The 257,620-nt window shown below is 40.1% G+C and overlaps 8 protein-coding genes and 2 long non-coding RNA genes across 26 annotated transcripts in view; 3 read left to right on the top strand and 7 right to left on the bottom strand.

The window, feature by feature from the left end:
• Nucleotides 1–712: 712 nt before the first annotated feature.
• On the top strand, nucleotides 713–4,354 carry LOC308470786 (uncharacterized protein). Its single transcript, XM_080994249.1, has 2 exons — nucleotides 713–2,267; nucleotides 2,314–4,354. The coding sequence occupies exon 1, from the start codon at nucleotides 1,242–1,244 to the stop codon at nucleotides 1,995–1,997; it is 756 nt and encodes a 251-aa protein (XP_080850375.1). The 5' UTR covers nucleotides 713–1,241; the 3' UTR covers nucleotides 1,998–2,267; nucleotides 2,314–4,354.
• Nucleotides 4,355–32,986: 28,632 nt separating this feature from the next.
• On the bottom strand, nucleotides 32,987–52,052 carry NOL8 (nucleolar protein 8). Its single transcript, XM_080994178.1, has 17 exons — nucleotides 51,939–52,052; nucleotides 50,628–50,823; nucleotides 50,455–50,517; nucleotides 49,333–49,411; nucleotides 48,836–48,983; nucleotides 48,563–48,631; nucleotides 46,175–47,935; nucleotides 43,859–43,978; nucleotides 43,064–43,186; nucleotides 41,848–41,932; nucleotides 41,121–41,262; nucleotides 39,295–39,378; nucleotides 38,381–38,667; nucleotides 37,377–37,497; nucleotides 36,989–37,056; nucleotides 35,086–35,168; nucleotides 32,987–34,175 (listed from the first exon to the last, which is right to left on the bottom strand). Exons 2-17 carry the CDS (start codon nucleotides 50,764–50,766, stop codon nucleotides 34,122–34,124), a joined length of 3,426 nt encoding a protein of 1,141 aa, XP_080850304.1. The 5' UTR covers nucleotides 50,767–50,823; nucleotides 51,939–52,052; the 3' UTR covers nucleotides 32,987–34,121.
• Nucleotides 52,053–53,045: 993 nt separating this feature from the next.
• On the top strand, nucleotides 53,046–211,407 carry CENPP (centromere protein P). 2 transcript variants are annotated; one of them, XM_080994247.1, is made up of 9 exons: nucleotides 53,046–53,283; nucleotides 54,506–54,661; nucleotides 55,611–55,768; nucleotides 56,979–57,100; nucleotides 62,006–62,094; nucleotides 67,327–67,423; nucleotides 207,525–207,604; nucleotides 208,593–208,684; nucleotides 211,244–211,407. In XM_080994247.1, the coding sequence occupies exons 2-9, from the start codon at nucleotides 54,525–54,527 to the stop codon at nucleotides 211,360–211,362; spliced, it is 894 nt and encodes a 297-aa protein (XP_080850373.1). In that variant the 5' UTR covers nucleotides 53,046–53,283; nucleotides 54,506–54,524; the 3' UTR covers nucleotides 211,363–211,407. The 2 variants fall into 2 exon arrangements, with proteins under 2 accessions (XP_080850373.1, XP_080850374.1); XM_080994248.1 differs by lacking the exon at nucleotides 53,046–53,283 and adding an exon at nucleotides 53,313–53,754.
• On the bottom strand, nucleotides 66,930–87,423 carry OGN (osteoglycin). Of its 2 annotated transcripts, none has more exons than XM_080994233.1 (7): nucleotides 87,104–87,423; nucleotides 86,322–86,557; nucleotides 82,032–82,122; nucleotides 80,550–80,708; nucleotides 71,627–71,829; nucleotides 70,736–70,831; nucleotides 66,930–70,133 (listed from the first exon to the last, which is right to left on the bottom strand). In XM_080994233.1, exons 2-7 carry the CDS (start codon nucleotides 86,520–86,522, stop codon nucleotides 69,960–69,962), a joined length of 924 nt encoding a protein of 307 aa, XP_080850359.1. In that variant the 5' UTR covers nucleotides 86,523–86,557; nucleotides 87,104–87,423; the 3' UTR covers nucleotides 66,930–69,959. The 2 variants fall into 2 exon arrangements, with proteins under 2 accessions (XP_080850359.1, XP_080850358.1); XM_080994232.1 differs by having other exon boundaries at nucleotides 86,322–86,581; nucleotides 87,104–87,422.
• OMD (osteomodulin) lies at nucleotides 93,030–106,074 on the bottom strand. 9 transcript variants are annotated; one of them, XM_080994217.1, is made up of 4 exons: nucleotides 102,654–102,818; nucleotides 97,152–98,104; nucleotides 94,173–94,497; nucleotides 93,030–93,799 (listed from the first exon to the last, which is right to left on the bottom strand). In XM_080994217.1, exons 1-3 carry the CDS (start codon nucleotides 102,761–102,763, stop codon nucleotides 94,184–94,186), a joined length of 1,377 nt encoding a protein of 458 aa, XP_080850343.1. In that variant the 5' UTR covers nucleotides 102,764–102,818; the 3' UTR covers nucleotides 93,030–93,799; nucleotides 94,173–94,183. The 9 variants fall into 9 exon arrangements, with proteins under 9 accessions (XP_080850343.1, XP_080850345.1, XP_080850344.1 ...); XM_080994219.1 differs by lacking the exon at nucleotides 102,654–102,818 and adding an exon at nucleotides 105,748–106,074 and having other exon boundaries at nucleotides 93,030–94,497; XM_080994218.1 differs by lacking the exon at nucleotides 102,654–102,818 and adding an exon at nucleotides 105,633–105,770 and having other exon boundaries at nucleotides 93,030–94,497.
• On the bottom strand, nucleotides 123,924–143,306 carry ASPN (asporin). The gene is made up of 8 exons (XM_080994225.1): nucleotides 142,938–143,306; nucleotides 138,773–139,059; nucleotides 137,889–138,001; nucleotides 135,247–135,460; nucleotides 133,145–133,255; nucleotides 128,081–128,174; nucleotides 126,301–126,439; nucleotides 123,924–125,331 (listed from the first exon to the last, which is right to left on the bottom strand). Exons 2-8 carry the CDS (start codon nucleotides 139,038–139,040, stop codon nucleotides 125,134–125,136), a joined length of 1,137 nt encoding a protein of 378 aa, XP_080850351.1. The 5' UTR covers nucleotides 139,041–139,059; nucleotides 142,938–143,306; the 3' UTR covers nucleotides 123,924–125,133.
• Nucleotides 152,061–173,519, bottom strand: ECM2 (extracellular matrix protein 2). Of its 5 annotated transcripts, XM_080994186.1 has the most exons (11): nucleotides 173,294–173,518; nucleotides 171,461–171,498; nucleotides 170,382–170,698; nucleotides 165,647–165,835; nucleotides 163,958–164,530; nucleotides 163,492–163,607; nucleotides 162,953–163,088; nucleotides 160,792–160,949; nucleotides 159,906–160,045; nucleotides 157,010–157,336; nucleotides 152,061–155,612 (listed from the first exon to the last, which is right to left on the bottom strand). In XM_080994186.1, exons 3-11 carry the CDS (start codon nucleotides 170,674–170,676, stop codon nucleotides 155,390–155,392), a joined length of 2,157 nt encoding a protein of 718 aa, XP_080850312.1. In that variant the 5' UTR covers nucleotides 170,677–170,698; nucleotides 171,461–171,498; nucleotides 173,294–173,518; the 3' UTR covers nucleotides 152,061–155,389. The 5 variants fall into 5 exon arrangements, with proteins under 5 accessions (XP_080850312.1, XP_080850314.1, XP_080850311.1 ...); XM_080994188.1 differs by lacking the exon at nucleotides 171,461–171,498 and having other exon boundaries at nucleotides 163,958–164,509; nucleotides 173,294–173,519; XM_080994185.1 differs by lacking the exon at nucleotides 171,461–171,498.
• IPPK (inositol-pentakisphosphate 2-kinase) lies at nucleotides 211,380–241,969 on the bottom strand. Of its 3 annotated transcripts, none has more exons than XM_080994206.1 (13): nucleotides 241,630–241,969; nucleotides 233,531–233,578; nucleotides 232,080–232,175; nucleotides 230,616–230,682; nucleotides 227,056–227,168; nucleotides 226,004–226,093; nucleotides 225,122–225,180; nucleotides 224,567–224,639; nucleotides 221,828–222,107; nucleotides 220,202–220,352; nucleotides 218,390–218,492; nucleotides 215,773–215,852; nucleotides 211,380–214,450 (listed from the first exon to the last, which is right to left on the bottom strand). In XM_080994206.1, exons 1-13 carry the CDS (start codon nucleotides 241,708–241,710, stop codon nucleotides 214,225–214,227), a joined length of 1,467 nt encoding a protein of 488 aa, XP_080850332.1. In that variant the 5' UTR covers nucleotides 241,711–241,969; the 3' UTR covers nucleotides 211,380–214,224. The 3 variants fall into 3 exon arrangements, with proteins under 3 accessions (XP_080850332.1, XP_080850333.1, XP_080850334.1); XM_080994207.1 differs by lacking the exon at nucleotides 241,630–241,969 and adding an exon at nucleotides 241,187–241,462; XM_080994208.1 differs by lacking the exons at nucleotides 232,080–232,175; nucleotides 233,531–233,578; nucleotides 241,630–241,969 and adding an exon at nucleotides 229,231–229,336 and having other exon boundaries at nucleotides 230,616–230,666.
• LOC308470796 lies at nucleotides 241,964–245,995 on the top strand. Its single transcript, XR_013982655.1, has 2 exons — nucleotides 241,964–242,036; nucleotides 242,122–245,995. It is a non-coding gene; the product is annotated as an uncharacterized lncRNA (long non-coding RNA).
• Nucleotides 245,996–256,001: 10,006 nt separating this feature from the next.
• The window catches only part of LOC308471387, a 4,414-nt gene continuing 2,795 nt past the window's right edge, over nucleotides 256,002–257,620 (bottom strand). Inside the window, exon 2 of the long non-coding RNA XR_013982939.1 lies at nucleotides 256,002–256,210. This is a non-coding gene — a long non-coding RNA (uncharacterized lncRNA). The remainder of the gene's footprint in view (nucleotides 256,211–257,620) is intronic.

Raw genomic sequence — 257,620 nt, 5'->3', positions numbered from 1 at the left:
GGGGTTGGGTGGGTGGTGGAGAGGTCCACTGATATGAGGCTAAAAGGCAGGAAGGAATTAAACTGAGCAAGGAAATAGAGTTAAGAAGCAACTGAGTACTGTAGATATATATATATATATATATATATATTATGCGAGCCTTGAATGTCACTGAAAATGCGCTTTGCAGCCTTCCGTCCTAGGAGTGGAACCGCAGACTGTGCATTCTGACGGCTCTATATCTCCGCTACCGAGATGCGGACGTGAACTTTCTCGGGCCGCCACACTCCTTTCGCGTCCGCCGGGTTCAGCGACCCACTTTGAGCCATTTTACGCGCCTACCCCACTCGCTCGCGCTTCTACGGACAGCTAAGCACTTTACGGAAGAGACCTCGAAGACGCGACTCTAGGAAGAAAACGCAAGCGTAAGTACGGTTTCTGCATAGGAGCTCAGGAGAAAAAGACTTGCCTTGCGATTTGGACCAAACCAACATAGATATAGATATACACCCTCACACAAACACAAAATAAAAATAAAAATGGGGAAATGAACCTCACAGCAGCATCTTCCCTCCTCCCCTCAGATTGTCTAATTTTTGCGTTTTATTTGTGTCCCTCCAGTTAAGGCTCTGGAAATATTTGTGGGAATATTTGTGTAGATAATGTGGGAAACGGCTCATCCCCCCTCCAGTGGCCGCCATTGGATCGTTCCAAACTATATATATAAGTGGGCGAGGCGAAGCGTTCAAACACACAGACCCTGAAACGAGTAGGGAGAGATCGGTATGTGCTTTATTTTTTGAGCGCTTTGAGCTGAGCGGAACTTGTAGGTACAGCCCAGTGGCGCTTCACTCCTCCTCACCCCCCTCTCCTTTCCCCACCGTCCCAGGCACCAAAATCCAGTTCCTGTAGAGAAAGGGGGTCTTGGACTTGAGCAAAACACCCCCAGACCCACCTAGCAGCTCTGAGCAGCAGCAGCTAGCCTTCGAGGTGGTCAAGCTGCCCCTCAGCCTGCAGCCTCCCGGCCGGGCTATGCGCTGCAAAAAGGCTCTGGTCAAGAAAAAAACGGAGCGGATTGTGAAAAGGTAGAAGCTAGGCGAGGAGAGCCCAGTGCGGGGGGATCTGGAGGTTTGAAGGGCGCCCGGAGAAACCGACCCGAGAAGCAGCGAGAGAGGGGAAAGGAGGAGGCGAGGAGGGCTGCTGCTTTTGGGGGGGTTGCTTGGCAGCTGCCCCGGGAGTATGCGAGAGGAGTGTCCTTTGCTATGCTGAGAAGGCAAGAGCTGCTGATGTGCGGCAAGGGGGTCCGCTGCTGGGATCCCCCCCAGGCCGGGAGAGGCGAAGAGGTGCCGGAAGGGGCGTTCTTCCGCTTGCAGCCGCTGAAGGAGAGGGGGCAGCCGCGGAGGGTCTTCGGCCGCGGCAGGCCCAGCTGGCACCACCGGAGGCGGGGCAGGAACCCCAGTTCCTCGAGGGCGCACGGACGCCAGCACTATTACCAGCAGCAGCAGCAGCAAGCCAAGGTTTGGCCCCGCTGCTACCGGCCCACGCGGCCGCGGGTGCTGCTGTCTCTGCGCCCGGTCAACATGATGGGCAAGCGGGCGCCGGGCATGCGGGCGCCGCGCAACACCAACCAGTTCCTGATGCGCGAGAAGTACCAGCTCATGCACCTCCGCTCGGACTCGGTGGGCACCGAGAGCGGCGGCTCGGACTGCGAGATGGACCCGCTCGACATGGACTCGTACCTGGGCGTGCTGGAGAACGCGCGCGGGGCGCTCATGGACTGCGCGAGCGCCGACGGGTCGCCCTCCCCCGCCCGGGCCCCGACGACAGCGGCGCTGCTGCCGCCCCCCGACGAAGGCAGCCTCCCGCCGCAGGCGCCCGGGCTGCGCTTCTCCGGAGGATCCCTGGAGGGCGCGCTGCAAGAGGAGAGCTTGCAGTACTTCCCCTCCGAGGACGATGTCATCGAAAGCGAGATCTTCATGGAAAGAGACTTTCACGAGTTTTGTAGCAGCATCGCCTGACTTGCCTGGGCTTTTCTTTTCTTTCTGTGGCTGGGCTGAATGTCATCTCGTTACGTTCTCTTTTTCACCGCCGTTTGTCCGAGTGGATCTCGGGAGCCACACCGCCTGGGTAGCTGGGGTGGGTTGTGGTGGTATGAATGTATGCTTCAGTGTATTGAAAACTCCCCAATCTCTTGACTGTCTCCCCCAAATGGACCAATGGTCAAGTCACAACTTACCACAAAGGTGTGTGGATAAACTTGCTAAGGTGGCAACCTGTGAAGATAGTAGGTGTTATGTACTGAAGTTCTCACCCTGGGCCACAAATTAACAGTAGGATTTGTTGAATTTGTGTCTCACACTTGCCTCTGATGTATGTGGGCAAATAGCCATCTCTGTCCCCTGCATGGTGATACTCCGGTCTGTCATAGATCCTATGGGATCCTTTTTATTTCCTGCCCAAGGAAACTGCAGCAACTCTGGTCAATGGTTTTAACCAGACCCTTTGGACACACCATTATTATTAAAGATTATCACTGGGAGAGGCAGGGTTAGCCCCCCCAGGAGGCAAGGTGAGGCAATTCCCCCAAGCAGCAGCACCCACAGGGGCAGCAGATCCTGATGTAGATCTTTATTCCCCTACTGTTCCCTCACTTTTTCCCTGGAAGTGGGGGGCACCATTTTGTGGTTCACCTCAGGTGCCAAAATATGTCTGTCTGACCCTGAGGAGGGAAAATTTAGATTTTGACTGGGGGTGGGGAGGGGAAAGGAAGTGCTCTGGCTGAATTTGTCATTTTTATGGAATATGCTCAGAGAAGCTGCTCAGATGCAAAGAACAAAATTTATGCGGTCAAAAGAGATTACAGCGTTTATGTAAGACTCATTGTGTATTTTTTTATGATGGCATAATCAGGAAGAATGCAGCTACATCCCACATGCCTTCAACTCCCAGTTAATTTGGGGGATGGATGGAGAGGGAGTTAAAAGAGAAAGACGCTCTGTATTGGGGCATTTAAAAAACCAAAACAAAACACTTCCCTGCTACCCCTTTGCGTTTTTGTCAAATGGGGCCAGGCCAATTGATATGCAAAATTCTATGATTATGACTGTAAATAAAGTACACTTTTTATAATAAAGGAAATGAGATGTGACTTCTTGTGGGTCTTTTCCACCTCTTTCTCTGTGGGAGGTGGGAAGATGCAATAGGAGAGGGGAAGACCAAGCCAGTGTTGTGGAAGGAGGGAAGGGGATCTGCAAGCCTGACAGTGCTCATTCTGTGAAACAGGCAGTTCCAAAATTAGGTAAACTCATTTTTCTGCTGTTCTGTGCTGAATACTGAGCAGATCTTTAACTAAGAGACACCATTAAATCACTGGGCTGTCATAGTAGGAGGGAAGTAGCACAAGTGCCCACTCCACCATTAAAAATAAAAAAGTGGCAAAGAGGTACATAGACCAGCTTGACTGCCTGCCTCTTAGAAGCTAAACATTACAACAGGAGACACCCAAAGTGTGGTTTGCATGTTGGTGGCACAGTGTGAGGAAAGGAATACAAGTAAGCCAGCATTACGTCTGACTCAACAAGGCAGTAGGCAAGAGTGAGGAACAAAGGTGGTGGGAGGGATTTGAGAGCCTGCAGATAATAAAGGAACAGCCACGTTTACGAAAGTGCACACCATATCCCACAGTGAATATCCTCTACTGGAGAAGAAGCAATACAATTCAAAATTGTATTTCAAAATTGAAATACAGTGGTACCTCGGGTTACATATGCTTCAGGTTACAGACGCTTCAGGTTACAGACTCCGCTAACCCAGAAATAGTACCTCGGGTTAAGAACTTTGCTTCAGGATGAGAACAGAAATCGTGCTCCGGCGGCGCAGCAGCAGCGGGAGGCCCCATTAGCTAAAGTGGTGCTTCAGGTTAAGAACAGTTTCAGGTTGAGAACGAACCTACAGAACGAATTAAGTTCTTAACCCAAGGTACCACTGTATTCTCATTCAGCCATTTTTCCCCACCATGAACACTGTTGATAAAATGGAGGGACGAAAATTACCTGGCACTCCAAGATCCAGCTTTGAACACTAGAGGGAGAAACAAGATCTCTCAGCTCAACTTCTGTAGCAGTTTGCTCATATGATCAGCAAGGAAGCATGTACTAGGGAACACTTGGACGTGCTGCAGAGAGGAATAAATAGATCACAGACATCCAGTTCCTACAAGCCAGTTCCCACCCTTCCAAGTTGTAGCAGCTTGCTTGCACAGAGAAGAGGTGTCAGATTTTGAGAAACCTCTTGTTGTTTTTTTAGTGTGCTTTCAAATACTACTTGTTTGTTGCAGGAAAAAAATAATTTTCCAATAAAATGTATGGTTACTTGATTTTTTTTCAGTCTCTTGATGGGAAACATTTTGGTCACCAGGGCAACTATAGTTGGTAAACTGGAGTTGGAAGTGGAAAAAAAAAAGAGCAATAGCGGTCATTGCCTGCCAAAATGTGCAAGAGGAGGTGTTTGCTAGTTCTGGGAGCTTGGAGTTAGGACAGGAAGGTGGAAACTTAAAATGTCCTAAGTGTTGCTAAAGATTAGCACACTTCTCTCTCCTGCGCACAACCGTCTCAGCATTCCCTGAGCTCTCCTGGCATTGGTGTGGTTTCCTGCATGGCAAGCAAGAATGTTTGACAAGCAGCAGGGAACGTAACAGTGGAGCCATTGATTCTGAAACTTTAGTTTACATGACCTATTCCACGTAGGATAACCTGAGCACAATAGCACGGGAGAGATTGTCACGTATCAGTGTAACTTGAGCCTTTTTATACATACCTTGCAGTGTGGGCAGCATATATCTAATTCTGATTGGCAGGCTGCCACTTTCCCAACATTAAGAAGTGTGCGCCTAAGAGATATGCAAAGTACTTTGCCTTATGTATGTGGGTGATGGCCAGAGTTTCCCCTGCTTTTCCAGAACTCCCTTTTGCAATGTGCATGGTTTGATTCAGGCAAATTCCATGCAGTTCCACACAAGTTCCATGCAATGGAGGAAGGGGAGAGCACAAAATAAACTGAGCAAACTTGGTAGTTGTGTCCCATATTTATAAAAGAAGTAGTCATATAGTACACAGCTGAGCATTAGCAACTTAGTCGTGAAATTCCTGTTTTTGCTGTCTCAGGCAGCCACCAAGGATTACCTAGTGAAGAGTTCAATCCATTGGGACACCAGCTGCTGCTTGTTCCTCTCCTGGAACTGCAGGAGTTAAACATCCACCCACATCCCTTTACTATCATAATAGGTTGCAGCATTGTGAGGTAGCAGTTTTCTAATAAAACACACTCAAATGTAGACCATAAATGGCAGCAAGATGCAAGAGCGCTACAGTGCTTGAAATGGTACATAAGGAATTTCACTGGAGTAGACAGCTATCAGTGAAAGTCTACTTTTGTTTTTGTTTTTTAAAATATAAATGTAACAAGATCCCTGTGCCCCCTTTTTGTAGTTTTTTTATGAACTGTGAAGTAGTTGTTTGGACACCCACTAGATTGCAAACTGGATGATTAAATAAATCTCAAAGTGCCACTGACTTACCCGTTCCCTCCTAAACAGAAGTGGCCTTACATTTCTGCTGCAAGCCCTGTACACTATCGTGACTGCCTGAGTACTCACTTAGAAAAAGAAAAGTATGCTATATGCTGCAACACTTCGGATTTCAGATATGTGGTCAGGAAGCAGGGCCAGCCCACCCATGAGGCAAGGTGAAGCAGTTGCCTCAGTGTGGCAGGCATAGGACCATTGGGAGAAGCAGCAGATCTAGGCCCACAAGTGGTGTGCTGCTTGCCGCCCCCACCCCTGACACAAATGCCACCAATGCATTCTCCATGCTGCTGCTGACTCCCCCCTCCTCACCGCCTGCCTCCTCCTCTTCTTTCTCCATGCCACTGATTCCCCACCCCTAGCCAGCCTCCTTCCCCCCCCTTTTTCTTGGGGGCAGTGGCAGAGGTGGCAAGGAAGGTGGTGGCACCTTCCATTTTCTCTCAGCAGCAAAACGTGCTGGGCCGGCCCTGTGGGAAGCCTTGTGTGGGCAGGAGCTTCACCTATGCCTGTTCATGCCTGTCACTCTCCCTACTGTTTCTTAAAAGCTAAGAACAGCAGTTGTTGGGATCTGGGAAATAGCTAAATCAATAATTTAAATGACTAAAGATTAGGAAATTAGGTTTTGCAACTTTTGAGGCATGTGTGTTTAGGTATCTTTAAATTTTTAAAATACAGTGGTACCTCAGGTTACATACGCTTCAGGTTACATACGCTTCAGGTTACAGACTCTGCTAACCCAGAAATATTACCTCGGGTTAAGAACTTTGCTTCAGGATGAGAACAGAAATCATGCTCCGGCAGCGCAGCGGCAGCAGGAGGCCCCATTAGCTAAAGTGGTGCTTCAGGTTAAGAACAGTTTCAGGTTAAGTACGGACCTCCGGAACGAATTAAGTACTTAACCTGAGATACCACTGTATACTTTTGTTTCATTTGATTTTTAATTGTATTGTGTTGTCAGATCACTTTCGTGTTTGCTGTCCTAGGCTCCTTTGGGAGGAAGGACAGAATATGAATTTCATAAACAATGTGTGGCATTTTCAGCACAGTTATCTAAATCCAATGATCCTAAGCATACCCCTTCCCTGTTGCACAAACTACATTGGGTTAACATATAAATAGGGACTTTTGTTTTGGTTCCCCTTTGGTTTGTTTTTATTTAATGTTTCCTGCCTCCTTTACCATGATTGCATGGTGACATGATGAATTCCTGTTGAGAGTGGTCCCGGGGTGACCATTAGGATAGGCCAGGGGTGGGCAACCTAAGGCCCGCGGGCTGGATGTGGCCCAATCGCCTTCTCAATCCGGCCTGTGGATGATCCAGGAATCAGCGTGTCTTTACATGAGTAGAATGTGTCCTTTTATTTAATCTCTGGGTTATTTGTGGGGCAATTTTTTCAAAATATAGTCTAGCCTACCACATGGTCTGAGGGACAGTGGACCAGTGCACGGCTGAAAAAGGTTGCTGACCCCTGGGATAGGCATTGCTGAGCAGCTGCCCACACACACACCCCTGTACAGAGGCCAGAGGCAGAGCTAGTTGCTCTGGCACCCGGAGTGGCGGGCATGCTGTGCTCCCGGGGGCAGGGCCATGGGGCAGAGTGAGCTGCCCATGGCAGGCTGCTTCCTGTGGGGGGGGGGAGCCATGCTGCTTTGCCAGCAGCCTTCCTCCCTTCCCTCTTCCTTTTGACAGCTCGCGGGAGGCTCCCCCCCCCCCCGGAAGCAGCCCGGGAGTGGGGGACAACAGCCTGCTGCATGCCTGTGACTCGCAAGCCTCTCCTGAGCTGTCAAAACAAAGGGGGAAAGGTTGCTGGCAAGGCAGTGCAGCTCCGCCCCTTCCCCCAACAGCTCAGCATAGGCCTGGGAGTCATGGGGGGGCACACCGAATGTCGCCCCTCAGTGAAGACACCTGGTGCGAACCGCCCCCACTGCCCCATTCTTCCGCCCCTGACAGAGCCCCCTCCCCCATCATTATCTGGAGCCTCCTGGGTCCTTGCTATCACTGCCTGCTATCCTCTGCTCTCCAAGTATTATTATTATTATTATTAAATTATAGTATAATAATATTATTAATAATAATAAATTAAATTTCTATACCACTCTTCATCCGAAGATTACAGGATGGTTTACGATAGGAAAACACAATATGCAATATAAAAGCACAAAAATATATGACCGGAATCTCTTGACACAAATTGACAGGATTTTACCCCCGCTTTCCCGCCCCACAACAGTAGCAGGAGTTAAAATGTAGCTACTCAACACATTGCTTAGCCAGATGCAATTTTTGTTCACACTTGCCCTGGGTGGGGTGGGGGGAACAGTCATTGTTACTGTCCGTTATCAGGATCACAGTCTTGTGCAACAGGATAATCCACAGCAGCAAATGTACCACCTATTGCAAAGATTACCACAAACTGCTCCTAAAATTTGCCTCACGGTAAGGCTGGCCTTGGCAAGTGTCGGAAATGCAGCTGTCTATGGTTTTAATCTGTAGCACGATCTGCTATCAGCTCAGCAAGGCTGCTGCCTCTTACACATCACCTTAATATTTCCCAGGCTTGCTGCAAAAGTTTTTTAAAAACTCAAAAAACAATCAGATGTCAATCTGCTGGTATTCATCTAATGAGATTATGACTGTTGTTGTTATTCTTTTAGCTAATTGTGTAAACTCTTGCTTGGAACAATGTTTTATTTTTGATCCTGTCGTTTTTGCATAATATTGTGGTCTACCAAAATCCTCACACAAAGTCTAAAAGCTGTATATTCCTTAGTAACAGTTTACCTCCAAAAGTTACACATTTTAACCTACCTATGCTACAGTTCATTGTTTCCTTTTTATTTTATGGGTTGGGTTTACTCAACTGATCTAGGTAGAGGAAGATTACTCAAAATATGAGAAAAATAAAGATGAATTATGCAGAAAGCTGCTTTCTCAGAAAGGAGCTGCAGTTGATAAAATCATTCTGATTTCCTTGTCCCTTCAGAAAAAGGAAACACAACAACAACAACAACAACAACAACAACAACAACAACAACAACAACATTTTAAATATTTATAGCCCGCCCATCTGGCTAGTAGATATATTGCATTAAGTCAGCAACATGTGTAGTAGGGCAGGGGTGACTACCCTGGATGTTGTTGAGCTACAGTTTCCATCATACCTGACCATTGGTAGCTGGGCTGATGGGAGTTGAAGTCCAACAATATTTGGAGAGCCACAGATTCTCCATCCTTCCTCAGCCTCTCCAGGTAGGGCTGGGAAAGACTCCCGCCTACAACCCTGGTCAGCTATTGCTGATCAGTGTTGATTGGACAATATTGAGCTGAATAGGCCAATGATCTAACTCAGTAGAAGGTACAAGGTAGGTTCCCAGGGTGAATATGCAGCCCCATCACTGTTTTCCTCTCTTAGACATGCTGGACCACATTACACTGATCCACACCTCTGTAAATTCCAGGACTGATTAATGCAACCTGACTTGTAAAATTAAGGGGGCTGCCCTTGACATTCATTCAGAAGCTTCAGATGGTGCAGAAGGTTGCTGCAGATTCCCTAGCTGGTGTGTGGGGATGTGGGCATCCTGTACTCTACCAGGCACAAGCTTTAGTCAGACATTTGCCTGAATGCCTAAGGGCTAAAAGCAGAGCTAGACATGCCAGCCCCACTTTTCCATGTTCCCATAGATGCTGGCTCCCGACAATAAAACCCAAATGGCAATAAAATGGAAAGTATGAAATAAAAGAAGCAATAAAATAGAATTAAAAATCAAAATGACTATTCAGCACGTTGGATGTGCCGTCTTCCATTTTCAGCCACAAATCCACAGATACACAGTGGAACACCATCTTCAAAAGCCCTGCCTTGGGTTCCTGACCTCCCAAGGCTAGGTACACAGAGACAAGGCCTGCTCTGTAGGGTCATCCCAGTTCTGGATTATTCTCCCAAGGGTTACTTGCATAAAACAGTAGGATTTCAGCACAAAACTAGATGATGTGCTATGTGCTTGGCCATGTTTTTGTTTTGTTTTGTTGATTACAGCAGCAACAGGACCTCCAGTCTAAAGCAGGATTGCAGCCTGGGGAGTGTGATTTAACTCTTCCACCCTTTGTTGTTTTCTAAACTAGAACTCCCCCCCCCCCCAGCTGCTATCTGCCCCAGAAGGGAAAATACTTGTTTCCTTTTCAAGGCAAACAGAAGCTTTGAGGGTACTCCGCATTATTCACAGTGCAGTCTTAGTACAGATGGGGTGGGCATGTTTAATGAAGTATATAGTACTTCTTCATTTGCCTGGGCCTTTTTATGCACAGTTTTTGCTGTAGATTTAAGCACTTTTATCAAATTGTGTTATATTGGTACATATGTTATGACGTTGGTTGTGACCTACCATCATTTGTAGAAGACATTCCTAGTATACATAATTGAGTAAAGCCTTTTGTCCTGTAGCATGTGTTGAAAAATGATTAAAATCAACCTTTAATCAACTAATTCTGCTCTGACATAACTGTAGCTTTGAAGCCAAGAAGCCTCCATCTTCAGCAGTATCACTCAAGCCTTATATCTGTCTTTTGCTTTGAAATGGCAAAGGTGAAGTAGATAGACCTCAGCTGGTATGTCCAAATGTAGCAGCTTGCATTGGTCACAGCTTGAAACAGAGTATTACACTTTCATCATCTAGGGCAGTCTGGTAGCTTTACACAGACCCCCCGGAACAGTTTAACTCATCATCTATTTTTAGAGATCCATGACTTTGCAGGACTTACTGCAGTATGCAGAACTCAGTGAACCAAGCTATTTTTGATTTTTACACCTGATGTAAAACCATGTTCAAGAATTATCCGCAAAATCTTTCCAGCTTTTAAAAGCCCTTTTAAATTTAAATGCCTTGGGAAAATAAACCTTCTCCCCACACAAAATTAAATGACGTTCAAAACAATGTAATGTCCAAATTCATGGCCCACTGAGTCCAACATCAGAGCATATTAAAAATTTCAAAGTAATATAGGAACACAAGCGTCTGCCATTGGCCCATCTAATACTTGCAACGAATAATAATTCCTTATTACATGTAAGTACAGTGGACCCTCGAGTTGCGAACGTGATCTGTGTGGGATGCACGTTCGCAACCTGCAGTGTTTGCAACCCGCGTCTGCGCACCCGCGGGTTGTGATTCAGCACTTTTGCACATGCGCAGAGCACGATTTAGTGCTTCTGCGCATGCGTGACTGCTGAAACCCAGAAGTAACCCATTCCGGTACTTCCGGGTTTCGGCGGTCCACAACCTGAAAAAACGCAACCTGAAGCGACTGTAACCCGAGGTATGACTGTACTGTTACTTCACAGACATAAAATGTTTTATTGAAAATAAGCAACAAAATAATCCTTATTGCACTTATTTGAATTCAACTATCTGTTTTTGTTTTTAAAGGTGCATTGTATTCAGTGAAATCCAAGGCGGCAGACCAAAAATACAACGTTCCGCTTCCGTGGGACCAATTTTAATAGCGACTGTGTTAGGGTTACATTCTCCCTCACAAACCCCCATAGTCCCAGTGTTGAAGGTCATCTGAAAAAGAAGAGGAATAAAGAGAATGCAAGGACATGTATTGGTCCTAAATGTAGAAGGATGTGAGCATAATTGTGATGTTATATTTCCATGAGTACTCTCTACATTTTCACAATTTGGCACATATCTCTCCCTGCATGGTGTGCTTTAGAAATGAGTCTGAAATTTCAGGACAATAAATAGAGATGACTGTAAAAGAAGTGTAACAACTACCATTAAAATTTAGTGTCTCTGTAAACAGACTGACAAATTGCCTCCCTGAGAAATACATGTTAACTTCTGTTGATGTCTACTGAGGCATAGAGGAGTTCACCATATTTTATAAAATGATTCTCTTGAGGTTTTTAAGATTTCAAAATGGATTGATAGGAGCTCAAGAGTACATTAGGAGAGATTTCCCTCATTCGCCAGGAGTTGTATGTATCTCAGGCTCGCCAAAATCCGAGTCTATATACACCCTCTCGGTGCATATAGAACTTTATGACAGCAGGAAATTACTCAGCCTAGCAAATTCTCATTGGTCATGGAAAGTGCTCCTCATTCAAATAATCATGCAGGCATTAAGAAAAATCTTTTTACCAGGCAAGCTGTGCTCACATAACCTAGCAACCTGCGACATGCCAACTATAATGAATGTATAGGTTAAAGGGGAGAAAGAAGGGGTGGGGGAGGGAGAGAAATGGAACTCATGCAATATTCCCAGCAGAATTTTTTATCATTTAATTGTTCTTCTATTTAATCCATTATGGCTTTTGCCACAGAAGCAACAAACTAATGTCGATGTAACGCTTTAGTATTTGCCATAAAGGTAAGGGGTATTTTGCACTTGTCTAATTGTCTCATCTTCATTAAGTGTTGCTGTTAAGTTTAATAGTTTCTCATTACCGTAGCAGATGTGTTTAAGTGGCAATTAGGCACCCCCACCCCACAAAATGCAGTGAACTTGATTCTTCTTTTACTCTTGCTTTATTCCATAACACTCATTACACTCCTTTTCAGCCTCCAGCCCTGGCTATACTCCATTTCCTTCCATTATTATGATTCAGATATAGGTTGGTGTTACTTCTGGTTTCTGATGCTGTCTGTGAGTTAAGCATTTTAGGACGTGCAGCATAAAATGGAAAATTGCTATGCTTAGGTTGCTATTTCAGTTACAAGATCAGGATATCTCTTCCACTGTTGCTCTTCAGAAGCTGGTATACAGAGTCACACAGTTGTCATGGCTAGTAGCCATTGATAGACTTATTCTCCAAGAATTTGTCTAAGCTGCATCTTGTGAGAGTGAATTGCATAGTTTAACTATGGGCTGCTGCATGCAGAAGTCTTTTCTGCTGCCTATCCTGATTCTTCAAACATTCATATTCCTTGGTTGTCCCTGACTTCTAGGATTATGAGAGAAAGAGAAAACCTCTCCCTATTCACATAACCAAGGGAGTAGCCGGGATATTTTGGGGGGGGGGCAGGACTTTTGTTAAGGGAGCTAGGACCAACATGAATGGTCAGTTAGTTAATTATTTCTACGGCTTCAGTTGATGGGGGGGGAGAGCTGTCCCCCTGCCCCCCCTGGCTACGCCCATGCACATAACCGTGCTCTGCCTCTGTTCCAGGAAAGCACCCTCAGATCTGCTGCAGGCAGTATGCTGAAGAGTCTAGTATAGGGCAACTGTTCGGCTGCTGCAAGAAGCAGCCTGTTTTCCACCTGGCTGGCATCCATATATTAATGATGCCAGCACTTGCTCGGGGGGGGGGGCAGGTAGCCATAAGTGGCAAAGGTGAATGAACAGCCTCAGCTCAGTGTTAGCATGCCACAGGTTCAATCCCTCACATTTTTTTTTAGGTAGGGCTGGCAAAGATGTTTTAAACCCTAGAGATCTAACAGCAGTCAGTGTAGGCGATACCCTGAGTGAGACGTTTCGACTCGAAGAAGTAGAAGGCAGATTCCCGTGTTCCTGTGTACAGACAGGCACCAGCTGGCGAAATTTCCTGGGTTTCTCAGTGCCAGAACTGGCAGCTGCCCTGAACTTTTGCAACAGTGATAAGGCAATTAGTGAATCTGCCAGGTGGCAACCCATCTCCCAGGCTGAGCTTTCTCAGCTGCCAACATTCATACTGAAAAGCTGGCACAGGCATATGTGCCTTTATACCTACCACCTCCTTAGATTTGCCTGCCCCACCCTGCTGTCTGCTGCTACCATCTTTTTTTTTAAAATGATATTTATTAAAAGTTTAAAAATTACAGAAGAAAAAAAGAAATAACAATAAAGTAAAAAAAACACAATAACAAAACACATAAAACATATGAAAACCATACAATAATACAGCAAAAAAAAAAAACAGACAAAAAAGAAACTAAAAAACACATCCAATATTCCATGTCTTTACCTTTCCTTAACTTATTTCATCGACCTCCTCACACCTCCCTTTTTTTGTATTCTAGTTCAATTCACTATTTCAGCAAGTTCTTCCCATCTTTCTCAGTTTTGATTCTATAGTTTTAACGATCTAACCTTAAATTTTTTCAATTTAACCCAATATCAATCAACTTTTACTTAATTCTTTGTTACATTTCTACTAAAACCATGTTAATTCATTCCCGCATCCTTCTAACACTCATTAATTTTACAATGTTTCTGTAAGTATACTTTAAATTTTTTCCAAACTTCTTCCACCGACTCTTCTCCCTGGTCTTGATTCTGCCAGTCATTTCCGCCAGTTCCATATAGTCCATCAACTTCATCTGCCATTCTTCCCTGGTAGGTAGATCTTGTGTCTTCCAGTATTTCGCAATGAGTATTCTTGCTGCTGTTGTAGCGTACATAAAGAAAGTTCTATCTTTCTTTGGCACCAATTGGCCGACCATGCCCAGGAGAAAGGCCTCTGGTTTCTTCAGGAAAGTATATTTATATACCTTTTTCATTTCGTTATAGATCATCTCCCAGAATGCCTTAATCTTTGGGCATGTCCACCAAAGGTGAAAGAATGTACCTTCAGTTTCATTACATTTCCAACATTTATTATCGGGCCTGCTGCTACCATCTTCCGTAGGAGTGAAAATATTATTTTAAACGCGATAGAGAGATAGATAGATAGATAGATAGATGATAGATAGATAGATAGATAGATAGATAGATGATAGATAGATAGATAGATAGATGATAGATAGATAGATGATAGACTGGGTGAGCTGCCATTAGAATCCTTAAACCAATAAAAATTAATGGTACATCTGTTTTGTGATGACTGAAATTACACAATGGCCAAAACTGCAGGGAATTTGGGAGAGTAAGGGAGTAAGATGGGCAATCTGTAGAATAGACACACAGGAAAGCCCCAAAGTTGGCTGGGCTACCGTGTTTACAAACCCTATTGACCGATTAAACGAGGCTTGCTGCTTCCATGCCTGGCTCCCCGTTGAGAGGCACCTGGGCAGGCTGCTTTGGATAGCATCCCTGTAGCCTTCCTTTCCTCCATGGATCCTAAGGCTGCATTTCTCATCACAGTTTCATTGCCCATGGTCAGTGCCAGAAACATGAAAATAATGTCTGTGCCATGGCTTGCCCAGAATGCCTGGGGGAATTTTCTACCTACCACAACATGCAATAAATAAATCTTATGTATTTATTACGTTTATATCCTGTCCTTCCTCCCAGGGTTGCAAACAAGAGACAAAACAGTAAAGACTTGTTTTAAACAATTCCAATATGGATGATGATTGGGAAAGATCTTGACTTAAAAGGTTTTTTGAATTGCCACCCTCCAGACCTCCCAAGGAGGGTGCGCATTATTATGGACTCAGCTATACAGCTGCAAATAAAACCTTTAAAGTGTGTTGCAAAGTGCATTATGCAAATGTGACGATCGATAACAATGGTGAGCTATGGCAAATTCAATATATTTTTCAAAACATTTTAGAAAAAGGATTTTCACAATGTTTTTTATATGGAAAGTTGGATAAATGGTACAAAGGCTTTTTCAGGGCTATTCCTGCTCTCAGGAACTCCACAGTTTTGTAAAATATAGTAACAAAGCTATTGATTCAACATAAGTTTACAGGATAATTTTCAAGAAAGGAAGCCGAACTACAAATGGAGGATATCTATAGCAGAACAAGGTTATCTATACAGTATCTACTCTCCTAGACAGCAGGGGTGCAGTCAGGCAATGTAAAACTCTGAACTTACTGTTTTTGAGCTGGGAAGGTATTCTGAAAAAAGTAATGTACATTACTTCGTTTACTTTAAAATGTGGCAAACCAACCCTGCTGCATTTGGAGGGGGGGCTCCTCCTGCTCCTCCTGGACTTCTGCCCTAATGTCCTGCCCTGACAACACCATTTCCAGACAGTCTGGGTCAAATTTGTTCCAACACAAGTGCCCCAGTCCAAATTTTCAAAGTGCACACAGGATCCAGCTATTTCTATGAGCTGGAAGGACAAAGGCCTTGTGCTTTTAGTGACCTGATGCATTAAAGACTTTAAAGGTAAATGCACTTGAGTTAACACAGATTAAATTTTACAAAATGTTAAACCACTATATGAGCTAACTCCAGCTTCTGGTACCAACATAATCCTAACGTATCATTCTGCCCGGACCCTGAGGTCCAGCGCCAAGGGCCTTCTGGCGGTTCCCTCATTGCGAGAAGCAAAGCTACAGGGAACCAGGCAGAGGGCCTTCTCAGTAGTGGTGCCCGCCCTGTGGAACGCCCTCCCATCAGATGTAAAAGAGATAAGCAACTACCTGACATTCAGAAGACATCTTAAGGCAGCCCTGTTCAGGGAAGTTTTTAATGTATGACATATTAGTGTATTTTTGGTCTTTGTGGAAGCCGCCCAGAGTGGCTGGGGAAACCCAGCCTGATGGGCGGGGTACAAATAATAAATAATTGTTGTTGTTGTTGTTGTTGTTGTTGTTGTTGTTGTTGTTGTTGTTGTTGTTGTTGTTGTTGTAAATATAATCTGTTTATGAACTAGGTGTTGCCACAAGGCATGCAAGACGAGCCCTGTTGCATCAGACCAGACAACCATCTATTCCAGCATCCTGTTCTCACAGTGGCTCATGGGATGCCATTGTGGAGCTATACATTGTTCTCTCCCCTCACTTTTTAAGAAACAAAAACTCAAAACTTTCCATAGCTGTCAACGTTTTCCTTTTTTAAGGGAAATTCCCTTATTCCGGATAGGATTCCTCGCAAGAAAAGGGAAAAGTTGACAGCTATGAAACTCCCCTCCCCTGTGGTGGTGAATTTATTGATTTTAGGTAATGTTTTTATGCCCAGAACTGGTAGAAAGCTGTATCAATTGATACCAGAAAAAGGAAATGAGCACAGGGACTATGAATGAAGAATCCCAAAAATAATACAAAGTGTGTGTAGTTTTTCTCTGGGATAATTCTTGAGAGATTTTTAATTGTGCAATTCTACACTGAGGTAATGATTTTGCTTTTTAAAAATTAAGTTGGTATGTTTGGAAATTCATCTCTGCTTCAAGCTCTACACACTTAGATTTTCATTAAGACTGATCAGCTCCCCAAAGAGGTACTGGTTTGGTTTGAGTCTGCCTCATGAAATCCCTGTACACATTGGAAGACACAGCCTTTGACTTTGGGCAAAGGCTACAATGCCATTTATTTAGTTAACAGTCTACCCCTTAGCATGATCCTGAACATATTTATTGGAAGTAAAATTTGCCTACATAAAAAAAATCAAAAAGCTTGCTTTTCATATACAGTGGAACCTCGTCTTACGTACCGCCCTCCTTACGAATGCTTCGGGTTACAAGCTCCACTAACCCAGAAGTAGATGCCCCTTGTTGCAAACTTTGCCCCAGGATGTGAGTGGGAGTTGCACACCGGTGGCGCAGCAGCAGCGGGAGGTGCCATTAGCGAAAGTGCACCTCATGTTAAGAACAGTTTCGGGTTACAAACGGACCTCTGGAACGAATTAAGTTCGTAACCAGAGGTACCGCTGTATGCAGATACTGAGAATTATGGTTGTACTTTTCTCTGCTGGTTTAGCAACAGAACACTTGATGAAGAACTAAATATTTTTAGCTATTTTATGACTTTAGGAACTATTTTTTTAAAAAATAATATTTATTAAGATTTAAAAGGTTACAAAAAGAGAAAACAGAAAACAGCATATTAAGCAAAAACAAAACATCACATCACAATAAGGGGGGGGGGGGAATACAATGAACCTTCCCATAACTTATCTTTCATTTGCTTGTTTCCTTGACCTCCTCACACCTCCCTTTTTTGTATTCTAGTTCGGTTAGCTATTTCAGCAAGTCCTTTCCATCTTTTCCAGTTTTTGTCCTATATTTTATCTTAATATAATGTAACTTTACTTTCCCTCCTTTCACCATTTAACAATCTGTTTTTTCTTAATCCTTTATAGCATTTCTGCTAAAACCACATTACTTCATTCCAACATCCTTCTAACATTCCTTAATTTTACAATGTTTCTGTAAATAAACTTCAAATTTCTTCCAATCTTCTTCCACCGACTCTTCTCCCTGGTCTCAGATTCTGCCAGTCATTTCCTCCAGTTCCATGTAGTCCATCACCTTCATCTGCCATTCTTCCCGGGTGGGTAGATCTTGTGTCTTCCAGTACTTTGCAATAAGTATTCTTGCTGCTGTTATGGCATACATAAAGAAAGTTCTATCCTTCTTTGGCACCAATTGGCCGACCATGCCCAGGAGAAAGGCCTCTGGTTTCTTCAGGAAAGTATATTTAAATACCTTTTTCATTTCATTATAAATCATCTCCCAGAATGTCTTAATCCTTGGGCACGTCCACCAAAGGTGAAAAAATGTACCTTCAGTCTCTTTACATTTTCAACATTTATTATCGGGCAAGTGATATATTTTTGCAAGCTTGACTGGTGTCATGTACCACCTGTAAATCATTTTCATTATATTCTCTCTTAAGGCGTTACATGCCGTAAACTTCATACCTGTGGTCCATAACTGTTCCCAGTCAGCCATCATAATATTATGTCCTACATCTTGTGCCCATTTAATCATAGTTGATTTCACCGTTTCATCCTGAGTATTCCATTTCAACAGCATGTTATACATTCTGGACAAGTTCTTAGTTTTGGGATCTAACAGTTCTGTTTCCAATTTTGATTTTTCCACCTGGAAGCCAATTTTTTTATCCAAATTATACGCCTCCATTATTTGGTAATAATGGAGCCAGTCTCGCACTCTATTTTTTAGTTTTTCAAAACTCTGCAGTTTTAATCTGTCTCCCTCTTGTTCCAAAATTTCCCAATATTTCGGCCAATTGGCCTCCATATTGAGCTTATCAATTAGGAACTAATCTCATTATGTTGAGAGGACCAACTCAGCATCTGAATATTTGGGTGCCCCAACTGCGCAACTATGCCGGTCTTGCTTTATTCCCATACAATATGCAAGAGAATGGATACCTAAAAGGGATAGGATAAAACAGTGTATTGCTGTTATACTGAAACACCAGAGCAGGTTCAAGCTATACTCATAAGCTCCTTACTGTGTGATAGCAACTGAAAACATAAAACATGAACTTTCAAATAATTTAACAATGTAAGAAACAACCCTCAAGTGTCTGTGACCAGTGAACAGAATCGTGGAGGCCTGACACAAGCAGTGGTGTTCAGGAAATGGCTGGGTGGGTTTATTTAAAGGCTTTGAGTAATGCAAAGAAACAGCCCAGCATTTTGCTTCTTAAACGTTTTATTCTCAAGCAGCATGCTGTCACTTTAAACCCCTTGGCCAGGTGACTTTCCTTAAACAAATGCAAACAGACCTGTGAAGCAGGAGGTCTTTTAACCTTGAAATGCAAAGCCTCTGCAAAAACAACAGGCTCTGCTGTTTTGTTTAGCAGCCAGTCTGTTACAAGGGATAATTAGGTGAAAAAGGCACGTTCTTAGAGAGCATTCTTCTACTGAAGATGAGCATGTCTAAAAGAAGGACATTAGATGAGCCTGGCTGGGTTGCTGGCCCAAAGGTCCCTCTAGGGCAGCACTCTATAGCCAGTAGAGAACATTCCCTTATGTGGGAAATGTTTTTGTAGCCTGAAGGCCGCATTCTCTAATGAGCAAACTTATGGGGGGGCACATGCCAGTACTGGGTAGAATCAGAGGCAAAAGTGGGCGGGGCAAAAGTTCAAACCCCTCAACTGTCCCGATTTGAGCGGGACACCCCAGAATTACAGAAGCCATCCCAGCTTCTGACTGGATCCCAGAGTGTCTCATCTTTTGGTCCGGTATTCTGGGGCAAATCAGATGGATCCCATGAGAGCTCGGGACCCAAAAACTAGCGGGATGTTGATCAGTGGGATATTGGAGGGTATGAAGTAGGAGAGCGACAATGTATGACAATGCTAACTAAGGGCAGATCCACACCACACATTTAAAGTACAGTGGTACCTCAGGTTACATACGCTTCAGGTTACATACACTTCAGGTTATAGGCTCCGCTAACCCAGAAATATTACCTCGGGTTAAGAACTTTGCTTCAGGATGAGAACAGAAATCGTGCTCCGGTGGCACGGCGGCAGTGGGAGGCCCCATTAGCTAAAGCGGTGCTTCAGGTTAAGAACAGTTTCAGGTTAAGAATGGACCTCCAAAATGAATTAAGTACTTAACCAGAGGTACCACTGTACAGCCAATGCCCATTTAAAGCATACAACCTCCCCCAAAGAATCCTGGGAACTGTAGTTTGTTAAGGATGCAGAGAATTGTAACTCTGTGAGGGGGAAACTGTGAGGATCCGTTGGGAGAAGTTATATGCTTTAAATGGGCATCTGATGTGCATTAAAGGTATGGTGTGTATCCATTCAACCCTTAACTTTGTACAGTAGCTTTCTACACACACGGCCCTCCAGGTTCCATCCAGGCAAACAAGATAGGTGGTCAAAGTTCAAAGTCACATTCCAGTCCAGCAAAAGCATTTGTAGGGGGCACAAAGTGGGGGCAGTGAGGTAGCATGTCTTGGGAAGAGTCCAGTGGGCTGGAGGTTCCCCAAACCCTTGTCATAAATACTGATATGCAACAGACTTTTTTTAGTGATAATATTCACCTTCCCCCATAGATTTATAAAGGCAGCAAGTAGGTGGATAGCTTGCATCATCACCAGTTTCCCTAAGTATGTTAGCCCCAATACATCTGAGCCATTGATAAACCCACAAATAAGAGTGCATTGCTGCATCAGCTCTTTCAAGATGTGCCCTGGAGAAGGAAGCTTCCTTGACTGCCGCTTTCTACAAACAAGGCCACAGGGAACAACTCCACTCCACAGAGACTTTATTATTGCAAGGGGAAGCCTTCAAAGTTTGACAGAAGAAAAACCAGCAACAGGCTGTGGTGGACCTTCCAGGACACAGCATCGCAACTGGCATTTTTCCAAAGTGCCTCCTGGTGTTACAATGCCAAGCATGAAAGCCCTACCAATTTAACTGGAAATGTCTTCCTCAGGCCTAACCCACACCCTGTTTGTTTTTCAGATATACAGTGGTACTTCGGGTTACGAACTTAATTCATTCCGGAGGTCCGTTCTTAATATGAGGAGCGCTTTCGCTAATGGGGCCTCCCGCTGCTGCTGTGCTGCCGGCGCGTGATCTCCGTTCTCATCCTGGGGCAAAGTTCTTAACCTGAGGTACTACTTCCGGGTTAGCAAAGTTTGTAACCCGAAGCGTTTGTAACCCGAGGTACCACTGTAATGGTAATCTACACGCCCTCTCTCTCAGCTGTAGCCTAGATACAGGCATGTAGGTTTTTCCAGATTTTTATCAAGCTGGAAATTGTACCTGGAAAATTAGGCAGAACCACTGGATAATATTTGGATTCTTTGTTGGATGACTCATCCATGTTCTTCTCTTTTCCGCCCATGGGTGAACCTTTCTCTGCTTATTTAGAATTCTGAGGAACAGCCACCTAGGAGAGATGCCAGCCTCCCAGAACAACAACAAGAAAATGGATTGGTTGTTTGGTTGCTTTTGGAACAGTTGCCAGAAGAGCAATGGGCAAGGCCAATCTTCCCCACTTAGTTTTGTCTAGGACAAGGACGTCTTAGGTGAATAGGCAGAAGAATACAGCTTTTGCATGGAATTTTGTCCTTGGATCCCCCAAAATCACCAAAGGTAGGGTAAAAAGTGTTCGTTTCTAATTATAAGATCAGCAACACTACCCAGATAAATCTCCCAAGCTTCACAACCCAGGCTGCTAAAATGGCACTGACTGGAAAGGCAGTATATATATACATAAAGGTAAAGGTACCCCTGCCCATACGGGCCAGTCTTGTCAGACTCTAGGGTTGTGTGCTCATCTCACTCTAGAGGCCGGGAGCCGGCGCCGTCCGCAGACACTTCCGGGTCACGTGGCCAGTGTGACATCGCTGCTCTGGCGAGCCTGCACCAGCGCAGCACACGGAATGCCGTTTACCTTCCCGCTATAAAGCGGTACCTATTTATCTACTTGCACTTTAAGGGTGCTTTCGAACTGCTAGGTGGGCAGGAGCTGGGACCGTAAGACAGGAGCTCACCCTGCCGCGGGGATTCGAACTGCCAACCATGCGATCGGCAAGTCCTAGGCACTGAGGTTTTACCCACAGCGCCACCCGCGCCCCTATATATATACATATACATACATACATACACACACACACACACACACACACACACACACACATGCATGTTGAAATTTGTGATTTTAAATGCAATTGTGTGAATATTTCAATTATATGTTTTGAAAATATAGAAGGAAAAGTGTTTCAGCACAAATGAAATATCAATTTAAAAAAATAAACACACCGATAAAATGCTACCGACAGGAGAGTTAACAGCCAAGGAGTGCTGAAGTAGATGTATGATGAGAGGTTCATTTACCCATTATGTCGCTGCTTTGATCAAAACTACACCTCTTAAAAAAGATGGTGGAGTAGTTCTAAAGCAGTCTAAGTCTATGGAGGCTGTTCTGTTCTCTTGGTCTGAACGAAACAGAAGAACAAAAGGGTAAACATTTGCCGCCTTGCACTGAGCCCCCTAATCCCCCATCCTTTCACCAGGAAGCTAGCTTGGCTGTTTCCCGAAATTAGAAAGCTTGATTGGCTTTCAACAGTTGCTGGATCCAGAAATTAGCGGGATCTGGTACCCACCTCCAATCACCTCATAACACCATATATACACACAGACACACAACCTTATTCTCTTGACTATATTTTGTTTTAACAGATTTTAATACTGTACAGTGGTACCTCGGGTTAAGTACTTAATTCGTTCCGGAGGTCCGTTCTTAACCTGAAACTGTTCTTAACCTGAGGTACCACTTTAGCTAGTGGGGCCTCCCGCTGTTGCCGTGCCGCCAGGGCACAATTTCTGTTCTCATCCTGAAGCAAAGTTCTCAACCCGATGTACTATTTCTGGGTTAGAGGAGTCTGTAACCTGAAACGTATGTAACCTGAAGCATATGTAACCCAAGGTACCACTGTATTGTTGTCACCTGCCCTAATGGTCACAATTTCCAGCTGCTTTGTGCCCATGGAATCAAGGCATGCATTGGCTTGAAGGGAGTCCCTTTTTTCCTAGCTTATTCGTGGGTTTGTGGCCCAGATTGCATGTCTTTTTGTTGAATGGGTGTGTGTGCTGATGACTAAGAATAAAGAGGGGAAATTAGTGCCTCAGAGATTTCCAGTTGCCTTTTCTTTTTTAATCAGTTGAGAGGGCTGTTGCAGCATAGGACAAGTTTAGACTCTTGACTACAGGATGTAATTGCAACAAAACTACCAGTAGGCTAATGTGTGTGCTTCCTTTCTCCAGCAGTGTGGCACTGCACTGCTTTCAACATGACTTGGAACCAGTTGTAATTTGCTCTATCCTCAAGGGTTTCTTCTTTTTTATAAAAAGAATATTTGCTTTAAGCTTTTGCCAGGCAAAGCCTTGAAGCTGCAAATCTTTTCTGTTAAAGTTGTATAATGTTCTCCTGCCTTGCTTTGTTTCTAAATCAACCAACAAGTGTGGCTCATGTATTTATCAGATCAAAACTCCACTTAAAATAATAGAGAGGGGAATTGTCTGATCATTATTTTAGTTTAGTTTTAAGCCGGAAAAAAGAGATCGAGGGAAGGCTGCTCCAGTCAAAGAGTGTCGTCAGATGAAATCAGCAAGTAGCCATAGCACAAGCTGTGTGCAGCTCAGCAGCACTCTTGAAAGTAGGAGTTTGTTTTGTTTTTAAAAATCTGACCTGCTTTTTCTGAATGACACATATGTGGGAGAAGTGCTATTGAATCCCAGGGGCTTGAACACATTCCTGCTGCTTCCTTCGTACTGGTTAGTTTTAAGAAGACAAGTGTTTTTATAAGAAGCAGAGAGGCAGAATACAAATGTTCAGCAAATATTTCACTGCCTTGTCCAGCCAGTCCTGAGATCTAACAGCCACAGGACTAGAATGCTGCAATCTGGAAAAGGCAAGAATTGCTCTGCCTGTTCTTCAGTAGGATGCTTTAACCCTGCAAAAAAGTTACCTGCCTGTTTTCTTTTGAACTTCAGACACCAGTTTCCAGAATGTGTGTCAAATTCAGACATTTGACATGGCTACTGGATTATTATTAGTTTAATCGAGCTTTGTATCTGTGATTTTTTAAAAAAAGGAAAGTAAAAGCCAGAACCAGCATTTTCATTCACATCTGCATGGCATGCAATGTATCCATGATCTAACAAAGACCCCTCTCTTTAAATACAGTGGTACCTCGGGTTACAGACGCTTCAGGTTACAGACTCCGCTAACCCAGAAATAGTACCTTGCGTTAAGAACTTTGCTTCAGGATGAGAACAGAAATCGCGCGGTGGCAGCAGGAGGCCCCATTAGCTAAAGTGGTGCTTCAGGTTAAGAACAGTTTCAGGTTAAGAACGGACCTCCAGAACGAATTAAATTCTTAACCCGAGGTACCACTGCAGTAATGTGCATTAATAAACAATAGCGCAAATTCTTAATTTTTGCTTCCTCTTAGTTTAGGGTTTTGTTGTTTTGTTTTGTTTTGTTTCAAGAAGGCTTCAGATGTTACTCTATGAATACAAGCATTCTTATTGTGCAACTACAACCTAGAGCTTATGCTGGTGGTTTAATTTTTAACTGAACTTCCTGCATTCCTTTCATACAAAATTGTTTGTAGAAGACAGGACTAGATGAACAGGAATTGCTACAGGGACTGACTGGGGGTGGGGAATGGGAAGGGCAAGAGAAATTTAGATTTACTCAGCTCCTGTACTGAACACAGTGCAAGGATCTTCTAGTGGCCCGACAATATTTATACATTCTATTCTACCTCTCTTCGTATATTGTTTTAACTGGACTGTTCCTCTTATGTTGTCCCAAATTGACATAACCGTGCATTTTAAGGCCATGTTATCCTTGCCTCTCTCTCACTAATTTTGCTGTTTCTCTCCACTCTCAACATTCAGAGTGCAAGCTTCACAAGGAAGGAACCTGTGCTCTTTTTCTTTCTTATGCAATGCTGTCATGTGCAATGCACACTGATGAGGTAATATTAATAGTTGTGTAATTAATAGTTGCATTCTTCCTACCCCAAGGAGACTGCACTTAATCTATGGGTGAGACCTTGACAGTCTGATCACTCTTAAAGCTGGTGAATGATGACCTACATTTCTTATATAGCTATGAAACTTACTGTAAACGATACAAGCCATGTTTGGGTGCTCACTCTCACATGATGTACGATGGTGTGAGGGGCAAAGTGGGGCTTCCCCACTGGTCCTGCCCCTACTGTCACGTTCCCACTACTTCTGTGTGAAGGGCACTGGAAGCCTGTGGCTGCTGCTCCTCCTCCTCTGCTCCAGTCCCAGCAAGTCAAGTTGTGGCTGCACTGACAAGAGCATCAAGTTTCCACCCTGTAGGCCAGAGCTGGCTCGTGGGTCTGTGTATGTGTGAAAAAGAAGGTGTGTTCCAGCTGGCCCAGATCCAGGCAGCGAGTTGCGAGCACAGATCACACTGGGCGAGGAAAGAGGGGAGTGTAGCATATTCAGACCAATAACAAGCAAGGAGCTGAAGAATACTATGTACATACACTGGATTGTTTGATCTCTCTCTCTCTCTCCCTCCTCTCCCTTCCAACCATTGGAGACCGTGAAGCCTGTTGCTATGAGCCTGCTGCATGTGAAAATTAGCTCTTAGGGCAGGGCGGTGGCTTTATGGGAATTGGGAGTGGGAAAATAACCTAAGAGGTGGAAGCTTGGCTCTTTGCTAGGACTTTGGCTGGTAAATTCTAACTGAACATTGCAAGAGTAATCACTTCGCAGGTTTGTTTTAACAGGAAAAGAAGGCCTTCCCTGTTCCTCACACTCTGGTCAAATTCTTTCTTTTTTTATGCTCTCTAGCTGTACACCATTAACATTTAGAGAGTGGGTCTTAAGTGTACTCCATCCACTCAGTCCTGGCAATTAAAAGCAAGCTGAAAGTGCAGAATGCTTGAGAACAGGAGACCTGCTGAAATAGGCCCATCGAGTCCAGCATCCTGCCCTCACACACACGACAAGAGCATAATGGCACTCTCGCCATTTGTGGTTCCTAGCAACTGGTGTTCAGGGACATACTGCCTCTCATGCCTGAGCTGCGTGACTAGTAGCCATTGATAGCTTTATCCTTCATGAATCTGTCCTGTTCCTTTCTAAAGCGAATTCTGCCACTAAATCTAATACTAAATACAGGGTAGTGGATTTCATAGTTTACCTATGTGCTGCATGAAGCAGGACTTCCAACATGCAGCTTTATTGAATGGCCTCGTCTTCTAGTATTATATGAGCAGAGGAGGTGAAAAAAAAATCTCTCTATCCACTTTCTCTACTTTTATACACTTTACTTGCATGAAAAATTACAAGGGGTTGTGTCTCTGTTGCTTCACTTGCCAACCCCCGCTGCCATGCCACTGAGCTTTCCCTTCCCACCCTGCACAACTACAGAGCTCACTTCTCATCTTCCCAGTACCATTTCTAAAGCCTCTTCTATTATGCAGCTCCACTTTGCATCCATTTTCACCTTCGTCCCGTGCCCATGCCATCCCCCTCATTTTGTGCAACCCCGCCTAGCACACAAACTGCCTCCATGATAACCTCCTGCATCTCCCTTCTCTCATGCATTGCAACTACTAAGCACCCTATTCTTGACACTTTCATGCCGCTGCTTTCATCTTCAACCCCATTCCAATGTTTCCAAATCCCTCCTTCTTGGCAACCTCCTTTGCACCCCAGTTTTCCCCTTTACTCCCCCCCCCCCGTGCTCCTCCTAGCTTTTCTCAATTCTCCCTTGCACATAGTAAAGGTAAAGGGACCCCTGACCATTAGGTCCAGTCATGAGTTGCGGCACTCATCTCGCTTTATTGGCCGAGAGAGCTGGTGTTTGTCTGCAGACAGCTTCCGGGTCATGTGGCCAGCATGACTAAGCTGCTTCTGGCGAACCAGAGCAGCGCACAGAAACGCTGTTTACCTTCCCGCTGGAGTGATACCTATTTATCTACTTGCACTTTGACGTGCTTTCGAACTGCTAGGTTGGCAGGAGCAGGGACCGAGCAACGGGAGCTCACCCCGTCACGGGGATTCGAACCGCCGACCTTCTGATCGGCAAGTCCTAGGCTCTGTGGTTTAACCCACAGAGCCACCCACGTCCCCCCTTGCACATAGGTCAACCCTATTTCCATGCCTTATCACCTCTCCTATTGTGCAGTCTCTTTTGCATACACACGGACACCTTTATCACCTTTGCCCCCCTTTTCCTACCTTCTCCTTCATCCTTTTTGCAATTTTTCCTTGCACACAGGCCATCACCCATTTCCATGTCCCCCTCCTATTCTACAGAGCCCATGCTGATACATACTAATTTTTCTTTAAGATGAATAGAACATTATGAGCAAGTAAGAGAAGGCTAAGTTCGGCTGATGGTGAATGTTGTACATATATTGGTGTTTGCTTGTTTGCTTCTAAATTACTATATTGAAACTGGAACATCATGCTGAAGAGAACAAATAGTTTCAGGAGTGAAATATATTATGGAAATGTAGTACTCTGGACTGTTTGAGGGCTTTGCATCCTTTATCTCTTTCATATGAAGCAGCTAAGGAATAGAAGAAGGAGAAGTTCCAAACAGGCAATTTATTCCCTTTTAGTCCACCTCCCTTCTCACTGTTTTCAAATGATGGCAGAAGTTTAAAAAAGAATTAAGCTATTTAATCACCCCCCTCTTTTAGGTTGCTTGAGCTCAAACCTGCTCAGATATTAGAGATGACAGCAGCCTTGTTTGTTTAGACTGGCTTTTAGTGCCCAGTGATAAGGATAGAGTCCATCTTCTGCATATGTGGAAAATCCAGGTAGTTGTCTCAGCTTCAGCCCCCTCCTTTTATTAAAGGGGTGGTGGTGGCCTACTTTACAGAGTTATGGGAAGGATAACTTCAATATAGCTCTTCGTAAGCATCGTGCATTTAATCCTGCTTACATCTTGCAGAGTCCATGTAAAAATTGGCATTAGTTTTGAGGAATTCACAGCCAAAACAAGAACTGTTCAGTAGGAAGGCTTATTTAGGAAATCAGAACCAAAATAGGGATATAAAAAGAAACAGGAAATAGAATTCTAACCCACACTTAAAACCTAACCCATTGACTTCAATAGCAGAAGTCACAAACCAGAGCATACTACTTGTTCATACAATAAAAGACCATCCAGCCTTGCAACTCAGAGTAGAAGAGCTTCTGTTCAGAGAAGAAACTGGGATCCAGCGGAGGCTTCCCGCTGGAGGAAGGAGATGGGGTGGTAATTTTTGCTGATTCTCCCTTCAGTTCCAGCATTGCCTCCCAGACTGTTCCACTGAGTTTTATTCTAGAGGAACAAGGAGCTGTAAAGGAAAGGAGGGATTGATGAAAATTGCTGCCCATCCCTTTACCAATGCCAATGGAACTAAGTCATGCTCTAATCTATCATCATCATCATCAGGAGGAGGAGGAAATCAAAGAGAATAGATAACAAGAAACAATGGTTTGTTTTAACCCTGGTTTGTGCAACAAATCATGAGTTGTTTTACAGACTAGCAAACAAGCCAAGGCTTATTTCACAAAAGCTTGGTTTATTTCCCAGCTTCTCTAGCCTTATGTCTTTGTAGCTTAGCAAGCATATGTGGCAAACAAATCATGGTTAAGCAAAGCTATTATCAACTTGGTGAGTATCCAGTCAACTTGGATAATACATGTGTTAGTCTTAAAAGATTAGAAGGGTCAAGATGGCACACCTTTTAAATAACTTTGCTCTTCAAGAGAGCTGCATTTTAGAGTCATTGCGACTACAAAATCATCATCATCATCATCATCATCATCATCATCATCATCATCATCTGCCCATTTGACTGGGTTGCCCCAGCCACTCTGGGCAGCTCCCAACAAATATTAAAAACACAATTGAACAGCAAAAAAAATTCCCTATACATGGCTGCCGTCAGATGTCTTCTAAAAGTCAGATAGTTGTTTATTTCCTTGACATCTGATGGGAGGGCGTTCCACAGGATGGGTGCCACTACAGAGAAGGCCCTCTACTTGGTTCCCTATAACCTCACTTCTCGCAGTGAGGGAACTCCAAGAAGGCCCTTGGAGCTGGACCTCAGTGTCCGGGCTGAACTATGTGGGTAGAGACACTCCTTCAAGTATACAGGGCTGAGGCTGTTTAGGGCTTTAAAGGTCAGTGCCAACACTATGAATTTTAGGAATTCATAAGAATTTATTTGTTTTAGAAGCAAACCATCTAAAATGAGGTGCAGACGAACCATTTTTTGGAACATTTTACGCTTTTGGTAGACTGCTGACTGTGTGTTGGGGGCTTTTGCAACAACTGTATAATTACACAAGAGAGAGCAAAGACCTCTGTATAGTGAAACAAGGAAGTCAGACTTCTGCCTTTCTTCACCACCTCAAAATTTTAAAAGAGCAGATAGAAAGTGTTTTGATTATTCTGCAACTGTAACATGATTTTCCAGTGGACCAAATGTGGCTTTAGGCAGAATTTTCTTTGATCATATAGCTCGCTTTGAATTCAATGCATGGATAATTGAAAACTGAGAGTTATAAATTCTGCAACATCGTGCTCCAATGAGGAACTGACTTAAATCTACCAGAGGGTTTAATGCTTGAGCCATCTCTGCAGGGGCTGGCAACATCTAAAAGTAAATTAAAAAAAAAAAGACTGCCCGAAGAGTATTAGGTTTATGGCTGTAAAAATACGCCTATGGTGTGCTGTAGGACACTGAGATCATTGCTGTTCTTTAGCACAACAACAACAACATTTCAGTTTGGCTTCTAAAACCTGCTCTATGACACCATCTGGAGGGGAAAAATAAGCATAGCTCACACAACCCTATGTACAATAGGCCAACCTTCTGCATCACTAGAAAAATATCATATATCATCCTTCTCTAACTTGGCATCCTCCCAGCTGTTTTGGACTACAGTCTTCATCTGTGCTGGCTGGGGTTGATGGGAGTTGCAGTCTAAGAGATCTGGAAGATACCAGATTGGGGAAGTCTGCCATATATGAACACCCACAGTTGTATCTAAACAGGTGTATTTACATCCTGTACTATGCCCATAAATAAAAGTAGCTTATTTATATAGTGTGCACGTGTGGTTGGGGGGGGGGGAGTAAATTGGGTGCTAGATAAATGCTATTAAAAAGCAGGTGGGGGAAGAGCAGATCCTCTTAATTCCTCCCTTTATCTTCTTCTTTCTGCACCATGGAGATTGAAGAGTAGGAAAACAAAGCTAGAACAGAAAACACAGTAAAATCAGATAGCAAGGATCTGAATATATCAGGCACTTCTTCTTATGAGGCCTTGCACAAATTACTGTCTTGTAGCCTAGTTTTATAGCACTTATGCAAGAATGACGATATACCGTAGCCTTGAGTGCTTGGAACAGGGTGAGAAATACCTAAATACAATTCTTTACCTGCTTTGACAGTGCCAAATGCCAGTAAATATAACAGTGATTTCTCAGGCAGTGTGGAATCCTCCTGGTGTATATACCAGTCAGCCACGACCCAGGATTCTTTGCATGATGCAGCTCCTGGGGAGATGGGAGCTTGTAAGAGAAGTCAATGAATTCATACACTTCCACTGTCACTTTGGAGGGAACTAAAAATAAGTCTTTTATCAATCTGTTAGAAAGCAACAGATGATGGCTTGGCAATTGTGAGGCATATGCCTCTCCGAGCCTTCCATTCCATGTTGGAAGTGAATTGGCAATACAGTATAGCACCCTCTAAAGAATAAACTGGTGTAGGCTACTTTTCCTTACTTAATGACCATTAAAAAAAAGAAAAGAAAATTAATATGGCTGAGGTAAAATAAGCTTTTTAGATACAGTCGTACTTTGTTTTGCCAAAAAGGACGCAGGGCAAAGCGCCGCTCTGCACATGCGGACGGAGCAGTTTGCTCTTCTGCGCATGCGTCATTTAGCACTTCTGCGCATGTGGGAGCAGCAAACCCGGAAGTAACCCGTTCCGGTACTTCCAGGTTTGCTGCGAATGTTCACTGGAATAGATGCTAGACAAGGCAGATGTTCATGGAGGTATTACTGTACTAGGCTGCTTCAGACATAGTTATATTGGCTTACTAAACTGTGCTTTACTAACCCAGGGACAGGAAGGGTGTCCATATGTTGCCACATCCTGTTCCCCTCACATATGGGCTTTGGCACTGAACATTGTTTGCATATAAACCATAATTTACCACCGTACTCAGACCTGAAAACTTTGGTTTAAATGATCCACAATCTCAAACCAAAGCTGGCACACAAAGGAAGAGATAAAACAGTGTGCCAGCATGGCAGATTACCTTGGTTTCACAAACTGGAGTTTATCAAGTGGCAATCGTTACTTCTTAGCTGGCCCACTTTGTATTATCTATTAAAATTGCCATTGGTTCTTTTTTCAGGGAACCATACTGTGCTTTATACATCTGTAAGGGATATTTAAGAGTTTTCACATATGTAGTTAATAAGAATAGCTTCAGGCACAACTTCCCCCCAAGCCAAGTGCTTAGAAAGGCATCTGGAATACAACTTATTATTCACGATGATTTTTGTCCAAGATAGCCATCATTATCTGCTTTGAAACTGTTGTTTTGTTAGAATTAATGAAGTGTTCTTTTTCTATAGCAAGACTCAAACACTGAAAATTAGGAAAGACAAAACGTAATTTCTTTCTTTATTGGTGCAATTGTATCTTTACCTACCCTACTGGCTGCATTTAGAAGCAACTAGATTTGTCATTTCATCCGAATGTAGGATTTACTAACGATGGTCAGTTTTTTTAATCCAATTTCAACCGTGTGTTAAAACTGACATTAGTGAAAAACCATAATCCCAAGTCTGGATGAAAAGACAAGCTGAGTTTAAAGGAAACAGACTAAACACTGCTAAAAGTCTTCCTTCTTGGCTTGGGGAGAACAGCAATTCACAGCTTCCTTCTGCTTGTTTGTGTAGAACTGTATTTTACGCATTAGCATTTTTTAAAAATGCCCATGGAGAACTTGATGCAAGAAAGAGTACCATGCTGGAAATTGCTCTCCAGCCATTTAACTACATGTAAGTTGCAAGACATGATAAGCACCATATGCCTACAAAATTTCTAGGTAATAGTTCTGAACAGGAAGTGAAAAAACGTGTGTCTGGAAATATGTGTTTTTAATAATGTCATTGATGGTTTGTGTTTCTTAAATCACTATGTTTTTGACAAGATATGTTGTTTAACGTTCCTTCTATTCTTTTTTCCTTTTTCTTCTTTTTTTGGTGTAGACCTTTTTTCTTTTCCCCCTTTATAATAGAATATTGTGTCTCATTATATGTAACTTTTAATGTGCAAATAAAAATTAAATTTAAAAAATGTAAAAAAAATGTGTGTCAGCTTCTTAATGATCATCCAGTGAGCTTTGCTTTCTGAGGAGTCAGGACATGCTGCCACTGGGTTTTCAAGCTTATTTTTGACTGGATTTCTCTCGTCTTAGCCTTCAGCCACCCCCCCCCCTTCTCCATTGTTCACACTTAAGCAGTTTGAGAACTTTGACCTTTCTGTCTTCCATGTCTGGCCCAAGGCATTTTGGCACCCGAAGCAAATCACAAAATGGTGCCCCTCTCCCTGCCAGAAAAGAAGAGATGAGTGAAGTTCTACATCAGAAACAAGGGGCGGGGGGAGAATAAAGATCTACATTTGGCTCTTCTGCCCCTATAGATTCTGCTGCATAAGGCGGCCTCCACACCTTGCCTCATGGGTGGGCCAGTCCTGTCATCTTCAAATGTTTAGCTCCGATGCCGTCTCCTTGATGACTGAGCAGCTACCCTTTCTTAACACTGAAAGCATTCAACCACATGAAAAATCACACCTAGTTTAAATGCAAACAGCATTTGCTATCTTCCATACTGCTATCTTCCATTCCTTCTGCCATAGCATTTTATTATTTGTTTAATATGTGTATTTTAAATTGCTTTTATTTTTTATCTATTGTCATTTTAAACTGATTGATATTAATGCTGTATTCTTCGTTTTAGATTTTATGATTTATGTGGAAATTGTTTTCCATTTGGTTGTGTACTTTTGGATGTGTTTTATTTATTGCTTATGACTTTTGTTATGTTGGTAATTATGTAAATCTTGTCATGTTGTAAGCCGTCTTGAGCACTGTTTTAACTATGGAAAGGCGAAATACAAATAAAATGATGATGATGATGATAATTTTGCCAGGGATGAATGTTCGGGGGAAAGAAAACTCCTGTGCAGGGTGGTTCATTACTCAAAACAGCACATCCACACAAATCCAATGGGATGACTAGTTATAGGCACATGCTTTAAATTATCAATTTGTATTATTTAGAAATACAATTATTTACATATTTGATGTTACTGATACAATTTTTACTTTGGAAAAAATACAATTTACAGTTTTATTTTACAGCAGAAACTAAAAGTTTGGTTATGTAAAAACGGCCAATGTGGCAAGACAGCAAAGAATTTAGCATTATTTTCAGTTGGGAGCTGCTTATCCAACACAATGAAACTGATTTCAGCCTAAAAATGTGATCAACCCCCCACTACCATCAATGACAATGCTCACATTTAAATAGTTTTGGACTGCAATATAGTAGGCCAATCCTAAATATGTTTAACTTTATCCCAAGGAAGTCACACCAAGTTTTTTTTTGGGGGGGGGGGCTCACTCCCTGTAAAGTAATGGAATTGCAGTTTGTTTTTTGTCACTTGTCCCGCTCTGATGCATGTTGAACAAATCGGAAAACAGCACTTGCTCAAGTACAATTTGAATTGAATACCTTTGCCCTCTTCTTCTCCACCACTTTAATTGCACTTGCACTTTAAATGTAGTATCTAACATTGCAGGTTTAAGACCTTTGTGCATTTGCTCCTTAGTCAGTTTCTTACACTTACATGTTTTAGGAAGGTGTATCAATTTACACTGACATCTATCTGCTCTATGAACTGCTCCCAAATGTTACTTTCTGGTGTACATAGAATTGTAGAGTTGGAAGGGACCCCGAGGGTCATCTAGTCCAACCCTCTGCTATGCATGATATAATAAAAACTTCCGCTTCCAAATATTTGTGGCATAGAGTCTTACATCCAAAAGAATGGTGGTAGGCATAGTAGATCTGGATGGACTCCACCCTTATAGTCCAGTTGACATTTTATTCTGGATTACTTTAATTTATTATTGCAACCAGGTAAAGTAAATGAATGCAGGCAAATCAAAGGAGATCTGCCTACAGCTCATGGCTCTTCTCAAACCAGAAACCTACTTTTCATAAAGATGCCCAACCTGTGCAAGGCCCAGATTTCACGGCACTTTGTGTTCAGCACCAATTTTCAAATAACTCGCAGAAGCATTTCTTGAGATGTCTTCCATTATCCGAGTTTTGAATGCCCAGTGTTTTCTGTATCACTGTTGTTTCACAGGGCCGCTGTATTCAGTGTTTTGCTTTAACTTTTCTTCTTGCATCTTTATGTTTCTTCCGACAATCCTGAAAATATTTTGAGTTCGTTATTCTAAGTTAACATTTTAAATATTGTCAGTTTCACCAACTAGCCTGCTCCATAACAGACAGGGAGAGACAACTGTTGGTAAAGTATTAGTAGGAATTATGCAAGTTTATTCTGTCCCTGATTAAATTAGGATAGGCATCCACTACAGCTATTCAGCATGTCTGTTTAAACTGCACTAAGATAGCTTTCTGGATCCATTGTAATGAGGGGTTCTAGAAGGGTTTTGTGACCATGATTATTCTGACAGATGTATATTGGTCCAGCAGTGGCCAAGGACCTGGCAAGCTGGATCTGGAGCCTAGGGGCCCTAGTTTGCCCCTGAAACCCTTTCCACTAGCCCTCGAGCTTTGTCTGAAGCCCTGCCCTTCTTGTGCAATTGGACTTTCCCTCCCTTTCTTCCCCTTGCTTGCCCCTGTACTGCCACCCTCTCAAATCTACTCCATGGGTTCCCCCAAATATCTGTAGCACATTTTTGGGAGGGGGGGAGGAGAGGGAGAGGAACTTCCCTCTCTGCTTGCACAAATCATTAGATTCAACCCGCCGTCCCTTTTAATTATAATAACCATGAATATAGTACAGATATACAATGAACCAGGGCATGGCTGGGAAACCTACAGCCTTCCAAGTATTAGCACACTACAACTCCCATAATCCATGCCCATTAGTTCTGTTGTTTGGGACTGATAGGTGTTTGCCACCAGCAACAGGGACAGGTTTCTTGCCCCTGAATGAATTGGTCATAGTTCAACTGCATATTTTAGTTGAGTACAGTTAACGTGAACTGCAAGACTAAGCTTGTGAAAATAACTTAACAAAAATGGGTGCAAGAGTCTTGTTATTTCCACAAGTATCTCTAAATCAGACCAATAATCTCTTCAGTCAACATACCTCAAGTAATGTCTGGCGCCGACTTTCCCAATCATCTCTGTCTTCATCAAGGTTAGAAGATTTACAGAACAGCTTTGGACCCTCTACAAAAGGCACAAAGAAGAACTCCAGTATTTTCTTTTAAATTATCTTGCATTCAGCAGGCGTATGAAGGGAGGAAGTTATCACTGTGAGACAGTGATCCCAACTCCTGAGATGAAATGCTTGATGACTTTGATAGCTGAAGCCATGATAGTGTTTACTACCTCACATGCTGCTGTGGCCTATTTTCCCCCTCCCACTCCACTGCCTGCTACGTTAAGCATGAATTACATACTTGTAAAGGACAAAAGGTTATCTGTGCTGTCCACAGCCTGAGAAAATCACATGCTGTTCTCAGCCATATGGCGTTCCCAAAACTGAGCTTGTTCTTTAAAAACCATGTTGTCAGCAACAAAACATACTAAAAACACCAGGGAGGAGAGATCGCAATCTAACACCATCCTGTTTGGGGAGGGGGGAATGGCAACTCCTGCCCAAGCTAAAGCATATTGTTTTAAAATTACATCTTATGAGTTCAGTGCTAATCAAGCTAACTTTCACTGCCAACTAACATACATTTTAATGTTCTTTGCCAGGCATGTGAAAAGCAGCTTTAAAAAAATCGGAAGTTTAGAAGAGCATAAACAAGGAAAAACCATGTGCATGGAAAGCATGACAGAACAATCTATGTTTTTAGAGGTCTATAATTTTACAGTAGTTTTGCTGGTTACTGAACTATCCAGCTGCCCTAAACGCTCTTCACCACCCCAGCCTCCAATAACTCCTCCTTTTCTTCCAGGCCTTCTCTGAGCACCTTCCCACAGTAGCATCTAAGGCAAGCCTTTTCCAAGGGAATGACTGGTGGGAGCAAGGTGTGTTGGGAGCAGCTGTTTGAGGGGGCCATGCATGAGTTCAGACAGTGCTCGCTACACTCTCTTGCTGGCTGTTCCTGAGGGAAAGGCACTGGCTCCCTTCCATCAATGGTGTCAAACCCACCCTCAGCCTTTCCCAGGGGAAAGACTGGCACAGATGGGAGTGTACTAGCTTGGCTACTACTGGGCCCAGTGCTATCTAAGCCTGCCCCACCTGCCAGCCTTTCTTGTTCCATTGTAGGAAAGGCTGCCTTTGGCAAGGGGTGCTGGTTTGGCCTGGTGTGTCTATGATGCTCCTGCAGGTTCTACCAAATCACTTCCGGCCTCCCTCCCAATTCTTCAAATATGGGAGGAGGCCTGGTCCCTCCTCCCACTTGCCATTGTGAGCACAATGAGTCTAATTCTCAAAGCCTGACCATTCACAGTGTAAGGTAAAGGCTCACAGGCTGCTCCACTGAAATAAATTAAAAAGATATATTAAAAACTTGAGTTGCATCTCCTCCTCAGTTGACTGTATTAAGGGTGCACCTGCTGCTGAACCCCCAATTCTGCCCCCCTGCCCTTTTTCCTGTTCATACCCAATAACATGACACTTTATCTTGAAATAAAGTTTAAAATAGGGGCAGCAGAAAGGAAGATGACATCATAATAAATATGAGCCTTAATGAACAGAAAACGGGGAAAGAGAAACTCTTTGGGTATGCAAGTGACAACCCAAAGGAGGATCTCAGACAGTATTAGCAAAGACCATCTTGAGATTTATGGCCTAACACTTTAACATCTACCCTGACACAATGGGCACCAATTCCAAGTTAAAGACAAAATATGAGTCCTTGGGAACTTCAGATTGTTAAATAGACTCAAGGCTGTGGAAAATAGGCCTGCATGCCAACCATGAAGTTTCTCATTTTCAATTCTTTATTTGGTTCAGTAAAGGGTCTAAGGGGGAAAAACCTGACAGCTAAGCATGTATTTGTTACCAGTCTGTTTTCCTTTTCCTTTGTACCTACCTTTTAATCTATCATCGTCTCGGGAGAAGAAAAAAAATCTAATATTAGACTGTGGTAGAGCTGGAGACCTAAAAAATGAACAAGAACATTATTAGTTCCCCAAAGGAACACATGAATAGTACATTCAACTTGAGGAACAAGTACACATTCTTAAAAGCAACATGCAACATTTTTAAACCTTGCCCTGCCCTCCTTTCCTGAACATTGAGATGTTTCAAGAAGGGTCTGCATATGGCACAAAGGGATGTGATGGAAGGGGCAAACCACCACAGTTTAGACAGGGGTTGAGAAGCTTGACTGTTAGTGGTCTAGGGAATGTCTGATATTTGGGGCCTATATAGCCAACTATATGGATTCTCAATAAATATCATTTGTAAGGACCACCTACATTTCTTCGACATCTTCTTTTTCAACTTCTGTCTCATCATCTTCTGAACTACTGTCCTGAAAACGTGGATCCTCTTGCCATGCAACCCTGGAAGCCTTTATTGTTTCAATTACATAGGGTTCTGCAAAACAGACAGACACAAGAAAAAATAGAGGGTGGCAGCTTAGGAAGAAAGCAGTCCAACACAGAAACTTCCACCTGAAAGAAATCATTCCCAAGCTATCCCACCCGTTCCCTGCAATATGCAGAGGAGTCATGCTCAGAACGCTGACCAACACGAGAGTTGCAAATACACATATGGGATTGTGGGCAGCAGAAGCTATCTTACTCTCTACGGATGTATTTTAGTGGACTTACAGTGTATCACCCCACAGGTTAAGGGTACCCAACAATCCAATTTTGGACCAAAAAAATCTTTAAAAATTAATTTGAGGTTATCTCATAGGTATCTACACATAATTTATTTTTTTCTGAAGAAAATCTGAGTTGTGAGAGCACATGGCACCAAGCAATTTGATGTGGAATGACCCACAATGGAACACAGGGATGGGTACGGTTTCTTGGCTATGCTATGCTCAGACAGCTAAGGGCTCTAGAGGTAATCACTAGCTCCTTGCATTATGCCTAGAAAGAAACAGGTAGCTCAAGCAGATGCTGCAATACTGGTGTAATAAGCTCCTAATGATTCATCCCCATCAAAAAGATGAGTCACAGCTCAAATCCCTAAGCCGCCATAAACGGAAGCCTTGGATCAGGCATCCCCAAACACGGCCCTGCAGCTGTTTTGGGACTCCAACTCCCAACATCCCTAGCTAACAGGAACAGTGGTCAAGGATGATGGGAATTGTAGTCCCAAAACAGCTGGAGGGCTGAGTTTGGGGATGCCTGCCTTGGATGAAGTGCTCCATTGTTGTCAGCTCTCAAAAGTTATGAGGCCATGAAAGTGAGCTAAGTAACACTCTGCTTGCATGCTGAAGTTGCAGCCTTAGAACAGGCATTGGTACCTTCTTTCATTGGCGGCCTCTCCTCTTCAGCACCAAAAAAGGAAAATTTGAAACCACTGGTTTCCTCTTCTCTGTCGGTTCCAGTGCCGAATCCTAATGTCTCTGCCTCAGCTGGAGTTGCTTCTCCCACATCCTCATGTTTATCCCAAGGTATTTGTTCTGTTTTCTCATCACACTTTGTAGATCCAAGTATCTCTTTCAAATCCACAGTGACATCATAAAATATTTCTTTAGACACCTCAGGCAGTTTCTGAGCTTCCTCCTTCTGCTTCTTCCTTTTAGCTTTACTATAGGAATTAAGTGTGAGTGCATTTTAGTGTCTCATATTTTACAGATTAATAATACACAGGTGATTTATATATTGCCAAGAGCCTACGGCGGGGTAAATAGGAATGTAGCATTTTTCTCAACCCATTTACTTTGGAACGTGCAGTGTGCAAAATCCCTCAGTCTGGTACTCTTGCTTCACTAACTTTGGCTGTGTTTTCATATAGCAAGGGACTTGACATAAGTCATGCCCCATCTTTAGAAGCAGCACATTGCTCCATTTCAGCATTTGATGACTGGCCAGTCTTGGTTTATTTATATATATATATATATATATATATATATATATATATATATATATATATCACTGTCACTCTCAAAGATCTAAAACAGGAGTCTGATGTTTCTGTAAGGCCTAGTTCACTAGCAAGCAACAGCTCTGAAATCACAGCTAGTCTATCCTGCGCCTTCTGTAAAGTTAGGCGAGTCCATTTCTCCTGTTCCAATTACTCATATAATAAAGCAAAGAGAACAAAGCTCATGAGGTTCCTATAGCATAGGATTTAAAGTGTTGAGAAGGAAAGCCTTAGGTACTAAGTGAAAGACAAACAGATTCCTAGCAATGAGCAGTTGGTGGAATAAATTACCTTTCTTTCTCAGTGTTTTCTGGCTTCCTTTCAAATACAGCATGGTCTTCCCTTGTAGGGTCATAGCGTAGGGTGTTCATATCTCTATAAAAGAAAACGACTAAGTAAATCAAGATGTCATGAGCAAAGTTTAAAATTCCTCCAATGGCGCCAAGATTCCATTCTATGAAAATATTTATTTATAAACATTTTTGTTGCTAAAACTAGATCTTGCTTGTTTTACTGTACAACGCTCTATGGCAGTTCTAGCAGAGATGAATTGGATATATGCCAAAATATGCTCTTACATGCACTGCTTGAGAGTTCTGCATAGTATACTTGGGGCATTCACTTAGGACTAAAGTATGTCTCCTCTCTTTTCTAAAAGTACATGTGCATAAATCTATGATCCTATATGAAGGGGGGGGGAGAGGAATCCTTCAGACCATCATTTAGCTGTTTTTCTAAGACCAGCCGAAGGCTAAACACAAGGCTGTAATGGTTTGATGCTGACTTGCTTATCTTCCCCATAATGTCACCTCAGGAGATTTTTCATGCTATGATTTATGATGTAATTTTGCTGAAGATGCCAAAATGGACTTTGACTATATGAAGAATTCCAAGGCCTCAGTCTGGTGTATCAAAGGCCTGTCTATCTGCAGGTTCTCTCTCTCCTAGAGCAAGTGCCCACAAAGCTGTGGAGACTGACCTGAATTCTCCAAAAATATCTAGTGACTCTTTGGAAAATGTGTGAGAGGAAAAGGTACAGATGTGCTTGTGTGAGTTCCACCTTTATGTATATTCTCTTCCCCTTCTTTTGCAGACTTCTTTGTACACTTGGGGTTGTTTTCACTTTTCATTGTTTCCTTGTTATTTGTTCCTGTATTTCTGACCTCCTTCATTTTCTTATTCTTTTGACTCCCAACATTCCTTCTTCATGCCCCCTTCCTAACTTGCTTCTGATCACTCTCCTTCTTTCTAGTTCCCTTCAACCCCAATTCTTGATTTGATTGCTCCAATCCAAAGGGATTTGGCACCAGTTTGCAACCAAGTGGAATACAAGCAGACTTTTAGCCTATATTCCTGAAACAAACATGATATGAACTTTTAACCTTCATAAAAGTAGTATTCTTAGATACAGCTATTTAGAAGCTCTGTTACAATGACTGTGAACTCCTGCTATTCTACTATTTCTGTAATGCATAATGGTACACAGAAAATTGTATCACTTAAAAAGGCATGAGATTGTCGGCCTTTAGATGCCAGGAGAAGACATACTCAGGCCTTGAGTTAATTGCCTTCTATGATCATCCTTTAGGGAGGTGGGTAAGACTTGTTAATTTGTTGCTGGATGAGCATTTTATACATTTTGCATTCATTGTTTCAATTTTTTGTTTTAAATTGCTTTTATGTGTAGCATTTTATCTTGCTTAGTCACTTCAAGACTTTTTATTTTATATAACAAATGATAAAATTAATAATAATAACCAACCTCAAAGATGGCTACAAAACATTAACAAATAGGAGAAATTTGTGTTATTTTAGTGAGTTAATGTTAAAATCACATTCCATAGGAAGAAAAAAGCCACTCTTTAGCAGCAGAAAGCAGTAGTTCTATTCTAAGCTGGGAAAACGGGTGTTTTCACTTCGCTTCCTTATACAGAAAGCTTCCTACAAACAGAAAACCATCTCAGGCCTCGGTCTGCTGTGATAGCCCTCTGCATTCAGGGAGTTATTAATGTGGGAGAACCATCAGCAATGTGAAAAGGTGTAGTACATCCCAACACTTCATTCTCCTGTATGTGTAGAACAAGCCTTAGTTCATCTGATAAAAGAAATACCCATACTTGAATTTCTTGGCATTTGCTGTCTGCTTGCGAGGTTTCGAAAGTTCTCCACCAATATTCAGAAGATTTTTCAAGATGTCAAGATTTCTCTTTTTTTCTAAAGTGAGCTCCTCCTCTTCATCTATTTCCACTTTTGATTCATCTAAGTGGAGAAAAAGTAACAACAATTAAAGGAGCCTTAATTACCAGCACCACTAAATGATATTGGTTGAATTGAAACATCACACCAAACCATGGTTTGTTTGTTTTCAACATCCGAACCTATGCAGTGGGCTGTCAAATAGTGTGATATTAAATGGTGTGAAACTGCCATGCAATCCAGTTTAACCTAGCTGTCTGAATTAACAAATCACTGACAAACCAATGTTATTGCCCAGCCTCAAGAGACTGTTATTACATCATGGCAATCCATGATCTTATGCTAGCCTTAAAAAATTGCCTTGCCTCTTCCAAATGTGTAGATGTAGATCTATTGATATTCTGTCACACATGGCAAGTTTCCAAAGGATTGCAGGTGGCAGTGAAGACTATTCCTATACAATTGTAGTATATTCCTTTTCCCTTTTTCCATATCACTATGACCACAGACACAGTATTTGTTAATTGCCTTTTAAAGCATTTAAGGTGAGCAGTAGTAAAAAAGGAACAATAAATATAACAAGGTTACAGCATATAAAATTGTTTTAATGAAGTTTTCTCTAGAGCAATCAATAGGAAAGCACCTAACCTTCTTGTTCACTGTCACTTTCAAGGAAGCGAGCATCCATACGAAATCTTTCATCTGTTCCAAATCGTGACTGTAAATGCATAAGCTGAAACAACAGCAAACAGAAAGTTGGTATTCCTTCTTCCTGGTTTACAGCAGATGTTCATTCTACCTTCAATAATTGCTATGTGGTTATAATGACGACTGTTATTCTGTGTGTACACACACACACACACACACACACACACACACACACGACTGGCTTGTATTAACACTAAGCCATATTATGACTTAGCATGAATAAGCAAGTACTCTGGTGCACGTTTTTTAAAACTGTGGTTTCTTTACTTCTCCCTCTTACCTACTACTGCTGCGCTATGGGGAACTAAGCTGCCATTTGGCTTAGTGTTATAACCAAAACAGGGCTTGTGGTTTGTCTCCCCCCCAAAAAAACCACCAGTGGTAAAGCAAGAACAAATCAGCTTAAGATTTGAAGCAAGCCTGAGTTTGCATGCAACACTAAACCAAACCATAGCTTATCTCTCAGCAGCAGAACCAGAAGAAGAACGAAGTGGAATGATTTTCTAAAAATGCACCGCACTGTTTGCTTGCCTGTGCTAAGCCAAAAGTTTGGGCTTAGTGTTATGTGCAAGCTAAATGAAGCATTTATAAACATCCTGTTACAGCAGAGATGAGGCAGATTAGCAGACATGAAGCGGCAGAAATACCATTTATTGTCAGAGACATACAGTGGTACCTCGCAAGACGAATGCCTCGCAAGACGAAAAACGCGCAAGACGAAAGAGTTTTCCGTTTTTTGAGTCGTTCCGCAAGACGAATTTCCCTATGGGCTTGCTTCGCAAGACAAAACGTCTTGCGAGTTCTTGCGAGTTTGTTTCCTTTTTCTTAAAGCCGCTAAGCCGTTAATAGCCACTAAGCCGCTAATAGCCGTGCTTCGCAAGACGAAAAAAACCGCAAGACGAAGAGACTCGCGGAACGGATTAATTTCGTCTTGTGAGGCACCACTGTATTAGAATGTCAGGAAAATATTGCTATTTCTTAGGATAAAAAGTCATGAAAAGAACAATATTTATACCTATAAAGGGCTGATTGGAAGCCCTCTGTAAACATTTGCGTTTTGGAACTGTTTCAGAAAATGCTTAGGATAAAGTTCAGTTATAGGAATCTATGAGGAAGCTGAAAGAAAAATGTATTACCGGTAAGTAGATTTACTAACCTTCTCTCCAGCTTTACCCTCAAACTGAGGTTTGATTTTGAATCTGTCATCTTCTTCATCTGTTGTTTCTGATTCATCATCACTGCTCTCAAACAACTTTCCAGAGGTTTTAGTAGCAAATTCCTTGGGCAGAGTAACAAATACAGGATCTTAATCAGTTACAGTAATTCTAAAAACAATTCCTAAAGCTTTAGCAAGTGTTCCACTAGTTTATCCAGGGGTGAGTGGGAAGAAACTACAATGGCAAATAAGCCATTGTGTGCCCTCCCCAACTCACATTTTGCCCCTTACCACTCTTTACCCATTCCAATTCAAATGAATGGAGGAAGCCACTCTATTACATTAAAAGAGTCAGGTAGAAAGCCTCTGCTTCCAAGCCCTTGGATTGATTCAGAAAACTTACTGATGTTCTTCTGATTTCCCCCCTGAAAAACTCCTGTAATTTGAGTTATTCCAAGGCAAGCTGTAGAAAGTTTGCCTATTCCTACTCAGGATAGTGGAAAGTATCAGACATTTTACCATGTCTGTTTATTTGGGTCCAGTATCTAGGTTACCTGTACTCATTAATCATCCTTAAGAATTTATTGTTGCTCTAGATGTGTATCTCAGAAAAATTCAATAAATTTTGTCTGGGACGGGGGTGAAAGTAGTGGAAGCATTCATTTTTCTAAAACAAAAACAAAACCCCAGACATGTGTATGCTTATTTTTCTCTCCATAGTCGGCCATGCAAAATGCATGTTTAGAATTTTATAGCTATCGCTATGAATACAGCTGAATTTTATAGTCCTCTCACTTTTCCCAGCAGCTGTCCTGAAGACCCTCCTGGCGTGCTCTCTTGTACTTCATCTTTATTTTCAGCTTCATCCTCTGAATCAAATACTATGTGCTTCTGTTTATTTGCTGACTGAGTTTCCTACAAAATCAGAGAGTGAATAATTATGAAGATGAAACATTAGCAGTACACAAAATATTCAACAGGGGAACAAAACAAAAACTTGCACATATCTAGAGCAGTTGGACATGGAGCCAACCAGAGTAGTGGTAATAATAATAATAATAATAATAATAATAATTTTTTATTTATACCCCACCCTTCCTGGTTCAGAAAACCGGGCTCAGGGCAGCTAGCAACAAATTCAAAACACTTAATTGTAATACAACATAGAAGCAGCATAAAATACAGTATAAAAACATGAATAACAATAAAATTCAAAGTTCAAAAATCAATTTGGGGGAAATCCATCCAGTAAGCATTAGACAGTCACCAGGGCTAGTGGGCTGAATTAGTCCTACTTGGGCCAGCGAGGAGGCCAGGGGAGAATTAGCTGTGGGGTCTCAGAGCGGGTAATCTTCATAAAAGGGGAGGGGGAGGAAAGAGAAGGGAAATAAAAGATCAGGCGGAATTCAAATTAAAGGCCAGGCAGAATAGCTCTGTCTTACAGGCCTGACGGAAGAAGGTTAAATCCTGCAGGGCGCTAGTCTCATGGGACAGAGCATTCCACTAGGTCGGAGTCATCACTGAAAAGGCCCTGGCTCTGGTGGAGGATAGTCTGACTTCCTTAGGGCCCGGGACCTCTAAACTATGGTTATTCATGGACCTTAAGGTCCTCTGCGGGGCCTGGTGACTCTGGACTTAATGTGAAGTGGTGCTGAGGTGCAAAATGTGAGCACTGTTGAACCAACTGGGAACAGGGACAGTTGAGCTATCAGATTAGATGTCCACCTAGACCTCCAAGAGAATCTAACACAGTGACATTTAATAGAGGAATAAATATATTAAAGTTTTCTAAAGATAAAAATTAAAAATAAAAGAAACAAAACAGATGCAATGTGTAAGTTAACAAGCTTAAAACAGCTAAACAACTATACATACTGATACTCTGAATACCGTATTGGCCCAAATATAAGCAGCACCCACAAATAAGCCCCACATTTAAAATTCAAGGAGGGGGAAGAGACAGTACCCGAATATAAGTCGCTCCCTTAAAATTGGGTAACAGGCTGAAAATCGCTGCGGCTGGTAGAATTAGAACTCTGAGCCAATTTAAGCCTTTGATCTTGCAAGCCCGCAAAAGTTACCATACAATTGCTAAAATCGCAAATTGCTATTCAATCGCTACAATTCCGCAGGCACTCATACCCGTAAATGGCAAATGAACAGTCTCAAGCTTGCAAATTGGCAATAAAACTTTTTTTGTTCCGTTTTACCATATTTCTGTTTCAGCAGTGATATTGTAAAAGCCTAATTTGTAAGGTTGCGAATTTAAGTCGCACTTTAACTTTTCATGGTTGGAATTTGGAAAAAAGGTGAGGCTTATATTCAGGCCAATATGGTACTTCCTTTCTCATTTATATTTTTCTTTACAGGGTTTTCTCTGCAGGGTTTTTCTTTACTGGGTTTCAAAATGAAGAAATAATACAAAAGGTCCACAATTGAGAGTGTGTGTACAGTATTTTCGGGGGGGGGATTATCCTTTACACCTGGATAGTAAACACTTTCTGTCTGTACTTTCTCAAATGGCTCCTTTATTTTCTGTCCGCTGATTGCCCTTCATTTTTGCGTTAATTTCTCTGAAAGAGCACACTACCAAATCTTTTGATACCATTCTGCAGTGTCTTCCAGTTTCGAGCTACCACTGCTCACACAGATGAGTAAATGACTTAACAGCTCTATATGAATATGATCTAAATTTCAATCCAAAATCATTAACAAGTCAGAGAGGGCTGTATCCACTGATCAGTGATCTCACTGACCTCCTGGCATATCAGTTTCCAAAACACTTATACCTACTGACCATGCCACAGCTTCTCCAACATATAGGGGAAATATTATGGTTTATCATGGATAACTTTCTTGGTGTCAAATACCATTGATGTAATTTTTTCAATGACAGCTCCCTAGTAGTGGCAGATGTTGTTTCATATTATTATTTACTAATATGATTATTTCTTTATGTTTTTCTAAGGCATAATTATTAAATTGTGAAATTCAAGGTTTTATGACCACTTACTGGAATCATTTTTTCAACCACTACCCCCCTTCCCAAGTTCCACCCCAATAAGATCATAATCTCTCCCATCATAATCAAAATATAAACATAAAAACTACCAGACTGGTTAAAGCTCCCTGAATAAGTTTCTTCTGTAGCTCTCGTTCCTTTTGCCTCTCCTGTAGAGCAGTCAACCTTTTTTCATTATCCTGCAGCTGTTTTTCCTTTTTATCAGACGTGCTTGTAGCTTTGGCAGAATCCAGGATGGGCTCTTCACCTCTCATGTTCTTACAGTGTGCAAAACTGGAACCTTTAATGCTTGTCTCTATCTTTGTTTCCTTGCAAAGAGATTTCAGATTTTTTGAGTTCTTTCTTTCAGACAGAACACTCACACCACTGCTTTCCACCTCACTACTTTTTGCACTGAGTTTACTGTAGTCAAAATCTTCCCCTGATTTTAGAATACAAGCTCCCCTGAGAGAGTCCGTGCTATTTTCTTTTAACGGTTTGCAGTTAAGTTTTTTGCTTGCAGAGCCGCAGCACTGAGAAACACTTTTGGGAGCTTCCAGATCAACAAGGCCGGAGGAAGTCTGGTTTTCTTGACTGTCCTGTGTGCCCAACTCACCCTTAGTCAGCTCTTGACTTAATGACCCTATTCCTCTGAAAGGTGGAACTTTCAAATTCAACTTCTTTCTCTTCGGATTCTCTTCATCAGAACTTCCTCCTTCTAAAATGGCAGAAATGATCTCTTCAGGAGAAATGCCTTTTTTCCGGGTAGTGATCTCTTTGGATTTCTTTGCAATATTGCCGGTACTGTTAACTGGAAATTTAGTACTTTTACACGGAGTGTTATTTTGGTTAATTGCAGTATCTTTATCTATAGTTTGGGTATTTTCACTGGCTAATCTTTCTAATTCTTCTAATGTAAGATCTAGCCGGTAACAACCCTGCATCATGGTTTCGTAATCTTCATCCCCTTCAGACTCACTTGTGTCAAGATATGAATCGGAACTTACACTGTCCCCAGCCTTGCACTTCTTACTGATGCTGTTCTGTTGAGCAGCAGCCTTTGAATCTGATGCTTTCTTAGGCTTTACTCTCCCCATGCTTTTCGGTTTATCCAATATTAAACCACTTGAGACAGAAGATCCGGAATTTGTAGCATGCATCTTAGGCTTGTCATCCTTTCCCTGTGTGACTGCAGATTCCTTTGGAGCTTCCTTCATCTCATTATTTGGTGTTCTAGTCACAGCTATAATTTCATCAGTGTCAGCCGAATCATAACCTGACTGATTGTCAGTGGTCCTCAGCACTCCATTACACCCAGTGGGCGCTTGCTTGGCATCTTGGGCTTCCTGTAAGGACCAATGAGTGCGATATTTCAGCTCAAAATCCTCTCTGACAACTTCCATATTCTCTTCCTGTTCAGTATCAGGATTATCTTGACGCACTTCTCTCTCCCTTTCTATTATGGCTCGAATTTCTTCTTCAGAATCAATATCACTTTCAGACAGACGGTTTCTATTCCTGCAAGGTGTTGAAGCAGTTCCAAGCTTCTGATGCGCTGAGTGCTCTTTACTTTGCTTTTTGGTCTTGGGTGTGCAGCTTTGAACTAGTTTGCCTGCGGCCATGCTTGTTGTTTTTGATGAAAACCGACTATATGAATGCAATTCTGTCCGGCTCACACTGTCCCCATCCTGCCCTCTCATTTTCTTTTTAGGTGGCTCATATGCAGGAAAGTGCCCTTGCCGTTTCTTGCTCATGCTGTCATCGCCTTCCTCCAAATGCCACGTGAGCTTGGAAATAGGAACCATCTCAGTAAGGTCTTGATCCAGTTTTTTAAGATTGTGACAATATTTGGAGGGGTCATATTTTATGGTGTAATTGCCTGAATTAAGGAAAAACAAATCGCTCTCTTGCACCAATTATAGATAGGTTTGCAACACTATCTCGAAGGAAAGAAAATGCTTATTAATGTGCCACTATGATTTAAGAATGCCTGGGAACAAACATATTAGAAAGTGTGTACATATGCTACATGTTGTCCAACTTAGTTCGGAAAATGTTTATAAAAACTGTTTGTCACATTCTTAAAACTATTCATTACCGTTGCTATGGATTAAATATTTCAATGGATTGTTCTTGTTTGGCTTCTTTTATTATAGGCAAGAAGATATATGGCACAATTGAATTATCACATTGTAGACAGTGTTAATAACCGGGTAATGATAACCTGCTTCCATTTATAATTATTATATTAATTTATTATTCATACCCCACCCATCTGGGTGAGTTTCCCCAGCCAGTCTGGGCAGCTCCCAATCGAGTGTTAAAAACATTACAGAATTAAATATTGAAAACTTCCCTAAACAGGGCTGTCTTCAGATGTCTTTTAAAAATAGGATAGCTGTTTATTTCCTTGACATCTGATCGGAGGGCGTTCCACAGGGTGGGCGCCACTACCGAGAAGGCCCTTTAAGATCTACCCAGCCTTTAGGAAAGGATATCTTGCTTCTGTGTTGACCTTTAAGATGGAGGATTGGTAAAACTCTGCCAAATTTGCCAACAACCCAGTCCTATTAAAGAAAAAGAAAATACACCATTATTTTTTGGGGGAAATAAATACAATTACAAAGCAGCATTTAAATAAAATGGTAAACAGCTGTCTAGGCTTGGGGAAGCCCTCCAGATGTTGCAGTCCATGAACGTCTGGAGGGCACCATGTTGGTTATCCCTAGCTAGGCATTCAAATTTTATGTCTGCCATTGAATTCACCATACCTTGTGATTTGGTACTTCTGTTCCTGGTACTGCTTTCATGTGAAAATCTGTAAATCCAGATTTCTTCATAGATTCGAAGACATCTGTCATGCCATTTTTGCCTGGCTTTTCCTTCTTTATACTTGCCTCTTGACGCTCTCGTGCCAGTCTACATGGTAGCATGCAATTACAGTTTTCCAGATTAAAAGAAAAGAGAACACAGATCTTGTAAACTTTCAAGATGGTTGCTTCTACTTACAGACACTGTAAACGTCCTAATAGTTTCAGTTCATTGCAAATTCCTCCCTCCACACAAATGAAATATGACATTGTACATTACAGTGCATCCCCAATACCAATCAATCAGCATCCACTAGGAAAAACAATATATATTCAATGCATTGTTCATTTCTGTTGTGAGAGTAAGGTTCACTTATATAATGAAGGATTACTGAAAATCATTTGATGCCTCATCCAACATTTTCAGTGAAAGCTGTTTGTAAAATACGAAATATTACCTGTGCAAAAAGCTCTCTTTGGCCAATTCTATTTGTAGCGTCCCACCTTTCCATTTTGTCTTATTTAAAGCAGATACACCTTTATGAAAAGAAATAGAAACAGAATTATTAACTCATCCAATATGCTAAGCAATTCTCCTCAACAAACTTCTAAAGCAGGGGTGGGGAACCAGGCATTGTTGGACTACAACTCACATCAGCTCCACCCACCCTGAACAATAGGGATGATAGCAATTGTGTGGTCCATCAATATCTAGAGGGCCAAAGCACCACTACCCTCGTTTTAAAGTATTTGTTTCATTATTTCATTTCTGTCCCACCCTTCCTCCCAAAGGAGCCCAGGGCAGAACTTATCTCAAGTACCACTGATCAAGGAAACATGCAAGAGCCAATGTGCTCTAGTGCAGCCTCCCCCAGCCTGGAGCCCTCCAAATGTGTTGGACCACAACTCCCATCAACCCTGACCACTGCCTGTACTGGCTAGCGCTGGTAGACGTTGGAGTCCAACAACATCAGGAGGGATCCAGGCTGGTCTAGTAGAGTCAAGGTGAATATGGGAAATGAGGAACATAGGTTGAAGCACTATCCAGCCACTTTGGCAAGATTCTTGCGCCTGAATGATGGGAAATAATGGAAGGATAGCTTGATAGCCAAGGTTGGAGAAGTCCTAGAGGAGTCAGGTGACAGAGGAAAAACTTGAACGCTTGGCGACTGGTACTGATAGAAAGAGAACAAATCAGTAAGGAATTCAGTGCAACTATGATCATAAGGATAGACAAATGCCACAAAGGATAGGTGTCTATGAATAAGATGTGTAATTGTTTTTATTCGAAGGTTTGTTTCAAAGCACTCCAATAGTAGCTACCTGCGGGACGATAGTAGAGTTTACCAGTATTACAAGGATACAACAAGTACTTACATTTTTACAAGTGGTTTGCCAAAAAATTAAGCAAAACACATTGATTATAGGTGAGTTAAGAGTTAAAATAGTTGTGAATTTCAACACTTCTGCTAGCCACAGATTTCAGTGTCATAAGCTGGTTTGGCTTCTGGCATCTGGCAGACACTTAAAACACAGAACATTGCACTGCCAAAAAATACACCTATAGGTGATGTACTTACATTTTTTAAGTTCTTTTTCTGAAAGGGTGATGTTGATATAGGCAAATGTCTTTGTAGGGTTCCCTGTTGAAGAATGAAACTATGTTTACCCCAAAAAGGCACAATTAAAAAACTGCAGCATAAGGGCTGTTATTGCAGATCAGTTGTGACTTTACAGAGTTTAAACATATTACCTTTTTCATCTTTCCGGGTCACAATTTCTGTCTCTGTCACATTTCCAAACTTGCCAAATCTTTCCTGCAGTTCAGTTTCAGAAATTGTATGGCCAAGTCCACCAACATATAGTCTCTTTATAACTGGTGCTTCCTCCATATTCAGAAATTCAGCAAACGTCCTTGTCTACCATGGGTCTTTTCCGTTTTAACTTTTCTGTAAAATAGCAGGTGTTTAACAATAGGAAAGTATATTTTATCATCAAAAGGGTTTTTAAGATGAAATTAATTAAGGAGAGAACAGCCAGACCAAGGATAGGAAATAAACCACCTTCAGTGCTGTTTTGTTCAGTTTGTGGACTCTATTTTCATTGGTGTTGTTGTTTCAGCCCACGGCTGAAAAAGGTTGCTGACCCCTGGCGTAGAAATTTAAAATCCCGACTGGAAGCCACTGAGTCTGCTTTGAAGTGGCTTCCCCTCAAAGGGATACACTTCTGATTTTATAAGGGTAACACACAACTCATTCTAATGTTTTGATCTATTTAGCACTGGCTGAAGGAAAAGAGAAGCACAACACAGCATGTTGAACCCTACTACAACTGAAACCCTACTTCTCCTGCAATCCTTTGCATACGTGCTTATCAGAATCAAACTGCCGTACTGTACATACTTTTGAACATACTTTCAAGTAAACCTCGCTAAAACCAACAGGGCTAAAAAGTTCAGGGCTAGTCTGCAGGTGACCCCATCACCTCCGCCTGAGGAGACTGAGAGGAGATATGATAGCCACCTTCAAATAGTTAAAGGCATAGCTGTCAACGTTTTCCCCTTTTTAAGGGAAATTCCCTTACTCCGAATAGGATTCCTCACAAGAAAAGGGAAAAGTTGACAGCTATGGTTAAAGGGCTGTCACATGGAGACAGCGTGTTTTCTCTTGCACCGGACGAGTGGATCGAAGAAAGGATGTTCCAACTAAACATCAGGAAGAACTTTCTGACAGTAAGAGCTGTTCGGCAGTGGAACAGACTCCCACATAAAGTGGTGGGCTCTCCTTCCTTGGGGATTTTCAAGCAGAGTTTGGATGACCACCTGTCATGGATACTTTAGCTGAGATTCCTCCATTGCAGGGGGTTGGAAGAGATGACCCTCGGGGTCCCTACCAACCCCACAATTCTAGGATTCTCCCTGCGCTACTTTTCCTCCCCTACAGCCACCAGGCTCTGAGTGGGAATCAAGACCAGTGAAAAAAGGGGATCTAAAGAGATCCGCTGCCTTTCCCCCACGCCCAGGACGAACAATTCCGACTGAGAAGGAAGAGGCTTCAGGGCTCACCCGCGGAGGACCTGCAACTTCGGGGTCCGCACTGGGACGTCACAGTCCCTCTCCCCCCGCCGCCGCCCAGCGCTACTCACAGCGTGGTCTCCACAGGGTGCTCCTCGCTCACCTTTCCGCCTCGATCCACTTCCGCCGCGCGCTCCATAGCGTCACGTTCCGCGCCGCTACTAAAACACATTGCGTCCACTCTCCCCGACAGAAGTAGTAGAAAAACAAATTCCTGGGAAGCTGGGTTGCGGCAAACGACTCCCGCGTAGCTGTGATAAAAGGGAACCGTGACTGTCTGCCTGCCTCCTCTCTCCCCGGCCAGATAGAGAGGCTTACATGGCCACCCTCTAGCAGCCCTCTCAACCTGTTGGTCCCCAGATGTTATTGAACTACAACTCCCATCACTCCTAGCTAGCAAGGCCAGAGCTCAGGGATGATGGGAGTTGTAGTCCAACAACATCTGGGGACCCACAGGTTGAGAACCGCTGCCTGAGCTCTTCGTGACGACCCTGCAGTCGGTGTTGTTTTTCCCGGGGTGGCAGAGGGGAGTAAGCATGAAAATACGCTTGCCACGGCTCTGAAATGTATAGCCCGGGGTTATTAAGTGCAGTTGTGACCATGTCTTCTCAGAGGTAGGCGCCCAATGTATTCAATAGGGCTTAATCGGCTCAGGTCCGCGGAGTTAGGAACGTTCGAATACGCTGCAGTCATCATTACTTCGGTAAGTAGCTCTTGATTTAGAAAAGGGGGGGGGGAGGTTGGTAATGGAAGGGCGATGAAAGCTACCCGTTTTGTCCTTTTGTAGCTGTGGACGTTTTCCCACCTGAATCAATGAAAAATCTATACAAAACACAGCTTGGGTACCAGCCATAGAAAACGGCCACCTGAACCGCTCCCTCCAATGCTCTCCCAACAACCCAAAGCAGATGCTGCGCGCGTGTTCCCGTTTTAGAGCTCTGCACCGCTCTAACCTTTTCCTATCTCTACGTGCCATCCAAGCTCATTGTTTCCTAGCCGGACAAGTATACTCGGCAGACTTCTGGACTGAACTATCTGATCTTTCTGAAGAGGAAGAAACGGAAGGTAGTGGGGTGTGTGAAAAAGTGGGCTATGGGCTGTTCCGCGGAATCTTTTTCTGTTCGCGGCAAGGCTCTTCGAAAGAATCGTGGCGTGCTGTGGGGAGACCTAACCCAACCCCAGGGTTATGACGAAGCTTACTAGACACTTTATCTCCCCCCACCGCTTATTCTAAGCGATGGTAGCGTCTGAGACGCGCTTCGTTTGGCGGTTAATTCAGATCTAACGCCTGGTCGGAGGAGCTCGAGCTAGGGCGGTTTTTGCTGCGGCGCGAGGGGTACGTTGCTGTCCTTACGTCAGCCTCGGGGCGGTGGGGCCAGGGGAGAGTTGCGAGGAGTCGCTGCTGAAGCTGCTTTCGACGACGGGGACCCCTGTTGCCTTTGGCGAGAGTGCCTCTGAGCATGTGCCGTTCCCTGCCTCCTGGCCCTCCCCACCCTTCGTAGTCGCGGCGGGTCTCCATGCCAAATGGCCTCACAGTTGAGGCGCATGCTTCGGCCGGGGTCGGCCTGTGTGAGGCGTTTTTGCCCCTGAGGGAAATTTTTGCCCCTGCCTGGGTGGGAGCTTCCGTGCTGGCCTCCCCAGCGGCAAAGCGGAGCTTCTCCAGGGTCGGGGGGCGGGGCCGCCTCTTGCATTTCTGCCGCCTGAGAGGACCGCTTCATCCCGCCTCATCTGGCGTCCAAGCCCTCCGTCAGCAACTGTTTCTCGCCCCCGCCTCGACTCCCTCAAAGTTGATGGCAGGGACGGTGAGGTTAGTGTAATGCCTTGATGGCAAAACACCGGATAAGAAAAACCCTTCGGGGTGAAAACACTGGTGAAGCCTGGTACTCTTAATAGGGCTTGCATTTGGTGGCCATAAAGGAAGCCCACCTCTGTCCCCATTAGACGTATATGTGTGCATACGTTGAAAAGCACATTTTGCTGTCTCCTCTGCCCTGTGTTTCTACCTTCATGACACAAAAAAACTTCATGAGCAAAAAAAGAAAGAAAGAAAAAATGACAAGTTTGCTGACAATAAAGAAATGCACTTGGCCTGTGTGGTTTGGTATTTTAGACTCTCAGATCACAGCACTTGTATCTATTTAATGTCACCACCCCACAGAATATATCCAATGATCTTGAGGGGATTCAGGACATCTTCCATTTTGTTCAGGCAATCTAACTGGATATTATAAACTTCTGGAATAGTTAAGCTGAATCCCCTTCTTGCTTCTGACAACTAAGATGAGCTAGCTACATGGATTGTACCCCAAAATTCAAATTCACTTACTTCAAATTAATTTATTCATTAAGATATTAAGAGATAAACAATTAAAATTATGCCAACCTTAGAAAGCTTTTAGGTGTGATTACCAGAATGTCTGGTAAGAAAGCCAATGAATAAATATTAATTTTTCCACTTAAGTTTGAAAATTTAACCTTAATTTCAATGACATTAATTTTGGGGAGGGATGGGGAACCCATTACTTACCAAACTGCTGTTTTCATTCTCTTTTCTGTAGGAAGCCTGGGGTGTGAAAAATGAATAATAATGATATTAAGATTTATGAAAATGAAATCCAGTCTTTGGAAGAAGAAATTAAGATGTTAACAGAAGAATATGAATGTAGTCTACATGGATATTTTGCTTATTCTGATGGGGAGATAATGAAAGCTATGTATGCAAATCTATCTATCTATCTATCTATCTGTCTCTCTAATTAGCCCAATCCATGTTTATTCATATGTAAAGCCAACTGACTAATGTACAGTTTGGGACTGATCCTTGAAGGGTCCTGAGTTTGGTTTGAACAGTAATGTAGAAAATTGTCTTTATCTTGTATGCAGGCAATGTAAAACTGAACTTTTTTCTGTTACTCAAATGTAAAAGGGCATCTGTTACAGATATCTTAGTGGCAGCCAGTACATGCAGTGATTAGGAAGCTGGTACTTTAAAATTGGAAATGATCTTTTGTTTCAACAATAGATGTGCTTTCACGTTGTATCAGTTAGAAAAGGAAAATAAATATTAACACCAGTGTAAAGAACAGGTGGGCTTGAGTACTGTTGTGTACAACCTGCCTAATTATCATATTTGTTAGATTTAAAACTAAAATGATCAGTTTGCTCATTTCTAACATAATGATCTTGGTTCGTGGCTTATTGCAACAAGAACAACTTGTGTTCCTGGAGGCTTCCTCTTCCCCTCATGCATTTAGCTTTGGCACTGATAGTTTCTTAAGCCACTGTTTCTTGCAACTTCCCAAATGAGGTTTAAGGATTCACAAAAAAATAAACAGAATATGAAACCAGGATATTCTGATTTGTTGGAAGTCCTAGATTTAATCTAGGATACTGGTGCCAAAGCCAAACTTGCAAGGAAAGGAAGAGAGAAGGGAATGTCTGGGTACACAGTTCATTATTAATTGAATAAAATATGGCTTATTGGACCAAGTTCATTAAGTTTGAGCCAGTCAAGTGCAATGTAAGTCTAGTGCTATGTAAAACAATCCTAGGGAGATGTGTATTGAAATACTTTACACAAAAAACTAGGCTATTTGCCAATATGTCAGTGCTGGAAGTAGGCTTCTCATTTTTTTGCTGACAGCTGAAGTTTTTTTCTATCAGGAAATCATTTAAAGGAAAATCTCAAGAAGACTTAAGGCACTATGAATTTTCTCCAGACTTGAAAACTCAGCTTGACTTCTTAGAGTCTGATCTCTTCTTCATGATGAAATTTACAGGCATTTGCTTCACACATTGTTCTAGAAAACCTGTGGAGAAAAGTAAGTATTTTGACTCTTTATGCCTCACCCATTCTTAATTTCTATAAGCTTCTGTCATATGTCATACCTTATCATATTTGAAAAGATCCTACAGCTGGGGTAGGATAACCTGTTGTCCAAATCCTCAAGTTGTAGTTTCCGTTTTCTGTATAGTCTTTAATTCTACATAAGATGTATGATGGAGGTATGGAGATGAGTGAAGGTTTACGGAGGAGAGGAAGAGGCCTAGTTAAATGAAAGCCCCCCCCCCCTTCTGTTTTTCCTTAGGTATTTTAGAATCTGGGGATACTGGTCAGCCAACACTGGTTATACTGGTGGTGCTGACTAATGCCAGATCTGCCCAGAATAAAACATCTATCACCAAGCTGACTTGGTGTGTATAACAGACTTGGACTGATGAGCTTGGTGGCCATTTGCTAACCCAGGTGTGTTCACCTGTGTATTTGGTGCAACATCATTCCATGTCAGAGAGATTAATGGTGGGGAGGGGTTCACCATAGTCCATAAAAAATTCATCCCCTTTTCTAGGAGGAGACTGATGTGCATTGTCTGGGTTCAAGGGATTGTATGTGTTGTTTGGCCAGAGAGACAGATCAGAGATGTTGTTAATGTACTGTTCATCCCAGTGTACTACAATCTCCCTGACCAAGCAGGTGTGAGTAGTCTCGAAAATTATGTTGAATAGCTTTTTCAGAGTGGTCATGGGGGACTTCAGTATTCATACTAAGGCTGCCCAAGCAGGTGGGCTCTGGACATCATAGCCTCCATGACAATGACAGGACTGTCTCAGTACATTGTTGGCCCAGCACATGTGGCTGGACATAACCTTGACTTGATCTTAGACATTTCATTGATTGGGGAACTCACTGTGAGTCCGTTGTCAGTACAGATTGTTCCTTGGTGTGGTTTGGAATGAATGTGGCTACTTCACTCTATAGGGGTCCTCTAAATATTTTCTGGACTCCCATCTCCCATCATCCCCAGCCAGCATAGTCAGGGAAGATGGCAGTTCAAAACAAGCAACACCTGGAGGGTCCACAAGTTCCTCCAGCCCAGCTTCAGACAATTGTAATCATGAACTGGTTGGTAGAATAAATATTTTATGTTAAATATGGCTAATTTTAATGTTATTACTTACTTACTTTTTAAAATGAATTAAGCAGATATCAGTACCTTAATAAAGGTCTCTTTTTGTTTACTTTTGTGGTAGGTGGAACTAGAACTACACACAAATACAGGCTATCAGGAAATTGCCATTCAGTGTCCTTTCAGTTGGAATTTCAACTCATGGAAGAAAATCAGGCAAATGAAGAAGACGTTCATATCAAACAGGTATATATTAGGAAGTCTGATTTTTCTTTGGCAACCATTTATATTTGGTCACAGCGTCACTTTGATTCTTTTGGTAACTACTTTTCTAGAAAGCCTAGTAGCATTTTCCTTCAGCATGAAAGATATAACATCACTTTTCCTTGCTAATGATTAGTGTTTGGTGTGCGCACGTGTGTTTCTAAAAAGAAAGCTCATTGCAGTATTTAATTTAAAGCATTTATGTCACACTCTTCAGCTGAAACGGCATCCAGAGTGGCTTATATAAGGTCATTAACAGATATGGCAGCGCTGACTCTCAGGCCAACTATGTAAAGTGATGCAAAATGAAAAAGGGCTGAAGAGGAAAGAAGTAAATGAGAGAAACCTCTAGCACCAGTTCTTACAGTTAAACTTGCATGGAAGTACTGTAGTTGAAGAAGAGCCAAATTTAACTAGTCTCTGAGTAGAGTTGCTTGAGTCACCTTGTCATCCCAACTCTCCTTCTGATAGAATGCAATGAATAGTACTGAGGGTTGTATTCAACTAACTTTTAGTATTGAAATTAATGAACCTATGCTAGTCATGATCATTAATTTCAATGGGTCTTCTCTGAGTAAAAGACTACACCCCTGAGTGTTTTATGTGTATTTAATCTAGAAACACATGAAAGATTAGTTCTTCTGATGACTTGTTCCATTTAAGAGCACAATCCTGTGTTTGCCTATTTAGAAGTAGGCTCCATTGAGTCCAGCTGCTTATTTCAGTGTGTACAGCAGAGGTTTTCAACCTTTTTGAGTCCACGGCTCCCTTAACCAACTACATTCTTTCTGCAGCACCCCTGGGGCTCAGGAGCCCAATTAGGTCACCCCTTGCCTGAAGAGCTGGCAGCCTCTCACCCTTTTTTGAACACCCTCCCTTGTGAAGTATTCCCTCAGCCTCCTCTCCTCTCCCTTCTCATTGGAAGTCCTCCCGGGAGAAGTTGCTGCTGCTGTCCCTGGTGTCTGAGCTGACCATCCCCCTAAGAGAGGTGCCTCCGAGAGGCAACATTCGCCTGAGGAGCTTATAGCCAGGGCTGCTGTGATAAACAGCTGTGCAAACCTTTGGGAGGCAGAGACAGGATAGGGCATCAGAGGAGGGAGGGAAGAAAAGAGGGACAGAGGCCAGTGTTGCCCACGGCATTCCTGACCATCATTCAAGGCACCCAGTGTGCCACAGCACACTGGTTGAAAACCACTGGTGTATAGGATTGTAATCTAAATGGGGTGTGATGGGAGGGTTGAGTTAGAACAAGTTAGAGGTAAAGGGAACTGCCAACCTTCTTATTGGCAAGCCCTAGGCTCTGTGGTTTAGACCACCACGTCCTGTTAGAACAAGGTATAAATCTAAATTGCCAGTAGATGGCAGCATTTTCCATCTCATAATGACATAGTATCAACATATAAATTACTATAGATTTGTCATTTGTATCTTTATTGAAAAATTGTTTCCCCTTTAGAAAAATATACGTACACCAGTGTTACATAAACTAGCACTGAAATCCAGACTTTTATTTTATATTTTATAATGTAGGTCTAAAGTCCGTCATACTCACCTTGCTCACATATCCCAGTAGGATAGACAATGTCTCATTGTGAGCATGCAAGTGGCTTCTGCTTCAACTCCCCACCCACTGCATGAGTGGGAATTGCAAACCATGATTTATGGCTGATTTTGGGATGGTTTTGGATATAACACTAAACCAAGGATTGCTGTTTGCTGTTTCTGCTCCTGCTAGGGGAGCTGAATTGGAAGCCATCTGTTCATTCATGGTAAACTATTAACTGGTTGATTGTGATGCATGAACAAGGTGAATATTGCGGATTATGTATTCTTCTGCTCTGAAATATACTATAAAGCTATATAGTATAAGAAATTGTCATTAAAACAGGAGCCTCTGTTTATGTGACATCCTAGGTTTCTGACAGAAACACCAAATTGTAATACACCTAGCAACCTTAGTTATTTTTTTACACTTATAATTTAAATACAGCACAAAATAGCACTTTCCTGTAATTTACCTCTGCAACTGTAGCTGTGATAATCCTGCTTGGAATTGGTTAGTAGTCTGTCATGTGCAGCATTTGCCTTACAACAAACATCTGCCCTCAGTGGGGCAGTTCAGTTGTAATGCTGGTGCTTTTTAAACTGTGGTTAGGTAATCAGTGCTAGGCTGTGGGGTAACATGCTTCCTCTAGAGTGAAATTATCTCCCACATTTAATTGTACATTAATGCTTATTATTAAGATTAGATAGTGTCCCCACTTAACCTAGCTTTGTTAATCGATTCCAGACTCTAATCTCAAATCCTGATTAAAGAAGGAAACTGGCTAGTCTTACATTGGCATGAAGGTAAAATTTATTCCAGGGTGACCAAGATGATCAAGGGTCTGTAAACCAAGCCTTATGAGGAATGGTTGAAGGAACTGGGTATGTTTAGCCTGGGAAAGAGAAGATATGATAGCCAAATATCTAAAGGGTTGTCACACGGAGGATGGAGTGAGCTTGTTTTCTCCTGCTGTAGAGGGTTGAATCCAAACCAGTGGATTCAAATTACAGGAAAGGAGATTTCAACTAAATATCAGGAAGAACTTTCTGATGGCATAGCTGTTCAATAGTGGAACGAACCGCCCCCCCCCCCCCCCGAAGGTGGTGGACTCTCCTTCCTTGAAGATTTTAAAGCAGAGATTGGATGGCTATCTGTCATGGATGCTTTAACTGAGATTCCTGCATTGCAAGAGGTTGAACTAGATGTCCCTCATGGTCCCTTCTAACTCTACAATTCTAAAAATTAAAAAGACTTGGAAAATAAAAAAATATTCACTTTGTGCTAAAAAGATCACAATGTAAGCAGAAGATGTGCCTTCTGGGAGGGCATTCAGCTATCCCTAAATATTCACTTGTAGATCTTTCATACAGTGGAATTGTATGATAATACTGTCTGTAGCTTTAGGTTGTCTGCTGAAATGAAGTAATTTTTCTGTGAAAATTAAAAGACCAGAAATTGTTCACATGATGTCCATTATAAGTGGCAAACTGCCATTTGCAGCATGGTTGAGTTGATGTAATCTGTTGGTCTTTCCCTAAGACTTTTCCATTTACATGATAATTCCATGAATTACTATTTGTGTCTTGCCAGGATCAGAGAACGAAAGAAAGTAAAAACAAGTAATAGGTTTTCCTTAAGTAAAATGAAAGCTGGTAGGAGTGCAGCAAAGTGAAGGGAGTGAAAATGGTTGACTGTTTGCATGTTGCTGTTATACGTGTATTTGACATCCCTGGAAACCAGCTGTATGGGTGTTTTAGTGTGTTCTCCACATGTTGTGGAAACAATAGCATGAAACAAGAGGTCAAATAAAAAACCCCAAACCTTTAGTTTTTAAAGTATGTGAGATAACTAAGCTTATCTAAAGAATCTTGCTGAAGTGTTTTAGGATAATCAGTTCTAGAACATTGTAATATCTCATGACCATCATGGCTAGCAGCTCTTGATAGCCTTATCCATGGGTAGGCAAACTAAGGCCCGTGGGCTGGATCAGGCCCAATTGCCTTCTGGATCCGTCCCGTGGACGGTCTGGGAATCGCTGCGTGGATCGCCAGCGTACGCATTCTTTCCCTCCCTCACACGGCGGCGGCACCTCCCTCCCTCCTCCTGGCTTCTGCCTGCCCTGCTTGGAGGAGGAAGGGGGCTGGGCTTTGTTGGTGCCAGCAGCAGTAGCGCTCGAGCGGCCGCCATTTTAAGCAGCCCCTCTCTGGAGCCCTTTCGCCAGTAAATTTTTTAACTTGTTCACTTATCTCCTAAAATGTCCATTTCTTTGTATGGTTTCAGTTATTCTATATTTTTAAGAATGGACTTGTGGTAGCTCATGAATGCTTTGCGCTGCTTTGGGGATATAAATCTAAAATAAAATCTCTTTTCCTCAAGAACTAGGACGTTGCATTTGTCATTTTCTCTTTTAACCACAAGATGGCACTTGGATATAAATATGTAACTTCAGCTTCTGAAGATTTTAGTTTGCCTAAAATATTTCACCCTTGCTAAGTTTTGCTCTTCAGAGTGCACATGGAAGCTTTTCAGACAGCAGTTGTTTACTTCTGTGGTAATGTTAACTTGGGTACTAGTTTTGTATTACTGCTTTGGTAGGTAGCAAGCTACTACTGTTCCTTTGTCTCAGAGCATCCACTTTGCATTCAGAAGGCCCCAGATTCAACTCCTGACAGGAATGGAAAGGCCCCCCATCTGAAACCCTGAAGAGTTGCTGCCAGTCAGGGTAGAGTATACTGAACCAGTGGAGCAGTAGTCTGACTCAGTAAAGGGCTGCTTCCTATGTTTCTAAAAGCAGTGGCTGTTCCATAGTTCTTCACAAAATAAAGTCACAGTAGATCAAAAATTCTTCCCAACTATTATTTCTACTTGGAAGGATACATTCTAGCCCTAAGCCAAAAATGCCATCTCTTAAAAGCATCCCAGAGGAAACAGCAGTAATCATTGCCAGATCTTCCAAGAGTAGTTTAACACTTGTCAAATGCACACTTTACAGTGGTAGAAGGGTAAGCCAGCAGTATAGTGCAAGTTTGACACCTTCTGTATTACTACAGAAGTAGAGAACCCTATTCTTGGCCTCTTTGGCATCAGCAGCATGACTGACTCATGTGCCTTCAGATCTTAGTTTTCCCTAATGTTGAAGAGAATTTGGAGTAGCCTTAACTCATGCAGAGATCAACATAGGACATCCAAATTTAAGTTTCTCTTAATGGTCACCTTTCATTGATTTATTATGTACCATATATAGAAAAAACCATTGTAATTTGATCATATTTTAGTCCTATATTTGAGTATTTTCTACTTATTTTATCTATTAATAAAACATTTTCTTTTTTCTGAACCAGTGTAACAAAAATGTTTCAGCTATTGTTACGGACCTTAGCATTGTGATAGAATCTGACGAATATTTGGATTTAAGCAAGCTTGTATCAAGGTAAGACTTCTACTAATATATAGAGGAATATCTTTCTTTGCTTTGGACAATGTCAGTTACACACAACATATAGTATGTTCCAAGTCCCACTGAGTTCAGTGAGACATTCAGCCACGTGGTAAAGTAAGGCAATGAATCCCTTTTAGCCCAAGGGGTAACTTTTATTCCCTTGAGGGTAATTTTCCAGGGGCCATATGTCAGTGGTTGGTGGGGCCAGCATCAACAGATGTGGCTCATAGTTTAGCAGACTACATTCCAGTGGTGCATCTATACACTTATCCATTCAGGTAACAAAAAGGCACTATCCCAGTCAAAGACACATTCCACCAAGGGAAAAGCATTTCACACTGGGCAGGTGACTGACGTGGCCTGGGGAGAGGATGTATGGCCTAGGGAGAGTCCTGAGGGTGGGATAGGGAGGGCTACATTCAGCCCCTGGGCTTGATGTCCCTCACGCACATGTGGTATAAAGTTGCTATCTTAATTAAATTGCTGGCATATATGGTTATACAAGATAATACAGCTTTTATGTTTGAGAATGAACTACCTTATTCTAAAGGTGCACCAATCTGCGATTTGGGAATCACTCACCTGCAGTGTCTCTGCCTTAGGTTCAGCTTCAGTCTATCAGCCCTTGTCCAGCCCACCACTGCTGCCAGGCACGGGTTCAGCTTGTGCCTACCTGCTCCTGACTCAGTTTTAATGGAGAAACAGTCTTGGTGGCATCAGCACAGTGATGACATTGTACCCCAGACTTCCCAGTGATTGCTCCCAGTGGCTTCATACTGATGCTAAACAACCCTGGAAATTTTTTTAAGAGTGCTTTGTGGTACCCTGCAACTATGTTGCCAGATTGTAGGCACATAGTTTCCCAATGCCATTTTCTGAGACATGCCATGCAAGTATTTATTTGCCATATGCTGAAGGGGCACCTTTTTATCTTGGCTTTTGACAGCTGATACACATATTTTCAGTATCCACCCTATTTGTTGACTGTAATTTGTTTTAAACTGATGTTTAAGGGGGGGAGAGAAGTCAAACTGAGTATGTATTGATTTACATGTGATTATTGGAAAACTGAAAACTAAAAACTTAATAATAATGATGATGATGTATTTTAAAATTGCTGAAATGCACCCTGGAAAATTATAGGTGAAGGGCACATAAGAAATTAGAGAAAAAATAATATGTAAGAACAAAACCGCCATAAAACAGTGCCTCCAATTCCCAACTCATAGAGATGGTCCAGGAGGATACCATGGTCAGTGGTATGAAAGGCTGCTGAGACTTATAACAGGAGCAGCAGGATTTCAGTTCCCCATCGCTACTTGAGAAAAGGTCATTTGTCAGGGCAACCAAGGCCAAGTCTGGAACAAAACCATGCCTGAACCCAGACTGGAATGTGTCCAGATAGTTTCCTCTAAAAGTACCTGAAGAGGAATTGCTGCCACACTCACAAATACTTTATATGTAAGATGTTCATAGGTTAGAGAACTTATCATGTGAGTTTTTTTAACTCTTCTTTCCTTCCCCTTTAAAATAACCGCAGAAATGGGGGTAGTGACAGTCAAATAGGAGGTTTGTGTAGGGAAATCAAGTGTTAGAAATATGATTTAGTCCTGGGCCAGTGAATTGTGGGGAATCACTATGGGCATGTTTCTAGAAGCAATTCTTAAAGTCAAGGGAGTCACTACAGCATCCCTTGCCTTTGAGAATTGCTACTCAAAATGCACCTGAGGAAGGCTTTCTCTCCCCCTCCCCCAGTAACAACAGCAGGCTTGGAATAAATAATATTTACAAGCACATAGTTCCCCCCTCCTTTCCCTTTCAAATCAAACCAAATGGAAGTCAAAAGCAAACACAAAACCCTCAATATGGCTATTTTTATTTTTTAACTATTTAGATCCTTTAGAAACATGCTTGGCCGCAAAATTAAGGTAAAGATAAATGAAAAAAATAAGCTCAGCATCTTTGCAGTACATAAATGTAGGTTTTCTTGTCAGGATTTCTATTTCAGCATGTGGTATTTCCCTGAGCCTAACTGATCTTGAATTTCTCTGCTGGTTGCAGTACATTTGACTCTTTCTCTTCATCTGTGGAAATAGGCAGTGGCATCTCAGAAGTTCTGCCCATTTCTGAGAGCAACATAAAAAGTGGCAGCCAATGTTTAGTATAATCTGTTGTATGGGTCACACAAAGTGATTTACTGTGTTGATTTCATGCAGTAACAGTTTTCATATGTATATAGTGCCCATTGATATTTAGCAAACCAGACTGGGTTTACTTTGGCATACCAGCTCTTGCCTAACATAATTGATGTGGCACATTCACCAAAATAATGATGGGAAAGAGTTTCCCCAAAAAATCTTATAAACGAGTGTTTGGCTTTCATGCTAGATTTGATTGTTAAATCATCATCACACAACTAACTATTATTTCAAAAGCTGCTTACTTGATGCAGTATGAAGCATTTAAACTTGACTTTTGCCTACCAGCCAACTGAAATTTGAGTCCATCAGTAGTGTGCCAGAAGTGAGTATTAAATCACATCTGGATCCAATTAAGCACTGAAAGACTCTTACATTTGTAGGTAGTGGAGGAGGGTAAAACATGAAGCATTTTTTGCCATAACTGGAAGGGTCACTGCTTTTGACCCCCCCACCCCAGTATGGGTGCAAAAACGTAATCATGCTTTGGTACTCAAACCCCCCCCCCTTTTTTTGTAAGACTTAATGTAGAATCCAACAATTCTGAAACATTTCCTTGTTCAACATCATTAAAAGTTATCACACGTAGATCTCAAAATTCGTCTGGCAGGGCAAGAAACCAAGAATAAAATTTAAACTGTTGACAGATGTGAAGGAAAGGGGGGGCTTTGCCCTGCCAGATTTGAAATTGTACTATGAGGCGTCATGCCTATGCTGGGTCAAAACATGGATAAAACTGGAAGATAAGGAAGTGCTAGACCTAGAGGGATTTAACAACAGATTTGGGTGGCACGCCTATCTATGGCATGGGAGGAGAAAAGTACACAGGGGCTTCGAAAATCATATTTTCAGAGGTCCACTGATTGAGGTATGGGAGAGGAACAGAGATATGTTAGAACCTAAAACACCCCATTGGCTATCGCCACTAGAAGTCATGAGCGTTAAAAAGATTAACATGAGGGACAATTGGGCTACCTATGAACAACTGTTAATGAAAGAAGAAGGAAAGTGGAAAATGAAGCCGTACGAACAGGTCAAAGAGAAAGTCTATGATTGGCTGCACTATTTCCAGATAAACGGAATGTTCAGGAAAGATATTAAAGACAAAGGATATGCTGATAAAGATTCTAGATTCCAGATTGAGATATTGAATAACAACTATAAAATTTTGTCTAAAATGTATAATCAGTTATTGGAATGGAATTTAATAGACGAGGAAGTAAAGTCGGTAATGATATATTGGGCTAGAGATATCGGTCATAATATATATTTTGAAGAATGGGAGAAACTTTGGAAAAAACATCTCAAGTTTACAGCTTGCGTGACACTAAAGGAGAATTTAATGAAAATGTTTTACCGATGGTATATGACTCCTGCAAAATTAGCCAAAATGTATGGAACTTGTAATAAATGCTGGAAGTGCAAGGAAAGGGAGGGGACCTTCTACCATATGTGGTGGGAATGCCAAAAGGTTAAAGGGTTCTGGGAGAGTGTATATAACGAAATGAAGAAAATTCTAAGATATACTTTTGTTAAAAAACCCGAGGCTTTTCTGTTGGGATTGGTAGGAAGGGAGATAAAAAAGAAAGATCATAAGCTGTTCCAGTATGCAACAACGGCAGCAAGAGTCTTATTAGCTCAAAATTGGAAATCAGAGGGCCTACCGACAATTGAGGAATGGAGAGCAAAACTATTAGATTATGCGGAAATGGATAAGATGACAGGGAAAATTAGATATTCAAAAGACCAGAGGTTCATTAAGGATTGGGAAAGTTTTACGAAATATCTGGAAAATTTAAGTGATGGACAGATAACACTAGTGGGCTTTAAAGGAGCTCTGTAAAAAGAAAAGAGTATTGTCTAAAGAGAAATGGAAGAACTAGAATGATTAATGGCATTACAAATTAAGAAATGCGAACTTTTATAAAAGATTATTACGGATGATTTGTGGAAAGGTTGAAGGAAGTCATACTTAAAAACCTGTGAAAATGAGAATCGAACTTTTATATTTTGTTTTTGTATTTTGCATTATGCAAATTAATAAAAATTATGCATGAAAAAAAAAAAAGTTATCACACGTAGCTTGTGGTTCATAAGTTGTTGTTTTTTGCATGTGTTACAATTTTCTTTTAACAACTTCATTTTCATGTGACTGTAAACAGTGGTTTAGTGTGATTTGCACAATTTGCAGTGATCCTTGGGTTTATATGTTCCCACCTCTCAAATGGCTGGAGAACTTCAGAAGCATTTTATTTTTTGTTCACCTTAATCAATTTCAGGAGTTCCTGATGGGACTTGTTAGATTAATCCTGCCCAGAGTTTGTTGGTGATGGTAGGGCTTGCAAATGTGTGCTTTTAACATGTATTCTTTGTTAGATATGAGTAAAAGTGCCTGTGGTCTCTTCCCTGCCTTCCCACTCCATCATTGCTGCTGGAAGCTTGACAATCATGAGATGGTAGGGAATGGAGCTGCCAGGCAGAGTGAGTAGGGTGTGTGAGGTCTGTGAAAGTGTCAGTGACAGTTTCTTAACCAAGCAAGCAGATAAATTTTCAGCAACCCTTCACTTGTATCTGTGTAGGTGAGTGTGCAGCATTCGTGGAGCAATGCAATTAAGAATTAAACCAGGATATGGAACACAGCTGTAATTACAAATCACAGTTAATGCAAACTGAGTTTTACAAAGCAACTGCAAACTGTAATCTACAGTACTGGTTTGTTGGCCCCAAACTATGGTTTCAGATGTACAAACAAATTATAGTTAAGCTAAACAAACTATGGATTAACATTGCATCCAAATCAGGACTAAGCCTCTCAAGATCTGTTTAAAACAGTACAACAAATCACACCCTAAACAGAAGATACACAAAATGATGTGGTATTTGGTTTGAACAGCTTTAGCAAGTTCTTTCCAACAGAGGGCCTAAAGATAATCTAATGATGATCTAAAGATTAAAAAAAAAGTTATAAATGTATTTTTGTAAGGGGGACGGAAATATTTTTTTATGGCATAATGTTGTTTTCTAGAGTTGAAGAGAGTGGGAATCTCTTGCTGTTCTTCAAATGTCTCTCCTATTTCACTGAGTGGTGTGATCATCGGAAACGCACTTTGACCCATTTCAAGGTAGTGTTTTGAAAAGTTATGCTTTCTTTTAAACCTTCCTTTTTCTCTGTTAACCAGCTTCATTATGGAACAAGAGGAAACTGAATGACATTGGTTTTTGAAATATGGGTTAATTTAATGCTACTGCAAGTTTTGGGGAAAATATAAATTCATGGTTGTTTGGTTCTGTGCTATTTTAAAAATCTCAGTCCCTCAAAAATAATGTTTTATGTTTGTGTGGACTGCCGAGCTTGAAACTTTTCACTGTCTTGTCTGTTGAGGTTCTGGGAGAGTCAGGATCATTGTGTGGTTGGTAGGCTGACAAGACTCCTCATCTGTAAGTCTGAACTGTTAGTCACAAATTCAGAGTCTGGTAACTCTGGAATTGTCATAGAAGAGGACTGGGGACTGGGTCACAACAATTTGAGAATTCCCCCAATATGCCTATTGAGGGAAGGGGAGAAGGGTTTAGTGGAGAGCAAATAAAGGGTTCAATTTGTTTGTCATAGGATGTAGTAGGAGGAATGACAAATCATGGAACGCAAGACTGAGGAAGATGCTGTGATCAAATAAACTTTCAATCTACCTGGCTGTAGGTGGAGATTGAAAGTGCTCAAATAAGGAAAGGATTGAGGTAATAAAATGGAAGTGAGATTTGGTGCCATTGCCCAACCACATCTTTTGCCAAAGACAAACTATGTATTACCATCTTTGCCCAGTCATAGAAGACCATTTACTTACAAAGGAGTAGTGAAGTATGTCCTCTTTCTTACTTTTTCTTTCTGATGGTTTGTATTATTAGACATGTTAGAGTTTTAGTCAATAGGTAACACACACAAACTAAAAACAAACAGTAATCTCTAAAGATTTTGCCATGTAAATGAGATTGGATACATAGTACAATTAAAGCAGCATAGTTAGAGCAGAGCTTAATAGCTGTAAAAATCTTCAATACTAGTAAATAATTAAATCAGAAAAGAACATATCTGGTATGAAAAAAGAGAACACAGAATTTACTGATAAAAAGGTACTTCTGAAGAAGTCTTCAGCTGACATACACAAAGTTGGACAATTATATTCTAACCAGCCCAAATGACTTCTGTTTTGAGATAAGGGTTTAAACTCTGGCTGATCACAGCACAGATATCACAATCTAAAAATAGTCATGTGGTGGCTTGAGGAGAGTGATATATTAAATACAATAAAAATTCACAGTTATTGCTTATTCTTACTGCAGAGTACTATGCATGATTGGGTAGAATCAAGTTCCACAGAGCTCAATAGGAATAACTTAGAATTGTGCATAAGATTGTGGTTGTCTGTAAATACCTATTTGAATTGTATAGGACTGTACTTAATATTACCAAAATGGATGCATTTCTCTTCTAAGTACATTGACAGCTTAAAGAGTGTCAATAAGGTACATTATGAATTGTTCAGTTATTAATATTCTTCAGGGTTTTTCAGATAATGAGTAATTGTTTTTTGGTAACAGTGTTCAATGCAGAGACTATGTTGCATGGTATCTTTTAAGCAATATTAATATTGCCAAGCATGAGTTTCAGGTGCTGACTATTTCTGATTCAGAAATCTAAACAACTCAATCTGACTGGTCTCATTCACATGATGAAATCCTGGCTTAATAACCTAGGATTTGTATGAGGTTCATGCACCTTTACACAGACCCTTTGCTTTCTCTTCACACTTCCGTTTCTGTAAGTGGAAAAGCAAACTAAGAAGTTGCCAACTTTAAACAATGGGAAACTTCCTCAGATCTATTTGTAGGTCTGTTACTGATTAAAGATGAAAAGCTGTTTGTTGCCTCCATTTTATCCCCAATATATTGTGTCCTGCTTTGCCATTAGACAAAAAACTGGTGTCTTAAATCCAGCTACTTTATGTTTGCTAGAAAATAACAAAAGTTTATTCTGCTTCAGCAAAGTCTGTCTCATTTCTCCCATGTTGTGCATTATGTGTTTCCTATATAAAACACATTAGACTGGTCACATGAGAATGCTACCCATTCTCTCTACATCAGCTGATTATTCTCCACACAGCGTTAAAGCATTTATTCTTTTGAAATACAGGCAACCCCCCATTTATGTGGGGGTTACGTTCCGAGGTACTGCACGTGTCAGTGAAATAGTGCATACTTGAAACACAGTTGAAAACAAAAGCCTGCAAACACCCTGTTCCCCACCGTCGCCCCATTCTGCCTCTTTTTGTGATTTTTTGGGCCACTTTCGGGTTCAGCGTGATGCGCATTTACATGGTCATGCACATATTGAATGCACATAGATGGGGCATTGCCTGTAGATTGGTTCCCTTGAAAAAAGAATACGTTACTGGTTTTATATTTGAGTCTAAGTTCTAGAAATAAAAAAGGCTCAGGCTTATTAAATCAGAAGGTGCAATTTCACCAAGTTAAGGTAGAAGTTATAACGGCTAAAAGTGTTGAATATACATATGTGAAGATATTAACATGGAAAGACAAATTGAAACCGTGAGAAAATGGTAATCTTTACCTACTTTTTACCATTTTCAGTTTTGTTAATAATTAAAAGTATGTGCCTATAGGCAAGGTTCTCAGGCACATAAAAGCATTGGGGTACTTTCCCAAGATGACTGGGTTGCCATCCATTCTTATGATATCCATGCGTTGCCGAACGTAACGGGTCTGATTGTTCCCTTTGCAGAATGTTTCATCTGTGATGCTGGTTATGTTGTTGAACTGCAAATCAAAACAGTGAACTTGAAAAATCTGAAGTTCCAATGCTAGTTAAAAGATATACTAGTTTGATGTTTTCTTTCATTGAAATCCTATTCAATACTTCTCTCTACAGCACTATAATGATTTCTGTTATAAATATGTACTTTGTATATAGGACATGGTTTTTCCAAACTCCTTACACTAATGTTTGGTTCCTTCATGGCTCTTCCTATACAACATTGTTTGTCTATTGCATGGTATTCTGCCCTGAAAATTTCTTCTTTACATGAAGAAAAATAAAACTTGCAGATTCCTATAGATTACAAATGGGAGTCCCTACGCTACAGTAACATATCCCTTCAGAAGAATCTGTAAGTTACCAGAGAACAGTATTCTTTATTGGCCAGGTTGCTGTTTCCCTTGCTTAGGCTTTCAGTGCACAACTTCTATTTTATTTTATTTATTAACTTAATTTATAAACCACCTTTCTGATGAAGTATTTTAAAATACAAAAATGAAACAAAAAATTGTAAAGCTGAGTTCTCTTGGGCCATTGGTAGTGTGTGTGTACACACACACACACAAATATTTCTTTGTGCAACAGCAACAAAATGTTTTCAGACCTGAAGATTCAGAGTACGCAGGCTCTCTGGCAAGTTAAGTGGGACAGACTCGAGTAAATTGTGTCCTAGGTCGAGAAATGACAAGTTGGTCAGCTTCTGTAAAAGAGAAACAGAAAAGGAGGGGAAAAGAAACTGTTTTACAAGCAGTTTAAACAAGATAATTGGTTACTAATTGGATCTATTGATAGGGATTGGGCTATTCAGTTGTGTTGAAAGATGTTTGAAGCCTGTAGTATAAATAAATATATTACTTAATCTAAAAAGAATAACACATTTTTAAAAAAGTGATCTCCTTCAGTTCTTTTGGACCAACACCAATATGATAGATGCTGTAGATGCGGAGAGAGGAGCATGAAGAGAATCAAAGATTTCACTGGGCATATATAAGCCATTCAGCATGCCAAAATTAATGAATTAAATCCCAGTTTATTTATGCTACTTTACCTCTTCTTTTCATAACATTAATTCTGAACAACTTGTTTTTGGATATTTTGAGCAAAAAATGGTGAAATGCTATGTAGCATGGTGGGCTGCTATGTTAAGAAACAAGATGACAGCCCTCTTGGGGATGCAAAACTAGTTGTATGGTCCTTTGGATTGGGATCCCATGCAATATTGTATTGAAGAAGTAGAAAAGCTTCCCAAAGCATAAACTATAAACTACAGGACAAATCTTGGGTATAGTTCTTAGATAGTCTGAAGAGCTAAACCACAAGATTGGGTTTGGACGACGTGCACACACCAGGCCATGGCTCACTGTAGCACAACAGCAAAACAACTGAGGAGGAACCAAGTGGCCAGGATGTTCTCTCATGGAGCGTACATGTTGCACTAAGCCATGGTTTGGCTTAGCATGACATAGGAATCAATTGTAATAATAAATTTTATTACCTTGAAAGCGTTTGCTTTAATTCCTCTGCTTTTAATAAAGTTATTGTTTGCTTTCAGTGAAGTTAGCTTTGGAGGCAAAGCTGGAAGCTTGGCAAGTCTATTATCAGCAAGTGAAAGTTCTTCTAATAATACTAGTTTTGCAAAGGTCCCATCTTCAATATCTTGTATCATATTTCCAGTCAAATCTATTCTTTTCAGTGTGGCTAAAAAAGAAGAAAGAAAGAAAAGATAGGCTCTGATGCGTTTTGTAAGCAATCACCTGCTAAGCCCCTAGTAAAGTGTTGCTGCATAGTAGGCTGTGCTGTGCAACCTAGTTATGGAGTCCTGGGTATTGCGCTGATAATTTTTCTCCTCGGGAGAGCTTCAAATAAACTAAGCTTGCCTTCAATGTCCTCCAATGTTCTTCCTTTACAGTGGCAGCACCAATTGTAAATGTCTAATTCATTCTTTAAGCACTAGCCTGGTAACCACAGATAACCAGGAATTTCATGCAACTGAGTGAGCAGACTAGTGCAAGGGAGTGCTCATTCCTCTTCTGTGCATATGGGCTGTCAGGGAAGAGAAGCCCCCCCCCCCCCACTACGCTCAGTAATAAAAGTGCACAAACAGGCTCACCTCCTCAGCTGTTATCTCTCTTTTACCACTTAATCAAATGATTGCTCTGCAGCCCTCTGAGGAGCTGGGTCGTTGGCTCAGTAGGAAGGTTTAAACCACAGCACTAAAGCTACTTTATTTTTTTATCCCTTTTTGCTGAGATTTTGGCATTTGATCAGGCTTCTCAAGGGTACCCAGTGTCTGCTTCCTGCCAGCTTACACAATGTTGTCCTGCTAATCTATGAGCATGTATTCTTTTTTTTGGTCTTCCTCCTAGAGTAGCACTGTGTTCAATTTACAGAAAGGAGTTCTAGGATTAATCCTTTCTCATTCAGTGGGCATTGTTCAAGGAAAGTACTATGCTGTTTTATCTTATTTCTAGGGTTGTCATTGATGAAGAAATATTAATTTCTTGTGTGTGTGTGTTTCCTTGTGGCTGATTAGCTGCTCTCCCTGTGCAAAGGTTTGATCCATCTTTTAGATTTAGGGGAGCTAGTCTCAAACGTTTGTTGGGGGAGACCTGACAAGATGTCTCGGGAAGTGAGCTGTCTCCCCAGGGCTAAGATCCAAGATGTAACTGAACGACTGCAAGGAATCATAAAACCCACTGACAAATACCCCTTCCTCTTGGTTCATGTGGGAACCAATGACACTGCAAGCAATAGCCTCCAGAAGATCAAAAGAGACTACGAGGCTCTGGGCAGGAAATTGAAGCAATTAAATGCACAAATTGTCATCTCATCTGTCCTCCCAGTTGAACGACGTGGCCCAGGGAGAGAGGGAAAAATAGTGGAAGTGAACAGCTGGCTTCGCAAATGGTGTAAAGAGGAACGGTTTGGATTCTTAGATCACGGACTGCAGTTTCTTGAAGATGGACTTCTGGCAAGCGATGGGCTGCACCTCACAACGGTTGGGAGAAATGTTTTTGCCAAAAATCTCAGAAACCTCATCAGGAGGGCTTTAAACTGACTAATGTGGGGGAGGGAGACAGACAGTGCTCCTGAAGGTAGGAGTCTATCAATTGATGAAGATGATCATCCAAATGTCATAGACCAAATGGAGCAAACAGCACGCAGACCTAGTGGTGGGAGGAAAAAATCCTGAAATAAGAGACATGGGGGAATGATTAATGGACTTCAGTGTCTGTACAGTGTCTGTACTGTGCGCAAAGCATGGGAAATAAACAAGATGAGCTTGAGCTCTTGGTACAGCAAACTAAATATGACATAATAGGCATCACTGAAACCTGGTGGGATAAGTCCCACGATTGGAATGTAATAATGGGGGGATACAATCTATTTCAGAGAAACAGACCAGACAAGAAAGGAGGAGGAGTGGCGTTATATGTCAGGGATGTGTATACCTGTGAAGAGATCCAAGATTTAGAACCTCAAAGCCAAAGTGAGAGCATTTGGGTCAAAATTAAGGGAGAGAAGAATAACAGTGACCTCACTGTGGGAGTTTACTATAGATCCCCAAGCCAAACGGAGGACATAGATGATGCCTTCCTGGAACAGATGGCCAAGCATGCAAAAGGAAGGGAGATAGTAGTAATGGGGGACTTCAATTACCCAGATATTTGTTGGATGTCAAACTCAGCCAAGAGCATAAGGTCAAACAGATTCCTCACTGGCCTTGCAGACAACTTCATTGTCCAGAAAGTGGGAGAAGCAACAAGAGGAACAGCCATTTTAGATCTGGTCCTAACCAATGTTGATGACCTGGTTAGTGGGGTAGAAGTGGAAGGATCATTAGGCGCGAGTGATCATGCTCTTCTGAAGTTTACTATACAGCGGAAAGGAGCAGCCAAGCATACTAGGACTCAATTTCTGACTTTAAGAAAGCCGACTTCATAAAACTTAGGGAAGTGCTGGGTGAGATCCCATGGACAGTAATACTAAAAGGAAAGGGAGTTCATGATGGCTGGGAGTTTGTTAAGAGGGAGATAGTAAAAGCACAACTTCAGGCAATACCAATGAGACGGAAACATGGAAGGTGCCTAAAGAAGTCAGTTTGGCTATCTAAAGAACTTTTGACTGAGTTAAGATTAAAAAAGGATGTGTACAAAAAATGGAAAAGGGGGGAACCACCAAAGAGGAATTCAAACAAATAGCCAGCACGTGTAGACACAAAGTCAGAAAAGCTAAAGCACAGAATGAACTCAGGCTTGCTAGAGAGGTTAAAAGCAACAAAAAAGGCTTTTATGGGTATGTTCGTAGCAAAAGGAAGAACAAAGAAACAGTGGGGTCACTCAGAGGAGAAGATGGTGAAATGCAAACAGGGGACACAGAAAGGGCTGAACTCCTCAATGCCTTCTTTGCCTCAGTCTTCTCCGATAAAGAAAACAATGCCCGACCTGAAGAATTTGGAGCAAATGATTCAGCAGAGGAAACACAGCCCAGAATAACTAAGGAGATAGTACAAGAATACTTGGCTAGTCTAGATGTATTCAAGTCTCCAGGGCCAGATGAACTGCATCCAAGAGTATTAAAAGAACTGGCAGATGTGATCTCAGAACCACTGGCAGTCATCTTTGAGAATTCCTGGAGAACAGGCGAAGTCCCGACAGACTGGAGGAGGGCAAATGTTGTCCCTATTTTCAAAAAGGGGAAAAGAGAGGACCCAAATAATTACCGCCCAGTCAGTCTGACATCAATACCAGGGAAGATTCTGGAGCAGATCATTAAGCAAACAGTCTGTGAGCACCTAGAAAGGAATGCTGTGATCACCAATAGTCAGCATGGATTTCTGAAAAATAAGTCATGTCAGACTAACCTGATCTCGTTTTTTGACAGAATTACAAGCCTGGTAGATGAAGGGAACGCAGTGGATGTAGCCTACCTTGATTTCAGCAAGACATTTGACAAGGTGCCCCATGATATTCTTGTAAAGAAGCTGGTAAAATGCGGTCTTGACTATGCTACCACTCAGTGGATTTGTAACTGGCTGACTGACCGAACCCAAAGGGTGCTCATCAATGGTTCCTCTTCATCCTGGAGAAGAGTGACTAGTGGGGTGCCACAGGGTTCTGTCTTGGGCCCGGTCTTATTCAACATCTTTATCAACGACTTGGATGATGGACTCAAGGGCATCCTGATCAAATTTGCAGATGACACCAAACTGGGAGGGGTGGCTAACACCCCAGAGGACAGGATCACACTTCAAAACGACCTTGACAGATTAGAGAACTGGGCCAAAACAAACAAGATGAATTTTAACGGGGAGAAATGTAAAGTATTGCACTTGGGCAAAAAAAATGAGAGGCACAAATACAAGATGGGGGACACCTGGCTTGAGAGCAGTACATGTGAAAAGGATCTAGGAGTCTTGGTTGACCACAAACTTGACATGAGCCAACAGTGTGACGCGGCAGCTAAAAAAGCCAATGCAATTCTGGGCTGCATCAATAGGAGTATAGCATCTAGATCAAGGGAAGTAATAGTGCCACTCTATTCTGCTCTGGTCAGACCTCACCTGGAGTACTGTGTCCAGTTCTGGGCACCACAGTTCAAGAAGGACACTGACAAACTGGAACGTGTCCAGAGGAGGGCAACCAAAATGGTCAAAGGCCTGGAAACGATGCCTTATGAGGAACGGCTAAGGGAGCTGGGCATGTTTAGCCTGGAGAAGAGGAGGTTAAGGGGTGATATGATAGCCATGTTCAAATATATAAAAGGATGTCACATAGAGGAGGGAGAAAGGTTGTTTTCTGCTGCTCTAGAGAAGCGGACACAGAGCAATGGATCCAAACTACAAGAAAGAAGATTCCACCTAAACATTAGGAAGAACTTCCTGACAGTAAGAGCTGTTTGACAGTGGAATTTGCTGCCAAGGAGTGTGGTGGAGTCTCCTTCTTTGGAGGTCTTTAAGCAGAAGCTTGACAACCATATGTCAGGAGTGCTCTGATGGTGTTTCCTGCTTGGCAGGGGGTTGGACTCGATGCCCCTTGTGGTCTCTTCCAACTCTATGATTCTATGATTCTATAATTAATTAATCAATTAAATACTTAATTAACCATACATGTATATGCATATGAAGAAAATGGTACTGCTGAAGATTAAAATGTTCTTTCTTAGTTGTTATCTAGGTCTGACTTTGTGGCCACAGGAATCATGTAAAGAGATAGTCCCTTGTGTGGGAAAGGATTGCTTCTTCCAGGATGGTGATTCATACAATACCTGTGGTTATTTATCTGAAAAAATAAGTTTTAAAAATAAGAATAATAAATGAATTGAACTTAAAAAGAATAGAGTGATCTGTGGGAGTCATAAAGCCACGGCAAAGGCTTGTAATATTGCAGGGTGCCCCCTGACCTCGGCTGACCAGCACACTGAGCTTTACAATGTATTGGAATGTATTGACCTTAAATGGAGTTGTGTTTCCTCTGGGCAGTGATGACCCTATATGGTGATGGGTGTAATAAAAGCCTTGACCGGATGAGGTAACGTGAGACATTGGCAAACGGCCATGTGGCTGGAGAGGGACAAAGGATAATAAAAAAGCTACGGGAGGAGAGAGAAGTTCGAAAGGAGCTGCTCATACCATCCTGAAAATATTGCTGGCTCTCTGTGTCTTTATTTTATGCTAAACTGCGCCATTTGTAACGGCTGGCTCCGACAAGTGGTGCCCCGTGTGAGGCTGAATAAAAGAAAACGTCTGAGGCTTTTAAAAGAAAACCGTGTGAGGTTTTTCGATCCAAGCAAAGGATATCATCGGCTCACCACGCCCGGCAAGGGTTTCAAGCGCAAATCATCTTAAAAAGATCCCGGTGAGTTCGATCTCTTTTTTTAATCTCGATTTTAGAAAAATGGCCAGCTCTTTGTCTACTCCCCAACAGAAATTTTTAAAAGACTTAAAATTTCTCCTCTCCTCCAACAAATTGGAAGTTCCGGAGGGTGATTTGATACAGCTCATTCTGGCCATCGAAGAGCATTCCCCCTGGTTTCCTGCAGATGGGACTTGGGAATTGAAACATTGGGACAAGATCGGGGCACATTTTCATGGGCACCCCAGCATTGGTCTTCGGATTCTAAATGCATGGTGCAAGGTTCGTTACGCCATGGGCTCTTTATCACCAAAAAATATCTCCATGGCTGTATTGCCAACACAACCTTCAGCTTCTTTAATTCAGCCTGCTGTGCTGCTATCTGTTCCAGCACTCGCCTTGCCAGCAGCCCCAGACCCCAAACCTCCGGACTACAGTTCCTCACCAGAGGACCCAATCCTGCAAAAATACCGTGGTCTGGCTGGCAATGATCCTGCTCTTTCAGCGGCAGAACCAGCTACCCCTTTTCAACGTGCAGTCCTTGCCTGTTCCTTAATTCAGGATACAATGGCATTCCCTGTTATTGTGCCCCCTGCTGGTGTCCCAGCAGGCACCCAAGCCCAACACCAACCTTTTGACTTTAAGATTTTGAAAGAGCTGCAACAGTCAGTAAAGGCCAATGGACTCAAAGCCCCATATACACAGGCGCTTTTAGAAGCCACATTAGCCCAGCTCTTGGTTCCAGAGGACATCAAGCTTTTGGCCCATACAGTGTTACCCCCATCAGCTGGTGTTTTGTTTGCCCACGAATGGGAAACTGCCTGCCGTGCTTATGCTCCAGCCTTGTTACAACAAGTCAGAGGAAATAATCCAAATGTTACCCTCGCAGACGTCATAGATGCCATGATGGGGTGTGGTCCCTTCGCTCAAGCTTCAGTGCAAGCCACACTGCTGCAAATCTTATTGAGGGACACTGCTCTTGCTGCTAAACAAGCAATGAGAAAAATCCCAGAACCCAGTATTCAATCAAGGTGGGGTTCAATCAGGCAAGAGGCAAGAGAATCATATTCTTCCTTTATGGACAGGCTGCTTACAGCAGTGAGTCGCCAAATTGAAAATCCTGAAGCCAAACAAATAATTATCAAACAATTGGCCTTTGAAAATGCCAATGAGGATTGTAAGGTTGCATTACGACCGATAATACACAATCCTGACACAGACACAGCAGCCATGCTTTGCATTTGTCAATCTGTAGGTACAGCCACCCACAAGGCTCATCTGCTGGCAGCAGCGCTAAATGAAAACCAGCCTGTAGCCACCGATACAACTTGTTTCCAGTGTGGCAAACCAGGATCACCGATACCCCAGTGGGGGTAGAACAGTGGCCTCTATCAAAAGAAAAATCCGCAGCAGCGGCACCAGCTATCTCTGACCAGCTTATTTCTGAACAATTGACTTTCGGCCACATTGAACCATCTTCATCCCACTGGCTCCAGCAGACAGGGAACGGTTTGCTTTTACATTGCCAGCATATAACAATTTGCAGCCCACCCAGCGATATCAGTGGGTTGTCCTGCCTCAAGGCATGCGGAACTCCCCTACACTTTGTCAACATTTTGTGGGTGAAGCTTTGAAACCTTTCCGCATGCGCCACCTAGAGGTGCTGCACACGAGCTGCACCTGGCAGTGTGCGCCTTCCTAACCATTTGCCTTGCCATCCTTTGCTGCACCGTTATACAAGGAAGAGAAGCAGACGACCCAGTCCAGTTGAAACCACCATATTTCACCTTATCGGCTGGCAAGCAGCTGTCGCCTGAATCCTACTCTGGCTGGCAGTATCCACGGCTCAGCCACTTTCGAACTAGAAGAACAGCGTTGTTGAATAAGACTTTTAGGGGAGAAAATTATCATAAGATATGGAGGGATAATATTTTTGTACAAGATATGATTATGTTTACCGGTTTATTGCATGCTTCTAAATGTTGGCTGTGTATGCACATGCCGCCCTTTGCCAGTCATTCCGGCATAATGCTTCATGGTGTGCCTATCAATGGATCTTTTCAATTTACTAATATTATATCCCCTAAGCAAACTTTTTGGCCTCCAGTACAATTGACCCTCCATGAGCCTGCCCCCATTTGTTTTCAAATTAAAGAGGGGAAAGAATCATGGGGCATATATCCAAACTGTCAATATACATTGAATTTCACTTTTAATAGCTCTTGTTCTCTTACAGGAACATACAGTGACCAATCTCAGTGCTATAGGAGTGACACCAGTGCATGGCTAATAAACTAGAAAGGAAGCCTACCATGCAGCTTGGAATCAGAATTCTTATATTCTTGGCTTCCAGATGGAAGTTGGCTTCGACATTTATTGATTTTAGTGATCATTATAGTAGTTATTTGCATTATTTTGTGTTGCTGTATCCAATGTACAGTGGTGCCTCGCAAGACGAAAAGAATCCGTTCCGCGAGTCTCTTCGTCTTGCGGGTTTTTTCGTCTTGCGAAGCAAGCCCATTAGTGGTTTAGCGGATTAGTGCTACAGTATTAGCGGCTTAGCAGGCTTAGTGGATCAGCTGATAAGCGGCTTAACGATAAGCTGATAAGTGGCTTAACATCAGCTGATAAGCGGCTTAACGATAAGCTGATAAGCGGCTTAGCATCAGCTGTTAAGCGGCTTAGCCATCAGCTGATAAGCGGTTTAGCGGCTTGGGAAAAAGGGGGGGGAGGAAAAAACCCCTGCAGGAACTCGCAAGACATTTTCGTCTTGCGAAGCAAGCACATAGGAAATTCGTTTTGCGAAGCACCTCCAAAACGGAAAACCCTTTCGTCTAGCGGGTTTTCCGTCTTGCGAGGCATTCGTCTTGCGGGGCACCACTGTATTCCTTCCTTAATCTCTATATGTACTGCATGGTTCTCACAAGAGTCGCCTATTGCGCTCGATATAACCGTATTGGTACTGACATATATGACTCTGATTAATAAAATAAAGAGGGCATGTGAGAGTCATAAAGCCACGGCAAAGGCTTGTAATATTGCAGGGTGCCCCCTGACCTCGGCTGACCAGCACTCTGAGCTTTACAATGTATTGGAATGTATTGACCTTAAATGGAGTTGTGTTTCCTCTGGGCAGTGATGACCCTATATGGTGATGGGTGTAATAAAAGCCTTGACCGGATGAGGTAACGTGAGACATTGGCAAACGGCCATGTGGCTGGAGAGGGACAAAGGATAATAAAAAAGCTACGGGAGGAGAGAGAAGTTCGAAAGGAGCTGCTCATACCATCCTGAAAATATTGCTGGCTCTCTGTGTCTTTATTTTATGCTAAACTGCGCCATTTGTAACGGCTGGCTCTGACAGTGATCTTGGTCAGTGTTTATTTGTTTACTAATATAGATGGTTGCAGTTAAAATTTTATGAATGAGATGTAATTCACCTTCAGTAGTAGTAGTATATGGACATGAATTTAAAGGTAATGAAATGTATTTTTAATGTTTTACCCAAACCTTTAGTATAGTCAAGAAGTATGGTATGTAGTTTTAAATCAAGTATATACTTACGAATTTCAGCAAAATCAGATACTTTCAGCTTCTTGATTTTGTTGAAACGTGCATAAAGATAGCCAGTTTCTTTTGGCAGAGCTGGAACACTTTCCATATCTGTTTCTTCACAGTAAACTGAACCACTTAAACAAACACACAGCAGACAAGTAGCCAAATCTGAAATAAGATAATTTTGTTTCTATGTAAGTGGAATGTTGGATGGTTGATTGTCTGTCAGTCCTAGTGGCACACTTTATGGGGCATAAATGCTATATTCAAATTGTCTTACATGCATTTTGCAGACATTAGGATATGGAAACATTTTTTTACTCATATCACATGAGGCCTTCAGACAGTTTTGAATTTAGTGTCAGTCAACAGAATTTTTTACATAGCACTTTATTCAAACAGACTTGACCTAGTAAATTTTAGAATTTAGATTTCTAAAGCATAGAAACTTACCATATCTTGTAAATTTGAGATAGTGTACGTATTCTTTCTAAAATGTTTTCAACTCCATTTCTTATTGTTGTATGGGTTGAAAAATACAGATAGATGAAAGGATAACAAATGTAGGTTAACTAGAATTCCAGGTTTAATAGTCAGATCATGAGAAATAGTCTCTATTTTCTTTTTATTTGCTTTAATTGTAATATTTCTCAAACCTTAGGATATTGGAATGAAATTTGATATGACAAATGGGTTCAATCCTCATTTGTTTTCAAGGAGAGGAATTTACTCACTTCACTATTGCCTACAGAGGTACTTCTAGTTATGAACTTCATTCATTCCGGAGGTCCGTTCTTAACTTGAAACTGTTCTTAACTAGAGGCGTGCTTTCGCTAATGGGGCCTCTTGCTGCCACTGTGCCGCTGGCACATGATTTCCATTCTCATCCTGGCGCAAAGTTCTCAACTTGAGGTAACTCTTCCAGGTTAGTGGAGTTTGTAACCTGACGCGTTTGTAACCTGAGGCCTTTTTAACTCGAGGTACCACTGTATTTTTGTTCTCCATCCCCTGTTCTTCTGACACTGAGAAACCTTAGTCATGATTCTGAAGCAGCTAGACCCAACACTGATTGATCACGTATTGTCAGCACTAACACTGTAGTTGAGAAGTGAGATCTGTTGCTGAGCTTTCTGCTTTCTCTGGCATCATTTTTGTCTGGGAAAATGCAACTCTGTGATATCTGTGAGCATGTGCTTGCTGTCTAGGCTTATAAAAAAAGTACAATTTTTAAAGCCTGGAGTATGTGAGTGTGTATGCACACAGCTGCCAAAACATGCTTCTCTGACTAGAAGCATTAGAAATAGGGGAGAAGGGGAGACCAGTGCATCTTGCACTTTGTGGTTCATTCAGGGCAATCATTACTTGCTCCAAGCAAGTGGCAAGTTGAATTCTGATGCTTATGTCAGTGTGCATACTTTCTCACATTTTTGGTAACTATTTTGTTTGTTTGTTTTAAGCTTGATATTATACTGTAATGTGGTAAAATCTTACCTGTTAAATTTGTTGATCCCTCACTAAGTATCTCTTCATCTCTCTGCATTTGCAGTTCATTTTCGTGGAAAAGGAGCATATCATTGCTTTCCTTATATGTAGGAAGTTATAAAAACACATGCAGGGATTAATATATTATTTTTCAATAGTGGTGGTAAAACCTTTAAAAGTTAATAAACCACATTGTCTGGAACATTTCCTGGAGCACTGGAAACAATCTAGTTTAAAACACACACACCAAAATCTAACATTCAGCAGTACTTCTGGGATAGGGTAACTTCATGTGACACCTCATGTTGAATACAGACAGTTAAATTAAGCAATACTTTGTTATTTCCATTTGCTAGTGGGCAGATCAGATGTCATGTTCCTGGCCCAACAACCATGATTTATTGGATCAGGCATGCACCGCGTGTGAGCTTCTTTCCTTGGCACACCCAGCTTAATACAATATAACCTGGCTGGTAGTTTGCTGTGATGACTGAACTGGGAGGTTGTGGGTTTAATGCTCCCTGTAAAGGTAAAGGGACCCCTGACCATTAGGTCCAGTCATGGCTGACTCTGGGGTTGCGGCGCTCATCTTGCTTTATTGGCCGAGGGAACCGGCGTACAGCTTCCGGGTCATGTGGCCAGCATGACTAAGCCGCTTCTGGCGAACCAGAGCAGCGCACGGAAACGCCGTTTACCTTCCCACCGGAGCAGTACCTATTTATCTACTTGCACTTTGACGTGCTTTCAAACTGCTAGGTTGGCAGGAGCAGGGACCGAGCAATGGGAGCTCACCCCGTCGTGGGGATTCGAACCGCTGACCTACTGATCAGTAAGTCCTAGGCTCTGTGGTTTAACCCACAGCGCCACCCGTGTCCCAGTGCTCCCTGTAACTGGGATCAAACCATGGTTACCAATTCTGAATTGCAATGAACACTCAGACTAATAAGAAGTGGGATGATGTGTGGAGGCAGTGGCAGGCTGGATGTGGACCAGCAAAGGTGTTGTATGTTCCAATTTCTTGAGTCCAAGAGGTAAACACAGCTTGTTCTGGACAGGATTGCACTCCACTGGAAGGAGCAGGTTGATAGCTTGGGGATACTCCTGGCTCCAGCACTGTTACTTGAGGTCTAAGTGGCCTCCGTGGCTAGGAATGCCTATTTCCAGCTATGGCTTGTTTGCCAGCTATGGCCCCGTTTGGACAGAGATGACTTGGCCACAGTACTCAGTGCTCTGATAACTTCCAGGTTGGATTATTACAGTGCACTCTGGAGCTGCCCTTTAAGATGACTTAGAAACTTGTACTGGTTCAAAATGCAACAGCCAGATTACTGGCTGGGGCTGCCTTTACTATTCATATATAACCCCTGTTCTAAAACAGCTGCATTGGCTGCTAATTCTTTTCTGGGCCCAATTTAAGGTGCTTACGCTAGTATTTAAAGCCCCAAACAATTTAGACCTCAAATATCTGAAAGGCCCCTTGATTCCCTACAGACCCTCCCCAGTGTTAATATTAGCAGAGGGGGCCCTCTTGGTAGTTCCATCAGAATTTTGGAAGTTCAGAATCCTGCCCTGGGATCTGCTGGGAAAATGAAATGAGGGAATAAAAGCCTCTCAGATACCACAACAACACTTTGAAGCTGGACAAACAACTGATTGTGTTTTGCTCCATATCATCAGCATTATAGTTGAGACAACTACTGGGACTGAGCTGACCATCCTTTTTGCAACTCCATATTGCTCAGCCATCAAGCAGGATCACCCCTCATCACATCAACTGGGTCCTCTGACCTTTCATTTATTGTTTAAGTATATGAAACATTTATAAACTGCTTAATACAGGCAGTGGCCATTTTAGGTGTTACTGATATGTGTGTGACTGTGTACATGTGCATCACACTGAACCTGGAAGCCACCCAAAAACATCACAAAAAGGAACGGGGGCAGAACAGGGTGTTTGCCGGCTTTTTCAGTGGTGTTTCTAATACATGTGATTTGACTTACACACGCAGTGTCTTGGAACGTAACTTGGGAGTTGCCTTGTTTAAAAATCTCAGAGCAGCATGACTATGGATAGTTACAGCTATTTCTGTACAACAGTGATGTTTCTGGGATTTTCTTGTGCCTTCAGTTGCATAGGAGGAAATCCCGGTATGCATTTCCTCAGGAGGATGTCACTGCCCATAGATTGGCAATGGGGCTGCAGCGGAACAATTGCCATATGGGGGGCTTCCTGGCTCCAAGGGGTACTAGTTATATGGCTATGTTACCCCAGCATTGAGAGCAGCATGCCTCTGAAAACCAGTTGCTTGTAAGCTTCCCATAGGCATCTTGTTGGCCCTTGGAGAATAGAATGTTGGACAAGCTAGATCTTTGGCAGGGTTTTCCTTATGTAGTCATGTTTTGAAGAGACATGGAATGGTGGAGGGATCCAACAAGGTGACTTAATTTAATTTACTGTAAACTTGTGAGCAGGGTTTTGTTCTACTGGGTCTTTTTTCCTTCAGGCTGTTTTATAAATAATTATAAATCATACCCCAGTCCCCCTCAAGGTATGCAAATGTGCCACTGAGTTTGGGTATTGCTGCTTTGATGTTGTTCTTGTTCATGAATTAAAATACAGGGAAATCATAAATGGTATTAAAATATGAGGTGACAAACTATTGTGCTACTTGCAAAAATTCAGGTAAATGTATGGAATACATGAGAAGAGCTTAAGTCTTTGATGCACTTAAATGTTCATTGAGTTAATTTTGTTGTCCATATCCTGTTTGAGTATTATGAATAGAAAAGCAATTTGTCTTTGTTTTAATACCCTTCAGTTGTAACCCCTGTATTTGGTTCTCTTTTAAGTGAAACATTAGCTTCTCCCCATTTAGTACTCTAATCGCTTTGGCTGCCCTTCTTTAACCCCTTTCTCACTTCTTCTTTTCACTATTAAATGTATTACTCATCCTTCACTGAAGGACCCAGGGTGGATTATAGCAATCTCAAACATCATTAAACGTATCTTACATTACATGGGCTAGTTTTGCATAAAACAAATTCGCAAGATATGTACTATAAACTGAAGTTCATCTTACTGAAGCGCCATCTACTGGTGCAAAGCACAGTTTACTCTATTTAAAATGTTACACTTTCTCCTTTTCAGGTAAACAATTTTAAAAATAGTAAATAGACATCTTTAAGGAATAAACAGTTAAGAACTTAATACATGTGCAGATAATGTAATAATTAAATTGTCACCAACTGTGACAGTTGGTTAGAGCATGGTGCTAATAACGCCAAGGTTTCAGGTTTGATTCACGTATGGGACAGCTGCATATTCCTGCATTGCAGGGGGTTGGGCTAGATGATCATCAGGGTCCCTTCCAACTTTATGATTCTATGAATACTGCTGCCCTGGATGAGTTGCACTTCCCTTGAAAGAGCAAGTAGGCAGTATGGGAGTGTTTTTTGGCTCCAGCTTTGTCACATGCGCAACCACAACAACAACATAAATGCTAAAACCTTAAATTTCTTTTTGGCATTGGCTCTGAACATCATGTTATGAGGCTTTGATCCACCATAGGTTTTCTGCATATGTGTACTACATTCTAGACGATATAATTTTAAATACTGATTTATTTATTATTTGTACTTGTAGCCCGCCCATCACTGAATGGTCACAAGGCAGGTATTTAATACTATTGAATAGGGCAGCACATTGTAAATTCATTAAATGTAGTGGCAGTTTATAAGGCTTGTTAAGGTACAATGCTCTGTTTTGGTTTGAATAATTGAGGGTTGTACTGTATAGCTGTTTATCATTTATATAATGCACAAAATTCCTTATAATATATGTTAATGTTTCCCTCATAAAATAGGCCACTGTTAAACCTATTTTACACAAAAGGGATTGGGGGGTTGGGATAAGCCTAAGACTTGTCTAGACCAGAAAATGAGTTCATGATAGATCAATGGACCACACTTGATTTTTTGTATATCAGTGCAGAATGGTCACTCTTTATGATAATGTAACAGATAATTGGTAAAATGTACTTTTGAAATAAAAGTCATGCATTAAGGCAAACGTGGGCTCACACCCATTGTTTGTGGCCCACATAGGTATGTCACATTGCCCATTCCTATGTGCCCAAACAGTTCCACTATGATAAAGGAACAAAATAAAACAATTGTGTGTAACTATATTATGATTTTATTTTGGCTAACTTTACATTATCCTTATTTTTTCCACTTGTTTTCATAATTACCCATGGAACATGCTTGCATGCATAGATGAACACAGAACTTGTCAAATACCTGATTTTTTACTGCATCCTGTGGCTTGTCTTCATAATCCTCCTTAAATATTATGTCTTCATAACTTTGCTTAAATATTGTCTCTTCAAGAGTGGCCAAACCAGGGTCATAAAATGTGGCTGAGTGTTGTTTAGGTGGTGCCAACTTCACCAAGGGCAACAAAAAATAAAAGAAGAGACCAAATTTCTGCAAAGTCTTCATTTTGAGAGGCTGAGGCTTGTATTGAGCTGGAAGGACTAAGCAGAATGATTTCTTTGTGACTGGAAATAAAAAAAGCAATCTCTCAAAACAATATTTAAAGCGTAGAGGTCTAGTTGGCAGTGATTTCTAATGCTTAAGGAACGTGGAAAAATTATTAACTCTTAGCATTCTTTCTATAAATATTTCCAATGTTAAAAAGTTGACAATGTACAGTGTAGAAAAATAGAAGTACAAATTGATACATTGCAGATTTGTTTTGTGAGTTAAGTGCTGATAGAAATACATACAAAACATTGTTTTAGATTTTGTATGTATGGTGATGAAATAGTTAAAAGGAACAGGGCTGAGCCCAGCCTGGGACTGAAAAGTATTTTTTTCATTGTCTTAAGGACTATTTTGTAGAGCAAACTAAATTTTGAAATATGCAACAACGTAATAACAATGTATTTAAATATAAAAAATAGCATGCATACAATAGGAAAAAATACTGTAACTTTTAACATATGTAATCTAGTATATAATAAACTTTTACAATAACTTGTTAAAACTGATAAGATAACTTCTTGGAAGATAACACCTACCGTTTTCGCTGATTGAGATCTCTTGTGTGACTGTTTCAATATGGTTTTCTCTTCATTAATTCCAAATGGCTAGACAAGAGTGAGATTATTTTCAGCAGTCTGAAATGATACTACTACAAAAACTGTCAAACTTTAAAAGCTCCTTCTGTGGGGTAAATAAGGCTGGGTCAGCATGCAGTCTTGAATGCAAAATGATAAATCAGTCCTGCTCGACTAATATATTGGAAAATATTCAACTTAATATGTTAATATAGTTGCTCTTATCGTTCAAAGCTTTAACTGGACCAACTGCAGTTTCATGCAATAAAGACAAGCAAAGTCATATGCTTCTCATTTAGTTTAGCATTTAATGGAAGACAAAGGAGCTGACTTCCGTTTCAGTTTAGGCATACGCATTCCACTTTTTTTGTGCAGTTAAAACTTGCAACTCAAGATACACACAGAGGAAATTCAAGCTTTTAGTTTGCAGTTTAGTTGGTTGTAGGTTTTGAAAATCTTGAGAGCATTCCAACCTTAACAGCTCATTACAGAAAACAGTGTGATGTATATTCACTGAGAATACAGTTTGTAATAGAAGCAGATTTGCATATGAAAATGACATATGACAGAAAGTGCATATGGCAGAAAAATTACATTTCATTGAAAAATAATTCAGATTCATGTCTTGATATGAAAAGTGCTTCCTATGTTTTATACCTCTTAAAAGAGGGGAAATCTTTCAGTTTTATACACAGCCAGCGAAGATAAACAGAACCTAAATGTACAAACAGCATTTATTGTTGAAAGACATCACTGCTGAAACTGTCTGTGCTTTGGTATGTTACTTTTAGCTGGGACTCCAAATAGAAGATGCATCAGCTGAGAATGTTTTCATTTGGATTAGTTTTGTAAGCCCAAAGCTATGTTGTTGTAGAATGTTTATTGCTCCAAGAAAAGCCAAAGTTCAGACACCAGCTGTTTGCTGTGGAACGCCATCTCAGTTGGAGTTGGATGCTTTGCTTTAAGTACATCTGCTGGTTTACAGTCTTCATTTGAAACTTGATCCATTCTGAACATAAATGTTTCCCCTGAATTCACTGTGCAGATGGAAAATAATGGTAGCAAAACTGAAAATCAGTGCATGTTATATTAAAATACTATGTGTCCTGTTAATATTAATACTGAGGCACCAGAAGAATTTTAAAGTTTTTTAGCCCAACTGTTCCTATCATTGGTTTCATTTTCTCTTAAATTCAGTGACTGATGACAATTTCTCTCACTTTTATGCCACTTTTACAACTCAAGCTATTATATGGACAGTCCCGGTTTGGACTGCATCCGGAGCAGTGTTCACTCAAGCGTTATCCTCCTCCAAAAGCCACTCCCGGGGAAAGGCCTGACAGTGGGGTGGGAAAAGAGAGTTGTCAGGAGTGGGTGTAAGGAATCACTGGAGAAAGCTCTTGCACAATTCACTCACCCAACATTCCAGGCCATTCCTGAAACTTTTTGACCCTTGGGATATGCTTTTGGATGGGCAGACAACTGTGCAGGGGAGGAGAGGGTAGAGCATTCACTTTGCAGGAGCACTGCTTTGATTGCAACCTGTGGTGTTTAAGAAGAAAAGTAAAATTGAGCCTGTTGTTGTTGAGATAACTGTTGTTGCTCTTTTGACTCTTTTTATAATACGATCCTCTGAGATTTTATTTCTTTGTATGTTGGCAGGTAGACTGTAAATTGAACTGGAAAGCTCATCCCCTCAAATTTGGATGCAAATTGTGATTTTAATAAGGCTCTGCCTATAAGGCAAAGAACTCCCCAGTCATTTTTCTCAGTTTGTTTAACTGTATAGGGAAGGGGCCAAGGCCTCCCTTCATCTCTATTACTCCTGCAGACATGCATTTACTAGCTCAGTAATTTCCAAAGTGTATGCCAGGACAAATGAGTGTACTGTAACAGAACTGCTAATATAGAGCTTTCCAAACTTTTCATGTTGGTGACACACTTTTTAGACATGCATCATTTCACGACACAGTTTTACTAGCAACCCAGGGGTTAAACTAACCCTTTTCCAGCCTTGGGAGGAGCATGAGGAGCATTTGCATGACACACTTACAGGATGCAGCCGACATACTAATGTGTCATGACACACAGTTTGGAAAGCTCTGTGCTAGTATGCTGTAGTCATAATGAGGGTGTCTGCCACATCTCTGAACTGTATGTGATTGGTATAATTCAGTCATTGCTGTAATAGAGAAACACTATGATTTTTAGCCACTGGAAGGAAGTTCTCAGTTGTGTGTCTGCTTAAGTCAGTGCTCTCTGGGTTTGCCTCCTTCAAATTGCATGCAGCTCAGTGATGCTTAAAATACACAGGGGCTGGGCTTCTCTGGGGCTGGAACAGATTTCTGACAAAAGAATTCTCCTGTTTTTGAAATAAGTTCTTTTTATTTGTATGGCGCAGTAAAATCTAGTTGCTGCTGTGCTGTGGCTGGAGCAGGCCAAAAGCCCACTCAGATCCAGCATCCCACACTAGCCAGCTAGATGCTTATGTGAAGCTCGCAAGCAGGATCTGAATGCAATAGTCCTCATTTGCCATTCCCAGCTACTAGTGTACAGAGAATTCATCTGACAGTAGATACCACCTCTGTGTGCCGCAGTATGTTGTAGCTGCTCATGAGCAATACTGTGAACCTAAGTACCTCCTTGTATCATTCTTACACACTTTAAAAATAAGTGTATAATGTGTCTCTAATTTTATTGAAAATTTGGGAAACGCTATTAATCTGCAGAGTAACCACTGTGGTGTTCTTCATATGTTGTGGGACTACAACTTCCGCCTTTATTTCTTACTGTTGGAAATGCTGACTGGGGCTAATGGGAGTTGGAGTTCAAAAGTATCTGGAGCACCACATGTTGTCTACTTGTAGATCAGTCTTCTTGGCCTGTAGCTTTTGTATCCTCTTAGCATCTTGCTTCTAGTTTCATAGTTGAGACATGGAAAGATGCAGCTGTTGCTTGGCTGAAAGACCAGGTGCCATTTGGCTCCTTCCTTCCCTGAACTGTTTGCATTTATACTGGTCGTCAAAACAACAGCTATGTGACTAAGAATTTGAGTCCTCAGTTTGCTTGTCTGAGACTTCATTCCCCATCCTTTTTGTGTCATGTCTTTTAATTTGCATACCTGCAGGCAGGGACAGACTCCCCCCACCTTTTAGATGTTAAAATGTAGGTGCTTCATAACTGATGATTAATAATATTTCACCCTTACTTCAGGTTAAAATAGTGATGATTACAAAATGCTAGCAGCAAGGGAGAGCTGCTACTTTGTGAGCTTCCCTTGTGAGCTTCCCAGAGGCATCTCATCGGTAGTCGCTAGAGATGGAATGCTGTACTAGATTGACCTGTGCTCTGATCCAGATTGGCTTCCCAGTGGTACCTCGCAAGACAAATGCCTCGCAAGACGAAAAACTCGCAAGACGAAAGAGTTTTTCGTTTTCTGAGTTGCTTCGCAAGACGAATTTCCCTATGGGCTTGCTTCGCAAGACGAAAATATCTTGCGAGTTTCTTTCCTTTTTCTTAAAACCGTTAATACCGTTAAAACCGTGCTTCGCAAGACGAAAAAATTCGCAAGACGAAAAAACTCGCAGAACGAATTAATTTCGTCCTGCGAGGCACCACTGTAAATCACAAGGAAATATAATAATAAGAATAATAATAATAATTATACCCCGCCCATCTGGCTGGGTTTCCTCAGCCACTCTGGGTGGCTCCCAATCGAATATTACAAACACAATACAGCATTAAACATTAAAAACTTCCCTAAACAGGGCTGCCTTCAGATGTCTTTTAAAAGTAGGATAGTTGCTTATTTCCTTGACTTCTGATGGGAGGGCAATCCATAGGGCAGGCGCCACTACTGAGAAGGCCCTCTGCCTGGTTGCCTGTAAGTGAGACACAGCAGCAGGCCACTGTCTCCTAAAAGGAAGAAAAGGAAGCATTTTTTCTGCTTATCCCCCTAAAAAATACACTAAATATGGGACACTAAATACTCTGAATTATGGGAACTAATTGTAGTGGTCTGTATAATGAGAAGGGAACCACTTTGGTGTTCTTCCTACATTGCTGGACTACTATTCCCTCCCCTGCCACCTTAAATACTGAATCCACTCCATGGGAATAGTGTATCCACTCAACATTTGCTGATATTGCAGTGTTCAGCACAGTGTGCCCTAGAGTATATACCGGTAAGTCAAACACTTTGTAGTCTCTTAAGAATGTACTTAAAGTTACGAGGTAATAGTTGTGAACCCTATATTTTGTACTTTTCTTTTTCTCTTTTTAAAATTCATTCTATTTCATATGTCTTACTGGATTGTTATTTTTTCATAAAGGCATGACATTTTTTCAAAAAATACTGTTGCCATGTGCAGTGTGAATTGGTCAATACCAAGTGATGCAGCACTACAAAAGATGGGTTATGGGCACAGGCAAAGGAGCTGGTCAAAGGTAGAGGAAAGGACTTCAGTTCACTCCACACTTTGTAGCAAACTTCCTGTGACCACATCTGACAAAACATGCTTTGACTGTAATGTATATATGCAACATAGATTAGAAGCCTGTGGACCTTTCTGAGCATGATCTGTTCCTACTTGGTTTTTTAAAAATAAGGTGGCCTGAAGGCTTCCTGTCACTTTTTTCCTTAATAAAAGCCAACTTTAGCTGTTTGGAGCAGCTAGAAGGTGTGGTGCTTGCCACTGAAAAACAGCCCTGGAAGAAGAAGAAGAAGAGTTTGGATTTGATATCCCGCCTTTCACTCCCTTTAAGGAGTCTCAAAGCGGCTAACATTCTCCTTTCCCTTCCTCCCCCACAACAAACACTCTGTGAGGTGAGTGGGGCTGCGAGACTTCAGAGAAGTGAGACTAGCCCAAGGTCACCCAGCAGCTGCATGTGGAGGAGCGGAGACGCGAACCCGGTTCCCCAGATTACGAGACTACCACTCTTAACCACTACACCACACTGGCTCACACTGGAAGTGGCAGCACATTATAATATGCCACCACTTCCCGAGTAACTGTACTAAGAAAAATACGGCTGTTCCAATGCATCTATGACCTTTTCTCTGGAATGGAAGAGATTTAGGTAGGTAGGTCACTATTTCTATAATATCTCAATGTAAATGTATAGTCTGGTATAGCTAAAATGACCTTTGATATTAACTCTGAAGTACATCTATTGAAGTTTCCCCTATCGGATATCTTTTTGTTTTTGCAATTCAGAGCTTTAGAAAGCAATAAAAGAAAAGAAACTGAATATGTATTACATTGGAATGTTAATATATTATAAGTAATCTCTAAGAATACAAAACATCTGTTAAATGCTGAGCAACCTCTTGTTCAGAAATGGTATTGCTTCTCAAGTACTTCAGTGCAGTGTCAGAAACAGAATTTATTTAGAAAAACATAATAAAGCTTTTTCCCCCATGGGGGAGGGGCAAAATGAATAATAAATGTCACATTTTCAGTGCATGTTTTTACTGATAACTTTATTTAGATAATCTGCTAGAAGAAATCTGTTACATTTTAAAGTATATTGTACATTTATTTGTAAATGCTTAGATATATAGCTAACTAAACATTACATAGTTACAATCTAGCTGCTTATATAATTCAATCTATGTGTGTTGCTGACAAGCATCAGGTTTGCATAATTACTTGTCTGTTACAAAGTTATGTACAAAGAGGAAATGCTGGGTTGGTTCACATGTATAGCGGATGCTCAGGTTGCGAACGTGATCCATGCGGGAGACACGTTTCAACCCGCAGCGCCGTGTCTGTGCACACGCAAAGCGTGATTTTGTGTTTCTGCGCATGCACGAGAGCCGAAACCCAGAAGTAACCTGTTCTGGTACTTTCAGGTTCGGCGTGGTGCGCAACCCAAAAACTTTGCAACAGATCCTGGTTCAAAACAAAAAAAAATGTTAATTGCTAAACAAGAAAATGTGAAACCATGGGTTATAAAGCTGCCTTGCTTAACTGCTGTTTGTTTTTTAACCAGGATTCCTGGTTTGCACATTAAACTAAATTGAGATTATTGAAACTGAAAGGAAATTGACAGAACTCCTTCCTCTTGGCTGTGCAAGAGGAGGAGATGGGAGCAAGGGTAGCTTGCAAGCCCAAGGGCCCTCTGAGACTTGGTTACATAGTGTTAAACCATGGGAACCAGCCAGCAGAGTAAAAGAATTACCAGATGCTTCATAAAAAGACAACTCTGCTCTCATAATTGATCTGTATTGTCACTGAATTGAATGTAAACTAGTTCTGGTTTTGTATTTGTATGTTCACATTAAACATTTGAATGTTGGTGAACACTGGGGCAGATTACATCCTAGATCCAGTTTAAATGCACTAAGCACCCTATAGAAAACTTACACTAGAAGCACATTTCTAATAGCCTTCTTTTTTAACTGACTATTGTTGCAGTATGTTTTTCTGAGCATATATTTGAATAATAAAGTATTTATAAAGCAGCAAAATTTGAATTATGGCCAAACCTGTTGTAATTGTGGACTTTTAATTATTTGATTGTAGCTGGTTCTCATAATGGAATCCTAACATTTTCTTAAAGTCCCGTCCAGGTCCTTTTACATCAGTGATGACTTTTACACTGGCCTCCCTAGGATTGTGACCATGCTTTTAACTTGTACTATATATGGCGTACCTAGGAAAAATAATATTCTCATTTGAGAATGTCATTATTCCATAATGCAGACAGTAAGTTCAATGATATCTGTAGCTAGAAATATATCACACAAGCAAAGTTGATACTGTGTGTTTGTATATATAGTTGAAAGTTTCTAATTGGGTAGGTAAGATATTTAGAATCGTTTTCTGTTCCAACATTGTCTGTTTTGAAAATATGGGAAGTACTTTTTCATTGTAGGTTGAAATTTGATAAATAAATGCCGAAAAATATGCAGACCTGCTTCACAAATCCCACAAATATTTTGCATTTTCAAAATGATTTTGTTTGCTTTTTTAAATGGGTATTTTCTCTATTTATAAGAAAATAAATTGTCATAATACTACTATACCTTATAACCTCTTAATATACATAAGGGTCAAAGTAATCATCATCCCTTTCCCTTTGATTATGATCATGATCTTGTTCTTCGTGATCTTCTGCTTCTTCATACTCTTCTGGTGTTAAATATCTTTGGAACACTGGCGTTCTCAGCTGTGTTTGCTGGTTGGCATCAATTTTTTGTTCACCATAATAAATACTGCGTATATGTGGAAAGCAGAAGAAGGCATATGTACTTATTGGAGTGGTGAGCTTGTTGTGTTCCACTCGTAAGTAGGTTAAGTGATTGAGGTTCAGTGGATCAATAGTAGGACACATTAAGGTAACATTGATTACTGTAAAAAGATAAAGCATTGTGTTAAAAAGGTGGAACTATTAATTCTGAAATGCTGATTTGCTATCATAGAAGCAAAAAATGGTGCTCAGTATAATCCAACCAAGGAATGCTTTAAAAGGAGCTGATTTTTTCGTTCTGTAGTCATTTACTGCTAAGAGTGGATTCTGATACATTGATACATTATACAAGTCTCATTGATGTCAGTGATGTTTACCTCTGAGTAGAAATGTATAGAACTGTATGATTAGTTATGTCAGACTACCTGTAGTTAAGAGGAAACCACTTCTTCACTTTAACAATATAAAGCTACAATTACATATCCACTTTCCTGGGAGTAAGCCCCGTTGAACTTGGTGGAACTTAATTTCTCAGTAGATATGTACAGAATCACACTGTAACTTCTTTGTTTGTTTTTTAAGAACTATAACATGATTCTGTGAGGCTTTTAATCTTATATATTGTAGGAATCTTTGCTTTCAAGCTTTTGTGACTCCCCGCCCCCACCTGTGATTTAACTAAGAACTAACATTGTATAACTTGAGCTTGTAGTAATGAAAGATATTGCACCATGGATATAAGAGTGCTATTATGAGACAGAATGCTAAGATGTTAAATGAAAGCAATTCATTTAACAGTGCTAGACCATGGTTGGTTGGTTGTAAGTTAGAGGTCAAAATGTACTTTAGATTTTCAACTATGACTGGTGCAAACTATGGTTTTGCATGGAGTCTGAGTTGAATCAATTTGGGAATATGAGAATCTTGGGAATAATGGGTATCTGTGCTAAGCAGGTGATGAAGCTTGTAGAATAATAAGGTATATGGACTGCTGCTCCCCCCTCCCTTTCATTTTTCACACAATAGCATTTACTACCAGGGTTGGCTGAGTGGAGTCTTACCTTGCAATCATGACAACACACATGACATGTTGCTTTCTTCATTACAACCCATGCAGAATAACTTTGAACAGATGCCATAAAGGATGTGAGGTTTGCAACTTGCTACGTGAGTGATGATAAAGTAATAATTTTGTTTTTCCCCCTGTGTCTTTGCTGCAGTACAGTATTGTCTCAAATGCATATTCAAACTTTCACATAAAATAAGATAAAATCAAATCTTTCTCACATATGCTGACAATAAGGTGCTATATTTCACTCTAGTTGCTTGACAATATTAGAACATTCATAAGACAATCCAATAATAATTAAAATTCTCAATGAATACTAAAAAAGCAGCTTTAAAAATAGCTTAGACAGCTGCTGGATACAGTCTGATCACAGATGTAGTATCCACAACTGGTGGATCCCTGCAGATACCAATAGAGTCATTACCCCTGTCAATGTTGCAGAATGACATGGAAACATTGCAAGAAATGTTAAGTCTGTGCAATCCTCCTATGTCCTCACCTGATCCTTCATCTATATGCCATTTAAGTTATTTCTACTTGAAACTGAACAAATACATTCTTTTAAAACAACAGAAGGAACATTGGTGAAATTCTTCTGGGGGAGCCTCAGCAATACCAGCAAAAAATACCTTTTTCTTACTACTAATCTTTTTTACCTCGATGCAAGGCAACTCATACATGAAAAAATGTCCTATTTGGTACATACAGACGTCAACCTCAACACGTGCACCTTTAACAACTCTATAATCCATTGCAATGGCTGCAATTCTGGCTGAATATCTTAGGCCCATCAGAAGATGAGCTGCAGCTAGTGTATTGGATGAAGTATTTTATTAAAGACCCCTGCTTATATAGGACTAAAACTAGGTTCAGGAGAACTAAGCTATATGCTTGGTCTGATAGGGTTAGATAACCCAGTGATTACTAGCAAGCCTATCTCTTGCAAAGAATCAGATTTCTTTACTAATATTACTTCTGTCTTGTCATGATTTTTATTTACTTTTGTAAAGAAGAAGCAACTAGTAAGAGCAAATATTAATAAGAATTTGACTTCAACTTTACCCACTCAAACTTTAGCTTTAATCAACTCAACCACAACTCAACCAAAGACAGAAACCAGGGCTGCTGGAAAGGCTGTGGTTTTCAGTTCATATTTTATTTTTTAAACCATTAAGTTTTCCAGTTTCTCATTTGTTTCCTTCTACGCATCTACCTTGGTCTTACACAACAGTCTGAGAGATCATGAGAAACTTGTATTGGTCTACATATATCCATTTATTTATTTTGTTTACTTCAAACAGGAAATTTCTTCTTCTTCTTTGGCAATAACTCGTAGCTGAGTAAGATTGTTTTCCATGAACATGGTCTTAACTGTGAGTCCGTAAGTGACTGTGGAGGCCAATTGTGGACCACACGTTCTTCCACAGTGGGGACATAGGTTTCTGGGCAGGAGTTGATCATAGTGAGAGTTTGCCAAACATGCCTTCCTTTTAGCACTTAAAAAAAAAATTTACATTTTTTAATATTACGTTGCCTTGCTCTAACTTCTTTGCCTTGCTCTTCTAAAAATATTTTAGAAGAATAGGGTAGATATTCCACCATTTATGCTCTAACTTCTCTGTCACCATGCATAGCTAACAGTATGAAGAATGGTTAAAAACTAATATTAACTTTACAGAGACTAGATCATTGAAAACAAAGGATTACATTACAGAAATAACTCTTTAAAATAGTAATTCAACCAACCTTCCATGTCATTGTCTTCTATGTACAAATGCTGCAGGGTTCTTGGAATGTAGAATACTTGCTTCAGTTTATTGTGCCCAAGATTGAGTTCCACAAGATTAGAAAGGTTAAAAGCATTATAAGGAACTTCATGCAGATTGTTGTGTGTCATTCTTATAGCAGTAAGCTTTGGAAGTTTCTGGAAATAATTATCTGGAATGAGAGAAATTGAGTTATTTTCAAGGGAAAGATGCATAAGTGAAAATGGTAGATCTGGAGGCATTGATTGAAGTCTGTTGCTGCAGAGGTTGATCTGCATTAGGTTTTTCATCTTTGAAAAATGTGTTTGTTTCAGTTGAGAATCTTCAAGGTGGTTATTGCAGAGGTCAAGCATAGTCATGTTTATTAAACCTTCTAGGTCTTTGCTGGGCAACCTGGAAATCTGATTGAAACCCAGGAGCAATCGTTCTAAGCTTCTAGGTAGAGGGGATGGAATTTCTTCCAGCAGATTGTGTTCTAAATGGAGTTGTACTAGATTTGAAAGTTTGCCAAAGACACCTATGTCAATCATGTGAGACTTAATTTTGTTGTGGCTGAGGTTAATTTCTTTCAGGGCAGTAGCATTAACAAAGGATTCCACAGGCACAGCTTCAATGTCGTTATTCTGGAGATAGAGTTGCTGGACGTGACTGGGAATTCTCGGTATAGTCTGAAGTTTACGATTATCACAGTACATTGTTAGTGGGAAAGTTGGTGGGCAAAAGCATTCTTTGGCACACTGAGCAGGTGTGCTGGGATAAGGAATGGCGTATTCTATGCTAGGAATATGATGAAAAATGGATGGATATTCATTATCCATTTCATTATCATAGTCATCCTCATAGTCATATTGGCAGAACACTGGGACTCCAAAGAGGAGAGTGATAGTTAACAGTTGACTCAGGATTCCCATATTCATGTTCTGATCTGATATCCTGTGGAAACAAAACAAAACAAAACAAACTGTATTAATAAGACTGTTGTGTAATTGGCAAAATTATGTTGTCATTTTTTAATATTGTTTTGTCTGAGAATTAACCATTGTACGGTTTTGAGACTAAAACATACTTTAGGCTTGGGGCTAAAATACTGTGTATGGTTTGAATCAGAACATTTCTTGGTAAATTATTATATAATAGTTGAAATGTTTTTCAACTACTTTTAGCTAAATATGAAAGAGATCTGCTACCTCTTAACTAGCAACTATTTTCAAGTCTTCCAGATAATTCAGAGCTCAACTGCAAACCTAAGAACTGTTGATGATAATACATGAACTCTTCACAGCAAAAATAAATGAATCAAAATGTCCTCAAAAGTGTATTAATTTGACATTTTAATTGCCTGTTCTTGCGGATCACCCCATTGCTTGTGTTGGCCACTTTCTTTCAGGTACCTTGCCACTGCAGTATGAGGAGAAGATTTGTTGACATAAAATGTTTGTTATTTCCCTTCCTAAACATTTTTGTTGGCACAATAAGTATTTGGTTGTTGGTATCCTGACATATACATTAAATACATTACTTTAGTATGTAAGTGTATGAGACTAGAGGTTTGTAAGTCATGTTTTGTGTTGAGGAAGTTCATAGATAAGGATATATTCTGAAACTTTTTTCTTTTGCCACCCAGTTTTTAAATATTTTTTTTTGTTTCTAACCTTTCAAAATTCAATAGCATACTGCACATCTATTTAAACTGTAAAACATATACTGTACAACTACTGAGCAGATGAAAGAGTAAGCTAAATAATAGGGGAGAAATACATTACTACAAGCTATATTTTGTGGTGTCCAGTGGAAAGGAAAGGAAGTTGCGGCAAAAGATCCTTTAAGGAAACTTTGTGACTTGCTGGCACAAAGTTGATGTAACCCAGCTATATGACAGGTCTTCTGAAAAGATGCCATATAAAAATTATTTACTGCCTCAGAAATTTAATGTAGTTTGGTTCTAAGAGAAATATACAGGCATAACTGTCAAATGGCATTTATTTCCACGTGTTTCTCAACAGCTCAAGCACTAAAGTGATGGCAAGGAAAGGAATATTCATAGTTTAGCTTCTGTGGTGGAAGGGAAAGTTGTGGGTTTGGATTAAAATTTCACTCCAGCTATAGAGACAGAAGTAATAGGTTGAGGATTAGAAGACGATTTGGAAGAGATCCCGGGAACTAGGGAAGCTTAGGTCAGAGAGTTCAGAGGCAGTGCTGGGAAGCAGGGGATCAGAATATATACTAAAGTTTCTTGCTGCTCACCCACTGCTTGATCTGAGAGAGGCATCTGTGGAAAGAGTGGATAAAGGAAACAGAGGTCCAGGGAAATATTTACACGACTAAACGACTAAACAACAACAACAGGTCAAAACCAGCACTTTGAATTGGGCATGGAAACTAATTAGTAGCCAGTGCAGTTAGGTCAGGATTGGTGTAATATGCTCAAACTATCTTGCCCCAGTGAGAAACCTGACTGCCAAATTCTGCACCAGTTTCTGAACTGTCTTCAGAGGCAACCCTATGTATAATGCATTTCTATAATCTAACCTGAAAGTTACTTTAACTAGAGCATAGACAACATGAGTTAGGATATCCCTATCCAGATAGCAATGTATCTGGGCCACCAGCCAAAGCTAATGGAAAGCACCTCTGTGTCCTCTATAAGAGGTCCAGAAGGTGGCAACATGAGAACAGTTTTTTTCTGCAGTGGAATTCCCATATGTGGAATGTTCTCCCCAGGGTGGCTTGCTTGGCCCCTTCATTAAAATCTTTAGGTGCCAAGTGAAAGTGTTTCTCTTTAACCAGTTGTTCAGCTGATCAATATTGTATGGCTTTATAAAACTGTTGGGGGGGGCGGTTATTGGTTTGTTTTTGTTTTATTGTGTACTTTGTTTTCTCATTTTGTATTTGTATGAGCCACCCTGGGATCTTCGGATGAAGGGTGGTTTACAAATAATATCAGTAATATCAAAACCTGCCAGGAAATCAACGATAAGCGATAGGCCATAGTCCTCCTGTTTCTCTGCTGATAAAGATGATTACTCGTGTAACAAAGGCTGCCTTAGTGCCATACTCAGGCCTGAAGCTAGAATGAAATAATAGAATCATAGAACCATAGTTGTAAGGGACCCAAGGGTCATCTAGTCCAGCCCCCTTCCATGCAGGAATCTCAGCTAAAGAATTCATGACTGATGGCTTAAAAACCTCCAAGGAAGGAGATTCTACCACATCTCATGGGAGTCTGTTCCACTGCCAAACAGCTCTTACTGTCAAAAAGTTTTTCCAAATGTTTAGTCAGAATCTCCTTTTATGTAACTTGAAGCCGTTGCCTCGAGTCCTACCCAGAGCAGGAAAAAACAAGCATGCTCCATCTTCCATGTGACAGCCCTTAAGATATTTGAAGATGGCTATCATATCTCCTCTCAGTTTTCTCTTTTCCAGACTAAACATGCCCAGTTCCTTCAAGTGTTCCTCATAAGGCTTAGTTTCCAGACCCCTGATCATCTTGGTTGCCCTCCTCTGCACACGTTTCATCTTGACAACATCCTTATTAAACTGTGGTGCCCAGAACTGGACACAGTAGTCTAGGCGTGGTCTGACCAAGGCAGAATAGAATGGTGCTATTACTTCCCTTGATCTGGACCCTATACTTCTGTTGATGCATCCTAGAATAGCATTAGCTTTTTTTGCTGCTGCATCACACTGTTGACTCATGTTAAGGTTGTGGTCCACCAAGACCCCTAGATCGTTTTCACATGTACTGCTAGTAAGACAGGTGTCCCCCGTCCTATATTTGTGCGTCTGGTTCTTCCTGCCTAAGTTCCGTAATCTGTTAAGGTCATTTGGAATTCTGATTCTGTCTTCTGTGGCATTAGCTACCCTTCCCAGTTTGGTGCCACTGGCAAATTTGATGAGCATCCCATCATTTCCTTCTTCCAAGTCATTTATAAAGACATTGAACAACAATGGGCCCGGGACAGAACCCTGCGGCACCCCACTTGTCTCTTTTTTCCAGGATGGTGAGGAATCATTAATGAGTACTCTTTGGGTTCGGTCAGTCAAGGAGCTACAAATCCTCCTGACAGTTACCTTGTTTAACCCACGTTTCACCAAAATCCTCCTGATAGTTACCTTGTTTAACCCACTGCTTCCTCCAAGCACGTCTGAAGCTGACTGTACATGACCATCTCAGTCATCTTGCCCATGAACAGGACATTTACATGAGATGCAGAGAAGTGTTTGGATCCTAACCAAGGGAAATCTTACCCTATCAATAATATTACCTGACGCTTTAACATTTAGTATATGATTCATGTTTTTAGTTTGCATCAGTTGATGTACCAGTAACCTGCTCTTTTTATCGCTGACTTCCCACAATGTTGGTCAGCAACATTCTTAAGAGAAATCATTTCTTCAAGATGTGGAAAGAGTTAAATGTGGTTTTTAGTTTTCTTAAGTTTCTCCAGAGATCAAGAGTAGGTCTCGCACAGGACATTAGGGCAGCAGTCCTAAACCCACTTAGCTGGGTGTAAATCCATTTGATTCAACTTTCGAGTAATCACGTATAGGATTATGTTGTAAATCTATTCTCTTACGGTTTTCTTCTTTCTATAGCTGGGCCTGTCCCATAAAGTCTGATGTACAGCCATTGCTGAATTGATGTCCCTGACACTAGAAATTTCATGTCTTGCTACTAATACTAAAAGTATCTAATACTCAGTTTCCAGTTAATTCAAAAGGAGACATTACACAAAAATAAAATGGACCAAGAAACAGGAATATGATCTGATATTGCAATAGGACCAGAATTAGGAAATATGTTTAGCTATTCTAATTCAGAATATATTTAAAGTCAAGCTGAGAAGTGTTTATGAGTTAAAAATATAAAACTATAAAACTACAATACTGTGCAGTTAGTTGTTTTCACTGGCAAATACCACAAAGCATGCTTTTTGTCTAAATATCAATAATGCATGCAAAACTACTAGTAGTTCCCTCTCAACATTAAAAGATAAGATATTAAATCAATTTAAAGACAATATTGGGACCATAGCTATATTTATTTTACTGTATTCTATCTTCAAAGTAAATGTCTACTGTACAAGCTCAAATGCTAAAAATGAAAAAAATATTTCCTAATTCAGCTGTTGAGGTGACTTGAGAAAATTGATATCCTAATCTAAATAATCCGTATTATTATTTCTTTATAAAGAAGCTCTCTAGACTTCTATAGCATTTACTAGGGCTCTGATCTTACAACTTTCTGTGATACCATTATTAGTGAAATCCTTCCAAGCATATTAAACAACATTTTCGTAATATAGTCACACAACACTCTGCCTTCCGTTCTTCATACAAATCCAATATACCACAGCTCCCGAGGGACACTTCTTTAAGGCTGTATTCTCTTTTCTCCTTAGCAACTTTCCCCTTTGCCTTTTCCACTTCACTTTAAACACCTTCCCTTCCAAAAATGAAGATAATGAGGTCAAAAGCTTACTTTTTGTGTGCAAAAAGAAGACGATACTTCTTTCTTCTCAAGCTTTGGTACTGTAGTGGCTGTTCACCTACACTCTCCTTTGTTACAAGTCCAGCTTCCTCATATCTCATCTTTTTCTTATCTAGATTTGGCCGTACAATATTAGCTTTTAAATGTTGACATATATTTCCCAGTTCTCATGCTTCCTAATTTGCTATTCAATTCTTCTGATGTTGAATTCATTTTTGTTAATGAACTGATTCTATTAGCATGTGAAAAACAACTGAAAGTTGTGTCACGTTGATTGAATAGGTCAAAAGTATTATTTACTTCAATCAACTTACTCTTACTCCTAAATAAAAGACTAATAACTTGATCCTCACATAAGTGGCAGTAATGAAGACAAGGGCATGCAACATTGCAACTAAAACAGCGTCTGGGGTGCTAGTCTAGTAAAACATAGCCAGTGTGGTGTATTGGTTAAGAGTGTTGGACTATGACCTGGGAGACCAATCCTAAATCCCCATTCAGCCATGAAGCTCACTGGGTCACCTTGGGTCGGTCATTATCTCTCAGCCTAACTTATCTCACAGGGTTGTTATGAGGATAAAATGGGGAGCGGAAAAACATGTACACCACCTTGACTTCCTTGGAGGAAAAGGTTTTATATAACTGTAAAAAAGAAATAATTAAAACAGCTCCACTCAGCATGCCTTTCCAACCCACCAAGATGAAATAAAATGCTGGCACACCATTTTGCCAGCACTGATAGAATGGAGTTGCTTTGATAGTTATAAGAGGCATCAACCTCACCACTACCTGAACTACCTTCTTGTTTTCCAAAAGCATTGATCCTCCCCCACAGCAAAACTGACATCACCATTTCTCCAGAGCAGGGGAAATATTTCAGCAAAGTAGACTGGCAAAAGATGGAATGTAGGGTGTGGTTTTTTGGGGGGGGGGGCGGGGGTAGTGAAATAAAATCAGACTATTAACTGTTTATTGGGGATTATGCAATATTACATAATTTTCCAGTTGCCAGAGTTCTGTTTTCTGTTATATCTATGCAACATGGTCAAGAACATTTTAAGAGATCACCAAATGTTAATTCCTGAATTTAGTGACTAATCAGAGTAATTTATTTATATTTATACATAAATATGTCTAACCGTATACATTTGAGCAAAAGGTTTTATGTATCACTGAGTATCACTGGATGCTTCCAATGATAAAACTACATGACAAATATAATTAGATGAAATGACACTGGATATACGCCAAATGTATATAATCAATGAGCATGATAATTGGTTAATAAGGTTGTATAATAATCTGAAGCACGTTACCAGTAAGAAGATAGAAGTATTTAAAACAAATAATTTCCTACCTCTAAATTATTGTGTAGTTTTCAGCCAATGAATATGCAGCAAGCTTTAGAAAGTGTCAGATGGTGCTTCCCTTAAAATCCATAGTCACCATATAAGAAGTATCTAGTTCAGAATATGAGTACTTGATGAAATGTAATTTACTGCAAAAATCCTCCGGAGACGCTTAAAATGCTGCTTGTTGCACAAAACAGTTTATTCAAATAAGAGTATACTTTTACCCTAGTGAAATTATGTGGCTTTAGCCTGCTTTCTCTAATGTTTGGTTTGAGGTGTGGCAGGAATTTCCTTCACTTGAAGGGATGGCTCAAGATTATTTTTAGCATGATCCATCCAACTCTGTTTGTTTTATTGTCAGTGCCAATTTTTGTGTCCATTCAGTTTGTTTACTGCCTGAAAGTCCGGTTAAGTATATTACCATTCTCTCCTTTTAAGGACGCTTACTGTTAAATTATATCAACATATTTACATTGCTAACTATTTGACATTCTTGTTATAAGCTAAATCTTACAGCTAGTGCAAGCATGATCATCACTTGATTCCTTCTGATTTGTGATTCCTGAATAGTCTGTGACTCACATCTGGATTTATTGATTGCTCCATTGTAACACACTGTCATAATCTACCACCACATCAAGCTAAATGCATTTCAGCAATTCATTTCATTGGATTATAATCCTTGTTGAAATAAATTAGTCACAACTCACTTTTTATATTGATTTCAGTGGGACCTAAATGTAGCTAACATCTTCTGGATATACAAATGGTTCAAAGCATGTTTAACACTGTGATCCTATACATGTCATTACTGTGGTACCTCGGGTTACATACGCTTCAGGTTACATATACTTCAGGTTACAGACTCCGCTAACCCAGAAATATTACCTCGGGTTAAGAACTTTGCTTCAGGATGAGAACAGAAATTGTGCAGTGGTGGCAGCAGGAGGCCCCATTAGCTAAAGTGGTTCTTCAGGTTAAGAGCAGTTTCAGGTTAAGAACAGACCTCCAGAACGAATTAAGTTCTTAACCCGAGGTACCACTGTACTACCCACCTTATAAAGTCTGTTTGAGTGCTGGTGACATTTTCTGCTTTTAACTGTCCCTCTTCTCTTTTATTGAAGAAGGTGGTTAACATCTGTTTGCAATTTAATTCTAAAGCACTCTTCCCCAATGATTACAACCCCCTATCATCTTGGTATGGCAGTGGCCAGGAATGATGGAACTTAGTCAAACATTTGGGGACCCAAGTTTGAGAAATGATGCTCGAGAGTTTCCCAGATAATGTAGACTTCTCTATTTCTTACCACTTGTTAATCTTTCGGATTGGTCAGAGATTCTTTTGTTAGCTTGAGTGGACCTTCTTTACTTGAAGGCAAAACACAAAAATACAACCCTATTGTTAAACATCTCAGCAGAATTCAGTACAATTGACATGGGGTTAATGGCACAACTCTTTATTGGAACCACCCTGTTAGGTAGAAATGGAACTACAGAGTACCGGTAAATGCTGCATACTCACAAGATTTCCAGAAATCTTCATGTGCTCTTCTAATCTTCCTAGTCTTCCTAGTCTATTTATGTCACAAATTAAAGCTGCAGTCATAGGCCCACTTACTTGGGAGTAAGATCCATTGCACTCATTGGGACTTTACTTCTAAGTAGACATGTATAGGATCACTCTGTTAAACATGCTTTGAACAATAACAGTGCATCCAGAAGATGTTACTCACATTTAGGTCCCACTCCCTGCTGTCGCCTCCTCTGACAACAAACTTTTGTCTATCTAGCTGCTTATGTTTGCTCATACTAAGCAACCTGCCAGCACTGGAGAGAAAAAGACTGAAACTGATCCAGACAAACACAACAAGAGGCAGCTAATGATCTTTCTGGCATAGACTGTATTAATTACTGTTCAAGCTGGAAAGGATGTAACTTATCACAGCAGGCTCTTGGCAGTTTTAACTCTGGGTGGACAGTCCAACATGACCAAGACTGAATAGCCTGCTAGTCACCTGAAAGAGCTCCTCTGGATGACACTGAGCAGATGGAACAACTTCTTACAGTGGAAGAAAAACATGGTATACAAATGTAATAAATAAATAACATTACGACAAACTAGATCAAAATATAATAAAAACCAGTAAAAGTAACAACACCAAATAAAGTTTTATTTTGAAAAAGGTCGTTTGAAACTCTATGTTTGGGCTATTTTTGAAAGCTCACTAAAAAGTAGACAGATGGTCCTTTCTGGGAAGCATATTCCAAATTGGAACTTGCCTGGAAAAGTTGACCAGAAGAAATAAGTGAAATATTATTATTAACACTATTATAATTTATTACTGACCCTTCACCCTAACATTAAATTACCATTCATCACTCCATTTGTCATTACCCTGTGAATACCTGGATTCTTGCCTCTCAAACCCTCCCTATGACACAATCAATTAGGCTGGTTCATACCTGGAGCCTAATGGATCCAACTGGCTTGCACAATTCTACAGGGGAAATTCTATTATGAAAATGTTTTCACAGCAACCCCTAAATTCCATACCCTCCTGTACAAAAGTATGTATAACTGAAATAGTTTCATATTCTTGGTGTCTCTATTCTTGCATCCATTTCCCTCCCCTTTCTATGTAATCTCTGTTTTATGTATGGATTGCAAATCTCTTGAGACAGGAACACAGCCATACATTTTAAAAAGTTGTGCATATAGTTTGAGCTATATAAAATAAGGATTATTCATGTTAATGGTTATCCTGTGGATAGTATAAATAAATTATGAAATACAAGGCTAACCTCAGGAATAGACATGGTAGTTCCTAGACATCCATATCTACTTTGCCATCAGGACATCACTAAAGAGTGCAGATGGTGAAAACCCCATGTTCTATATGGCCAAACAAAACACAGAGCCTATTTGAAGACCTAAAACACTCTTTTTCTTCTAATGAGCTCAAGGTGGTATACATGGTTCTTCTCATTTCCCCCTCACAGCAACCTTGTGAGGTAGGTTAGGCTAAGAGATGGTGACTAGCTCAAGGTCACTTAGCGAGTAATGTGTGGTTTAAGTTGGTTTGATAACCTACTTGAATTATAAAACAGCAATTTTTAAAATGCATCAATAAAACAATTGAATTGTCTGCTGGGATTGCCCCGTGACTGATATTTGCCACTCAAGCCTAATGCTGTACTGAATATTCAGTGACACTGTCTGGGGCTGGACCAACTCTGCTCTCCTAGCTTCATATAGCCAGCAAATACCAGGTCAGCCATTTCATTCACAATCAAATAATGTAAGATGGTTCCTGGCTTGCATTTATGTGCCACAGATATTCAACAGTAGATTAAGATATGCAGTAGTTGAATTTTTGAATTTTAAGACAGAAGTATTAAAATGTGTTGGAGCGACATATTTCCTGCCTGGCAGATGGGTGGGATGATGCACTCATAACATTTCATTTTAAAAATCACTTTCACAATTTCCATATCTTGTGCTGTACTAGGTAGACCTGTGCCCTGTTCCAGCAGGGTTCTCCTTACATTTTTATCAATACAAGTTTTACTATATTGCCTGAATTATTTTTCGAAATTCAATAGTATGCTTTAAGACAGAAATATAGGATTGGATCCTAACACTCTGTGAGCAGATTTCCACTAACAGGGTGTTCCTATTGGTGGAAAGGCAGTATGTGACCCTCCCCTACCCCAGCAGCCATGTGTGTCCTAAAAAAGAATTGCTTCATACGGCTGGAGCACTCCCTGAAGCATCCATCATAAGAGATGGCTCTGGGGGCTGCCAATGAAAACTGCTTCTCCTCTTCTGGCAGCAGGCACCTCCATTGTATCAAGAGTCTCTTCTGTCAACAGAAGGAAGACTTCCATTAATGGAAAGGCAATTCACATAGTAAACAAAACACTTGTAGTTAACATAAGAACATCATGTTTCAGATATATCTATCTGATCTTATTAGTTCAAATGCTGAAATAAAAAAGTAAGAGCAAAAGTTTGAAATTAGCAAATCTGTGATATGCCATTTTAGTAGGAGTTGGGGAAAGTCTTCAAAGCAACAAATGACAAGCTAGTGATATCAATTTGTCACAAAGTAGCCATTATTTATTTATTCATTCATTCATTCAGTCATTTATAAACTACATCAAAACAATAAATATATCAATATTTTGTAATAGTAAACCTCTTCTTGTGATCAAACAGTGCATGCCCTACATAAATATCTCTCTGTGGGAAATGTTGGTGTCATCAATCATGTTTATATTTAAAAGAATTATTTGTTTATTTAACATTTCTATCCTGCCCATCATTACAAAATGGGTCATAACTATAAAATTCATCAAATATAAGATTATGAAGCAAATAATTCATTACAATTTATTAGGTGGCAAGGTCCTAAGCTGCTTAGGGCTTTTCACATCAAAGGCAGCACCTTCAATTGAGCTCTGTGATGAAAAGGCAGCCAGTGCAAATATTTCAGGACCTGTGTTGTCCAAGATGGCTGTATGAGTTCATATAACACCTTTGCAGCTACATTTTGTACTTGTTCCACTCTATGAACCATCTTCAAGGACAACCCTCATAAAATTCATTACAATAGTCTAGCTGGGAAATTACAAGGATATGGATTTCTGTGGCCAGGCTATACCTGTCCAGGAGTGACTGCCTTTGATCTGCAGCTGAAATAGGCATTCCATGCCACTGTAGCCACCTGGGCATTCACTGACAAGTTAGAATGAAGAAATACCCTCAGTCTACACATCTACTCCTTTGTGTGGAATGCATCCAGAATAGCCTGCTCCCAATAACTGCAAATCTACAACACTTTTTTGTGTTGGAATTCAGTGTCAGTTTATTGGCTCTCATTCAGTCCACTGCTTCTAGGTATCAATTAAGTACCTGTACAGCTGCACCTGATTTCAATAGAAAAGGAAGAGAGCGCTGGGGGTGACCAACATACTGGGGAAGCCTCACTCCAAAACTCCCTGAAAGGTTTCATATAGAGGTTAAATACCATAGGGAACAAAATGGATCCCTGCAGGGCCCCATGGCACAACTTCCAAGGAACTGAGGAGAGGTCCTCCACTGTTATTTTCTGGAACTAGTCCAATGGGTAGGAACTGTAGGGTGCTGCAAGAACTCTGTAGTGTCATGCCTTTAACTCCCAATCCATAAAGTCATTCTAGAAAGATACTATAGATTATGTTATCTAAAGCTGCTGAGAGAGCAAGAAAAATTAGCATATAGAAGTCATCAATCAGGGTGACAAAAGCTATTTCAGAATCTGAATCAGGAAGCTGGGTAGAAATGATTCAAGATATAATCTTCCAAGGCTATGCATTCTTAGTGGATGCATGATGGTAACATCTGCCTTCATGCTGATCAGTACGTGGAGATTGACCTTTTTATGAAACACATACATGGCTCCTGAATGGGATCAGTGGCTGTCATCTTGACTGTACTTTTCAGAGACACAGATAGCATGTTACTTGGACAATGATGTTATAAAAGGAATTTGATGAAAGCATGTATGAACCAGACTGCTATATGTCTTATTGTATATATAAAAAATATTTTTAAAAAGATTTTAAGGGTACTCTGTTGGAGTGTGATGGTTATTGAACACAATTAGCAGCAAGAGTAAACAGTTGTGAACAAGACCTATGTTTTGCTGGTATGCACACATTTACCGTATTTTTTGCTCTATAAGACGCACTTTTTCCCCTCCAAAAATTATGGGGAAATGTGTGTGCGTCTTATGGAGCGAATGCAGGCTCCATGGCTTCAGCGAAAGCAACGCGAAGCCTCCGAAGCGCAGTGGGAACACTCCTGCCGTGCTCCGGAGGCTTTGCGTTGCTTTCGCTGAAGCCAGGAGAGCAAGAGGGATCGGTGCGCACCGATCCCTCTTGCTCTCCTGGCTTCCCTGGAGAGGTGCTGCGCAGCTCTCCCTCTCTGCGCAGCGTCCCTTCAGCAAAGCGGGAGGAGAAATGGAAGGGGCTTTGTTTCTCCTGCTGCTTCGCTGAAGGGGCCCTGCTCAGAGAGGGAGAGATTTTTTGTTGTTGTTCTCCCCCTCTAAAACTAGGTGCGTCCTATGGTCGGGTGCGTCCTATGGAGTGAAAAATACGGTGAGAAAAAAATAAATTATTAATCCTTCTCGTTAACAAGGATTTAGTGGGCGGGGATATAATTGCTTGAAATAGATATTACTATTGGAAATGTGTGTCCATCACACTAAATGTTTAAAAACTAGAAATAATGCAGTTCAGCAGAATTAAACTGAGAAGCTATGCTTTATGAGTGTATACACTTCCCTTAGTTAGCTTGAGTTTTGAAAGAGACATTTCCCACACTCACTTGATGTGCTCAGTTTCAGAAACTACAAAGAAGGTATTACCATGTTTCATTGGAGCCTGATTGTGGAATAAAATAAGAACATTTCGCCTAGAATGCTTCCTAAGAATATTCTGTATTAACTTGGTGTCAAGTAAAAAGCAGGGAATGATAGCCTATCCTTATTTCCCAGAAATTATATAGTTAAAAACTCTTAAGTCACATTTGTACTGATACATTCATATTTTGTAAACAAACTGCAGCAAGTCTGGCTCCTGGCAGCACATGTAGCTCAGCTAATTTTTATTGAATATTTTTCCAGATTTATGCTGGCCAACTACTTACTTCAAACTGAATATCTGAGTAGTGTTTCCAGCTTTGTCAGTTTAGAAGTTTGTTGATTTTTTAGTGGTTCTACATAATAATCTTTTAAAATTGACATTTTATGTGCACTGTTGTGTGATTGAACAAGTAAGGTAACTGTTACAAGCTTCTTCCCAGATTGTCTGAGACACTGGAATGTGATACGTGGCATTTGGAGCTGAAGCCAGTTGTTCACTTACTGCAAAACTTTCCCATATGTTTCTTGTTAGCAGCTTTGTTCTGAAACCTCGAGTCTTCCCAGAAACAAATAGAAAGCAGATTCTTAAGTTTTACTGAACACAAAAAGTATTCTCAGTCTCTTTCCACTGAGTAACCATATTTCTTAAGAGTGTATACAATAATAGTTTTAAAAGAGAAGAGATTAAAAACTCTTATTGAATTATATGCTTCTTTTGCACTTGCATTTTTCTGGTGACTTTTATTAGCTAGGAAAATAATACTCAACAAATTGTTTAAAAACAGCAGCTATCAATGTTTGCATTAATTAGAAAAGCAGGAGGAAATCAAAGAACAATTTCTCATATTTTTTACATTTCTTACAGATTTACCATGCAATCTTATAAATTTCTACTCAAAAGTAAATCCCATTGTGTTCAATACGACACTGCATGGTATTGTATTCTTTATTGCTTTTATCTACTGTCCAATTGAGGGATGTGGGTGGTGTTGTGGGTTAAACCACAGAGCCTAGGACTTGCTGATCAGAAGGTTGGTGGTTCGAATCTCCATGACGGGGTGAGCTCCCGTTGTTCAGCCCCTGCTCCTGCCAACCACAGAGCCTAGGACTTGCTGATCAGAAGGTTGGCGGTTCGAATCTCCATGACGGGGTGAGCTCCCGTTGTTCAGTCCCTGCTCCTGCCAACTTAGCAGTTCAAAAGCTCCGGCGGGAAGGTAAACGGCGTTTCCGTGTGCTGCTCTGGTTCGCCAAAAGCAGCTTAGTCATGCTGGCCACATGACCCGGAAGCTGTACGCCAGCTCCCTCGGCCATAAAGTGAGGTGAGTGCTGCAACCCCAGAGTTGGCCACGACTGGACCTAATGGTCAGGGGTCCCTTTACCCTTTACCTTTACTTCCCAATTAAACATGTTCTCTGGACAATTCACAAATTTAAAATGATACTGATACAATCACAACTAAAAACAATACAGAAAAACTATAGAAGCACAAAAGTCAGTAAGAGCAATAAAACAATGAAAACAATGAAAACCAGCAGTAAAATTAACATTTGATATGAGAGCAACTACTGAAAATGTTCTTTCCTAACTGCCTCAACTCATTAGGAAGAGGAACTATGAGAATGGCCTGTAGTGAAGATTTTTAAGGTCCGGGGAGGTATATATGAAAGGAGCCAATTCTTCTGGTATTCTGTCTCCAAGCCATTTAGGGTTTTAATGGTTAACAACAGCATTTGAATTGGGCCTAGAAATAGATTGGAAACCAGTGCAGATGCCCTTGAGTCTATCATCCAAGTCGTTGATAAAGATGTTGAATAAGACCGGGCCCAAGACAGAACCCTGTGGCACCCCACTAGTCACTCTTCTCCAGGATGAAGTAATATGAACGTAATATGGCATTTCACTCTAAAATTATTTTACATTAGGAATAGGTAGATTTATCACTAAACCAAGAGAAGATAGCCAAAAAGAAAAATATAAGTCCTTGATGATGCTGGAAATAACTGCAGCAGACTAGTGGAGATATTCCCTGGCCTTCTCTACATTGAAGAAATAATGTTGGCATTTTTTTCTTTCATCTTACAACAAATGCGTTATTATTCAGAGAAGGACAGCTTCTCTTTCTGTATCTTCATTTGGGTTTTATTTTGTGGGGAAGAGCACAAACCCTAATCATTGTCTTTCCTAATCATCTAATCTGCGTGTGGCTAAACAAGAAGCCAGGACAGCCAGTGGGATCTCAGCGCCACGATCCCACTGGCTGTCCTGGCCTATGGGATAGCCGCGGCAGCCTCTCCCGGGCAAGGGGAGCCTTCATCCCCTGCCCGGGAGAGGCTGTGGGCGGCTAAGGCTCCCCCAAGAGGCAGCCCTTCTCCCTCCTTGGGGAAAAGCCCCGAAGAGCTGCGCACACGCTCTGCGCGGCTCTTTAAAGGGAGCGCTGAGCAGAGCTTCCCGCCTGCATTTGCTCCATAAGATGCACACACATTTCCCCTTACTTTTTAGGAGGGGAAAAGTGCATCTTATAGAGCGAAAAAGACGGTATGTGTCAGATGTTGAGATAATGTCTTAGCTTGTGCCTATCTATGTTTCTTAGAGCTCTGCTTTGAACTCCTGAACTGTGTAATGTGTAACCTGATGTACATTTAAGCCATTTAGTGATTTTTGGAATAAAGTTGTCAGGAATAATTAAGCCAGGGTCTTCACACTGTGCCCATGTGTGGGAGCCAGGTCAGTTGGTTCAGGATGAGCTTGCTTGTTTATTGGCAGGTATGAACTGATGGGAGTGTGTTGCATGAGTCCTTCTAGAAATGCACTGTCTTCCGGTTATTTCTGAGGCTCATTCGAAGCAAATCCCTCTGTCTCCAGTGGGATTTACTCCCTAGTAAATGTGTTTAGGTACTGGATTAACTATGGATAAAGCACATTTCTGTAGAAATTACTTAATCATTAATCTTTAGCTAATGCTATATAGAATAATATAATGTATTATTCATTTAAAATGAAGCTGTAGGATACACAGAAGGAGAGCTACTTCATGTGGACCAGGATCCTCTCTATAGTGTGAAAGTTTATTCTAATACAGTGGTACCTCTAGTTATGTACTTAATTCGTTCCGGAGGTCCATTCTTAACCTGAAACTGTTCTTAACCTGAAGCACCACTTTAGCTAATGGGGCCTTCCGCTGCTGCCGCGCCGGCGGAGCACGATTTCTGTTCTCATCCTGAAGCAAAGTTCTTAACCCGAGGTACTATTTCTGGGTTAGTGGAGTCTGTAAATTGAAGCATATGTAACCTGAAGCGTATGTAACCCGAGGTACCACTGTATATCAAACTGCTTTGTAAAAGTATCCTTCATTTTTCAGAAACTTGTTTATTTGCATTCCATTCCCCCCCCCCTTTTTTATAAGTCCTTGATATAGTGGGATTAGACTGCCATCCTATGGTCTGACTGAGTTTTCTATTTTTGCAGTAAGCAGAAGAGCAAAAGAAGATAAAAATCCATCATACTTCATACCTGAGGGACTAGTTAAATTGTATTTTAACTTACGTTTATTAAATGTGAAAAAGTAATAAAAGACATTAAATACATTAAAATAATTCAGAGATAAAAGCATATTAATTAAACATTTATACTGATTAATGCATAAATATTAAGGATCAGTTTTTGACTTAAACAAATTCTGAATGCATTTTATATGACAATACAAACATCTTACAGTAATATATTTCATGGCTCTTGGGAGCAAAAGTATAGATTGTCAGGAATGATACCAATAAAAGTTGAGTAGCCATATGTACTTTACCATTGTTATATTCCTGAAAGATTAATTGCTACATGTTTTTCATTACTCTTTAGACATACGTTTGAGCATCTCTGGATTTCAGAATGGACCTGATAAACTATGTTGACATAGCACCTCCATAGTGCTATAGGGATAGGGCCAAACTCAATGATAGAACCCATGCTTTGTATGGAGAACTGCCCAAATTTAATCGCTGGGCTTGAAAAAATTTGTATGAAACACCGGAGAGTTGCCGTTGCTCAATGTAGACTTGGATTGTAAAGCTTTGTGGCTCAGCAGGCCAGATCTTTATCCCTTTGCTCGCCCCCCCCCTTTGTGGGCCAACTTTGATGGGTGGGCAGCACCTGTCAATCATCAATGATACCAGGTAATTGACACCAGTCAGAGTTGACCTGTGAAGTTGGAAGAGATAATTTAAAGGGCTTGCTCAACCCTGTGTGCAGTGCTTCACAAACACCCAACAGTCAGTTGGTTGTTGAGGTTTTGGAAAGTAGTGTGCAAAGTACTTTGCAAGTTCTGTGTTCAACACTTCTAAGCACCTGACAATCAGCTGGTTGTTGGTGCTTGGAAAGTGTTGCACAAGGGGCTTTGTAGGCACTGCTAATTGGCAGTGCTTGCAAAGCCTCTTTCTGCCAAACCCAACCTGACATGTATAGCATAGGTGTAGGAGAGGTGGGCATGGATTGCCTGAAACAGCCTTATGGGCTCCCCTCCTGGATTCCAGTGGGATTGGACTGACTTTTTGCCACAGTTTTGGGGGGAAAGGTTGAAGAGGATACAAGGGAAGGTCCTAGTTGGGGGGATTCCTCTCCATCCTATCTCCTTGCCTGTTTCCCTGCCCATTACTCAGACGTGTGGGCTCTATTCTGTCTCTGGAGTCAACAGGGTCTGACTTGGACACTCTGCTTATGAGATCAACTTGTCTCCAGAGCTACCCGAGTCCACCTCTGGTTCAGTCCCTAAAGAGGAATCACCCATCTGATCTGATCTGGAGAAATTGCTGATGCCTCCTCCATCACCTAGGTCACGGAGACGCCAGCTCAGACATAAGTAGATAGGTCAGGCCCAACCTTCCTGAAGCAGTGTCCATTTGCTTGCCTAGTCTAAGAAACAGGCCCACTTGCTCCCTAAGTTGTACCACCCCATTTCCATATAATGGGATATCAGGGGGCATGTCGCTTGCTGGATCTGCATCTTAGCTTGCCTAGCCCATAGCTGTCAACTTTTCCCTTTTCTTGCAAGGAATCCTATTAGGAATAAGGGAATTTCCCTTTAAAAAAGGGAAACGTTGACAGCTGTGGCCTAGCCATGTGTTGTACATATGAACTTTACTTTGCTTATGTACTGTACCAATTTAAGTATTAAAGGTTCTGGTAGAAATCATAATCTTGGTTCATGTTCTTCATCCAGGGCAAGTTTCCCACAGTATCAGAAGTTATTGCTAAGCCAATGAGATATTATATATGAACCACAGGTATATCTGAGGTTTGTTTGAGCTGGAGTTGTCAGGAGGACACCAGTCTTTTGCAGGTGCAAGAGGCTTGTGGACAAGGGACAAAAGTACCAGGTTCTCTCCAGGGAAGGATGGGAAAGAATCTGAAACCTTGGATAACTGCTGCAAGTCAGCGTAGACAATGATGAGGTAGATGGAGCATTTCCATGCACTCTGGCTTCCAGCATGGTGTTCTGTTGCACCAGAAGCAGTTTTGTCATGCTGGCCACATGACCCAGAAAGCTGTCTGTGGACAAATGCCGGCTCCCTCAGCCTGAATGTGAGATGAGCGCCGCTTTTACCTTTTTTACCTAGGTGGAACAATGATCTGATTTGATATAAGACAGCTTGCTGTGCCTCTGTAGGTTACATCTGTAGTTGTCAGATTCATATGGTGAACATTTTTCTCATGTTCAGAATGTTGTGAATGTAATTAAAGAAGCAAATGATTCTATGAAATATTTGCATAGTTCTTTAAAATAAGAGATACAGAGCCACTGTTTGATTAGATGCATTACTACATTTGTGAAGAAAAGCCTTGTACCCACTGTCAGACCCCACTCCCTGTGTTCTACTATACTAAAGGAGGAACCTTGTAGAAACTAATGGTGTACAGAAAAACCAATCACCTTCACCATTTGCTTTTTGGAATTGAGAAATAGCTCTGTTAAGGTTGCACACCAAAAAAAGGTTGCCTACTGTTTTGTATTTCTGCCTCTGCCAATCTGAGGCACCAGGGTACAAAGTACTATTTGTGCAAATGGATGTGCCAGTAACTAGGTGAATAGCAGACTGAAAGGCTGCTTTGAGGCAGTACATGGCACTGCTTCTAATTTTTTAGTGCATTACAGTTATTTACTTAACAGGAACAATCAGTTCTCCATTATTCTGAAAACTGACAGCAGGAATAGATTCAGAAAAATGAACCAAACAGTCTGTTGACATTCTGTTAACTGAGTCACAGCAATGTTAGGAAGTTGCCATTAAGATCAATACATATAGATGTTTGGTTTATTTCTGGTTTTCTTTACTGTAAGTCCATAATTAGGTCTAAAAGTGTAGGAATTGTGCCTTTGCTTATTATTCTACAGTTAGGTGGTGCTGTTACACTAAAGAACTAAACTAGAAAAGAGTAGCCTTTATTTTTGTGATGGTTTTTTACAACATTTGTGGATCAAATAAGTGCACCTCACATCTCTGAAGGATGTCTTCCTATCCTGTGTTCATGCGAGCACCCCTAGTCAACTCATCTCCAAGTACACATGCGCCTAGACTAGCGGATTACCGCTGTCCACTCCTTTTATATGCGGACGACGCGGTAATTCTATCTTATACACGTGTTGGACTAACCAGAGCTCTGAAGATCTTTGCCACGTATTGTCAACTCAACCAATTAACCATCAATCATGCTAAATCTAAGATTCTGATTTTCGCCAGAAGTCGGAGATTATACGAATGGAAGCTTGGTGGAGCAAAAATAGAGCAAGTCCTAAAATTTCAATACCTAGGAGTTATTTTTCAATACAATTTGGGGTGGAAAGCACATATTCAACACCTACTTAATAAGGCCAAAACTCTGTCATATGCGCTCCTCCGATTTTTCTTTTCGGATGGAGCTTTGCATGTTCCCTCGGCCCTAAAGGTGTTCAAGGCAAAAGTGGTTCCCGTGCTTGCTTATGCTGCCCCGCTCTGGGCCGTGATGACAGACCTTGCTCCTCTTGAGACTCTGCAAAACCAATTCCTACGTCGGCTCCTAATGCTCCCCCTGTGCGTAAGCAACGCAGCCATGCGACTAGAATTGAAGATCGCATCCTTAGAAACTTGCCTGTGGAAGCAAGTCTTCAATTATTGGTTATCATTGTGGCATAGATTACCAGACCATTACCTTGCCCAATGCTTATGGCGAGATGAATTCTCCAGCCTTTGGACCAGTAGAATTCATGCCAAACTCCTGAGCTATGGAATCTCTCCCTTAGATTCCCTAAAACTAGATCAAATCACTGCTCAAAGACTGATCCGCCAAAGACTGGATGACATCGATTTACAGCGAAATTATATGCTGGGGGGAGGTGTTTGTTCGCCCCAGAACATTGGTATCACTTTAACTTACTGCGTTCCATCATACCTCTCCTCCCTTTCGACTGTTGCCCATAGGCTGGCCTTCACCAAAGCGAGGTTTAATGTTTTTCCCTCCAATGTCCTGAGACATAGATTCTCAAAGGGCCAAACCTCCGCCATGTGCGAATGTGATAAGGAGACGCCGGAGTCGCTTCAGCACATTATGTTCACTTGCCCCTTATTCAAGGTGCCACGGGCAAATTTGTTGGGATCAATCATACAGAAACTAGAGGGTACTCCACCAAAATTCCACCTTGCCCAAATCTTGCAGGATAAGGATACCCATACGACCCTGAAAGTGGCTAGGTTCCTGGTCGCTGTCCTTACCCAAAAGCGTTGCCAAGGAGCACCACAAGCTAATTAAGGCGTAGTATGCCATTCCATCTTATAGTATTTTATTGTTATAGTAGTGTTTTAGCGGCTGTTTTTTCCCACGTGCACAGGCTGTTATTTATGTCTTGTTTTTATCTGTATGGGCCTACGGCCGTAATAAATTATTATTATTATTATTATTATTATTATTATCCTGTGTTCACCAAAAATAGAAACAAACAACAACAAAAATTGAACATAAAAGCCTTCATCTTGAATATATTACTAGATTATGGAAAAAAATAACATATATGATGTGATGTGTAAGTGGTTGTCCCACATGCAGACATTCTGGGACATCAAAACAGAGAAAAAGGTTGGGGATTCCACAGTAAAGGTACACTCTGGCTATTAGGTTGACAGAATAGAGAAGCAGGCAAGTGTAAGCCTGCACTTGCTGCATCAAGGCAGGAGAGCAATAGCACTTGGTTACTGGTTTCTTTTGATTCAGTGGTCCTTAGGTGCATATTCTCCAAACTCAATTTCTTCACATCAAAGGATCCCTTAAATTAGGGATGGAGAACATTTTTCAATTTGAGAACTGCACATCCTCATGGACAACCTTCCTGCATGCTATAAAGGCATCCTCATGGGCAGGGTCAGAGACAAAAAGCGGGTAGGGCCAGAGCAAGAAGTGAACAGAGCAATGAATGTGGACTCTTACCTTTGTGCAGCAGGCTACATTGCAGCCATGCAAAAACTAGAGTCTTCCACCCACCCACCTACACCTCTATCCATCTACGAAAGAAACAGGCATTATCACAGTTCAAGGACACATTCTAGCCAGCCAAAAGCACTTGAGTAGGACTCAGAGCAGGGCCTTGAAGGGAGAGTCCTGAGAGGTTACTTTTAAGCCCCAGGCCTAAGGTTTCCCATCCTTGAAGTGGGTGATCCTGCAGTTCAAACAGTTGTGGAGGTGACTAGCCTTGGAGGAAGCCCCCCTGACATGCCTCTTCTGAGCCTAGTTCCCCACCCCACACTAAAATATCCTTACAAACTGTAAGGAGGAAAACTGCCCCATTCCAGTTTAAGGGATTGTGGGTGTGGGACATGGAGTTATTGGCCTTGGAAAACCTGTACCCTAGGGTATTATCTGAGCACAATTCTTCTCCCCCCCCCCCCCCGTTCTTTTAAAGTATATTGGAAAATGTGTTTCCATGTGTATATTTCCTTAGTTGGACCAGATGACAGAGTACAAGTGGAAGTGAAGAGGGAGGGGCAAAAATCATTGTCCCTCTTTGGTGATGAGATACCACAAAAATTAGTTTTGTTTTCTGGGTCCACATTGTATATAATGACATTGATATATTCCTCTTATACCTTTTATGCTGATGTGTAATTGTTTTGTCTAGAATAACTAGCAGAGTCATTAATGATACAAAATTCTGTCCTGAATTGTTTAGAATAAGTATGGGTGATATTAAGTAGAAGTCATAGTTTCCCAAGTTTAGTGCAGACATACTACTTACCAATATGACCACAGCTAGGAGATGGGTGCCCCACCCATGCGCACATGGCTATTCTTGTGCAGGCACTCTCCCTCCATTACAGTTTTGGAGATAAGTATGGTTGTCATTAATTTTGCACAAGCAATTTCAGTAACAGTAGTTACTGAACACAATGTTCAAACCTACTTGTAGTCATAGTTGCAAACTGTGGTTTTATGCTATTGTAAAAAATAAACAAACACCAAACCCTGAGCATTCTTTGTTCCTTCTGCATTCCAATAACATTCAGCATGTGCCAACTTAGACCCAGTTGTAATTTTTTGTCTCATTCTGGTGTACCTGAAAAATCCATTTTAAATTCCCTTCTCTTGCACTCCTGCCTAGAGTTGCCTGTATGGCTTGCCTTCTCTGTCATGGAGCACAATATAGCTTCTTCTTGCCTTTACATCCACCACTCTATTCTCATGTGCAAGTTATCTCTTGGTGGTTTAGTGGTAAGCCTATATGGCAATCCTGGAAGTACTATGATAACATTTTGTTTTCATATATAAATCAGAAGCAGGAAACTAGTCACAAAGCAGTGTGATCATGGCATTAAGGGTAGGCTGAGGGAATTATTTTAGAAGCTGGATTTATTCTTATCATTTACTTCATAATATATTGGCATGCTGCAACTACTCTAACTCACTGGTAAGGACACTAGTTCAGCAAAGGACAAGAGCACAGCAACTGAAGAAAGTGTTTGCTGTAACATTACTCAGATGCTTGGTATCAGAACAAATTTATGTACATTGTAATTGTTTGATTAAATTCTTACAACATTCCTGAGTTTCCTGCAAAATAAAGATCTGTAGGAATTCTGTGCACACAGGAATTCAGCTAACTGTAAAACATCTTAAAAGTTACCATATAAAAATAAGCGCAGAGAGATATCCGTATCAGCTACTGTTTCATGGAAATTTTTGGTTCTCCAGGCTATGTTGGGGTAATTAGAATCCTGCAGTATGTTGTACATAATCATTGAAATTTGGCTTAATCTGTAATCAAACAACAGATGTCTTCAAGACCAACCAGCTATAGTGCAAGCTTTTGTGGACTATAATCCAAATCTTCAGATGCATCAACTGTAGTCTTCAGTTGGCATGCACATAGGGTCCACACAGGAGTAGCAGAGTTGGAAGGGACCCCAAGGGTCATCTTGTCCTATCCCCTCAATGCAGGCATCTCAGCTAAAGCATCCATGACTCAGATAGCCATCCAACCTCTGCTTAAAAGCCACAAAGGAAGTAGAGTCCACCACCTCTCATGGGAGTCTGTTCCACTGCTAAACAGCTCTTACTGTCAGAAAGTTTTTCCTGATGTTTCATCAGAATCTCCTTTCTTGTAACTTGAAGCCATTGGTTTGAATCCTACTCTCCAGAACAGGAGAAAACAAGCTTGTTCTCTCTTCCATGTAACAGCCCTTGAGACATTTGAAAATGGCTATCATATCTCCTCTCAGTCTCCCCTTTTCTAAACTAAACATACCCAGCTTCTTCAACCATTCCTCATAAGGCTTGATTTTTCAGACCCTTGATCATCTTGGTTGCAGCTGTTTGATATCTCTTTTAAGTTGCATGGTCCATCCAAATGGAGCCCACAGTTTTTGAACAGTAAATACAAAATGCAAAAAGTGGAAGTAAATCCAGATAAACTTTCATGTATTCGATTGTGTTGCTGCCATTATTTTATGTTGTAAACCTCCCTGTGATCTTTGGATGAAGGATGGTATATAAATTTAATAATAATTAGTACCAATCACAGAAAAATTTGTAGTATTTTGAAATACTTTTAGTGAATTGCTAGGACACATTTGGAAATCTAAGAAACTGTCACAGGCACGACTCTATACCTATTTCAAAGAGGGAAAACTCATGATGCTGAAACTAGCAAAACACATAGCAAAAACAAAGAAAATACAGGCAACACAAACAGACTCACACCTCAAAACAGGCAAAGAATGACTCCTGAAAACAAAGCAGTCAACATGCACACATACAAACCAACTAAGCAAAACAAAAGCAGCCAACACTGGCCAAAGAATAGCCAACACACACACAACCTCCAAAAAGCAGGTAAAACAGTTCACTCCCAAACAACCAAACAAAAATGTGGGCAAAACAATAAATCCAAAACAAGTGAGAAGAACATACATTTATGGCAGATTCCCTTTTCATTTTTGTTTCTGAAGAGCTTTGGAGACAGGCTATTCCACCCTCTTTCTTTCCCTTCTTCATTCCCTATGAAGAATTTCCCTGAGCCTTGTGGGGCTCAGAGGCATTCTGGGGAATGGAAAGCAAGATGATGGGACAGGTAGCAGCCTATACTACTTCTAGGCTACCCAGCTATTGTTCAAGGTAAAAAGGAAATAAAACAAAAACAAGGAAAACACACATGAAATCAGGAGTGACAAAAGGTATGGCAGTTGGCAAATCTCCTTTCTTGTAACTCGAAGCCATTGCCTTGATTCCTACCCTCCAGAGCAGGAGAAAGCAAGCATGCTCCCTCTTCCATGTGACAGCCCTTAAAATATTTGAAGACGGCTGTCATATCTCCTCTCAGTTTCCTCTTTTCCAGACCAAACATGCCCAGTTGCTTCAAGTGTTTCTTATAAGGCTTAGTTTCCAGACCAGGCATAGGCAAACTCAGCCCTCCAGATGTTTTGGGACTACAACTCCCATCATCCCTGACCACTGGTCCTGTTAGCTAGGGATGATGGGAGTTGTAGTCCCGAAACGTCAGCAGGGCCGAGTTTGCCTATGCCTGTTCTAGACCCTTGATCATCTTGGTTGCCCTCCTCTGCACACGTTTCATCTTGTCAACATCCTTATTAAATTGTGGTGCCCAGAATTGGACACAGTATTCCAAGTGTGGTCTGATCAAGGCAGAATAGAGTGGTACTATTACTTCCCTTGATCTGGACCCTATACTTCTGTTGATGCATCCTAGAATAGCATTAGCTTTTTTCGCTGCTGCATCACACTGTTGACTCATGTTAAGGTTGTGGTCCACTAAGACCCCTAGATCGTCTTCACATGTACTGCTAGTAAGCCAGGTGTCCCCCATCCTATATTTGTGCATCTTATTCTTCCTGCCTAAGTGCAGAACCGTACATTTGTCCCTATTGAAATTCTGTTTTTTTAGCTTGCGCCCAGTTCTCCAATCTGTTAAGATCATTTTGAATTCTGGTTCTGTCTTCTGTGGCATTAGCTACCCTTCCCAGTTTGGTGTCATTGGCAGATTTGATGAGCATCCCCTCAATTCCTTCATCCAAGTCATTTATAAAGACACTGACCAACAATGGGCCCAGGACAGAATCCTGCGGCACCCCACTTGTCTCTTTTTTCCAGGATGGTGAGGAATCATTAATGAGTACTCTTGGGTTCAGTCAGTCAAGCTACAAATCCACCTAACAGTTACCTCGTTCAACCCACATTTTGCCACTTTCCTCACAAGGATATCATGGGGGACTTACTGAAATCAAGATACACTTTGTCCACAGCATTTCTGTGATCCACCAAGTTTGTAATTCCATCAAAAAAAGAAATCAGATTTGTTTGGCATGACTTATTTTTGAGAAACCCATGCTGGGTCTTAGTAATCACAGCATCATTTTCTAGATGCTCACAGATCAACTGTTGAATTTTCTGTTCAAGGACCTTCTCTGGTATCCATGTCAAGCTCACTGGTCAGTAGTTACCTGGGTCTTCTCCCCCCCCCCCTTTGAAGATGAGGACAACATTTGCCCACCTCCAGTCTGTAGGGACCTCACCTGTTCTCCTTGTCAATGAGACTGATAGGAAGGGCCATATATTTAAATTATTGTAAAGGGAGTAACAACACCATGAGTGCAAGGAGGCAAACCACACACAGGATTTGCTACATAAAGTGAAGGAGGTACACAGAAAGGAAAGTTTTTCCCCAGCTGTCCCACAGCAGCATATCATAAAAATTGCTCTTGGAAGAAATATTGGTAATAGGCCAAAAGCCTAGATATAAGTATTAATATGAATGAATTGTACAATAGATTTAAGTTAATCAAGGCTATTGATTTCAGTGGCTTTATTCTAACTTAGTTGGATACAGTCTACAGTAAATAAATAAGATTATGAGAAATCAGTAAAATTTCAAAATCTAATATAGGAATCTTAGACATTCATACTAGAAATTAACTCGTACTGAAATCTGTTGGACAGGCTTTTGGATAAAACATGCCAAGAATCAGGCTGCAAAGTTTACAATAAGTAGTATATTTTTAATATTACTATTTTACTTAAACTGAATAGGAAACAGCATGACAACATTAAAGGTTTCAATCTAGCATTTTAATGGACACCATTTAGAATTTTTAAATTCTCAACTTCCTGTTTATATGAACAGCACATTAAATCTATAGTCAAGATAGCCACTTTTATACAGTCCCATCATTAGTTATTCAATCATGATCAAACACATTTTGCATTATATGGATTCAGCAAAGTTACAGTACTCAAGATGTAATATGGAATACAAGGTCAGCATACAATGACAGTGATCCAGTGGCTGTGGTGTACACACACAGCTCTGTGCACACAGGGGCTACTCCTTTTTCCTCTGTAAACTAAGTTTGGTATGCTACACATGTTTGGAATTCCTGTCCATTCATTTAAAAAAATCCCTTTGCAACAGTGTACTAGGCCCCTATGACTGCAGGTCTTTTCACTGTGTCCCAAACTGCCAGCTTGAGTAATTATTTTTACAGTATATAACAATGGTGTATTTGTACTGGCCTGCAGAGAATTTTATCATTCCTTTAAAAAGAAAAAAAGTTATAGGATTTCTACATTGTTAATATTTAGCATACATACACCTTTGTTACCAACAGAATATATAGTTTTCAGGAGAAACTACATGAATAAATACTAAAGGCTTTGAGGCTTGTAAGTGTATGGTATCAATCTTGCCTTTCAGCTTACTACAAAGATATACATATTATCTAACCTGACCTGATGTATTTTACCAACAAATTAATACTACAGTACCTTTTAAAATTTCTTCTTAGCCAGTTTAGTTTACTTTTGTTAACTTAAAAGTTCACAATTCCCCCTTGAAATCTGATAAATACCTTTACAGGATACGTTTGCAATACAGAAAAAAATATAGGTTAATCAAAAAAATGTTTCAAAATTTTGCATTATTTTCTGCTAAGAAAAACATAGTTTATAAACATAGCTTAGACAACAATGATAGGAAACACCTAATGATAAGTTTCCAGTTTAGGGTTCAGGAGGCCTTTTATTCTGGAAGATATGTAAATTTAACATAAGATTAGAATTTTATGGGATATTACATTAGTATTTTATAAAGCAATTGGACAGTATAAAGTTGTCCATCTTCAACAGATTTCAAGTATTATATTGCTAGTTTTAACATTGCAATTTGAATGACGTTTTGGATATACACCTTTATTTTCCATAATTTCCAATCTGCACACTGTTTCTATTTAATATGCAGCGAAATGTTCCAGGCTGGATATCCCAGTATTTAACAGGATTGTTGAATAAACTTATGCCACTATATAACGTCTTCTTCAGCCTTCCTCCTGTTGGGCAAAAATCATTCACTCCCACTTTTGAAATACTGTTAGAATGAAGAAAGACAACCTGTAAGAGGACAGAAAGAAAAAATAAATATTTGACATATCCCATGACTACATTAAATTGCATGTGAAGATTTGAAATATATGCTAATCCTAGGTAAAAGTGTATAGATTGCAGCCTTAGATATTTGCATCTAAAATTCAAAGGGGAAAGTGAGGTTTATATTGATTTATAGAAAAATATTCAATATACTTTTAATGTTTAATTTTTGATACTTCTTAGATATGCTTTTTGAGGACAAAAGGTAAAAATTGGGGGAAATTGGGTTGCCAGAGTCACTATGATAATGAAAACACAAGTCCAGATGTATCAGTGGTGATAGTTTTGGAATTAAAAGGGGGCGGATATGCCAGTTTGAGATGGGGAAAATGGAAGAGTTTGTAAACTTCTGTTCCTGATCATGTATCCATGTCAGGCAGTCAGGTAGTATTGCATTTACACTGGGACTTAACTCTTAGCTTTTGGTAATTGCTGCACATGAGTGCATACTTACATTAAACCCATGTCTTGACCGGTTTTTTAAATAAAAAACCATAAAATATATTTGGCTGGATCCAGATACCTGTACACAGCTGGGGATAGGTGGAAAGTGAAGTTCTCATCCTTCTCCCTGCCAGCCCCTAGAGCCCACTGAAAATGACATCCCCCCCGAGAGTCAGAACACCCTGCTAAGTGGGGGGTGAAGGGAGAGTGAAATTTGGGCATAGTCTCCTTTTTTGTGCAGAGCAGAAAGTTCTGCACTCTAGTCCACTCCTCTAAAGGTCCCATGCCACATGGAAAGTATTTTCTGGGAACTCGGAACACTGGTGGTAGCAAGGAAGTTAGGTTTTCCTGCCCCCATCTGTGGGCTAAAAACTGAATCCAACACATTTTTTAAAAAACGTTTATTGTATAGATTGACAATACACTGAATAAGTAGGACAAAAATGTCAAGAGGATAAGATTTTAAAAGTCTGCTGCATTGTGTATTACCTGCAGATACTTCAGATCTGGAAAACCAGAAGGCACTTTTTTTAGTTTATTCTTCTCTAGATGGATTTCTCGTATATTTGGCATATTAGCAAAACTGCCATTTTCCACATCTTTGATTCTGTTGTTTCCTAGCCCCAACCTAAAGATAAATGTTAAAAAAGAGTACCTGAGACAATATGGTTTAAGATAACACTAAGAAACCATTTAACATACTGTATAGAGAAGTGAACATTTAGAAACAGTGGTTAAGAAGTCTTGGCTTACTAGCCAAACCCATAATTTGGTTGCCAGTGACCTACCCTTCCCACGATCCTGTGCAGTGTACAGAGAATTTAGAGAAAAGTGGGGCACTTGCTATTGTACTCAAGTCTTCCAGAAAGAATAAGTGGTACCTTGATGCTGATACCTCCGGCAAACAGAAACCCAATGAGAAAGTATACAAAAGTATGTTTCAGAACATTGTAGTGGACACTGACCATTCTCAGCTTTCATCATTAGTCTTTATTCTGTTAAGAGTCTATACTTAGCATCTGATTCAAATCTCATATTCAGTTGAAGCAAGAGCTAATTACAGAGGTAGAATTATATATAGGCTGTCTAATCTGATGCCTATAACAGAAGGAGTTCTAATAATTAATCATTCTGATAAATCAAGACATCCAGTTTTTTGAAAGGTCAGTGGGTTTTTCTAAGGCTTCTTCCATCCCCTCCCTCTCTATAGCAACTCTGCCTTCCTTATGCTGCTCCCTGGACAAACAAACAATGTCTTATTTTCAGCCAGCTGCTCTCTCTTTTGCAACAATGCTCATATGGAAGTAATCCAAATCTCCAGCTGACCTCATGTGCAGCCTAAACTGGCAATTCTGTTTGAGATCGAAAGGCTTGGTTATGTACACAGGTTTCTTGACGTCTTTCTTTCAAACAACAGTCTCTGTACTCTGTAAACGTACTGTATAGCCCTCTGAACTGTAGCCATTGTCCTGAGTTTTCCTCACACACCCTCCCCGTTATTTTATTATTTTCTCAAGATAGGTAAACCTGTCTTCCTAAAATCAGTTGCACTGGGCACTGTCTTCTGAAATTACTTGGTGAAACAAATAATGAGAACTACTATTCACCAGGTCTTTAATCTTACTTTTTTCTCTCAGTTGTGCTGAAGCTGTCTTTTACTCACCATACTTTGGCTCAAGTTCCCATTTGCTCTTCATATTTTTCAATTTAATTAAATTAAACAGCAAAACAAGTTCATGGTAAGTGCTGTTTTTTCCCCTTAGCAATAGCTCTTAAGGACTTTATGTGTGGTGAGTCTTACAAGATAAAGGCACTTTAGTTCAGAGACTGTAATATAATCACAATACTGTCCACATCTTAGTGAAGTAAAAAAAGCAAGGTTTAAATTAATTTGAGTGAAACAAATGGATTACACAGCCACGCTTCCTTAAGCAATGCCCATATAGAAGCTGAAATGGCTAAAGTGTTGCATGGAAATTTAACAGCTTGCTGTGACCTGTTGCTTGGACCATGACACCAGCTTTTTGACTATGTTAAATGCCACATGAATGAACAAAAGGACTGGCCCAGTTCCTACATAACTGATCAGATGCCAGGTACACTGAATCACTTGAGAAATGTTCCACCTTGAAGTGCCCTTATTTTTTTTTTAGGAAATATTGGTTGTTTCAATCACTGCACCATTCCTCATAGTTTTAAAAATGAGAAAATCCTAAAATGTTTACATAATATCAAATGTTTGGAAAGAATTTTCCATATTAAGTGTTACCTTTGAAGGTTTTTATAACGAATAAAATCCTCGAGTTCTATTGCAGAAATTTTGTTGCCATCTACATGAAGTTCCAATAGACTGGAAGGCAATCCTATTAGGGAGAGACACACATTAAGTGTTTAAGCTGGACACAAAGAGTTTCAAGAGGCAATGTATTAATTGTGTTGAGGAAAATAGTTTGTTCTATTTCATTTGCAGGACTTCTGCCTTTAGCATTAAGATGTTATTTTTAATGCAACTGATAGAAAAAGTCTCACTATTGTAAATAATATTGTGCAGAAATTTCTGCGATAAGTTTCTGGAATTTTTCTATGCTGTCATTCCCTTTCCTACTATTAGATAAAAGACCTAGGGCAAATTATTATTAGGGTGGTTTTTTAAAAAAATCTTGTTCAATTTATTGCTTAAGTTTTAGACTGCAAAACTATAATCCGGGAGTAAACGTGATTGAACTGCATGGGACTTGCTTTTGAATAGGCATATATAGGCTTGTAGTGTTGAACAGCAATCCTGTGTACATTTTCCATGGACTGTTTTGGACACAGTGGGATTTACTTCTAAGTAGAAATGCATACTGTCAATTAATTAAAATAAGTGACTTAGAGAGCAATCCTAACCCCTAGATCTGCTGGCTAGAAGGGGCAAAATGGGGCAATCATACTTCTCCACATGGCTGGTGTGTGTGTGTGTTTGTGTTTGTGTGTATGTGTAATATGCTCTGGAGGTCACATATACATCAGCAGAAAGATTTGATGGGGTAGACTCTGAAACAGAGGGTCAGAGGCAGTCTTGGAACTGCTGGGAGACGAAAATAAAAATAGGCACTCTTTCACCTCCTGACCTAACCACCATAAGCCAGCAGGGCTTTGCAAGTGTCCATCACTTCACCCAGTTAGGATTGCTGTATTTCCATTCACTAAAATAATAGTTTTGGAAGAAAAACACTCCTTTAGAAAAAGATGATTCCTGCATGTGTAGCAGTGGGCATGCATCTTAGAAGAGACACTTCGTCCTGTGTGAGTCCTCTAAAACACTCGTGGTTATGTGTTAAAAATCATACATGATTTGTTTAAAATAGCTACCAAATTAATTGGCAACAATTTTTTGTCAAATAGTTTTGATTTAACATTAACAAATAAATGAGTAATATTGCATCCATAGTTCTAATTTACAGTGGTGCCTCGCAAGACGAAATTAATTCGTTCCGCAAGTTTTTTCTTCTTGCGAGTTTTTCGTCTTGCGATGCACGGTTTCCCATAGGAATGCATTGAAAATCAATTAATGCGTTCCTAGGGAAACCGCCTTCAGACCAGGTCCGGGGACAGTCTGTCCCCCGACCTCTTCTGAAGGCTGGGGGGGGGGAACAAGGGCTTTTCTTCCCACCCCCAGCATTTTAAAAAACCCCGGGACAGCGGAGGACTTCTCCGCTGTCCGGGGCGATCTTAAAATGCTGGCGGGCGGCATTTTAAAATCGCCCGGGACAGCGGAGGACTTCTCCGCTGTCCGGGGCGATGTAAAAGCCCCTGGGAAGGCAGGCAGGGGGGACAAAGACTTTTGCCCCCCGCCCGCCTTCAGAAGAGGTCCTGGACCTCTTCTGAAGGCGGGCGGGGGGCGAAAGTCTTTGCCCCCCCCCCCGCCTGCCTTCAAAAGCCGTCCGGAACAGCGGAGAAAGGCGCTGCCTTTCTCCGCTCTCCCGGGAAGGCAGGCAGCGGGGAGCAAAGACTTTCGCCCCCCGCCCGCCTTCAGAAGAGGTCCTGGACCTCTTCTGAAGGCGGGCGGGGGGCGAAAGTCTTTGCCCCCCCCGCCTGCCTTCAAAAGCCGTCCACGATAGCAGGAAGCTCTTCCCTCCTATCCCGGACTGCTTTTAAAATGCTGGCGGTGGGGAGCAAAGCCTTTCGGCCCCCGCCGGCCTTCCTGGACCTCTTCTGAAGGCCGGAGGGGGGGAAAGGCTTTGCTCCCCACCGCCAGCATTTAAAAGAGGTCCCCGGAGATTTCCCTATGGGCTTTCGTCTTGCGAAGCAAGCCCATAGGGAAATTCGTCTTGCGAAGCGCCTCCAAAACAGAAAACCCTTTCGTCTTGCGGGTTTTCCGTCTTGCGAGGCATTCGTCTTGCGGGGTACCACTGTATCTTACTTTATCACAACAGCAATCTGAAGGTACGTTAGGGTGAGAGTGACAAGCCTAAGGTTACCCAGCATGGTAAATGGAAAATATATCTCCCTATATGTTGATTCTTGCCTGTTGAGATCTGTTCAAACCATATCATATTTTGAAGAATCTGGGATGCAGGAATAGGGTTTCCTTAGTCCTAGGGTTATAAAGTATGTCTATGAGTGGCTTTACATGCATACAGGCATGACACTGCAGACAGCATTGTGCACCGTGGTGCCTTATAACCACATAACCCACTTTATTCATAAGTGGCAAGGACACAACATCTAGTGTTATAGTGGACCTGCATATATTTGTGATATTTCAAATGTTATAATTTCACTATGTATCTTTTGCTAGACTTTTGAGTTTGCCCTAGTACTTCCTAAAATGGACAAAACCAGATACAGACATTGTGTGCAATTTCTCAGCAGCTGATGAGCAAGTTCATTTTTTTTCCTAATAAAAATATGTGATAATCATCACCGCATGTAGGATTTTTTCCAAAGGATGTAGGAGCTGCAATTTTATATTTGTCAAGGATATTATGATAGCATAGGCTATGGAAATTGTAAGCATAATAGTATCCTTGTTGTGTTCTTTTCATGCTGATCTGCAGAATAGCTTTCCAAGTTAAATCTAAGCAGCCACCCATACTTCAGAACTGTTGGCCTCTGTATTCAGGGAATAGCCAAAAGTTGTTTCTGTGGTGTGCTTTAAAATTAGAGATGGAAGGCATTTAGTACTTCTAGATTCCAAGAGCTTTCTGTTTATTATATTTAGTTATCATTTTTTGTGCAGTACCATGACCTCAAGCATGCTTCTAATTTCCATAGTGGCTTAGGAAAATATTAAATCTCCAGTGCTATTACTTCTGGCAACACTAGTATGAAAATACCAACTAATAGTTTTCTTTCCCTACTTTTTTTAGCATGCTAATATTTTTCTAGTGTATGTATTCATGTTTTTTCTGGTCATTTGTTGGTAAATTAAACAAAAATGTTTGTTCACACTTGTTTGCCTGCCAATGTTAATTTTTACTCAGAAGGGAGAATTAATGTTTTCTCATTAACATTTTCTTGCATTGTGACCCTGAGTTTAGTCAACAAAAAGTCAGGTGGGTTTATAATCACCTAAGGCTGCAAGCCTACAGTTAGTAACTGGGAGTAAACATTGCTAAACTCAATGGGACTTACTTTGGGGTAAACATGCATAAGTTGTGCGGTTACTTGTGTTCATTCAGGAACTGGGAAGCAAAGAGGATTTCAATTCAGGCTGATTTCCTGTGTTTTATGGCATGTCATGAAAGGATGTCTTGCTTTCCCCATGAGTTTTTATTTAGAAGGCAAATATTTCCCGAAAATGGTACAAGGAGCTAGTAGTTCTCTACCCTCACTAAGTTGTTATAACTAGTTTAGGAAATTATTTTCTGTAGAGGTCTATGAATTCCTTCAAGTTGTCATAATAATGCCAGAGAAGTTTGCCTCTTTAGTGACTACATAGTGAGTATGTATCCCTGGCTCATTACTAGATATCTCAACAGCAAAAGAGAACTCCTGGGACATCAGGACCCTGGGAAAGGTGGGAGGTTTTCTCCCTAGACCATCTCAAGAAGCGGTTGCTGAGGTTTCTTCCTTGCTTAAAGAGGAAGAATAACATAAACAGACCATACTTCCTCATTGACTTCTCCTGAGAATATTGATTACTTCTTCCTGGAAGGTGGCCCAGCTCTGGGCATCATGCCTTCACCACTGTGCTAATCCTAGAGTCAGTGTACACTTCAAAAGGAGAATTCTGGCTCTTTAATAAGACTGACTGCCAGGATGGCCTTCAACAACATGTACCATTCTAAAAGAGTATTTCAGTTGTCAGCTGGCTTCAAACAAGCACTGGAGCAATGTTTCAGATTGCCTGCCGGTTAGCCTTAGTTTTGCTTTAGTCTTGCCCCCAGTTCCCATAATACATTGCCCCAGGTTTTTATCCCAAGATAACAGCTATTTGCTGTTGCTTGTCCAACAAGACAGACAAGTCCTCTGTCTAGGACTTGGATACTCTACAGCTTTACCCTCTGCCACTGTGCAGTGACACCTCTATGAACCTGAGTCATGAAAGGAGATAATGTATTATCAGTTCATCTGTATTTCCAAATGATCAGGTTTCCTAGGTAGATAGTCATTAGAGTAGCTACAGTAGTGACCCTCAGGAAACACCTACTTCTGGGATTTCTCAGAATTTTAAGGCACTTAAGAAAAAAATGTTCCGTAGATTCCGGTGTATTAGGTGACTGGGCGTATTAGGCGACCTCCCAAATTGGCAGCTGCAATTTGAGGGTTCGTCTTATAAGCCCATTGCCCAATACACTGGGCAGCAACAGGGGGCGGGCTCAGCTCCGTGCCAGGAGAAAGCCACCCGGCATGGAGCTCAGCCTCCTGCTTGCTGCTGCTGCTTCAGAAGCAGCAACAGGGGCGCACTCAGGGAGAAAGCTGCCCGGCACGGAGCTGAGTCTGCCGTCCGCTGCTGCTGCTTCGGAGCCGCCGCCACAGCAGCAGCGGGGGGCGGGCTCAGCTCCGTGCCACCCATACCTGGCGTATAAGACGACCACCGACTTTGGAGAAGATTTTCTGGGGTTCAAAAGTCGCCTTATACACCGGAATCTACGGTATATCCTTTAAATATGTGCTTCCAAGTTTTTTGCTATCTGCCCAGGTATCTGCATATTTTGGCCGTTCTATGGGTGATCCTTGGTGTGTCCATAGGCTTCTGATGTTTATTATGCATTGTAATTAAAAAGTATATCACCACCATTATTTTTAATTCAATCAGCATAATACCAAACTCAAAATTAGAAAGCAATGTACATGAGAAAATGTAAGATAAAAAACCTGATTTATATAATAAAAAAGATCATACCTTTAGGAACAGAGTTTAATTTAGCTTCTGCAATTCTTATATGATAGACTGTCACACCTTCAAAGGCCCCAGGTTCTATTCCTTCATTATCAATAGGATTTGCGCTCATCTCTGCCAAAAGAATAACAGTTGTGGCTTGTGAGGCTGTAGTTTTTAAGACACCTTTCCTTGGTTGAGGCTTTTACAGCATTAAGAAATGAAAGAATGTCTTTAAACATGTGTAGCACGATTTCCTCCATTCAGAAATATAAATGTTCTCTTCATACTCATAGGTATGGGTAGTGGCTTCCATGTGAAGGCATGACTCCCAGACAAAGTTGAGCTCCAATGTTTCTTGCTTAGAAATTAAGCCATGTCACATGGCAGAAATTCTTGAAGTCGTGCATTGTTTTTAAGGAGAATACAACCAAAAACCAAAGCAATGCACATCAAAGCTTCTAAAATGTCAGGGAACACTTGCTCCTAGTTGCATACAATTCTTTCAAAAACTTCAGTCAACCTTTCATAAAGCAAACATTTATCAAAGATGGAAATAATTAATTTCCACAAGATGTGATACCGACCAACTTACATGGCTTTAAAGGATTGGCCAAATTCAAGGAGAATAAGGTTGTCATTGGCTGCTAGGCTTGATGACTATATGCTATCTTACTCCTTGGAACTTGGAATAGACATGTAAGTCTGTTCACTAATTCTGTTGTTGGTGAAGTTCATTACGGTATGATGAGTTATGCAGCGCAACCTAGTGTTGGAGCAGAAAAGTGTCCAATAGAAATGTACCTCACTCTCAGGATTCAGTTTACTTTTCTTCCTAATTTGAGTAGTCAATGTCCTTTATACTATACTCCCTGCTGTCTCTCCTCAAGATCATGACATATGCTATCTTACTCTTTGAAACTTCTGCATAGGCATGTAAATTTGCACCTTCAGTCTGCTTTTGTAGCCTTAAGCTGCAATCCCCTTAGGCAGTAGCATGCATCTGAATACCAGTTGTTTGCCCTTACGCATGCTTGTGGAGATCCTTGGAAGATAAAAGTGGTATATAAATGTAATAAATAAAATAATGTTTGATTATGTACAGTGTGCCTCCCATCATGGAGTAAACAGAACCTATCTCCATATGACTGTGATAAGGAAGGGCACTTTCCTGGATTTAATTTTTTTTAAGGGATGGAGGAGATAGGGTGCCAGGGTGAAATCCACACTTTTTATTTTACCTGACAAACCTTTCCTCAAACATTCTTACAAGAAAACAATGCAATATATCAGTTCCTTTGTTTGTTCTATTGGGAAATGGCAGAATCTTCCACAGTGAGGGTGGAATGCAGTTGTACTATCCCCTTACATTCAGTTTGTTGTATTTCTAAAATGTTTAAGTAACCTGGCAAGACACTTTTCTTGACCTTACTTGCCCAAAGTGAATCACCCCTCTAAAACATCTTATTTAAAGAATAAAAACAAACTAGTCATCTGAAACTTAGGAGCACCCACACTTAGGAATATGATCTCAGTATTTGTCATCCTGGTGCAGATGAGAGTTTGACCACTTAGGCATGTAACACAGAGCAGGAGAGCGTAGTTGGAAAAACTCAACCAGCTGGGACAAAGTCTAATACACACAAATGCACACAGTTTGCTCAGATGGGGTAGGGATGTATGAGAGAACCATGCAGTAACTTGGGCTGCCTGCCTTGTTTCTGTGTGAACTGTAGCCAGACAAGAAATCATTCCCACACAATTCACTCCCATGTGCAGGTGATGGTTTGTTTTTTTCTCTGCCCTATAAAGCAACCATTCTGTTTGCATTTGCTGGGTAGAGTAGAAAATAACAGGCAGCCAAAAAGGAATCTGAATTCTACCTACAAAGCTTGGGCTAAGAAAAAATAATCTACTATTGGGAACCATTTGCTCAGCAGAAACCCCATGGCTGCATTTGGATGCAGACAGCTCTGTCTCAGCTCTGTTTCTGAGCCTTCCTTTCATCTAGGGTTCATTTAATCCCTGATTTCTATCACACTGCTGATGAATGAAATAATACTGTACTGTAGTTTGCTTCCCCCCTGGTGTTATGCAACAGCTTGATTTATAAAAAACACACTTACCTAACACATGTAAAGCCTTCATTCCTTTAAATGCTTCTTTGTGTATCTTTTTCACTTTATTATCATGAATTCTTATCTCAGCTAAACTCTTTGGCAGATTTGCTGGAATCTCAGTTAAGTGATTATGGGACAAGTAGAGGCGCCGCAACTTTTTTGTTGATTGAAAGGCTTTGGGGTGGATCTTGGTTATTTTGTTGTTGTTCAGTGCAAGTGCCTAGGCAAAATGTGAAAAGGTGAAGTTAAAATATTTATTTTATTTTACGTCTCACATTCAGAAGATGTCATATTTTTTAAAACTGCATATATGTATTTTGCACATTTGAATTCAAAAACACCATCTAAGCATCAGAAAGCTACAAAATGAAACGTGTGTGTCTGTGTGTGTGTGTGTGTGTGTTTAGATTTGAAGAAGTAACAAGTAACAAGAGGGAGTGAAATCAGTCAGGTCTTAAGAATGGGAAGTAAGAATTAACATTTAGTTTCACTTAGATGTACTGTCAAAACGTAAGCTGTATCCCAACTGTGTGTGTGATTGTGACAGAAGTCTTATGCCATGGATAGCTTTAGAGCTGAATTTTGCAAGATATTTTGGAACGGTCCCACAACTGCTGATGCTGCTTAGTGAAATTATGCAGGGCAGTGCTTTCCCAGAATCCTGGTTATGGTCCATATTGATTGTGGTACTTAAAATGGGAAAGGATCCAGTGTCTCTGGATCTGTACCACCCAACAGCCCTCCTGAACTATGACACCACAGTGTCTATCTCACTGTGCAGCTCTTACCAATTAGCTGGCAGATCCTGTAATTAGAACACTGAATGCTATACACCACAGTGGTAGCATTAAATGCCATATAGCTCTGTTGTCACTTGGTGTTTATAAAATTTTTGACAGGGTGGAATGGCAATTCATTTGCCACCAAAGCAAATTGTATATCAAACTTCATGCACATCATGTCCTTGCTCTACTCCCAGTGTTACTCTCCCTCTCAAACGCAAGTTTGCGTGAATGGCTTAGTCTCATTCAAAGCAGGGGGACCAAAGATGGTGTCTACTGTCCCCCTTCCTTTTTTCCAGTGGTGATAGAAAAATCACAACTTCTAAGTAAATTCCAGCAGAACTGGACATTAACTAACCTGAATCAGAACTTTGTGTATGCTCTCCCCCTTGAGCATCAGGTAAGAATTTAGAACATCACGTGGCTGAAACTTCAGTCAGGTGACCTAAGGTACTTTGGCATGCCTATTCCCAAGAACTTGAGGCAGCTGAGGAAGAGGAACTTTGACCCTTTTCCTAGAGAATTGAATGCTGAAATCTGTGCTTAGGGACAGACCTCTCTTGGTCTGGCAGAATTGCCACCCTAAAAATGTGTTTTTCCCCCATTTAGTTTCCTGATTCCAGTACCAATCTTAGACATTTGAAACAATAATCACAATTGCAAGAGGGCTTTGTAAAACATGTCCATCGCTGACATGTGTCTAGCATTTGCTCAATAAGGAATATAGCCCTTAGGCTGGAAAAAGTTTCCCAGTCCTGTTCAGTGAGATTTCAAAAAACATGTGTGCTAGTTTGATTTAAACAGAAGGCTGTATGTTGGCTAGGCACAATATTTTGCTACTGGTTGTCAGTAAACAACAGGATTTTGCATTAAGCTATGAAATGTTTATTTGTCTTAAAAGACTGTAGTCAATTTATTTATAATTCAAGTGCTAGGCTAAACAAAATGTATTTCTTATATGGCCAAGAACTTTCTGTTAGTTAGGCGTTCAACTGGCCATTCAGCTGGAATCTAAGACGCGGGAAAGTTTATACAAAAAATGTATGAGATTTTCCTTACTTCGGCATATGAAGACATCTGCACTCTGACATAAGGGGAGGAATTCAACATGAGCTACAGCAGTCTTTCCATCAGTGCAACAATTTCAGCTTGCCAGGCAGAACGATCCCCTCTCTCCTTCCCCTTTGTTCTGGGAGTTCTCCTGACACACACACACACATACCCTGAGCCAATTTAAGGGGCACATAGTGGGAGAAGAGAGCATAAGCCCCATTGCACTAGTGAAAGTCCTTGCACAGGCTTCTACGGCAGGACTCATTAGGGGTGAATTCAGCCCAAGATCTGTCAGTTAATGGTGAACTGAAGGTTGTCTGTAGTTTAGGTAAACAATAAACCAGGAATATTGATCAACTTTGTGTATGGAAAGTGTTTTTTTCTGTGCTTTAGATAACAAATACAGTGGTACCTCAGGTTACAGACGCTTCAGGTTACATACGCTTCAGGTTACAGACTCTGCTAACCCAGAAATAGCACCTACTAACCCAGAAATAGCACTTTGCTTCAGGATGAGAACAGAAATTGCGTGGCGGCGGCGCAGCAGCAGCAGGAGGCCCCATTAGCTAAAGTGGTGCTTCAGGTTAAGAACAGTTTCAGGTTAAGAATGGACCTCCAGAACGAATTAAGTTCTTAGCCAGAGGTACCACTGTAACTGACTTTTCCCATAAGTGTTATTGATCTTTTCTCACATTGCTTTCCATACATTTTATGTTGATGGCTGTCAGGGTAGAAAACATCAACTTGACATAAGATAGATTGCCATAGTCCTTGATAGAGACAAATACTAGGAATGCTAGAAAGCAGACTTACATGTAGCGATGTGAGTCCTTTAAGATCATTCTCCTTGACCTCTTTTATTTTGTTATTTTGAAGGTCTATCATGCGAGTATCAAAGGGAATATTCTTTGGTATTGAGGTCAAACCTATTAATTAGAAATAAAAAATAAATATTCATCTACAAACAAAATACCCTTTAATCTCCATTTGTTTGTATTATGCTGAAATGTTTGTTTCAGTTTTGCAATAATTTAAAATGTTTTGTAACCATTAATTCCAACTTTTGGGTATAGCCAATGTTACTCATAGTAGACCCATTGATATTGCTGGGTCTACTCTAAATATGAATTGGTTGGCTATCACCCCTTCCAACTATCAGTAAAATCTAATGCTGATTGTGCCCCCTTCTCCTATAACAGATGAAGCTATATTTAGAAACCTGGAATCAGGTTTCAGTTTATCAGAGAGTTCAACATGGGCAAGGTAGCATCCGATAAATTGAACAGATGAGATTCTACTGAACTCTTACAAAAAGACTGCTCTGGTGGCATGGTTATGCTTTTTTAAAATGACTTTATATCTAATTAGGCATAAGATTAATCTAAAGCTATGCTAGAGATACACAAGAAAGTAACAGATAGCAAAGCAGTTCTTTCCCTAGGCTTGTGTTTATTTTTGAGGTGTCCAAATAACCCTAATACCTTGGTGATGGCAGCTGTTGAAATAATTCTGGTTAACATATTAATTTACTGAATAGACTTTTATTGAACTCTATTTCTGGGAAATACTCTTAGAGTTCATAGGCTCTAGAGAAAAAACTATTATCACCTCCAGATTGTGCCATTTCAAAAAAGTGTGTGAGTATTACAAATAAACAACATAGATCCAATGAAAATAAAGTACAGATTTATTCTTACCCAAATCTGAACAGTGTACAACTCTCAAGTAGCATTGACATCCAAAGGGACATACAGGAAATAAATCAAAGGGTATTATGGGTGCCCTAGTTGGAAAAAGAGAATTGTCATCATCTCTGTCATCGTCATCTTTGTCGTCATCATCGTCATCGTCATCAAGGTCTTCCATATCCATGAGCATCATGTTCTTGAAGGTGAAGTATGAAGGGCTTATAAAAGGCTTAGCAGAGCACAAAGCCAAGAGGAGGAGAAGCACATATTCTCTCATATCTTCAGAGAACACACTCCTAGTAAAAAATACAAGCTAGTTTGTAATTTGTTTATGCATTTCCTTTCTTTGTATGCTGTTGTCTGGAACTTCTTCTTAGAAGTTTGTACTTCCAATATGAAGTGTTTCCCTCTTGCAGCCCATAAAAATGAATTTCCCCAGGATGTAAGTTTTCTTTAATGGGGCCCATTTAGATGCTTTGATGAACTCATGGCCTCATAGCCTGGGTTTGAAAAGAAATACTACAAAGACTTTGCGTTTGCCCTAATGGCTTTAGAGAGTTTCAGCCAATGTGCACATAAAGTGGCTCAGATTTCATTCCTAGTTCTCAGGAACAACTCCTTGGACAGGGGGTATTGACTGTATTGTGTTGCATTATTTGCACCTTAATATCCAATGTACCAACTTGCCAAACTTTGGTTTAGCAAGAACAAACAAGTGTTCAGTTATCCAGAACAAAAACTGAAGCCACTTTGCTCCTCCCTGGTCCTGCAGCTATCATTCTATCTAGGGCTATACATTACAGACAAACCCAGGTTTGTGGCTTGTCTTGCTACAACCAGTGTTTGTTCTTATTTATTGCTTATGGCTTGTTTGTGGTAGGCAAATTGTGAGCTGCGTTATGGCTTACCTCAGGGTAGCCATGACTTAGCTCCAGATAGCACAGCACCAGCATGACTGTGGCAGGAGCAACACAGCTGCATTTTTAACCCTGGGTTGCTCATACTTGTGTGCCATAGTTTGTCTTAATATTACATGAGAACAAGGCCAATATGACACTGTGAGGTGTAGAATTATTTGAGATTTGCAGCCGTTATATAGTGCATGAAGATTAAAACTAGTGTATTGTTACTTGGCAGTATTGTATTAAATTGTCTTAAGAAGTCCAGGGTTCTTGCTGAATCAGTGAAGTGAAATCAACAAGGGAAGGGAACTTTATGAACTACCGAAACTCTCATACTTCTCCATGAACTGCTTCCACTTGCCCCTCTGAGGGTGTGTACACAATTACACTCTCATTCTTTGGAATTTTGGAATTAACTCATTCAAGGAAATGACACTCTTATTATTCCATATGCCTAGCATAGCAACAAAGAATATTGTGGCTTTTTAAAGGCTGGCACATTAATTGCAACCTAGCCTTCATTCCCAAAGTTTATTTAGTTGGATACAACTTTATTAAGTGATTTTTATAATGAATCCGTGGATACATTTCTCATCCCTCCCTCTCTGAAGGAACTATTCTGTTCCATTCTATATACTTAGGCACCCTCACAGCAAAACAGAGCAGCTTTCAATAATGTTTAAAACAAATCTGTTGGCCTGTATGACTTTCTTCTTACTGTTTCGTTCATAGTTGCACAGATAAGAAGCGCAAGCAATTAAATAAACAGACTATGTGCTTTCATTGCTGTGGCCAGATTGTCTGAAAAGGTCCCCATACCTGAGGATACACAAAGTTTTAACCAGAAAACATTCAGCACCTGATGCTGGGGGCAGGGACAGCAGCACTGCTACTTTATTATTATATGGAGTTCCCTCCATATGTATGCTGTGTGAAGGAAACTTCTGTCCATACATGAAATTAAGGAAATCTCTCCTTCCTTGCTAATAAAACTCTGTGGCCTCTGTTACTATTGTTCAGTTTTCTCCTCAAGGCAATAATTTCTTCCCATTTCACTTAGAGTAATTTCACATATAATGAAGATGCAAACTCAGCTCTGCCACTGAGTGCACACTCAACAAGAAACTACAGCCAGACACAATTCCCAATGAGTAAATCAGCATTTACCTTTTTAGGTATATACTTAAAATATATAAAAATGTATTATGGTCTAAAAGCTAAATGTGAATTATAATATGTATTCTGACCCTAACAGTATGACAAACTCCAAACACAAATCCTGAATGGCTGGTGGAAATGCAAAAAAAATGGCATTCCTTTGAACCAAGTGATTGGTAAATGAAATAACACTGAAACCTAACTACTTTCTCAACATCTGTAATAGGAAAAAATACACTGATCTCAGAGCTTTTGCATGCTGTTAAACTGTGCTGTTGACATACTGTCTTAACAGTAGGAAAAGTCCTAACTAAGCCCCTGGTCTTATGGGAAAAACTTCCTAAGTATTTTATTTTGGCACAGGAAATCATTATTTTAGAGAAGGTAGGGAAACATTGTTTCATGCTGCCAATTTGGCCAGAAGTATGTTGTAACTTCAATAATTAACTTTACATCAGAAAGTTGAGTTAGATTGATTTGAGACATTGGGGATATGTACTTCAAGTATATATGGAACATAAAAAGTAGTCGGAATATGTTTTCTGTCTGACTTTTGCCAAATAATACTCTTGATTTGCTCTTGCTTTAACAATGTATGTATACAGTTAAAAACTAAAGCTACAGGTTTACATGTACAAAGAAAAACCACAATGGCCCCTTTATCAAGACAAATTAACTTTTATATGTGGAAAATCTGAGAAACTGAGAGCACGATTCTATGCTAAGAAGTAGATGTGGAACTTGCTTGTAGGCAAGTACTGATAGGATTGCAGCCTAAGTGACTTTCACAAGATAGCAGCCTTACTATCAAGTCAATACCCTAAACTTTCTGATATATTTCTTTCTGCATAAATGGTAGGGTGCCACACCAAGTATTAATATTTATAAATAAAATTACTCAATAGATTAGGATTAGAACACAGGTGCTTTTTCCACATTAATACTTGGTGCAGCAGTCAGTGCTCTTCCTTATATAGTATTTTTTAAATGCTGTCTGTCAGGATATTAGTAGGTAACTCATGTGCAATTATGCAAAATTTAAGGTACAGTCAAAATAATAAAAAGTACTAGGATGGAAAGCATCTCAATTATATTAAAATAACCAATTATAGAACAGAGTGTAAAAACAATTATTGGGTTGTATGCAAACCTACAGTGAACACCATTTAGTTGTCTAGTGGCAAAATGCCAGTTGCATAATATTATAATATTTGGTACTTGTTTTCATGACAGAGCTGACACTGGAGTGTATTCTAAATGGTTAAAAGGCAGATTTTAAAAGTGCTAAAAATTTCCATTGTCTAGAGCAGGGTGCTCACACAACCTTGTCTCTAAATAATGTAAATCAGTAGCAAGAAAATGTTGTTGTTTTTTTGTGAAGAGCCATGGGAAATTCTTGTGTTTGCTAGTAACCCCCAGTCATTGCTCTGCACAAAAACAGAAACCATGGAAGGAAAAGAGGAATCCTGAGCAGTGAGTTAGTTATAAACTTAGCATCTACTAACCTTTCATACATTCTCCCAGATAAATTGATTCATTTAAAGCTCTTTTGTGTTTATAATATCTACAGCATAAAGGTGAAACATTGCAGAAATGTTTACTGTATAATATTGGAAGTCAAACATTTTTTAAATGCAGAGACTTGCTATGTCTTGGAGGGGAATTAACTATGTTCATCTGTTCAAAACATCAAAGAAGAGGCACTTTATACTGCTTCCATGTTTTTGTAAACAATTATTTGGCAGTGAGTTTCTTCCAGTTTGTTTTGCTTTTTTGGTAAATATCAGATTCTGAATGCCTGGAAACATTGCTAAATTTAAAAAATATCATTAAATGTCTATAAAACTATATAGGATGCTATTTTTTCTCTCCTAGATAAATATAACTGTGCTATGGTAGACCAGTTCAAAAGGTACAGGTTTCCTGTTTTCCTTTCTTCATACAGTTCACAATATAAAAGCATTTCTACTACAGTGTACAATCATCTAATATATCCTTTAAAATACTGAACAGTAGTCAATTAGCTTACATTAGTAATGATAAAAGCACATTGTTAAGTTACAATGAGAAAAGTTTTTTTTAAAAAACAACAACAACCCAAAACTAAAACATACCTTTCTGGTTTGTCAAATTCTTCTAAAGATAAAAATCCACCTGAGAAGTTTATATCAAGTTCCTTACTATATAGAACTCAGATTCAAGCCTGTAAAATGAACAATAAATAATAAAAGGGTAAAAAAAAATCGCTTTAAAGTTCCCGTTCCTTCTGGCACTCTGGGTGATACTTGAATAAACTGCTTCTGTAGATTAGTCTATCTGAGCACTGAAGAATGATGTTAAGAAAACTTGTTACTACTCATGTGTTTTTCATCACTGCTTGTATCACAGCCAAAACTTCTAGCTTAATTCTAGACGTCTAAGCAGAAGATGTGGTTAAATTTGAAGCTTAATAATGCATGGCACAAAGCCAGTGCAAGCCCCATATGGTTCATTCAAGTCCATTTCTGATGTGCAAGTACACACCTCATAAAATTTCTGCAGTGTGCCATTTCTTACATGAATGAAGACGTCTCCATCTTTCTACCTAGGGCAACCTAACAGTAAATGAATTATTCTATCTTGGTTATATTTAAGGGGATATCATTAGAGCTGAAGGCAGAGGTATTTAAATAAACAGCTATGTATTGGGTTACAGGATGATCATATAGAGAGAGAGCTATGGCAGTGGCTCTCAAGCAAGGTGCCCACTGGGGTGCATAGTGAGTTTGCTGACACACCCTTCTCCCAAAATGCATCTAGTTAAAGTTTTGCACCAAATACAGCCACTTACCTCACTTAATGATTACTGGGCAGAGAGAGGAAAAGACCACCACTCCATTTACACACACATTCTTAGTCAGCATAAAAGAAGTAGGACATCCAACTGAACTGGATTCTTTGAAGAGACCAGCATACTATGATTTTTCAGTATGCTCCAGCAGATTGGTTGGAAACACGCTGCTCAAGATCCTACAAACTGGTCAACAAAGTCCAAACACTCAAAGGAACTTCAGCTTATGTTTCTAAAATAGTAATTTCCCATGCCACATAACAAATATCTTTTATAACTTGAACTTCAAAAAGCACATTATGAAACAGCAGGGAGAGGTCTTTTCCCTCTCTCATAACTCATAAGCAGGGAATGGATACAACAACCCTCTCCCATACATGATCCCTATTCTCCAAGTTGAAAAGAATGGAGATTCGTTATGTGCTTCCCAATGGCATCTGATTAGCCATAGGATTAAAAGGACCTTGAACTGATACAACAGGGCTCATGTTATGTTATGTTATGTTATGTTATGTTATGTTATGTTATGTTATGTTATGTTATGTTCCGAGAAATAGTCAAGAATCCATTCAAGATGCTCAGGGGAACACCAAGCACACCAAGCAAGAGTAGAATGCATGCTGAGCCTTTCAAGGAAGATAATTCCATGTGGCTGTCCCAATGAGTTTACTGGGAAAGTTCCTTTTATGGGGACAATCTACTCACTAGAAAATTTAACAGCAGGGTAATTTGTACAGGTGTGTCTTAAAGTAAGACTTCTCTGCACTTTAATAGCATCTTAGAATGACATAGCATTATCCATAGTTAGATAACATAAACGGTAACATAACAGAGCATTGATACTAAAAAAAAGAGAGACACTGATGCTCCATGCTCCATGATGGACTGAGGTAGTCCATCATGACAGCTAGCCATTGATAGCCATAATCTCCATGAATTTATGTACCGTATTTTTTGCTCTATAAGACTTACTTTTTCCCTCCTAAAAAGTAAGGGGAAATGTGTGTGCGTCTTATGGAGTGAATGCAGGCTGCGCAGCTATCCCAGAAGCCAGAACAGCAAGAGGGATTGCTGATTTCACTGCGCAGCGATCCCTCTTGCTGTTCTGGCTTCTGAGATTCAGAATATTTTTTTTCTTGTTCTCCTCCAAAAACTAGGTGCGTCTTGTGGCCTGGTGCGTCTTATAGAGCGAAAAATACGGTAATTTTCCCATCCCAGGATGCAGAAAAGTAGGTGAATCTGAACCTGCACCTTTCTTCCTGCTTGAGGCAGATTTTTACCACCAATGCTGGGGAACCAGAAAGCCTGAAGCAATTGAGCTACCCTTGTGGTAGTGTGTGTAGTTCTTCGGCTTAGTTCAATATATTGTCCTACCTCAGAAATGTTGTCTCTTGGGTATATGACTCAGACCCAGAATAGATGCAGAGTGCGCCTTTATTTAAAAAACAAACAAAAACAAAAGCGCAACTATGCAAAATCTAAGCCTGGCCCTTAGTTTTGCTAAGATGTACCATCTCAATAAGGAATACTCTCTCATATAAAAAGCCTTCTGCATATAGAACACTTACAAGTTAGGGACACAATTGCTTTTTTAATTCAGTTGTAGTGGAGCAATGGAGACAAGTTTTTACTACTGTCTGGGGATAGGCAATTTGTGGTAATATCACAACTTTTATGGTCTGTTTTTTAGTATATCTAAAATCCTTTGCTTATTAGGGGCTACCACACATTTTTTTCAAAAAATTGCTTTGCACAGGTAACTACCATAGAGTGATCAAAATTTTCAAAAGTATGGGGTCTGTGGCTTGGCTTTTGAAAAATAGGGGGTCCTCAGTAATTAGCTAGTTGGGAACCACTGACATAGAGTATTCCCTCACAACTCCACTTCTCTGCTCCCAAAATTGAGCTTCCCAGTTCTCACGTGTCTGTATACCCTTGAAAGATAATAAACACTATCTTTCAAGCTAACTCTCTGCTCAGAGTCTGACTTCTCTGGCTGCAAATATTCCCTCAGGGAGGATTTTATACAGCTCAGAGATTATGCTGTTATGAAGTCCAATGCCAGGAACCAAACCTCTCTTTCCCTTTCCCTCTCAAAGTGTTGTCTCTACCCCTTTCTGGCTAGCCGTACCCACAGCCAATCAGAGTGAAGCTCTAGCTCAGCATACTGAGAGCTATATCACTCTGGTAGAGTTTTGCCCATATTGTACCATCAAACTTCACTTTACCTGGGCCATCTGTCATAGTAAGTGACAAGGTTTAGCTGCACTTGTGATCCTCATCCTCCTTCCTAAGGCAAGCCCTGCTTTGGGAGCTGCATAGTGAGTCCTTTACTTTTCAGTCTTTCTTTATTTCCACTCAAATACAGCATAAGATTCTGAGATCTCATGAGTTTTCTTGTCTGTTCCCAGTTGCCACAGTTAATTCTTCCAGCCATGGCCAATTCACCTCCATCAGGTCACAACAACACACTGGTATTATTGGCAGATCCTGCAACAATTGGCCCAGTGGGTAATCATCTCAGCAGACATTACTATAGTAGAGTAACAGAGGTCACATTTGGGGAAAATAATCAGATAACAAGTGTCTCTTCCATAATTTGAATGATTTTTAGGGCTTAGCAGAGAAGTTACATAACTTGAGTAAAGCAATAATCAGACTAATAATAGTGAGCAAACCTTGTGTATATTAAGCCTATTTTTTTGTATTAAAAAAACTTATTACAACAACAGCTGATTCTAGTTAAATCAACATAAACTAATCAAAATGCAGTTTCCTAGCAAATCAATTCAGAATAATAGCCCTGCTTTAAAATAGTTGACATTATGGCAGAGTATGCTCCAAATGGACTTTTGTGTAATATAAAAATGCCATTAGATTATGCAATAGTAATATGTCAGTTAGTGTCTATAAATAGCAGCCATATTTGGGGTTCCTGTCCTATTGCAATATGATTAGCACTAGTACACACATTTTAAAATCTCAAGTATCTTTTCATCCATTTTCTTTAAATACTCATATAACATTTGCATTACATTTTTAAAATGATATTTCCATATGAACATCCTGCAATACATTTTTCGCTGATTTCCCCCCATTGTTTTTTGATGATACTAGCTCCTGAAAATACAAATTCTCATTTTTGAATTGGGCCAAGATGATTTAATATGACATAATTTTCTAGTGATATGTTTTGACTTTAGTTCAGTCTGGCTTATTTTAAAAAGCTGTACATTGTTTATGTTGCTTGACTATGGAAAATCCATTATTTCAGAACTGTAGTTATTTTTTGATCTTTTACCAGATGTCAAAAGGAAAAAAAAATAACATAAACATTTACATAAACACAAATACTGCACAGAAGCTTTTTTACTCTTTTATTTATTAATGCATACTTAAACCTTGTTCAGAAGTTTTGGCTCATTCTCTGTAACTTTTTTTTCTGTTTGCACTGTAAATTCAATGCTTTTTTTAAAGTGTTGGACGGATGACTATTGTATTGAAATATGCTGGTATGTTGGGTTAGAGAACCAGAATAAACGCTGTACACTCAACCGCACAATACATTTTTCTAAAGTTTTGCACCGAGATGATAAATATAGCTACTTGAAATTTGAAAATGTTCCTGAAAGCAAGCTATGCTTGCTCTTGATTGTCTTGTGTACTGGTCATGATTCAGTGCTCTCTGGGATCAGTCAAGCATTTTGATTTGGTGCTTCATTCATTAGTTGTCAGTCCTTTCTCACAGCTTAAGCTGTTCTGGTGATTTTTAAACAATAAGAAACATAGAAGTCATGAAGTTAACTGCATGCAGTTCCAGCAAGAAGGCCAGGCATGATTTGTGAGGTACAGTGAGGTTTAGAAAGAATCATGAACGGACAAAAGGAGAAAATGTAGTAATGAACTCTCATGTAGGAACTTGTAAGATTGATATATTGAGGGCTACATTCCAGTATGAGAAAAATGGTGAACAAGAAAGATAGAGGCTGTAGTATATAATCTTTAGTAATCCATGGAAAGATATTGAGAGGTAGTTTGTGCAACACAACATATTTGTGCAAGAGTTTTTGCAAACAGAAAAAAATGGAGAAACCACTTGAAGCATCCACTGTGTCGAGCTATTTCAATTGCTTTTGTTTGATTTTGATAATAAACCTGATTTGCAATGGGGGTTGAATAATTTTGATTGCAACTGTATATTAAGTGTACTAAGGTAAGGTAAGGTAAGTGTTGATAATAGTTAGGACAAACTGAAATATCAGTAAACAGAAAACAAGATATCAAATGCCTGTGTTCCCTATTTTCTGTCATACAATGAATGCAAGAAGAACGGACTGGAGAAGTAAACCATATATCTACAAGTGTGAGAAGTGTAATGCCATCATGGAATTACTGAAACAGTAGTAAGAGTACAGGTGTATGACTGGTAGAGCACCATTGTGATGAAATGAATACAATCTTGAATTTGGGCCATAGAAAATTGCGTTCTGCTATGAGGATTACAGAGTAGCCTTGGGAAGAGTAAAGTTTTTAGATAAGCTTGCATTTTTAAAAATAAAAAGAAAGCTTATTGAAGATTGAAGCCCCATTGGCCAAATATCAAAGGAGGAAAGGCTAACTCGCTCAATAAATGTAAAATTTTATTGTAAGTCGGAGGAAAAATGAAAACCAAAGAGTTGCAACATGTCTTTTTTTGGCAGAATTTCATAATTTAACAACCAGATTTATAGAGGATGTTCCAGATAGGTAGGTTCTGGCTTGTCCTACCATCACAATTAGTATCAAGAAGTTTGATTAGTGTCTCTGTCATCTATTTTCTTTTTAAATTTTATATCCCACTTCTCACCATCTAGGTCTCAAAGCAGTAGTACACGTGGCGACCATTTTAGACATGTCCAATTGATATGCGACCGCCAACATGTGGGTCCTTTTCTGGACCCAAAAGAGGGAAGAATGGGGATGGAGCAGGCTTATGTGTGTTTGACCAATGTGAGTGTTGACCCAGAATGCAACCCCCATGGCAGTGCTTTGTCTCTAGAATAAAAGGTGCCGGTACTCACCATGAAGTTGTACAGTAAGTGTCACACTTTTTAACAACAACAAAAAGAGGTGCTGGTACTGCGTACCCTTGAGTACCGTCTGGGGGCACTGCCCCACGGAAACATTCAGTTGCCTTTACTTAGAACCACTGTTCTTTTGATTAACAAGTAAATGGGGTGAATCTTATCTGAGCAGGTCATCAAAAGTTTCCAGTATATAGGCTTGGTTTATGTCATTCATTGGTTGCAGGAAATGTTCACTTGGTGTACTGTAACTGTATTTGTCATGTCCTCTTCCACTCCCTTCCCAGAAGTATCAAATAATGTTGGTATTTGGACAACATTTTTGGGTAGCATTATTGTAATTTAATGGAGTGCTTGTTCGTATTTTATGCTTGCGTGGCCTGGAAAAAAATACCCATTGCTTTATAAAAGATGTCTAAAAAGCAAAAGCTAACAATTATATGATTCTTGAAAGCCAAGAGTTTATGTTACTTCTATTTTCGTTTCCTTTTTGTTTACCAGCATGAAGACTAAGCCATTGGGGTATTGGTCTCTGAGCATGCATACATACATGAGCTAAATAATACTCTTCTTAAAACTTGGCTCCTCCTTGAAACCATGCAGTTGATTATATCTGACTTTTATCTAAGATATAAAACAATAATGCTTAACTTATAAACCAGATACTTACCTCCTCTAAAACAAAAATCTAAAATATCATTTGATTAGGAGGTATGTGGACTATAGAATAAACTAGTAATTTACTGAAAATACAGTGTTCTGCATTTGTTCTTTCACCAGAATTGTAAATATTTATATTTCTGTGGGAGAATTACCAAACATAATTGTAGGGAGCAATTCAAAATCACATGCATAAAGTAGTACGAAAAAATGAAGTAAGCAGAATCATTGGCTGCAGCTTCTGGGCCTTATTTTATCATCCGTTTTTTTTATTTGGTTTCTCAGTTCTGAGATTAAACTGGGATACAATCTTTCTTTATAAGGCGTTAAGAATTTGGTATTCATGAGCACTCAGGTTTCTGATTTTCATCAGTGGAAGAACTCAGCCCCATGTACACGGTGGAATCTGTTTGTTTGTTTATCTATTTAGGGTTTGGTATCCCACTTTTCAGCTCAAACATGGAGATGCCCCAAAACAACTAGCAAAATATATAAACAATTTTAAAATGCAATAAAAATGCAATAAACTCTACAGAACTAATAAATAGCAAGGAAGCCAAAACTGGAAAAATGTTTAAGCAGAAAAATAATTAAAAGCACACTGGACAATAAAAGTATTTAAATGACAATAGAACACTGGCAAAGTAGAAGATAACCTAACCTTCTCATGCAGTGAGGTCCACAGCCCCATTCACCCATCATGGTAAAACATAGTCTGAAACAAACCATGGCTTACTGTGAATAAGCAGCATGTTAGTACACACTGCTAAGATTGTACATGCCCCACTTCTCCCTTGCTTCTAGGTAACTTGGTCCTAATTCATTACGGCATTTAAATCTCATTGAGGCGAACTGACAACAAATGCAACCAGTATAACAAAGGAGCGAGAAGCTCCTGAAATGTACCACCAGTCAAAAGTTTAGCAACAGCATTTGTCACTAGTGGAACTTTTTGAACAATTTTCAGTGACAGTTCTACATAAGGCATAGTTACAGTAAAGGTAAAGGTAAAGGGACCCCTGATCATTAGGTCCAGTCGTGATCGACTCTGGGGTTGTGGCGCTCATCTCGCTTTATTGGCCAAGGGAGCCGGCGTACAGCTTCCGGGTCATGTGGCCAGCATGACTAAGTCACTTCTGGCGAGCCAGAGCAGCACACGGAAACGCCGTTTACCTTCCCGCCAGAGCGGTACCTATTTATCTACTTGCCCTTTGACGTGCTTTCGAACTGCTAGGTTGGCAGGAGCAGGGACACAGCAATGAGAGCTCACCCCATCACGGGGATTCGAACTGCCGACTTTCTGATCAGCAAGTCCTAGGCTCTGGTTTAACCCACAGCGCCACCCGCGTCCCTCATAATTACAGTAGTCCAGTCTAAATGTAACTAGTGATAACTAATGTAACTAAATGTAACTGACTGTCGGCCAGGATTGACTGCTCCCGGACTTAGCGCATTTGATGCACCAGCAAAAGCTGAAAAATATGTGCTAGTGGACAGCTGCCTCTTGAGCATCAGAAACCACCCCAAAGTTGTGAAGCTGTTTTTTTAAGGGAAATGCAACCATATAAAGTCACAGTACCACCCAGTCATTAGGTCAGTGGCCTTACTACAAAGAACACTTCTGTATTGTTCTAATTATCTATCACTAGCCTAAGGCAATGGCTCAGACCTATTACAACCATCCTAGACTGGGACAGAAAGACTAAAGTATTATAGATCATGTAATGGTGAGTGAAGCAAAACCAGTAATATTGAAAATAAAGGTCTCCTAACCTGTCATATAATTTCAGTATTTTCTTCAAGTTACGAAATAAAAATTGCTAAGGATGACTGCTGTATTAATCACAAGCCACTTACCGGTAACTGTCTTGCGGAATTTGACATGGGATTTGAAGGAATAAACACTGAGATCATACATCCTTCACTTTTTTAAACAACCTCTGTTCCAGAAAGAACAGGCTTTATTTTCCATTACTGTCTACTGTACCCAGCACTGGAATGTTGTACAATGATATTTACATAGTTTCATGAGATATAGTAGCTCGGGGTAGCCAACCTGATCCCCTCTATATGTTGTTGGACTACAGTTCCTATTAGCCTCCACCAGCATGGCCAGTAGGGATGAGGAGAGTTTAAATCTGGGAACATCTGACGGCACCACTTTGGCTACCACTGCAATAGCCAATCCATATAATACCATACCAATACAGTTCACCAGATATGAGAGAAATGTCTGGCAAATGGTAAGGTAAATAAAAATGATGGAAGAATTACAAAGGAGACCATGGAAATTTTTTCTGAGCTTATACTTTCATCAGAATGGAGTGTTCTGTTTGCTTATGTTGAAAAGACAATATCTGTAAAAGATGTGCAGTTGACATCTTCCCGATAATTGATTTGTTCTATTACAGTTACATTTCCATGCTGCCAAATTCCTTTTCCAGTCCCGTAATCTGGTTGCAAATATCTCCAATCATTACTAATACCCTAACTTTCCCTCAGTACTCGAGATTTTAGCATTATACACTCTAGTAACCCTCATCACCAGTTCCCTTTTAGTCCCCATTCATCCCAATTATTCAAGTTACTCCAGCTAGGCTGTGGTTCCAAATCTTCCCATTATCCAGCTGCTATTAGTACTGTACAGTGCTCAAGTAATTGTACTAACCAATATGAAGACAGTATGTATTTTGAAAATACTTTATTATAGAATTGAAAACAGTTATAATTACTAATACTATAATTATTATAGTATTGAAGACAGTTATAATTACTAATATTCCTTATATAGCATGAAAATGGCTATCAAACAATAGTACTTTCAAAGCTAAAAATATACATTATCATTTGATTAGATTTTTTATGTTATTTATCTTACCAAAGATACATCTGTGTATATATGTGTGTGTATATGTGTGTGTCTGTGTGCATATATATATGCACATAATTGCAAGCACATGTATTATGCATGTTATTGGCCCATGAATATGCTACCTGCTCCATGTATGTTTCCTGGAAAACACATATGTTATATGTAATATTTGAGCAATCTTATACCATACTGTAAAAGTGCATAACATGTAAGAGAACATGTAATAAAATCTTGATAGAATAACTTGAAAACGTTATAAGAATTACAAAAAGACCAAAAATATATCACTTACCAAGGCACCTTTCCTTTTACTTTAGATCTGGGGTGAGGAGCCTGTTGTTTTCCAAATGTTGTTGAACTCCCATCAGCCCCAACTAGCATGGCGAATGGTCAGGAATGATGGGAGTTGCAGTCTAGCAACAACTGGAGAGCCACAGTTGTGATCTAATAATTCAGATTAGGGGTAAAAAATATTTCTCAAGAGGATTACATATTAACAGATATTGAGTCATATTTTTTACCACAAAGATGCTTAAAGGCACAAATAAGAGAGAGAAAAGGTCACAAATCTTATTGTATCTTAAGCAAGTATACAAAACATTTTATTTCCCACCTTTTACTTATCCTATTGTCAGATTCCTGGGTTCCTGACCATTAGCTTACTTTTGGACTGGTGTGTTTTGCTAGTGTATTTTGTAGTAAAATATCATGTGTCATGAAGTCTGGCAAAGTATCCATGTTGCATAATGGAGCAAGCAGGTAATGCAAAATGCTAGCTGGCAGGGGGTAGTGTAAAATCAGAGTTCCTGCTCCTACACCTTGTTTTAATTTCCCTCATCTCTTAGTGGCTCTTTGAATAATGAGAGCATGTTATTGAAACAAAGGGATAGTGGCATGATATACATTTTGTGACCAGACTCTAGAGTCACCTCTTCTTTTCAGGGACAACAGCCATTCAGTTCATGATTGTGGAAGAAGCCTCCAAATTTAGAAAAAGCTGTTGTCTGTCAAAATCTTTTTAGAACATGTACACATGATGATTTCAGCAGCGGCTTCCGCAGCTGGAACTAAGAATGTTTACAGTGGAACAACTGTATCATCCTATGTCTGCTTTCCATGGTTTCAAGTTTTTATCTGGAATGTGAATTATTGGGGAAAGCCATTCAGCCGCTACATCTCAGGCATGTAATTCATTCTTGTCACCACCTCAATTAACACAGATTTGTTAGGAGGTGGATTTTCCAATTTATCTTGTTTTCATTGAACATACTTTGGATTGCCTCAGGCAACTATGAGTGCAGTCAAATTTTTTTTTTTTTTGTAGTACTTGTTCTATTTCTTTGAAATATTTGTTAGTGTTCACAGTTCCATGAAAGCTTTAATACTGTGATGTGAACTAGCATGGAATTACTTTCTGTGGGGAATTTTGCCTTTTAATTTGCTAATGATGCAAGCAAAAACTGCATATCATTAGTGGATGACAAAGACGTCAGCTTGCATTGACCTTTGATGATAAATGCAAGTTGCATAGCTTTTGATTATGCCTCAAATAGCACACATCTATATGAAGAAAGCTTCTCTATCCTCTGCTTCTTTATCACACCACATAATGGTCAGGATGCATCAAACAGTGAAGAGGGTGTAGCTCAGAGGTGTAGCTTAGCATACGCCATCTTCAGTTAAAAGTATCTCAGGTTGGAGAGCCTTTGCTAGTCTAAACAAGCAACACTAGGCTACACAGCGCAGTATAAGGCAGATTCATATGTTCATAAGCTAGAGTCACTTGTCAATTCTGTCCTTTTTAAGATCCTATCCATAAGCAACATGCCATTTCCTCATGGTATTTGATACCATTTTAAATCTGCAAAGTGTTGTACGGTTTCTAAGTTTGCTCTGAGCGTAATCTACATTGTCTGCAAGTGGAGGTAATAGATGACAGTTGTACTTTGAGAAGTGTGAATGGTAAGCAACTGTGATAGAGGCAACTCTGCCTATTATTTTGAAACCATTTTTATCCTGCTCCCAAGCAATCTGGTCTCAAGAGGAACTAGCGCAGACTGTGCCATTCCTTTGCTACAGATTTTCTATGCTTGTATATTATGGAGCCACTGCTTTCCCTGCTTTGGAGCTTAGTGTACTTCTGCTTTGGAACATGTGCCTGTTTTCAAGCAGGTATTATTTTTGCATGAACTAAATGCCATCACATATTCTGCTAGAACAGAGGAAGCTGCCTTGTGCTGAATAAGTCCATGTAACTCAGTACTGTCTACATGGACTAGCAGCAGCTCTTCAGACATGGGACATGTCCAGCTCTACCAAAAGATGCCAGTGATTGAAACTGGGACCTTCTGCATCTGCAAAGCAGAAGTTCTCCCTTATTGTGGTATTATAGTAGACTATTGCTACGTTCTCAGGCACAGCTGTCACTGTATTAATGAAAGTCCCTCTCCCAGCTCTGGTTCATGCCTCCTTCACTCCTTAAAGGAATAGTCAGACTATGCTTGCAACTACTCCCACCAAGACTTCCTTGCTCCTTGAGCTTTTCAGTAACGCGGCTTAGTGAGATGTGTTACTCAAATAATGTTGTGTGATGTATTGATTTGTATTACATTGTTTGTTTTTTTAAATTGCGGTTCCCATGAGTAACCTACAGCACAGGTTAGCATTAATGCCATGTATGAAGAGGCCCCAAATGTTCTACATTTGGTACTGTCTTAATTTATATGTGCATTTTACAGTATTTTCTTAATTTGAAATGCAATTCCAAACACACACACACACAGCCCTCCCCTCTCTGTAGGGTTATAATTCATTGTATTGAAAATATTTATCAAGTCAACTTTTTGAGGAAAATCAGAAGGTCAATGAAGTTCAAGAATCTTTCTTGTACTCACTTATCACATTGGTATGCAATATTTATCTTACTAGAAGTGAAAAATAGGCTGCAAGTATAATATTTCTAGGCATGTACACGGCCAGCTTCCTGGAGATATTCCTACAATTATACCTTACCCTTCATTAATAATAAATAATACTGTTAAGTAATAGTGCTGAGGCACCTTTCATAATTTGTGCTTTGGTTTTCTTGCTTGTGGAGAACAAATATTCTAATTATAGTATTTACATGCAAAAACAGTTCTTTTATTTGCTCTTCTGAGGTTTCAGAATCACACTAGAATATGATCTGACACATGAAAAAGCATATGGTGAAAGTTCCCTTGTATTGATGTAATTATATTCAAGATGAAGGTGTTCTAATTGTGAATCTTCATAATCATGATTCTCTTCTCTGTCATCATCTTCCTCCTCCTCCTCCTCTTCATTATCCGACCTACTCCTACAGATGCGCTCAGTAGGGACTGTTCTGTAAAACCATATATGAAATAGTTAAAGGAGATTAACTATTATATTTTGCTAGCAAATTTCCTTTTTCTTTGCAGCTCATTTTCAAGATGGAAACTATTGTAAAAAGTGTGAAAAAAACACAGAGCTGTATCCAGAATTTTTCATTTTATGGGTCCCCAGATATTCTGGTTAGGCATATTATAAGCCACTATCAAGCATTTTGTCATTTGCACACATAGCACACACTACTAAAAACATGAACACAGTATGTACCTCTACAACATACATGTGTGTTTTCTGTTTGTGTACACATGTTTTGATGTCTAGTCACATTTAGAAACCTATGCAGCATTGCAGAAAATTCTCAGAACAGGAAATTTGGTTCACTCATTTAGAAAACTTGGTCAACCTTCACATTTGTTATTTCTTAATACTGGCCTAAAATTTAGACACTATTTTTATTCATGACAGTACCACGTACTTCCTATCCTGCTTTTGAGGGTTAGACAGCCTCTTACTTTCTCGATACCAAATGTTGCTGATAAATGGGAATGCTGCTATCCTCATACCATGTTGCTTTTACATGCTCAGGCCATGTAAACCTGTTTGGAAATAAGGTGATATAAATCTAATATATGCAGTTATTTATTCAATGATTTTCTATATTGTGGGCTTTGTGAAGAATGTATCTGAGCATTTCCTACTGCTGTTTGCCATCTTCATATGGAAAAGAAAATGAAAAAAGACTTAGTGGGAGCATACTATTTTCTTTCTGCTGTAGTCTGATGTTCAACCATTATCATTTTAAATGTCCTAAGTGTATGTCAGGCACCATCCTTGGATTGTTAAGGAAAGTTTGGTCTGAAGAATGTGGTATGCTTATTTACACTTCACTGTGGAATTTTCGGGTGACTACTGCTCAACAATAACTAGTTAGAACAAAAGAAGAGCCTTGCCATATTTGATCAAAGGCCCATCTAGTTCAGCATTTGTTTCCCTCAGTGCCCATCCAGGGTAAACAGAGTAGGAAGGCAACATCCCTCCTCATGGCTTTTCCCCCAGCATCTGCAATTCAGAGCTATGCTGCATCTGAATGTGGATATTCAGTCTTGCCATCGGGGTTAATTGAGGTTCATAAAATCAGTCTTCCACAAAGTCATCTAGTAGGGGGCTTCAGAGTTTGAGGGACCATTGGTCTGGAAGTGAAACAGGACCACCTAAAATATGGCATCCCAATTATTGGGATCAGTATGACCTATTGAATCAACAATGTCTTGCACTAGTGGCCTCAAAGATTCAGTTAAAGAAGTAAGCAAGAATTCCATAAACCATGATTTGCTGTGTTTGAACATTTATAATAGAAAGCCAGTATAACATTATTGTGTTTACAATTAAGATGTGTATTTATTTATTTACCTTATTTTGTTATTGTTGAGCCTCAGAAAATTTAAGGATCTCATTTCTGCAATTCCAAGTGGTACAGACTTCAGTTGGTTGTGATCTAAGAAGACTTCTCTTAGAGAGTGATATGCCCCATAGAATGACACAGGATCAATTCCCTCATCATCAAGTTTGTTAAATGAAAGGTACAGATATTCCAGCCCTGGCCTCATGTGTCCAAATACAAATCCTGGGATTCTGTCAATTTGGTTGCCTATAAGCACAAGGTGCACCAATGACTTTGGCAGATAGGAGGGAACATGATATATATTATTGTAAGAAAGATCAATAGATTCCAGGTTCCTAAAATAAAGTGAAAAGATATTAAAAAGTAAGAGCATAAAGTAAATAATTTTGTCTTCATACATAACATGCATTTTAAGAGTTCAGGAAGATTGGAAGCGTACAGTCTTATCTATTTTTCTGGAAACCATTTGGGGAATATTTGTACCATATGTTGTTCGGCTCTAAAACTCCAACTCCCGTCATTTCTAGTTTGCAGGATGAGTGGTCAGGGATGCTTGGAGTTGTCGTCTAACCACATCTGGGGACCCAAGGTTAAGAAAGGCTGCTTTAACCACTTACACCACACTGGCAGTACTTCTTTCTATCTTCCTAACCATCCATGGGCATTTTTACATGTACAAGGCAGGGATGGGCTGCCATCCTGCTTTCTAGCCATAAAGAGTTAGCAGGCTATAAGGAGAAATGGTGAATTATTTGGGTTGCCTGAGAGCAGCTCTTCTTTGTCATAGCAACTGGTAGTTTTCAGCCTGCAGTACATTCTACTCTGCACTAATTAATAAAAGGGCAGGACTGTAAAAAGTCAAAGGGCATATCTCAGCTCTCCAAAACAAATTCACACTAAAGAGAACTTTTTCCCTACCACCTACTCTTTTCCCATAGCTATTGTCCAAACATGTTTACATAACTGTCACTGTCCAGGATCTGACAGATTGCTCAAGTCTGTATAAGAAAAAGAATAATAACTATAGTCACATTCATAGGCCAAACCGTCTATTTAATTTTCCTCTCTTCCATTAGTTCAGGACATCTGTGCTAAAGTACTCTTTTGGAGTTAAAACCACTCTCCCCACTCTCAGTTATCTCATTAGTCAAGTTTTTTTAAATACAATTTGTAATACTTGACACATCAGAAATCTCAAGTGTTCAAATGCATTTCCCTTTGAAGGAAGAAACAATATATATTATTGCCAGGATGATAGCATTATCTATCTCCATCCAGAGTCCTGGTTTGTGTACTTTGGATTGAAATGTTTTAATTGGTCAGTAGTTTTATTGTTGGATTGTATGAATCTATGTTATAAATGATCAGAGGCATTTTTGCACAAAAAGCAGTAAAAAGTAATAATAATAATAATAATAATAATTTATTTATACCCTGCCCATCTGGCTGGGTTTCTCCAGCCACTCTGGGCGGCTTCCAACAAAATATTAAAATACAATAGTCTATTAAACTTTAAAAGCTTCCCTAAACAGGGCTGCCCTTCAGATGTCTTTCAAAAGTCTGGTAGTTGTTTTTCTCTTTGACATCTGGTGGGAGGGCGTTCCACAGGGTAGGTGCCGCTACCAAGAAGGCCCTCTGTCTGGTTCCCAGTAACTTGGCTTCTCGCAGCAAGGGAACCGCCAGAAGGCCCTCAGCACAGGACCTCGGTGTCCAGGCAGAACGATGGGTGTGGAGACGCTCCTTCAGGTATACTGGACCGAGATCGCTTATTTATTTATTTATTAATAAATAAATAAATGCTACCTGTATGCTCTCTTCCTGCCCATCTTAACTGTACCCATAGTTCCTTATTTTTCTATTTTAAAAGGTAACGCATTAGCATAATGTTTACTTAATAGCCACGTCCTTTAATTGGACATTTTCCTCCAGACATCGGGATTCTACTATCTACTGAGATAGATTGGTAGAATGTAACCTGCTTACAGTGAATAACTATCTCATTAACACCAAGAATAAAAAAACACAAGAGTTCCTTTCTTCAGAGGAAGATGCTTCCGGTGTTTATAATTTTGCTTTAAGTAAACTAGACACCTGTGTGGTATATGTTGTCAAAATCCAAAAATAAGCTCGCCTGGGGAGTATGGAATAGTTTGATATTTTTTTAAGGTGACAGTTTTCTGGGTCAGAGGTCTACAAATTCATTTGCCATGTTGCTATCATGATGGCCCTCTCCACTCCTCAGTAGTTCACTAAGAGCAGAGCAATCTGGAGAGAAAGGGTCTGGAAATAAAATTGTCCTGAAGATAGAACAGTGTAAGGGACTTGTTCTGTTCTCCAGAAATTCTGTGCAAAATCAAGCAAGAGCCAACACAGCCCCCAAATCCATTGGCATGCACAGAAGACTCACTGGGACAGGAGAAAGGATTTTCTCTCACTTTGGATGTTTAGAAGGAAATACACAAAGTCCTTCCATCATGTTAGAAAGAGTCGTTTGTGAAGTTACTTATATCCCACATCACATCAAGTAATTGAGAAATGTATTTTCACTGAAGCCATCTTCCTACAAAGCCCTGTGCAAAGTGATGAAAAATACCCTAGTACCCTGTACTGTGCTAGTAGACTGGGGGTGGGACATTGGAGTTAGTTTCAAATTGCCCTGAGCTTTCTACAGGAAGGAGAAGCAGCATGTGTGTCTCTCACTGCTCTGTCTTCTCCAAAAGGAAGCACGGTAAGAAGACCACACACTTCTCTCCCAAGTTCTCTTTGTATACCAGCAAATAGTTGGTTAATATGCCAAGAAAAACATTTGTGGAACCTCCATCTTCTATGTAGTACAACTTCTTTATTCTATACTTTAATTAATTAAATGTTGTGATTGGAAAATAACACAAAGTTTACACTTACTCATGATTGATCCATGCCAAAGGAGCTATTCTGCTTTCTTCTAATTTGTTGTGCCTCAGAACAATTGTGTTTATATTTCTGGTATGATTAAAGCAAACTTCTGTAATTTCTTCAATTTGGTTATTATCGAGATATAATTCCTATTTAGAATGCATGGTAAAAGAAGGAAATATGTGAAAAGTGTATTGTATAATACATTAAAGTGGTTATTTTAAAATGTAGAATATGTGGCGTAAAGCTGCTTTACTTATTTTCCAAAAGTGGCAACAAAGTTGTTCCTTGTTTCCAGACAAAGTTAGTTAAGAGGCATTAGTTCCAAATGAAAGGGGGAGAAGCCCAAGTTCCCCCTTCATATGTTGCACGGGTTGTGTGATTGAGTATTGCATCTATTTTCCCCATGTCCCTAAACCTGCCCTTGGACTTCAATCCTGACTCAATGCTTTTGAAATTATTGGCAATTACTAATGAATAAGCATGCCCAGGATCAAAGCATAAGGTTGTCTCCAATCTCACAGTATTTTGTGCCATGGGGGGATGTGAGATATGAGATTCTTGCACATGCCACGAAATTTAAAGTTCTCTGTTGCTCTGGTGCAACAAATTCACTTTTAAAAAATGAGGTTTTGCTATTAGGAAAGTGATGGAAAATGCATTTAAAAGTATGGAACAAACAAGTGATTAGCAGGACAACATATTAATGCCCCACAAGCATATCAGGATGAATGTTGATTGTCATATACCTGCCTCACAAACAAATCAGAAGGAATGCTAAACCTAACCTCTACAGTAAGCCTTGTGCAAGCAAATCAGGATAGGTCACCTAGAGGAGCCCTGACTATTATGGAAAAGGAAACAGATCATCTTTTTTATTTTTAAAAAACCTTACCTCAATAGAATTGGGAAGGCGCTGCGGAATGGTCCTAAATTTATTCCGTCCAAGGCGCAAATAAGACAGGCTCTTCAAAGGTTGAAAGGCTAATGGACTAACATTAGCTTCGTTGAGTTTATTGCCTTCTAATTCCAGTGTCACCAACTTTTCTAAACCTTTAGAAAATAAAGCAAACATGGTGAAATGTTTGTGCTCATCCAGTAAGATTCAGGGCAAAAAAAGAATCTGAATATTGGTATTTCATATTCTAACCAATTTCTCTTCTCATTGACCTATGCCTCCAGAATATCAGAGAGAAATTTTAATCCTAATGTAATTTAATAATAGCAGGAGAACTTCATGTTTATTTGAATACAATTTATAATTCTCCACACTTGTTTGTTATTGGTTCACTAAGTCACAACTATGATTATAGTAAATTTAAATAAATTAGGAATAAATATAATACACGAGAATTATGGAATACACTAATTTTTTTATTCTAGTTTTCAAGTAGAAACCACATGCATTGAAAATATAACTGTGCCTTGTTCTGAGTCTGATAAGCAAACTTATTTTTTTACCCTTTGTGCTATGATTCAAATAAAAGTTCCTGTCCTTCATAAGAAGGATCTCTCATCCCCTTCTCCCATTTCTATCTCCTGTTGTGAGAAACAGGGGAGCCTCAGGTCTTCTTGGATCTTCTGCAGTCCTTCTTGGGCCAGGAAAGGTTCACTTTAGGGTGCCCCCAAGAAGGTACTTAATTTCACAAAGGTGGCATCTGGATACTGCAAATGAGTCATTGGCAACAGACTTTTAAAACTAACCAGATTCTCTGTTATCAGCAACTAATGCCTTAGAAGATATTTGGTCTTAAAAAAGAAGAGATGTATTTTGAACAATTTTTAAGTAGCAAAATGAACATAATGTTTATTATTTTGCATCCCAAGCTATAAACAAATTTTGAGTGAAATAATGTTCTGTTCATACTGCTTTTCAGCATTAAGAGCTAGATCAATTCACATTCTGAACCGGGTAATTTACATGTTTTAGCCACACCAGTACACAATTTCTTTTTGTAAACTTTGTTTTGAGGTTTTTCTTACAATCAGCAGTATATATTTTATGAAATAAATAAATAAATAATCTATTGACTTCCAGTATTTTTAGACTGACTTTCAGGAAAAGCCATCCTAAGGCAGCTTACATACATTTCTATAAAGGTAAAGGTAAAGGGACCCCTGACTGTTAGGTCCAGTTGCGAACGACTGGAGCCAGCGAACAGCTTCCGGGTCACGTGGCCAGCATGACTAAGCCGCTTCTGGCAAACCAGAGCAGCACACAGAAACGCCATTTACCTTCTCGTCAGAGCGGCACCTATTTATCAACTTGCACTTTGACGTGCTTTCAAACTGCTAGGTTGGCAGGAGCAGGGACCCAGCAATGGGAGCTCACCCTGTCGTGGGGATTCGAACCGCTGACCTTCCTGATCGGCAAGCAATAGGCTCTGTGGTTTAGACCACAGCGCCACCTGCGTTCTATAGAGTAGGTGGAATTAAAAAGAGTATGTTACCTAGAATCTCTCCTCTAGGCAGATTACTGGGTAAAAATCAAGGCTACAGCTACATTCTTATGCATCTGAGTAGAGGGCGGTTGTCCCTCTTGTAAAGTGTGTAGCTACCGTAAGTACTGGAAAAACAACTTTGTGCACAATCAGATCTGTCAGTGTGATATAACAAAGAGTGCAGTTCCTGTGTTTAAAAATATATGTACATGATCCACTCCAAGTGTCTCTGGGAATTGTTGTTATATATTTTATTTCTATACCGCTTTATATTTTAAAGAAAAATATGCATTCTTCGAGACATAAAACTTGCTGACAGGAGTTCTAATGATGGCTGTTTCTGTAGAAGATTTGGCAAATGCACAACCATTATCAATTTGCATGACACATATAATTTGTCACTTAGGAGCTGTCGCCAAGTACAAGAATGTCTATGCAACTATAGTGTTAAAATGTATTCTTATTCATAGTTACTAAACGAAAAAATTGTAGGATGCATTTTTAAATAATATGGAAGTTGTTGTTCCACCTACTTTTGTTCTACCTACATTTTTCTTGTCATGAATTTGTAAGCTTTTATTACCTTAGTCATCTGCATTCATAGTTACAATATACCTTCAAAGCTGTATTCATCAATTGCATGTAGTTGGTTTTCGTTTATTTTAAGTTCTTCTAAAGTTGATGGCAAACCAATCGGAATATGTACTAGTGCATTTCCATCCAAATATAAACGTTGCAAATTCTTCAATATCTGTGTTGGGGAAGATACAAATTGAGAAATTGAATTAACTTTTATTTTTAAGTTTTAAAATATTTTTTCTAGCGCTGTTTGCTTTAGTTTCATGTGTGCTTTATGAATATTACTGTATGTGGCCTGCGTTGGCTTACACTAGCACATGGGGAATTTAAAATTAAATTGAAGCCACTAATTTTCACCTCCCTAACCTGTAAAAGTAGTAATTCTCACAAAATATCCCCAGATCTCACTTTGTTCTGTCAATGATTTCATTATTGATTGCAATTGTGAAGAGTTACAGAGTATTCATTAATGTACTCTCATGGATTCTTTGACAAACAATTTCAGCAAAACAGCCATTGCTATACATTGACACACACACACACCCAAAGAATTAAAAAACCCTAGATTTACTTACTTTAAATGCCCGTGGACCTATGCCAGATGATGTGATATTATTTCTACGAAGATCAATCCTTTCCAAATTGGGAATCCCATTAAAAGCTTCATCTGGGATGGAAGTTATCGTATTACCTAGGAAAAGGAAAGGTGTGTAATAGCAATAGGAATTTTAAGACTCACTTCCATTTTCATTTTCCATTTCCCTTATGGTTTTATCACACAGATGCTTAGTACCATATTTAGTGTCAAGTAAACATTACGATGTCTCCATATTGCTTCTTCATAAACCAACAAAGCAAGGATTTTGATATAGCCAAGCAATGAATATCAAAACTTACATCACATTGTCCCTTCCCTCCTCCAATTTTTACAATGAGAACATTGGACATTAGTTGTCCAGTGCAAATAGAAATAGTAGAGCTAACATTAATGTGGGATGCATTTGAAAATTATTATAATAAACAGGTCAGTTTTTTCCTTACCTACAAGCTCTATGCTTGTAAGCTCTGCATCCATGATTGGTGGTATTTGTTTGAGTTTGGCATTAACACAGCTGATTGTGTTGTCCAGGATGGAGCATCCGGTTGGCAAAGTAGGCACTTCAGTAGAAGGCTCAGGAATTGGGAAACGAGGTGGCATTCTGAATACATCACCACGCAAAACATCTTCCTCCTCTTTTTCTTCTTCCTCACTTCCTTCAGGTTGTTCACTTTCTTCTTCATTTTCTTCTTCCTCTTTCTTGAGTCCTTTTTCTATTCTTAACTCTTCTTCTTCATATGCTCTTCTCCTTTCTTCTGCTGCTCTCATCTTCTCATCTTCCCTTTGATCCTTTGTGTGTACATGTTTTTCCTTCTGCTCATGGCTTTTTCTTCTTTGCTGGTTCTCTTTATCTTTATTTTTTATAGTAATTTCTTTCTTTTCAAGCTGTTTCCCCTTCTTTTCAGCATTTTGATCTTGTGTTTGTCGGTTGTACAAGACTGGATCAGTATGGTCATTGGGCTCTAGATTATCACCAGAAAATTCAGATGTGTCACCTAGTGAAATAGTACTTAGCTCTGAAAGCAAGGAGGTCATGGTGTTGAAAGTGGACAGTCGATATCAATATAAAGAAAAATGATAACACAGTTTTTAGTAGCAGGCATTAATATATATGTGCTTGAAGAGAATAATTATTCTATTATAGTGATGAATATTAATAAAATACAGTATTGTGCATAAAATCCCTAAGATAAGAAAATTACAGTGGTTTTGCTGGTGCGTTTTTTGTATGTTTATGCACATACATATATACAGACTGAGTTAAGGTGTCTGGTAATTTTGCCCTTTTCAACAGTAGTGCCAATAGCTACTGTATATAATTTTCCAGTTATTAACTCAAAATTATGAAGGAAAATTTCAAATGCAAAATGTATATTATCCTGCTTTGTTTCCCACCTTTGATTTAATGGCAGCATGTGCTTACACATTGGCAATGTTTGGACACATCACTAAACCATAAACTATTAGGAAATTAGTTTATGCATGAGCTATGTGCTACTACATGCAGCTTGAGCTTTCCTGCTTTGCTTCTCCCTTCCTCCAGTAGGAAAACGCAAGCACAGTGGGTGATGTAGTATTACATCAGAACCAGTGTCCATGGTTTATTTCCCTCAAAGCAAACCAAGATAAACCAAACCAAGGTTTATTCTAGGCATCCTGATCAATGTTTGCTTGAGAGAAACAAACCACAAATCCTGATTCAGATATAACGTTAAGTCAGCTGCTTTGTGGTTTGTTTCCTCACTGGAGGGAGGGAGGAGGAAAGCAGGCAGATCTGTTCATGGGCTTGTGGCTCAGTTAAGTTTATGCAGATATGCTGTTCATGTCTGCTGACATTTCCATATGGGTAAGAGTGTCTGTGTTGGCCTAGTTGCTGCGCTGACAGGGGCAAAAAAAGATGCCACCATCATCATGGACAATCAGGACAGCAATAGATATCCCCAGTGGAAATGCCTGTGTACATATACAGCCTACCATAATCTATGCAAATAATAAAAGGTCAAAGAATAATTCCTAATTTCATTGCCTTTTAGCAGCTGCACATATTCAAAGGATTACATTACTTACACTAAATTGTATCCTGTATATATACTGTGTGTCTGAAGTATGCAAAAAAAATCAATATACTGTACCAATATCCATACACACTGGGCAACACTCTCCTTCAGGTATCTTGGTATTGTGACACGTCAGAGGATGGCACAAGGTTTCATCACACAACACCTTTCCTTTTGAGCAGAGGCACGTAACACAGGGTTTAGGAGACCACACAGACTTATCATACATAATCATCCCATTTGCAAAACATTTATTTTCTTTTCCTGATAAATGGAAAACAAAAGCAAGTTTTAAAATTACTATAAAATGTATTGGTAAATTAAAACATTTGGTGGGTTGGTTTTCCAGCTACCCAACTTCATACAAATCTCTGTGGGGGCTCTAGTGTATGCATGAGCAAAGACTCCCCAGCCAAATCAATGTTGAAAACAACTGTGCATGGACAAGAAGGATGCTACACACCATCCTTGGTATGTATCCAACATGGGAGAGACAGCGTAATGTCAGACTAGGTCTCGGGGAGACCCATGATCAAATCCCCACTTAGCCGTGAAGCTCACTGGATACCCTCAAGCTGGATAACCTCAAGCTAACCACTATTTCTCACCCTAGCACACAACATAGGGTTTTTACAAGAGAAAATGTTTATGTGTAAAGTACCATGTAAACTGCATCCAGCTCTTAGAAGAAGGACTATTATAAATTAAAGAACGAAATAATAAAGAACTGGATGATGTAATTGAGGGATCATGTTCTGTCTTGGGAGAGCCATGTAAATTATACTTTTTTTGTTAATATCTTTAATATAGAAATATTTTTAATTTAGATATCGTTGACAAAAAGATTGTGTCATTGTAGCCACCTGTCTATCCTGGTGGTTTGATTACCAAACATGAATTGCATTATTTTATATCAAAATAAGTTTTATTTAACATTGTAAGGAGGTTTGTTATCACATAGATAGTATCTCTAAATCTATAACCCTACCCTCTACAGTTAATTAGTCATATTACATTATTGAGATTTACATGTAGGCTTAGTTTTTGATACCTAAATTTTAAATTAGTGTAAATATTTGTAAGCGTTTGTATACTCTGCTACAGAAATAAACTTACTTGGCCTTCTACACTGCCTGTTAACCTCTGTTGATCAACAATCCAAGTCCTTAGTCTAAAAAAGCTAGCTAAACTCAAGAGAGGTCCACAATATGCCAATGGAAATTAGCAACTCCACCCACCAAATAGTAAATGAAAAGTTTTATTTCAGCAAGCTTTTGCAGAATTTCATGGTTCTGCTTTTTCTGCTTCTTTAATATGTCTAGTGTTTAGATTGTTTTTACTGATGTTACTGTGTTTTTTTCCTGTTTATTTGGTATAGTTTGCAATCCTGGTATCTTGGGTTTCAGGTACTACAGTTGAAAGCATTTTACAGGAGCATAATCGTTTTGCCATTCTAAACAGGGTGGGTAGTGGTCATTCCTAAAACTCTAAAAGGAAATGCACTACTTTCCAAGCATCTGATGTTAATCCTCATCCAACAGTTGAGAAATACAAGATTAGGACTTAATTTCATATGATAATAGCTGACAACCCTAACAAAGCTTGCTTGGTTGTTTTCATATATCAGACATGTGTCTCAGAAGTTACTTGCTACCTTTCGGTACACCTACTTTGTCCAGTATAGAGCTGGAGTTGTTAATCAGTTGTTCTCCAGCTGTTGTGGGTCTCCAATTCCCTAGCACGGCCTAGCACGTGCTAGGGATTTGGAGTGTTTCCGGCCTCTGCAGCCACAGCAAGCACTGTGATTCTCCAGCAGTTTGACTTCACCCCCAGAGGCACTCTCCATTGTCTCTTGAGACAGGCGGATGCCAACAATCAGGAGATTCATAGTCTAGCAACATATGAAAGACCAAAGGTTAGCCACCATGCCTTAATTATAGTTACGGATCAGGTACCAGCCCTCACATGCAAGATCTCCTTATCACCATCAGACAGAAGTAGGAAAGCTACTTGCAGGGGTCACTGATGGTTTTCAGAGTGCAGTGTTAAGGCTTGCTAATCGCTAAGCCACCATCAAAGAATTCTGATTGTAGGACTAGGCTAGGAAGAGGGGGAATGGAACAGAGAGTATCGCTAGTTCAATTGAAAAAGCTTGCTTGTAGTCTACACACTACATATATATTATTAAAATGTGAATCATGAAAAGAAAACAGAAAAGAAGATTTTAAGAAAGAAAGATGTGGAGTTCTGCTAAAGCCAGAGATGCTTATGATCTTTCTTAAAAAAAATAATATGGACATAAGATTGATTATAGGATCTGTTGTTAAATAGGCTTCTTTCCAAATCTGACCTTAACTTGTATTCTAAATACTAGACTAGAAAAATACCTTGTGGTTTAAATCATTGGCAGATATCTCAGTGCCTTCAACCTTTGGAAATATGGTACAGATCCAATATTTCAACTAAAATGTCTAGTGGTTTTAGCTCAGCTTTTGGGTAAAATTCCAGTTTTAAAAAGACAAGAATCAATGGGGAAAGGAGGAAACCACATATTACTTCAGCTGATGATTTCTGACAGGAAGATTTGAAATAGTTAATGAAATGCTTGGTACATGTATTGCCAGTTGTATTTAATGTTTAAAAAATGCCTCAAAATGAACAGTTTTCAATCAACAATGTATATTATAAATGGGACATGATAGTTCTCTATCATTTCTGATCAGATTTTTTTTTATCATAGCCATTTCTATTAAAGTTGACATTATTTGTCCAACACAATGTTTACCATGCCTTAGAAGGAAGGGTGAATATATGTTCAAAGATGATCCAGTTTCATATGCAACAGTAATACAATTCTCTAAAGTAGCCAAATGCCGTTTGGGGCAAGAGGAGTTTTCTCAACCAGTTGCATGGTTAGAATTATGTAAAATGGTCAATTTTCAGCCAAGCTGGCACCTTAGTGACCGCAATGTAGTAGATGTATTCACATTGTCATATACTGCTAAGTTTGCAGTAACTTCTTGATAAATCCAATGCATATATGTCATTCTGAACATTTTCATGTGCAATTTCTATCAACTAGTGTTATATAAACTAGTTGCATTATAAAGCAGGGTATGGGGTTACTAATAGGAGGAGTTCAGAGCATATGTATGTTTCTGTTTTCACTTTTATATTCAAGTTTCCAATTTAAACTCTCCATTTGTGGATTCTGTTATTATTGGTGAAACACATATTTATTTTATATTTTTACCCACCCTTTCCCATATAGATTGGTAGGATAGTTTGTTTCTACCACAAACATTTCAGTTTTGAAAAATGTTATTTAATACGTTACCATGCAAAGTGTGTTATTCTTCACATTGTTTCTTTGTGAGAAATTATACCTTTCAGTATATAGGAGGCACTTTAACTGAGAAAAGCATCACTGCACTCTGAAGGATACTCTGGGAGTTTATGATTGAATTGCAGTAAGGGGGCAAGAGCATTCTGGATGATAGAACATGTGGAATGCATTTCTTCAGCAGTTCATTGCTGGGCCTTGATTCATACCTGCTGAGACTGTGAGAAATGATCAAACTCCCCCCTCCCCCTTTTTGGACCATTGCTTCATATTTATTTCTGCTGTATAATGCATACATATTTAAGAGGTTGGTTTCTTGTCATTGTTTATGAGTCACAGATGGGTTTTGGATCATGCACAGTTTGCCCATTTATTGGTAGTGAAAATGTTAACTGGAGAACTGTCCAATTGCTGGATCAGATTCAATACTTCAACAATGAAGAGTTGAAATTATGTGCTGAAGCTTACTTAGTGAATAGTTCACTCAATTCCATGTGTTTTGCTAGCAAGGTTATGAGAATATGAAGGAGAATACTTTGCCTCTTTCTTGGATTATTGTTTTAAAGAAGGAGTAAAGGACAAAAAGAAAAAAATGAATAATTTGGAACTGATTTTTATTTACTATCTATTGAGAAAAGCAGTATTTTGAAAGCATATCTTGTTCTTTGGCATTAGTGTTGTAATAACGAAAGCTTAGTCAACATATAAATTTTTGTTTGAATTGTGTTTTTGTATTAGTTTAATTTATTGTTTCCAATTTTGATCTGCCTTGAAATATGTTTGTATGAACAGTGGTATTAAAGTCTTGAGAAATTGGTGTGCTTAGTTGTTAAAGGTAAAAAGGTAAAGGACCCCTGGACAGTTAAGTCCAGTCAAAGGCAACTATGGGGTGCAGTGCTCATCTCGCTTCAGGCCGAGGGAGCCATCGTTTGTCCACAAGCAGCATTCTGGGTCATGTGGCCAGCATGACTAAACTGCTACTGGCACATGGAGGACCGTGATGAGTGACAGATCGCATGGAAATGCCATTTAGCTTCCCGCCATAGTGGTAACTATTTATCTACTTGCACTGTTATGCTTTTGAACTGCTAAGTTGGCAGAAGCTGGGACAGGCAACGGGAGCTCACCCCATTGCACGGATTCAAACTGCCAACCTTCCAATTGGCAAGCCCAAGAGGCCTAGTGGTTTAGACCACAGCGCTACTCATGTCCCTCTTGCTTAGTTGTAGAAGTGCATTGCACAGGGTGCTCAGCTTCTGTAACTTCTCTACAGCAGGCAAAGTACATACATGGTTTGCAGAATTCTGGGAAGCAATTGATATGTTTAGTAAATACGTGGATAGTACAACCCTTTGCATTTCTACTCAGAAATAAGTCCTTTTTAGTTCAGATATATGTATATAAGTGAGCGAGTATAGGCTTGGCATTTTAGTTAGCATAATAATAAAGTAAATATTCTCTGCTTACCTGGTAAAATATTGTAACTGGATTCTTGTCCACCCTGACCAATCAGAGAGTCAAATACTTCAGTGATATCACCATCAATATTAATAAGCGGAATGCTTGGTATTGGAGTAATAAAGACTGGGGATTTGATTTCTTGTTGCTTGTTTAGTCTATGATTTCCTGAGGAGCTCTTTCTTAACCCTCTATAGCGCATTCTCCTCCTTGCCCTCCTACGCATTACATTGCGTTCATTCTGAACAACAGCAATGCACAGAGAAACAAGCAGAATGTAACAGAATAGTGCTGCTTTTTGCATTTTCTCCTTCTAGTGTTGTATCCTACAGAAAACACAAAAAAGGAGTTTTAAAGATTAGTGGAACTGTAGGATATAGTACTGTAGAAAATGGTAAGAGTTCTCTGAAGTGGATTATGTTTGTACCCAGCTGTTGCAGTGATTATTAATGCCCACTATTTTTTGGCCAGCTTTCTATAGTTTAAATTGGGCAGTGAGGTGTGTGACCAAGTGCCAAGGATTTGTTCTAGCCTAAAATATCTGAAGATGTGGGATGGAGCATTGATACATTATTTTCATGATTCTCTATTGCCAAGATTCTCAATGGGCTTTTTTGTTGCTTGTCAGTGTAGGACATACTATATGGGATGTATCCAACTAAAGCACACTCAGGGTAGATTTGTTAAAATCTGTAGGTTATATCCAATGTTATTCATACTCACAGCAGACTCACTGAAATTGGTGGTGGTGATTCCTCCACTACAATTCTGCCTGGGACCTTGTTCATACCAGGAAAGGTCTTAGAACAGATAGTCAGTCAGTCTGTGAGGAGCTGGAAAAGGGTACTGTATTTGCTAAAAGCAAGCATGGGTTTCTCAAAAACAAATCATGCCAGACTAATCTTTTTTTCCCTTTTTTTCTTTTTTGATAGAGTTACAAGCTTGGTGGATCAGGGAAATGCTGTGTCTGTAATATATCTTGATTTCAGTAAGGCTTTTGACAAAGTCCCCTATGATATTCTTGCAGAGAAACTGGTAAAATTTGACAAGGCGCTAGACAAGGGGGAATTTGTAGCTGGTTTACTCACTGAACCCAAAGAGTGTTCACCAATGGTTCCTCATCATCCTGGAAAAAGGTGACAAGTGGTGAGCCTCAAGATTCTATCCTGGACTTGATGTTGTTCGACACCTTTATAAATGACTTTGATGAAGAAATTGAGGGGATGCTTATCAAATTTGCAGATGTTACCAAACTGGGAAGGGTAGCTAATACATACCTCAGAAAATATAATCAGGATTCAAGATGACCTTAACAGACTAGAAAACTAAGCCACAACTTATAAAATGAATTTAAATAGGGACAAATGTAAAGTTGTACACTTAAGGCAGAAATAATCAGATGCACAAATATAGGATTTGTCCATGATGACAAGGAACCATTAATGAGTACTCTTTGGGTTCGGTCAGTCAACCAGCTTTAAATCCACCTATCAGTTACCTCGTTAAACCCACATTTTACCAGCTTCCTTTAGCTGTGATTCCTGCATTGCAGGGGGTTGCACTAGATGACTCTTGGGGGCCCTCCCAACTCTACAATTCTATAATTCATCCATCTTCACATCATATAATGTAGTGACTGTCTGTGTAGTAGGAATCTTTATGCTTACAGGCCTAGCAATATGGACTCAGGTAGTTTGTGTAATGTGTAACAACTATCCATCTTGCTTTTTTATATCTCTGTGCTTGCTCTTCAATCCACAAAGGCATTTTTGAAATAAATATTGTATATTCATTTGTATTGAGATTGGTTGGTTCTTGCTAATTCCTATGGGCATGGAAGGTAGTTTGGGCATTTCTAATGTAACTGTTTCTATTGAGTAACTCCTGGGTTCAGCAACTGACTGCTGTAAAGATCCCCAAATTGATACCTCTGTGAACATGTATTCACATATATGTGCATATAGTCACGAGCAGATTTGATAACATGCCAACTATCCTTACATAAAATCTGTAAGAAGGCAATAGCAATTCTTCATTGTGCTGGTGTGTGTTTTATGAGAATGAACATGTGATCAGCTGAATCAGACTTTGCTTCCTGCCTAGCAGTAGTGAATGGAGTGTGCAACAGTGACTGGGAGCATGTTACGCACAGGATTTTTTTGAAGTTCCTGCATTGCAGGGGGTTGGACTAAATGACTCTGGGGATTCCTTCCAACTCTACAATTCTATGAGTCTATTATTTGTTCCCTCTCATACCACATTCAAGAAGTAACTTCTGATTTGGCCAGCATTGCACAAATGCATCCTTCACAATGTCACTGAATGCTGAGAAAAATATACTTTCCCAGGTACCATAATATTGCATTATGAATGCTGGTCATTCTTTATAGTTAGTACATTTCTGTCAGCAAGGCAGAGGAAATGGTTAATTTCTTCAACTGATCTTCATTAAAGGTACTTAGACTCTAAGCTAAATTGCATAAACATTACATTTGATATTCCAATGAACTACTGTTCAAACAGTAAAAGTAGGACTTTTACGCAATATATCTAGGAACAAGGAGTTGATAGTTATACAACACCATTATTAATTATCATGTCATATTTTCACAGCTGTGAATTTAGCTACATAGCAATTAAAACTTTGCCAACACACTACTATCATTCATAAAAATGGATAAACAGTACTCCACATTGCATTTTCTTTTGCTATATAACTCTGTTATTGGTGGCATTCATGCTTATTAAAATTAATGATACTAAATACATAGTACTTTCTGCAAATATATTTGACATTTGTTCTATCATATGCAAGTACATCATACTTTAAACCTCAAATTGTTAAGCAAAGTTTTACATATATTTCACATGAATCTACCTATCTTTAAGCAATAATTTAAAATGTAAATGCAATATATTACCTGGTAATCTAATCTAACAGTAGATTCTGCTTGCTGTTATTTAATCTCCAGCTGCAAAAGAAAGAAACTTCGGCTGCCTTTAAAATAAAGAAAGCAACAGTAGAATTATGTTGAAACATGTAAGATGACTCCTTAGGGTCTGAAATAGTTCCTTTCCCTGGGGACAAGGCACTGCTCTGCCCTGTGTGCAAAGATTCTGCTAATACAGCTATTGAGAATTGTGCAAACTTCACTTAGAGAAAATGAAAAGCAGCACAATACTTTAGGTCCTTAGGCTGACAAGGCACAGCTGGAAACTTTCCTTTAACAATATGCTTACATAAGGAAAAGAAAACAGGACTATTTTCAAACTTGATAATCATTTGCAGGTATTTTAATCCTGATTTATAAACATTTTAGTATTAGTTCATTGTAGGTTTATAAATTTTACAGGTTACAAACATATACATTTTAAGTAGAAGCACCCCAAGAACTCATTATTTCCTTATGTAATGACCAAGTTTCTCTGCTAACACTGTATCTCATTTTCCCCTCTGTGCTGCAGGCTTTATTCAGAATACAAATTCTGCTTTGTTTGAAGTAATAGATTTAGTCACAACAGAAATCTTTGCACTTTGAAAACTGAGTAACTGAAGCATTTCTTCTTGCCTTGCCATTAAAGAGTAACTAGGTTCTGAAATATGACACTTGCACATAGCTCTGTAGAAACTACAGTGGATTTTTAACCAAAAAAGGAAAGTATACATTACTCACAAGTTCTCTTTGTGCCAAAGGGGTGAAGTCTCCCGTTGTTTAGCATATGTTTCTTAGTGTATCACAGTTTCAAAGATGCTAAAAACATCTAACAGAACAAAACCTTTGAACAATCCTTTGTTTGAAGTCACATCATTTAATTTGCCATAATAGATGCTTAGAACTTGAAAGGCAGTGTCACATTAGGAAAAAAAGTATCATTTTATCATTTTGTGAAGGTTGAGGTGTGCTTCACTTTAGGTCTGTTTTATGTGATCATTTATCCTTAATGAGCAATCCTAAACTCAATGATATGTAGCAAACTCGTATTATGTCACAGGGGACATTTCGGTCTTCAGGCATTGTTATTATTGTTGTTGTTATCATCATCATCAATATTATTAATTACACACCCTTTACCCTAAGGTCCCACGGTGGGTGACAACAATTAAATCTTAATGTATAAACAGTTTAAAACTTTGCAATCCCAGAAATAAGCTGGGTCCTAAAAATATACATCTAGGTGGCAGAAGCCAGAGTAAAAAAATATGCCTTCCACATTTGCCAAAAGCTGTTTGCCAGCCTGCCAGTGGCAGAAAAAGATGGTGTGGGGGGTGCAGGCCACCCCGGGTGTGATCACTGAGGTGGGGTGACAAAATGACAAAAACATGAGTTCTAAAAAACAATTTTTAAAAAATTGGGCTCACAAACCTTTTTAGTTCAATCAACAAACATAATGAAGCGTGGCTGGCACTGGGTGCCACCATGCAGGAGCCGGCACTAACCGCAGGGCCTGCAGTATGCCCCAGCCACGCGTCTCTCCCGGGAGTGACATGGTGGCTTGGGCGCCTGCAGGCTCCACGCTGCCTGAAACGGCAGCTGGGGCTTGCTTCTGCCCACCACCTCTCCCTCAGCTGCCCTACAAAGAGAGGCTCCACGCAGCGTGCCCCGCCCCATGGCAGCTTGCCCCACCCCAGCTGCAGGACGTGCGCACCGCACCGGGCACCCATGTGGCTAGCTACACCGCTGCAGGCAGCCACACAGGATATATGCTATGCAACCACTCTTCAAGCTTCTGAGGTTGGCGCAACAACCACTTGGGCCCCCTCTGCTGATGTTAACACCCAAGAGGGTCTGCAAGGAATAAGATAGTCTTTCAGGTATTTGGGACTGGAGACACTAACTTGACCACTGTGAATTGGGCCTGGAAACCAACTGGAAACCAGTGCAGCTGTTTAAAAGTAGGGGTTGTATAAGATCTAAACGGGACGCGGGTGGCGCTGTGGGTAAAACCTCAGTGGCTAGGACTTGCCGATCGTATGGTCAGCGGTTCGAATCCCCGCGGCGGGGTGAGCTCCTGTCTTTCGGTCCCAGCTCCTGCCCACCTAGCAGTTCGAAAGCACCCCTAAGTGCAAGTAGATAAATAGGTACCGCTGGTCAGTAATCTGGCCACTTCATTGTCAGCTGATTGAAGTTTCAGAGTTATCTTCAAGGGCAGCTCCACACAAAGTGCATTTCAATAATTCAGTCTGGATACCACCAGAGCATGGAGCTCAGTGACCAAGTTATTTCTGTTGCAAAGGAGCCATAGCTAATGATCCAGCCATAGTTGAAAAAATACAAACCCCCCTCCCCCCCAAAAGTCACCTGAGCCTCCAGTGAGTATTAAATGCAGAAGCACCCCTAAGCAACAGATCTCCTATCAGTGGAGTTCAGCCTTATCCAGGACAGGCTGTCTCCCCATTTCCCATACATGAGAACTCAGGACACATTAACAGCTCTGTCTTTTCAGGATTCACCTTCTGTTTATTGGTCCACACCCAGCTCATCACTGCTTCTAATTGGGCCTGGTATGAGTCCCAATTTGGCATACAATGCCATTTCCCTCACACCATGCCCACCAGTCCCACACCTGACATCGGGAGCTTAAAGAGCACTTCTAATTGTAGGGGCACACGCGCTAAACCCTGTCTGTGGTGCCTACCCCTTTTCCCAAATGATAACACAAGAGACCAGAGTATGGGTTCAAATTGGCCACAACTTTATTGAACTTCAGAAGTGGGAAACTTGGCACAGGCCTTGGCAGGTAACCCTCTCAGCCCACCTGGCTGAGGATATGCAGGCAGTTGAGGCCCAGTGAGAGGGGACTGCAAAGCGCAAACTTGCACAGCATGCCCTTCCACTGACCTCGTCCGGGGAGTTTGACCTACATGCCGCCGCTCTAGGGCCAGGGACTCCCGGTTTGCCCTTTAACGGGCCCTGCACACACCGCCGCATGGGGAGGGAGCATGAATGCATCCCCCCCCCAACTTGATGTTAGACTAAAGGCTACCTTGCCAAGGCCTAAAACCGCCAAAGTTGTGACGAAATTGCTACGGGGAAGGCGAAACCTGCCAATGCAGGGAAAATTCCTTCCCGGTTCTGAATACAGCAACCATCTTACGACCGCAGCAGCGCCCGCTGACCTGGAACGCAAAATATTAGCTTGTAAAGAAGAAATCGTTAAATTGAAGAACGCCAACCTAAGCTGAAATTAAAAGGCAAGAAATATTAATTGAGGGAGGGTGGGTGGGTGATCCCAGACGGAAGAACAGCAAAAGAGGCTTGAGCTCAGGGGTCAGCCTCTTTTCTTTTGGCCTTAGGCTCACCCCTGGCCAGCCGTCCATTGTCCTCCCTGGCCGAGGGCGGGTCAAAGGCCAGCTCAAGCAGGTGGGTGGCACCCGCCCAGGTGAGCCTCGCTTGGTGCCGCAAACCCCGCCCACCTGTGGGGAAGGGAGGGCGGATATTGTTCCTTTGCATCTGAGGCTCCCTGTCATTGCCAGACAACAAGTCAGAGAGTCTCACTGAGGAGATTGGAAGAAACAGTTTGGCTTCAAAGCACTTTGTCCAGCAGCTATAGTCCGAACAGCTTCCTCTTCACAAGGAAAAATGCTACATTCTTTTCCACAATATAAAAGGAGAAAAGTGCATTTAATTGCTAGGAAAGTTTTCTCCTCCTCTTCCTTGGCTCTTAAAGTATCAAGCTATGATAGATAAGGTGCCAGTTGTTACTTTGGGGGGAAATGGCTCTGTACCTAGAACGAAATTTAGTGAGGCCTTTAAATTGTCTGACTGGAAGCTTAATACGGTAGGGAGTTTGTCTGATTGCTGATTTCAGATAATTGTATAAACACTTTTTAATGAAAACATGGATAGCTTTGTTCCATGATATACCCTGCAAATACCAGAGTAGAGTGCAGATCCACCTTTTGAGAGAATGGAACGTTATAATTCTAATACAGTGGTGCCCCGCAAGACGAATGCCTTGCAAGACGAAAAACTCGCAAGACGAAAGAGTTTTCCGTTTTTTGAGTCGTTCCGCAAGATGAAACGTCTTGCGAGTTCTTGCGAGTTTGTTTCCTTTTTCTTATAGCCGCTAAGCCGTTAATAGCCGCTAAGCCGCTAATAGCCGTGCTTCGCAAGACGAAAAAAACGCAAGACGAAGAGACTCGCAGAACGGATTAATTTCGTCTTGCGAGGCACCACTGTACTGGTGATTTACAAAAGAAAAGAAAAAAACCCAGGAAATCATAAAGTTATGGACCAGCAGTAAAAGTTATACTCAACATGTTATATTTACCCCCACCACATACCTGTGTTTGGTGAAAATGTTGTGTTCTTGGATAAAAAAGTGAGTTATGCTTTCTGTTTCTTAGTCCAGGAAAGTGCCTCAAACCCACATGGTTTTTTTTCTGCATCTGAATCATTCTTAGAAATACATTTAAATTTGTCATAGGTGTTAACAGCAGCCATCTCACTGAGGTCTGCTTGTAAACCTTAGTATGTACTGAGTACATCCCCCCCCCTCACCATCCTACTATTTTTACTGTCTATTTTAAAACAACTCCCAAAGTGGAAAGGTGTTTAACATTTAATAGCACTTACTGCTGAGCAGCTTAACACATATGTTGAACATTTAAAAAAAAAAAATTCTGGGAGGACTAAATGAGCCTCTGCTCCTAGGCCCAGCTCATAGACACACTGAGGCCAACACTGAAATAGCTCGGTGGAGGGGTGGCACAAGTCCCTCCACCAGACAGCTAAGTTTCTGTATAAGCCAGTTCCTCCGCACAAATAGCCAGTCATATAGAGCTGGGAACCTGTGATCCTCCAGCTGCTCTTAGACTTCAACTCTCTGTTGACCATTGACCCTGCTGGCTAGGGCTCTCTGTTCATGAATTATCTCTCCCCCACTCCTGCAAAAACAAACACAAACAAACCTGGAAAGAACAAGAACTGGAAAGAATGGTGAGATTACCAGTTCATATGGATGCCCCCTTTCACTTCCATCATGCTATTTCTACACATGCTACAGAATCATGACTGCTCTTTTCTGCCATAGTCCTACCATTTAGCCCAGCTCATGCTCATTAGGTGAGCTTAAAAACTCTAGGATGTGTATGCCTGCCCACAATAAATCAGGCAATTGTGGGATCAGCAGAAAACTGACTCTAAAACTGCACCAGTGGCTAAAAAGCAACAACTAGCACAACTTGCACTGTCAGTTAAGAATAGATCTTTCCATAAGGGCTAGTTGGTAGTTTCTGATTTAAAATTATTATGTGATTATATACAGATATTTTTGAAATCTGCTTTTATATTTTCATGGTATATTGGTATATATTTTGATAAATAAATAAATAATAAACGCTGAAGCCAAAGAAATCAGATTAAAATCAGCTGAAGTTTGATCTCATCCACTACTGCTACCACATTTGCCATAGTTGAACTCCAGAATTCGTTCTCACAGGGGGCAGCAATGACCACCAATGCATGGCGCTAAAGGTTATCAGTAGCTGTGCTCTGCCTACTGGTTGGAGGCAGTACGCTGCTGAATACAAGTTGTTAGAAACCTCAGATTTTTCTTGCGCTTGGTCCTCCTTGCAGGCTTCCCATAGGCATCTGGTTGTCTGAAACAGGGTCATTGACCTGATCCAGCAGGCTCTTCTTATGTTATTGGGAAAAATTACCCATTGCTCCATATGGGAGTTCAAACCCATAGCAATTTATTTTTATAATAGTCAGCAAAATGCAAAAAGAAGTGGCTTGGCACAGTAAACTACATATATGAAACCATGAGTAGTTGCATTCTTTTGTTTAATGAGTGGTCTCTAATTCCTTTACAGCCATAAATATGGAAGAATTGTGGGGGGGGGGGGACAAACACAGAAAGACATTCTGTAATATTAGAAACAGATGTATTCAGTGGAAGTGGAAGGGGTGTTTGTGTAAGGATGAACCTTTAGGAGTAGTGATTTTTAAGTGTTATTGGGCAATATTGTTTGTAAAAATATGACATTAATTCTGTGACCCCAGATTTTCTTCTCTTCAACAACAACTCACATACACACACATCAATAACATGGCAAATGACTTTTTAAACCAAGAGGAATGTCAAAAAGAGATTCTGATATAGTAAATGGGTCTGATGTTCCATGAAAAAGTCAACCCCACTGAACTCAGACAAACCTCTTACATGAGCATCAGCAGGCCTTGGATCCTAGCCATATATCTGCTAGATAAGTTCTGTTTCTGCTGCTGCTCCCTGTCAGACAGTTGACTTCATTGTATTTATAAGCGTTATAAACATTATTTTCTCTAAAACTTATTAGAATTTGAAGTGATTAATTGCCTAAACCTAGGCAATTATTTGGCTGAATAAATCTTAGTTGTATGTATTTCCAATGATGTTGTATTTTCAGTTATTTTTCATGGGATCATTATTACCGTATTTTTCGCACCATTGGACGCACTTTTTTCCTCCTAAAAAGGAAGGGAAAATGTCTGTGCGTCTTATGGAGCGAATGTGTGGTCCCTGGAGCCAAATCGCTGTTGCCCTGCGCTGCTGGGGTGCTCTTTGGTGGTGGGGGGAGGAGCCACGGTGCTCTGCCGGCAGCCTCCGCTTTCCCCTGAAGCCCCGGCAACGTTTGCAAGCAGCGGGAAGGCTGTGCGTTCCTGGGCTGCTCTTTGGGGGGGGGGAGCCACGCGGCTCTGCCAGCAGCTTCTGCTTTCCCCTGAAGCCCCGACAAGGTTTGCAAGCAGAGGGAAGGCTGTGCGCCTTTGCCCTGCGCTGCTGGGGTGCTCTTTGGGGGTGGGGGGGAAGCCACACTGCTCTGCCTATAGCTTTTGCATTCCCCCTGAAGCTCCGACAAGGTTTGCAAGCAGAGGGAAGGCTGTGTGTTCCTGGGGTGCTCGTGGGGGTGGGGAGCAGCAAATTGCTGTCTCTCAGTGCCTCCTAATTCAACTGCAAAGGATTGCCTAACCGGATTCTGAGCTCCATTTGAAGTTTAAAAATATTAAGTTTGGGGATTTCTTCAAGCAGCAGTTTTGCAGAAATAGTCATAAATACATGCAAAGCATTTCCACCATCCAGTATTAGTGAGCTCAGCTAAAACCGAGCAGGCATCTGGCTCAGTAACAGTTTAAACTACACAACTATAACCAGACATCCTGTGTGTGTGTGTGTGTGCATCATGTTCCTAGCAGCTAATCTTTATTGCTGAAAAGAGGCACTGATATTCCACTCCAAATCTATAATTCATTATACAAATTCTTACAAGTACAGTCCACCTATACCAAACCAAAAACATTGTGTTCTCTTGTTATTGAATGGAAGCTATTTATCTGCCCTCTTTTCCTCCTCTGTTCTTTGCTCAGTCACTCCATTTTGAATCTTCCTTTCAAAACAACCATGCCTGTTTTGAGAAAACTTCAGAGATTTAGGAACTGGAGCACAATCATTTGATCTCTTTGCTGTTCCTCCATACTCCAAGCACTTCTCATTTGCACAGCCCTGGTTTCTCTCTCTGACTATTAATATTCTTGATTAATAACAGTAAAATGCTCAAATTTTAATTTTTGTGACTGCTGCCAATACTGACTTCCCAGTGATAATGAAAACAGCTACATTATAATGGAATGTCTGTCCTTTTTCCATTCTCTTCATTATATATCATGGCTCGCTTTAAAGCAGCAAAGTGGACAGGAGCCACCCACTTTGCTGTTTTAAATAGTTTAGTACAACATTTGAGTCAGATTTTTTCTTCTTCTTATTTTCCTGCTCTAAAAACTTGGTGCCTCTTTTGGTCAGGTGCGTCCTATGGAGCGAAAAATACGGTATATCTGTATCCACTTCAACATTTTCTTATTTAAAAAATCGTGTTTTGTTTGTTTTCTTTTACAAGCATTCAGCCTTAACATTCCAGGGATTACATAATAAAAGAATAAACAATAAGCTAGACAGTGAATATATAGATTCCATTCTTCATTGTTCTTTTCCTGAGAGTATGTCCCCTTTGAACAAATATAACTTAACAGTTATAGGAATACTCAGCAGTAAGTTCCGCTATATTCAATGGAAAGTATCTTTAGGATTGCAACCTTTGGCTGCAATCTGCCTACCTGGAAGTAAGCCCCATTTAACTCAGTGGGGCTTATGTCTGAGTGGACATGTATCAGACTGTGCTGCTTGTTGAGAAAACAGCCCTATTTACCGTATTTTTTGCACCATAACACTCACTTTTTTCCTCCTAAAAAGTAAGGGGAAATGTCTGTGCGTGTTATGGAGGGAATGCCTACGGGCGGCATGCCTACGGATTTTCCTCCTCTAAAAACTACGTGCGTGTTATGGTCGGGTGCCTGTTATAGAGCGAAAAATACGGTAATTCAGGAATAGCTTAGATGGACAACTTTCAGCTGTTTTCAACACATCTGTTTATGAATAGTCTGAGTTCATTGACAACATTTAAATCTAATGAGTCTGATGTGAAAGCCTTGAATCATATCAATAGTTTAAATGGGTAAACATTATTATCTTATAATATGTTATTTTTGCTTCAGCAATCACTGTGTAATTTTACAGTAATTTTAAAACCAATTTTGTATTGCAGCAGTAATAAATCCTTATTCAGATTTATTAGAATATCACCAGAGATATCAAGTGATCAGTATTTAGTTTTTAATAGGAAAGTGCAATCAGTGAGGCAATAATTCATTATGCTGTTATTCCTTAGGTATTACTCCACTAGGGGCTATCATCCTTGATCATATTGCTCTCTGACCCTGCCTACTCCCACTCCTTCCCTTTACCCCCTCCCCACAAACCCCTGTACTCTCATAGGCTTTTAACTCCACACCCAGACTGCCCAATCCTCACCAACCCACTTCCTTTCTGCAACAGAGGAAGTGGAGAAAGACTTCCTGCTTCCATGGTAATAACAGCAGCAGTAACAGTGGAGAGCAAGTAATCAAGTGGATACGCAGGTGGTTGTCGTAGTGGCTGCAACAACAAAAGGGAAACATGGGAAGGCCTGCCTTCCCAGTCATTTGTTGGCTCTGCCAGCCTGCTCACTCATGTTGCCAGTTGCCTGCTTTGCTCAATCACTCTGCCTGCTGTTGTCAAACTGCAATTTGTGTAACTGAGTACTGTCAGCCACAGGAACTGCAGCATGACTTAGTTTACAAAAATATTATATATTTAGAAAATACTATATTTGAGCCTATGGCTCTAGGAAAATACTAATTTTCAGTTGGCATGCTTTAATTAAAGACTTTTGATATCTTCACAATAATCTCAATGACTGCAAAGTCTAATACTTAAGTTGTAAGAAATGTTGGCATTCATTTTTGTATTCATTATATTTGTAAATGTTATTCAGTGTCCTTTTAAAAGTGAGGAGCTTGATGTGTTGGATGTTCAGTCACCCTTGGGAATCCTGAAGGAAGGAAAGTATAACTGTTTTATATTTATTTTTTATTAATGCAGCTGCCATGTATTTTGGTTTGTTAGATTTATGTTCTTCCAGTCCTCCAAGCAACTAGGGCAGTAGATATGAAGTCTGCTCTTATTTTATTTCCACAATAGCCCTATGAGATAGGCTAGGGTGACAAATTGTCACTGACCTAATGTGAGCTTTGTGGTTGTGCTGGGATTTGTACCTAAGTTTCCCCACTTTCCCATTAGAGGTCTGAGGTCTTCCACACCATGCCACATTGGCTGTGTTTTTGTTAGCCTGCCCAGCTGGCAAGACATAAAAAGATGATTCACCGGCTAAAAAAATAGTTTGGTCACATTTGTGTTCTCTTAATGTATAAAATATGTCTGAAATGTTCATCCTTATTTTAACAAGTTTCTTTAGCCCTATTTTTCCTTGCAAAGTAAATGTCAGCATGGTTTCATGCTGACACTTCAGTTTACATGAAACTGGGCATATTTAAGGTGGGACAAGAAAGATTTTGTTCAGTTTTCCACAAGTGTATCCGTGCAATGTCAGCATCACCTTGAGCTGGAATACTTCAAAACAGTTTTTGAAGACAATGTCAAACTTGATTACGAAGACCTGTCTAGAGCTCACATTCCAGTTGTGACACATTCTGTGCTGCGGAAAAATAATGTGCATTGCTATTTGATACTAACCTGTAATTGATATGATCAAAAGAGTTACATGGGCAAGGTCTTAGAATCTCCTTTTGGGACCACAAGCTCTCATCATAGTCCATTAATACTTAACTTTTTATACAGCATGAGGAGCTTTGGACAGAAAGGGAATTTAGGAAAGTCTAGGTTTGTGGAGAACATTTGTAGACACCCAGGAACATCTTTGGACCTTGACCTACATCAGCTTTCGAAAGAGATTTAATTTTTTTATTCTTCCATGTGCCTATATTTGAATGTAAAGAGCCTTATTGGAGAAGGGTCAAATTGGTATTTCATTTACATAGACTGAGTTAAAGGAGGCTTTTCTATTGGATAGAGGCATGATTCCATTTAAGGATTTAACTATAGGGTTAACATGTTTACAGTCACATTATTTCATATTAGTCTAGTTATTATCTGAATATTTGCAAATTTAAAAGGGCAAGCAAAATAATAATAGGGTAAACAACTCCTCATGAAAAGAGAAGACTCCCTGGAAAAGACCCTGATGTTGGGAAAGATTGAGCGCACAAGGAGAAGGGGACAACAGAGGACAAGATGGTTGGACAGTGTTCTTGAAGCTACCAAACTGCGGGAGGCAGTGGAAGACAGGAGTGCCTGGCGTGCTGGTCCATGGGGGTCATGAAGAGTCAGACACAACTAAATGACTAAACAACAAAAACAACTCCACTATGAAGAAAGGCTAAAACATTCGGGACTTTTTAGTTTAGTAGAAAAGTAAGATGGGACATGATAGAGGTGTATAAAATTATACATTGTGTGTAATTAGATAAGAGAAATATATTTCTCATAATACTAGAAGTCAGGGGCATCCAGTGAAACTGAATGTTGGAGGATTTAGGGCAGACAAAAGGAAATACTTCTTCACACAGCACATAGTTAAACCATGGAGTTCACTCCTACTAGATGTAGTGATGGCCACCAGCTTGGATGACTTTAAAAGGGTTTAGGTAAATTAATGGATGATAAAGGATCCCTGGACGGTTAAATACAATTGAATTCAACTGTGGGGTGTGGTGCTCATCTCTGCTTTCAGGGTGAGGGAGCCGGAGGATAAAGTTATCCTGGCTGCTAACCATGACTATATACGAACTGCGTTATTGGAGGTGGTATGCCTCTGAATAACAGTTGCTAATTACTAACTGAATCCCAGTTAGATGGGAGACAAATAGATAAATAGGATATTTAGTCTGAGGAAGGGAAATGGAGTATGGAGGAGTGAGGGATGGAACTCCCTGAGCCACTGCTTTTGTTAACAGCTCCTAGAACCTAAATCACGTTTATTGGTTTGCCTTTCTTCACCCCATCCCACTCTGATTATACCCTCAAACCTCATCCATGTTTTAGCAGACTTTGTGCAGCACAAAAACTCTTCCCCATGGTTTGCACTGGCATGTTTTGGCCTGCTCACCTTTCTTACAGGCTTTTCTTTATTTTCTTATTCCCATCAGAACTGCTAATTATCTGCCACATCTCCCTGGACTGTCTTTTGAGAAATTGTCTTAACTATCTTCTCCAGCCTTTAGTTCCATCTTATCCCTCAGATAGATGCTCATGATGGAAAAGTCCTCCTGGAAAGGACATGTCACTACATATACAGGTTCTCTCTCTTGCCTGGAGGGCCAGACCATGTAGGGGTCTTGGGACTTTTTCAGATGGCTGCTGTTCAGATCCATTTTTTCTCCCGAACTCAGTACCTGAAAAATAGGCTTACACACATTATGATAGAAAGCTTTGATTGTATAATCATTATTGTCCAGTCACAAATATATTATGGGTGAGGACTTCTAGGATTTAGAAAGCTGACAGCGCAACTGGTGGAATCTGAAGGACATATTTATTTGATAAACTCAAGTTCAGTATTTTAGAAGAGACTATGCAGTTTAGTTTTTCTGAGCAACTTCTCATAAAGCCTCTTACATTGTAAACTGGAAAATATTTCTATGGATAAAATATAAATTCCGGGTACCTTTTTAAAAAACTGATTTTTGGGGGGAGTGGGTGGAGGTTAAAGTTAAGAATGTACTAGACCAAAATACTCCTCACAAAATAGTCTTAACTGCTTTAATCTTTTTTCTTTCTTTCAATTTATACTGCTTAGCACTATAAACTATAAACTGAAAGCTGAATGTTAATAAATTTTTAAATACAGTGGTACCTCTGCATGCGAATGGGATCTGTTCTGGAGCCCCGTTCACATCCTGAAGCGAACACCACCCGCATCTGTGCAGGTCGCAATTCGCCGCTTCTGTGCATGCGCGTGATGTCATTTTGAGCATCTGTGCATGCGCAAGGGGTGAAACCCGGAAGTAACATGTTCCATTACTTCCAGGTCACCGCTGAGCACAACCCGAAAACGCTCAACCTGAAGCAACTTTAACCTGAGGTATGACTGTAGTAACAAATTCAGTCTGAGTCTGGTAGAGCTGGGCTTGATTTACTTCCTGTGAACTATACATTCTCATCAAAGGAATCAGGAATACTTAGCTTGCATTATTCTGAAACTTACATACTGCCTTTCAATCCAGTAAGGCTCCTAAGTACTTTTCACAGTACAAATCTTAGATAAATAAAATAGGAAACCAAGTTCACAAAAAAGAGCAAAATAATAATAAAATGTCATAATAAACATAAGAGCAACATAAGGAGCAGCTATCCTGTGAAATAAATAAATATTACTGCTCTTCCAAAAACTGAAGACAACTCATTTACTTCCACATTATAGGTAGCTGAAAACATAATGCCTTTCTGGATATCGGATGTGTAATGCCTCTCAGACATTCTGAATTTAGCCCCTTCTGAACTCACTCTACCTTATACCCCTTCACCCCCATACTAATCTGTTTAACACAGAGATCCTTATGGGCAGCTTCCTGATGCAGGAAAATATTATGGATTGAGTTATTTATCCAACACAGTATAGATGAGTAGGACATCTCCGGTCTCCTAAAACAGGGGACTATTGTTAGAAAAAACTGATCTTCCTTCTTCCCAAATCAAATTGGGATGATGTGGGTACCAGGGATGCATACATTCTCACACATCCAAGGTGTGCCATTCAGTCCCCCTAGTTCTTAGCTCATAGGGAAAGAGTGGCTCTAACTGCCCCGGGAACCTCTTCCTCCCTGTAATTTTGCACCTCCCTTTCAGTTACCCCTGATTTCTGAAGGAGAAAACTAGTTTGAACTAGTTAGGGGGCTTTATCTCACTTCAGATGGTATTAAGCAGATCTAGTTTCAAGAATTGTAAGTTGCAGTAAGTTAGAATAGTGGGCCAATTCTGATCTCATCTGTATTTATAGAATTTCATTATAATTCCAATAAGCATGGACAGTATTTTTTTTTACTTATACACCAGTCAATGAGAATACAATCTGAACTATTGGCCTGGTGTTTTGTTTGCATTATAAGTACCAAGGACTGTGATGTCAGAACATGAACAGATGAATGTCTGATAGAAATTTCAGTTGTAAAGTACCTTTCCACCCTTGTGGTTTATAAAAAAATGGATGCAGAGTATATAAAAATGAGTAATTTTCCTGCCCTTGGAATTAAGTTCTGTTTTTTATGAATCCAGGAGTAGCATATGTTTTTAGTGTTTGGTATGTGCAAAAGACTGTCCAAGCCCAATATTCATGTTGCTTTGCTTTGCTTTTTTAAAAGACATGTTGGCAGATCAGTTATCTCCTTGTCTAGCTATCCAGCTAGAAATAGTTCAGTGATGCAAAGAATATGAGCACATGTTAATACCAATGGCAGAAAGCAGAAACCATTTTCTGGTAGTTGAATGAAAAATTCTAGAGCTGCAGGAATGTTGAAAACAAGTAATATAAAAACAGGTTGAAGAAGAAAGGATAAAAATAGTCCTTCAATATTCTGACTGTAGGGAGAATTCCATAACTAAATACAGAGTTACTCTGACTGTGTATCAAGAACAGCAAGTCCCAGAACATGCTCTGGAAATTCCATCTCTGAAGCTAACCAGTATTTGGCCTGGAAGTAAGATGGCCTGGAAACTAGATGTATGCTACTTTGTGTTCCTTTGGAGAAGGGCATGGATACAAATGCATGAAGAAGTCTTTTACATTACTTAACTTTTGCCCTTCCCTTTGTCAGCAAGTCTGTGTCCCCTGCTCCTTTGACCCCAGGCAGTAATTAACCATAGCTGCTATGGTCTGTCAGCATATAAGCTTGTGAACTAGATCTGGTCCTCTGTCTGACATACAAATTTAAGTATAAGCATAACATGTTATGCCCTTGTGTAGTCAATATGCTGCTAGCTAATGAATCTAGGCTTGTTCAACAGTACAATTGGTTTTTATTGTAATCATAAATATGAATGTTCATTTCAATGTACAGTGGTACCTTGGTACTTGAACAGCTTGGCTCCTGAACGCCGCAAACCCGGAAGTGAGTGCTCCAGTTTGCAAACGCTTTTCGGAAGCCAACCGCCCTCTGTGGCTTCCGCGGCTTCTGATTGGGTGCAGGAAGCTCCTGCAGCAAATTGGAAGCCGCGCCTTGGTTTTTGGACCATATCAGGAGTTGAACGGACACCTGGAATGGATTAAATTCGAAAACCAAGGTACCACTGTACTGAAATGGGTTTTGCACAAGAGCTGACAGTCTGTTGTTGTTGTTGTTGTTGTTGTTGTTGTTGTTGTTGTTGTTGTTAACTATTACTATCTATTACTCTTGTTAGTCACTTATTTCACAAAAGTCTCCAAGTAACTTGCAACATTATTAAAAACACAAATTAATTATATTACATCATAAAACTAAGCAAGCAAACAAACATAACAGCCAAAGGAAGCTCTGGCAGCACACAGACATGTTAGACTATCAGCAACCTAGTAAAAAATATCTGCTCTGAAGGGTTGAGGTAGCAGATTTGAGAGGGCAGGGCAGGGGGGGGATTTAATTGTGCATTGTCCTCTTACACAATGACTTTGCTGGAAGGCTCTTTGTCTTTGGCTCTTTCAGCTCCTGTGAAAATCCCTTCTAGTGGCAGGGTGACAAAACACCTTGAAAGTTATCAGTGATATCAGAGGAACAATTCAGTTAGTCCCCATGGCACTTGTACAACCCTGTTCCAAACAACAATCAACATTATGATGCTGTCACTAGTTGTCCACAGAGACAATTACTACAATTTGAATGCTAGGAAAATATGACTGCATTCCTGAAACACATGTATAACCAAGATTCACATCATGTCTGGATTAAAATGGATAATAACAAATGATCAGCAAATGTGATTCCCTGCCCCCTTCATTTTAAAGCAATTCACTGAAAAGTTTTTTTAATAGTTCTGAAATAAGAATGAAAACCTTTTTCCTCCTTCCCATATATATCTGATACTGCCTTGAATTATGGTTCAAACAACCAAAAGTGGTAAATTTTGTCACTTTTGTTTTGGAGACATTTGGGACATTTCTGTTAAGTAGGCAAGGAAGATCTGTGCTAAAAAAATTAATGTGTTTAAAATATTAAGTAATAATACGTTAAGAATTCAGTAAATTTTTAATAAATAACAATTGTGTGTGTGTGTGTGTGTGTGTGTGTGTAAAAATGTTAATTTTATATAGAAATTCATTAATGAAAATTAATATTTTTTAATTGGCTATGTTTTAAACTCCAAAAAGTTTTATTAAATAAAAGGAAAGGCCGCATTATAAATCAAGCCATTCCTTGGAGCATATTTTAATAATTTTCCACCCAGTGCTTCATTGCGAAAGGATCTGAATCAAACAAACAATACTTAAGATGTGAGATCATAAAACATGTCTGCTTAGACCTTTCCAAATAATGATTTAGTGCTGTATAGTCATTCTGACTTTTTTTTTTTAAGGAAGCATGTGCATTTGAGAATGGTTTGAAACACATCTTCAGAGATTTAGCAAATTACAATAATAATATTTTGCAATCTCCTTAAGTGCTAGACAGCTTTTTGGGTGTTACATTGCAAAGATGATGCCCAGCTTGAAGGCAAGTAAACAAATGAAATCAAGGTATAAATGCACTGCATATATTTATTTAACACATGTATGCAAGAATTAAAACTATATCAAAATAGAATCTCTGGCTGATAGCAAATGGAATATGCACCAATTGCTGGATAATCTTATATGATTTTGCAACATTTCCATACGTAAATGTTATAAAACCATACAAGATTAACCAGCTATTGACTTGGGAGCCAGTGAAATATGGGGGGGGGGGGGAGAGGCAACAGCATGAAGCACAAACGAGGAGGAAGAGGCGGCAACCCCTCAAAATTCTACTGTGAAATGAATTTTTAAATTGCTGCCTTGAGAGTTAATGTCATTCCTTCTCATAGCTGAATGTCATTAAGACTGGAGCCAAAATGATGCCACAAAGAAGCATGATTAATGTATTGATATGTTCTGGAAGAATGCAAAAGTGCAAAACATTAAAACAGGGGAACCTGTCAAGTGGAGTGAGCATGCCCAGTGACTCCCAGTGTCAATTAGAAAAGGAAAAATTATCACTTGTGTATAATATTTTTAATGGCATTAAGTATTGGTTCTGTTAAATTAAAGCAGGGTACAAAGCTCAGATCACACTGAATGCAATTTTTATATTTTTGCTATATCCAAAGCACCACATTTTTTTGCTTAAAAAAAATCATTTGCAAGTTATTTAATACATTCTCCTTTAACACTCTTTTTCTATGTTCACCCCATAAAAATATTCTCTTTCTGAACCACTCTGTTAATTTCCTCTCCTTTTCTATCTCTTCTATCCCATGCTGTTTGTTCGTCTGTCAAGAGAACACTGCAACCCTGTTTTTTGTTCTCCTTTTTTCTGCTATTCATCCACAGGGCCCTCTGGAGCATCCTTTCTCAGCCAGTTCCTCCTTATCTCCACTCCTCTTTTTTTAACTTGAGCAGCAGCAACACACAAGCCATTCAGTCTGTAGGACTCCACACCAGCAAAGGGGGTTTGAGCATAGCTAGACCATTCAATAGAACTGGCTGCATTGTGATGAAAAAACTGAAGGTAACTCAGCCATGAACTTCTAACTCATGCCAGAGAAGCTACAAAAACAGTGATGAGGCATTATTCTGTTCCCTCCAGCACATATGATGAATTAGATTTTCTTACCAACAGTGAAAAAGGAACACAGACAGTGAATATAAGACTTCCTTTGGAAGTAGCATAAACAGACAAATTGGGGGGAGCAATTGACTCTTGGCCTTTAAGCTGTGCAGACCTGTGTTCATGATTGACTGATACAATATGGTTGATTTATTGTATTTCTCTGCCACTTTCCATACAATGTATTCCAAGATGTCTTACAAATGATAAACAGCAGCAATGTAACATAACATCTTAGTTAAACCACATCTTAGATACTTGGCCCCCACGTGCACTGGCAGAGCGCATATAAGCATGTTCCTCCCTGTTCCGCCTTCTTCTGGGTTCAAAAGGACCTGTGCATCAATTGGATGCGCCTAAAATGGTCACTGCCTATATAATCAAGGTTTTTTTCCAGCCAGAACTCACTGAAATTCAGTTAGAGCACCTTTCAGGTTGGCGCCATTGCCATTCTTAGAGAACAAGGGAGGTGTTCATGGTGAGTGCTGGCACCCCTTTTAATAGAAAAATAGCACTGTGCATAATTAACAAACATCATTAAAACCATTATAAATAATTATAGATGATAAAATAGTACTGTCAATACAGCAGCTAACAAGTAAGGTAAAGATTATTACATTCACCCATCTCCACACACTATGAACTCAAGAATCATTCACTATGCTCAAACCATTAAAATTTGCAGCTGGCATACAATTATGCCCTGATCCACCAAGGCTGCTGTCACCTAAGCTCCAGCCATCACAAAGGGACTGTGATAAACTCCACACGCACTTCCTTACTGTGCCAGATGCTCATTGTGGAGTACCACTATCAACCCCCACAAACAGTAGCAACATAAAATAACAAACAAAGGTGATGATATCCTTGAATAGATACATGCTCATTGTGCTTGGTTTTACAATCAATCCCACACTATCAATTTTATTTTTAAAGCCAAAACACACAATGAAATTAGAGTATTCATTGACTACCATCTCATGTACAGCAAACAACCTTTTCCCTACTTTCAGCTATATCTTTTTTCAGCCAATTGACTAATAGTAGCATGTGTATAAGGGACGCGGTTGGTGCTGTGGGTTAAACCACAGAGCCTAGGACTTGCTGGTCAGAAGGTCGGCGGTTTGAATCCCCGCAACGGGGTGGGCTCCTGTTGCTCGGTCCCTGCTCCTGCCAACCTGGCAGTTCGAAAGCACATCAAAGTGCAAGTAGATAAATAGGTACCGCTCCGGCAGGAAGGTAAATGGCATTTCCGTGCACTGCTCTGGTTTGCCAGAAGCAGCTTAGTCATGCTGGCCACATTACCTGGAAGCTGTACTCCGGCTCGCTCAGTCAATAAAGCGAGATGAGCGCTGCAACCCCAGAGTCGGTCTGGACCTAATGGTCAGGGGTCCCTTTACCTTTTTAGCATGCGTATGTTATCTTAGAATCTGTGCCATGCTTGCTAACACTTGTTCTCTTTGCAAAACAAGTTTCTTTCCAAGAGAACTGAAGTAATTCTACAAATGGGAACAAACAATCCTTTTAAAATGGTTGTGCTTGAAGGTCTCAAAAATAGGTAGAATATGTGTGCCATTCTGTTGTAGAATTGTTTTGTGGCTGTTAGAAATCAGAGAACAGCTTGATGATCACATGTCAATATGTGACGTAGTATTACAACACAACTGTGCCATACAAGGCCTAAAGGAAAAACAGTGGCACAGTAGGGTGCAAAGAAATATTCTTTTACAAGAATTGGGGTTAAATTTAAGGACAAGGACAAAAGGGGGAATTCAAAATGGTGTAAGCCGGTGTTTTTTCAAGAGTCACAGCCTGTTTCTTCAGGGGGATTCAGGTTGTCAAAAGACAGATCTGCTTTCTGGACATGTGAATTGCAATGAACTGCTCTGAAGAAATGTTTTGGTTTGAAATGCATCGGGACTCTTGAATAAATATTGGTTTTCATTTTGTAAAAGAATATATTTTTCGTGTTGTTTTCTGTAATCTTCACCCTCCTACTTGGCTTCATGACTCATATTGAATTTAAGATGGCAGCTCTGTTCCTGTAGCCTGATTTATAGTTTCTAAGAGAAAAAGTTGCTGCTCAACCCTGTCTAGAAGTCTTGTTCCTTGCTCTTAATTTTTTGGGGGGCTGGGGCAGATAGGCTGTGGCTTTTCCATTGTTGAAGAAAGGCACACTTCATCTTTGCAGTTAAAATTTACTTAATACACATTTCACATATGTCAGGGTTCATCTGTGGTATGGAATAGAAATTTCCAGCAGAATTTAAGTCTGCCTTTGGTTGGTGCTACAATCCTTGGGCTGGATTCTATGATCTGATTTTGCACAGCGGCTTATAGGACTGGGCCATAGGTTGCTGGGGGATCCACATCAGAGAATGCTTTATCATGTTTACTTCTTCATAATTCCATAGTGTAAGACAAACCCAGCCCAGTTCTCAGTTGCTGGCCTTTCATTGTGTGGTCATTGCCTGGATCCATTTTGTTCCTACTTCATTTAGGTTTACAACAATACCTAAAATATCCTATACTTATACACATGTGGTTACTGTTTAAAGAGGCTGTATTCAAAGCAAATGCTTTTCTAAGGTACATAAAGCAGTGCCATTTAAGCATAAAGAATCCTATTACATTACTGCAGACATACTATTTAGTCCAAGTTAGGAAAATAATATAGATTAGGTTTCTAAATTAGTATGGTTTCTGTAGTAGTAAGGAATCTGTTTATGCTGAATAGGATGATATATATTTCAACTTGTCATGAATCATTTTTGGTTGGATTTCATTGGTGAACAAGAGGTTCTCTAGTTCCTACTGACTTAGGAGGGGGAAATGGGCTGGGAATTTTACAGACACAAGTTTTGAGCTTGCAAACAGCCTTCTTGGTTCAAGTGAAATAAACTGAAAACAGCTGGACTGGAGTATGGCAAAGGAGAAAATGAATCGTGTTATTTTCAGTCTGAATTCAGATGACTCAGGTTTTTGAGCAGATACAAAAACATGAAGAGCCGGACACCTTTCACTTCATAAAAGACTATTTTGCTTACATTCTTAAATACAGTGGTACCTCTGGTTACTTATGCTTCAGGTTACATACTCCGCTAACTGAGAAATAGTACCTCGGGTTAAGAACTTTGCTTCAGGATGAGAACAGAAATCATGCTCCGGCGGCAGCAGGAGGCCCCATTAGCTAAAGTGGTGCTTCAGGTTAAGAACAGTTTCAGGTTAAGAACGGACCTCCGGAACGAATTAAGTACTTAACCCGAGGTACCACTGTAAATACATTCAGAATAAATATATCCCACAGAATCACCTTTTACTGTCTCTCTGACCTATATGTCGTGCTGCATGGTCTTCAAATAAGCTAAAATTAGGACTCCATTCGAAATCCATTTTTTAAAAGACTATGCTATTGGAAGGAAGTCTTTTAACTAAAAACTAAACATAACTCTCCCATTACAGTCTTTTGTTGTTTGCCCCATGAATCACTCCTTTACAATCATGGCTATCATTACCTCTATTTGCAGTATTCAGGCTGTGAGTACCATTGCTTATGTAGCCAAAATGTCAGCACCCATTCACAGGAGGTAGGTATCACTAGGCTTGGGAGAGCCCCAAGGTTTGCAGAAGTGCAAACTTTAGGAGACGACCCTAAGAGCAGGACCAAAAGCAGTCTAATGAGGGCTGGGCATAAATGACCATGTAATGTTGACTGTAAAGCCGGGTGGACAGCAAACTGCATTGGAGAAGGAATGGAATAGAGTTTCTGCAACTCTGAACAGAAGCACTCCATACTGCAACATTTTGTTGCAGACCCCATTTGTCTTTATATATTTATGTTTACAAATGTATAATTTCAATATTTATATGCTTTTTAAAAATACAGTACAAACTTATGCATGCTTGTTTATAATTAATACCCATTGATATAAATGGAATTTATTCCCAGTAAGTGTGTATATGATTATTTTAGGCTACAGTTCTATGCAGTCTAAGCCATCTTGTCCAGTATTTAGATTCCCAGAGTGACCAATCAGATGTCTATGAGAAACCCACAAATAGGACATGAAAGTATCCTTGTTCTTAGTGGTGCTTCCTTCTGAATAGATGTGTAAAACATTGCACTGTTAGATTGGATCGGTTACTGTGTGTGGTAAAATGCTTCACATTTACTTCTATTATCAATTGTTTTTTTAAAAAAAATAATGCAAATATTAAAGTAATCATTTTCACTATCCTCCAGAAACACACGGGGAACAGCTATTTCAAATATTTATTTTGGGGGATTTTGCTGTTTCTGGAACAGTAACAGATACAGAATTTCCCATTCCAGCAATGTAAATTTTCCCAACTGAACAGTTTGCAGGATTCCATTTTCACCCCCAAATGTGCATTCCTCCATTGTCTCCCGAGACAAATGGATGCCACCAACACTATTTTCTAATTGCAATAGAATCAGAAGTCTGTAGCATCCACCCATAATGGCTATAATTATGCTCTGGAACTCGCTATAATTATGCAGGGAACTTAAGGCCTAGAAGGTGGGTAAGACAAATGCATTCCTCCCAGCTTTTCTACCAGATTCTTGGGAAATTTCCTAGGCTACACCTCTTTCCCAAGCCACAGTTCCTCACTGACTTTGCTCCGCATCCTCCTTGAGTGCTTTTGCCTGACTGGAATGTGTACTTGAACTGTGATAATGCCTGGATGGAAGATGAAGAGATATGAGGAGGGAGTGTAGAAGCCTCTGGCTTTTTCATGGCTGAAATGTAGCCTACTGTTCAAACAAAAGAGTTGCATCAGTTACCTCACCCACTTTTGCCTCTGGCCATGTTCACCATTGGCATTTGGCCTCTGAAAAGTTGCTCATAGGGAAATGCAAGCCTTGGGTTGAAAATGTAGAAGTGTCAGGACATAAATCGTATCTACTCTGCCATATCCAATATATATAATTCATATTCTGACACTGACTTCTACAGGAATCAGAAATTTCTCACAGGTTTTCAAATTGTTTTTGAAGCATATTCTACCTTGGTTTAGTACATTTAATATGCTTTTGATTTAACACTAAACATCAAATAAAGCACTTTAGTCAGATTTTCATCTCATCAATGAATAAATAGGAAACATATGTAGTCATAGCATGTGAACATTCAGTTGTAAAGTAAGACTCTTCAAGCTCAACATGAAACTGTCTAGTGCGTACATATGAGGAAGAATTTGCTTTCTTTAGACAAAGATTCAATAGGATTCAAAGAAGTACAGAAATTTAATAGCTAATTTATGGCTTTCTGATATTTTTCACATGGTGATATTGCCCAGTTATCCCAGCAAGAGAGTTCAGAAAACCTCATCTAACCAATTCTCGGCTTTGATCCCTGAGCTTCTCAAAAACTCTTTTTCCTCTTTCATAACAGCATATTTGAAACTCAACCCTCCCTGTCTTTGAAGATTTTGTGATAAAATTGCTTAAAGTAAAAATACCCCCCTGAACCATCCCAGAACAGCATGGGAGGTGGTGCTGGGATGAGTAGAACTCCATTCAGCCCATGATAATAAATTCAGACTCCAACCCATAGTGAAATAAATCAATAAAGTAATAGTTCTCCCTTCAACTTATTCAGAATATTTGCACTTAAATTTGTAATATCCTTCTTGTGTTTGTGAAAGATGGCATTACATGATGAGTTTGTACTCTTACCATGAGCCACTCCTTGAGTCATAGGCATGAATGACAGAGGGCAGAGGCCTTCATTGGGATTGTGGGACACTGTGTCACTGGCATCTTCATTCAGCCTCCAGAGGCAAATGTGTATGTGGAGCCCACCTTTCTTGTCATAGCACAGAACCACAGAACCAGAGCAGGAAATGGCAAGGTCTCTAGAATCTCACTTACAGAAGTCTGGGCCATCTGGGACAGAGTTCCACATGCAGGTTATTTCTGCTTGCAGGGCATGCAGTACCCAAGCCTACACTGGGGTTGTGAACAAGGGGAATCACATCCTGGGAAGTGTTCTCTCTCTATACTTTCCTTCTTCACCATACCTGTACTCCAGATATTCAGACTAACCAGCGCATTTTACTGGTTGTCTCAGCCTTTCTGAGATACACTCAAAACTCTTCCCAATCCCAGCTGGCAACTCTGCGTCTAAAGCAAGATTGGAACCTTTTGGTGATATGAGTATATTGTATATGTGATGTGATATTTATTGTTGATCAGGGATTTCAAAGTCTCTGGGCAACACATCCAAATTTAAGACTGGGTCACTTGATTGTTTTCATGATGGCATCCTCACCATAACTCAGGAATTTTCCATTTCTGTCAAATGCCTAATCTAAAAAATAATAATCTCGGCAGTACCCACCACATTAGTTAATAAGACTGTTGTACATTTTTGTGATCATCATCAAAAGTGCATACAGAGAAAACATTATTTAATTACTTTGCTCTATGTAAAACAACCTGAAGAGATATACAAAGTGAAGTGCCTGTGATACTAAATTACCAGATGAAACTTTGGGTATAAAAAGAAAAGAGAGAGGGAGTTGGAATTCATTTGTATGAGTTGGGGGAAAACAAAGTAATGAAACTCTCTCATATCACAAATATCTTCTTTGGGACAAAAAGAAAATGGGTTGCATTCCTGAAAAACTGCTCAAGCTTAAAAGCCGGTCTTGTTTCTTTCATGACAATGATGTTAGTGTTGGGCTTTTTAGACAATATCTGTTGCATAAAGGCAGGATCTAACACAGAATGCCAAGTGTTGAGGTAATTATTTTAATTTACCCAAGCTTTTCATCAAGAAAATTTTATAGCATTATGCTGCACATAATATTCAGAAGTGCAATAACTTGCATCCAGACTACCTGAAACTTCAGACATGGTTTGAGTTAGTCTTGATAGCAATTCCCTCCAATATTAAGGCATGTGTGCATAATTTAAAAGGTACCTGAACACTCTTTAACAACAAGAAAATAAGCTCTACAAGCTTCATAAAGCTTCTTGAAGAAATGTTGAAGTTTCTTTTAGCCAAAAAAAATAGCGTTTACGATTCTAGACTATGCCAAAGTATTGATATGAAAGCAATATCAGCATCTCAAATGTGTTTTAATAGTTGTGCTCTTATGATTGCCTTTATATTTGTAAGCCACTTTGAGCAATTCCTTTGTGGAGGGGGAAAGTGGAATATAAGTTCTATGGGAAGCTGAGTTTAAAAGGCCCGGTACACAAATTTTCATGGCCCTCTGGTGGCTATGATGGCTCATTTACCAGAAGTAATGTATTTAGCATTAACTCTGGAAGTATATAAGGACACGGGTGGCACTGTGGGTTAAACCACAGAGCCTAGGACTTGCCGATCAGAAGGTTGGCGGTTTAAATCCCTGCGACGGGGTGAGCTCCCGTTGCTTGGTCCCTGTTCCTGCCAACCTAGCAGTTCGAAAGATGTTTCCGTGCGCTGCTCTGGTTTGCCAGAAGCGGCTTAGTCATGCTGGCCACATGACCCAGAAGCCGTACACCGGCTCCCTCGGCCAATAAAGCAAGATGAGTGCCACAACCCCAGAGTCGGCCACGACTGAACCTAATGGTCAGGGGTCCCTTTACCTGGAAGTATATACTCGATTCTGACCAAAGTAAGCCTCCTAATATATAGTTTGTTCTAGGACTAAACTAAGCCTACCCCACATCTTCAAAGCTCTCTTCTGAACCACTTCTAATTTGCCAGTCTTGAAAATGCATTACTACTTTTTAAAATGTTCTAGAGAACAGTGTTGTTTCCCACAAAATCTGAAGTTTCAGTACATGTCGTAGTACAGTCTTCTTACGTAAATTTGGCATAGTGTTTCTGCAGCTATTTAAAAGCAGCCTACAGAATCTCATTTTGGGTTGGGAGGGGGAACCCTCCTTTTGTCCAGTGCACTTAAGTCTTGAACAGGAATGTGTACATAAACAACATTTTAGAATAGTTTCATACCAAGTTGATGAATATTATACCCAGCCTCTGAAGTGCTGCACTAAGGGCATTGAAAAGCATTCCTGTGCCATATCTCTGTTTTGGTTGTTAGGCAACTTGTACAACAATAGTATCTCTTTCAGTTATTTCTGCCATTTATTGTCCTCTGCATGAATACACTTAGTGTCAAAAGAAGTCAAAAGTATCTTTCATTTGGAAAGACATCATGTGACAGCCCTTTTGAGAAAGTTTTGTTATATTTACAACTGTGAGAGATACAAGTAACTTCAAGCCCTGACTATAGGATGCCATATTTCTATTAAGAGTATGAAAGGAAGGACTACTCTCGTTTTCCTTGTCCTTTTAAAGCAGTGAATAATACAGAGAATGATGGTTTGCTCAGTTCTGTTCACTAACTCCTCAGTAACCATCTTGCCCAGTGAATCCATGCATATTTGCAATGAGGACATAAGGGATGTTTCCAGCTGAGGGTGTTATCTCGCAAATAGGCTGTTTTGAAGCAGATTAAGTTTTTATGTGTGCACAGTTTGCCACATCAGTTACCGATAGTTTAACTGTAACCTATCTCACACAGTTATTGTGATACTAAAATGTGGAGAGGGGAAACTATGTGTGCTATCTAAAAGAAAGGGGAACAGAACAGAAGTGGACAATGGCTGGTGAGACAACTGGGGATTACCGTTTTTTTCGCTCTATAACACGCACCAGACCATAACACACACGTAGTTTTTAGAGGAGGAAAACAAAAAAAAATTCTAAACGAAATAGTGGATTATATGATTTTTGTGGTTCATGCTGTGGCCACAGACATGTGATCTGACAGTGAGTTTGGAGTAGCCCAATGCAAAAATCCTGAGGATCCATGTGGATCCATGCTTTGTAACCACGGAGGAGGGAAGGAAGGGGAACCATGGATCCTCTGCTCACGACTGCAGCAGATCCCCACCACCACCCGCAGGCATTTGCTCCATAACACGCACAGACATTTCCCCTTACTTTCTATGAGGAAAAAAGTGAGTGTCATGGTGCAAAAAATACGGGTACTCCTTGGGGAAGTGGCCTTCCTTTCTGAGAAAGAGTTTTTTATAAAAACCTTTATAACAGCAACTGGAACTTTGGCTGATGATATAGTATATTTCCTTCCAAACAATACTAATGTATTGTTATATATAATTTTTAAAAACCACAATTATTATCAAGGGAATTTTCTGAGTCAGTAAACTGGGTAAGTACTATCATTTGTGTCTGTCCCAAGAGCATGGGAAAAGATGTGAAAAAAATTCTAAACTTCTTGGCACCAGTATCTTAACTCTTCCCAACCACAAATTGGATCTTAATTCTTCTTCCACCCCACCCCACCCAATACAGCTATATTTTGTACATTCTTGTGACTAATTAGCATTTAAACTGACAGAACCTAGGCTAATATATATTTTTGAAGTTATCTATCAGATAAACGATGCTCTAGTAGGTTAAAAACTTTCGATTTTAATCTACAACAGCCTAACACAGCCACACTTCTGGAATCTGCTAATGCAGTGGAACACAGAAGTTTGTATGAACACCAGTCTTAATTATTAAGCATAATAATGCTAGGCATGGAACAGCCCTTGAAATCCAAGATAACCAACAAGGATTAATGAACCTATAAGGTCTGGTTTTTAATCTAACAAGCAATGCTTACTTCAGATTATTTACAGTTAACCCTTTTCAGTGAGTCCAGCCTCATTGGATGTTCCATGGGTAGGAAAGCCTTGGCTCTGAGGATTGGCACCTCTGCACATTTGTTGCATCTGTGAGATAGTAAGGTAACCTACTACCAACACTGTGTTTCAAAGTTGAGGAAACAGCACATCAATAGAATGGGTTATAGAATTTCATACTCTGGCTTTCCATTAAGGAAATAAATAATGGAGAGTCTTGTGATACCTTGAAAACTAACATATCTAAATAGGGCATAATTGATTGTGCATGAAGTGTCACCTTCAGTTGCAGGTAAAATGAGGGTTGCACTCCATTCATCTGATGTAGGGGACTCTAGTCCATAAAAGTTTATGTCATATTAAATTATTTGGTTAATCTTTAAGGTGCCAAAAGACTTATTGTTGTTTTTCCAACAAACTAACACAGCTTCCCCTTGGAAATTAAAGGAATTGTGTCTGTAAATGTGTGTTACTTTGTGTAGCTTATAAAATTCTCGATGGTGGTGGTGTCTACATTTAATATTTTCCATGTGCTGTATACTAAACAATCCTCTAGTCTGCTCTATGAAAAACTGCTGACTATGTAATTGTATTTAAGCTATAACATTCATGTTTTTTTAATTTACATTCTTTGTTCAGATGATTTTAATTTAAAAGTCCTTGAGGTTTAAGTCTTAATCCATCACTTTTTCCAGTATAAGTCACACAAACCGTATGTGTGCTGTTTCTTTCTTGTTTTGTATTGCTGTTTCAGTAGCTACATTTGTTGCGACATGTTAAATTTAAATTTGTGGTACAGAGCTTAAGTAGTCAAATTTCAGATTGCTTTTATTTGATTCTAAAATGTCATGATGACAGCAATAGCACATGGACTGCAAATAATCACACAGCATTCCCATTACAAAATGCTAAATTGTGGTGAAGGGGTGTGACCTGAAAAAGCGATTAATGGATCTTTAACTTTTTCAGACCATAGCACTATAGGAATTAAGAAGTCCTTTTGTACTATCACTTTGCTGTTCCATCCACTTTCTGATGAGATTTTCTGTGCTGAAAAGAATGTGAGATACAACTTTCCATAGATATTGACTATAATCCAGCAAAGAGTTGGGTGGATATAAACCTGGTGTAAAAAAATTATGATATAAGTATACTTCCAAAAAAATTACTACATTTTTATCTGGCCTTTCTTCTGTCAAGGAACCCAATGTGATGTGATTTGCCAATCACATCACCAAGGACCCAAAGTATACACGTAAATTCCAGGTGCTTTTCTATCTTGCTTGCTCATCTTCAGCAAGATGGTGGCTTCGTGTGCCTCCAGAATATACCCTGGGATTATGTTACAATTATGCAAAAATCTCCAACTCAATAGATTCTACATTTTACACAACTTTTATGTTGGGAGTGGGAGAGGCACAAAGGTAATAAAAAATAAAAAATCAACTAGTAAGTACAAACTAAAGTTCTTACTCAGTCAGTTTGGTTTTGGCATCTGTTGTAGCTGACAGTGCTTGTGAGACTTGGAAAACAATTCCAGACAGGGCAGTTACTTAATGTTTCTAAAATCCCAGGAACATCCATTTAAACTCTTAACTTGCTACAAAGTATAACCAGATCCTGGAAAAATAATGGATTTTCAAATGAAGTGAAGTGTTTGGTTCAACCAAAAATACTTTCCATTTCCTCATCTACTCCAATAACAAAAACGGTGTACATTCTGAGGTGTCTGACATGCACTTTTTTTAACCCAGCTGAGTTGTAGAATGAATCAGTTGCCTACCCTTTAAAAAGTCCTTGAAACTGTAATACAATTGGCACTGAAACTAGAGAAACATATTTTTCATGGATTGGGAAGCATTCACAGTGTTGTTTTTAAAGTTTAGCTTCCCATTTCTCCTTTATTTAGTTAGGTCACAGATTTATTGGATGGAAAATTACCCTTTAATTTAGGGGTGGCTAATCTTGGCCATCCAGCTGTTACTAGACTCAAACTCCCATCAGCCCCAGCCAGCATGGGCTGCAGCCCAGCAACATCTGGCAAGCCAAAGGTTAACCACCTCTGTTTTAAGCAAAGTCCAATCCACTGTAAGATCAATGCGATTGAAAGGGATTAGGAAAGTGTTCTCATCTACCTAAGTGGAGTTGTTCAACAGAGGCCTGCATGCCTTCACACATATGACAGCTGAGTCTAACTTTGGAAAGCAGTCTCTGTTGATGATTCTTCTCCATCGCCCTTCTTCTGGTTGTTCTGCATCTGCAGAGGGGGGTGAATATAGGTGATCATTTACCAAATGATAATTGACCACACTGTATGTGACCACCAGTCATCTGTATTCTCCTGACAAGAGATGAGTCGCCACTTTCCAGAAGAGTACACACTTACCAGATATCCCTTGTGTGTACACCATGATAAGTTACTACTCAGCTATTTGCTTTCAGCAGTCTATATAAGAGGAAGGACACCCAACCACATGTCCCACATCAAGCTTATAAGCAGTGTGCTCTAATTACTGGATATCAGTTTTAGGCTTTCAGTTTGGGTGAGTGAGAAAATAATATACACCACCTGAAAATGCTTTCTCCCGGCACTAGCAAAATGTTTAGAACATTATTTTTATAGCTAGGTGTTCCTAGAGCATCCAGGAGTTTAAGAGCCAGAGCCTAATAAGTTAAATTAGCAATAAGTTAAATTAGTTGTTGCTCAATAGTATTATTGTCTCGACAGCAGCTAGTGGAAGGTAGGTGAGAAGAGATAGGTGTCACATCAATATGCAGCTTCTGCAGACTGTATGGCATATTCTGAAAGGGAACAAAAAATTGAGGACAGTTACATGAGATCTGGAACAAGCTCTGGGTAGGTTGTCCAGGCCGAGACCTAAAAGCATCTAGGGGTGGCTTTTCCAACTACAGTGTTGCAATGACTGATATGTCTTCTTTCAGAATCACATTTTCTATGCTGACAGGAGAACTTCACTAGGTACAGGTCTTGCCATCAACTTGCAGTGATGGATAAAGATGGACATCATAGAAGTCTCCCTTCTATGCAGACCTTAAAAGGGCAGGCTCTCTCTCAAAACTGACAGTTTCAAAAGTTGTTTGGAACAAATATGCATACCACAGCTGGGTTTGTCTGTGTGCTAAACTGAAACATGTGTCTTATTGGAAATCTTCAATTCTGTTTCATCAAATGTGGACTACAGATATTTCTTTGTTATCTCCCAAAGGTGTAGAAACATTAAAAGATGAGTGATTGCTTTTCACCTTGGATATGAAAGTTTTTCCATTCCTGTGAGGAAATCCTAACACAATCATATTTTTTTATCCAGGACTTCTAAGAATGGAGGTTGTCAACATGTGAATCTCTGTCTCTGTTGAAAAAGGTCCTGTGAATATTCTAGAACTTTTTGTTGGGGAATCCATTTCCTTTGTCTTAGGAACATGTCAAGGAAGTTGAAGTTGCAAAAATCATCCAAAGTAACCAATGTCTGAAAGCTGTAGCTAGGTTTTTAGTTATTTATGGCTTATGCCCAGGACTTGGTGTGAGATGTAAGTGCTATTAAACTAATAATGACCCCAGTGCTATCAAGTTCAACACATATTTATGTGGGGAAATTGCCAAGGAAGTCCAGTAACTTCTGAGTTCAGAAAAGGAAGCTTCCCAAAAATGACAGGATTGGTAAAAAGGAAGCTGAAAGGGAAAGTGAAGCAGGTCAAATTTCTCTGTAATTCTTGCTAGATACTCTACTCAGCTAGAATGTATGCTGCAGACCAGGGCCACAAAGAGTAAAGGGAACTATCTGGGCACAATAAGGCTTCCTTTGAAAAATAGAAGTTTTGTCTAAATGTAGGGAATAAAAAGAAATACAAACTTTGACAAAAGAAATGAGAACAGACAATAAGGAATGCTGTGAAAAAGTACATAGAAGTTTTCAGTCTCTCATGATAGCAGAAGCTGAGGTCATCCAGTGAAGCTGTACGTTGGAAGTTTCAGGACAGATAACAGGAAATACAGTGCACTGTTACTGTGGAATTCATTCTTAAATATGTTATGATTTACATCAACCTGAATGGCTTTAAAAGAGATTTAGGCAAATTCATGGAGGATAAGGCTACCAGTGGCTACCAGTCATAATTTACAAAGAAAACATTTAAATAGCTACCTTTCTACCGGTAGGACTAGGAGGGGGCATGGGCGTGGCCAGGATTTTTGTTAGGGGGCAGGCTTTTGTTAGGGCGGTAGAACCTCAGATAGCATGGGGGGGGCACAGGAAGGAAACAAGGTCTGAAGGGGAAAAATATACAGCCCTTCATCAAAAGATCTCAGGGAAGTTCACAAAATAAAATACAAGATAAAAAACAGCTTGGTCCAGCAGGACTTGATGCAGCAAGACTTATTCAGTGGTTGACTACAGGCCCTCAGCTGAGATACCAGCCAAAGAAAAATGCTATCCTTCTTTCCTTCGATCTTTGTTCTTTTCTTTAACCATCCAATTTGTTCCGTACTGGAATAAGATTTCTGAAAATAACCATGAGAAAACCATTGTGGGTTGTTGTGGGTTCCCTTTCTTTGTCTGCCCTTCACCTTCCTTTGCCAGCTCAGTTGCTGACCATTCAAGTTAAGGTTGGAAAACATTTGAGAAAACCCTTCTTTTTATATTCATTGTTTGAGGAAGTCTAGCATTTTATTTGCCTACAGCCTTTGCAAAAATAGTCTGTGTTGTCAGTGGAAGTTTCTGTAAGCAAATTCCAAACACTGGGGGTTCTATAGAAGACTCTGCCGAGGAGGAAACTCCTCATGTACTGGAAAAGTCCAGTACATAAACACCTCTAGATCATGACCCAAATCTGCTGACTTAGGTAACCACAATTTGAATATGTCACAAAATCATATGCATACTGCAGTTTGCTGTGTTTTATTGGGAAGAGGGAAGGGTGGACTTCCCTGGGCCTAGGTACTGAGCATCATAATTTTGCATCATAATCTTCCATGCTTTTCTCACTGTAGTAAAATACCATACTAATTATCTGCCTTTTTTGTAATAAATCTCTTGTCACTACTCAGTTCAGTGCAACATCTTTTGTTTTTCTTGTTCATATGGATTCCAGCAGCAAGGTCCGCACATTACACTGAGATCGCAGTTTAATGTATTGTATTCCCAAGCAACAATAAAAGGGAGCATGTGGTAGCCATTTCTGTTTGCCAGATGTAGATAGGATCTTGCAAAATGATTTGTCTCCAGTGCACTTCAAAGAAACATCCTGACCCTTTATCACTACCATTTATTCTCTTCCTGCTTTGATCTGTGTAAACTAATTTAAACTAGTTTCTTTTCACATTTCACAAGATTTCTTACTCTGTAAACCAGCCAAATATCAAGCAGGAAGAAAGTGGTTTGTTTGTTTGTTTGTTTGTTTGTTTGTTTGTTTGTTTGTTTGTAATGTGGGTTGGTTTTTTTGTAAACACATCATAGCAATTTGAGGATCTTCAGCTTAGATCATGCTTATTAATGCAGCAGTTACTCAGGAATAATAACTCCAGTGATCACTTCAGTTTGTTTGTTTATATTTGTTTATATGATCAGGATATAAATCCAAGTACTGTACAGTGTAAAAAAAAGGATGCAATTCAAAGCTCTCTGCAAGCATGGTAAACTGAAAGTGATCTAATACACACACAAGTAATTATATGAGAATTCATTTCATGACACTCATATAAAGTTCCCTGTAGAAGTATTTGCTTCCTCTTACTTGGACACAAAATAAAGAATAATGGAAAGGGTTTTTTTATCATAGCAGAAACAGTCTGCTGTACTTGGACTTTTTTCCAGTGAATGTGGGTGTATGGTAATATTTATTTATACATACATACATACATACATACATACCCCACCCACTCTGGGCGGCTCCCAACAGAATATTAATAAAAAAGCGACAACATCAAACATTAAAAACTTCCCTAAACAGGGCTGCCTTTAGCCCTATCTTAAAGTCAGATAGTTGTTTTTATATTGTTAAATCCAGACTTGGTGAGAGTGGAAATCCACTAACTGAACAACTCTGTTGGAGGAAAAGTGGGGAGGCCATATTTGCCAATTTCCCTACAGCCCCCAATGCCCAACTAAAACCTGCTACAGAGGGTTGTGGGGAGGCCATACCAGAGGGTTGCATGAGGCACTGGCAAAAAATCACCTTGTCTCATTATGTCCAACCCATAAGAATTTTTCTTCAAGTGGTCTTTTGTGCAATCACAATTGTTGTATCATCATCCGTGCACACTACACCTTACCCATCAGAAGGCCTTGGAATTCTAGTTCAAACCATGGGCACAGATGCCTTGGGGAACTACATTTCACAAATACCTGCTGCCTCGGTTCATCCTAAGTCCTGGAGAGGGAGGCCTCATAAAGAGGCTTCCAAAAAGATGTTCCTTCTCACTACCAGGCTGAATCTATGTTCACTCTAGAAAGATCATAACTTGGTGGTAGACCACATGCTATGCATACTGAAAGGCGCAGATTCAATCCCTGGCATCTTCAATAAAAGGAATAAGGAAGCAGATAACAGGGAAGACTCCTGCCTGATACTGTGGAGATAAACCACCGGTCAGATGAAACAGTAATGGAATAGATGGACAAGCAGTCTAAGCTGGCTTATCACAACTTTCCTACATTGCACTTATGTTCAGAATTGTATTTATTTACTAGATGTAAATAACTCCTTTTCAACTGGAGTCCTCAGAACAGCTTACAACTTTTATGAAATGCAAATTGATATGTAAAAAGCCAAACAAAATGAGTGCGTCTGGAGCAGGCATCTGGTGTCTGTCTCCTCCTTGTATCTTCTCACAGGGCAGTTAGTAATAGGTGGCCTGGAAGGCAGGGAGGCCGCCTGCAGCAGGAACCCCATCTTCCCCTGCCTCCCAACAGAGAAGCTGGCATTAGGACTTAGATGTAGATCTTCTGCTATGCTAGGCCCTAGCCTCTCTGTCTTCAGCAATTTTTCAGAACATATGCAAGTATAATAATTACCTGAAAATCACAATTGTTGGATCATCATCAGTGTCCAGAGTCTACTCAATATTACTTCATATTGACTCTCAACTCATGTATACTTCCGGGGGGAGGGGGGGCAGACAGGCTATAACTAATATTTGGCTTATCAGTAGGATTGTACCTATTAATATCTTTACAGACTGGCTATAGTATTGTCTTTTTTTACATTTAATAGAATAAGTATCCTGATGTTGTAGTACTTCCCGAAGGATCATCTGGAGATTACATGATCTTAAGAAGTGCTAACCTTCCTGGGTAAGGAAGCTTTATGATACACATTAATGAAAGTTGTTGATGAATGGTCATAGTTATAAATTATAAGTGGAATTTATTTATTTATTCTGTTTACAGCCTTTCCTTCCTTCCAAAGGAGGCCAAGGCAGCAACTGCATAGAAACTGACATAATGGAAAAGTGGTGGTAGTTTTTCAAAGGTTCACAGTATTGAAACATGATGACACAATTTGCTGTATTTGAAATTGATGGCAATAGAAATATTATTGATTGAGCAGGAACACATATTTTAGCAGGGAAAATTTCTCAAAATAAAATCTCTTTAGAATCTGCAAAATGCATTTCTTCAAAATGCAGAATAAGGTGAGTTTCATAACTTTACCTGCTTCAACATTTGAAAGTAAATTAATGATTTGGTTCATAGTCTTCGCTAAAAAGATGTTGAAATCCTCAAAGTAGATTTACAATTTCTAGCATTTCTTATAAAGGCCTCAAGGCCATGATAAAAGTCCAGTACCAGAAAGTACGCACCCTTCATTATTTTGTTTGACAACTCAAGTCATTGTAAGTGCCCTTCCATATTCCATATTGCACTTCTCCTATGAGCCAACCTTCCTTTACATGAATAAATTGCAATAGGTAGATAAGTCTTGGAACAGGAAATTGCTTTCATTGCAACTGACCTTGCCCAGCATTAATGTGCCTTAGCAGGATATGGCTGAGGTGGTAGTCCTGGTGTACAAAAGTGTGTTTAGCAACTACACAGTTGGTACCAGGCACGTCTCTTGAAGGGGTAACTGTAGAGTTTTCCTGCCTCTGAAAGCAGCAGCCCGAAGAGAAAAGGCTGAAAAAGACTTAAGAGCAAAATAACATTCTTCCTTAGCATCAGAAATTCTGCAGCAGCAGGTATACATACGCCTAGTAGTGTGTATTTGCTAACTGCAGAGTTTTTTGCAATACAGAATTTGACCTCTGAAGCTCTGACATTTAATATCATTTGCCTTTTATAGACTTGAGTTAATGATTGTTTGGAAGATATATGTAGATGAAGAAGGAAAAGTTACACCAGTCTTGGATCTCCTCCACAAAATACCAATGTCAGGTATGCCTACACAGTACTGTATAAAGTATTTCTTTCCTTGTTCCAACCATTTAATTCCAGCTTCATTCTCTCTCTGAAAGTCTTCTTGCTTTGCATTCCTGAAAGTACATCCTGCAAAACATTCATTGTCTTGATAACAGTATTCTTTTGGCAGCACTTAAAGACAAACTACACAATACATATTAATAACAAGAATAAAGTCCTCGTTCGCTTTGTTTTAAATAGAAAGCAACTTATTTAGCCTTTTCTCTGCAAAGAAAAAGCATATTGGAGACACACACACAAACACACAAACACACACACACACACACACACACACACACACACACACACCCTTCCTGCTTCTCTGCCCCAAGCTGCAGCTTGCTGAGATAATCAGTTTAGTTTAATGAAGCCCCCAATGGGTTTAGTATGTCACACTTGCATATAATATGTAGTTCAACAAAATCCGCATCTGTTTATTAAATGCCTACAAAGACTTTGCTGGCTAGTTCAGTTGGTATGTGATGTTCAGCTACTTTCCTCCCGCTTCTTGGCCCTTGTTATTCCCTGTAGGCTATCAGATCAAAATACAGCTGTGATAGTAGTACGCATGAAGCCTTGACTACTGCTTCATTTGTGACTTTCTTGTTTAAGGGGAGTAATCTCCACTGGATCCACTATAATACTACACAGTTTAGGGAGGTAGTCCAAGAAGGAAATTCTTTAAGCCACCAAATAACCAGTTTACTTCTCTCAGTTTCAGTATTTTCAACTGAGAATGTAAGGCTGGGGACCTGAAACCCCTTTTGAAAGTCTGATTTTTAGTAAAGAATTGTAAAGGATAATTGTCCCATTCATTACCTATCAACTTACAACTAATGGGGGGGGGGGAGAGATACTGGGTTGCAAGTTTTCAATTCACTCAGTATAGGCTCTCTTCATCTTGCCAAACTTCCTACATAAACAGAAATTCAAGACCTACAGGGTTTAATTACTTTCAACCAATAGCTGATTTTCTCCATATTTTGTTTGAATTGTCCCCAAATGTAGAAATGCTTGAATATTGGTATTGAGTAGTGTGAACTAAACATCAAGTTTGTTTGGCATTTATCCAGAAGAGCAAAAATATTAATTATAAATCTCCTGTATTGAAGGAGTGGAATCTCTGTGACACAGAGGCTAGCCAATCTGACAAGAAATTTCAGAGACGGCAAATAATGAACACACATTTCAAGAGTTTATGGTTGCCCCTTATTACAACTTGGCTATTAATATTTGCAATTTCCATTTTACATTTATTATTTTTATAAAAAAGTAACTGACCTAATTTTGCTTGTTTTAAGCAGCAGCCCGTTCAAGCATCTAACCAAGTTATGACCCCTTTTCAGGCTGGATAGCTCTTGGGGGCTGCATTTTAGCTGTGGGTGGAGTCAGACCCTAAAGCAAGAACACGCACCCACAGCCCATGTAGATCAGTGGGGGGATGGGTTTCATTCATCCCCATTGGAGTGAGGAAATGATGGAAAAGAAGTGGGGGGGACAGGGAGATCATCTTTTCTCCACTCAATTTCTTTAGACCTGCCACTGATTTTCAGCCACTACCATTTTCTTTAGCCAGATGCCCAAGATTTCCTGTCTTCAACACCTCATTTTCCTTTTTCTTCTGTGAAAATTCTGGCAGTGTTGCTCCTTAGGCAGTTTGGCAAAGCCACAGAGGCAATACAAATTATAAATATTAAATGTTTGCAACAGTTGGCAAGTTATAATTAGATAATTATGATATGGCATGCATCCTATTAGTTATCCGTTAGATGCCCCCTACATCGATTTTGGACTGCAAACTTTACGCTGAAAATCATTATCAGGAAATTAAAATTTAAACCATCCTGGGGTAATATACAGAAGCCAGGGATTGATTCACCCTGTGAGGCTGCTATGCAACTTCGTATGGCATACCTAGTTCATCTATTTATTATCTTACACTCAAGCCACATTCTTGAGTGTGGAGGCAAAGTGTCTTTAAAACTACCAAAGCTTAGAATAGGACAAAGATATGTACCGTGATAGACATGCTAGATGTTGAGAGCAGACTATATATATTTAGTGTACCTATAGGCCTATGCAGTTGGGGTAGAACTGATAGTTCTAGTGTCCCCCCCCCCTTTCTTTAGGGAGCCTCCCTTCAAGAAAGTATCCAAGCCACCAAACCAAAATATCCTTCCAAGCCCATCTCCCAGTTTGCAAAGGGTAGCATAACCAGCATAATCAAAAACTTCAGACTTCTAGGGAAATAACAGGAATGCACTCCCACCATCTACCGCCCCTTATAGGTAATCCAGTAGGCAACTAAAAGTACATAGCCAGGCTTAGCTTATCCACACCTGAGAAACAGTACAAATCCTAATGACACAGAGGTAGAAATGGGTTGTATACTGCTAATGTAAAAAAGTATTTTCTTCCTAAATACAGATGAATGCATAAATTCTGGACCTCATTCAAAATTGCAGTGCTAGACCATTTCAAGTCATTATTAGTATTTAAAGTGAATTGTTAACTCCATTTTTTTCCCTCTTACAGTGGTGGAAGCTAACAAGTTTGCATCAGATGCTCCGTACTGCTTCAGAAGTCTACTACATGTGCTTGGAATACAAGCATGCATTGAAACACTGATCAAGTCACTTTGCAATGATAAATGAATACCAGAACAATAAAATATGCATCTATAGTTTATTGAATATAAACATTAAGTTATTTTTCATTTAGAAATCAAACCCATAAAACATGCTATCTGTACAATTATGGCACATATATATATAAATCATCATGACAAATAAATACAGCCATTTTAAATACAAAATGCCAAATAGATAAGTGAATTTTATTTTTAAAAAGTTAACTTTCTGAATTGAAGTGGTTTCTCCCCCCCCCCCCCCTTCAATAGCATTTCCTAGAACCTCTTCAGATCGACCTGGTAAACTCAAGTTTATAAAAAGTGACAGTTTCTGTTCACAGCTGTATATGTAACAGATTCTTAGATTAGAAATGACACTGAAAAGTTAAATGAAAGGAAGTTTCAAGATGCAAAAAACTTCACTCAGTATTCGCAACTGCTTCTTTCCTCAATCAGTGATTAAAGGCAAAACCAGGTTTATCAAACCTTTCATAAAATAGAATTGTGAAATTTTAATTTACAATGGATCAGAAGGCATAGCTACAATTTACAAAATGTAACCTATTTATTTTTAGTCCCAGGATTGCTTATAATGAAAATAGCAAGGTCAAGATCATTGACCCACATACAACTTATCCCATGTACTTGCTGTTTTTTTGCTTTCCAAGTTAAGTAGCACAACCATTTCAAAGGTCTCCCTGCTCTTTTTGAGTGCCGCAACAGTATTTGCATAAAAGCAAGCTTTGTAGCTGTTTTCAAAAGGTGGAAACCTAGTCCTCAAGCAAACCCCTTAAACAGCAATTTAACTCACTTGACTCCCTGGCCCTAGATTATAAATGTAGAATTTTACCTACTTCTGATCAGTTAGTTCTGACCAGAATATGCAAAATCAAATAAGCATTGCTGCACATCTATTTGTGCCATTGCCTTGTTTTGCTTATTGCTTCAGGAATATGGGAATGACAGTCTTCCTTGCAGAACCTTTACATACCAAGAGGAAACCTGATATAAGATATTACCTGACACTTCAGTCAGCTAACAAATTTAAGTACTGATTGTAACCAACCATTAGGCATAGCAGTTTACTAACTTCAACCTAGTTATAAGTCTTATTCTAGATAAATGCCTTAACCTGCAGTTGGGTTCCTTGACATCCTGTGAATTGAGGTCTGTAACTATATAACCACATCTTATAATTAAGCTGTACAGCTATCACAAGACAGTTTTTAGAAGTAATGGGAATGAATAGAGACACTAACAAAATTATGTTCTGTGTAAGATGAGAACAAGTATTCAAATTATACAAGTTTTGAAATGTTACCATTATATTTAATGTTAACTGTAGCAGCTTAATTGGTAATGGCAAGAGTATTCTTTTAGATTTTTAGGGATAGATACTGTACCTTAAAGACAATGAATAAACTGGATCACTGATGACACACACAAAATGTCAGTTAGAACATAAATGCCTACAGTTGAATATCGATACTAATTTTTGAATGGCTAAAGCAGCTTAAAATCTGGGTTTCTCACAGATAGCCTTCACCCACTTCAAGTATCTTGCCCCCTGGCAACCCCTATGAAAGTTTCTCCTGTTCTACAAAAAGCCCATGACATGACTTGCCTTTCCAGCATTTTGAATTCAGAGGCTCAAGTCACGCAGCCAGAATAAGAACAGTAATATTCCTATACAATAAGAGAAGCCTATTGCCATTGCACAGCACAGTGGGAAAAGAGTCTGAGCAGATGAGCCCTGCAGCCTGCCAAACCTGAGGCATATATCCTATTATCTGTATGCAAGATAGGGTAAGAGACAGTAATAATCATGCACAGGCACTTCTAGAGAAAATGCTCCTTGCTAACTAATAACTAATGTGAGGTAAGTTTCAAATTCATAGAGTTCACTTTGAGGAACATCTCAATTAGCAATGACTTTATTTTACCCAGCTCTGGGAGAGTTGCAGGTGTTTAATGTAGAAGGGGGAAATCAACAAAATATTAAGTACAAAACTTATTACTCATGGGCAGGGATAATAAAGCCACTCTTTAACTTCACAAATGCTTCCCACAGCAGCAAAACACAGGATGGCTTGCTTTACTGGAGGGTTTCTGTATATAAATGAGGCACATGTATAGTTATTTTACATGGAGTTAAAAATATCGGGGGGCGGGGGGACAATTGAATGTAATTGTGTTAACACTGGACCATTTGAAAGAGCTTCATAATTAAATCGTTCTAGTGAACTTTTAAAAGCAACACCTATTTGAGTAAGGATGAGCTGGTTTAGTTTGATAAGGCTGTTTTTCTCTATACCATTAAGTTTCCTTTGTTTTGTAAGTTTACTCGCATGTATTCCAATCGCTTTTTTAGAATGGCCACTACAATACCATTTTTGGAAACAACCAAACTCATATTTTGTCACAAGACTAAAAAATATTAAGATTCAAGCTGAAAACCTAGGCAGCACCATATATCCACTCTCCAGCTTAATAACTACTTTAAATAGGAGCTGGTTCACTTTTACAATTAATTTGAGCAAGTGCTATTCAGCAGTTCACATACTATTGTTTGCAAAGTTTCATCTGCAAACCTCATAGGAACACTGGTTCCCTGCATTGAAGAATTAAATTCAAGATACTCACTTCTCTGCTTCATACAGTAGTCATTTGATTCAAACTTAACTACTTTCCCAGCAACCAGTTTACTAAGGGTCTGTAGGGTGCATATGTCTGTCTAACTCTTTTACCATAAATACATTCCTTCAAGGTAGTCTGAGTGGTATTCTGTGTTTCTGAAAGGCAGATAAATTTAAAGCACAACTGAAAATAATAGAAAACCAACATAACTTAATTATTCCCATTCTGTGTTTGATAAATATTTAGCCAGTTACATTTTATGGAGAAGTAGTGTGCAGTCTTCATTTTCTTTCAAGAGATTTGACATCACCGAGTCGTCTTTGGCCTGTGTGTTCTTCAAATAGAAGTTTACTATCTTCCTATCAAGTTTGTACTGATGGTGAATGCTTTCATATGGCTTAAGGTCTAGGTCCAAGACGGAGACGGAAAAGGTGAATCTTGATTTAGAAGTTAAAACCAGTGGCCTCTGCACTGCACTGTAGTTTGAATTTAAAAAGAAAAGTTACTTCTTGCCCCAAGAAAAAATTATGACATTAATAGACTTTTAAAAATCTTCTACACATGAAAAAGTTTACCCATTACCTAATCATGACCAGCTTCAGCTGATGCTGCATTTTTGAAGTAGCTGTGGTCTTAAATAAGATACAGCTTTTCCAGTCCAAAATGTGGTGGAATGAAAATTTAGTTGATCATGTTGATCATTTTCCACCTCAGTTTATGCCAAGCATCCCTAAATTGTTATACCACCAACATTGCCATAAAAATGAACTGCACTGAGATGTTAGCAATCTGCTTACTTAAATTTAAGTCACCATTTTCACCAGATTATATTGCATCAGTTATAACACAGGGAGAATATATAGTATTAGTAATCATTTCCCTAAACCAAGACATTTAGGTCTTAAATCTGAAGAAATAAAGATCTGCATAGAAGTTAATATAGCAGTATGTCCTGTTACACAAATTTTGTTCTGATATGTAAATAATACAGCTGTGGTCCCATGAGGCATTTCTCTAAGATTCCCTGGTAAGTAAAGTCATTCATTCTGGTGCTACCATACCAGTACAGGAATGTGTCAAGTATTCCATACATTTATGTGCCCGACACTGCAGATAGAAACCAGCATTAATGGCTAGTCCCTTGGAAGGTGCATCATCTGTGCAGTTGCTAACCACAATATGAGACTCCCATCCTCATGGGACAAAGACTTTACCATTATTCCCTTACTGGCATAGGAGCAGGGAGCAGAAGCTATGCTGGTAAAGTTTAGTTGAAGAACCCCTATTTATATGTTTTAACTGTTTCCCTAACTGAAAATATATATAAATTTCAATGTAACTACCATAATTATATTTTAAATTAAAACCAGAGCCTTTCTAGAGACATTCAGAACTTTGCAAAGTGAGTTAGAATGTAGCAGACATATTTATCAATGACTGGCCAATGCTGACAGAGCAAGGGGCAAAATGAAGGAGTTCCCCTCAAGGGAAGAAGTGCCCATCGGCCAGTACATATGGGTGTCACCCCAAGCATTCTAATATGTCACGAACCTCTTGACCAAGCTATGTGTACTATTAAGAAATCTAAAAAATAGATTACTAGGTTTTCAATAAAGGCTGTCATAGGCATCATCACTTTTGCATGCTTTTAGTTGAATGGGGTTTGGAGCTTAAATTATGATCAATGGACAATAAAATTTGAACCAAAGCAGCGTTAACTTCAATGTATACTGATCATTCTGAAGAGTGTGGACAGAGAACCTCCAAGAAGCATGCATAACATTCTAGATCATCTTACCATTCATCCTGCTGGCAAGGTGAGAGGGCAATCATAATGGAGCAGTCCTTTGCTGTCATTGCAACTCTGTACTGCTGAACCTGCAACAAAATTAAGACGGGACTCATCTAACAGACAATTACTTAAGAATTATAATGGTGACTCAGCCAATCACAAATGCAAGCCAGCCTCTTACATCTTTATTGTCTGTATTGTGTGGCAAAACAAGAGTATAAATCTTGACCTCCTGTATACATAGATAAATACTGCAAGGGTCTGCCCCCATTTCAATTTTGCCAGTTGATATGATACCAGAAACAGCTGCTGGCCACTGTTGATTGTACCCGTATATTATCTGGGGTATGAGAGAGTCCCTTTCTTGTATTAATCAAGGAAGAGGAATCAAGGAAGTAGTTATTAGGAAGCAGGGCATGCTGCTGGCCCTAGCCCCTACATTAAGCCAATGAAGCCGATGTGTAAGCTTCCATGCAGTCTGCATGGAAACATATACATATAGAGAGACCTATGCTTGCAAGCCTTCCCCTGGTCAGACACCAACTCTGCATGGATGCAAGAGGCTGCCCCTTACCCACATGAATGGGTCTTATGTTCCTCTACACAATCCTGTACATTTATATATGTTTGGGAATTTGATCAAGCAAAAATCAGATTGTATTCATGCTGTTGTCAAATTATGCCACTGGTAGGCCACACAGGTATAGGTACATCAACTTCATGGAATATTTCACTGTACTCCAAGTAGTCAAGTAACCAATTAATTGACAACATTACAACCCTACCTCTGTTCTACTGAGCCACATGTTGGAGCCTACAACACTAGTAACCAGCAGAGAAATATCAGCCAACACATTCAGCAGACAGTTTTATTCTCAACATTAATACACCACTTTCCCTCAAAGCTGCTAATAAAACCAAGCCATAAAACAAAAAAAAAATTAAGCAGTTCTTACACCTGGAGCCTTATTAGAGCTTTAACATGTTTAGGTTTCATTGTGCTGGCTCCAGACTTATCTTTGGCCGAACTTTGCTAACTGGAGGCTCCCACTGACACAAGGGGAAGGGGCAATTTTGGACACAAATTCCTCCCACCTGCAGCATCCTATGCTGAATGAAAACAAGCTCTGGAGAGTCAGAGTATTCCCTGGAACAATGTGAGAGGTAGTGCAGAGACAGCAGGGGTAGTGTGGGGGATTGCTCAAAATTGCCTTCCATTTCCTGCCACAGGAGTGTCCAATTAGAATGTTAGTCTCTATTTATATAGCACACAAATGATGCTGTGATCCATCACTTCTGAGTCACGTAAGCACATAAAGAATTCAAGCATAGGTGGATGGCTTCATTGGTTCCAGGGGCAATGTGGGAGAAAGCACTCAGGTTGCGTCAATCGCATCAGCCCCAATATGTGGCAAGGTCAGATGAAGCCCTGTTCCACTTCTAATGCAGAGTGAAATGATTGGGTGGTGGCTATTAATACCAGCATTTTACTTACTAAAAGAAAGAAACCATTTCCTGTTCCCTTTGACCAAGTGTACAGAGGCAAAGGACTTGTATTGCTAATACAAACTGAATTGGGAGTGCATTAAGAATTCCTTGGGGGGGGCTTCTTATCTTTACTTAAAATTGGTTCAAAGTAAGGCAATGCCTTCCATGCAAAGCTGGTCTTAATATACGGTACCATTAGCAAAATCTGCATAGTAATTAGTGGTGTCACCAAAAATTGTAATTACCTCATCTGTATTATAAACTAAGCATGATTTGTCTCAGACGTTTTCCTCCAGTTTGGACTGTTATCTGAGCAAGTGAATCATTGTCTGGTAACTGGAACGCTACCACTACACCTTACCCATCAGAAGGCCTTCAGAAGGCACAGATGCCTTGGAGAACTATATTTCACAAGTACCTGCTGCCTCGGATCATCCTAAGTCCTGGAGAGGGAGGCCTCATAAAGAGGCTTCCAAAGATATGTTCCTTCTCACTACCAGGCTGAATCTATGTTCAGTCTAGAAAGATCATAACTTGGTGGTAGACCACATGCTATGCATACTGAAAGATGCAGGTTCATTTCCTGGCATCTTCAATAAAAGGAATAAGGTAGCAGATAACAGGGAAAACTCCTGCCTGATACTGTGGAGATAAACCACCGGTCAGATGAAACAGTAATGGAATAGATGGACAAACAGCCTGATCTGGCATATCACAACTTTCCTACATTGCCCTTATGTTCAGAATTGTATTTATTTACTAGATGTATACCCTCCTTTTCAACTGGAGTCCTCAGAACAGCTTACAACTTTTATGAAATGCAAATTGATATGTAAAAAGCCAAACAAAATGCGTGCATCTGGAGCAGGCATCTGGTGTCTCTCTCCTTGTATCTTCTTCACAGGGTAGTTGGTACCAGGTGGCCTGGAAGGCAGGGAGGTCACCTGCAGCAGGAACCCCATCTTCCCCTGCCTCCCAACAGAGAAGCTGGCATTAGGACTTAGATGTAGATCTTCTGCTATGCTAGGCCCTAGCCTCTCTGTCTTCAACAACTGTTCAGAACATATGCGAGTATAATAATTATCTGAAAATGGCATCTACTAATAATTAATAAGAAGGAACTTCGGATCCTTGCCTTTGTCAGTGCATATGCTACTGTTCCATCATCTTCAGTTGAGATATCTAGTAGCTTCTCATAGAATGATTCATTATAAGGCCCATCTATCTGTAGCACATTCCTTAAAAAACAGGGGGGGAAACCAATTAGAGAACAGGTCAAAAACTAGAATTACATAACTGTATTGCCGATTATACTATATTTGTGTATCATTAAACAATTGCACAAAATTTGTTTCCGCTGCTGTTTTCTTACCGTACATCTAGCTGCTCAAAAAAAATGTGTTTTTAACAAGTGAGGCTGTTGCACCCTCTAGTGACCTTTGTCTAAAATCACAAGAGATGAGCCATGGAACTAATATTGCAAAAACAAGGCATCTCCAAAGTAACATTCTAGTCTTTTGTTTTTGAAATAGAACCTGAAATAAAAATGTTGCAGAGCAAAGTGCTTTTGTTCAGGGTTCTGTCTAGTCTGTCATGTCCATTTTAAAGTGTTTTTGTACTGCTGCAAGATGCTCTTCATAGTCCAGACCAACTTGTCAGTCCATTTGTGTGTACTTTGTGTGTACTTTTTGAAATAAGAAATTCAGTATATAAATACTTAGCAACACTCTTGTTTTTTGGGTCTACACTGACTTAGAAAGAAGCAAGTCCCTAACAAAGCAAGTCTCTAACAATGCAGAAGTCTCTCTTTAATTCCTAATGTGAGCAGAATCCACTGGCTTGCACTTAACATTAAATTTTGGTTTAGTCCCCAGAGGTGAGGAACCTATGGCCCTCCAGATGATGTTCAACTTCCAACTCCCATCACCCCAAGCCAACGTGGCCAATGGTCAGGGGATAATGGGAGTTGTCTGGAAGCAGACAGGTTCCCCCACGCCTGCATGTAGTGCTGTGTGGGTGAACCTGAACAATGTCCACTTCCACTGAGTTTAATTTCAGGTTCGAAGAAACTGAGCTTAGTGTTGTGTGAACCAGGAATCCTGGTTTAAAATAAGTAATGGTTAGTTGAAAACGCCATCCACAGTTTGAAGTTGGCTTGTTTATCAGATACCATTGTTTGTTTTAAACCAGCACTCCTGGTTCACATATAACACTATGCTATATGTTATATTCTTTGAAACCAAAAGCAATATTGGCAGAAAAGAATATTACAACCTCTGCATCAGTCCAAATGTTATATTCCAGAACTGCAGAAATAATCCATATGTCATTAACTCAAATGCCACACTGCAATATTGTTGGTAGATCCTCTTCTTAACAGAGGAGGAGTGTGCATTTTATAAGAACCAGCCCATTACTGTCTTTCTTTTCCCAACACAGAAAATGAATAACTATTACTGTGTTAAAGAAAAGCTGTGTAAATAAGAACAAGAACTGTCAAAAAAGCTATTTTGTGACAGGAGTCCTTTATCCAATGTGGTATGAAAGAAGGGCAATTGCCAACAATATTGGTAGTGTGGCATTTGGGTCAGTGAACTGTGGGTAATTTCTGCAGTATAACTTCTGGATTTATGCAGAGGTTGTAATATTACAGACCACCTTCTTTACTCAAAACGCTAAGCTAAGCTGTATATTACGACTCAGAGCTGTACATAGAGTGACATCATTGTTTTCTTAAACTGGTAGATCTGAAGGGTCAAATAAATGCAGCATCTTCCCGCAAGCCCTAATCCCCAGTATCATGGTGAAGATAATCCTAGAATAGCTGAACAGGCCCTCCGAGTTTTAAAGAAACCTTAATGAGCCTTTGAGAACAATCTTCCACATTGCTCAGTGAGCTTCACTAAGCTCTACTCCATTCCACTTGTTTGGTGCCATGAAATCTTACCTCTCTTTGGGAAACTCTTCCAAGTATTGCTCCACTCTGTTGTACAAAGGATATACACCCTCAATATCCAGCATATCCAGCATCTGAGCCTGGAGGGTTTTGTAGAGGAGACATTCTTTGGGCAAGCCGGAGGTCTCCATTTTATTTTTGCCTGAAAGGAAAGCATGTTTTCAAAACTGGTTTGACAAAAAAATATATACAAACCTCTCTGCTCACAACTAACAAAAGCAAAGTTATGGAGCAGGGGAGATTAACCATGCCCAATTTACGTATTTCAAAACAAAAGCCAGATTTGTACCCCCAGTTCAAAAAAGGAAACAATGAGGCACTGTAATTCAATGTTCAGCTCTAGTTACAAAGGACATTTCCAAAACAACAGAGAAATATAAGTCCTTTACTGCTCCCAATATTGAGGGAAGATTTATGGTGATATGCTAATACTATTGCAAATGGCATACATTTTTAAATGTCAAGGCCTCAAGTTGTACAATATTTGAGTGTCAATCCTAAGAAGAAATATTATCTTAGCACATTTTGAAAATACCCAGTCCCCCACCCTCAAGTTATTCAGAAGAAAAATTTCACCAAACTGATTTAATTGATTTTTAATCATGCACATCTTTGCAAATCTAAGTTTTGTATAAAAGGCACATTTTACACAGTGTAGATTTTTAATGCCATATTCCGGGGGTTCCCAAACTATGGTCCACAGACCATCAGTGGTCTGCAAGCTTCATTCAGGTGGTCTACAAGTGTGGCCATGAAGAACAGCAGGAGCAGCAATTGTGAACAGCACGTACAGTGCATTCAGTATTCATATTGATTTTTAATTGTGTTTTTATTGCCACTTTTATTTCTCAACATTTCAATGTTGCACTATGTTGATTGTTTCATTAGGGCAAGTACTCCTTATCTCCCACCACATGCTGTTCTGGAGGTTTTCCTACACCTTCATGAGATAATTTAGGGAGGCACAGTGGGAGGAAGCCCCAATGCACAAGCATCAGTTCTTGCATGGGCTTCTGCTGTCAGGACTCATCAATTTTCAAGCAGTCCGTGGCAAGGACGGGAAGTGCAGAAGCTGCTGAAATATTCTATTAACTACAGCTCTAAAAGCAACAGCATAGGCCTAGAGAAACAAAATATGCAAATTCTACAAGTCTGAAGAAGTGGGATGCCCAGAATTAGCTTTGCGTTTTCTACACTGAAAAATCTCTTGGAAACTCTGCAATATACATGTGAAACACACGGGGCTTTGCAGCAAATAGACAACTTGAAAATTACACTGCAGACAATCATTTTATCAATGCATTCTGAAAAATGATTACTAAAGTAATTGATTGATTCACATACTTTTATGTATATTATGCAGACACAGTGGGGAAGCATATGCACATCTAGACTCATACTTGTATGCTTTCCTGACAAGTATTAAGGTCGGAAGCATAGCAGATTTTCTGATTTAAAAGCTAAGTACATTATTGGGAAGCCAGAAAACCCAGATTAGACAGAGATTACTTACAGTTCAACCCAGTGGCAACCACACTGACAGCAATGCATATCTTGCTGTACAGTATTTTATCATTTGAATTCTAGATGGGCAGATGAAACTCAGAAATTGCTTACCATTTCTTGCTATTTCTTTACTGAAAGCACTAGCTTCACAGAAACTCCTTCCTTGTGAGGAGGGAACTGTCTTCATATCACCTGCTTTGCAGGCATCTGTGCTACTCAGTAGTGCCATTGTTATTACATGGATTAATTCTTTCAGAACTGTCCGTGTACAATGAGTTCCATTGACCAGGCCATTTGAAGGAAAGAAAAAAGGCTTCAGGTGGCAAGTAAGTTCATTCAAATCAGAGAGAGCGTCCTCATTATCTTTACAACCATAAATTAGCTCACCATTCTGTAACAGGAAGGAACAAGAAGTCATACATCTAAAATTTTATTTTTTCATATTAGCAAAATGTATGGAGTAACAGACACTGCATGCTTGTATGTCCTGTGCTTTTGTGGCTTGGAAAACTAGGTTTCAAAGTGGGAAGCTAAGGACTGATTCCTGCTCAGCTGTGAAGCACACTAAATAACCTTGCATAAGGGGACACTTCTCCTACCTCACAGAGATATTGTCAGGTTGTGAACTAAATGTACAGCAGCAGATCAAGTCTGGGAACAATCTGGGTAGCCAGATTGAAGTGCGGCAGGAGAAAGGTGTGATTTGGCAAGGGAAAGCAGCAGGCAAAGGAAGGGGCAAACACATCTGCAAACCTTAGCTAGAGATTAAGAAGCCATGCTGCTGCTTTCCTCTTCCAAATTTCAGTCTCCACTGCCACTTTTTCAAGAGCTAAGCAGCAACCTGGTTTCTCAGACCTAGAACTACTGCCAAGCATAGTTCCAGCCTCAGCTCTCTGGAAGAAGGCCAAAATACAGACCTAAGTTAAAACAAGGAGCTTATTCAACTGCTAAGTGGGATACTACTAATTATAAGTCATGAGGAAGAAGCTTAGCCTCTGACAGGAAAAAAGATAAACAAAAAAAGTTATTGACACAGAACACAACTTAAAAACAAATTAGATAGAAAGACACCCACTGACTTCAGTGAATTAGTTTAGCCATGTATATTTAGCAAGCAAGTCTTTTTCCTCTCGTTTTGCTTTCTTCAGAATTATCTGATAAATCGGTACAAAGCATATTAACAAATTAATAAAGGCAAGGTTTGTTCAAAACATTATTTGATCATTGTGCTAACATACAGGCTCACCACTGAACAGATCAAATTACTAACAGTACCATCAAAAACTAAAGACAGTCAGCAGAGGGAGACAGGGCTCATGTATGCCATTAATCTACAACTGTGCCATGCAGGTGCAGATTTCAGAATTCTCACTATTTCAGTTTAAAGTGGAACAAGTAATGCAAAACACAAACATTTGCTTATGAACTTTTATAGTTTCTAGAATTAAGCTTTTCATGGAGCAGACTCTGCACTTTTAAAACACAGAGTATGTACAGCCATGTACTGGTGTACAACTAGTCAAGTTTGCTATTTTGGTTTATAATGAGATTAAGTGCTAGATAAAGACTTCCTTTATAGAACAATTCCTTATGTTCACCACACACCTTATCTGAATGCCACTAGGAAGGAAAGATCCTGTTGAATTTGGCTAATACAGGGCTAAAAAATGAGAAAGCAGGCGGGATACACCTAATGAGGACATACGCTTACACAATGGGTGTTTACCCTCTCCTCCCCAGTACATCCCCCCCCCCAAAAAAAATTGGCTCTGGAGGTTGGGATAACCCCCAGAACAGTATGCAGGGTGGGGGAGATGGAGAACCATTTCATCTGGCTAGCTGAAATGCTTGCACTGACAGAACAATCAGAAGATTATGACATTGAATTCCTCCCATGGTCTCTGTTGTGGTAGGATTCACCAAAAGAACCATCACATAAACCGAGGAGACTCGGGAGGACAGTCAGTGGTTGTGCTGAGATGCAATGCTTATCTATAGCTGGCACTGCAATAATAAGGCTGAGTGAGCAACCCTTGGGATCACACTGCACAGCTATTCAGTCATGAAATCACCAAGTTCTTTCATTTTATATTAACCAGTTTACAAGTTGCCTGAACCCTAAAATGTAGTTAATCTTGACAATGGTTAACTGAAATAAAGCAGCTTTATAAAACATGGTTTGAAGCAGGCTCATTTTAGCCAACTATAGGAAAGATTAAGCCAGTTGCACCATGTTTAGACATGGCAAGTTGCAGTCAATCTAAACAAGAAGTAAACACTTCCAAACATCTCCTTGTAGCACATCTCAAAAGTGTGCAAGCCAAATGCTAAACTATGGCTTAGTACAGCAGGAGAACCTTTAGCCCTCAGGTCTAATTAATCCCACCAGGCCTTTGAATTTGGCTAATAAGATCATTTTGAGTAAAACACACCAACATGTCAGCCACCGGAAGTCATATGATAACAGATCTTTCTCATCATATGATCTTTGTAGCTGACATTGCAAATATTGGTACTGTGGTACTTAGTACTAAGATAAAAAATAAGCCTCTATGTCCTCTTTGACAGCAACAGGCAGTAGTTTCACACTTCAATTCAACTTTACATAACCATATTTGCACTTCCTCCATTTCCTTGCCTATCTCTACAGATTTTTTTATTTTAGGAAATGAAATAAATAACTTTGTTTCTATATGCATCAATATGTATCCAATTTTTATCCAGTAAAGACTGACCTTGTTGTATTTCAGTTTGTGGGACTAGCAGCTGGTCACACAGTAAAGCATACTAACAAGGGGCAACAGACATGGTGAAGAACAAAAACTTATTGCAATTTCCAGTGCACCTTACCTTAAATATTTTTAAGTTATTCTGTGCTTCCTGTAGCAGACTTCTCAAGGCAAAGTGCATTCGCTGTTTATTTCTAAAAGGAAAACCACATTGGACTATTTAAAATGAAGAAATGTGACCAGGCAAACACTAAAACACTCTTGCTGCCTCTAATCTGTACTCAATATTTCCTTCCTAACCTTTATTCTCAAGAAACCTGCCTCTAATGCTTGGGCACCATCTTCAAGACCTCCTTCTTCAGCAAGGTCTTTCTGAAGCCACATTTACACTTGCCCGTAACTGCCATTGCCACATTACTTGCCCCTTTGATATCTCCACCAGAACCCATCCTTTTTTCTCTAACAGAGAAGATTCTCAAGCTAGGAATACTGTCCTTGCCTTTCATTCAGCACCTATAGCACCTGACCCTACACAAAATTGAAAAGATTTTTATTAAAAATACAAAGCAATACAGAAATTTAAAAATAAATAAATTAAGTAACAGTAAATAAGAAGTATTAATGGTAGTGATACAAACCTAACACAAAGCATTCATAAAAACGTAACAGCTCTCACCCTGAGAAGAGATCCAGAGGACAATATTTACTTTGCCGTTTCCACTTTCCTTTTGCTACCTGTTAAAACACATTATTTATGAGTACAAGGGGAGATCCCAACTATGTAGTCACATTTTCTAGAAAACATCTGCAACAAGCATTACACCCGTAGAACCTTTAGGATCTCAAATATACAAGTAGCTCATGCAATTTAAACTTCAGTGGTGTCCACATGTTATTTGTCATATAACATCACCTGTTAAATGTTAAGATTTGATCATCTAGCAGTTACTTGTCTTTTGTTTTCTCTAACAAAAGCATTTCGTCTCTAGTTTCACTGTAATGTAGAGAATTTTTGCAAGTGCAGAAAGGTCTATGGTGATGTGGAAATTCTCCTCCACATAAATCTATATGTTTCTCAATGAAAACAATATGTCAAGGAACATAAGAAGTTACACTAATGCTTTTTGATGAAGACACAGTGGGTTAAATGAGTTTTTTCATATTTTTTTATCATAAAGGCATTCACAGAATCATAGAAGTGTAGAGTTGGAAGATGCCACAAGGGTAATCTAGTCCAATCCAGTGCAATGCAGGAATCTCACCCAACATGGGACCTGAACCCACAACCCTGAGATTAAGAGTCTCATGCTCTGAGGCATCCCAGTTCTCAATTACAAATTACACCCAAAAATGCTCAACTAAGAATGGTACTTTATTTATTCCTTAGAGAAAACAAAATTATATGCAAGTACTAATCTCCTTAAAATATGTTTCAGTAAAGCAAGCAATAGGCACAATTTCAATAGTTCTTGTTTGGTGGACTGTACCCAAGATGGAATGTTAGTTCTATCATTTTACTAACCAAAGGGGGGGGAATATCTTGTAGATAAGACATTACCTTTAGATGTTGATGCATGCAGTAACGACATACTTTGTGCTTTATTTCCTGTGAAACATGACTGGAGAAAGGGAGGAAGCCACATTTGGGCTGCAAGAATAAATATTTAAATATATTAAAATTATTAGCACACTTTGTATTTAAAAGGCACTATTTGGGCGAGGGGGTCTAAAATGACATTTGAAGTGTCTTTGTCTCTGGATCTAGCCTTTCTCCATAAATAAGTTTTGGTAGAAGTGTATATATTTGCATCACCCCAGATACATGTGAACATCAGGATTATCTCTCTTCATGCTCTCTGATTAATATAGAGAAGGGCTACCTTAATGATTTCTGATACATCCCAAAGCAATATCTCCCTCAATACCTATAAAACATCTCAGTTAAGCTAACATTTAACCAATCCAACGCATAACTGGTAGTTTTTAGAAAGAGTTATGTGTTAACTGTTCAGTTTTCAGGTTTGTAAATAATTTAAATTTGCATAAATGAGAAGAGGTCATTTATACATGTCTTTTGTATTATCAAATAGAAATACAAAATCATTCTCTGTAGTCCTGTTGTCTGTTCCTATCTCCTTTGTGACAAGAGCAACTCTCAGCATGAGGGAAAACAGTCTGTATTATTTATTATTATTATTATTGCTCTAAGCTTCTAATTCTACAGGTTCAAATGTTTATACAAAGTTAAACAACTGGCTGGCATAAAACGTTTCACCTATTATATCAAATCACGTCTTCACTGTACCTCTAACGGTGACACAGAATTCAGACTGTTCAAATTCAAAGTACTTTGGGGCCCATAATTTCCAGTAAAATAGCTCCACAGGGAGTTGAAGGGGTGGCAAGACCAAAGAAACAGGGGCTCATACTCTCAGCAACTAGTTATTACTAAACACAAAGTGAGTATACAAGAACAGGCCTTGGCTCCAATAATTTAAAATGAGACACATTTTTCTTGACAGACCAGCTGCCAGGCGAATGGGGCTGTTCAAAGTTGAGGGTTTTTTGTTTGTTTGTTTATTTTTGCTTTTAAAATCCTGACAGACTCACCTTAATCTCTACACAAAGTATTGGTCGATGTTCAACAACATGTAGCCTAGTAAGGTTAGGAAGGCACATAGCATAACCACTAAGAGCATCCATGTCTTTATCACAGCGAGACTCTGTGGATAAAAAGAAATAACTGTTTGCATCCATGTTCAGTGCTGAAGTGTTATGGGCAATACAAATAAACTCACAGCCATCAGTTTACCACCTTTAAGAGGAAATGTTGTCTTACATTACACTGTAGAAGAGTTTTCCAGAAATAGTCTCTCCCGCATCTGTATCCATCATGAAATGCGATAAGTAAAAAGAAAACAGACAGGAACCCACATTACACTGCTTCGCCTGCATGCAGGAGATACTCCTGCTTCATTTACCTTCGTGAATATACTGAAATCACACAATGTTGTTCCACTGCTTAACATAAGCGTGACTTAAAAGTCTAGTCAGTACTTGGCTGTGAAGCTACCTTAGAGCCCAAGTGTAAGCTACTCTGGACTTCAAAGGAAGTGTCCCTATAAATGTAATAAAACCGACCAATAGAAGAACTACACCAAATGTTTCAGAGTTTAAGCAGAAAACACCTTTGATGTGGCTTTTGTGAACCAGCACAGTCAAGCCAAACATTCAAAAACTTGAGTAAAAGGGATCTCCAAGCATGTTTTCACCTATATAAGAGCAAGAACACTTTGCATTTCACCCAAACAACCTGCCTCTTTAATACATAACAGTCTGCCCGTCTAGCAGGCATCAAAAAAACTTTTAGAAAAGGCCATTCTCTCCTAATCCCATCTTCTTCAGAAGCAAAATTAAGTATCACTCTTTACTCATGTCTCCTGAAGTAAGTGCAAGAAAGGCAGACCCCATAAACATGTAGTGGGAGACACAAGGTGCCACAGTCATTCAGGCAAAAAGAACTGCTACATCAAGCATGATGTAGCACCAATGCTGTTGTGCACAGACAACTTGACAGCCACAGTAAGCTAGCAGGACACTTCAAATGCAAGGACAAACTGTATTTTGTGGCTTTATTCCAGAGAGGAAGTCATGTGTGTGAAGCAGGACCAACAATCTGGAGGCATGGTTCCATTGCTTAAGTGGTCCAGCAAACCCTGCATTTTCAAAGCACTTAGCTAGTGTGATTACACTTACTACAAATGTTTGCATCATACAGTATCTAAGAGGTTCTGATTTTTACCAGCTACGCACTAATAAAACAGGACTTCCATTAAGTTATTCGCACAACTGGAAACTATTTTGTAAAATTTTCCATAAACACAGAAAGATCTCTTTGAAGTCCAGAATTATATACAATCTTTAGACTAAAAGCATAATCTATTAACATCTTTGTACAAGACGCTGCAAAAGCAACTACTACTTAGAAAGAACTACAGTGGTACCTTGGGTTACATATGCTTCAGGTTACATACGCTTCAGGTTACACACTCCGCTAACCCAGAAATAGTACCTCAGGTTAAGAACTTTGCTTCAGGATGAGAACAGAAATCGTGCTCCAGCGGCGCGGCAGCAGGAGGCCCCATTAGCTAAAGTGGTGCTTCAGGTTAAGAACAGACCTCTGGAGCGAATTAAGTACTTAACCCGAGGTACCACTGTACATTAACTACAGGACAGTAAGGCCAGAGGCAGTTCAGCAAGTCTTTTAAACTGACCAAAGAATCAATGTGGTACCATGGCTAAGCTTCTGGGCTTCAACATGGGAAACCCACATTAAGTCCCTGCTGACTATGAGGCACAAACAGCTTTAACCTACCTCAGAGTAATTGTTGAGGCTACAAGTGCTGCTCTGAGTTCTTTGGAGGAAGGAAGGGTAGAATAAAATTGCAGGCAACATTATTCTGTCAAAAGCCTCCATGAAGTTTACTACAAGAGGTCAATAACTTTGTTTTGTGTCCCTTCTCCAAAGCAACATAAATGCCAGAGAAAAGTTCAGTCAAGTGCAGTTATAAATAGAGCATAAGCTATTTTCTAGCCAGAGTGTTTTATAACATTTGACATGCATAGTTTTAACTTTCCTTTTGCAAATGCTTCCCAAAGTTAGAGAATTTGGTTTGCCAAAACTATATGCATGAACTATATTACAGAAAAACCACTGTGATTTTATGCACTGGTTGTGAAGTAGCTGCTTGAGAAATGCAAGCCTGTAAATTTACCTGACCTGACCTGACAGAAGAATCTGCACCATGCTGCAGAAAATGGCTAATTTAACAGGTGTGACACCTAGAACGGAATTTATCTGAGCCAGCAACACTGCACAATATTGTTAAATCTAAGAAGAGAAGTGAATAATTCATCCACCAGGATTATATGCACAAATAAATTAGGCTCCATTAATCACAGGAACTGGAATTTCACCAGGACTAAGTGACCCACCATTCAAATATTAAGCAAATTTTCTCCCTCTTAGCAAGGCCTCGGGTTGTGTATCATTTTGCATCCAAATACAAATGCGCCAGCTTTACCAAAACAATAGGCCATTGTACTATTTTTTATCCCTAATGAGGACAAGTTTATTTTAGGGCAAGTTTATTTTGAAAGAGGGGTTATATTCTTTATCATCTTGGTGATATAACATGTTTGCATGGGCCTGGCTAACTTTTCAGAAACACCACCTTAAACTATTAACCTGCACAAGCTTCACTGCCAAACAATTCGATTCAAATGCAAACATACACCATAACTGAAACACTCCTTTAGAAAAGTACTAGTGCCCACCTGCTACCAAACAGAAACTCAACTCCACAAACATTCCATGGGAGGTATGGATGGAGAGAGGCAATGCATACAGGGAATTATTCAGGCAATGCTTAACTTAGATGCATCTGTAGACAGAGGTAATTAAGGGCAGCACCTACCTTTATTAATTTCACAGAAGGGGAAAAATCATTTTTGTAGGGTTATTCGGGGGGGGGGGACAGCTGTTTTGCCCCCTAACAAAAATCCTTGGACAAGATGAAACTAGTAGACAATAAGAGAATCAGGTGGGCAGAATCCATCCAAATTTCATTTATGCCCCAGGTGCATAAGAAAGACTCAAATGAAAACAAAGAGCTCACATACTGGAGGAATCGATCTAGCCAGAAAATGTCTCACTTTTGGAGTCAGCGTGTGACATTTTCTCCTCACCCTTCCCTTCCAGGAAAGAGACTCACAGTCAGCAGTAGTCTTCAGAATTCTGGTGCTCCATTCTGGAGCAGTGCACAAAGATGTTTCTCTGTCTCCAAGGAGGGAGGGTGTTCAGAAAAGCAACCCCTATACTCTGCCTCCAGAAATAAGGACACATAACAGCCCCATTTTGCCTTCCAGGAAATGGGAAAAGTAAAAACTCTCACACACCAACCCCAAAATTGCAGAGGGTGCACACATGGCTCTCTTGCCTGCTCACTTGAGAGGCAATTCAATTCTCTAAGGCAACCAAGAAAGCATTTCCAATACTGATTAACGTGTGTGACACATTTTGCAATTCTGTATTTTTTTTAAAGCAGATTTCAGATAAGGCACATTCCATATTTTGTGCAAGTAGTCATGCCATTATTTTAATTCCTTACCTGGCCTCTCTGACTGGATCTTTAAACAAAGCTGTTTCAGAAAGTCCAAAGACAGCTGCACAACTTCCTAAAGAAAAAAGGAAACATTATTTTACACAATGAATTGTGAAAGAGCACTGACTTGAAACAGAGTCACTTTGAGGATCCTTTAGGTGGAAAGGTGGAATAAAAAAAGACAAAAATTTACATGACATTCCTTTGGTGGGGAAAAATAGTTTTGTCTGGCAATCTTGCCCAACTCTTCTTATAAAACCGTAATTGTGACAAATGGGAAAAACCGGTGTTCAAGTTATGTCACATTCCTAGTAAGAAGTACTCATATTTACATTAACAGTTCATCCCATTTGTCACTATGTGCTAAGCTCCTAAGCACTTCTGTAGCCACAGCAGTGACTGAAAAAATGTCTTCACATTTTAAGTTTATCAGTCAGGAGCAAACAGCCCTTAAGTCATTAATCATTAGCATTAAACACTCCAGCTGGAATTCAGGAGAATAAATTAAGTGGAAAGTCCCCAGCGCTCCATCACCTTTCCTTGAAGAGACAAGGCTGATTAGGCTTTCCACTGAACTCAAAGGAGACTCCAATCTTAAGCAATATGCACTTCTTAGGAATATTCAGGTTACTGCTGAATATTTAATATTTAAGTAGTATATTTAAATATTTAAGTAGTATTTTCTCTTTTATATCTAAGTAGCAATCAACCAGAACAGTTTTAAATTTTTTGATCAATTGATAATGAAGCACAGAAAATGGCCCTGTAAGAGTAGGGCAGTTTTTCTGATAGGTCAGCTTTGTAACTATCCATTCATCCTGCCCTTTTTCATAAAAGGAGCCCAGGGAATCAGACAATACAAAAAAATTAAAGACATTAAGAACATACACATCAGAGAAGAGTTCTCCTTGGAAGAAACAGTAGTCTGATATAAAGGTAGCATCATGCTAATCGGGGGGGGTCCTCTTTTCCTTCAAATATAGAGCTTTGGGATTCTTTCATATGCAACAGTTTACATTTTCATAAGGAAGTAGTATACAAGTTACATTTTTCTTCAGAGATTCTTTTCACATAAACATTTTAAGACCTTTTTTTTAAAAAAAGGAATAAATGTTTACTGCATTCCTCACTCAACTGAAGGATAACCTATCAGAATTGGGGTATTTTAAAATTTTAGTAGCAGAATTAAGATTGAACAGTCAATAGAGTCGCAGGAAACCCACACACTCCTGTTGCTACTCTACAGCTCAGTCTATGCTGCAAAGGTGAGCACAACTAATCCTAGAGATACATAATAGACATTTTGTCCACTGCTCTATGTTCTATATGAGCAATCTAAAAGCAGGTTAAATATGGAGATTTAATGCAATGTTCCTTCATACAAAAACCAAACCAACCAGCTTGGCTACAGATGTTAACAAAAACACAACAGTAGGAAAAACACTAAATGAAACAAGAAATAATAGTTACCCCATGGTGAACATACTTCTCCCCAAAAAACTGCTTCATTATATGTTTGCCAAAGTATACTATGTTCTGAAGATGTTGAAAGATTTCTTCTGGTGTCTAAAAAACAAATTATAAATTGCTGTTGAAACACAGATTATGCATCATTACTAGATAACAGTTAAATCCACTTAGAAACAACATCTGAAAAAGATTACCTCGGGTTAAGAACTTAATTCGTTCCGGAGGTCTGTTCTTAACCTGAAACTGTTCTTAACCTGAAGCACCACTTTAGCTAATGGGGCTTCCCGCTGCCACCACGGCGCCAGAGCACAATTTCTGTTCTCATCCTGAAGCAAAATTCTTAACCCGAGGTACTATTTCTGGGTTAGCAGAGTCTGTAACCTGAAGCGTATGTAACCCGAGCTACCACTGTACTTTAAATTTGCAAAGTTCACAACACCCACCATAAGCTACCAAACAAAATGGTCTGGCTCACATGTCATATTAGTAAGAATGAATTTAAATAGAAGTGACACGTTGCTTAAATCTTCTTGCTGTACGCAGTGGTGTGGCAAGGCCATAGGGGCAATTGCTCTGGGCACAAAATTCTGAAGGGGCGCAACCAGGTGTCCTCACTACAGGCCCACTCATCAATGCCATGTGGCTGAGCTCCTGCAGCTGCAGAGAGGCAAGCTGCAGCCGGGCCAGGCCTTCGGCCAGGCCTTTGTCACGACAAGCCATATACTGGCTTGTGTCCCTGTGGAGTGGCAATAGCAGAAGTGGGAGAAAGGCACAATGACGGCTTTTTAGCAGTGTGCTCAAGCATTATTTATTAAATTTATATACCACCCCTCATCCAAAGATCATAGGGAGGTTTACAACATAAAACAGCATGCTGCATGTTCATATCAAACCATATTTTTAAACTATGGGTTAATGTGACATGAGAATCAAGCCATTATAAGCAGCAAGTTTTTCTACTACTGCTCCCATATGCAAAACTTGATTTTCAAAATCCGGTTAGCAAAGACACTTCTCCACAGGGGGATCTAACCAATTATCAAACTGTGTTCTAAAATCCCAAGTCTTCTGCAATACTAATATGCATTGACTTTGTTTCTTCTACTGGAGCCATTTTTGCTTATTACAATGAAATAATTCATAAGAATAGTTACTATTCTACAGTGCTTTTCACTGAAGATCATCAAAAGCACGTTTATCAAGATCTGGCAATATCTCAATCTACTAATTGGTTAAAAGCCCAGCTAATCAAAGGATTGCAAATCCTCAGATCTCAGATAATGTTTTAATCAAGCTGCTGTTGGTTTTTAAAAAAAATAATGCTGAGGCCTCCTTGAGCTCACAGAAAGTGGGAATGAAAATTAATTCTCCTTTTTAAATAGAACTAGCTGAAATTTCTTTGGTGGGAAACAAGAAGGATAAAAGGGAATAACAAATGATAATGGTCTCACCTTGTCTCGATTTGGAGGAAACTTCAAAAAACGTAGTACCACACAACGCTGAAATTTAATTTAAAAAATGAGTGAATTAATATAGATTTGTAATTTGGAAAACAAGCTGTACCAACCCATTGCAGTAAAATAATTTGCACAAGTAAACCACTTTATCTATTAAGCAGGGGCACTGTTGTATGTGGCAGGCCTCAGGATTCCTGCCCTTTTCTACCTTTTTATTTTTTTACTTTCTTTACATGGCAGCTAGGCTCAATGCAAAGTGCAGTGCCCATAGGATCACAGCCATCCACTATCTTCATTTGCAAATCTGTGTTGTAAGCCTGTTCCTGAATCCTTTAAGTACTTAGCAGTGCCCCTGCTTTTAGGGGAAGCAAGCATACATTTGCTCAGTATTCTGTGCATTCTTTATTTAGTTATCAAACAAAACATATCAACTGATTTTACTGGATCAGATCAGCAGTCCATTTAGATTGGGAACTGTCAACCTGGTACCCACACTGGTGCTCTAGCCAGAGGCCCTAAACTATAAACTTTCATTTGATTTTTTTAAAAAGTGTCTAGCACTCCAAGAAAGAAATTTATAAACCAAAATGTGCAGGTATTCATAGCAATTTCTGTGAAATAAGCCAATCTGGCTGCTCCTGTTTCTCAGATATTTTAACAATTGAGTGAAGTCAGTGATAAATGAGTTGTTTGGATACCAGGCAACATGAATCACAGGGCTCCTGCTCCTAAAGACCTGCTGTATTCTCTTCCTTTTGAATGCACTTTCCCTGGAATCTCTGTAGTTTGCCATTCCTTTTCACCTAGCCACCAGGATAGATCTTCCCTATGATAGGTTTGAGATCAGGTAGGCCCTAGAAGTTATTTTCTGCAAATATTGCTACACAGCAAATATGAGCAGATGTTAAAGACTGTCTCAAAAATCAGAATGTGCCTGCCTTGATTACGTTCAACATCTCCCCTGTCTTCAGTGCAAGAAAACAGAAACAACTATCCTAGAATCAATAAAAATATGAAAATCTGTACATGGGGTACACGTATTTAGCCTGAAGACCAAAAAAAGAAATATCTAAACAGTTGTAAGAGAAAGTTTTATAACTGCCTGTGTTTCAGACAGCTATTTAAGTTAATACTACTGTATATACTCGAATATAAGCCAACTTTTTCAGCATATTTTTTATGCTGAAAAAGCCTGCCTCAGCTTATACTCGAGTGAGGCGGGTGGCTGCAGAAGGACGAGGGCAGGCACAGGAGGGAGGAGGGCAGGCACAGGAGCCGCGGCTGGTAGAGACGCTGTGCTGCGCCTCTCCCAACCAGGCTCCTATGCCTGCTCTTGCAAGTGGCAGAGGAGGTGGCGGAGGGACAGGCGGCTGCTCCTTTCTCCTCCTCCGCCTTTGCTGCTATTGGCGGCAGCGGAGGGGGAACGAGCAGCCCAAAAGGAGCCCTTTCGGGCTGCTCCTTCCTCCTTCTCCGCCTTTTCCGCTGTCAGCAGCGGTGGAACGAGCAGCCCAAAAGCAGCCTTTTCGGGCCGCTTGTTCTTCCTACTCCGCTGCCGTCACCACCAGGTTTGTGGTGTGGTGAACTGGCTTATACTCAAGTCAATAAGTTTTCCCAGTTTTTTGTCCTAAAATTAGGTGCCTCGGCTTATATTCGGGTCGGCTTATACTCGAGTATATACAGTGATTTTGTGTTTTTTATTCTTTTATCCTTCTATTGTCTGTTGACATGTTATCTTATGAATTTGTATACACATCAAACTTTGAAAAAAGGCAATACAGAAGTTTAACATGTTCTGCAGACCTAGTCATTATTTTAAAAATACACATTTGTGCAACCTGTATTATTCTCCAAATCTCAGACCTTTTAGGCATTATTTTCAATATGTAGATAATGATCATTACTTTAATACAAAATACATTTATTTTAGTCCATAAGTGGTATTTTAGAAATAATGTATCCCTCTATGCTTTATAGCAACAGAGGTTGCATGCACATCTATTTTACAGCTTTTCTCCTTAAGGAGACACAGTAAACACAACTATTCATAAACTTACAGTTTGTCAGCTGTTACGGAAACCAGCTAAATGCTCTTATAGAAATATTTCACAAATAGGCACTAGAAGTGAATTTTGTTATTTCAAACTCATTTACCTTATGTCCTTTGCTGGCGTATGTGCAATACTTCCTTGAAAGCTACAGGAAGCAAAGATTTCCTCACTTTGTTTACAGTAACATGGCACTGAATTTGCCAGGCTTGAAATCAAATCAAGTTTTTTTTAAAAAACAAACGTAAGACTAAAAGTTGTACAATTAAGTAACATTCTGCTGATATTCCATGTTTGTCAAGAACTTTTATGTTTAAATTATTTTTCTAACTTGCTTTCTTATTTACTCTGAAAAGTACAAGAACAAAATACACAGCAAATGAACTTTTCAATAACAGAACTAGATTCCAGTAAATTCTTCTGTTTCTTACAGCCAAATAGGAGGATTTTCAAAAGCCACATCTGTGGTCAGCCACAGTTAAAATGTTTACCATACTGCTGATAATCCAGATTTTATTCAAACCAGCAGGGCTGTGTGTATTGTTCCCTTGCTTTTGTTCAGGCTAACATTGTGCCAAGAATGCAATACAAAACATGATCAGTTGAGCTTGGTTTTTCAAGATTAATAGGACCAATCATTCTGGTGGTGTGGGAGAGGGGACATGATGTTGGTACTTCTGATGACCAAGTTTGAAATGGGTTTTTCCACGGCATCGTAGAGATGCAAACAAATGGATAATATGCTTGTCCAATAAGACTACAACTTCAATTTGTATTTCTCAACATCTTCAAGCAGTGGCTGCGTATGTAATGAAGCCCTCTCTTCAAAATGTTCTATTTGTGTGTAGGAGAACTATTACAGTGAGGCACATGGTGTTGCTCCCTTGGAAATCTCAAAGCAGACTTCACAGCATACATCTCTCATACTCATTTCTACTGCAGCACCCCTTAAAATAAAAGGGAGCGTTAACTTAGCTTTAAGCAACAAGAATAATTTGTCCTTAACTTGGGAACACTAATTCTGGCAATGCTCAAGACCACCTGTTCTGTGAACATTTAATCAGCAAGCCTAGACATTGGGTAAAAGCAATTAAAGTAGTTTATATATTCAAGCTCTGGTGCCCATTTACCAAACAGCATCAAATTGTCTCTCAACAAGAAGTGAAGTTGCTTCTTAATTCATTACATATGGTCTCTGGGGAAACTTAGTTTATTATACTGTCCTTGTTTCCAAAATAACAAAGGCAAAAATGAGTATTTAATGAATGGTATTGGACTCTGACTAGTACTATGTAGCACTACAGGGGAATTTGGTTCTTAAAAATAATTTATAGGGTTAACAACAGACTCAAGATTTTAATAAGATTAGTATCAGTTGCTTCTACATTATATGTGGTTACAATGACACTGATCAAGTCAAAAATCTGTTTAACTTTCAACATGATTACAGCCCTCCACAAGCAAGGCTGTAAACAGGGTGAAAGTGATGTACAGAGGAGGGCAGGGCTTGGCAGAACACCGAAACTCTCCCTTGCATATTTGCTTACATGGAAGTAAAATGCTTGCCTGAATATTTCTATTATTGTAAGCTTACTAGCACGTCCCTCACATTTTCCGTAGGTTCATCTTACTAAAAAAGGATTTTTCAAATTATTGAAGTAAATAGGAGTTTGTCAGAAAGCTGTAGCTACCATATAGTCACAATACTATAAATTAAGTGAACATTTATTTTCAACAGTGAAAGAAAGATTTCTTTCTGAGATTTAGTGTGACCTGCTTTTGAAAAAGACAGATTTAACAATTGAATTCTGTGTCTAACAATGTATTGGAAACATGTGAATATAACTGGATTAAGAAAACTGTGCAGCCCCAGCCCCCAGTTCAAAAACATCATTTTCCAAAATGGAATACAAAAATGCTTTTGCAAGTCCCATTGTTCTGTCAGGCAATTAAGGTGCGGGAGGAAATATTTGTTGGTCAAGGGAAAATATTTGTTGGTCAACACAAGGGAACTGAGCTACTTCAGTTTTATCATGACTTCACTAGTCAAAAATAAATACCAACTGTTTATTGTGATTATATTAACCATGTTGTGGAAGTAGCTGTGCTATAAGTCCTTACATGCAGTCTTATGCATGTTCCAGCAAGCATCCCACAGTTCCCACAATATTTATGTAACCAGTTGCTTAAGGGAAGTGCCTAAGTACTTTCTGTGATATGCTGTAAATACAGTATTCACACTTTATTTCTCCTAAACAAAACATGTTCAGGAAGCTGATAACAAGCCCCAAGTTCTAGCTTCGACACTGAAAAGTTGTCTGCACAGCAGAGTTGCACAAACTGAACTTCATGGCTTAGCATTATTTCTAAACACAATAATCACTGAATGCCTTACTACTCCAAATGTCCTGTTGTATGTCAGATTTTAGTACACACTGCTGTTCAACTGATGCTGAAACTGACAAGGACACACATATGCACCATTATGCGTGAACATGCATTTGGTTATGCTAAGCTACCACAAACTAGTATATTTTCAGCCCTGTTGCTATTACTTTTGTTAACTGAAAATCCAACTGTATTTAGGTATCACATGCAAGTATCTTGGCACCACAGAAAAAGATACGAGCCTCATATCCTAGTAACTAGTTTCTTCAGCTTATCCAAATGCTGGGAACAGAGAGATGCAACTATGCTGAACATCAAGCACTGCACCAAAACTAGCTCAGCATATTATATACACCGAGACTTGGGTGAGAACAGCACAGGGCAGATCAATAAACTTTGCGCACAAAAGGAAAAAGCAGCAGAACCTGCTCAGACCTTTTCCGTGTGCATGTTCAAGCTCTGTTACAAAGAGAAGAAGAACAGGATCAGCAAGGGACAGAATATTTCACGGAATACCGTGCAAATATACAATTCTTCGCACACCTGTTTCCTTTTTTCTACCCCTGCCAATGGAGGAGCAAAAAAATAACTAAAATAGTTACTCAGAGGCACTGCACAAAGGGCTTTGCAGGCATCAGCCCCTTTTGTCCAAGCCCCACATCTGATATCAAACATGCCAGGCATAGGGCAAACATGGCTTGGCCAAAACTGCCTCATGGACCAAGTGGGCAGGCTTGGCAAGCCAAATTAGGCCCATGGACCAAAGGTTCCCCATCCCTGATGCAGGCACATGAATTTATCTCCTCTCACGAAGGTATTTCCCCTTCTTTGTTTTTTGAACAAACTATGATGAGCATTACATTTACAATAAAGCTAATGCTAACCACAGTTTGCAACCATGATTTCAAAAAAATTAACTGATTTGTTGACAATAATTAAAATTGAAAATGCCACTTTAGTTGTAATGCTAACCACAATTAGCTTTGAAAGTTAAAGAGATGAGGGAGGAATTAGGCAACTGGGCAGAGTTACATTTGCACTGGACCCATGTTTCAGGGATTAATTACTTGCACAAGTCACATTTCTAATTCTTTAACAGGCAGGTAAATATATTCAGTTGTTGGCATCTGTTTCAAGAGACAATGGGGTACACCTCTGGGGGTGAAGTCAAAATGCTGCTGTAGCAGCACCAGCGTGACCTTGGGGCACAAGCCTGGACAGTGTATATGGAAATCTTGGGCTGCCCAGACAACAATACCCTCTCGGCATAATGATGTGGTCCAAAGGAAAGCAGAGCAATATGTTTGACACCAGCTTGGCTGTGGGAGCTGCCAGAAGGTGTACAAGGCACAATCTAAGCGCCTTAAGGACTCCACTCCAGATTTCTTCTCCAGAAGATATCCCTCAAGGCAGAGGAAATTTGGGATCAGTTTTCCTTCTCCTAGATGGGATACCTTCCCATGTTGATGAGCCCCATCTGTCCCTCACTTCCCTCTACAGCACATACAGAAACCACCTTCTTGGCCATTGGGCCCGCTATTGGTTTCATCCACTCAATCTGCTGGAAAGTGTCTGCATACAGGAGACGTTCCTAAGTCACCAAGGTTTTGAGATCCATTAGCTACCCTCACCTGGTTTAGCCAACTAGTCAAAGCCATTACCTCAGGTATGGCTGCTGTTGCATGCTGAGCTGGCAGAGTCTAGGAGTCACTGGTGAGAGCTGAGTGCAAGGTGGGGACCAAAGGTGAACAAACTACTCCAAAAGAAGCATGATGAGGGGAGGTACTACCCCTCCCCTAAAACCCAGTACACACCATATATATTCAGTATCAAGTCAGCAACAGCATCATTCAACTTTCTTTTAGGAGCACTAAAACAGATGGTTATGGTTGTGCCAAATAATGGGAGACAAAGGATGCTTAGATTCTTATTTATCAACCTGAAGTTACAAGCCAGACTTCAATTTCTCAGAGATGGAAAGCAGCCATTGCTTCTTTTCCCCAGAACCCTAAGTATATATATCACAGCAGCACATGTGAGGGACATTTTCATCCTGCAATATTAATCTTGAAACCAAGTCTATAAACTAACCTCATGGCTGTATCAGCCTAATTTCTTTCAAGTTGCTTCCTCTTCCTCATCACCCTTTCCCCTGCTTTGTGCAAAATTTTGCCTGAGGAAAGGTTCTGGAGAATTTGAAAGCCTGTCATGTTTTTGTGACATTCTTGGTTGGTCCCAAAAAAGGTACCATAATGCTATAATATTAATAATCACATGTACATTTTTATTCCACTCCAAGAAGCACATACCCCCTTATTATCCTCATAACCACCTTGTGAGGTTAAGTTAGGCTGAGAGCAAGGTTTGTGATTGAGCACGGATTCTAATATGAGTCTCCTGGTCTATACTACATTAGTTGTCACTGGAGGAGGGAATCAATAGACGAAACACAACGAAAAAAATTTCAATTAGCACAGAGCTTTCATTAGATTACACCTTCCTAGAAAACAAGTCTGCCATTTCATAAAATGTACTACATTTGATGTGTGAAGAAAGAAGACATCTGTGTTAAACACACCAGCACTTTTAAATAGTGACTTGCACCATTTTGGAATTTTTCCTCCTGCCATGGTGCAGTGAACAGCCTTCCTCCCAGGACATCATAGCCATTTCCCCCACTTATTTTGTCAGAGGTGTAAGATCTGCTCCACAACCATGACTCAGGCCCTTTCCAGTCAGCTTTAAGATAACTTGCTTTTAATACTCTTTCTCCTCCCCCAAGCCCTTTTCAGCACTGAAAAAGAAAGTCACTCAGCTTGAATTATCACAACGCAACACACATTAAGGCATAGATTAAGGACCATGGGCATCCAATAAAACGATGCTTCTCCGGCACACAAATCGGGGATGGCACCCATTTTGGCAGGGATGGAGCCTTTAGCTATATATCTTTCATGTACACAGTGAGTTTCCCTATACATGAGGGGAGTTTCCAAAACTTACTCCCCTCCCCACAAAAAAACCGAAGATCTGATTTGCTGATCAACTGCGATTAGAGTTCGTTGTCTCGACACAGTTTTTTGTTGTTATACTTTAAGATACCAACTTCTTTCAAAGTCTGTTAGCTTAGCGAAAGCGGTATAAAAATGTTTTATGTCCCCCCACTCCCCCCCAAAAAAGTGTCACGGAGAGAGAAATAAGGAGCGTCAGATTTTACCGTTATGCTTCTGAGGGGAGCGAGAGGAGGAGGAGGAGGAGGAGGAGGAGGAGAGGCTGTTGGACCACTTCGCTCACCCGCTCATGAAGGAGAAAGGCGAGCTTTCCGCGGGGGTGTCCTCCCTCCCCTCCCCTCCCCGCCTCCCCCGGGCACCTCTTCCGAGGCAAGGGAAGCGGGGAGCAGCGGAGGGAGCCCTGAAGAGGCGAAGCGGAAGGAACTGACGGGCCTTCAGTTCCCTCCTTCCCCGCCCCCCTCTAACTGACCGGCCAAAATTTCCGTTAAGGGTGGAAGGCGGGGGTGGGGGTTGGGGTTTTGGGGGGGGTTTTTTCAAAAAAGGAAGAAAAAAGCCCAAACCGTTAAGCACGAGACTCAGGAGAGCGGTTGGCAGCTAACTTCAGACGCGCGCGAGGCAAGAGGCGGCCGGCGCCTTTTTTCTTTTTTACCTGTCTGTGGGAGACGACGAGGCTCTTGTTGCCTTCCCCGTGGTATCGCCATTCATTCTCATCCATTTTCTCCGCTTCCATCCCCCAGCCAATGGCCCCTCCGTTTTGGTTTCCGGCAAGGCGAGCGGGCGGTCGTCGTCGTCGCCTCCTGCTGCTGCTGCTTCTCGCCGCTTCTTCTCCCTCAGCTCCGGCCTCCGTTTTCACCCCGTCCCACTGCGCGCGCGGCCTCCCGCCCACAAGTCCCTACACAGCGATGAGGCGCAGCCTCTCCGGACAACGCGCTCAACGAAGCCGACCACCTGGTTGTTTCCCAGCCCACGCTAGCGTCCTCGCCCGGATCGGAACAGGAAGTTCCACCTTCCGCCTTGGGGCACGCGGAGGTCACCCACCCGAGAAAATAATATACTGTATAGGTTTGTATGGGAGGCGGGACTTCCTTAACCGGCCCTATTTAATGGGGGCATCAGCCTCAGCTCCTATTCTTCCCGCAAGGCTACGCGGGAAGGCTGTAGCAAGCGCCATCTTTATTTCTGGCAAGTTCGGGAAGAAAGAGGTTCGTCACCCTTGACCGGGAAGACCCTGGGCATGCGCAGGAGCCTTAGCGCGGTTCATAGGTGTGCGTGTGTGATATGATAAGGAAGAGCGGCGGCAAGCTGGTTTTGGCGGTTTGTTCAGAGGCCGCCGTCCCTTCTAAACCGGCTTCAGGAATTGATTGCAAAATGGTCGCCTCTTCTTATATATATAATTTTAACCACATGGCCTACATCTTAGGATTGTACGACAGACCCTGGCTTTCATTAGCATCGGAGGTAGACAGGAGTCTGCTCGCTATTGTATTCATTTATTTAAATATATCTTCTGCCCCCTACTCTGGAGGCTTGGAGTATGTAATAACATGTTAAAAACGAAATTAAAATATCCAGTTGCACACTAGTTAAAATAATTGTTTAGTCATTTGCATATTTAAAAGGCTTCCAGCCCACATTTCAGAGGTCCCTGCCCTCACACGGCAGTTTGGTACCCTCCAAATAGGGCTGTGAAAGACCTGGTTGAAACCATGTTTCAGTTGCTGCTGGTCAGGGTAAGATAGTACTCAGCTAGATGGACAATGTTTCTGACTCAGGTATAGGGCAGCTTCTTGCAGTCCTGGCTTACAGCATTTAGGAGCATATTAAGCAGCCTTAGGCAAAATCAGAAATTTGGTCTATCAATATTGTTGACTCCAGCAGCAATGCTATGATGCCTTAAGTGAGATCTTTTCCCCAGCTGTGCTATCTGTGATGGCTGTTGCATACATACAACAATGGCGTCACAGGATTTTGAGGTGGCAGAGTGGACTGTTATCGATTCAGGCTGCAGTTCCTGCACTGCAGAAGTGAAGAACATTTTTGCCTAAACACTCTGCAAATGAAAGACTACTACTTAGGAGAAAGGTTGTGCCACAGCCCCCTCCCTGTTGTGCTAATGTGAACACTACTGAGCTAGATGAACCAATGCTCTGACTTTGTATAAGGCAGCTCTCTATGTTCCTAGTTTTCCTTCGGCATTGAGGCTTTCCATAGGGGATTTTTTTTTTTAAAAAAAGGATTCCCCCACCTGCAGTATGAACCGTTCAAGGGAGGTGCAGTACTTAGTGACAGACTAAGCACTTTGCATGTAGAAAGTCACATGTTCAGTCCTAGGCATATCCAGGAAGGGGTGAGAAAGCAGAAAGCATTTGCTAAAACTAACAAGCACACAGCAAAGGCATTGTGTGCTAAGAGTTAGATCCAAAAGAGGTAAGCACCTCCTACAGCCAGAACCAAGATAGGTAACTTACAGCTCAGGAGCTGAAACTTGGAGTGTTAAACCTGTAGAAGATTAGTTTTTAGCTTTGCTCTAGCAAGGCAGGTTTGAGGTGCCACAGTAAACTGTAACCAGAAACCTAGATTAAATGCCATTTAATGGTAAATCCTGTCTTAGCTAAACTTTTGTGTCATTAAGCATATGGATAGGGGTGATTCAGTAGACACTGTGTACTTAGGCTTTCAATAAGGTCCCTTCCCAAAGATTCATGAATAATAGTCATGGAATAAATAGAGATAACTGGTTAATGATCCATAAGAGGACAAGGAAGAGGAAACAGAGAGTGGGGATAAATGGACAGTTAGCACAATGGAGGAGTGTAAGCAGTAGGGTTCCAAAATGATCAGCTTTGGGACATGTGCCTTTAACATGTTCATAAATGACTTGAAGGCGAGCAATAAAGTGACCAGGCTTGATCATGCCACCAAATTGTGTAGGGTCGCAAAAACAAAAAAGGTTTGTGAAAACTTCCAAAAGAATAGTTTTATAGTTTTAACTTGTTGAAACACAGACCTTGGGCTAGAAACTACAGGTTTCTGGAGATGAGGTCAATTGTTTGTTCTAAGGAAAAATGTTACACAACTGCTGCCCTTTCCTAGATCCATAAATCCATGCATTGTGACTCACTTCCTGGAATGGAGAATAATGCAATGTAATGTTGAAACTTGGGAATACTGGTATGTCGTCATGCTTTTAGACCTGACTCCAGCAACGGCTTAGTAAATTATTTGCATGAAGTTTGCATGCATACGAGTGTGAAAAGTCCTGAAACGTGCATTTGTCAAAGACTTTAAATTATTTTAAGACTAATACTTTATTTATTTTGTCATTTATTTGAAAATATTTCCTTCTCACCCTTCCTCATAATGAGCCCAAAGCCCAGGGCACAACAAAACAGAAATAAAATAAAATGTAACAGTAATGTAATTGCTGGGATAGCTCATTTGGTAGAGCATGAGACTCAATCTCTTTGAGCAAAAGATTCCCTTCCAACTGTACAATTCTTTGATTTGATTTAATTTAATTACAGCACTTGGGAACTCCTCAAGAAATATTTTCAGTCCAATAGTTCTGTAATGGTAAGGATCAGCAACTATAAGCTCCCTAGTTGGAAGATGGAGTGGAGGTCTTGCCACTTGGGTCAAAAATCCCAGATGAAGGCATTGCAACTTGGAGAACTCGGCAAATGTCAAGCCTTGATTTCTTGAGGAACAGCCTTAATGGCTTCTGATAAGTGCCTAACCCTTGGCTCCCCAGACCAGTAGTTCCCTTCCTCCCCTGCCCTTGTTCCTTTCCACTCTCCTTTTATTCTAACATCCTCATGTTTCCCTAGCCAAATCTCCAGTCTCTTAAATCTCTCTTTACTAGTTCTTTGCAGTGCCTAGCTTTTTGAATTACCTTGCCCCTACCCTCTCTTCTCAACTTCCCGCTATCTCTTACCTAGCTGCTCACCTTTCATTCAGCAACCCTCTCTAACATCCAGCTAGGATATACATAAATGCCTTCTGGCTGGAATGTAGTCATGCCCCCTCTCATTTTCCAAAAGGAAACACAGACCCATCGTGCCTGGGTGCTTGGAGCTTGGGGTGTCTTTACGACATATGGTTTATTTACACATATATGCAACCTGGGCCTGTGATGGAGGGGCTCACAGCATTAACACTCCAAGAGAGTTCTGCTTCTCCCATAGCCACAGCAGCCTTGGATTTAAACAGGCACCAGTCACAGCTCTTTCTCTGCTTCTATCTTGCTGCATTTAACAGTGTCACCTTTTCCCCTGAGTTCACATCCCAGCCAACTGCAATCCTAAGTAACTGCTCTCCTTCAAAACTCGCATTTATCCTGCTAAGAAGCTCAGAGCTGGAGGAGGGTCCCTCTCTCTGACTTTCCTAATGGCCCATTACCTTTCCTTTGTCTTTGGTTAATGGCTAATCTCCCAGACAATTCCTGAACACAGGAAGCTGTTTCTTCCCGTATTTTAATACTTCACTAAATCCAGCGTCTGTCACCAGGTGAATACTCCAAGCATTGATTCAATTCTGATACCTACTAGACCCAATAATTTAAGGCACCCTGTAAATTCATAATATTATCATAACTCAATACACCAGATTCTCACTTAGCATGAGGGAAACCTAGCACAAAATTCCAAGCAGTTTGCACAGAAATGACACAGTCACCCATTTTGATCTACCATGGCGTCTCTGCTGCACTTTTTAAATTTTGCTGTAGTTGTTGACTCTGCAGGTATAACAGAGTCCAGATTGACATTGTTGGCAATATTGTTTGATAATTTAGTTTTACATAGCCATAACATAATCTTCACCCGACCAGGCCAGATGCCTGAATGCCTTGATGAGGCAACCTTCAGAAAATGGCCTGTGCACTACAGCCGTTCATTATTTAAATGTTTTAAATATTAAATTTGGAAAAACTTAAGGCTAATTAAGAAAATGTGTTGCATTTGCTGTTGTTGTTGTGTTTTGCAAGAGAGATGCAAGCCAGGAAAACGTTTTTTTTTTTTTTTTAATTAATGGCATAAAGGAAGCCAGTGTATTCTTTCTTTGTTTTGTAGTTGAGGGAGAATAATTTAATGCAGTGAATGGTGTTTGTGTCACGAACTAAGGCTGGATATTTTTGGCACCACATCAATGACTTGTATGTTTCTATTTTTAAAAGAGCTGATTGTTTCCAAAGAATGCTGGACCCCTTGGGTTAAATTACAGAATGGGGTAATAAAACCTGCAGTCAGCTGATGTAATGTGCCACTTTGCGATTTAGTCTTAAATGGAATGGCTCCAAAAGGTTCGGGAATGTACAGTTCTGATCACATTGCTGCTCAAGGGACACTATGTATCTAGAAATGAGATTTATTGAATATTACAGTCAGAACACTCCCAAAGTGACTAATACGAATTAAGGCTCTGAAACCTAAATGCATCTAAATGCATCTGTATAAATCCTAATGCTGCCAATGACATTTGCACACACAGTAATCTTTCTTGGACTGAAGGTGTCTCTTTACATTCACAGTAGTCTTCAATCACCTGAGCAGGAGACCAGCACAATGCTTTGAAATGTGAGTCAGGCTTTTCAGAGCTGTGTTTCCGGGGAATTTAGTGTTGTTACCCATAAACCAGCAGTCCTGCCCACTTCCCGAAATAGTAAAAAGCAAAATGATTGGGTCAGTTTCCTTGTGAGAAGAGAGCCTTTTGGTTTTCTTGTTGTATGTCTTCCCACTACCAAAAGAGGTTTGGTCATTCCTTTCCTAAGGTGGAACTGTCGCTGACTACTATTACGCAGGCAACAAAACAAATAAAATAGTATTATAAAGACAGATGAAAGCAGGAAACTTAATTCTGAGGCTGAGAAAGAGATCTTCAGAAAGATGCTTAAACCTTAGGAATTTAGCAGCACACACAGCAAACCTCTGTACATCCTTGACATTAAGTTAAACTATCAGTTCAAACTCCTTTTATTTGTATGGGTTCTGTAGCTTCTCATACCATACATTGCTTGCAGAGGAATATACCCTACTTTGCATCAAGCAGAGTAAACAGACTAGTCACAACCTTCCCAGGGTCAATAGCCCAACCCAAGGTACTTTGCTTCCTTGGGTACTATGATAATTGAGCCTGAAGATTGTTAAAAAAGTCTCTCTGATAAATGGGAATCTGCAGTTCAGATAATGTTTAGATAACAGCAGAGAACCAGCACAAGCAACGCTGACACAAAACCTCACACATATTAAGTAAAATAGAAATATCAGCACCCGACCCCACCCCCACTCTTCTTTTCCCCCGTCCACCTCTTCCTAATGTCTCAACAAATGAAACCAATTTGTTGTTGTTGTTTTTTTGTTTGTTTTTTAAAGTGTTACATGGGGGGGAAATACGAGAGAGAGACATTGCACATACCTTTGTAAATCAATAAAATCTTTAATAAAAATACATTTTAAAAAAAAGATAATGTTTAGATTTGATTGCGTCTCCAATCTACCTATATGAAAGAATTTCATAAGGCTTATCTACAAACAATGAACTGTCTTGGATAAATTCAAAGTTTGCAGCAGAAGAACCACAGAACACTAGTCCCTAAAATGTTTAGTTTGCTTCTCAGAGGATCTGTAGAACACATTTTTTTCCTAACCAATTTTATAACCAAAATGTCCTCCTTGTAATAAAAGGGTGGTAAAATGCTTACAAATTATGTTAGTGTTACTTTGCCATGTTTGTGTCTTATATTCCTGATATGGAAAGCACTGGAACATTCACCTATAAAACAAACAAACAAAAAATACATTGGCTCTTCACCCCACATCTCAGTTGTCCTCAGGCTGGAAAGAAGGAAAGCTTTTAAAACGTCAATTAGATTGATATTTTGAGCATAGGATATACATGTCAGCATGCTTTACTGTGTGTTTTTAGAAGAAAACTAAGGTCAAAGCTGATCTTATCCATTTTATTCTCTTTCACAGATCCTTGTTTACTGTTCCTCCCTTATTAACTCAAGCCCAGGGTGCTAGTGACAGTGGCAAGATCACATGTTCAAATCACATCTAAAGAAAGGCAAGAGGAACCAATGGTACCAAATAGTATGGGAAACAGCCTTATTAGAAAAATTGACTAATAAACTGAAACCGACATGGGGACAAATAGAAGAAGACGCCTTCACCCCGGTATGGCTCCCTTTTTTCACATACACCAACCTGATTCAAAAACACCCACCCACCCCACTCACACATGAAAACAAAGTTCACCACAGCCAATCACAAACAAACAACCACACCCTAGGCCAACCCCAACCTCTCTCACCACCAAAGGAACACAAGCAAATACCAAAGAGAACCTGCACAAACGACGCTGAAACAAAACCCCACACATACATTAAGTAAAATAAACATCGCCACCGGACCCCACCCCCACTCACCATGGCCCCCTCCACCTCTTCCCCCCTTTTCTTCCTAATGTAACACCAGTGTCTCAACAAATGAAACTGATCTGTATAAAATGTAACTTGAAAAAAGAGACATTGCACATACTTTCGTAAACCAAGAAATCTTTAATAAAAATATGTTAAAAAAAAGAAAAGAAAGGCAAGAGGGATGGGGTTGGATTGCTCCATTACTGTGTTTCTCTCATGCCCCGTTAGCCTCTCTTTATTTACCAAGTCCAGAAAACCCGACAGGACAGCAATCCTACTTATGCTGACAGTTTCCAAATCTGATTTTAATCCTTGTCCACTACCCAGTCTTGCCACCATTCCTCCAGCAGGTCCTGTAAAGTGGTAGCAGAGTTTCACCTAACATGTCAAGGCTGCTTAGAAAGTGGTACATCATAAACTGGTACAAGTTCAAATCCCCAGCTGTGACTATCTAGCACCTCTTTTTTCGGCATGTCTATCTTGCTCTCTATTTGCTGTCCTAATCCCATATTCTGGCAGTACTGCTAGACTGGTGCAGAATGCTCACATACATTCCAGTGTCATGGTAACCATGAATGGTGTTAAAATCCTGTTTTTTTAGACCAAAAATGTCAAAATGGAAGCCCTAATGATCCTTTTGCTCATGTCCTTTCTTACCCACTCTTCTCTGCCACTTGGAGGATATTCTTTAACTGCCATGTTCCTTATTCTTTTGTGCGGAGATAGTTGATGACTCATGACATGACATCTCATAGAGCGACCTTTTTGTTCCTTCTGAATGTACTAAACTCTTGCCTGTAGTCTGGTCATATCTGCCATGTTATACTCACTTCCTCCTTTCTAGCTTTCCTTACCTCAGTACTTCCCATATTAATTCAGTTTGTCTGTATGAAAATACTGAAATCTTCACCTGTTCTTTTAATCACATCACACACTACACGTCATTGTCTGTTGCTCTCTTCATCCATTTCGTATTTAAAGTTGTCAGCTACTGTTGCGAGGTCTTTTCTCTCATTTCCTCTTATTACTCTTTTTATTTCTAATGCATTATGCAAGCACTAGGCCTGTACCTGTCACATTATTTCCTCTACGACCCCACCAGATATTTAATTTTTATCATTCCCTCCACCTCTTTCTTGTCTGCCTTAAGACAAATGTACATGTTCAGCAATAAACACAGTACAACCATACTTCTTGTTGTTTTGTAGTTTAGTCGTGTCCGACTCTTCGTGACCCCATGGACCAGAGCACGCCAGGCACTTCTGTCTTCACAACCATACTGGGGCTATATAAATTCAGTGTGCTGTAGGGGATTGCATTATTATATATAATCTATATAAAAGAAAATTGGTGCCCATAAAAGAAATGGTAAGGGAGAGAAGGGTTTTAGCATGCCTAGGTTTATACACAAAGAATTGCTTTGTTTGAATTTTAATTTTTAACCTGTGGGACATTCAAACTACTGAACTCTTCATGCATTCTGGAACAGCATTTGTGTATGTGTATGCCACTACTGCTATTTTTCATATATAAAAATCCATTATGCCATGCACACAACACAGAAATAAGACAGCCTGCTACAATATGCATGTTAAACATAATGTAACAGCAGTATTTTGAAATGTTTAAAATGTTCAGTGAGCACAACTGCATCCTTAATGACAACATTCCACATCTTTCCTCAATTCTCATTAGTTGTGGCTTGGAGGACAAGGAAAAATCTATGATGTTGTGTTACACATGACATCATGAAATGTTAAAAAAGAAGAGGAAGGAGAAATACAGGCGGCGGCAGCAGCCAGAAACCAACTTTTAACATCTAGTTCTAGTCTAATCCTGAGCCACACAATGAGTCAGGATGTGTATGCTCTTATCAAGGACTCTGTATTTTGTGAATACAATTGCATGGAAAAAGACTCAAGTTATGTTCTTACTTGAAACTAAAACTATTTGTGATAACAGTGATATAAGAGAGATCTTGTATTTATAAATAGAATTCTGGGTTTACCAAGTATGTTGACAAATTAGATCCATGTCTAGAAACAAGCCCAGTTGACACAATGCAGAAAAGAGATCTACTACCTGCAGCCCAACCGTATCCACATTTAGTTTGAAGTAAATCCAATATATTCCTTAGCACTTAATTCCAAAGAAGTGTAGTAATGATTCTGTCTGTTAAATTAATAGTAAACTGGTAAAATGAGGAAAACTTTGCTTTGCTTAAACATAATGCAACTCTTTTTATTTTTATATATTTTTAATTGATTTTAACATATAAATTATAAAATGTACCACAAAACTTATCACTTATACAATCTTTTTAGACTTCTGTCAGCACCTCTGATGATCCACTGTTTTAACCACTTCTTATGCATTTCTTAACTTTATATTGCCTTTACATTTCTTAACAGATCATCCTTCCCCTATCCATTTTTGCAATACTTCCAATAATACTCCTCACAAAACTTCTTGCAAACCTACATACGTCATCTGATCTTCACTAATACTTTTCAGATAGTCCGTAAATTTACTCCAGTCTTCCGTGAATTTCTGGTCCCGCCGGTTTCGAATCCTCCCTGTTAGTTTATCTAAACATAATGTAACTCAGTTCATTCTTCCACCCACCTCTGCATGTTAAAAAAAAACAAAGTATCTGCCCACCTATTTTGCTGGAAACAGTTTAAGTAATAGTTTAGCATCCATTGAGATTGTTTTTCCTATGCATTAATTAGTTTATTATGTATACACAAACAAGCAAACAAACAAACAAACAAACACATTGTTATGTACACACACACACACACACACATTCTCCCCCTTTCTGTGTTTTGACAAACCATTTATTAATTGTAGCTTGTTTATTTAGTAGAAGATACTTGTAAGAAAAGCATTTTCTTACATGTGATATGTGGGTGGGCATGAGAGAGGTGTCAATATTCTGGTAGCGCCCAACTCAGGCATAGGTTTAGTATTAAACTGCACCACCTAGTGGTTGAAATAATATTGGGCCTCTTTTATAAAATGTTTTTCAGCTTCCTCCTCTCATGGTTACTTGCTTAAGGCATGTTATTTACATGTTATTTAAGTGCAATAAAGATGGGGCTGGAGCTTTTAAATTTCCTGGGGTATGCTGACATTATTCTAAGAAGTAGATCATCATTACTATTTGCTAGAATCATGGATTTTGAACAGGTTCTGAAGTTTGAAACCATAAAACATTAAAAACCTTTATTTTTAAAAATTCTGTCTGTAATAGCAATTCCATTTGCACTTCATGCACACAGAAAACTTAATAGTGTACAACATTGCGCAAGCAACATGTCAGCTATTCGGCTGTTGAGCATCCAGTTCAAATTATATGTAAGATATCTCGTTTTATTGTTTGTTATTTTGCTATATGGGGCTGGTGGGAGATACCATCCAAAACAAATGGAGGGCAACATTTTGGCTAAGGCTGCCCAATTGCCTAAGGTAGTATTCACACTGTAAATGATATTTATTGGAAATAAAGCTCAAAACGACAAAAGGTTCAGCATATCTTGGTGACTGCCTCTTCTCATAGAAGCTGTTGGAGTCTTTAAACACAGATGGGGAACCTGGGTCATCCAGAGGTTGTTGGATTACAGCTTCCGTCAGCTCTGACCATTGGCCCTGCTGACTGAGACGGGGAGAGGGAGTAGTATTTGGAGGGGCCAAAGTTCAGCGGTACTGCACATCCTTTGCGTGCAAATGGCTATCCTTGGCATCCGCAGGCAGGGCTGGGAAAGACGCTTATCTGAATTCCTGGTGAGCTGCTGCCCATGTAAACAATACTGTGCTAGATGGATCAATTGTCTAATTCCATATAAAGCAATGTCCTGCGTTCATATGCAGCAGTATATCTCCAAATACTAGTTACTGGGAATCACAGGGGGGGAGGTCGCTGTTACACACACTTTCCGTTTGCACAGTGGTATAGCATGGGTTTCCAAGGCCCAGAGCAAGGAAAGTATTGTGCTCCCTAACCAGCAACTCCATGCAGTGCTGCTGCTGCTGCTGGAGGGAGCTGTGGAGCAGTGGCATCTCCATGGGTTGGGGCGCTGCCACCGCTGCATGTGGGGACACCGTGTGGCCAAGAGATAGATACAAGGGCCCACCCTCTCAACAGCTCCTGCTCGGCATGCTGCTCAGATGAGGCAGGTGTGTGGGACAGAAAGCACCTCCAGTCGGGGAGGCAGCTGCAGAAGCGCACCCCTAATTTTTTTGTGCTTGGGGTAATCGTCCTGGTAGGCCTCCCCACCATGCTATGCCTCTGCATTCCCCTGGGCATCTGGTTGGCCTCTGTGAGAACAGGATGCCCAGGGGTACCAACTTGAATAAAATATGGGGGCAGGTAAGCCCTGTCCCACATAATCACATGATGCGATGCCCGCACACCATTTGAATGGGAATGCCTGTCAACTTTGGGGGGTCTGGCCCCCTCAAATATTTTATTGGGGGGCCAAAGACCCCTCAGCCTGTAGTAGTTAGCTCCTATGAGGATGCTGGACTAGATTGGGGCTTGGGTCTGATGCAGCAGGGCTGTTGATATGGAGCGGCTTTTGAGAAGTTGTGGAAGAGCTGCAGACACAATCAGAATACAGTGGTACCTCGGGTTACATACGCTTCAGGTTACATACACTTCAGGTTACAGACCACTAACCCAGAAATAGTGCTTCAGGTTAAGAACTTTGCTTCAGGATGAGAACAGAAATTGTGCTCTGGCGGCACGGCGGCAGCAGGAGGCCCCATTAGCTAAAGTGGTGCTTCAGGTTAAGAACAGTTTCAGGTTAAGAACAGACGTCCGGAACGAATTAAGTAGTTAACCCGAGGTACTTCTGTACTATGTTCCCTCAGGGGTCAGTTATACTAACTACACTACCTCAGCCTTGACTTGCCTGCTTTTTTACTTCCATTCAGTCAGCATGGTAGCACGGTCTGTCAGCTTCCTGCTTCTCAATGTCAGTGTTGCCATTGTAGAACTCAGCAGGGAGCAGGATGGAGACAGCAACTAGAATCAGCTAGCTCTGCCTGTGACTGGGTCTGACCCCACCTACTGCTAGCCTTCCTCCCTTCCGCCCTCCTAATCCCAGTGGGGACCAGCCACCATGGCCTCCCACATATTGTCACCTTTTCCCTCTGAGGGCTCCCATGCATCACTCAGACAAGGAAAACCGTGCCTGTTGCTTCTCTCACACACAACTTTGCTCGGACCAAGGTTGGCAGCATGCTTCTGTCAGCACTCATTCCACCACAGGGGTTGTTCCAGAAAAGCTGTGACTGTTTTAGTTGTGTCTCTGGTATTGCAATGGCTAGCAGATTCCCATCCCTGGCCAGTAGCCCATTCCCATTTCTGATGTCTTCACAAGGGAACACAAAGTGGGTTCGCCATGGCCGCAAGCCCCCAGGGCTTTATTTTTTCCTAGCCTTTCCATTGGAGTAGTGATGTGTCTGACCTCAAGATCCATCTTGACACCCACTTGTGAAATGAACCAAGCAGTGCTGTAGTCAATAAGCAGCTTTGTGGGGAAATAATCATTTGAGATTTTATAAACAACTTGTGATTGGATAGGATGAAGGGGGCTTAATAAAGGCCATAATAAAGTAGACTGTTGCCAGGGTGAGGCTGTTAATCTATGCATAAATCATAGCGATTGTGATTCATACCAAACTGCCTTTGGTAAAACAGAAAAAGGAAAGTCTATGTTTTGTTTATTTTTGTTTATTTATTTGATTTCTAAACCCACCCTTCATCATAAGGTCTCAGGGTGGTTCACAGAATATGTATTGTGGGTGCTTTAGCCTAAATGTCCCAAAGACCCGTTTGAACTTGCAAACATTTTGCTTGGCTCTGCCCCCACTTGCCCCACACCACATATATAATAGTAATTTTCTGAACAGTTTGAACACTATATTTAAAAAGAATTCAGAGAAAAGGAAACCCAGTCTTGTTCCAGAAAAGAAATAATAACTATTCATAGAATGAGGAGCTGTACCATTCATTTTACTGCATGTGCGCTTAAAAAGAAAGCATGTGTGAAAAAATAAATGTATACAGTTAAAATTGCTTAAAGAAATTTTACTGAGAGTAAAAGAAGAAAGGGGGTGGGGAGAGATTTCTTGATAGAATTAGATGCCTGATTTTATCCCCGTGCCACATCACAGAGGAACCAGGAAATTGTTCTTCATAGAGAACAATGAAAATATTTGTCATGAAATCAGGGCTACATCCCTTTCATTCTTTATGCAGTGGTGGCAAGATTCAGCTTCTCACTATCAGCCTACATGATGGTAATTTTATTGCTTTTTTATTCACCACCTTCCTTCAAAATGCTACTGACAAAAATGATTTCTGTGAATTGGCAATCAAGAATAATGCACAAAGCGGATCAGTAATTGCTGAACGCTAAGACTCCTTGCTGTGACATAATTCTCACTGTTTATTACTATGTTTTCTTTTCATGCTGATTAAAAGTGCTTTATTTTCAGTGTGTTGTACGTACTGACATCTTTCGTGGTCCTTCGCTAGATGTTTTTCACTGGGTAGAAGTATAGACATCTGATATACCATCCATTGTTTCCTTTTTCTTTCAAGAAAGCCAATTGATTAAATTGAAAATAATATTCTGCTTCAATTTTTATTTTATTTTTTAAAAATTTACATACTGGCTTCCTACTGGCTAAATGATGTGGCCTATGGAATCTTGCGCCAGGCTAACTGATTAGCTGAGGTTTTTAAATATGCCACCTTTCCACAGTGAGCTGTGCCCAAAGCAGCTTTAAAAATTGCTTATCTTATCAAAGTACAAATCATTGGGGTGGAGGCCTAGAAGTCAGTTTGCAACACATATTAGTAAATTCAAATGGGACAAAAATCATTTAGCAAACATAGCATAAATTCAGTATTACAAAATAAATAATCTGGACTTAAATACATAAGCAGAGAGCTCAGTAAGAAAATTAACAAATGATAAAGTTCCAACTGCTAGCACAGGTCAAAGGAGCCTCAGGCACTTGGCATACATACCGTACGCCTCTGCATAAACATTAACATTTCCAAGCACCGGAAAATGTGAAATTTAGTGCATACGTGCAATGTAATAGCACAAGAAACAAGAAGCTGGAAACCATGGGGTCCATTTTGATGTTATTGGTGATAACAAACTCTTGCTTACCTCCCTTAATTCGGTACACCTTCCCAGTCCTAACAGAACATCGTGAAAATCAGATTTACATTTTTCTAAATTTGGGGTCTTACAAGACAATTTGGGATTCTGCAAATTTGGGATTCTACAAGGCAAGACTACCAGTGCAATCCTATATATGTCTGTGAAGAGGTTAAGTCCATTAGACTTATTCCCAAGTAAGAGTGTACAGAATTGCAGCCAAAAGCATATGGTATATTGATACAAAACAGCTCAATGTCTCAAACAAGGACTTTCAGAATGGTAGAAAAATGGTTGTGAGTAATATATACAAGGAGTTCCTTTAAAAGAGATTTTCTTCAGACACTATAGGAAACAAATCATACGCTTTGCAAATAAAACTAAGATGGACGTTAAGTCAAAGGGAATAAAGGACACAGATGCGTAAAGACTTTTATTTAGGTCACTGGGCTGGTGAAGTGCACCCGCTGCAGTCAATGCAGTCATATTCAATATAATTAGTCTAGCACATGTACCGAGTGGGGGACGTTCTGCTCAACAGAACAATCATTCAATGCAGCAATTGAAAAAAAGGTTTGGGCCTCACTGCTGTTTTCAGTAATATTTCATCAGCCCAGGAACAGATGCAGCTGCAGTAAAGACAAACACATTAGAGGATAAAAACAGGAGGACAAACCACAAGAGACTCTGGGTTACAATGATAAGGCAGCTGTTTTGTAAAATAATGTGTTTAATGCTGCTGCTGAAATTCACAAATTCAGGTCAAATATAGAGTTGGTGACTGGACTTTAAAAATTCTACCACCCTTATCCAAACCCATAATGTTTTTGTCGAACATGCTTTGCATAATTATCTCAAGTTCCAGTGTGTTTTTTGCAACATTTAAATACACTTTCTGTATTTTATTCCATGTCTGTTTGTGCAAACCGTCTCACAGTCTGCATATTTCGGTACAAACAATAAAATACTAATGTACAGCAGAAATGCATCTTACACAATAAGTATTTCTATTAATGGAGCCCCTGTTTCACCTCAAGCAAACAACATATATGCATCACATGCCAGGATATACTTGCAATCACTTGGTAACAATCATCTGTACACAGAGCTCCAATGAGCTCTGACAGGTCAGAATCTTTAAACCTAAGGCTGTATCTGTGGTTTGAATAAACAGAACTAGGAATGGAACCCCAGAGGATTTGAAACCGGTCCTGCGTTTAGGATAGATCGTTAGCCAACAAGACTAAGACCAATACTAATTTTGGTTTTATTCCTGTTAAGGAAGATAATGGGATTTAGATTTACTTCATAGGGACTATAATGGAAGGCAGGTAAGGAAGTGAAGACTTTTATAAAGCTTGTGCTCTGTGTTTCAGTTCTCATGATCAAATTCTGGCGGACACACACACACACTCAAACACACTTTGCTCCTGCTTGGCTGCTCCCTTTAGGCAAGCAGGGAAATGAATCAGAAAGCTATAGTTAAGCATAGCTCCTCACTATGTGTGAAGTGGGAACTATAGTTAAAGGTAAAGGTAAAGGGACCCCTGACCATTAGGTCCAGTCCTGGACAACTCTGGGGTTGCGGCGCTCATCTCGCTTTATTGGCTGATGGAGCCGGCGTACAGCTTCTGGGTCATGTGGCCAGCATGATTAAGCTGCTTCTGGTGAACCAGAGCAGCGCACGGAAACGCTGTTTAGCTTCCCACCGGAAGGTATTTATCTACTTGCACTTTGACTTGCTTGCGAACTGCTAGGTTGGCAGGAGCAGGGACCGAGCAATGGGAGCTCACCCCGTCACGGGGATTCGAACAGACCTTCTGATCGGCAAGCCCTAGGCTCTGTGGTTTAGACCACAGCGCTACCCATGTCCCAGGAACTATAGTTAACGGCTCCCAAACAAGCCAGAATTTGGAAGCTAGAGGTGTTTGTGAGCAGGGTAGGTGAGGGAGGGACTGCTAACCATCTTCTGTTTGTCATAAGGACAGGCATCCCAGTAGTAGTTTTTAATCAGCAACTCCAACCATTCTCATGATAGG

The sequence above is a fragment of the Podarcis pityusensis genome, assembly GCF_964106645.2.
Source record: "Podarcis pityusensis genome assembly, chromosome: 2".
Lineage (NCBI taxonomy): Eukaryota > Metazoa > Chordata > Lepidosauria > Squamata > Lacertidae > Podarcis > Podarcis pityusensis.
This window is presented reverse-complemented; position numbering and strand designations above follow the sequence as displayed.

Excerpts from the sequence above, each read along its gene's own strand:
- LOC308470786 (XM_080994249.1), top strand. The coding sequence starts at position 1,242 with ATGCTGAGAAGGCAAGAGCTGCTGATGTGCGGCAAGGGGGTCCGCTGC.
- NOL8 (XM_080994178.1), bottom strand. The coding sequence starts at position 50,766 with ATGGAGGAAGCACCAGTTATAAAGAGACTATATGTTGGTGGACTTGGC. Across the intron at positions 50,518-50,627 it reads GACCCGGAAAGATGAAAAAG|GGAACCCTACAAAGACATTT; the intron begins GTAATATGTTTA and ends ATTCTTCAACAG. Across the intron at positions 43,187-43,858 it reads CAGGACAGCTGCTGGGAAAA|GAATTTGCTACTAAAACCTC; the intron begins GTGAGAGGACTA and ends ACTCTGCCCAAG.
- CENPP (XM_080994247.1), top strand. The coding sequence starts at position 54,525 with ATGAATAATAATGATATTAAGATTTATGAAAATGAAATCCAGTCTTTG. Across the intron at positions 57,101-62,005 it reads AAGACGTTCATATCAAACAG|TGTAACAAAAATGTTTCAGC; the intron begins GTATATATTAGG and ends TTTCTGAACCAG. Across the intron at positions 207,605-208,592 it reads AGAAGTGCTAACCTTCCTGG|ACTTGAGTTAATGATTGTTT; the intron begins GTAAGGAAGCTT and ends TGCCTTTTATAG.
- OGN (XM_080994233.1), bottom strand. The coding sequence starts at position 86,522 with ATGAAGACTTTGCAGAAATTTGGTCTCTTCTTTTATTTTTTGTTGCCC. Across the intron at positions 70,832-71,626 it reads TTAAAGCAAACGCTTTCAAG|AAGCTGACCAACTTGTCATT; the intron begins GTAATAAAATTT and ends TCTCTTTTACAG. Across the intron at positions 70,134-70,735 it reads TGCGTACTCTGAATCTTCAG|TTCAACAACATAACCAGCAT; the intron begins GTCTGAAAACAT and ends TTTGATTTGCAG.
- OMD (XM_080994216.1), bottom strand. The coding sequence starts at position 102,763 with ATGAGATATGAGGAAGCTGGACTTGTAACAAAGGAGAGTGTAGGTGAA. Across the intron at positions 98,105-102,653 it reads CTTCTTTTTGCACACAAAAA|GATATCAGATCAGAACATGA; the intron begins GTAAGCTTTTGA and ends TTGTTTCCACAG. Across the intron at positions 94,498-97,151 it reads AGAAGACAATGACATGGAAG|TAATCAATGTTACCTTAATG; the intron begins GTTGGTTGAATT and ends ATCTTTTTACAG.
- ASPN (XM_080994225.1), bottom strand. The coding sequence starts at position 139,040 with ATGAGAGAATATGTGCTTCTCCTCCTCTTGGCTTTGTGCTCTGCTAAG. Across the intron at positions 126,440-128,080 it reads CGTTATAAAAACCTTCAAAG|GTTGGGGCTAGGAAACAACA; the intron begins GTAACACTTAAT and ends ATTTATCTTTAG. Across the intron at positions 125,332-126,300 it reads CAGATCTGAAGTATCTGCAG|GTTGTCTTTCTTCATTCTAA; the intron begins GTAATACACAAT and ends GTCCTCTTACAG.
- ECM2 (XM_080994186.1), bottom strand. The coding sequence starts at position 170,676 with ATGCAAAAAGCAGCACTATTCTGTTACATTCTGCTTGTTTCTCTGTGC. Across the intron at positions 164,531-165,646 it reads CCCAGTGTGTATGGATATTG|AGCTAAGTACTATTTCACTA; the intron begins GTACAGTATATT and ends CCTTGCTTTCAG. Across the intron at positions 157,337-159,905 it reads TTGGCATGGATCAATCATGA|GAACCTGGAATCTATTGATC; the intron begins GTAAGTGTAAAC and ends ACTTTATTTTAG.
- IPPK (XM_080994206.1), bottom strand. The coding sequence starts at position 241,710 with ATGGAAGCGGAGAAAATGGATGAGAATGAATGGCGATACCACGGGGAA. Across the intron at positions 232,176-233,530 it reads TTCCTCCAAATCGAGACAAG|ACACCAGAAGAAATCTTTCA; the intron begins GTGAGACCATTA and ends TTTGTTTTTTAG. Across the intron at positions 215,853-218,389 it reads TAGCATATGCACTGACAAAG|GTTCAGCAGTACAGAGTTGC; the intron begins GCAAGGATCCGA and ends ATTTTGTTGCAG.